General features: G+C 57.2%; 8 protein-coding genes, 2 long non-coding RNA genes and 3 other non-coding genes across 37 annotated transcripts; 4 read left to right on the top strand and 9 right to left on the bottom strand.

Moving 5' to 3' along the window:
* Window positions 1-1846: 1846 nt before the first annotated feature.
* On the top strand, window positions 1847-4220 carry LOC134150399 (uncharacterized). Its single transcript, XR_009960641.1, has 2 exons — window positions 1847-2742; window positions 3341-4220. It is a non-coding gene; the product is annotated as an uncharacterized LOC134150399 (long non-coding RNA).
* A 4985-nt stretch (window positions 4221-9205) lies between these two features.
* On the top strand, window positions 9206-154852 carry MACF1 (microtubule actin crosslinking factor 1). Of its 21 annotated transcripts, none has more exons than XM_062593776.1 (102): window positions 9206-9326; window positions 38154-38215; window positions 39386-39475; window positions 40651-40752; window positions 42504-42581; window positions 44115-44207; window positions 51331-51497; window positions 52859-52971; window positions 53082-53188; window positions 53766-53885; window positions 53985-54080; window positions 54309-54436; window positions 54550-54643; window positions 54810-54964; window positions 55086-55362; window positions 55808-55936; window positions 56236-56313; window positions 56543-56704; window positions 57355-57459; window positions 57719-57814; window positions 58227-58352; window positions 60430-60582; window positions 61064-61218; window positions 61628-61754; window positions 62195-62378; window positions 62761-62930; window positions 63388-63566; window positions 64078-64216; window positions 64707-64900; window positions 65063-65225; window positions 65946-66029; window positions 66232-66339; window positions 66980-67078; window positions 67284-67436; window positions 67678-67766; window positions 68184-68319; window positions 71502-76775; window positions 77255-77404; window positions 77848-78063; window positions 78183-78332; window positions 79220-79447; window positions 80804-80953; window positions 81051-81284; window positions 81930-82157; window positions 82447-82968; window positions 83312-83488; window positions 83756-83879; window positions 84261-84469; window positions 84885-85202; window positions 86025-86191; window positions 87127-87283; window positions 88193-88310; window positions 90301-90363; window positions 91126-91367; window positions 91832-91961; window positions 92775-92974; window positions 93809-94304; window positions 94929-96400; window positions 115735-115896; window positions 116085-116255; window positions 117064-117230; window positions 118693-118852; window positions 119310-119636; window positions 120309-120393; window positions 121341-121582; window positions 122007-122213; window positions 123680-123799; window positions 125542-125649; window positions 126007-126225; window positions 126829-127032; window positions 127909-127917; window positions 129050-129281; window positions 130018-130244; window positions 131284-131406; window positions 131510-131611; window positions 132036-132137; window positions 132244-132417; window positions 132523-132678; window positions 132836-133033; window positions 133678-133806; window positions 134133-134306; window positions 135151-135306; window positions 135465-135671; window positions 135804-135923; window positions 136164-136333; window positions 136554-136713; window positions 137423-137617; window positions 138572-138700; window positions 139104-139247; window positions 139460-139648; window positions 139988-140105; window positions 140711-140874; window positions 142118-142280; window positions 142529-142683; window positions 142909-142983; window positions 143791-143808; window positions 145944-146061; window positions 147393-147461; window positions 149915-150126; window positions 150758-150868; window positions 152810-152933; window positions 153233-154852. In XM_062593776.1, exons 1-102 carry the CDS (start codon window positions 9233-9235, stop codon window positions 153487-153489), a joined length of 22482 nt encoding a protein of 7493 aa, XP_062449760.1. In that variant the 5' UTR covers window positions 9206-9232; the 3' UTR covers window positions 153490-154852. The 21 variants fall into 21 exon arrangements, with proteins under 21 accessions (XP_062449760.1, XP_062449762.1, XP_062449757.1 ...); XM_062593778.1 differs by lacking the exon at window positions 9206-9326 and adding an exon at window positions 33790-33892 and having other exon boundaries at window positions 79220-79414; XM_062593773.1 differs by lacking the exon at window positions 9206-9326 and adding an exon at window positions 33790-33892.
* A 1264-nt stretch (window positions 154853-156116) lies between these two features.
* Window positions 156117-163549, top strand: LOC134150440 (bone morphogenetic protein 8B-like; the record flags this gene model as incomplete). Its single annotated transcript, XM_062594364.1, has 7 exons — window positions 156117-156513; window positions 160577-160769; window positions 161015-161163; window positions 161390-161584; window positions 161996-162075; window positions 162410-162520; window positions 163241-163549. Coding segments are annotated over 7 exons (1275 nt in total), but the record flags the coding sequence as incomplete, so codon positions are not given.
* Window positions 163550-164383: 834 nt separating this feature from the next.
* Window positions 164384-168929, bottom strand: PPIE (peptidylprolyl isomerase E). 2 transcript variants are annotated; one of them, XM_062594305.1, is made up of 10 exons: window positions 168870-168929; window positions 168671-168769; window positions 168052-168095; window positions 167569-167595; window positions 166892-166973; window positions 166506-166606; window positions 165991-166114; window positions 165723-165908; window positions 164696-164838; window positions 164384-164605 (listed from the first exon to the last, which is right to left on the bottom strand). In XM_062594305.1, exons 1-10 carry the CDS (start codon window positions 168898-168900, stop codon window positions 164537-164539), a joined length of 906 nt encoding a protein of 301 aa, XP_062450289.1. In that variant the 5' UTR covers window positions 168901-168929; the 3' UTR covers window positions 164384-164536. The 2 variants fall into 2 exon arrangements, with proteins under 2 accessions (XP_062450289.1, XP_062450290.1); XM_062594306.1 differs by having other exon boundaries at window positions 164732-164838.
* A 1160-nt stretch (window positions 168930-170089) lies between these two features.
* Window positions 170090-184180, bottom strand: PABPC4 (poly(A) binding protein cytoplasmic 4). 2 transcript variants are annotated; one of them, XM_062594303.1, is made up of 16 exons: window positions 184093-184180; window positions 183067-183526; window positions 177467-177660; window positions 177045-177160; window positions 176415-176554; window positions 176058-176152; window positions 175341-175478; window positions 174636-174731; window positions 173834-174106; window positions 173466-173553; window positions 173172-173291; window positions 172482-172609; window positions 171740-171833; window positions 171506-171636; window positions 171320-171419; window positions 170090-170447 (listed from the first exon to the last, which is right to left on the bottom strand). In XM_062594303.1, the coding sequence occupies exons 2-15, from the start codon at window positions 183257-183259 to the stop codon at window positions 171333-171335; spliced, it is 1893 nt and encodes a 630-aa protein (XP_062450287.1). In that variant the 5' UTR covers window positions 183260-183526; window positions 184093-184180; the 3' UTR covers window positions 170090-170447; window positions 171320-171332. The 2 variants fall into 2 exon arrangements, with proteins under 2 accessions (XP_062450287.1, XP_062450288.1); XM_062594304.1 differs by having other exon boundaries at window positions 183067-183305; window positions 184093-184161.
* On the bottom strand, window positions 172906-173038 carry LOC134150450 (small nucleolar RNA SNORA55). Its single transcript, XR_009960650.1, has one exon. It is a non-coding gene; the product is annotated as a small nucleolar RNA SNORA55 (small nucleolar RNA).
* Window positions 174216-174344, bottom strand: LOC134150453 (small nucleolar RNA SNORA55). The gene has a single exon (XR_009960652.1). It is a non-coding gene; the product is annotated as a small nucleolar RNA SNORA55 (small nucleolar RNA).
* On the bottom strand, window positions 174887-175019 carry LOC134150451 (small nucleolar RNA SNORA55). Its single transcript, XR_009960651.1, has one exon. It is a non-coding gene; the product is annotated as a small nucleolar RNA SNORA55 (small nucleolar RNA).
* A 4371-nt stretch (window positions 184181-188551) lies between the features above and the next one.
* Window positions 188552-197082, bottom strand: HEYL (hes related family bHLH transcription factor with YRPW motif like). The gene is made up of 5 exons (XM_062593959.1): window positions 196883-197082; window positions 193722-193788; window positions 193540-193623; window positions 192626-192707; window positions 188552-191111 (listed from the first exon to the last, which is right to left on the bottom strand). Exons 1-5 carry the CDS (start codon window positions 196960-196962, stop codon window positions 190444-190446), a joined length of 981 nt encoding a protein of 326 aa, XP_062449943.1. The 5' UTR covers window positions 196963-197082; the 3' UTR covers window positions 188552-190443.
* A 4917-nt stretch (window positions 197083-201999) lies between these two features.
* Window positions 202000-205277, bottom strand: LOC134150401 (uncharacterized). The gene is made up of 3 exons (XR_009960642.1): window positions 204691-205277; window positions 204048-204284; window positions 202000-202747 (listed from the first exon to the last, which is right to left on the bottom strand). It is a non-coding gene; the product is annotated as an uncharacterized LOC134150401 (long non-coding RNA).
* A 4459-nt stretch (window positions 205278-209736) lies between these two features.
* Window positions 209737-222740, bottom strand: NT5C1A (5'-nucleotidase, cytosolic IA). Its single transcript, XM_062594198.1, has 6 exons — window positions 222631-222740; window positions 215460-215627; window positions 214486-214615; window positions 214054-214176; window positions 213406-213590; window positions 209737-213147 (listed from the first exon to the last, which is right to left on the bottom strand). Exons 1-6 carry the CDS (start codon window positions 222730-222732, stop codon window positions 212782-212784), a joined length of 1074 nt encoding a protein of 357 aa, XP_062450182.1. The 5' UTR covers window positions 222733-222740; the 3' UTR covers window positions 209737-212781.
* A 3026-nt stretch (window positions 222741-225766) lies between these two features.
* HPCAL4 (hippocalcin like 4) lies at window positions 225767-226957 on the bottom strand. 2 transcript variants are annotated; one of them, XM_062594079.1, is made up of 3 exons: window positions 226796-226957; window positions 226370-226585; window positions 225767-225964 (listed from the first exon to the last, which is right to left on the bottom strand). In XM_062594079.1, exons 1-3 carry the CDS (start codon window positions 226955-226957, stop codon window positions 225767-225769), a joined length of 576 nt encoding a protein of 191 aa, XP_062450063.1. The 2 variants fall into 2 exon arrangements, with proteins under 2 accessions (XP_062450063.1, XP_062450064.1); XM_062594080.1 differs by lacking the exon at window positions 226370-226585.
* Window positions 226958-233971: 7014 nt separating this feature from the next.
* LOC134150268 (CYFIP-related Rac1 interactor A-like) lies at window positions 233972-242087 on the top strand. Of its 2 annotated transcripts, XM_062594052.1 has the most exons (11): window positions 233972-234052; window positions 237782-237865; window positions 238248-238328; window positions 239974-240095; window positions 240175-240280; window positions 240398-240534; window positions 240616-240810; window positions 240886-240965; window positions 241042-241168; window positions 241412-241482; window positions 241574-242087. In XM_062594052.1, the coding sequence occupies exons 3-11, from the start codon at window positions 238259-238261 to the stop codon at window positions 241635-241637; spliced, it is 972 nt and encodes a 323-aa protein (XP_062450036.1). In that variant the 5' UTR covers window positions 233972-234052; window positions 237782-237865; window positions 238248-238258; the 3' UTR covers window positions 241638-242087. The 2 variants fall into 2 exon arrangements, with proteins under 2 accessions (XP_062450036.1, XP_062450035.1); XM_062594051.1 differs by lacking the exons at window positions 233972-234052; window positions 237782-237865 and adding an exon at window positions 239439-239518 and having other exon boundaries at window positions 238246-238328.
* The last annotated feature ends 4756 nt before the right edge of the window (window positions 242088-246843 follow it).

Genomic DNA, 246843 nt, shown 5'->3' with positions numbered 1-246843 from the left:
CAGTTTTGTAGCTAGGATATGTAAATGGTGGATGCTGGGCAGTTCCCAGTCACTTTCCAGTTGGTGGAATCACCGTATGAAGTGAAAACCTGGTTAAAATGAATCACTTTCACCAGGATTCATGGAAAGAGTTAATGGGTTCAATTTTTTCAGCCCTTTCAGTTTGAAATTAGGTAAACTTCCTTTGCTCAGCAGCTGTGAAATTTTGTTTTTAAACCCTGCCTGTCAGCACGATCTATTGAGCGTTGCTGTGTGCACTGGACCCTGCTGATGGAGGCTGGCAGGCGGCCGGGCTGGCTCTCGCGCGCCCGTGGCAGTTTTGTCCCTCTGCTCTGTGACCCTGACAGCTGGAACCAGGCACTGAACTGTTTGATGCCTCCCTTCAAGGGGAATTCCACCCCCCGTTCCCTCCAAATCCAGTACGGTTTTGTAACAGCATTAAAGCAGGTAAGTACCTGGAAGCAGAGATGGTAAATGCCTGTGGTTTAATGCGGGATATTAATACCAGTGATTGTGGTTTTAATGCTTAATCTTTGGTACAGGTGGAGCCTATGAGTTTCTTAATCCTCACAAATCCCTACTGCTGCAATTATAAATGATGATATGAGCGGGATGTAAACTGTCCGGGCAGGGACAGACCTCCTGTGTCTCGTCACTGAGCCCTATGGAGGAGATACAGAAGGTCATTGCTTTTGATTGCAGATTTATTGTTTTTTAATTTCTGTCTTGCTAATGCCTTTGACCAGCTGTACTTTCAGATGTGAATCTGCATTTGTCTTCGGATAAAAATAGACTTCCCTGATAGCAGGGTTGGGGCACGAAGGAAGACGGTGGTAGACCCCTTCTTTATGAAAATACATTGCAAATGATTAACCAGATTGGGCAGAACAGCAGGTTTTGTAATCAGCGTATGTTTATAGAGTGTATTGCTGAAGCCTGTGGATTTAACGTCGTTCTAAGCTGGGTGCCCTGCTCGAGGAGGGGACGTGTTGGGGCAATGTCACAACAGCTGCCACCCGCCAGGCGTCTGCAGCACAGGCCTGCGCAGAGCCTGAACCTGCATCCCCAGATCCGACCCGAAATTAAAATACTGCCTAATGTGAACTGTGGAAACTGTAAGAAAAGCAAACTCTCCTGGCTGGGATCCCTCCCTGCTTGCAGAGAGGGAATTGGCGCTGCTTTGAACGCCCACGCTTCTCCCGAGAGGCAGTCGGCGCTGCCGGGCGCAGGCCTGGGAAGGAGGCGGGCGCCCTGGAGCCGAGGCCTCTCCCCCAAGGCGGCCACGCCGTCCTGCCCCGGGGCCCGGGCCCTTCTGGCCGGGCGTGTGGATCCCTCCTGGAAGCGGGAACAGTCTCGCAGTCAGCCCTGATTCAGCGCCGGGGCTTTGGCAGGAGCTGTGCCCTGTTGTACGAAGGGCTCCAGCCGGCGGCTGCGTTTAGGGCTCTGTGCGCTCGTGCTGTTGGTAGAAGCTGCTGCGCTTTGGGCACGATGCAGAGCAGAGGCTTTACAGGGAGCGAGCTGAAGAAGAGGAGAGTTTCATTGCTCGCACGAGGTCAGACGAAGCCGGGAGCTTAGCAGACATCGCTTTCTTGCTTTAAGGCTTAGGCTGCTGCATCTGTCTTAGGAGGTCTGGCTTTAGCCTGGGCGTAACGTAGTGCCAGCACGGAGGTTTCTTCTCTCGCTTCCCCGCTCGCTGCTGCTGGCCGCACACGGACCGTCGCAGCGACGACCTCGCGGGTGCCGTCCCAGCAGGTTCGACCTGGCGGGGGCCTGCGACTTGTGCTGCTCCTCTCCGGCAGCTTCCTCCGGACGGGCCTCGCTGTGCGCCGCTGCCGCCTCCGGGAGGTTTCTCCCCCTTCCCCCGGGCGCAGATGGATCCATTGCTACGGCGCAGACGGGCTCCCGCGGCGAGCGGCTCGCGCGGACGCGTGGCCGTTGCGACGCGCGGGATGCAGCCGCGTTTTCCCCGGCAGCAGCCGGGGTGGAGGGGTAGGAGCTGCAAGGAGGGGGGTAGCCCGAAACTGAGAGCCCTGAAATCTGGGCCTGGGCTGGATGCTCCAGGCTGGAGGCAGGTCTGCGCCTGAGGGCTGACTCCTCCCTGAAAGGAAGCGTCCTCGTCCGATGCTCTGCTGATGGTGTGTGCTGCTGTTTGCCTGTTAGCTCTGTTTTAGGTTATGCCGGAAAAATGCACTTTTTTTTCTCCCCCCATGGATGTTTATATTTTCCCCCTCTTTCCTGCCGCGGTTATAGCTGAACTTAGACCCCAGGCTGGATGCGCGAGTGTGATGTGCTCTGGAGCAGCCGGAATCGATCCGACGATGCAAAGCCACCGCCGGGGCCGGGAGCCCCCCTCGCTTTATGTAACGGTCTGATAATCCTCCGAGGTCCTGTTTGGTGTTTTTTAAATATGAAAACTGTGTAATGGTGATTAATTTTGAGAGGAAAACTTACATAACACTGCTGACATGCAGGTGGATTATGGTTTTGGATATAAAAGCAGGTGAAGGGAAGCTCCCTGTACAGAAATGAAGGGTGACATCAGAAAGATGAAAGAGCCGTGTGAAGAAACGGGTAGAAATTTTAATGCTTTGAGATGAAAATATCCTGCACGGCTCCCAGCATGAAGCCTGTGAGCTCCTTGGGGCGGTGCGCTGCCAACCACTAGGAAAAAGTGATCTGAGTTTAAAAAAAATTAACACAAAGAGAAAACTGCAGCTGGGAGAAGAAATCAAAGAGCCCAGTGTAAGCGTGGTCCGCGCGGGGCAGGGGACCCGGCGCCCCGCGGGCTGGCGGGTGACGTGGGGCCTCGTCCGCGGTCAGCGGCCGAGGGCTTAGCTGCAGCGAGGAGCTACTGAGTAGCGTATTTGGGGGGGGTTAGGGGGGAATAGCAGGACGTGACTTTCTGCATCGCAGAAAGGCCTGGCGGGGAAAACCTTCTGGAGGAACAGCATAGGAAACGATGGCTGGAATCGGCCCCGTCTTGCCCCCGCTGCTGCGAGCCGGGTTTAGCCCCTCTCGTCCAGCCCAGGAGCTCACCCCGCGCGCGCGGGGCCAGCGCGGCGCTGCGCGTGCCGCTCCTCAGCTGCGCAGCCCACGGCCGTGGCGTCCCGGCTTGTAGGGCTCCCTGCTGGGCTGCCGGGCCGGCGCGTGGGGAGCTCCCAGGAGTCATTTCCCCGCCAAGCTGCACCGGGAGCAGCGTGGTTTGCATGACGCTAGCCGCTGGCGTTCAGCCAAGCGCCGAGGTTCAGGGACCGGGGCAGGCTGGCGAGCCGGGGTGATTAAAGCTTGGGAAACTACCTTGCACTGCTTGCACCCTTCTCATTCCTATAACTCATTGCAGGTATGGATGGATTTTTCTCCCCTCTCGCGAAGCGCCGGCTCCGAGGCACTCTGTGCGCCGGGAAGGGGCCGAGAGCTGCCGCGGAGACGCGCGGGAGGCTTCAGGAAGGCAGCGGGTTCCCGGGACTGCGGCGGCTTTGCTGCAGCGGTCGCTGAATCAGCCGCGTTACGAACCCCTCAAACAGGCTGACGGCGGTGGCGGCATCTCGGGGCCGAGCCGCGGTGGCTGCTCGTAATTGCTGGTTTGCAAAAAAGCGCAGTGGCAGGCTCTGAAAGGGAGGAGAAGCCTGTCCGGAGAGGGGAAAAAAGCGCTCAGCCAAAAACCCAAAGCAGCTTGCTGGTGTTGGGAGTGACTCATCTAATCAAGCTTGTCCAGATGTCGGAGGAAATATTGAAACATATCTAAACACTCCTGCCTCCCAAGTGGCTCTTTAGATCAATCCAAAATCTAATTGTTCTGGCAATAGAAGTTAACACAGCTGAGGGCAAATGGTAGAATAGCAGGAACTGGGAAGAGCTGATGTATTTGTCCTTGTTAAAAGCTGTATTAGAAACTTCAGCCAATAAAGAGAATAAGCAAAGACCTGCTGAGGAAGGTCCAGCCTGGGGGGAGAGAAAAAGCCACCTGCAAACCCGAGCCGTTTGGGCGAGACGGGAGCGCCGGTGGCTCTGTCCCGCCGGGGAAGCCGCCGCGCCGCAGCCCTGCGCCGCGCCGACGCCAGGGGCTTTGCACGCGCCCGGCTCCGCCGTCCCGAGCGCGGCGCCGCGGGCGAGAGGGATTCCGAGCGTCCCCGGCTTCTCAGTGGTGTTCGCAACTGAGCCCTGAGTAAGGTTTATTTCCAGCATGTAGTAGGTATAAATTTAAACTTTTTTTTTCCCCCTCCTCTCTTCCTTGTCGCTTTTTTTTGGCTCGAGGCGCTAGGAGCGAAGCAGCAGCCTCAGCCGCCGCCGGCCGGGAGCCTCGTGGCTGCGCTCCCCCCGCTGCCAGGTGCTGCCCCGGCTTCCCTCTTCCCTACGATCCCAAACTGCCTGGGAACGGGCACGGGGTCCCTCGGCTGCTGCCGTGCTCCTTCCCGCAGCCAGGGGAGCCCGGAGCTCCTCCGCCAGCCCTTTCCCGTGGGCTTAAATCTCAAACGTTTGAGCGCCTCCGGGGATTTCTCCGTGACTGGGACACGCTGGGAAGGAGCTGGGGGGAGCGGGGACACGGGGATGCAGGCAGCTCGCGCCGCAGGGGGACGGGCTGAGCCACTGCCGCCGCCTCCCCGCGACACACTGGGAGCACCCAGCAGCTTCCGCGCTTCGCCTGCCTCCGAGAAAGGCAGCGAGCGGCTCACGGGGCGTGAATAATTTATAGGGAGCCGAGGAAAGAGGCAGGTTTGATCCACCGGCTCTAACGACGCGTTTAACGAGGGAGTCGGGACGAGTCGCGGGGCAGAGCCGCGTGCCGGCTGGCGGTGCCGAGGCTGCCGCTGCTCCCGCGGCGCGTCCCGGCGCGGCGCTGCCCTCGGCACCGCCGGGGCCCTTCGCCGCGGCCAGGTGAGGCTGCCGGCAGCGCGGGCTCCCCGAGGACGCGCGCGGGGCCCCGCGCCCCGGCCCCCCGCCTTCCCCCTTGGTCCTGCGGTTGCCGTCGCCTTTCCCCGTGCAGGCGAAGCGACGCGTGAGCATAACCTAGATTTGCAGCGCAAGTAGTTCAGCTCGATACCGCACTGCAAGGGATTTCTGGAAACACATTTTGGGCATAAAATCTGCCCGGGCTGGAGCAGGCAGCGCTTCCTGGCTGGCATCCCTCCTTCCCGCCGGGTTTGGCGAGGTGCTAACGTGCCCGGATTGCCGGCGAGAGGCCGAGCAGGAGCTTGGCAAGGCCTTTGGGAGGGGGCCAGACCCAAGGCAGCCGGGGCAACGTCCCGGCAGCCTAGGCGGCATCGCTGAAAGCCCTCGGCGGTGCCCAGCCACCCGGGAATGCTCGGGCGGCTCTTGGGGAGCCCGGGAAAGCGCCCGGGGCCGGGTTCGCCCGGGATTTCAGCCAGGCACCTGCTAGGATTTGCACAAACGCGGGGCGAGACGCTGAACCCGCCCGGGAGCTGCGGGAGCCGGGCTGGATCCCCGGGGTTTTCCGCCCCTCGAGCATGCGGCCGAGGCCAGGCCGGCTCTGGCGGGTGCCCGCGCACATGCGTCCCCCTCTCCGGCTCTCGCTGTTACGGGGTCGCCGAACACCGATCCGCTGCATGGGCCGGCCCACCGCACCGGGATGCAGGAGCCGTGCAGGAAACGAGGGGAAAGCAGTGCACGGGGCGCGGTGGCCGTGCCGCGGCGCCATCGAGGGTGCCCCCTTCGGTGGAGACGGGGTGGGAAAGCTGGCGAGGGAGGGCCCCCCCGGGAGGGCCCCCCCCCCCCGGGCGGCAGGGCGCCGGGCTGGAGCCGCGGATCCGGCTTTCATCCCCGAAAGCCCCCGGCGCTTCCTGCAGCGCTGCTCTGCCCTTCGGGCCGCCGCCGGTGGCCCTGCCCGTGCGGCTCCCGCAGCCCGGGGAGCCCTTTCCAGGCCGGCGGTGCGCACGTCCCCCCCGCCTGCCTGCGCCCGTCCCCTGGCGCCGCGGCCGTGCCGGCTGCCGGGGCCGATCGATGGGTGCTGCAATTCCCCCAGGGCCCGGGGGGCTCTGGAGCGCGAGGCGGGGAGGCTGCTGGGGGGGAGTGGGGTGGGGGGTGCCCCAGGGAGCCTGTGCAGGATGCAGGGGGGGGATTTGGGGGTGTTGGAGCATTTGGGTGCCCTGGAGAGCCCATGCAGGGCAGGGGGTGCAGAGGAGGGCGTGAGTGCCCTGGGGTGCAGCTTAGGGGGTATGGGGCGGGGTGGGTGCCTCGGTGAGCCCATGTGGGGTGGGGGGTGCAGAGGGGGTTGGGGAGCCCGTGCAGAGTGTGTTTGGGGGGTGCGGGCATGTTTGGGTGCTCCGAGGAGCCCATGGGGGGATGGGGGGTGCAGGGGGGGGCCGCGCGGGGCGGGAGGCAGCCGGGACCCCCCCCCCCGCCGCTCCGTGCCGCCCCGGTGGGCAGGGCCGGGCCGGGCCGGGCCGGGCCGGGGGAGGCGCCGCGGCGGCGGGAGCGGCGGGAGCGCACGGCGGTGCCGGAGCCGCAGCCGGAGCCGCAGCCGCAGCCGGAGCCGCCGCACCGGGAGCGCCGCGCCGCGCCCTGCCCGCGCCCGGCGGCAGCGGCGGGGCCGGACACGAGGTGGGGAAGGGCCGGGGAGCGACGGCCGGTGGGCAGCGGCCGCGGCCGGGGCAGGGCAGGGCAGGGGCAGGGGCAGGGGCAGGCGGGGCCCGGGGAAGGGGGGCAGCGCGGAGGGGAGGGGGCCGGGCCGAGCCGAGCCGAGCCGGGCCAGGCGGCGGCTGCGGTGCCCGGCGGCCCCGGGGGGCAGGACCGGGGCGGGGTGGGGGGCAGCGAGGCAGCCCCGGGGGGGCCCGGGCCGAGCCGCTCCCGCTCCCGCCGCGCCCGCACCTGCCGCTCCCGCAGCCCCGACCCCCCCTCCCCGGGCCCGGCGGCGGCCAGCGCGGCCCCCCCGGGGCCCCAGCGCGGGGCTCGGAGCCGTGGTTGGGTTTCCGCAGCTTTTCAACGGGGGGCGAATGACTCATGGAATCCTTTCTTTCCTTCTTCCAATTCTTTTTTTTTTTTTTTTTTTTGCCCCTTTGTTCCTGTTTTGCTGATTAAATGATGATAATAATAAGGAAAAGGCTCCACTCCGCGGAGGCGGCTCCTCCGCCGCGGCTCCGGGCGGGGTGGGGGGGAGGCTCGGGCATTTCGCATCCATTCTTCGTGCCCAGGCTGGAGGAGACAACATGAATTATTTTAAATAGGTCTCATGCAAGGTGCTTATTTGCCCGGCGTGTGTGCATTGCACCGCTCGCCCGCTGCTTTCTGGAGGAAGCCCTGCCATTTCCCCCAACGCGATTAATAGGATTTTTAAAACTGCTCCTGCTCTGAGAGGGGGGAAAAGAAAAGAATCCCAGGTACAAAGGGCAGGGTGGATGCGATGGCTTCTCCCGCATCCAGCACAAAGAGACCCAACGCAAAAGGCGGGCGCTGCGTCGCGGGAGCGCGCTGGAGCCCGGGCCGCCAGCGGAGGGGCGGCCGCGGCGGGGCCCCCGCGCCGGCAGGGCCGCGGTGCCGGCGCTCGGGGTAGGCCCCGCTGCCTCCGGCGCTCAGCGCCGGCGCTCAGCGCCGCGGGCGGCGAGGCCGGCGCGCAGGAGCGGCGATTTCCCGGGGCGTCGAGGAGCGCGTTCGGACGCGGGCGCGGACCCAGGCGCGGCGGGACGGCCGGGGGTGCCCGTGCCCAGCCGTGCACCCCGGCCTCACCCACCGCTCGCTCCGTCCGCAGGTCGCCGCCGCGGAGGAAGCGCCGCCGGGGCCATGTCGTCCTCGGACGAGGAGACCCTCAGCGAGCGCTCGTGCCGGAGCGAGCGCTCGTGCCGCAGCGAGCGCTCCTACCGCAGCGAGCGCTCGGGCAGCCTCTCGCCCTGCCCGCCCGGGGACACCCTGCCCTGGAACCTGCCCCTGCACGAGCAGAAGAAGCGCAAGAGCCAGGACTCGGTGCTGGACCCGGCCGAGCGCGCCGTCGTGCGGGTCGCAGGTGAGGCAGCGCCCCGCCGCCGGAGCCCGGCGGCCTTCCCGCGCCCGGCTCGGCGCCGCGGCCCCCCGGGTTAGAGCAAGGGGACGTCGCGCGGCCCCGTCTCGCGCGTTAAAAACGCGGCGGTGCGGGGCAGCGCGGCGCCGGCGCCGGCGGCTCCTCCCGCGCGGCAGCGGCGCCGGCGGCCTCCGCTCCGGCAGCCCCCGCGCGCTCGCCGCGTCCCCCCCGTCCCCGGCCGGCGGGAGCCGAGGCCGCCGCTGCCCCGAGCCGCCTGCCCGCCCGCGGCGCCGGTGGGACGCGGGCAGGCGCCGAGGGCAGCAGAAGGGAGTCATGGGGGGGGGGGCAGGCTCCTTTTCGCATTGCCATGGTTACGCAGATGGATGAGCACCAGGCTGCCGGTTGCCACGGCGACGGCGAGGGGAGGGAGCGGCGCGGCCGGGCTTGGCGGGCTGTGCTGCTGCGGTGGCACAGAGCCAGGCACTGGTGGCACTGGGAGGCACTGGGAGGCACTGCTCTGTTTGCATGGGGAGCACTGGGAGGCACTGGGAGGTACTGGGAGGCACTGCCCTGTTTGCATGGGGAGCACTGGGAGGCACTGCTCTGTTTGCACAGAGGGGCACTGGGAGACACGGGGGGCACTGGGAGGCTCTGGGTGCACTGGAAGCCGCGATGGCAGTGGAGGCACTGGAAGGAAGCACTGATTGCACTGGTGGCGCTGGAATCCCAGTTATCCCTGGTGTCCTGGGAGGCACTGCTGTTACTGGGGGCCACTGGTGTCAATACTCTGGTGTCACTGGGAAGCACTGGTGTCATGGGGAAGGGCTGGAATCACTGGTGTCACTAGTGTCACTAGTGTCTCTGGGAGGCAGCGGTGGCACTAGGAGGAACTGGAATCACTGATGTCGCGGGGGGCAGCAGTGTCAGCACTGGTGTCACTGGTGTCACTGGTGTCCCTAGTGTCACGGGGGCAGCAGTGTCGCCCCTCGTGTCCCTCGTGTCCGTCGCGCTGCGCCGCCGCCGCCCGCCAGGGGTCGCGCCGGGGCCGGGGCCGAGGCCGAGGCCGGGCTCGCCGGGGCGGTGGGCGTGGCCGACCAGCGCGGTGGGCGTGGCCCCCCGGAGGGGGCGTGGCTGTGCCGCGGGGAGGGGCGGGGCGTGCCGGGGGCGGGGCGGCGCTGACAGCGGGCGGGGCCGGGGCGAGGCGAGGCGGAAACGAGCGGCGGAGCCGCGGCCTGGGCGCCCGCCGCGCCGCGCCGCGCCGGCAGCCTCCCGCCCGCCGCCGCCATGGCCGGCTACGTGCCGGGGCTGCTCCCGGCCACCCGCAGCCAGGAGAAGGAGTTCGTGCAGGCCTACGAGGACGTGCTGGAGCGCTACAAAGGTACCGGGGCGCGGAGCCCCGCCGGGGGGGGGGAGGGCGGAACCGGGGGGGCCGCTCGGCGAGCGGGGGCCGGGGTGCCCCGTCGGGGGGCTCCGGGGCGCCCCCGGTTGCGGGACGGGGTTGGGGGTCCCGGCGTGCTGGGGGTCCCGGCGCCCCCCCCACACACACCCCGCCCCCCGGTTGAGGTGCCGGGGGTCGCCCGTCGGGGTACCGGGAGATCAGGGGGTCCCAGCACCCTCTGTGTCCCCCGTCGGGGTCCTGCGGGACCTCGGTGTCTCCCGCTCGCGGTGCCCCATGTCCCCTCCTGCAGGTGCCACCGCTTCCCAGTATCCCCAGTCAGGGTGCCTCGGGACTGGGGCCCGGCGCCCCCCTCCCCCCACCCCGCTCGGGGTGTCGGGGGTCTCTGTGTCCCCCCCCATCGTCCCTCCCCTCCCTTGAGGCGCCCGACGACCCGGCACCCCCCTTCCCCGTCCCTTCCCGAGGTGCCACAAGGTCCCGGCGCCCCCGTTGGAGGAGGTGGGGCGGGGGGGCTGCGATCCGTCTCTCCCCCCCCCCCGGCGCCCCTCGGGGGAAGAGGGGCCGATGGATCCCGCGGCCGCGCCGGGGCCGGCAGTGAGTGTGCAGTTTTGCTGTAGGTGGCTCGTCGTCTCCGGGAGCTGCGTGTGTTTGTGTTATTTTTCTCCTTTTTTTTTTTTTTTTCCCCTCTCCCCGCCGTGCCGCAGCGCTAGACTTGTCTTGGAGCCCGGATTTCGGCCCCAGAGGGCTCCTCGCGCGCCGTGGCTCTGCTCCGCGAGTTTGGCAGCCAAGTCTCCCGAAACGCCGATGGCTGAGCCCGGGGCAGCCGGGCGCTCGCCAGGGACGTTTCCTTTTCCTTTTTGCATGCGGAGAAAGGGAAATAATGGATTCCCCAGCGCTGCGATTCAGGGGGGGCCACTCAGCCGTCCCCGAGGAGAGGGAAACGTGCAGCCCCCCGCTGCATTTCCCAGGGAGTGGGGAATAAAAGCCTCTCGAGGGGCATCTTGGAAAGGCGCTGAATAGCGTGACTCCGGCGTGTCCAAGTCCTTTGCAAACTTTTATTAATAAAAAGCTGCTTTGGAGTAGCTGGATCCGGTGTAGAGATGCCGAGGCTTAAGGAAGTTGCCCAGTGCGGTGGGGGGATGCCAGGGGCGGAAGGGGAACTGTGGAGTCCTCCAGCTTCTCATCCCACGCTCTCGTTTATACCACGATGCCTCGTTCCAGAAGACAAAATGAAATTACGGCGTGTCCTCCGCATGCTGTGCGCCGGCCCTGCTCGACCGCCAAAGGCTGGGCCCTCGCTCAGGTTGTAAGTGGCCTTATTTAGCAGTTCCCCTGATAAAAGAAGGCTTTTTTGGTAAAGATGAGGCTCCTTTCTGGGTTAGGTGTGTTGGCTGTTAGAAGCTGGTAGTCACCTGGAAATACCCTGCTGGATCTTGTTAGTGATGTAGGGGAAATTGGTATTTACGCTGTATAAAGACTTTTTCCTCCTACAGCTCCCTCCTCTCCCAGGCTGTTTGACCCTCCGTGAGGGCTGGGCCAGGGGATTCGGGTGTGATAAACTTGGGGTTGGTACGTGCAATGCCCCGTCTCTGCTTTCCCTTCCTGCAGCTCCTTCCACTGTGAACAGTTCAGTTTTTCCTGCCTGGAACAAGTTTTCCACTGGCTTGTCCCCTCCCCCTCTTAATCCTGTAAAAACAGGGATTTATCAGCGAAACGAAGCTGATCTCTCGGTGTTACCTGGCCTGGAAGGGGGAGCGGTGACCGTGAACGTCCCCCTGCGGAGCCGGTGACCGGCCCGCGGCCACCTCGTGCCGGGAGCCGCCGGCCCCAGCGGGAGCACAAGGACGACGCTTGACACGGCTCGAGCCGAGAACATAAATACGCACTCAAAACGCGTAGGGAAAACCTCTGTGAGTGGGGCTGTATTTAATAATAATAATAATAAGAGAGCCTTGAAAGCGAATGTGAGCGGTGGGGCCTGTGCTGCGGAGCAGGATGGGGCCGGTCTGGAGACCGCGCGGTGCCCGAGGCTCCCGGTGCCGGTGCCGTCCCTGGGCGCCCGTTCCCCGGCTGCAAACCTGCCGCAAAGCTGCAGAGCGGGGCTTGCCCGGGTGGCAGATCCCCGTGATTTTTCTTTATTTATGAAACTTCCTCTGCAAGGCAGAGGAGGAGCGCCGCTGCCGAGCGGCCGGGGTCCGGGTGCCGGGTAGGTGTTGCGCATCGCCGCGGGGCTGCTCCCGCTCCCCGGCTGGACGGGAGCACGGGGGAGGCCGTGGGCCTCCGCGTCTCTCCCGCCGCCGCCGTGCACCCAACCCCCCTCCCCACCGCGTGCGCGGAGGCGTTTGGGTCGAGCGTTCGGGGCTGACTAATGGCTCGTGCAGCGCGGGAGGTGGGAGGGCGGCGGGGGAGCCGGGGGGAGGAGGCGCAGCCCGAGCTGCGCGCCGCAGCGCTCCGCGGCCTCGGCTTTGCGGCACCCTCCGAATTCGGCTGCCCTCGGCGCCCCGGGGGAGGCTGGTCCCCTGCTGCGAGATGCTCCCAGGAGGCCGGAGCTGGCCCGGGTCGGAGAGAAGGTCCGACCGGCTGCGCGGTGCCGCCCGGCTGGAAGCCGGCGGGCGGCTCTCGGGAGGCGCGAAGCGGGGCGGTTTCGGCCGCGGTTGCTTCACGGCTCGGCTCGGCGCGTGCTGAGACGTGCCGCGCCGCAAAGCTCCCGGTGCCGCGCCTCCGAGTGCCTTGAGTAACGCCTCTGTGCCTGTCGACGCCGCGAGCTCGGAGCCGGTCCCGGGGGCCGGAGCGGGGACGAAGGGTCTGGTGCGGCCGCCCGCCGCTTTGCCGCTTCGGCCTCGGCTGCACGCGGAGAGCACGGGTCGTGTTTTCCCTGTTCAGAGCGTTTTAAACGTTAACCAGTCGGTGAAATCCTTGCTTTTAGATAGTCAGCTCTTTTGGGGGTTGAGATTAGAAATCTGGAGCTCTGGTGTCAGGAAAGCCGGTGTTTTTCCCCCGTGGCTTTCTCTTCCTTCTCCGTGGTTCCTTGCATGTTGCTCTCTCGTTGCTTCCGATCCCGCGGGGCTTCTGTGCGGCAGCCGACGCCGCGGCCCCCGTCGCGGCCAGCACGCCTTTGCTCCCGGCTGGAAGGAGCCTGGCGCTGTTCTTGGAGCGTGCCGAAGCTGCGTCGGCCTGCCCGTGCGTGCGTGCTCGCACGGGGACAGCCGGGGATGGCTTGTCCCCTTGGCCTCCTGCGTTGAGGCGGACCAGAGGAGTCTCCGAGAAGGAGAGGAGATGCAGCATCTCTGTTCACAGGAGCCAGAGCAGGTCTTCGCCTCGTTGGACCTCGTGGGACGGAGCCTGTCTCTCAGCTGTCCTGGCCTTGCCCATCTCTCTCTCTTTTCTTTTCCTTCATTGCATCTTGTCCTCTGCTATAAGAACGGTAACTGCAGGTGCCACGTCTGGGAGACCCCCGCCCTGGCGTGGTGCCGCCAGCCCGTTTGCCCAGCCCCTGGCTCCTGGCAGAACAGCTTTGCCCGCTTAGCCGCACGTAGCCGTCTCCTGACGCAGGGTAGCAGCCGTTGCGATTCCATCCTGCAAAGATAAACATCATTCCTTTGCGGTGATGAGCGGGGCTGCGCAGGCCTTCTGGAGCCGGGACGTGCTCCGGTGGGCCCGACAGCGTGCCGATGGCTCCTCGCGGGGGGGAGAGGAAGCCCTTCTTCCTCTTCATCACGCGGGCAGAGCGTGGAGGGGAGCTGGCTGAGCGCTGACGCTGGAGCTGAGGTTGCTCCACTGCCCTGACAAGTGTGCGGGGAAGCCGGGCTGAAAGCTGCTTTCCGCGGCGGGGGCGGCTCTGGCGTGCTCCGGTGCCGGGCTGCGCGTGGGAGACCTGGCTTGCCGGTGCTGAGAGTACCGTAAAGCTCAGGAGGCTTCGTGGGGGAGCCGCTGCGCTCGGGCTGTTCCCTGGATCGGGGTGGCTGCCGTGGAAGGCTGGACACGAGCATCTCTGCAGCTTTTTCTTTTAGCCGAGGTGGAACTCAAGCCCGTGGTGGAAGATACTGTTTTGCTTGTATTTGTTTTGGCCAGGAGGGGAGTGAAGCCGGTGTTTCTGGGGTGTTGGGATCCACCCTGCCTCGCCTCTCCGGGTTTCTGCTGCCTTTGCAGTCGAATCATTGTCATCTTAAGCATGTGATGATGTCTCCTGAGCTCATCTCCTCCTCATGCTGTCAGCGCTTGGAGTAGGCTCGCTTTGCCAAAAGGCACATGGTTTCCCTCCTCAAAGCTTGCTCGTCTTTGAGTCACAAAACCAGTTTAACGTGGATGGAAGTGGATAAAATTGTCATTGTCTTCGTGTTGCCCCAATAGCAAACCATGACCTTGGTTCCAGGAGCTGGACGAGCTCCTGAGTTCTTCTTTGGGGGTCATCCTGGGGCTGTTGCCTTTTTTTTCAGTCTTGTCTTTGTTTTTGTGCAATTTCTGGGAAAACTGCCACTTCTGGTGCAGAGAGAAAAGGCGCCGGGGGGTGGGGTTGGGGGTGCCTGCCTGAGCTGGCCGTGCTCCCCGCTGGTCCCTGCCGTGTTTGCTCTTTGGCATGGGCAGCAGGTAGCCATGGTGTGACTCACGCTGGGAGTGGAAGGTGCTTTGCCAGTAGCTAATGCAGAAAGTCTTTGATCTTGTTTCAGTGGCAGATTTAAGAGATTTTTCTGGAGACCTGAGTGTTCAGAAGACGGCTCGCGTTGTTTCATCGCTCCCTTTTTAGGTGGCACAGCATTGTTTGTATGAATTCACGTCAGGCCTTTTCCTTTTCAGCTCACACTTCGGGGTAAGAATGAAATCTTTGACCTCTGTCTGCTGGTTTCTGGCCAATCTCCTTTCCAGACGAGTGCCATTTGTGTCAACTAAGTTTAGACTGTTCTGGACATACCGTGGCTGATGCCAGCATGAAGAAATCACTCCAGCCTTCTAGGGGAAGTATAAAAAGAGTATATATATATATTTTTTTTGCTGACTCCTGGAAGTGTCATAACACCATTGTTTGAATACCAAGGTGATAGGTCCCTTTATACACACCTAAAACGGATAAATCCAGCTGGTGGAAACAGCAGGAGACTTCAGTTTCCGGTTTCTGCTTTCTTTGTAAGGCTCGGGGTGAGACGTGGTGGGGGGGAGGCTCCTCTGGACCACGGCTGTGGCTGCTGGTGCCCAGCAGATAGGGAGCAGGAGCAGCGCTGGTTGGAGCAGGGGTCAGCAGCAGGAATGATGCTGCTGGGAGAAGGCAGCAGGGACCCTGATAAGGGACCCCAAGAGCTCCTGTCCCTTTTGGGTGAAGTCTGTAGCCCTTCCCAGGGCCGCCACGGCTCTGGTTACCCCGGCGAGTGAGGGGGGCAGCGGGATGGGACCAGGTGCTGCCGCCAAGCTGGGTTCCTGTATGGGGCAGTGTTTCCCTGCCAGCTGGAGCACAAGTGGCCAAGCGCCGGAGCGGAGACGAGCGCGGGCCAGGAGCACCGGTGGGAGAGCAGGAGACCGCAGCAGGGGAGGATACGCTGGGCGGTGCCCAAATCCCCTTGGCCGCCCTCTGAAACCTCTGCTGAGCCCTTAGGTGCTCCAGGAAAGCCCTCTTGCTTCTTCCGTTGCGTGTTGGGTGGAACTGCAGCCTTTCTCGCAGCTTGAAGGTGCTTTGGCCGCTCTTCCAGGCCGCTTTTGTGCGGCGCTGGTATAGTTCAGCGCGGGTGGTTAGCGCTGCGGCAGCGTCGGGCTCCCCGGACCCAGGGCGCCCCGGAGCCTGGGCTCGCGCTCGCGGGCTCGGAGTGCGGCAGGGTCCGTGATCCGGCTGCGGCGAGGTCGCCGAACCCGTCCGCAGGCGCGTCCGCCGCGGAGGCCGCCGCGTGGGTAAACAGAGTTCTTGGCTCCGTCCGGCTCGGGTCGGCGCGGCGCCCCGGGGATGCGGCGCAGGGCTCAGCGCGGCGCCGTGCAGCGGGCGCTTGATTCCCTGCGCCGAGAGGAGCCTCCATCTCCTGACGGCGAGCCTTCCCCGCGGCTTGTTTGCCCTCCAAGCAGCCGGGAAATCACTGCACCTCCCGTGACTGGCGTGACGTGGGTCGCTCTGGAGGAATGAAGAACTTCTTGAAGCGGCAGCGTGACTGCCGGGGATGAGGGTTGCGTCACTGCCAGCCCACAGCCGCTCCGCCGCGGCTTCGCGGGAGGCAGGCTCCCCTCTTCCCACCCCTGCGCCCCGCCAGGGCGAGGAGCAGAGTCACCGCGAGGTGCCCTGCCCCTCGGCGTTCAGGGAGCTTCAGAAATCGCAAAGCGGGGGCCGAAACGAAGGCTTCTGGGAGCAGTTTGGGGCGAGATGATCCCGGCCTCTGCTGCAGGGCCAGGCTTCTCCTTGGGTAGCTGTGCTGGGTGGGTGCTGGGGACACCCTGGGGACAGCCTGGCAGTGCCCAGCTCCCCGGGGATGACAGGTCACCTTTGGCTTTGGCTTGCTTTCCCTGTCCCAAGGGCTCTGATGGGGTGGGAATGGCCAGAGGCAGCGTGGGTTGACTCCGTCCTGGGAAGGAGTCTTGGAGGACACACGTGTCCTCGTTAATGTTCCCCGGGATCATTTCTGCGAGCAGCCTCGCAGCTGGACAGCAGACAAGATCTGACGGCCCTTGTAGGACGGGGTTGGCGGATGCGTGATGCACCCCGCGCTTGTCTCGAGAGGTCCTCAAAACGGCGCAGGGGCCCGGGTGTATCGGGGAGGCGCTCGGGACGGTGTTGCGGGTGTTGGGACCGGTCTCCTCGAGCCCCGCGCCGGGCTCGCGTCCCACCTGCCTCGCCGTCCGCTCCTCTCGGCACCTTGGCTCCGCTTGCCCGGCCAAGCGCCGCGGCCGGCTCCCGCCCGACGCCAGCCGCCTTTTCCAGGGCGGATGAAGCAAGCGCCGCCCCGGGGCCAAGGCGGTGCCGGGGCGCGGAGGCGCGGCGGCGGGTGTAATGGCGGCGCGAGCTCGCCCCTGGGCTGGGAAAGCGGTGGGAGCTGTAATTACCGGGGCCGGTCGCGGCGTGCACGGCGGAGGCTGGCGCTGCGCTCGCCCACCCGCCCGCCCGGCGCCGCGGCCGGGGAGCGTTGCGCGGGTCGCCCGGGCCGAGGGCGGGATGGGAGGGCACCCGCTGTCCCGCGGGCAGGGCGCAGGAGCGAGGCGATGCCGTACAGGCCCCCGTCCTCGGCACGAGGAGCTTTGCTGGCGTCCGGGGGAGCCGGGCTCGCGGCGTCGCTGCCCGATGCCGACCTTGAGCCGTGCCTTTCCTTCCCGGCGCTCCGTCTCGAGGCCGGCTCGGAGCTCCGGGTGTGACCGCTCAGCGCTGCCCCGGCTGCTGGGGCGGCTCGCGGGCCGGGCTCGCTGCCGGAGGTGCTCGAAGGGCTCCGGGTCGCAGAGGGAGAGCTCCGAAGCGGAGGTCCCCCGGCCAGCGCCCTTTCCAGCAGGCAGCGTTCGCGGAGTGCAGAGGATGTTTGCGTTAATCAGCTGGGAAGTTTCCTTCCCAAGCCCAAGTGGTGGATTTTTTGCCTATGTGGACAAATTCCACCAGGCTGGGGGACAGGGGAGGGAGAGCCTTCGGCCTCGACTTCCCGAGGGATGGGGCTGGGAGCGTGGACGACCGTGCTTAGCGCATGCCTGGCCGCAGGCACGGCGAGGCAGGACCCAGGGTGCGATCCCTGCGTCCGTGTCGGGTCAGCCTCGTGATTCCTGGGGGAGAGGCGCCGGAGGAGGCTTCGGGTGGGAAGCGGAGCGCCGTTCCTGGCGCGAGGGGCAGGAGGACGGACTCGCTCTGCCCCGCGCCCTCTCCCCTATGGGAGCGGGGGTACGAGCAGGCTCGGCAGGCGCAAAGAGGGAGCCTGGGTCGGACAAGTCCGCCTGCGGGTCGGGGAAACGCGCTGCCCGCAAGGAGGCAGCTCGGGCTTGCGCGCCGTCCCTGCAGGCCCCGCTCCGCCAGGTCCGATCTGTCCTGTAATTTCCCCTGTTTATCAGAGATTTGGATCAGTTAGCTCTGGGCTGCTGGCCGGGCTCCGAGAGGGCACGATTACTTCTCTCTTGTTGTTGTTGTTGTTGTTTCCGTGTGAATGAAATGTTGCTGCCTTTCCAGTTTTCATTTCCTGTTTGATCCCATTTCCCTCCAGTGAGGTCGAAATTGCCTGCTGAAAAGCATCGGGGCCAAAGCCGTTTGGAGCGCGGCTCCTGGTCCCACCCGGCGACCGAGGGTGGCGGGGCGTCTTTGTGCAATGCTGGAGAAGCCTCGTCAGCCTCCTGTGCGGGTTTTGCACCCTGCTAGCTTCTCCGTTGGTCGTCTCCTCCCACCGCTTTTGCTTTTGCAGAGCTCCGGGGCTGCAGCAGCAGCCTGGTGGGGAGCAAAGCGGTGGCACAGGTGGGAGCAGAGCCAGGTCTCCCGCGTCCCCCTCCTGCACCTCGCTCCCAAGGTCTGGCTTTGCTTCGGTTCCCGTCGTCTCCCTCCGGCTGGCTGCTGCTTCCCCCTTGCCGTTGCTGCTGCAGAGCCCTGGAGCTGTTGTCCCTCTCTTTCCTTTGGCCCAAATGGGAAATTTATGCTGACTTCTAGTCGTGTCAGTTAAGGGTATAGCTTCTGTCTTTGTTTTCATTAAAACTGGTAAAAGGTCCGTGGTAGATTACAGCCCTAGCAATTCAGCAGTGCTTTGCTTTTTTTTTTCCTCTCTTTTTTTTTTGCCTCCAGGAAACCATGTGCAAGGGCTCCTTTGCCAGGGAAACTTGCACTGACCTTGGGCAGTTTCGCCGTCCTGCTGAAAGCGCACGGGCAGGAGGGAGAAGCAGCTCTTGGTGCCGACGAGGCCCAGGCCGTGCCCGTGAGCCGTGCCGCCCTCCCGGCGCGCGGCCCTTCCCTCGCGCCGGCCCGGGGCAGGCGTTCCCGCGCCACGAGCCCGCCGGCGCGGCTCTGCAGGGATGAACGAGTCCCGAGCTGCGGGCTCGTTCCCGGTCGCTGCCGCAGGGTTGCGTGTCTTTGCCCTTGATGCAGAAGAAGTCCTTGGCACGGTGCGAACTCCGGGCCTTTTCCCCGGAAGCGGAGCGCCGGTGATGCTGCGAGCGGGGCAGGAGCAGCGCGTTCCCGCAGCAGCGCGTTCCCGCAGCGCGTTTCTCGCGCGCGGTGGGACCTGTGCGCGTGGCAGGGGGTTAAACCCAAGGGGGGCACTGCCTCGCGAGCCCCGCGGCGGTGGCGGCACCCGCGCGAAAGGCTTCGTCGCGAGCGGCTCCGGACGCGGCACGTGGCGATATTTCATCCTCTCCGGCTGTTTCGGATGCCTTCGATTCCCCATGCAAAGGGCAGTTGTTGAGCTGGGAGATGTTGGGATTCCTCGGCGAGGCCGACAGCTGGGCGCACGGTAGCGGCCGCGGGAGCCGCGGGCTCCCGGCGCCCCTCGTCCCCCCGCGGGCTCTCCCGCCCGGGGCGCGCAGGTGGTCCATGCACGCGGGACCGACCGCGGTTTTCGGAAGCCAGCTGGAGCGATCCTTCCCGGGCCGGGAATTCCAGGCGTTCCCCGGCAGAGAGGGAGCCGGGATGCTTGAGAACGGGTCTGGCAGGCGTCGGACCTGCTGTGCCTTAACCCCGTCCGGCCTGGAGCAGAGCGAGCGCCCAGCACCACGCGCGGCGTGCGGGAAGGTTCCCTCAGCTGGGAAGCGAGAGCAGCGCGAAGGACTGGGAGGAACTGGATGTTCTGCTCTCGCTCCTCTCCCGTGCCGCGGAAGCGGTTGGACCGTGTCCGTCCATCCGGCTGTCCCAGCTCTCCTAGCTGCCACGTGCTGGAGCAGCCGGCGTCTCCCCTGGGGCGAGGGAGGTGCCGAAAGCTTTTCTCCCTGTCGTGGGGGTTCGGCGCGGGAACTGGTGGGGCGGGACGGGGACGGCCGAGGGGACGAGCATCTCCGTGCCCGCTTTACGGGTGAGCGCCGCGAGGACCGGGCCGGGTGCTGAGCGCCCCGCGGCTCGCGCCGCCCCGGCACGGGAAGGCTCCCGGCGGTCGTTCCCGCGAGTCCCTGACCTACTTTTCTCCTTACGACGGGCGCGCTTGCGAGCGGGGGCCGGCGGGAGGACACCCAAACCTCCCTGGAAGTTTAGAGTTACTTTTATCATTCTGGCGGTACAAAGTTGACGTGGTTGCCAGGGTCCCGGAGAAAAGCGAGCCGAGGGCGCGGGGCGAGGGTGGGAGCCAGGGCTCGGCCCGGGTCATCGATAGCGGCGGCCGAGGCGGTGGCGTCGCTCTCCCCTCCCGGGCCGCTAATTGTAATTTTACAGGAGTAGGCGTCTGCCGGCCTCGTCGGGCGGCGAGCCGGGTCGCGTCTGATCCTTCCCCTTCGCCGGGAAGCGGGGGGATGAGGATGAACGCCGCGGGGCCGCCTCCCAGCCGGCTCCCGCTTTCGGCGCCTGAGCCGAATGACGGCCGGGAAGGGGCTCGAGGGGAGGCTGGACGGCGGCGGTGAATCCCGCCGACGTCCCCGCGGCGCTGCGTCTCCTTCCCTCCCTTCCCCGGCGCGGCGGCGGCGGTGGCGGCAGCCCCCCTTTGTCAGCAAGAAGCTGTTTTTTCAGAGGAAAATTCCATTGCGCTATTTTTAGCGGTGACAACTTGGCTTCTTGCGACGACTTTATTTTGCTTCTCGCCCCGCGGGGAGGCAAACAGGGGAGCGCTCCGGGGAGCCGCCGCGGGAAGGCCACCGGGTTTTTCCCGGCCGGGTCTGGGGCAGGCGAAGCGCTCCTGGCCGCGGCCGCCCGGCAGCGGATATAAATTTCCGGCGCAGCCCGTCCGTGGCTGTTCCGCCTGGCCGCTCCCGAGCAATCGGATCTGCTCGCTCTCACCGCGATGAATTAATTTCCTCCCGCGCCGCTGCGGATCGATAAATCCAGCCGGGGCTCGGGGCAGCTTCGTGCTGTGCAGCAGGTCCTAGAAACCTGCATCGCCGGAGGCCGGGCTGCGGCGGGGACCGAGCCGCGCGGGGCTGCGCTTGTCCCCTTCCGTCCCCAGAGCTTCTCGGCCCTTCCTCCTTCGCCTGGGAAGCAGTTTGGAGAAGCTCCCGGAGGCCCGCAGCGTTCGGATCTGCTCTCTCTCGTCCTCTTCCCCGTGGGCCAGGAAGCCTTTGTGGTTCTCGCCGAACCCTGGAAGATGCTTCCTCCTCCTGTGCCCCATCTCGGACAGCCCAGGCTTCGGGTCTGTGTCCCCCGAGGAGGCACTGGGACAAATCGGGGCGCAGAGACCCGCTTGGGGCTCGCTCTTACGTGAGGAAATGCAAAGCGCTGCCGGCTCCCGTGCCTTTGGCGGCTCTTGCCCTGTCCTCGGCGGTGGGTGCGCGTCCGCCTCCGGCACCTCTAGAGGTGGTTACCTGGGTGCTGCGGGAGACGGCGCGCGCTTGGTGCCTTTTGCCCGGCGTGGTCCGGTCCTCGGCGCAGCGGGCCGCTGAGACGCCTGCCCGGAGCCTCCCCGCCGTCCTCGTGTCCCGTACGGCCGTGCCGCGGAGAGCCGGGCCGGCGGGACCCGCCGAGCGGCGCGTGCCCTGGCAGAATGCCTGCGCTCGAGCGGGAAGGTCCAGGGCACCACGAGCCGCTGGCCGAAGGCTGTAAAAATCCCTCGTCCGGCTAGCCGCGAGGTCGGGAGCCCGCTGGGGGCCTTCTCCTTTCTGTGCCTGCGTGGTGGAGATGGGCCATGGGCCTCTCCCGTCCTCTGCTTTCGGAGCCAGAGGGATCAGGTGGTTCAAGGCCCGGGCACCTGGCACCTGCTTCGCTCGCTGCCGCCGCCGTCCCCGGAGGAGCAATTTGGGCTCTTGGGTTCCCAGGCAGGCAGCTGTCGGGAGCAAACGCGGCAGCTGGCCTTTGGGATTCGTCACGTCGGAAAAGAAACCGATCCGCCCGCGCCGGCCTCTGGAGAGGCGCGCGTCCGTCTCCGAGCAGCGCCGCCGCCGGCCCGGCCGTCCTCCGAGCGCGGCCGGAAAGCCCGGGCGGAGGAGCCCCGCGCGGGTCCGGGCCGCGGCGGGGAGGAGGGCTGCTGCCGGGAATTACTCCCGCGCCGCCGGCAGCGCGTCGCGCACGAAGATGAGGAACGGCCCGGGCTCCTTCGGCGAGGAACGCGTTTGTGCCGCGTTTGTAGCTCCTCGGGAAACGCTGGCGCGCTCGCGGGCGCGATGGTGCCGTCGCGCCGAGCGGGGCCTCGTCCCTGCCGGGGGGAGCCCGCCGCAGCGCCCCTCGGCAGGCGGGCAGGTCCTTCGGGGCGCCGGGCTCCAGGCCTCGCTCGAACGCTTTTTGGAAAGGAGCTGGAGCAGGATAAAAGCGCGGTAAGCCAGGGCGAAGAGCACGTTGCAACGCCGCTCCTTCCTCTACCTCGGAGCAGCCGGTTACTCCCAGCGCCGGGGGCGGCAACGCTGAGCAAGCAGCGACGGCATCGCCTCCCGGAGCGGAGCCCGGCCCGGCCGGTCCCGGGAACGCCGTCTACCTCGGGCCGTGCCAGCGCGCGCGGCCCCCGGGCAGCGAGCTCCTCGGCCTCGGGGGGTTTGCTGAAGTCGGCTGCGAGCGCTGACGAGCGATCAGTCATCTCCACGGAGAGCCGTGTAGGAGGCTGCAAGAGCGAGCAGGCTCCGGGGAGGAGTGGGAGGCTCCCGAGCGCGGCAGAGCCGGTGCGAGGAGCCGGGGAGCTGGGTGGGAGCAGGCACCGGAGAGGGGCACCGCGGGGCGGTGGGTGCCCCCGGCCCGTCACCCCGCGCGGGGCAGCTTCGGCCCCGGCCGCGGCTCCCGGCCCTGCTCCTCCGCAGCCGTGCCTCTTGCTGCGCCTGGGCTCCTGGCAGTGGCTTATTTGGCTTCTGCTTGCATTACCTTATTATTATTTTTTTAATTTGACAAAAATCCCATTAAATTCCCCATGGATATGCGTTGCACTGCAGGGCAGTTATGGACGGGGAATGTGCAGCACTCGACCGCGTTCCTCTTGGATCGCTCTGGGCTGCCTTCTGCTGCCAGAAATTCCTTTAAAACAAGTAAATCTCCTTGTTGGTTTTGTAACTCTTCCACCGTTTGCGCGGGGGAGTGCAGGTCCCTGCGAGCACGTGGTGAGCACGGGGCCTCGGTGCGTGCCCGGCGCCGAGGCGGGCGAGGAGCTCGGCTCACGTGGCTCTCGCGTAGCCCGTTTCTCCAGCGCTTCGTAGGACTGGTCTCGTGGCTGCTTCCCGGTTGGTGTCTGGGTTTCAGAGCCGCTGGGGTGGCTTTCCTGTGGTCCCCCTGGGAGACCCGTGGGGTCTGCCTACTAACTGCCTTTTCCCTCTCCTCGAGTTTCTGGTGTGCGCCTTCTCAAGCCTGTTGGACATTTTTGTTCCCCTCCCGGTTTCCTCATCAGTCAAATGTGCTCCTTGCCTGAAATATCCCCAGGACATACAATCCCTGAAACCTAAAGCGTGGGGCTGGGAGGGGGCGAGGTGCCGGGGCGGTGGGAGCCGAGCGCCGGGCGCGCAACGCTCCCTGGCTCCCGGCTAATTTGCAAAAAGGGGGGTGGCTTGGGCCCTGGGAGGTTTTCAGGCACTTCATCAAATAAGGAAGCACAAAAGGCCCCGTGCAGCCGGGCTCTTCGGCCGAGAGCGCTGCGGAGGGTGGTCAAAGTGCAACCGTCGCGCGGCGCCGGGGCGCGGTGCCGCTCGCCTTCCCCGATGCCGCCCGGCTGCCGCCCGGCAGGAAGATGAACTCGGAGAAATACAAGAAGTTCCTGGACGGGCTCAGCAACCTGAAAGGTATTTAGAGCCCTTCTCAGGGGCGTCCGAGCCGCGGGCAAGGCGAAACGGAGGACGGGAGGAGGACGGGAGCAAGTTTGGGGGCATCCCGGGGGCTCCTGCGTCTCTCCTGAGCCTCTGGCAGAGTCCTAGCACTTGCAGCCGATCGGGAAACAGCTCCCCAGGGAGACCGAGGAATAGCTGGCTTTCCATGGAGGCAGCTGCAGCAGCAAGGAGAGGTCTTTGCTTTTCATGTTTTTACCGGTTTGGCTTTTATTTGGACTTTCAGCAGTGTGCGCGAGTGCAAAGCGATCCGTGTGGCAATGGTTAACCCGGCCCGGCAAGCTGCGCGGGAGGTGGGAGCCTCTTCGCAAACAGCAGTTGAGCAAAGCGCTGGAAATCCAAATCGGCCCTCGCGGGGGGCTCGCTCGCCTCGCCTGGAGGGGGTTTCGCCTCCTGGGCTCCCCTCGCCTCTGCTGCTCCCCGGGGAGCTGCTTGACCCGGGACCTGCCAGGTGGCCGGCGGCAGCCGCGGCGCCGGCCAGGGGAGCAGCCGGGCTGCGGGCAGAGGCACGGGGAGGGCAGCAGGGTGGCCCTGCCTGCCCAGGGCTCCCTGGCAGCAGGGACCGGAGGCCGATCCTGGGATTCGGGAGGGATCCCGTGGCTTTTCTTCTAGCGCTTTGTTTAGGCTCGACTCCTCCACCCAAAGCATCTCGCAGGTTGCATCTCGCTCTCGGGTTGCAGTACAGCCCAGGCACTTCCCCTGGCTGCCTCTTCCCCCGGCGAGGGCTGCCAGGGCCGGATCGGCCAGCTCTTGGGATTCCAGGATGCTCCTTTCCCCCCCTGCCCTGCTGCCACAGGAGCCTTTTGCTTGGAGACTCCCGGTTGGCCTCATGCTGCAGGGGATGTTGCTCCCGCTCAGCCCTCGCCGGGCTCCGGCAGTGGGGCGGGAATCTGGCCCGTGGGCCGGGAGCGCTGAGCAGAGCGCTGCGGACAGGCTTTGGGATTTGCCTGCTGGATGGAAGGCGCCAGTGGAGAGGAAAGGGAAGGAAAAAGCCCCCAGGATGCTGTTGTCCGTCATCTAAAAACGTTCACATCGACTCCCCCCGGCTTTTGCAGCCCTTCCTCCGTGCAGCTGGGCTTCACCAGCTGATCCTGGCGTCTAACAAAGGTGAATCAATTCAATGTTTAATTCAGCAGCGAGCCGAGGGAGCTGTCGTCGGCACGGCTGGCCGGCTCCCCGCCCGCCTCGGGAAAGGGTTAACCGCGGGCTGCTCTGGGGCTGACAGCTGCCTGAGTTACAGTGGCCGCGAGCAATATAATTCACTTTCTTACGCTGGCGCGGTGTCCTTCATAAATTTTTTCGGCAGCCTCGCTGCAGCTGGCACCGGGAATCAATGTGAAAGGAGCCTCGTGCCGCTGGGCCGGACCGGACCAACCGCCTGGTGCCGGTGCCCCTGCACCGGGGCAGCCGGAGCAGCGCCGGCCCCGGGCTCGGCCCCGGGCACGCGCCGGGGCTGGGATGGAGGCAGGAGCCCGGGGCGTTCGAGCAGGGATGCTCGGGGCGCTTGCTCGTTCCGCGGCTGCTGCTTGGGCACGTGGTCATCGCGTGGGTGCGAAAACACGGGTGGCGAAGGCTTGCGCCCCCATCTAGGCGGCAGGGAGGGGAAAGGAGGAGGACGAAGGTCTGAAGGATCCAGCGGGAAGGCGAGAGGGCCCTTTGCGCGGCCGCAGTCGGCTTTTTTGGGGGGGCTGTTGGAGGGTTCCCCGGCGGCGCGGGGGCGCCGAGGAGGTTGGCGGTGGTTGCCTGCTTGGGTGAGGCCGTCCGTGCCGTGCCTCTTGCCGCGAGGTTTCGCCGCTGGCCGTAGCGGCGCGCGGTCCTGGGTGCCGAAAGCCGCCCGGCCGCGCTCCCGGCTGGCTGCAGCCTTGGCCGCAGCCGGTGCGAAGCGAGGGCTCGCTGCCGGAGAGGCTTCTTCGCCCGGCCGCCCCTTCTCCCCCCGCCGCCGCCGCCGTCTCTGTTCATCTCCCCCGGGAGGCAGCGGCAGCGGCGGATATTGGAGCTGGGGCCGTTTCGTGTGTAAATGGCCGTGCGAGCGCGGTCCCCGGACCCCCGGCAAGCCGCCGGCGCCTGGCGAGGAGCCCGGCCGCCCCGCGCGCGGGGGCCGTGCCGGGGGGTCGCTGCCCCTCCGGGCCGGCCGGGGCCTCTTCCCCCCGCGCCGGCTTCGGAGCCGCCGGTGGAGGGGAAAGGGTTTTTCCTTTAATTCCTGGCTTTGCTCCGGAGCTGCAGGTCGTTTTGGGGGTGGATGAGGTAATATAGGTCACCCAGCCTTTCCTGAAAGTTTCCTGTCTCGAGTTTCCCGGGGCAGCAGACTGTCACGGCCCCGAGGTGACGAGAGCCTTGGGCCCGGCTCAGGAAACCCGGTTGATTACAAATTTATTGCCGGGTTAATTTTATCCCCGGCATGAGGAAGGATGGTTTCGCTTTCTCTGAAGTTTGTTGTTTACTTGGCGCCCAGATAAAATTCAGCGTCTTGTGGGCCTCCTCCAGGGTGCTTGGGCTAATCTCCGTGCTGCATCTGACCTTGGCATCGCCACGTGCTTCCCCGGGGCGGCAGAGCTCTGTTTTTTTTAAAAAAATTATTTTTTTCCCCCCACTAAGGCCAGGCATCCTGGAGCGGGTCACCCGGGCGCCTCGCGGTCCCCGTGGCAGCTCCACCGGCCGCGGGGAAGGTGCCCCGTTCCCGTCCCCGTTGCTTTCGGGCCGTCACGTGGCGGCTTCCCGGGACCGGCCCAGGTGGCCGCGGGCGATAAGGGAGGGGAGCCGCGATCCGGGCTCGCTGCCGTGGGTGGGGGCCCCCCGCATCCGGGTTCCGGCAAGAGCCGGGCGATGCCCGGTGAATTCACGGCTCTCCCGGCACGACCTCCTTGGGGCCAGGGATGGTTTTGGCTCCGGCAAGGTCCCGCTGAGCCCTCGTGGGCACGTCCTCCGGGCTGGCGGGAGCCAGCGCCCGTCCCCGGTGTGCGGGGCTGCACCGGTGCTCTAACAAAGAGGCAAAGAAACGCTACCCGCTGGATGATTTAATTTGTTTTTTAAAGGGGATTAAGTTTCTCTGCGGGAGAGTGGGTCTCGAGGGAACAGAGGTTTCAGATCCCGGCCCTCCCCCTCCTCTTTTTAATCCCAAATTCTCCCTCTCCGCTGCCACCCTTCGAGGCTCGCTGCGGCAAGGAGCCGGCCCCGAAACGGTGTTGGGAGCGCGGCCCCGGCTTCTGGGCACGTTCACGCTCCCGGAGAGCGAGCGCGGGAAGACCGGGGCTTCCCGTGCCGGTGGGACGCGGCGTGGGAGCCCCCGCCGCTCCCAGTGCCCGGCACGAGGGCAGCGGGCTGCTCCTCAGCCCCTTCCCGTCCGCGGGCGCCCGCGGCAGCGCGTCCAGGAATTGTTTGCCTTCCTCTGGGAAGCGGCCGCTGTCCAAACAGCTCCTGGTGACACCCGCGCGGCAGCCGGGGCAGGAAGCGAAGGCGGGGGGCCGCGTCCAGACCCCGCGGAGGCGCCGGAGCGGAGCGCTGCCGGCTGATTCGGTCGCGGGAAGAGCTCGGGGTTTCCTGCTCCCCATCCCCGCCGGAGCGCCCCGGTTCCCTTCGCAGCTCCGGGGCCGAGAGCTCGAGCTCCCGTCTTTCCTGGAAGCGTGCTCGGAGGAGCGTGGGGCTTTCCAGGGTGCTGGGTCCAGGTGGGCTCGTGGAGCATCCCATCTGCTCGCCAGCCTCGCTGCTGCCGTCTCCCATCCCGGGTCTCCCATCCCGGCGCTAATCAGGTTTCGCCCTGCTTAGCTGGGGAGAGCTAATGAGATCACAGCGCAGGGCTGTCTGCCCGCCCCCGTTTACGGGCTCCCTTGCTCCTTTCTTTTTGACCTCTTTTTATTTATTATTTATTTTCATTTATTTAAGGTAGGGCTTTGGATGTGGCGCGCCTGGAGCGGGCTCGTGGTTTGCCACCGCTTTGCCGGGCTGTGCCGGGGTGCCGGCCGGGGCGGTGGAAGGGCTCAGTGAAGCCACCCATGGGGACAAAGTTTCTGCCAGCTTGCTGTCGGCTGGTCTCTTCCGTGGGGTGCGCGTTCAGGCTGCCCGATCCCTTTTATTTTTATTTTTTATTTTATATTTGCTGTTTTGCAGAGCTGTTTGCAAACAGGCTGCGAGAGGAGAGGGGTCCGGAGCTGGGGGAAAGCCCTTTCCCGGGCAGGAGCCGCGGGCTGCGGAGCAGGGCACGTGGAAAGGCACGTGGAAAGGCCGGGGCGAGCCCGGCTCTGGAGAGGCCCCGTGCGCCGCTGAAGTGGGCTGCCCGCGGGGAGCCCTGTCTAAACGCTCAGCTGGCCCAGCGCACCCCAAACAAAGTGCGGATAGTTCCCGCTAGCCTAACGTTTTCATATTTCCTGGGCTGCCAAGAAGCCTTCGGTTCGTGTTAGAATAACAAGGCTGTTTGTGGAGACACCAGGTCTTTTGTTAGCCGGGAGAAAAGGCGTTTTGATTCAGGCAGCCTCCCCCCACCCCGAGCTTTCCTGTTTCCTAAGCTGCTGTGAGAAGTGCAAAGATTGGCCTCGAGTGGCCTCCGGCGATGCTGCTCCGAGCTGCCTTCCGCACGGCGCAGCCGGAGAGGCCGGGCGGTCGCCGGCGTTTGCTGGGCCTGGCACCTCGCTGGCTGCTTGCAGAAAGGGCTCCGGGCGCCTCCTCGCCCTTGGAGCAAGTGAGGAGCCCGGGTCTGGCGCCGAGGGAGCGTTTTCCCACCGTGGCTTCTTGGAGAGAGGACCGTTTTTCCTTGCTCTTTGCTTGCCCTGGGTGGGTTTTATCCCCGAGCCGGGTCCCGCGGGCGTTTTGCATCACTTTGCTGATGGGCGTGGGGGGGATTTAGCAGGCTGCAGCCTCCTCCCGCGGCATTTTCTGCCGTGAAGCTCCAGCTAAGCCCGGGCCGGGGCAGCGAGGACTCGGCGCTGCGAACAGCACGCGGGGCTGGTTTCAGCCCCCCTTGCTGGCCGGGGACGCAGCCCCCTCCCGGGCTGGCAGCGCTCGGCGCGCTGGCGAAGACGGAGGCCTCCGCGCTGCACAAAGGCTCAGACTTCGCTGCCTCTTTCTTGGGACTTAATTAATTCCCTGTCGGTCTGCTCGGCTCTTGTCTTCGGATGCTGGCGCTGCCCCCTCCTTGTCAGCCTGGTTTTCTTTTCTTTTCTTTTTTTTTTTTCCCTTCCCTTTCATTCTCCCGTGGTTCTCCCTGCCTCCGGAAAGCCTCGGCTCTTTCTCTCCCTCCGCTAGCGTGCATCGCTGCTCCTCGGAGCGCGTTCCCCGCTCCCTGCCTCCGCGTCAGGCTGCATCTCCGCGTCCCCGGCCGCGTGCCGGCTCCCGCCTCCTCTCCCTGTCACTGCGCATCGTCCTCTGCCTCTCCCCTCGCCTCCCCGCTGTCTTCCCCGTGATGTGGGTCGCTTATCTCCATCCCAGCACCCCAAAGCCTCCTCGCCCTGTTCCTCCGCTCGCCCGAGCGAGCGGAAAAGCCGGCTCCCTCCCGCCCCGGCTTTGCTGCGGGCAGGGCCGTGCCGACCAGTAGCCGCTGGCTCGGCGGGGCTCGGCGCTTTCCCCGAAGCCGGGGTGAACGGCCACGAGTTTCCTGATGCTGTTTAACGAGCGGGCTGGCTGCCAGCGTCCTCGGAGGGGTGACGAACGGGAGGAGGGCTCGGAGAAGCGGGAAGCCGATGAAATCATGCCGGAACCGCTGCATCAGCACAAACCGAGCGGCCTCCGGGGCGATCTGGGCTTGCAGGGGGGCGGCGGGGCGTTTGGCGGCCGGAGCGAAGCGGCGGGATCGCTTGGTCTGGCACGGGCCCGGCACGCTCGGGAAGGCCCGCGGGAAGCTGCTGAATCGAGGGCACCGAAAAGCGAGTTGCGCCGAGGAAGGGAGGCTGGAGCTCCGCGCCGGCGCCGCTGCGGACGGCGGCTGCTCCGGTTTCCCAGCTGCGGGACGCTGCGGAGCCCCAGGCGTCGGCCCGAGGGTTAACACCGGCTCTGCTTCTGGGGAATGATTAAGCCGTGACCAGGTGGCAGTTCAGCTCTGCTGTTTGCTTTGCAGCATGAAAACATTCGCTAATAATATTTGTTTCCAGCCTGACCTCAAACCATCTTATCTCCCTCCATCCACGTCTGCGTGTCCTCTTTCTCCAGCAGCGAGGTGATCCTTGGGATCCTCTCCCGTGTCCCTCCCCTCCGGCATCGCCCGACCCTCGTGCCGGGGCAAAAATATGAACTCAGCTTCTCTCTCCGGCGCGGAGCTGCCCGGGCCACGCGGCGCCGCGGAGGGAAGTCGCGCTGGACACGCGGTTGCTGTTTCAGTGCCCGGACGTCTGCTGGAAAGAGGAAGCAGCTCGGCTCGGCTCGCCGGCGCTTCCCTTGGAGCGTTCCCGGAGTTCGGATTTTTGCCGCCGGAGGTGCCGGAGCGCCGGCACGTCCCGCCGGCGGGACCGGGGTTTGCCGGGCGCTGCCGGGCTGGGCCGGGCGGCCCTCGGGCGGAGCGGGTGGCCCCTTTGCAGAGCTGCTCGCGGCTCAGAATTCCCTTCGGCGGCCTCCCGCGCAGCGGCTCGGCCGGGTGGCGGGATCCGGGGGGCCTCGCCGACCCGTCGCGGGAGGCTTTTTGCGGCTTTCGAGTTCAGCGGCGATGCCGGGGGAAAGGCCGGGCGGATGTGGCCGCGTCGGGCTTGTCGCTGCTTCGCCGAGCTTGGTTCGGGGCGGCAGCCCCGGGAGGGCTCTCGGGGGGCTGCTGGGGGTGGGAGACGCGAGGTGTCCGCCCTCTTCCCGGTTAGCCGAGCAGAGGGAGGATCGCGCCCGGAGCCCCGGCACGGCCCGGCCTCGTCCCGCGCGCTCTCGTCGGGCGGTGACGTATTTTGAGAAAAATGGAGGTTTTTGCCTGCGCACGCAGAAATCGGTGATTCACCTGCGGTAAGAGATGGTTCAAAGGAAAGGTGCCGCCGGGGAGAGGCTCGGCTCGGCTCGGCTCGGCTCGGCACGCCGGGACGCGCCAGGAGCTGGGGCCTCCTCCATCCGCCTTATTTTTGATAGCCCCAAATCGCACAAAAGAGCATCTTTGCTCCCGCTTTGCTTTCGCGGGGCTCCGCTCGCCCGCCGGCGCCGCGGTCCGTCCTGCCGGCGGTTCGCGCCTCTCGCTCGCGGAGCTGCGCATCCGTCCGTCCGTCCATCCGCGGCCGCGTGCACGGCGGTTTCCGAGGACGGCGCTTGGGTTCAGCCCGTTTTGGGTTTCGGAGAAGCCTCCTGAGATTTCCCAGACCAGTTCATGGGAGAGCCATGCTTGGGGGGGTGGGGGGCATGGGCATTTTCCAGGGAAAAGTGTAAACGAACGCCGGTTCTGGCTGAACGCGGATGCCCCTGGGAGTTGCCGGCATCTGCTTTGCACTCCTGCGGCGTGAACTAGCGACCCGGAGGGGGAGGCAGAGGCGCTCCGGCTCCGCAGCCGTGACGCTTACAGGAGCGGAGAGGTGCAGTCATGCAGCAGGGCGGATTAAGCGTCGGACTTTTTCACGTGTACTCGGGAAGGTTTTGAGTCGCGGTGCGGGTCGCGTGCTCGGCCCCTCCGTCTCGGGGCCTCGGGGCACGAAGCGCACGGATTTCTTGCCCGTGCTTTGCGTGGGGACTGGGTCCTGCCTGCACCTTGGGAATAAGGTGCTGAGCTTGAACGCTGAAGTGCTCCTTGCTGCCGCGCTGGAGCAGGCTCGTTCTGCTGGCAGATGTATTTCTTCGTCCCTTAGCTCGCTCCAGACTCTAGCATCTCCTCTCCCTCCTTGGCAATTGCGTGCTGCTGCCGCAATAACGGGGATTTGCCCTTCAGGCCCTTAACGTCCCCGGAAAGGGGGGAAGCAAGCAGAAGAGGGAAGGGAAGCCCGCCAGCAAGGCCCGCTGTCCGCAGGCTCAGCGCCGCGTGCGGCGGCGGTGCCGGCCGGGCAGGACCGCGGCTCGGGTCCGGCGGGCTCTTCCCCCTCCGGCCGGCGCCTCGCGGGAGCGCCGGGGTGGCCCGCGGCCGCTTTCGCCCCCGGCGGCGGGTGCCCCTGGGGCTTTTCCCAGGCTCGGCTGGCTGCGGTTGCTGGAAAGGGCCCCGGTTTTCCCCGGGTGCTGCTGATCCGAAACCAAACCGGGGCTGGGCGAGGGGTGCGGAGCGCCTGGCCGGCCCGTGGGAAGGGGCTCGGAGCCCCCCCCCCCTCCCCACCCCGGGGTGTTTTGGGGAAGGGGGAGGACGGGCTTTGCCTGCTCGCGGCGCCACCGGCGTTTTCGGGCCCGTTCCGGCTCTCGCCGGCGTTTCGACAGTGCCACCTGGCTGCTGTGCCGGGGAGGCCGGCGGCACGGCCGCGCGCCCGGCGCCGCCGCGGGACCCTCGCCCGGCGCCGCCGCGGGACCCTCGCCCGCCGGCGAGGCGCACGGCCGAGGGGGGAGGCTCGGCCCGCGCCGCGGCGAGGGCACGGCCGAGGGCACCGGGAGGCCGGAGCCGCCTGCCGCTCCGCGCCGCGCTGCGGGACGCGTGCGCCGAGCGTCGCCCGTGCTCTGCGGCCGCCCGGACGGGCGCCTCGAGGTGATCCGTAAAAACGCTTCTACGCTCCCGCGGCGCGGGGACTCGAGGCGGCCCCGGAGCAGCCGCGCGCTGCCTCTCCGCCCGTTTCCTTTTCGGGCCGAGGCGGCAGTCGTAACTGCAAAAGCCGCCTTGCAAGGAGCTAAAATTAGCCGCGTGTGTTTTGCACGCGCGGCGCCGTTTCCATGGCGGGGAGGGGGGGGGCCGGGCGGCCGCCGCCGCGGGGCTTTCCAGGGCTCCCGACAGGCCGCCGCGGCCCCGGCGCAAAACCCCGGCGGCTTTCGGCGCCCGCCCCGGCCTCCTCCGCGCCGCCGGAGCCGGGCGCCTTACGGCCGTTATCGGTTTCCTGCAGCAGCGCGGCGCAGCTTGACGTGGCTTACGCCAAACGCGGCGCGTTAAAATAAATATTTAAGGGTGGTGGTGGAGGGGGGGGGAGGGAGGCAGCGGTGGAAACGGGGTTAAGTCGAGCGGAGCGGAGCGCGCGCGGGGAGGGCTGCTCCGCGGCCGGGGTGCCGCGGGGCCCCGGCGCGGGCTGGCGCTGGCCGCGCCGCTCCGGGCGTCTGCTGCGTCTCTTTGTGTCGCCGGGGCAGAGCCGCCGGAGCCTCCCGCCGCCGGAGCCTCCTCCCTCCTTTGTCCCCTTGCTGCCATCCTGCCGCCGTTTTCCTTGCTCTTTCCTCCTCCACCTGATGCAGGTCCCCGGTACCGAGGTGCCACCGCCGCCGTTCTGGCTGCAAGTCGGCTCTCGGGGCTTTCTGCTGGAGCCCCCAAACCTCGGTTTTCCTGAAAAATATAGAAAGAAATGAAGTGTTTCTCCAGGCCGGGCGTGCAGCCGGGCGGGAAGCGAGCGCGACGCCGCGGCCGCGGCCCTGCGGGTGCGGGGCACGCCGGCGGCCGGCTGGGATTAGCGGGGGCCCAAACCCGTACGAGTCTGGTTTTGGGGCTGGGTTTCCCGCTCAGTCCGCTCCCCTGCTTGGAGCGAGCCGGTGCCCGTGCCGCAGACTCGGTGCTTCCGCCCCGGGGGGACGCGACCGAGGCGGGTGCTGGCCCGGGGGCACCGCGGCGCTCCCGGCAGCGGCCGCCCGGCTCCAACCTGCCTCCAGCCTTTCCCAGCGCCCCCAAAACCGCCTCCAGATCCGTGCTGAGGGCTCTGCGGAGCGGTGCCGGCGCCCTGGCTCTGCCGGAAGGATTTGCTCTCCCCGGCGCCCGGCCCGGGACCGGAGGGGAGTCCTAGCAAGCAGCCCGCTTCCCTCCGGAGCGGAAAGCGTCGCCGTTCTGGTGCGTTTTCGGGCCTTTTGCCTGGCAGCCTCTGTAACGAGAGATGCTCCTAGGGGTCTACGTGGGTGCCAGCGTTGGGGAACGGCCGGGAAGGGGCAGGTTCGGGGTACCCGCCCTGCAGAGCCTCTCGCTCAGCATCGATCCCTTTTGCCTTCGTTTTTGTTGCTTGGCGCAGGGTTTCCCGGCGTTATAATCATCGGACTCGCTCTGTTTCCCGGTCGGACCTGTGAAACGTTCCCGTAAAACCCTCGCGGGCTCCGGGCCGCGCTGCCGGGAGGCTGCCCCGAAACGCCGCCCCGTTTCTGAGCCGCTCGCCTGCGGCTCGCAGGGCTGGCGAGGCCGCAGCGGCGGTGCCCGAGCCCGTTCCCGCTGCGCTCCCCGGGGCAGCGTCGCGGACCGGGCCGCCGGGTTCGGCCCGGGAGCCGCGGCAAGGCCCGGCCCGGCCACGGGCGCAGTCCCTCCCCGCCTGGGCAGGCTGCGGCCGCCGGAGCCGGCATTCCTGCGGGGCCGGGAATGGAAAGTCAGGAGATGACGTCTCCCCTCGGAGCAGGGCGGGGGGGGGGGAGGTTTGACCGCGTCAACGCCAAGGAAAGATGTTCGGGTCGGCCTGACGCTCGCTCGCCCTCCCTCCCTCCACCCCCTCCGCCGCCTCGAGCTCCGAAATATTCCCGGCGGCCGGGCCCCGGGAGGAGCGCGCGGAGGGGGGGACCCGCGCCCGGCCGGCGCCGCGGGCAGAGGTTCGCGCTCCGCGCGGGCGGGAAGTTTGCAAAGCGGCGGCGGGCTCTGCTCCCCCGGCCGCCCCGGGAGCCTCGGCGCGGAGGGATTCGGGAGCGGAGGAGGGCGATGCCCCTTTCGGAAGGGTCCTATCTGCCGCCGGCCGCTTTCGTGTTGAGCCACGTCCTGGGCCTGGCCGGCGTCTTGTACTGGAGGAGCCGGAGCGGAGCAGGTACGGGTGGCCGCGCGAGCGGCGCTAAGATGGCTGGCGTCCCGCTGCGAGAGGTCACGGGTTTTGGTGCCTCCGGGAGAGCCGCCGCAGCCGCGTTTGGAGACCCGAGGGAGGGAGGGAGGGAGAGGGCAGCTGCCGCTCCGGGTCCTCCCCTCCCGCTCCCGGCTGGCATCTCCCCTCCCTGGCCGGGAGGAGGAGGAGGAGGGGGAGGAGGGAGGCAGATTTCCCCCTGCTCCCGACTCCATTCCTGGCGTGAGGGGCTGCACGGTCTCAGCCAAAGCCCCGAAGCGCGGTCTGCCCGCTGCCGCCGACCTCCGGCGTCGCTCTCCGGCCGGGATCCGGGCAGACGTCCCAGGCGTTGCTGCGACCCCGTCGTTCGCCCCCGCCGGTCCCCGGACTCCCGCTGGCCTGCTCGGCAGCTGGCCGCGGCCCTGCCTCCGTCCCCGAGAACAGGGATTACCCGTGACCGCGGGCCGCGAGGAGGGTCCGTGGCGGGGGCGCACGGGGGCCCCTCTCCCTCCGCACCGCTTCCGCCTTTCTGGTGCCTCCTGGGTTGTGCTGATTTTCCTTCTTTCCTCTCCTCCTCCAGTAGGTCTTGCTCGCTCCTGTGGCTCCGAGCCTTTTCCCGGGATCACTTACAGATCTCCTTTTCCTTGCATGTATTTTTTTTTCCTATCCGAAGGAGCAGGACAGAGGAGCCTGCGCAGATCTGAGGGATCTGCCGGGGCTTTTCCCCAGTTACTAGTAGCAAGAGACACTTCATCCTCCGCCGCCGCTGCCCAGGAGGAGAGGTGTGCGGATGCCCCGAGGCTCCCTGGCTTTAGCCGAGTTGCATAAACCCGGCGCAGTGCGGAAGCGCGCCCCGGTGCCGCGCAGCGCCGCGGGGCTGTGAATCCCGCGGCTAACCCGCCGGCCCGGGCTCGTCGCCGCGCCGTCTCGGGGCCTCGCGGCGTCCTTCCCGAGCTGCTCTCCCCTCCCGCTCCTTGTCCCCCGCGTAACTCGCTGGCCTCTCTTCTCCGAGGCGCTGGAGAAGTCTGTCCCTTCTCGTGGCAGGGGGAAAAGCAGTGATGCAAATGTTGGAAAAAAGCGTCAGTTATTCTGTGCTCAGTAAAAATGCGATAACGTCCCCCTCGAGCGTGCTGCTGCTCAAACTCCCCCAGCGGGCTCGAAGGTGAGGGTCATCTTGCAGCGGCTTATCTTATAAAAATAACCCTGCTTACGGCCGCGGTGCCCGGCGGTGCCGCCCCGGCCGGGGCCCTCGTCGCGGCTCGGGTGGCTCCCGCGCCGAGCAGATAGGTTTCCACCGCGGGGATCCCGTGCGTTTTTCCATGTTGAGTCGGACGCCGTTTGCTCTCGCTGGTCTGAGACCCTCTCTGAGGTGCAGCAGCTGCCGGGACGCGGGTCTCGCGCCGCGGCGCTGCCGGCGATTCCCACGGTTCCCGTCGTGCCGGATTCGAAAACCCTAATTCCCCGGCACCGCACTAAGGCGGTCGGCCGCGCGGCTGCTTTCTCCTCTCCCGGCCGGGACAACGCCGCGATGGCTCCTCCGGCCACGCGCGAGAGCCGCGCCGCTTCGCCTCCGCGCTCCGATCCTGGCTGGGAGATGGGGCCGGGATATCTCCGGGCGGCGAGGGGCCGGGGCTGGGAAGAGCAGCCGGCAAGAGGACGGAGAGACGGCTGGAAAAGATTAGCCAGCGAGAGATAAGCTGGCAGAGCCTTAATATTGTCAGCAAGAAGCAACCGCGCGTTATTATTAGCTTGGAGGGCAGCGCGGGCACGGGGCAGAGAGGTGCAGTCTACCCAGGACCGGGGAGGCTCGCGGGGGGGGCGAAACGGGGCAAAAAAGAAGAAAACCGCCTCCGTTTCGGAGGAGAAGAGGGAGCCTGCTGCAGGGATCGCCGCTTCCCCGCTTTCCGGGCGGGACCCTGCGCCGGGGCGCGCTCCCGGCGGCGAGCAGGGCTTGCGCGCGCCCCGAAGCGGGGTTATATTTAGAAGAAAAGCGAGGCGGTGATAACGCCGGGCCCTGGTATCTCGGGCGCCGTCGCGAGTGCTCTCCGAGCGGCGTCGCGGCCGGAGCGCTCGGGTCTCGGCTCCGGGAGGCGCTTTGGGAAGAAGCCGCTGGCTGGCGGGGCGCGCGGGGCAGAACAGCCCCGCATTGTCCGGCCGGCGCAATTAAGCGAGAACTGGAAAACAAGGCGGGGAAAAGCAAGCCAAGAGCCTGCCTGCAGGGCAGTGCCCGGCGCCGGCGCTCGCGGGATGCGCGGTGCCGCTTCCAGGCACCGCCGGGCGCTTTATCCGGGCAGCGGAGCGGCTTCGGGCGGAGGGAGAGCCCCGAGTTTTGCCTGCTCGGCTTCGGTTTGACCTGCGCCGCTGAGGATTTCTCCTTTCCGCTGCCCCGAGCGCTGCCGGTCTCCGGAAAGCCTCTCGCTCGCTCGCAGGAGCCTTCGGTCCGGCGATAGCTCGTCCCTCCCCCGCCGGCGGCGAAGCCGGGCGCTCGCCGTGCGCCGCACCGGGACGATGGGCTGCGGCGGCTTTGCTGGGCTCGGAGCTGCCGCCCTGGCGTGAACCCGCCCGCTGCGGCTTCGGCGGCCCGGAGCCAAACTCGGCGTCTCGGCACGCTCTGCCCGCCGGGCTCGGGAGTGTCCGGAAAACGTCCGTCCATCCGTGGCGGGCGCTCAGGAAAGCGCGAGGCATCCGGCGCCGCGGCGGAGGGCTCCGCGGCGATGCCGTGGCGCGGAAGCTCGAAGCCGCGGGCGTAGGAAGTGGCGCGGTGGGAGGAGCCGCGGCGGAGCGGTGCCCGGCGGTGCCCGGCGGCGGGACCCCCCCCCCCGTCCCCTCCCCGGCACGGCGGATGGCGGCGCGGCAGCTCTACCGGGAGGAGCGGCGGCTGGCGGCGCACCTGGCGCGCCGCATGTGCTGCATGGGTCAGTGCGGGCGCGCGGCGGCCCCGGCACGCGGCACGCGGCGGAGGAGAGGGCCCCAAACCCCGCGGGCGGGGGTGAAACCCGGCGGCGGTGCTCGCGAACCCGCGCGGTCCCGGGCGCTGCGGCGGCCGCCGGGAGCTGGGGGCCCCGTGCCGAGGGCGGGCGCCCCGCCGGCGGCGCTGCCCGGAGAGCCGGCCTGCCCGGGCGGGATGCGGAGCGCGGCCGGGGAGCCCCTGCCCTCGCTGGGAAGGATCCGAGGGAGAGGGAGGGGTTGTTTTTCTGCCTTTGGCTGGTTATTTTTTTGGCTTTAGAACCTGGCAGGTTCCCCCCAGCTCACGCGATAAAGGGGCAAAACCTTCCCCAAACGGTGTTTTTGGAGGGTGCTTGGCTGCCCGTAAATGCGCCCGACCCGCACCAGCTCCCCGGCGCATCCCGGATGCCGCCTGCCTTTCGGCTCCCGCTCTCTCCCCGGTGCCCGCGTGGGTCTGGTCCGGGCAGCGCTCCGGGGACGTGGGGAGGGCTCCGAAACGCACCCTCGTGGCCCCTCGCGGGCAATCCCCGCGCCAAGCTCTCGGCAGCGCCTGGAAAAACCGCCCCGGGGCTGGGCTCGGAGCGCTCTTCCCCGGCGCAGGCGGCGCTGCCGAGGCCAATCCCGATCCCGTCGGGCCGGCGGCGCTCGCCGAGCAGCCCCGGGCGCGCGGCCGCCGTGCCGCGTTGCCCAGCGCGGCGTGCGGGGCCGGGACCCCTCGGGGCAGGATCGCCTTCGGCAGGGCCCCGACGGTCGGTCGGTCGTGCCGGAGCCGCCCGCGTCCAGCCCCGGCGTCCTTGGCTGAGCTGAGGGACGGAAATAAACGGTAAATCCTTAAAATCCAATGAACCAAAAATATAATGAAAGCGTAAGCTGCTGTTTGCATGTGTGGTTAGTGCCCAGCAGGGGCCTTTGAAGGGACATCTGTGGCTTTTTATGCAACGCTTTCGGAGCCTGCTGCCGCGGGCGCCCGCCGAGGAGGGGAGCGCCCGTTGCGCGGGGAGCGGGACAGACCTCGCCGCGGCGCTGACGCCGGCGCGGGGCGACGCGCGGTTTACGGCTTACGCCTGCTGATGCGCCGAGCGAGGGGGGAAACCACAACTCTGGCCGGTCCTTTTTCGTACCCCCGCGCCGGGGCGAGACTTCGGCACCCCGGGCGGACGGGTGCGTAAGGGCGCTCTGTCCCGGGCGCCGCCGCCGTCCGTCCCGCCGGGCTCTGGCCGCGATTCCTGTGCCTCTCCGCCGCCGCGTGGTTGGAGGTGGTTGAGGAAATCCCCGACCAAGGCTCATCTTTGTGTTCTCTTAACAGATGAACGGGACAGAGTCCAGAAGAAAACCTTCACTAAATGGGTCAACAAACACTTGATGAAGGTAAGGGCCGAGTATTTAACCTTAAAGCAGATTAACAGGTTGTCTGTCCGTCCGTTCTGGCACGGGAGCAGCAGATAAAAACCTACATTTTTGCCGGGGAGCTTTCGCCTTGGTTTTGAGGATGTCCGAAACGTAGCGCCGGTGCCCGGAGCGGAGACGGATGCCGTGGGAACGCGCAGGTGCCTTTGGAGGGCCCCGCGGCACCGCAGCGTGGTCTCCTCCTCCGCCTTCGCCCGCCGGACGCGCAGCCCCTGCGCGGCACCTGAGCACGCTGCGCGCGTCCTCGCGGCCCCGGCGCGGCGTTGCGGGTCGGCGCCGGCCCCGCTCCGAGCCGCCCTCTCCCCTGGGCTTGCACGGAGCCGCTGGTAATCTTCGGCGCCTAAGCGGGATTAACGCGGCGCGGCAAGGTGCCTCCTGCTTTTCTTGGTCAGCCGCCAGGTGTTTTCTCGTTAATTCTCCGTTTGGAGAAAAAAAAAAAAACCCCGAAATTAGTTTGGGTGTTAAAGGTGTCGCAGTGGTATTTTTCAGCCAGCTTTTCAAATCTCTGCGTTCACCTTCCAGCTGCTTTCTAAATCTTAAAAAGGGGAGAAAAAAAAAGTCAGGCTGCTATGTGAAAACATTATGGGGGGGGTTAGCTGCATAAACACCTGGATTTGCAGGGGGAAGAGCTGGTACAGGGTGTTTCATGTTGCTAGCAACAGCGCTCGAAACGGAGAAAGCAAGCTTGCAATCAGCCTGCTTTTGCAGCCGTGCTTCCCCATGGAAAAAACCCTCTGTTCTTCAGCGGCAGCTAAATGCCCTGTGGTGTTTTAGGGGGACGTTATAAAGTAACGTAGTAAACGACACTGTTGCTTCAGGACTGAGCTTCCTTTCCTTCCGAGCTCCGTGTGCGGCACTGCGGGAACGCCGGGAGCGCGAGTGGTGTAACAGCGATCTGTTTGTGCGTCTGAGGTTGGCAGCAGCTCTGCCGGGTCCTCTGGGGAACCGGAGGCTGGTTTCCGTAGCAGTAATTTTGGAATAACCGTTTTAAACGCGTGCGTCTTGGAGAGAGGCGGCTGCTTGCAAATGCTGGTGCCTTCCTCCCTCGGTGCTGCCGAAGAGGCCGATGGCGCAGCCGGGACACCCGTCCCTGAGAGCGTTTCCTTCCCCCCCCCCCCCCGGTCTCCCCAGGTGCGCAAGCACATCAACGACCTGTACGAGGACCTGCGAGACGGCCACAACCTGATCTCTCTCCTGGAGGTGCTGTCAGGAGTGAAACTGGTAAGTCTGGAGGTTTGGCTGGTGACGCTGCCGTCCCCTCCGCCACCACCGCCTGGCTCTTCCTCCTGCATCTTCCCTCTCCGCTCTGGTTGAGTTGCAGTGATCAGCAGTTGTCTTTAAGCCATATATTTTTTGGTTTTGTATTTTTTCTTTTTTCTTTCTTTCTTTCTTTTTTTTTTTTTTTTTTTTTTTTGCTTTTTTCACTCAGACGTGTGTTCCTTATGCTGATTTCTTGGATACCACTAAAGCATGTGATTATATACAACTGCCATTTTATGGTGCCCTGGGTAGACTCCTCTTTCTGGGAGGGCTTACAAGCATTTATTTTCCATATTTTTCTATATATTTAAAATAATGAATAAGAACGGCACTGAGAACTGCTTCTGTGACAGTTTGTCTGGCACCTTAGCTCAGAGTTTGTAGAGTTGGTAGGATCCATGCTCCCCTATCCTGCTCCAAAGTTAGCAACTTCTGAACGAGCCAGATTTGTGCAAATCAATAATTTCCTGGCGTGCAAGCATCTTTTCTTGCATCTTGAACATAGTAGGATCCCCCTGCTTCCTCTTCCTCCTCCTCCTCCACTTAGACTGCCACATTTAGTTAGCGCTGGGAAGATCTTCATTGTGCAACACCGTAGCACAGCAGGAATTATTTCAGTTTTCCCCTAAAATAGGATCTGGGCAAAGATCTGTTAACTTACTCCGTTCCCACCCGAGATGCCAAATTAGAGCTTGTGGGTGTTGCAAAGTTGGATTGAGATACTTGTGATCCAGACAGCTTCTTTCTCTTCATTTTGGCTTTCAAAGCCTTGGAGAAGTCTTGCTGTGCAGAAGACGGTGTGGGACGGCCCTGGGGGCCGTGGAAATTGCCCCGGGCGCTGAAGAAATGCTAGTGTTGTCGCAAATGGGTACCGTTACCTCCGATTTTACCCACTTCTGTCCTGGGTCTGGTGGTTGGTGCCTCGTGTCCGGCTCGTTCCCCCCCCACACCCCGAATCCAGCCCTTCCCAGCGGGCACCCGTGGTATCCAGGAGAGCCAGCTGCCCTTCATCCCTTCCCTCGCCAGGGAGCCTGTTTCTGCAGCGTTTTCCTTTACCTGGGTGTTGCATTTTAGTTTCCATTCTGTCTCCCTGTGTGTCGCTTCCCCATCGGTGTTGTCCGTGCCGTGCTCGTTAGCAAAAAGAGCCGTCGGGCGCGAGGAGCCTTCGCCTGGTGAGAGCGCCGTCCTGGCGCCGCGCGAGCAGCGAGGAGCGCGAGGAGGAAGAGGATGGTGACGCAGTAGGTTGAGCCCGTCCTGGACGCAGCGCGGCACCGCGGGCGCCCTCGGATGCTCCGGCGTGATGCAGCGTCCTGCTTGGCTCCAAGCAGGTCGAGGGAGCAGCGTGGCCTGCGGAGGGGAAGACGGGCGAGCTAAGAGGCGCCCGATCCCGTGCTCCCCTCGGCAGGGCTGCGTTCCCGTTACCTGGATTATCCGCGAGCGCGGTGCGGTGCTGGCCTGCCGTCGGGGCACGCGACCCACTGGTGTGCGAGCATGATCCCCACTGGCTGGGGCGGGAGGGGAAGGGTCCCGCACGGGGCCACCGGCCGCCCGTGCCGGGGCGCTCGGACCTCTGCTGACCCCATCACTGCATGGAGACGCGCCGGGCACGTCCGCCGCCCCGCGAGCCAGGCGAGGGTGAGGCTGGTGCAAGGAGGGTGCTCTGGTCCGTGACCCCGCAGAGGTGGAGCGAAGCGCGCCCCAGGCTGAGCTGAAGGTTACCCAGCGGGTAGCCGAGCCCCCTTGGCTAGGTCGGGTGAAAGAAGCGATGCATCTTCCAGCGCCCCGGTGCTGGGCGGTGGTTTCCCTGTGCAGGGTCTCTTCCCTGTCGTCCCCCTGAGCTGCTCGACGAGCCTGGGACGTGCTGCGGGTGCAGCGCCTTCCTGCCCGCTCCCATCCCTCGGCAGCGCCGGGGGTGCTCCCCTGGCACAGACGGGTCTTCCTCGTAGCGCTGGGGCAGAAAGATGGCACGAAGCAGCTGCAGGGTCTTTGCTGGGTCGGAAAGGCCCGGTGATGCCTCCAGGCTGCACTGGCCAGGCCGGGGCCCCAGCCCTCCCCTCTGCGCTGATTCAGAGCAGACCTGGTGTCGGGCACCAGCAGCCCAGGTTCGTGCACGAAGGTCTGAGCCTTGCACCTAGTCGTTCCCGTACCCCTTCCCCGGGCCAGAGCTCAGCCGCGAGTTATCTCGGAAAACCAGCTGCCCGGTGGAGATGAGCACAGCTGAGATTTCGTTCCTCCCCTCCCCAGCGGGTCGGAGATAGGACCTGGAGCAGCAGCCCCTCCTTGCGCCTCCAAGCCGAGGCTGGGTGCAGCTGCAGCTCCGCCGACGGCGGAGAGCCCTGCACGCCGCGGTGGAGCGGAGGGTTGATGCTGAGACCGTGGTCTCCTTGCCGTCAGGTGGGGACCCGCAGCCGGTCCCTGCCTGGATCTGTGCGTCCTGCTGCAGAGCAGCGTCTGCTTCCACCCGGACGTGCCGGCCTCTCCTGCCGGCCCGGCAGCGCGTTGCAGCTGTAGCCCTCCGTGTCACGCTCTGCTCCCCTTTCCCAGCTCATGAAGCCTCTTCCTCTGAGCCTGAGCTGCTGGTGCCTGATGCCACGAGCCAGGTGTGGTGCAGCCTTGGCGTGGGGCTGCCCACGGAAGGTGGAGGCATCAGGCAGGCGGGCTCAGAGCAGGGGGTCGATACGTCCGAGTCTTCCCAGCTCTGAGCCCTACCAGAGGCCTTTTCGCCCGCTTTCTGTGGGGTCTCGCGTAAGATTGAAAGTTTCCACCTGCCGACTTCTGGAAGCGGGGAGTGCGGTGCCTGCACGCTGGGTCACACGAGCCCCTCGAGCGCCGCTGCCGCACCGAGCGGGCTCCCGCGCGCGGCGGGGGGAGCCCCGCGGGGCATGCGGGCTGTGCGGCGCCGGGCGGCCGTGCATGCGATTGCCGCCAGCCCAGCCCAGTCCTGCCGCCGCGCGAGGACTCGACTGAAGCCCCTGCCTCTGTTTTGCAGCCGCGCGAGAAGGGCCGGATGCGTTTCCACAGGCTCCAGAACGTGCAGATTGCCCTGGATTTCCTGAAGCAGCGGCAGGTAAGGGCTGGGCAATGCCTGGCGGGTGCCTCTCGGTTTAAGCTCTTTGCAGAAGGAGGTTGGGATGACTTGTCACTCTTTCTTCCGGCTGTGGCTTGGGAAGGGTGTAAAGAAGCAGCGTCAGCCTGTTTCTGGGGCGTGTCTGTCCCGGAGGTGCTGGTTAATGCCAGCTCCGCGGAGGGAGTTTCCCTTGTGCATGCTCAGAACTGTTCGTGTGGTGCAAAAAACAGTGTAAAAACGAGGGACTGGACTCCTGTTCCAGGAAGGGTTTTGCAAATGTTGTAGCGCGGTCGCTGCTGTGCCCCCGCGGAGTGTCGCCCGGGGGTGCTGTGCACGCGGGAGCTGCTGCAGCGGGGAGGCCGGAGGTGCTGCAGGCGGGCCGCGCGGCCGCGGCGCTTCCGGCAGCCTCGAGCTCGGCTCCACGCGGCCGTGCTGCCAGAGCCCCGGCGCGCGACCCTCCCGTCCGGAGCCGCCTTGGGCGGCCCCTTCCTTCTGCTTTTCGGGGGCCGGGCCGCCGCGGGCTCTCGGCGTTTCGCGGCGGCGCGCGGGAGATGCTCCCCCTCCTTGGCCGGATTTCTCGCCCCGGAGCGGCGAGCGCGTCCCGAGACTCGTTCTTCGCGCAGGTGAAACCCCTGCGGCTCCCCGGGGCCGGGTGCCCTGCTGGGCTTGTTTTGTCAGGTCTCCCAGCCGCGATGCTGCCCGGATACGTGGAGATGATGATAAATGATCCTGGTTCACGCCGCAGCAGAGATTTTCTTTCCCTGCTGGCCTGAGGGCACCGAATAAATCTGAGCACGTGCCCGCCGGCAGGGAAGGTGAACGGCGTCCAGGTGCCCACCCTCCCTCTCCCCAGCCCTGCGATAGAGACATTTTTCCTGGGGGCTCTTGGCAGCTTGTTTCCCGGCCCGGTTAAACGCCTTTCCCCTTGGAAGCGCGGCGGCAGAGTGCTTGCCGGGGCGTCTTGCCTGGCCGCTCCTGTCAACGCTCCTTCCTGCGGGTCCCAGCTCCGGCGGGCAGCGTGCCCTGCTTATCTGCTCTCGTTAGGGCTGATTGATTAGCAGCTTGGTTTCGAACGCAGGAGGGAATTAATAAAGCTTGCCCGTCCCCTTTTAACCGTGCTCTGTGGTCTGTAGCTGTTAAATTATGCACCAGCGCTCTGGGCTTTGGGGACGAGGCACTTCTCCACGTGAACTGAAATCAAGCGGTTAAGTGCTGGTAAAGCACTTCTAGGTGCCTGGCCTGAGAGTGCTGGAGAAGTGAAAAATAGTTCCTGTAACCCCCCCCCACACACACACACACGCCAGTTAGAGCAGAGGCTCGGGGTGGCCTCGTTCGTCTGCTGCAGAGATGTGCAGACGCGCGAGAAGGGTCTGGACTTTCTGTTGGCTCTTCTGGGTGCTTGGTGCAGACTCCGGGGAGGAGGGTCCGGTGGGGACCTGGGGGACAGCAGCGTGCTCAGGGACAGGGCCCACCGTGCTCCTCGTGGGTGCATCCAGTAAGAAGCTTTGAGTATCGCTGTTCCTTCTTTTTCAGGTGAAACTGGTGAACATTCGCAATGATGACATTACAGACGGCAACCCCAAACTCACCCTGGGGCTCATATGGACAATTATCCTCCACTTCCAGGTAGGCCGTGAATGTTCTCCGTTGAAGGACACGGGGCAGATGGAGGGAACACGCTGTTTCCCCGGGGTGCTGGCATCTGTCCCCGCGCGTGCACGTGCCTCGTGGCGAGGCCTGCGTGCAGCCTGCTCGTGAGGATTAACACGCGCTGCAGTGTCGTGGAGACCAGTGTCAGCGCGCAACAGCTCCCCTTTCTCCTCATTTACATAACTAAATCATTAATGATGAGTTATGCGCTGTGGCCTCCTGGTTGGCACCAAGGCTGCTGGCTGGAGCTGTTTGCTCAGCTGAACTCTGGAGGAGGCCGTGGACTTGGAGGAGGCCGCGTGGGGACAGAACGAGCTCACGTCAGGACAGGGACATTCGTCCCAGAGGCACTCCCAGCCCTTCGCGTGGTTGGTTCAGACAGTCAGAAGCCACAGGGTCCTTCATTAGGGTAGAAAATGTCAGCTGCATGACAGCAGTTCAGGACAAGGATGGGAGAAACTGTCTGCTCCAGCTGCGATGCTGGCAAAAGGACTTAGGACCATCTCAAGCAATTGCATATTATAGATGCTCTTGCTAAACAAGGTCTTGGTCTTTAATAGCCTTGTGTTTTCAGGATGTTGCTTTGATACCCTCGGGAGGCCAACATGGGGCTCCTAAAGGCCCCAGTGTCTTGGAATAGCACTGGGGAGGTGGGAAGGATGCGCTGAATGGCCTTGCCAAGGGGGAGCAGAGGGTGGGGGAGGACCGTGCTCAACCAGCGTGCAGGCGGCACTGGCCAAGGAGGATCGTGTGCGCCCATACTGTGGGTTTTGGATGCCTTTGCTGAGGCGGCTTATTTGGGGTGGCAGTTTGGAGAAGACCTTTCATAACCGTGTTGCCATGTGCTGGGGTGGCTGAGCGTGAGCCGTGGGGGCTCTGTGCCCAGCTGAGCTCGCTGCTTCAGGAGCCAGATGGAGTTCTTGCTCCTCGCCTGGCAGCTAATACTTGCCGTTCAGGCTCCTGCGTGCGGTGTCCGAGGGAGCCTGGGACTCTTTAGGGCCCTGCTGGACTTCCATGCCGCTTCCTCAGCAGTAGTGTTGGGAGCCGCTTATTAGCGATCAGTGTGGGAAGACAAACTACCGCTGTCCTGGTTCCCCCATGTACGAGCAGCCTCTGGGAGCTGCTGCATCCGGAGGTGGGAAGGAGACCTGGGAGGTCTCCAGGTCTCTGGGAGCTGCTGCATCCAGAGGTGGGAAGGGGACCTGGGAGGTCTCCAGGTCTCTGGGAGCTACCGCATCCCGAGGTGGAAAGGAGACTTGGGAGGTCTCCAGGTCTCTGGGAGCTGCTACATCCAGAGGTGGGAAGGGGACCTGGGAGGTCTCCAGATCTCTGGGAGCTGCTGCATCCCGAGGTGGGAAGGGGACCTGGGAGGTCTCCAGGTCTCTGGGAGCTACCGCATCCCGAGGTGGGAAGGAGACCTGGGAGGTCTTCAGGTCTCTGGGAGCTGCTGCATCCCAAGGTGGGAAGGGGACCTGGGAGGTCTCCAGGTCTCTGGGAGCTACCGCATCCCGAGGTGGGAAGGAGACCTGGGAGGTCTCCAGATCTCTGGGAGCTGCTGCATCCCAAGGTGGGAAGGGGACCTGGGAGGTCTCCAAGCCTCTGGGACCTGCCATATCCAGGCTCTGACATATCCTTCAGACACAATGAGCGTTTGCTTTGAGACCTCTTAAGGAAGCTTTCCATTTTTAGAGGATGAGTGTGCATCACCCCGGGAGCCCCTAGCACAGCTGGGCATCCAGTACTATTAGTTATTTCAGAAAATGTGGAAGTTTGGGGCTTTTTGTGGTGCATCTGCTTTTGGCTGATGCAGAGGAGGCAGAGCTGGTGCGTTTGCAGGATGCTGCTGGGGGTGTTTCTGGATGGGGAGGCAATGGTCAGGCACGGCTCGAAGCGACGTTCCCAAGTGCCCGCGCCAAGCACGCTCGCTGTGCCGGGGTGGCCAGGCCGACGTGTCTTTGCTGGATTTCTTGACCTGAATTTCTTGGGAATATGCTTTCTGGGGCATTTGTGCTTCTCAGCTGGATGCACACGTATAAATTGAGCCTGAAGCTGCTGACAAGGCTCTCCGTTGGCATTTTGGTCCTGGGAAGCAGTCAGGGTTGAGCAGGGCCAGGACGCTGAGTCACTGGTGCGGGAGATGTGGGGCCGTGGTGGCTGCCAAGGCGTCCTCTCCGCGCTGCCCCCGGGGTGGCCGTGGGGCTGGTCTCTGCTCTCCCCTTCGGAGGAAACCGGAGAAGAAGAGCAGAGCCAATGCAGGGAGCCGCGGGCGCTTTCCGCGGCTGCCCGGCCCTTCCCCATGGGACAGGGTCCCCTCTTGGGCCGGGACGCCGGGGGGTGGCACTGCCGCCGCGGTGGGTGACCGGGGGGTCCGGCCCCACGGGCCCCATGGGGGAGCCGGGCTGGCTCTCTCCCCGCCTGCGCTAAAGGGATTTTTTTCTCGGCTTGTAGCTCTATTGTGGCGCCCTTAATCTCCTGCATCCCGGTGCCGCAGCGCCGCGGTCCTGCCCCGGCAGAGCCAGCGAGGCGGCGCCGGCGGGGGCGTTCGGGATGCGATGGTGCCGTGCGGAGCTCTGCCGGCCGCGCAGCGCGGGGCCGGGCTCGGCGGGGTCCCTGCCTGCGGGGCTGAGCCCCCTCCCCTGCCTCCGTGCCGCCTTCCTCCCCGTCCTCTGCCTCGCTCCTGCTTTCGGCACCTGTGGCTGCGCCGCGGTCGCCTCCGAGCTCGGCGCCCCGGGGGGCCGCGGGAAGCGGCGCCGGAGCCGCGGCGGGAGGGTCGCCGCTCGCTGCGGTCCCTCGGCGCATCTCCCTGCTCGAGAATTAGGGAGGGAAACGCCTGTGCGCGAGGGCAGCGCTCCGCCGGGCGGGTGTCCGGGCTTTCTGCTCGCCGCCGCTCTGGGGTTTCCCTCTGGCATGCGTGCCGAGCCGCTCAGACTCCTCCCTGCTTTTTTCCCCGTTTCTCTCCCACCCCTTCCTTTATGCTACCTTGGCCAACCTTCCCCCTCTTTTTTCTTTTTTTTTTTCCCTTTTTTCCTTTTTTCCCCCCACCTTCCTCCCGCCCCCTCCCTCCGCCCGCCCTCGCCCAGCCTCTCCCTCCCTTCTCCCCGGTTTTCGGGCTGCTTCTCGCTCTCTGTTTGTGTTACCGAGGGCAGCGCTCCAATTACCTCATATTTGGAGAGCGAACGCTGCAGCCAATCCGGGCGCCGTCTGCTTTTAGGTCAAGTGATTTCTGAACTGCAGTGAGATGCTTTGAATTTGTCTCGTTGCAGCTCGCAGGCTGTAAGATGGCTGTCTGGAGCGGCAGCGGCTGGGAGCCTCCGCGGGCGGCCGCGGGGACGGGTAGCTCGCGGTGCCGCCCGTTTGGGAACGCGCGCCTCTGAGCCGATGAAGCGGCAGCCGGGCTTTCTCCGGGAGCCGGAGCCCAGCTTCGCCGCGACGCTGCCGCCGCTCTCGGCGCGGCGATGGGCAATTCTCTGGGCTGCGTTAAAGGAGCGAAAGAGCCCGCGGCCGGCAACGCTCCGCTGCCGCCCAAAAAACGGGTCCGCTTCAGACGGAAGCGGCGGGGGAGGAAGAGGACGGGGCCGGAGGCAGCGCCGGAGGAGGAGCGGCCCCCGGCCGGCGGCGGGGAGGTCGCCGAGGAGGACGAGGCGCCGAAGCCGGAGGCGGCTCCGCGGCGGCGGGGAGCGGCGGAGCCGGCCGGGGCGGCTGCGCCCGGCGCCCGCTGCCCGGGCCGCCTGGTGCAGGTGAAGGAGCGGTTCCAGGGGGAGCTCCAGAAAGCTCAGCTGGTGCTGGAGGCGCGGGCCGGGCCGGCGGGCGATTCCCCGGAGGAGGGCCTGACCGTCGTCGCCCGCCTGCTGGATAACCCGGCCGAGAGGCACTGCGAGAAGGCGGTGAGCCGGCTCGTGCAGCTGCAGCGCACCGGCCCCGGCAGCAGCAGGGCCGTGCTGCTGCCGGTGCCCGGCGGGACGGCGGCCCGCGGCAGCGGGAGCCCGGCGGCGGGACTCTGCTCCGGCACCAGGGAGGAGCCCCCAGGGACCCAGGAGAGGGAAGAAAGCAAGGAGGAAAGTTCAAGTGCCGCGCGGACCAGCTCCGCCGCCGAGCCGGGCACCGTTTCGGAGCTGTCCACGCCGTCGCCCATGGTGGAGCAGCTGGAAAGCCGCGGCCTCGCGCGATTGCCATCCTCGGGGGCCGAGCCCGCTGCCGGAGCGGGGGACGACGGCGCGTGGGCCCGGGGCGGCGCGAAGCCGCTGGCGTCCCCGAGCGGGTCCTCCTTCGGCACGGCCCCGTGCTCCTCGGGGTACGGCAGCGACCCGGCGCGGCGGCCGGCGGCGGGCGCTGGGCCCGGCGACGCCTCGGCGGCTCTCGCGCACCCCGGCAAGGCGGAGGACGTGGCTCGGAGGGGGCGCGCGGGGACGGCTGCAGGAAGGGTCAGTGGCCGCGTTTACGCTAACCCCCTTTTGGGAGCGGGAGGCGGGAGGGGCTCGGCGCGGACCCTCGCGTTTCCCGGGGAGGTGGCTGTCTGCCCTCCGGGAGGAACGGTCTCTGCCGCCGCTCCGGGGTCGCGTGCACGCAGCCTGGGGACATCGGGCAAGGCAGGGACCCTTTGGCTCTCCGGCGCCTGGGAGCTCCCGCGGCTGGAGCTGCAGGAACGGGCAGCTGCTGCTGCTCCGGGTGAAGCTGCGCCTTTGCCACGGCCCGTGCGCTCGCTGCAGCCGCTGGTCCGGGTGCTTTCGGAGCTGCCGCGGCACGTGCCGTCTCGCCGCGGTCTGACGCGCCCTGGGGGCATCATCTCCCCCCCCCCCCCCGCACTCTGCCCCTGGGACTGGGCGAAGGGGGCAGAGACGGGGCAGCGCCGAGGTGGGGAGCGAGGAGCGTCCCCTGGCTGCGCCCTCCCCTCTCGCCTGGCCCAGCAGAGACGCGGCGGGTGAGCAAACCAGAAACCGTCATCAGCTCCGAGCAGAGCAAGTTTTCCAGGCGCCCTGCCGAGCTCCAAGTCGGGTGCCACCTCCGTTCCCGGGCTGGGGAGCCGAGGCCGTCCCTCTTTCCTGCAGCGGATTGCTGGACTGGTTCAAAGATGCTTTTAATGATACAGGTGAAATACAGCCAAGAGTCGCTTGGAAGAGAAAATGGGTCGTTCACCTCTTCTGAGGAGGGTGTGATGCTAGTCTCCAAGAGGAGGAGGAAGGGCCCTCCCAGAGGAGGAGGAAGGCTTGCTGCCTTGGGCTGTGGGGTCGGCCGAGAGGAGACACTGCTGTTTGGGGGTCCCTTGGCAGCTCTCATCAGATGCCGCTTGAGTTTGGCCGGGTTCTTCGTCCCCGGGAAGAAGCAGGTCGAGCGTTTGGAGAGCCGGGAAGAGCCTGCGGCCGTGAGGAGCTGTGACTTGGGGCTGGTGTCGCAGCCACGTTTTGGACGTCGGCTTCCAGCCACTGGTTGCTTGGTCGGAGAGGCTGGTCTCGCCAAGCTTCGGAAGGGGTCGGCGCGAGCTCCCGCGAGCTGGGGCTCTCTCCTCTCGCTGGTGCCTCCCTAAATCTTTGTCCTGACACAAGACACACGCGAGCAGAAAGGAGGGTGGAGCCGGTGCCGCATCCGGCGCCTCTGGAAGCTGGTCCCCACGAGGGTCTTGTGCGAACCGGCTCGCGGGGAAGGGCCCGGCCGTTGAGTGACGCGGAGCCCGCGAGGCGCGTCGGGCGCATCCCGCTCGCTCGCGGCGCCGAGCGCGGCCCCGCGCGGCTCTGCCGGAGCGTCTCGTCCGCCCTGCCGGGAGCAGACCCTCGCCCTGGGCCGGGAAGAGTTAACGGCAGCGCCGGCTGCGCGGCTGCGGCTGACAAAGAGCAGTTTTGTGTGTGATGAGCGTATCGGGCGCCGGGGAGGGAGGCGAGCCGCAGCATACCAATTACGCGGCTCCTCGCCGCGTGCTTCGGCGGAGCCTTCCCCAGGCGCCGGGGAGGAGGGAGGCGGCAGCGGTTGGTCTTTAATCTGGCAGGTGCCTTTTTTTTTTTTTGCCCTTTTTTTTTTTTTTGCCTGCAATGGGGGGATCTGTGCTGGGCTGCCGGTCGGCACCAGCATCCTCACCGAGCTGTAGCAAGAGCCAGGATGCAGCTGAAGGTTTCTCGAGCTCTTGTCTTACAGGAAATAAAGCAATGGGGTATGTTAAGGGCTAGGGGAAGGAGCGCGGAGGGCTCTTTGAGGAGCCCCGGCGCGGTAGCGAGTAGGGCTGGGCCCTGGCTGCCCCTCTCCCGGCAGCGCCGGCAGGCGAGGGAAGCAGCCGGCACGTAAGCGGGTTGGCATGCCGCTGGCGTCCCGCCTCCGCTGCGGGAGTACGTGCGGCTCGGACCCTCCCTTCTGTCCGCCCCTTAACGAAGGGGAGGTAATTGCACTAATTGGGGAGCTGGTGGGGAGGCGAGGGGAGAGGAGAAAGCTGCGTCAATCAGAAATATCCTGGCGTGCGGAGACACGTGCGTTTTGTCACGTGCGAGCCCGGGATTCGCAGCCGGTCCCGGGTATTTATCCAAAGGGATCTGCGACTGTGGATCGCTTTTGTCGGGAAACTGGGTCACCGAACCCGGGCACCCCGCGGCGCCCGCCCTGCCGGGCACGGCGAGGTGGAGGGGGGGACGTGGCAACCCTCTTCCCACCGCTCTTCCTCCTCGAGCAGTAGGACGAGGGCCGAGCCGCGTCTCCTTCGCGGCCCCTTCTGGGGCCCCCTCAGCCGGCCCGGGTCGCGCAGCGCGTCAGCACCGCGATGCTCTGCTGTGTGGCCGGCGGTCCGTTTCCGAGCCCCCCGGCCGTAGGGTCTCCTTTTGCACGTAGCGAGGAGACGTTTCCTCGCGGCGTTTCCTGGGCGTTGCCTGATGTCCTTTCGGCGTATCTGTGTTGTAGCACCTAGGAGCAGGGCCGGCCAGGGGTGCGCTGTCTGCCTAATGCCCTCCTCGGTTAGTAATCCTTGTCCTGGAGGCTTAACACGAGGCTCCCAGGTGTCCCCAGGAGCCCCAAGTGTCTCCTCGTTCCCCAGCAGCATGCGTAGCATGTGTCTATAGAGATCAGATGTGCCGGTGGCTTCTTTCCTTCTCCTAAGTCACCCCATGGCTATGCTGCACCCTTACAGATCTCCGATATCTACATCAGCGGAGAGTCGGGGGATATGTCGGCCAAGGAGAAGCTGCTCCTGTGGACACAGAAGGTGACAGCAGGTTACATTGGAGTGAAGTGCACCAACTTCTCCTCGTGCTGGAGCGATGGGAAGATGTTCAATGCCCTCATCCACAGATACAGGTAGGCAGAAGGGAGCAGCGGAGAGCATCGCCTGGGTGGGAGGATGGGCTTGGAGACCTCCTGGGGTCCCTTCGCACCTCTGGATTTGGTGGTAGTCTGGAGTGCTTGGACGTGCTAATAGTGGGTGAGGTTGCGAGGAGCAACGTCTCTTTCCCCGGCCGCTCCTCTGCTGGGTAGTTGCTGGGTGAGTGCTCAGAAAAAGCAGTGAATATGTCAGGTCACAAGAAAAACCCTCTTTAGTGATGGAAGCAGAAAAGCATTTAAACTAGGGTGCTGCAGTGTTTTAAGTGTTACTGGTTCCCGTTCTGCTGTCGGTGAATAGCAGCACGTAACGCTCTCAGCCAAGGGTCGCTCCGAGCAGCGCTGAAGCCTCTCGCAGCTCCGTGGGGGGAGGCAGCAGAGCACCACACTCCTTCCGTTTGCTCAGCGCTAGCGGTGCGTCGGGGCTGGGGACGGAGCTCGGCAGCTCGTTTCTCTCCCCAGCTGCTTGGCCACGGGGACTTCACACTTCGCAGCTAGCCTCTGGCCAGCCCCGGGCCAGCAGGCAGGCTTCAGCGGCGAGGGGAGCAGAAGGCTGCTGTTGGCAGGGAGGAGAGGTGGCGCGGGGCGGGGAGCAGACCTCGCCGGGCGGCGGCGTGTGCAGAGACGTGCCGGCGAGGCTGCGGTTTCCCTGGCTCTGCTCTGCTCGCCCGCGTTCCTCTTTGCACTTTGCTCGTGCTGGTGATCTGCTCACGCTGGTCTGTTGGCAGCGCTTCCTCCTGCCGCGGCGTCACACGCGGCTAGCAGGACCCGTGTCTGTCTTGTCCCCTCGGCTCTTCTACCCAAAATGGGGTCTGCCAAGCTCTCTGGAGAGATGTAAGCACCCTGGTTCAGGGTTGGTGTTTTGTGTACCCCCCTCAAGGTGCCATCTCACGAGCCCCAGCCTTGTTCACTGGATGCAGACCACGCTGGAAGGGGGGAGTCCTGGGGAAGTATAAAGCAAGAGGCTTTTCTGCATAGCCTGAGCAGCCCTCCTGCCCCGGGCTCGTGCAGGGTGCTGGTTTGCAGGTTTGCCTCCTGGGTGCCTGGAGCAGGATCCTCTCCAGGGCTTCGTAAAAAGCTGCCTTATCCCTCACGCTTGCTTCAGGACTGAGGACAAGGGAGAACTCCTTTCCCAGCTCTTTAGGAGACCTGCCTGCTTCTTCCCCTTCCTGGCAGCGCAGCCCAGCTCCCCTCGGAGCATTGCCAGCCTGGGACGGGGCCTCGGAGCGAGCCGAGGCGCAGCCTTTGGGGTCAGCGGTGCCCGTCCCCGCCCGCTCCACCCCGGGCACCTTGTGCCGTTTGCCAGCACCTCCATCGGGACTCTGGCGTGTGTCTTGCAGGCCAGATCTGGTGGACATGGAGAGGGTGCAAATACAGAGCAACCGAGAGAACCTGGAGCAGGCCTTTGAGATTGCGGAGCGGCTGGGGGTCACTCGGCTGTTGGATGCAGAAGGTGAGAGGTTGGCCAGATCCAGCAGGCAAAAACGGCTCCTGCTGGGGAAGTTTGACCTCTCCGCTTGCTGGTATTCCTCTGCCTTACTGTGCTTCTCTGTCCTCTTCCAGATGTGGACGTCCCGTCTCCAGATGAGAAGTCTGTAATAACTTACGTGTCTTCGATTTACGATGCCTTTCCCAAAGTCCCTGAGGGAGGAGAAGGGATCAGTGCTATTGTAAGCATCGCTGCTTTTTTTGCACTCGAACTGTTTGGGAGACTGATCCGTGGCCACCTGGAGCAGTGGCTTGGGAGGCATCTGCTCGCTGTATCCCTCAGGAGGAGGGTTTGGAGGTTTCCGTTTCAGTCGTAACAGATGGCTGCTGAGCGGAGCAGGCTCGAGGGAAGGAAGGAGCTTCCCCATTAGTGCGCCTGCCCTTTTAAACTGTCCGTGTGCCAGTAGGGTCGCGGCGTCCTCCGCACCTGGGGGAAGTGTTTCAGCTACGCGCCGGGTTCTGAGCTCTCGGGAAGGCTCGGGCGGCACCTTCACGGCGCCGGACTGGCTTCTGCAGAGCAGCTTGCAGGAAGAGTCCCCCCTTTCCCATTCTGTACCTGTGAGATGGCGTCGTGGCGAGGAGACCCAGGCTGCCAGTCCCTGTTGCAGCCGCTGCGCTTCACGATGAGCACAGCTGTAACCATGCAGTGTCAGGTCACTTCTTGCTGTGCCTGGGGACCTGCTGAGGCCGGGCTCTGCCTCTCCCCTTGTGGAGTCCTCCCCGCTGGCAGTGCTTTACGAGGTCTCTCTTGCCTCCCAGGAAGTGGATTCAAGGTGGCTCGAATACCAGAACCGAGTGGAGTCTCTTATCTCGTGGATCAAGCAGCACACGATACTCATGTCAGATAAATCCTTCCCCCAGAACCCTGTAGAACTCAAGGTAGGTCCTGGAGCGAGGAGGGTGGCACGACGCTCAGCTCCGACAGCCACGCGGCGTTTTTCCCCAGGCCAGTCTCTGATGCAGGCTTTCTCATTCTAGGCACTTTATAATCAATACATACACTTCAAAGAAACTGAAATCCCAGCGAAAGAGCAGGAGAAAGGAAGGATAGAGGAGCTCTACAAACTCTTAGAGGTGAGTATCATCTCAGCCTCACAGAGGTGTGTAGCTGGGAGTGTTATGCTTTTAGCAAGATTTAAGTGTGCTCAGTTTAGGTTTGTTTTGGAATAGAGAAGTGGAAATAACCCTCGGGGTAAATTATTTTGCATGTAGCATGCTACATGAGGCAGTGCTGTTGCCTCATAGCCCCACTTTCTTTGCCAGCTAGGTATGAAATGCCATTCTGTTGCTGTTTTTTTCCAGGTATGGATTGAGTTTGGCCGCATTAAGTTGCCCCAGGGTTACCACCCCAATGACGTAGAGGAGGAGTGGGGCAAGCTGATCATAGAGATGCTGGAGCGTGAGAAACTCCTACGGCCAGCAGTGGAGAGGTTGGTGCTCTGCTTGTAGCAGGCAAAGCTCCCTGCTGGGACATCCCCTGCTGCCCTGGCTGCAGGAAACGCTCAAAGCCTTTCTCTCACACTCTTTCCCTCTGTCATTGCAGGCTGGAACTACTGCTACAAATCGCTAACAAAATCCAGAATGGTGCTCTGAGCTGTGAAGAAAAACTCACTCTTGCAAAGAACACACTGCAAGCTGTGAGTGGTGGAGTGGTATTTTCCCCCCCTCCTGATTTTAGTGAAGCTTGAGGGTTACGGAGTCCTTTTGGCCTTAAAATCAATGCTGGGAAACCATCCCAATCTCTCTGCTCATCGGCATGGGCCAGAGGGGACCCAGCTTTCATTCTCATTTGTCTTGGTGCAGGACGCTGCTCACCTGGAGTCTGGACAGCCGGTGCAGTACGAGTCCGACGTCGTCATGTATCTGCAGGAGTGTGAGGGGCTCATCCGCCAGCTACAGGTGGATGTGCAGATCCTTCGGGATGAGAATTACTATCAACTGGAGGAGCTGGTGTTCAGGTGAGCATGGCTGTGTCCGAGACGGCCTATGGCTGGAGAAGTGTGGTCAGAGTCTTCTGCACGGGGCTCCTCTGCACCAGCTATGTTGGGCTTTTTACACATGCCTGGTTTGCTCTTCCAGGATCATGCGACTGCAAGACGAGCTGGTGACACTGAGACTCGAGTGCACTAACCTGTACAGGAAAGGCCACTTCTCCACCCTGGAGCTGGTACCCACCTCCATGCTGAGCACGACACACTTGAAGGGCGAGTCACTGACCAAAGGGCTGCACACCTCGTCTACCTCCTGGTTCCGGAAGCCCATGACCAGGGCGGAGCTGGTGGCCATCTCCTCTTCTGAAGACGAGGGCAGTCTCCGATTTGTGTATGAGCTGCTGGCATGGGTGGAAGAAATGCAGGTGAGTCCAGGCTCTCTGCTGGGAGCTTAGTTGCTCCCCAGACTACACCAAAGGGTAAAATTGAAAATGATCTGTGCTTTTTTTCCCTGTCTCTATCTGTGAATAGGAATTGTTCTGATGGCTCAGAGTTTCTGGAAAGCATTGATGCTTTTGGCTTGAGTTGGGTTTTCTCTCTTGTGATCCTACTCTTCACTGGCACCTTTCAAAGGTGCACACAAAACTGTACTGGTCCAATGAGCCCTTTGGTCTTATCTGGGTGTAAGGCCTGGGTGAGCTGCCTCTGAAATCATTCAGTGTTTGAACACTGATTTAGGACTTTCTACCAGGGCTGGCTTGGTACTTGCTGCCTCTGCAGTGACCTAGGAGGTTTCTTTGCCCTCATGTCCTTTTAGATAGGCTCCTGCAGAAAGGGGAGTGCTGACTTAGACCTCTTGGCCTGTTTCAGATGAGGCTGGAGCGGGCAGAGTGGGGGAGTGACCTGCCAAGTGTGGAGTCCCAGCTGGAGACCCAGCGGCACATCCACACCAGTGTGGAGGACCTGGGCTCCAGCGTAAAGGAGGCCCGGATGTACGAGGTATGGTGGTACGGGGAGGGTGGCACTACCCACAGCCCAACATGTTTGGAAAGCGACATTGGTGGCATTGAGAAGGTGAGGGGTCGGGAGGTCAGCTTTTACAGGTAAAGGTATCTGGGAAGCAGGTATTTTTTAAGACTAGAGCTTGGGAATTGATGCTGATTTGGTACAAGAGGCTGCTGCCCTGAGCCATCCTCTCTGCCTTACTTGCTTGTGGAGAGCTGGGGAGAAAGGTTTAGAGATGGGGTTTCAAAGGATGCTGGTTTATGTTGATTAACAGGAGCGTTTTCATTCTTCAGGGTAAAATGTCTCAGAATTTCCGTGCTAGCTATACAGAGACACTTGGCAAGCTGGAAACACAGTACTGCAAGCTGATGGTGAGTGGGCTTTGTGCACGCTGGTAGCACCTTCTGCCACTGCAGGGGAGTGCATGGTCCATCCCTGCTGTTTGGGTCCTGAACATCCCTGCTCTGTGGCTGGGGAGGGTGGGAGAAGAAACCAGTCATCATCAGAGCAGGGAAGAAGAGTCATGATGCTCTCCATTTTTGAGACTCAGCCCCTGCTCTGAGAACTCACACAAGGGATGAGTCACTTTCTTGTGTTCAGGAAACTTCGAGCTTCCGCCTGAGACATCTCCAGAGTTTGCACGGGTTTGTGTCTCGAGCCACTGCTGAGCTGATTTGGTTGAATGAGAAGGAGGAAGAGGAACTGGCGTACGACTGGAGTGACAACAACCCTAATATTGCAGCCAAGAGGAACTATTTCTCAGTGAGTGCCAGTGCACAGGGGCCCCCTGAGCAGGGCTGGTGGGACACGTGCTCTTCTGGCTGCACTGCTGCAGCTTTTAAACTGCTCTGGGACCTTCATCTACTGATAAACTTGCAAAAGTCCCCAGAAGTTTGATGTTCCCCTCTGAGTCACCAAAGTTGTAGCTCACGAATGCATGCTGATGAAGCAGCTCTCCCTAGAGCTGAACATGCAAAGGAGGATCTGTTCAACTGAGTTTCAGTCAAAAGGCATTTTTAGCGCTGCTTAGAACTAAAGGCATCCTTAAGTAGGGGGAGGAAAAAAAAAGTCTGGGATAAAGAAGAAAATTGATTACTCTTTAAAGCAGTATAAATAAATGACAGTCATTCCACACTTGCAATGCTTGGAATTGAGGAGGTTCCAGAGGAGTTTCCCGTATCTGTTGTAAATCTGCCCCATGTGAGTGTTTGGTGCAGATGAGGAATTCTGATGGATGGGGAATGGCTGTGATGCTCCTAAGCCAGGCTGGTTTCTCTGAGATCTGCTGGTGTTAACTGGAACGCCCAATGGGATGGGGTGACCATAGGTTGCCTTTCCCACACTGCTAGTTTCATTAGTTGGATGCAGACTGCTCCTGATAGCCAAGGACTTTGCTTGTGTCCATTACTTAGGAGCTGACGATGGAGCTGGAAGAGAAGCAGGACATCTTCCGGTCCCTCCAAGATACAGCAGAGCTCCTGTCCCTGGAGAATCACCCAGCCAAACAAACCGTAGAGGTGAGTGGGCAATGGCAGAGCAGAGGAGCTCCAGCAGGAGCCCCATGAGTCAAGTGGCAGCAAATCTTCTGAAACGTAGCAGGGGAAACTTGCAGGGGAGAGAGCAAATTTATGCCTGCAGCAGCCTCTGGCATGTGCCGGTTCAGGCTCCTGCCCATGTATGTACATCTCACCGACTGTAGCTGTGTCCTGCCTGTGACCCTCCTGATGCGTAAATGCTCATTACTCATCACTGTTGTTTGGTGTGTGTGTTTCCCAGGCCTACAGTGCTGCCGTGCAGACTCAGTGGCAGTGGATTAAGCAGCTCTGCTTGTGCGTGGAGCAGCACGTGAAGGAGAACGCTGCCTATTTCCAGGTACGCGGGAGGGGCGACCCGAATCTCCCTGGTCTGCACCAGGAGAGCAGAAAGCTGCTGCGTGCCAGGACTGCGATACAGCATCAGCTGGGTCCTGATGCTCAAGCTTCATATAGTGCTTTCTTCTTGTGCGAGAGGGAAGGAGAGATTTGCAGTGCTCAACAGGACTGCTTTATTTTGACTTCTCTCTTTTCTTTTTGCCTCTTATCTGGGGATATCTCACTTAGGCAAGAGGATCAGCTTTCGTACAACTCTGGCTGTCCTCCCGGGGTGCTTGCTGCTCTCGCAGTGCTGAGGCCATGCCAGTGGCAGTTAGCTGCTTGTGGAGATTTTTGGGTGGCCTCTTGCAGCACAGTCTGTTGATCCCTTGGTTGAGTGGTGCCGATTCCTGTGATGCTTTTTGGCCTTGCAGTTCTTCAGCGATGCTCGGGAGTCGGAGACCTACCTGCGGAGCCTGCAGGACTCCATCAAACGGAAGTATTCGTGTGACCACAACACAAGCCTGACCCGGCTGGAGGACCTGCTCCAGGACTCCATGGTGGGTTTTCTGCAATCCCTGTCACCCTGTAGGCAGCACGTTGAATGCTTGCTCCAGTCCAGCAGTGTTGCTCGGGGCCTTCTTGCTTTCTATGGAAAACAGGGCACGTTCTTACTGTTGCAGTGATGTAATTTCACGTAATGTGTTTTGTCTCCCCATCCCAGAACAGCTTTTGCTTTCCAGTGTGTGTTTGTACACAGCTGTGTGGTGCAGGTTGTGTGTGGCCTCTGTTGCACCATCGTGCGTGTTGCCTGTGCTAGCTGGATTTTGGGAGTTGCAGCAGGTGATCGGTGTCTGCGGCAGGGCATTCGTGTTTAGCTGCACTTGCCACAATTTTTCTGTATTGTCTTGGTAAAGAGCAAGCAGCATATACTGTCCTGCCAAGATTATAGCTAGAGGCTCCTTTCAATAATATAGAAAAGTAAGACTCCCGAGCTGGTTCTTCCCCATTGGTATCTGTCGAGCCGTTTCTGTCTGTAGCTGTTTGGAGGTGGTTTTGTGCTGTCGGTGGAGGTGCCACGTGGCGCCCGTGTGACACTTGTGTTACGTTTCCCCTCTCTAGCTGGTGCTCGCTAAGAGTGCGGTGGGCTGGAGAGAAATGCCTGTCCAGACCAAATCCAGTGTCAGTCTGTCGTGCTGTGTCCACGGGGAGGAGGGCGAGACGGCTGGGGCAGGCTGCCGGCGTGCGGTGGCCAGGACTGAGGCAGCTCTGGTCCCCAAGCGTGGCCACCAAGAGAGCAGACACACAGCTGTAACCTCATTGTCCAGACTGGCCTGACAAAAAAAAATAAAAAATAAAAAAGAGATGCAAAGCATCAGATAGTGCTTGAAACTGGGGGTAGGAGAGGATTTGGTTTGTGGTTTAACTGCTGAGCCTCTCGTGAAAGGTCAAGGAGGTTAAATTGGAGGCTGTGAAGTCAGGTAGCCACTTTGTTTCTAGTAGACGCCACTGATTTCCAGCACGTCCACGGTGAAATTGGGATGCTGTTACTCGGTGTTCACGATCGGAGTCACAAATCTGGCATGTGGCATCTGGGATGGGGAGGGCTCAGGCTGGGCAGTAGGAGAGTGGCCACAGTCTCAGGATTGGGGCAACTGCCCTGATCTAAGCTATATTACTCTTTCTTATCTAATGAGTTAAAGTTGTATTTCTTTCAATCATGCTCCGTGGGACAGGCACAGGTAGTTTATTTAATCATTTATTCTTTTTTTTTTTTTTTTTACCATTAAATAATTTATCCTCCACTATTCTTAGTACACTAACCAACCCTTTACGGTCTGAGAGATCAAAGCATGATGGAGAACATTTTTCTGGGATCCTTTTCAAACTGTTGCAGCCCAAATGGGCTGAGCTGTGACTAGTCCCATGAGCTGCTGGTGTTGTGATCCGCACACGTCCCTGTCCCATGACTGGAGATTGTTTCAAGGAAGCTTTGGAGATCGATCCCCCAGGGTCCTCCCATCACTGGACCCAGCAGGCCCTTGTGGGACTTCATTATGCAGCGTTTTACTCCAGAGACCTGTGTGATCATGCCACCACTAGCCACTTCTCCTGAGATGTTTTATCCGCTTGACTCATCGTACCTCCATTCCAAACATGGGTTTAAACATGCCTTCATCCTTTGCTTTAGAAAGGGCAGCATGCTTTTGTGGCCTCTCCACCAAGCAACTAAAAATCCCTGGCTTTTGGTTAGGGCTTGTCCTGCTCTTTGCCACTTAAACCTACTGTGACTTTAATTTTGGTGTATGCTGCGTTCTCTTTCTTTCCTTTTCAAAGACAGTATTTTCTTGTCCTCACAGCAAAAGAGCCAATGTTGTGCATGCAGCTTTGCAGGGGCGTGAGAATAGTAGTGGAGGGGTCCCAGCCCTGGTTTAAAATCAGTTCTCCCTTCTTTCCTTCCTTCCTTCCTGACCCCTTCTTCCCATTGGGATCCTCCTAACATGTTTGTTCAGCTGTCGAGGTCCCAGCATAGCTCCTGAAGACTCGCTTCGGGGTGGGGGGGTGCCAAGATGTCCGAGATGTCTCTTCTCCCCTCTCTTCCTCGAGCAACCTGGGCTTTGCCCTTCTTTCTGCCAGGACGAGAAGGAGCAGCTTATTCAGTCAAAGAGCTCCGTTGCCAGCCTGGTGGGACGGTCCAAAACCATTGTGCAGCTCAGACCCAGGAACCCGGAGCACCCTGTGAAGAGCACGATCCCAATCAAGGCTGTTTGCGACTATCGGCAGATCGAGGTGAGGAGGATGGCAGGGTGTAGATGCGACTTTGAAAGGGACGGGACAAATGAGGCAGGGGGTAGGTGCCCGGGACCGTTTTGGACTAGTTCTTTGGTATCTGTCAGGGAAAAGTGGGAATGGAGTGGGAAGGAATGAGTAGGAAAAAACAGTGTGGCTCTTTTCCCTGGAACAGTTTCTGCATCTCAGCTTTATTCTGGGCAGGAATTAAAGTGCCTTTCCTCAAGGAGGATGGGGTTCATCATCTTCAGCCGAATAACTGCCTGGGTGGTAGCCAGCTTTAACTTCCTTGTCCCTTTCTCCTGAGACATGGGTGTGCTGTGCTGCTTGGCAGTATACTTTGTTTTCCTTGGTGGTGGTGGTTTTTGTTTTTTTAAAAAAAGGTAATCTGGAAGCTGGTTTGCCCCCTACGAGGGGAGCTGGCAGCACAGGCAGAACTGCTGCTGGTTTCTAATGGGGCTCTGTTGTCGGTGTCCTGCAGATCACCATCTGCAGGAATGACGAATGTGTGCTGGAAGACAACTCTCAGAGGACCAAGTGGAAGGTGATCAGCCCCACAGGCAATGAGGCCATGGTGCCCTCTGTGTGCTTCCTGATCCCACCTCCGAACAAAGAGGCCATCGAGATGGCTAACAGGTAACTCACTGGTCTCTGCTGCATTGCTCAGAAATCAGAGCTGGAAGGGTCCCTCGTGTGATGGGGCCGTCATGCTTCCCAGGGGAGGGGTGATCAGCATGGTCAGAATTCCTGTTGAGGCCCTTTTGGGTGCCTGGGGGGGCTCTGTTTTGGCTATGTTGAGCTGGAGGTGCGTAACTTCATGACATAGGAACAGGCAGACAAGGGTGGGAATGGGAGGAGTGGGTCTGTGCGGAGAGGAGTCAATGTGAAGGAACAGGAATTGGTGGCACAGGTCATTCAGGCTGGTTGTATTACTGTATTACATCCCTCATGGTTGTATTACTGCAAACTCCATCAGAGCAACTGCTGTAGTAGCTTCCAAAAGATAAAATCCCGGGGCTGATGGATCTGCTCTTTCCTGTTGCAGGGTAGAGCAACTGTATCAGAAGGTGATGGCTCTCTGGCACCAGCTCCACATGAACACGAAGAGCCTTATCTCCTGGAACTACTTGCGGAAGGACATCACCCTGGTGCAAAGCTTCAACATGGAGAAGGTACCACATGAACTTCTCTGCCTGCCTCCTAGGCTGCGTCACCACATTATCAAGGCTGCCTCACGTGGGAGAGGCCAAAAGGAAATGTGAAAGGGAAGACCAGAAACTGCAAGGACAAGAAAATGGGGCCTAGGCACCCCGAACAGTGGGATAACCTGAGCTTGGGAGTTTAGCACAAAAATGATTGCAGAGCAACAGCAGTTTGCTGCTGAACTGTAATAACCATTAGCAACTGTGGACTTAATGCAGTATTTCGTTAGCAAGTGAGCAAGGCTGGAGGGGGAGGCGTGAAGGCTAATGGGGAAGGAACTTGTCTTTTCACCTCTAGAGAGACAATATACACTTGGCAAATGAAGGTCATTAAACCAAGTGAGAATGGCTTCGGGTGGTATGGAGGAAGTCATTCCCAGCAGTTAGATGTACTGCTTTTCCACTTGCAGCTCAGATCCTTAGCGCAAGGGGAGTGCCAGCAAGCCTTGAAGAACCTCCAGGCGCACTACGAAGACTTCCTGCAGGACAGCCGCGACTCGGAGCTCTTCTCTGTATCCGACCGGCTGCGCTTGGAAGAGGAAGTTGAGTCTTCCAAGGAACACATCCGGCAGCTGCTGGAGTCTATGGAGAATGGTGAGCTTCAAAGGGCTGATGGATTAACCAGGAGCTGTGGGAACTAATACGAAAAGAATCTATTAAATGGCTTTCATTTTACTTTCTTAACAAGCTGTATGTGGCAGCCACAGTCCTGCTCTTCAGAGCCGTGTATGACTCCATGTGACACAGCAGGGTTGTGAGTTGCTCTAAGACAAGCAACTCTGGCTTGGTCACATGAGGTGCCCTGTGTTCAAAAAGGATGATTTGATTAACTTATTTTTCACTTGAGCGAAGACCTCCGGGTACCTCGTTGCCAGCGTGGTGCCACGCCTGGTGCCGAGGCTCCCAGTGGGTGCCAGCTGGGACGGGCGCTCACTGGGGCTGTGGGTCCGTGTTTTGTTTTTCTGTGACTCAACAGAAGACAAGGATGAGACTGCTGCCAGAACGTATCTCTCCGAGCTCAAGAACATCCGTCTGCGCCTGGAGGAGTGTGAGCAGAGACTAGTGAGCCGAATCCAGTCCCCAAGCAGCACCCGGGCAGATGGTGACACTATCCAGGAAAACACCATCCGCATTGCAGAGCAGGAGGTCAGTCCTTCTAGCTGTGAGGAAGAGGAGCCCTTCTAGCAGGGGAGGACGGTGGTCACTGCTGGTCTTTTGCATGTGCCTAAAATGGCATTAACTTCTCTAGGGTAAATTCTGCGTAGTGTTCCTCTCTGCCCTGGGACAGCGCATGCTGCTCTGGGGTCAGAAGACAATGACTGACTCCTGGTTTTATAGCTCCTTGTGCTTTTCAGCAACATGGGCTCTCATTTCTCCTCGCCTTCCCAGGGGATAAGAACCAGAAGCTGAACCAATCCCTCCAGCAGCAAAGCTGGAACTTTAGGAAAAAACTGAACCAAAACATTTCTGTTTCTTGTTATGAGCTGACAGTAGTGAAATAGGTCACCTTTTCGGCTTCCAGCTAGCTGGGAAAAATCCCTTGTGTAAAGTGCCTCTGCCTACTTGGACTCTCCTTTGATGTTTTTCCTCTTTCCCCCTATAGCGCATGCAGGAGGATCTCCAGCGGCTGAAATCTGACCTGCGGCACATTTCTGAGAGGTGTTACAGTTTCCTTGACAAAGCTCCAACAGGGTCCAGCACCCCACATTTGCGTTCTGAACTTGACTTGGTGGTCAATAAGATGGATCAGATGAACGGGCTCTCTTCCATCTACCTGGACAAGTGAGTCAGAACATGCTTTTGGTCCTAAATACCTTTCTATATCTATCTCGTTGCATGTGTGCAGCTATTCCTCCTTTACAGAGTGCTTTGTAGAAAACCAGCAAAGTACTCCTGCTTTAGATGGTTAATATCGAGGCAGCAAAAGTAAGGGCAGTGGGATTTGGGTGCCAAAGTGTCTTAGCACTTTTGGGCCTTGATGACACACTAAAGGTAACAGGAGAGGTGTTTTGAGGATTTCCAGTCTGGTATTCCGAGTCTGTATGTGGTTCCATTTTCCCCTTTGGTCTTTGCTAGAGGCATTTGTAGTTACATGTGCAAGCTATGCTGTGTTCTTCCTCAAGCATCCTGATTTTGTTAAAAGACCTTTCTTCTGGCCCTCAAACAGAACAACTTGCACAGGATTGTAGCTGGGATCCATCCCTTTATTGAATATGGGGCAAACAGCTTCAGAGTCAGGAGGATCTCTGCCAAACGTTGGAAGTCATTGGGCTGCCTCTTTTTGATTTGCCAGGTTAAAGACGGTTGATGTTATTATTCGTAATACCCAAGGAGCAGAGTCTCTGGTCAAAGGATATGAAGTTAAGCTGAGCCAAGAGGAGGCAGTCCCAGCTGATCTGACAGCTATTCTGTCTCACAGGACGACGTTACAGGTTGGCCTTGTTCGCTTTCCCAAGTATGCAGCAGAGAAACTGGCTGATGTTTTAGGCCAGTGAAACAGGGTGCTCGTCTTCTCTGATGAACTTGCATTGTGTTCCATTTCTTTTGCCCCTAGATAGCCTCCAGGAGGTTTTGGTGGTCCTTGTGTAATTCCTTATTGCTTTGGGAATGATAGAAGAGCTGCCTTGGCCTTGTGCTTTCTTTTGCAGGGCGGATAAATGTGAGCATCGTAGCAGCTGTGTGTTTTGCAGGGAATGGACCAAACTGATTTGGTCTAAGCTGGGAACATGGACCCCTCCATTTTGCATCCCCTAAGTCTATAATAAACCAGTTCTTTACAGCTTAGGGAGAGAGGGAGGCTTCTCAGGCTTTTAAACTATGGGAGGGAGGGAATCTCTGGCTTGAATTGCAGCCTTAAAGTGAAGCTGTGCATCTGCTTCCATAGCATTAAACTGTAGCTATCTCTTTCGCTGTTTGTTGAAGCAATGGCTCAGCGAAGTGAAGGACAAAAGCTTTGTGTTCTCCACGTTGGAGGAGGAAATAGCAAAGGCTAAGGTAGTGGGAGAGCAGCTGTACCGTCTGAGGCAAGAGCGCAGCATCGACCTCGAGCGCTATCAGGAGAAGGGAAGCCAGCTGTGGGATCGCTGGCAGAGAGTCTGCACACAGATCGAGACCCGGTGAGATACTCCCTTCCTCCTTTCACGGATTTGCTTCTATGTTTTAGTTAAGAGCTTGGGTCAGGCTTGTTAGTAGTGGTATTTTTCCAGATGTGATGCCCACTGGTCGCCAGCTTGTGCGGCATTTGACTCTCTTCTTATTTATCATGGTTCTTCCTTCAGCCATACAGAGCTGGAAAGCATCCAGGAGGTGCTCAGTGATTACCGCCAGTGCCACAGCACCCTAATCCGGTGGATTGAGGAGATCACCACCCAGCAGGAACTGATGAAACTGGGACAAGCGGAAGACAGCAGGGTGCTGTCAGAGCAGCTGAGCCAGCAAACCGTAAGACGGGGCCTTGTGAAGTCTAGGCAGTTGCTGCAGTGAATATGTCACTTCTTTTCTTTCACTAAAATCTTTGTGAGCTTGAACACATCAATGCTTTAAGGCCTGCAGTGCCTTGTGGAAGAGCAGAATTGTACAGAGCTGCTCATCTGCTGCTAAGCAGCTCGTGTGCCTCCCAGCAGAGCAGTAACCAAAATTTGCAGCTGCCAATAGCTGCTCAGGCACCTGTGGTGCTGCAGGAGCTCATGGCAAGCCCATTAGCCTGGGGAGGGTGGTTTGCATTTGAAGCTGTAGCTTGGGGAATGGGAGACTTTGACTTGCATTTGACTCTGCTGCAGGCTTCTGGTGCAGCTGCGGCTCTGGGGGAATGATTTAGTTGCCTGCTCCTAGTGAGGTCCCAAAGGCACCTCGTACCACCGTGAGAGTTGAGGATAACTGCCCTAGGGATGTGGAGAAACTTTGTAAGAAATTCGGATAACTCAGCGTAGAAACTATTCCATGCAGTGAAACGTAGTGGGGAAGAGGATGTGGGTCTGAACTGAGGAGTATCTAGGAAGTGGATAAGCCCTTCGTAGTTTGAGGTGGAGATGGGGCCTTGCATTAAAAAATTGAGGAGTAGAAAGACTTTAACAAAAAGGCAAGGGATGGGAGCTGAAATTCAGCCTGCTTGACCTGTGGCAGCCATTGTGGTAATCGTTTTTATTTCGAATTTTGTTGAAGGCTTTGGCTGCAGAAATTGAGAAAAATCAAGCCAAATTGGACCAGTGTCAGAAATTCTCTCAGCAATACTCAGCTGCTGTCAAGGTACGGTCCACTTCCTCAGCCTGGGGCCAGGCAGAAACAGCCCCAGAGTGGTTCCCATTTTGCATTTTCTTGGCTTCCCTGGTGTGAGCAGCATAGATCTGGCTCTGCATGCAAAGAGCCAGCCTGAATTAGAGATTCAAGAGTGCCAGCATTAAAGAAGTAGCAACAAAATCTTTCTCCCCACCCTTGGTTTCATTTCCAGGATTATGAGTTGCAGCTCATGACATACAGGGCGTTCGTTGAATCACAGCAGAAGTCTCCCATGAAACGCCGGCGCATGCTTTCTTCCTCGGATGCTATCACGCAGGAGGTAGGAGGCCATCGCCCCCCAGCCTTGCCGGGGAGGAATTATGTAGGGGGGTTCTTCTCCCTGAGCAAACCGATGAGCAGCCTCTCTGTGAAATGAGCTCCTTTTTGCTGAACGCTTTTATATAAATAAAGTTTCCACCCTCGCTGTTTTTTCCAATAGCCAGAGAGGATGGCTTAGTGCTCTAAGCACCAGGTATGAAATACCTGGACTCCTGGGAACCCCTGGTTCAATCCCAGCGGGGTCGGCTCAGCCCGTCAGCCTCCCCAGGTAAATACACAGAGCGCCATGCAGCATTCCTGTGTGTGCATCTTTGAGATGAGACCTTTAGAAACTGCGGTCCTGTCTGCTCCGTGTGGATATCAAAGATCCCAGTGGCCCTTTTCTGTAAGAGTTGAGCACCTGCCCCAGTGTCCGTGATGGGAATTGCCCCCCGCTCCGGTGTCGTGCAGCATGCCGTGTGTGGCCACCACCCTCCCCCCCAGAGTTGCTGCATTTCATTGATGCTGTACTGGGTCTGCGAGGTGCCTGGGGATCTTTCCAAGTGAGAGATGGTGTAGCCGTGTCCTGTACTGTAAAGTACGTAGCTCCAGGTCGGCTGGTTATGGCTAATGCACTCTGTTTCCTCCTCTTCCCCTTGCAGTTCATGGATTTGCGGACTCGCTATACAGCTCTGGTGACATTAACGACGCAGCACGTGAAGTACATCAGCGATGCGCTGCGACGGTTGGAGGAAGAGGAGGTATGGCTGTTACGTAGAGCTGAACTCTTTATCTGAAATGTCCAGGCTCTTTTCCCAGCATCTCCCAAAGATGCTCCACCTTTAACACGTGCCCTCCCACCTCTCAGCTCCGCGGTTAGAGCATATTTCAGGTCCTGCTCCCAAGAGACTTTGGAAATCCTGGACCCCTTTGATGTGCTTATCTTCCTCCCACTTCTGTTTACAGAAAGTAGTGGAGGAAGAGAAGCAGGAGCATGTGGACAAGGTGAAGGAGCTCCTGGGCTGGGTTTCCAGTTTGAGGCAGAGTGTGCAAGGCAGAACTGTCTCTACCAAGAGCAGGGAGCTTGGAGACATTGAGAAATCAATCTCGGAGCAGCAGGTAAGTCAGGAGCCTGCTCTGTCAAGTTTGATTCATGCATGTTGCATATACTCTGACTTCTTTGTATCATTCCACAAAACTGTACTATTCTACTGTTTCCAGATGAGCTTTCCTAGAACTCTAATGGTTGAAAGCTCTGATGTTTTCTATGAAGTGCTGTGTGGGGGCAATTGTGAAGGAGTTTCTTTAAGTTCTGTTCTTTTTCCACAGCTGAATTTAGCTTCTTTCTTGTTCCTAACAGGCTCTGAATGAGGAGCTGGCTGCAAAGAAGGAGCAGGTTTCTGAGGCCATCAAAACTTCCCAAATCTTCCTGGCAAAACACAGCCACAAGTGAGTATGACTCAGGAAAACTACCTTGAATTAGGCAGTGTTGGACTGGTATCCTGGGAATCCAGTGCCTGATTCCCATTGAAAATAGTGACCAGTTGCACATGAAAGTGGCTGTTTTTCTCATCTGCAATAGTAGATAAGAAACATGAACCCTGTTTATCTTGTTGGGCCAAATTTAACCCATGTTAGTAGTGATCCAACTCTTCATGTTTATGGATTGATTGTTATGATGCAAGTCAGCCTTTGCTGAGCGCGATTAACCTTACTGTTTGTAGCTGAGCTGGGTGCGAAGTAGAGCTGTGGGAAGAGGAGACTCATCATGTTTGACTTTTTTCTTCATGAGAAGAACATGCTAAATCTGTGGAGCTGGAGATGTTTTATATAGTTACCCTAAAAGGTTTCCTATTCACCTCACAGGCTTTCCCATCAGGAGAAGGAACAGATTTCTGCTCAGATCAGCGCTCTGAAGGAGACCTACCAGGCACTCTGCAGTGATTCCACTGAGCAGCTCCAGCAGCTCCAGAGCCAGCTGGCTCAGGAGACAGAGCACAAGGTACTGTTCCCTGCACGCTCTGGGAACAACTCAGCCACAGGTTATTCCTCAGGGTGTGAAAGAGGCTTTGCTTGGTTGTATCTCATGGCCACCAGCCACTCACAGCCAATTGCCTTTCCTAATTGCACATTATCACCTTCCCTGCTGTCCTGTCCCGTGCATCACTTCACGGGGTCTGGCCTGGGATGGTCACTGGAGGCCAAGCAGAAGCCATTTACCTGCTGCTTCCAGGTCACTGAGAGCCTCCTTTGCAGTGGTGTTTATGATAGAGTTGGGCCTTGTGAGAAAGAGTTGACTTGTTCGTATCAGGAGTAATGATGTAGACAGATTTCTATCCTGCAAATCGTATCCTTGGCAAATCGGTCTCCTCCAAGTAATGCCTTTTCAATAGTTTGAATGGAAAGAGCTTGATTGCCCAGACCTGTATGTTGTAGAAGACACATGAAGGTGGGTTTCTGCAGAAGGCCTTTTGCCTGTGCAATCTCTTTAACCCGTGCACATGTAAGTGGCAGTGGTCTGGTGAGAGATTTAAGATGCAACTGAATGAAGCTGCTCGCCAAGTGGAAAGCAACTGCATTATCTCGACAGGCCCTCAGCTACCTGGGGGACCTTCACTGAGCTAGTAGCTGACCCCTGGCTATTCCTCATTCGCATCCAACAGTGCTCCTGTCAGTCTCCATTTCTTGTTCCACTCATGTTGGGTAGGAAGGACCCAAAGTGCATCCTTATTGCCTCTTTTATTGGTGCTAGCTGTCTTCAGTCATTCCCAGATATACGTGTATGTGTTATCTAAGTGTATATACATGTGTCAATGGATATATTTGTGTGTTTGCTTGCTGGCTCCCTGTACTCTGAAGCAATGGCCTACTCAGATGTGAACATGTGACACAGATTTTGGCTGTTGTGTCAGTGAGTGAAGCCCTGTTCTATTAAATCAAGGGCAGAGGATGACATTTATCTGAAATCTGCATGTCTAGCTTTCACTTAAAAGTATAATGGCTCTTAGAATTGGATTTAATAACAAGTTTTGGATGTGTCCATTCAGTAAACTCTATCACAAGTCCCTTTAGCACTCTTGCTGGCAGTAGAAAGTTTGTGATGACACGGCCCCAATGAGCAAACCAACCTGAGTGTCAGCGATCTCCTTAACTCAACCCTCACAGCTCTGATGCTCCTTCCACTGCTGCCAGGGAAGAAACCAAAGAAGCCTGCCAGGGGAAAGGATGGTTTTTCCTTTCTCTCTTTCTCCCTCCTGAGCAGGAAAATAACTTTCATACAAAAGCCTTCTCCAGGCTTGGGTTGCATTCATGCAGTGTAAGGGCATTTTTGGAGCCCAAGTTAGAGCAGGGGCCAATTTTCACTCACGCTCTCCACAAAGCCCAGGAAAAGTAGGATGAGAGCAAACCATAGGGCTGCTTCATAGATCCTCGGCTGGTGCAGGAGATTATCCTCGTAGCTGCTGTGTGGTCCAGTTGCTTCATTGTAGAGGGAGCATGAAGAACTCTTAACATTTGCTTGCTGGAAACATCCAACTGTCAGAGAGAGGTTACAAAATTAAAATGAAAAAGTGCAAAGCAGAACCGCAGAGCGCGCTAAATTGAGCATGATGTGTCCCTGTACAGTTTGTGTTTCATGTCAACTGTTTTTAAGATTAACTGACATCCTTGCTTACAAGTTTAACTAACCCTCCGGGATTTAAACAAACAAAACACACAAAAGTGAAAAGAGGACGACCTGTGTGTGGGGTTCTTTGTGCAAACAAAACAGTCGCATGCTGGACGCTAACACCAAGCTTTACACTGTGTGTGATACGGCTGAACTGCTCCATAAGGCTCTGTCTTTAACTGCTCAAGGCACACCCTGCAACTCTGGTAAGTAAAAGCCTTTTACCCCTCTCCCCTTCTATCTCCTTTTTTATCTTTCTTTTCACCTCTTCTTCTCTGTCTTTCTACAGCTTGTTCCTATCAGAGCCCACATGTCTAAGTCTGATGATGGGGAGCTTAGTTTTTCCCAGTAGGCTCACCCAGTCTCCGCAGTGTTTATGCGTTCAGGGGAACTGCAAAGCAGTGTGGTGGAAGCTGCATTCTCGTGTGCCCTAACCGAGCTGCACAGCCCCTACAAAGCATCCCTGGCTGTCCTGTTAGACTCACTGTTAAAAGAAATCTGAGTGTCTTGAGGATGCAGAAGGAAGTAGTTCTACAGTCCAGATTCCTTCCTCCATTCTCCCTATCTCCATAAAAATCGTGTAGTGCTTGGGCCCACTTGATGCCTGAGCAGTGGGGATGCGAGAAGTCCCGGTGTCAGTAGTGCTGTTGCTCTTTTGTCGTTCTTTTAATTATTACCTCCCTGTGCGGATACCAGCAAGAGAAAAGCCCCTGCAGAAACACCGAGTATGGTCTGTTCCCAGTCTGTCACTATCTCTGTTCTGGGACCTACAACTTCTTATATTTCTTTGCTTGCCTTATCTAAAGAGCATGGCTACTTCTGGGTACTAGAGCAGGGCAAAGCGGTTGCCGGTGAACGTGCTCTGGGAGCTGCCTTGCATGTCAGAGGCAGCTTTCGTGCCCTAACGCATGGCTGGTCTGTCATTGCTGGGAGCTGATCATGGCGCGGGAGTCTGTTTGGTTCCCGGGTTTCTGGCACTCGAGATCTGCTTCGGGAAGTGCAGTTGTTGAGCATGGCAGGAGTCAGGGTGGAAACTGCACTGGGAGAAGGTCCTAGAAGTGGAATTCTTCTCTTTCTTCCTCCGTTAGTACAAAATGGGATTTGTGTTGTCTTTATTTTATTTTTTTTAATGAGTTGTTGAATGGCTTTGATGTGTTGTTGATCTCCTCTTCTCTGTTTCTTCATGGTACACTAGGAGCACTTCTGGGTTTTGCTGCTTGCTGCTTTGCTGTGTTACTGTTGGTAGATGTTGGAAGTGACTCAGTGCTGCCTTGGATGATGGACTAGATGAGCATTAAAACATGCTGACAACATGCAAGCTAGCAAATGCACCGATTTGCAGGCTGTGATGCCTTTGGAGTTGCATTTCAAACACTTTGGGACTCACTTTCTAGCTTGTTGGGGTTTTGTTCTTTTAACTTACTTTGAAAACTGAGACCTCCCTGGACCTCATGCAGTCTGATTTGCTGGAAATGCTGAATTCTGATATGATTTTTTTCCTTCTCTTTCTGTTTTAGGGCAGTGAAGCAGTGGCGGGAGTGATCGACCTTGGCACAGTGGAAATATTCCCTGTCTTTGGTGCCATGCAGAAAGGTCTTATAGACCAGGACACTGGCCTTGTCCTCTTAGAGGCCCAGGTTATCACATCTGACTTAGTTGTTCCAGAGACCAATGAGAAACTCTCCTTGGAGGAGGGTCTTGCAAGAAACATCATCGACCTCAGGACGTTCCAGGTGCTGCAAGAATTGAAGGATGCCCTTCGCCAGGTGGATGAAGTCAGATGTGAAGGGAAGCAGCTCCTACCTGTCATAGCTGCAGTAGAAGAGGGGAGGATTAGCGAGACTATTGGGCTAAAGATTCTGGAAGTTGACCTTGTCACTGGGGGCTTTAAAGCGCATCAGGGCAGAATCAGCATGGAGACAGCCGTACAAGAAAAGCTTCTTACTCCCCAGCTATATTCCAGACTGTTGTCTCACCTAGAGTGTGGCAAGAATTTGATTGACCCTAACACTGCTGAGAAAATCAGTTTGCCTGAACTCATGCATCGATGTATCATCCAGCAAGAGACTGGACTGAGGCTGCTCCCAGTCAAGCAGCTGGCAGGTGGGATGGTAAGCTTGAAATCAGGCAGAAAAGTGAGCATCTTCCGTGCTGTCCAGGAAGGGCTGATAGACAGACAGGTAACAGTGAGGTTGCTGGAAGCCCAGCTCTTTGCTGGTGGCATTGTTGACCCCAGGACAGGACACAGGCTGACTGTGGATGAGGCCGTGAGACATAATTTAATTGACCAAGATATGGCATGCACACTTCTTATCCGGCAGCTTCAGACAGGTGGCGTCATTGATACAGTCACAGGAGAGAGACTGACAATTGATGAAGCTGTAAGGAAAGAGTTGGTAGGACCAAGGATTGCATTGGTGATCCTGGAATCCTTTTGGTCCTTCATGGGGGTCCTGTGGCCTGAGACGGGGGAGATCATCCCTGTTGCAGATGCTTTAGAGCAAGGAATCCTGTCTACAGAGTTGGTTTACAAGATTCTCAACAAGAGACAATTCATTAAGGCTGTCTTCATACCTGAAACCACTGAAGTATTGTCCTGGAAGAAAGCAGTTGAACATGGCGTCTTGGAGAGAGAGGTGGCCAAGAAGCTAAAGTCGACAGTTATACCTGATGTCATGCCCGGTGTGAAGCTAGCTGGCTCTCCAAGCAGAAGCAAACAGAGCCAGCATTCTAGAAGGAGTCACACAGGTCAGGAAGAGCAAAGCGACCCTCAGCTAAAGAGTGACAATGAAAGACTGATGTTCCACTTGATGACCCACAGCTATATCAACATCCATGATGGCCAGAAGCTGCTCTTAGTAGATGGAGAGTTGAATAATCTCACTAAAGCCCTCATTCAAGCCCAAGAAAATGGATCCTGTGCTCACATGTTGGAAGGGAGCGAAGGTTTTGAGGAGGCAGAGGAGAGTACAGCTCTTTCAAGAGAGCCTTACAATGGTTTGGCTTTGCAGCAACTTGAGTTTCAATTTGCTCTTCCAAAAGGACAAAGTGAAAAGGACCAGCTACCTGGAACTGCTTTGGAGAATGGGGAGGTAGTGGTGGAACCTGGAAGCCTCCAGTTGGAGGATGCAGAAAGTATCCTGCTTGCGGAGGAGCAAAAGCAGCTTTATACTAAACAGGCTACCATGAAGGGTGAAAATGGTGCTGAATTTGGGAGAGAGCAAATAGTTTCTACAACCAAGGACAAAAATCAGGTAGAATCATTGATGCCAGAATATCCTAGTAGTGAATTCAGAGAAACAAAGGAAATGATAACTGATATAGAAGAAGAGTCCAAGCCTGCTATGGAGGGTGGAATAGAAAGTAACAGAGATCAAAAGAGGGCATCTGAAACTGGGGCAGGTGTTGTGAAGAGCAAAGGCCAGATACCAATGGATATTTCAGAAAGTAGAGAGAGACTGGAGGTCATGGCAGAGGACTTTCAGGAAGTAGAGGAACCAGAATTAGAGGCAGGAGATATTAGACAGATGTATTTGCTAAATGACAAACTAACTGAGAATGGCATGTTGGGAAGAGAGGAGATTGCGCTCCCTGAAACTAGACAGGTAACAAAAACAGAGAGGCATACTGAAAAAATTGAAAGTGTATTGGAAGTGGAAGAAAGAGAGAGAAAAGAAGTATCAAGTGATGAGATTGTTTATGAAATGTCCCTGCCAACTGCTACAGAGCAGGAAGAAGATGACACCTTAGAAAAGCTGTTAACACAGCTCCAAAGTGGTGGCATAATCCATGAGCAGACTGGCAAGACTCTTCTTCTAAATGAAGCAATAGCCTGTGGAGTGGTGCCCAGCCACACAGCTGTGAAACTAATGGAGAAAATGCAGATGTTCAGTGGCTTCTTTGACTCACATACATGTGAGTCGCTAACTACAGAGGAAGTCATTGAAGAAGGTCTGATGGATGAGACACTTCTCCAGAAGGTACTTGCATCTGACAAAGCAATAAGTGGTGTTCTTGACCCAGGTAACAACTTTGTCTATTCTATCAAGGATGCTGCTGCAGTTGGCCTTCTGGACAAGGAAACAGCAATGAGGGTCTTGGAAGGACAAGTAGTTACTGGTGGGATTGTTGACTTGAAACGTGGCAAAAAAGTATCAGTCACTTTGGCTTCAAACCTAGGCCTCATAGAGCCATCTAGTCAGAAAGAACTGGTTAAACTGGAGAAGGCTTCTAAAGGGAAAGACACTGATGAGGTGACTAGACAGAAGCTCATTAGCTTACAGGCTGAGACTAGCGGAATTATGGATCCGAAAACCAAGCAGCCTTTGACTGTTGCACAGTCTGTTGAAAAAGGGCTCCTCAGAAAGGAAAAAGCATTTCAGCTCTTGACCAAGCAGATTGCTAATGGAGGAATCATTCATCACATGTCTGGAATGAGGCTTTCAGTAAATGACGCAATGAAACATGGTTTGATTGATCAAGATTTGTGTGATGAACTCACAAAGGCAGAAAGTGTGTGTCTACATGAGTATGTTCATCCAGAAACACAGGAAAAGTTTCCCTTGCCCCAGGCAGTATCGTTAGGGCTCATTAGTCCAGACTTCCAAAGGAAGGTGCAAGAAATCCAGGCTGGGTGTGGAAGTATTTTTGATCCTGCTTCTGGCCAGAGACTGACACTCTCCCAGGCAGTCAAGGAAGGACTGTTACCTGAACAACTTAGGGAGAAAGTCATGTCATCTTCAGAAATAAAACAGGGAATTGTAGATCCCGAGAACTGCATGATAGTTCCCTACTCAGAATTCATTAAAAAATGTAAAATTGACATTGAATCTGGTCAGAGATATTTGGAGGTTCATCCCTTCAGAGCAATCAAGGATAAGGTGTCGGGGAACAAGCTCACATGTGCTGAGGCAGTAAAACTGGGAAAAGCGGACCTTGTGCCCACCTTGCGATTACTGCAGGCTCAAGCAGACAGTGGTGGGTTTGTGGAAAGTACCATCAGTAAGAGGCTCTCCCTGAAGTCTGCTTTGGAGCAAGGGCTGCTGGATGAGGAAATGGCCAAACTCATTGCATCCAACCAGATGATGACCGGAGGAATTGTTGATGCTGAGAGTGGGAAAAGATTGACTTTAAAGGAAGCTGTTGAAAAAGGTCTGGTTAGCCAAAAGTTAGCTGCCAGCATTCAGGATACTCAACTACCCAAAGAGAAATATGGTTCTGAAATCCACAGAGAAGATAAACCCTACCTTTTGCCTGAAAAATTGGAAAAACCACCTCCGAAAGAGGAAGATTTGATCCTCTATACTAGTGCCGCTAAGAAGTCTGACGTTGCTGAGTGCAGAGCTGGATCTGAAGCAATGACCTCTGATGTGGCTGGAGATACAGGCACTGCTTCTGACAGATCACCAGTGACACCAGATATAACAGAAGGTAGGAAACCAAAACTGCTTCCACAGGAAGCTTCAGAGGACAGCATAGTTCATCAGCTCCAAGGAAAGGTTGAGTTGACTTCAGAATACCCCTTGGTGTTAGGTACATCTCTCTCTGCAGAGACAGTCATGGTAGAGGCTGTGGAAAGAGGGATAGGAGAAAGTAGCTCCTATGTCAAAGAAGCTGAGAGGAAGGAGTTGAAGCAAGCAGAAGTAGCTCAGGAGACAAAGAAAAAGGAGGCATTGAGGTCAGAGAAAGAGCAGTCCTTTTCTGACAAAAAGATGCTTCAAACAAAAAAGGGAGGATTTGTAAGTGCAGTGGAAGTTGTGGCAAAACCAGAAGGTGCAGCTGTGGCTTCTGAACAAGGTGAGGGAATGGGCAGCTTGGATCAGGCAGGGGAGGTAAGCAAGGCAGTGCTGAAGGAATCGGTAACTGTGGGTGGAGGAAAGGAAGAGAGAGTTCCTACAAAATCTGAGGAATCCTTCAGGATTGCCATCTGTAAGAAACCTGCAGAAGACAAGCTTGCGGATGAGAGAAGTGTCAAAGACACTGAAGGAGATACCCTGAGACTGGATGCAGAAGGTCCAGTTGTTCTGGAAAAATCAAGTGAAATTGATCTAAAACCTACCAAAAAACAGAAAACCAAGAAAAAGAAGGCAAAGCAGACCAGTATCCCAACAGAAAGCACTCAACTGGAGAAATCTTCCATGGAAAAACAGCCCCTTCCTATTCCAATTTCCAAAGAAACTCCAGAGAAGATGGAGGAGGAGCTCATCTCAAGCACCCCAGAACAAAAACATGAAACCACTACTAAGAAAATTATAGATGACTTGCCAAAAGAGGCGGCCAAGCAAAAGAAAATGGAAACCAGCAGAGAGAAAGTTTCTGAAAAGGAAGAGAAGCCAATTGCTGAGATAACTGAAGAGAGTCATGTAGAGGATCACCCTGTTCCCCTAGAAAGAGAGGAATCTCAAGAAGTAATTGTAGATGACATCAGAAATGGCCAGGATTCCTCTGTATCATTTAAACTGGAGGTGGGGACATCCCAGGAAGATGTCAAAGTGGAAACTACCAGTCGTGCGTCCACTACAACCCCTGCAGCGGACAAAAAGCTAGAAGAATTAATTATCAGAGAGGAATCCAGAAAAGTTCAGGAAACCTCTGTAATCCTTGAACTTCCTGAAAAGACACCACAAGAGCAAGCGGCAGAGTTCAGCCAAGGCCAAGTGGGTTCCCCTCTCCCCTGTAAATCCCAAGAACAGATGCACCAGGAAAGATCCCGGCAGTCTAGCTTGCTCTTACCTGTGATAGCTGAGGGGGAGCTGCTGGAAACCTCAAGGGAATCCCTGAGACCAGCCAAGGTAAGTAGTTGCTTTTTGCTATTTCAACGTTTTTATTAGCTGTTTGTATGTATTTGATGTTAAATCTGGCTGAGGTCCGCAGTTAGCATAGAGGATAGTTGGAACGTGAGGAGTGAGGGTTTGGGGCTTGGTGTTACAGTATCAGCTGAAAAGGATTTGGCAAACAACCCAGTGATGTAGCCCTGCAAACATCCAGGCTTTAGTTGTGGCTTCCTTTTACTAGAGCATTACTTACAAATGACTAATAAGTGGGACTTTTTTGTGCTTTTACTGCAGCACTATGGATCTGTTACCGTTTATAAGCTTATGCTAGAAAAAAAGCCATGTGTTTTATTTTCCTGTAGTAAATCTTGTAGATAGGATAGCAAATGGAAAGTCCCTGAAACTGAATGTTAAGAGTTTTCTTAGAAAATATATATAACTTTCTGTTTTCCCTTCTGTCTAAATCTGAGACTTTGTTTTGCCGTTTGATTCTGTAGATTATGTTCAGCAAGAAGATGTGTCTGGAGCATGATGAGAAGTTGATCTCTTACCTCTCCATGCTGCGTGACATCGAGATGAAAATTAAGCGCGTCCCGCCAGCGGAGCAGAACTTGGCAACACTTCAAGACCTGCTGCGCCAGGCCGAGGTGAGAGGCTGGGCTGAGCTCAGCCCAGGGTTAGGCAGGATGGTGATCTTCCCTCCTTGCCCCCTGGACCTCCTAGGCTTTGTGCGTGGCTGTTGCACCTCCTCTGCACTTGCGGGAAGCAAGCTGGGGAGTTGAGTCTCAGGTTTAGCAGATATTTATATGCAAAGCCAGTCTCTCTCCTTTCTGGCCCTCCCTCTGGCTCACCTTCTAGTCTGTGCTCAGACAATAACCTAAATGTGACTGAAATGATTTTTACAGCCTGGAGAAAGACAACTGAGGGCTGGCAGCTGAGCGCATTTGGATGAATTGGTCGATTGAAGTGAATCTTTCTAGCAGATACGTCATTTGGAGCTGTTCCTCCAAACCTTTGCCGTACTGTCGGTTTTGGCAGTGGGAAGAAGACATTGCTCTATCTTAGACTTAATGATGCTGTCTTGCCTCAGGCCCTGGACGCTGAGCTGAAGGAGCTGAGCTTTCCAGTGAAGCAGGAGTTGGACGCTGTGAAGTGGGTTGTGGCCAACCCGCCTGAAGAAGTCCCTGAACAATTACTGAAAGCTTTGGAGAAGGATGCCAAGAACCTTCAGAAGTCCCTGAGCTCTGCAAGTGATGTCCTGGAGTCCCGGCTGCTAAACCTTCGTGGAGCAGCAGAAACCGAAAAGGTAGAGCTCACAGCTGTCCTTCCATCGGCCGGGCCCCCCATTCCATGAGGTTCCCTGTGCTTTTTTCTCAGAGTGTTCTGCTCCTTATTTAAATGGTACATGCTTATGCTTCATTTAAGGCTAAAATTATGGCACAACACGAGAATCTCCAAGACAAGCTACAAGAGCTGTTGAGCTGGGTCTCTGGTACCGCCCAGGCACTGGATAGCAGCGATTACCACCGTGCGACTGATGCAAACAGCTTGAATCGCTGCCTCCAACACTACAAGGTAGCCATGGCAACACCCCTAATCCTAGCTGATAAAGTTGCCGTCCTATGCAGGGAGGAGAAGCTTTTAATCCTGCTTCCCCCCTAGAGTCTTGGTGATTTTGTCTTTATCCCTTGTTGCAGGAGGAGTTACAGTATTGTATTTGCTCCACAATGATTTGTTTCTGCGATAAATAAAACATCTGCTTTGGCTTTTTGGGGAGCATGTTCAAATGCAGATGTGTAGCGGAGCCTGAGTGACCAGGAGGGTGACACATTGAGGGAGAGAGTTGCTTCCTATATGGAGGCTCCGAGAGCCTCCTCCCCTCGCACCTCCCAGTCTCCATCACCTTTATAAGGAGCCCCAACTTGTTCCCTGCCCTTTGGCCCATCGATGTTTATTCATCTCTTGGTGAATCGACTCGATCAGTCCAGATGCTCCTGTTTGTCAGAAGCACCTTGGCTTTGAAATCAGGGAGTTGAAGGCTCTGGGAGTTAGTGGTACCATGTGTAGTCATCATGGATTATCCTGGGCTACCAGTAGCCACTGGCGGCTCCATGTCTGGATCCGTGTTCAGGGTGTCACCAGGCCCACCTAAACAGGGCAACTTTATGCACAAGGTCTGAGCAACCTCCTGGTACGATGCTGGAGGCCTGGTTTAGAGGAGCATTAGAAAAGTGGTGTTGTGAGACCTTGGTACATTGACACTGAGCGTGCTTCCAGTAGGGTTTGTTTGGGTTTCTGGAATATATTGTTCTGGTGACAAAGTACTTTTTTGAGGAATACTGCGGCCTGTGCAGCAGCAGTAAATCCTGTTTGTTTGACTGTCTAATCTGAAGCCGGCAGTGTAGGAAAGTGCTGGCCATGGAGAGTAATTTTGCCTGACAGGCCATTTCTCTTCCATTCAGGAGCTGAAAGAGCCCCTTGCCGACACCAAATCTCAGCTCGATGCCACTGCCTTTGACATTCAGTTCCTTATCTCGGAGCACGCCCAGGACTTGACCCCTCAGCAGAGCAGGCAGCTGCTGAGGCTGCTCAATGAACTGCAGAAGGCTTTCCGGGACCTGTCCGAGCGCGTGACGGCTCAGGTGGAGGTCCTGCAGGTCTGTCTCCAGCAAGCGGAGCGAACGGATCAGGTGAAGGTTGTGGGACATCTGCCTGCTGGCTGCAGTTTGCTCACTGAGGCACTTTCCGGCCATAGGAACGTGCGTTGAGACGTCTCGTTTTGGAGATTACGTTTGCATGCCACTCACAGTTTATGACTTCCCATTGCACATCATGAGCTTCCTCTGAAGTCTTTCTTCCTCCTCCCATGTAACTCACAGGCAGCAAGCTGCTTTCCTCCCAAAAGATCAGGGGTCTGGGTAGCATAGTTGGACAGTCCCTTCTTCAAACACCAAGTTGCTTTGGGGTGGTGGAAGAAACCCTCGTCTGTAACAGCCCCATCAGAAAGCCTCTGAGCACAGCTGGCACCACAGACAGCTGGTGGCTTTAATGTCTTATTTTCATGGCAAAGGTCGGGTTTTGCTGGCCTAAAAGAAACAGCTGTTGATGATGTAGCGAGGCAGCCAGCACCTGCCCCCAACTGCTGTATTCCTGCAGCACATACCACTGCATGGATCCTCTTGTTCAAGACAGTATTAATGTGTTTTTTTTATTAACAGTTGCTCTCTGTAACTCTTGCCTGTCCATCTGGAGTGTGTGTGTATTAACCAGTTTGCTTTGCTTTTTCAGATTCAGTGTGCGCCATCCTAACCCAGGAAGAACTCGCTTTGCAGCTGAAGAGCTCTTAAGAAGGCTCTTTCAAATTGCTTCTGTCATTTATCTTATGATTGAGAGAAACAAGCACAATGTTTTGCACAAGTTTGTATATCACCTTTGCTGGAATGCCCAGGGAAAGTCAAAAATGTTTATTTCCCCTGAGGAAGGGAACAAAAACGTTGCAGGGACTCTCAGGTCACATCATGCTCAATTGCTCAAACAGGCGCTTCTGTATTGTGCACTGGCAGCAAAATGTAGGAGCTGGATCAGCTACAGAAACGCTTTCTCTCTCCTAGGCTCCCTCTCTGACACCAACGTCAAAATTAAACCTGCCTTAGGTTGCTTAGGGCTCCACAGTGGTGCTGCCTGATGCCAGCTCTCATTAGATGAGTCTCTGATGAAGTTTTAATGTTCTTAACATTAAATAGAAAAGGCAGAGAATCTTTTGATTAAGTGCTCCCAAGAGCACAAACTGGAGCGTGGCTCCACGTGGAGCGCCCGGCACTGCTGTCCGGCAGTGACTCTGACCCCAGCCACATTCCTGCAGTGTGCAGGTCTCAGAGAGAGAGCACGTGGAGAGCTGCGAAAGCCGTTTCCTGTGCTGCATCCTCTCCTTCAGGAAGGTGCTCCAGCTGTAACCTCTTGCCTTGCTTTTCAGCGCCAGTTGTGCCCGGGGGTGCAGCACTGATGCTAACTGCCTCTTCTCCCCTTCCCTCTCCTCTCGAGCGCAGACGCTGCAGGAGCAGCAGGCAGCCCGAGCGCAGAACCTGGAGGAGCTGTGTGCCTGGCTGAGCGAGGCAGAGGACACGCTGGTGGAGCAGCCGAGAGCAGCCAGCGAGGGCGACCTGTCCGCGTTGCAGCAGAGGCAAAGCAATGTTAAGGTTAGTGCTTTGAAACAGGGGCGAGAAAGAGGAGAGGTTTGGCGTCGCTTCTGTGGGAAGCACAGAGCCTGATGGCACCTCCGCCTCATGGGCCTAGGAGCTGCAGAGGAACATGCACACCCGGGCAGCCTCCTTCGCCGGTGTCCTGAAAACCACTGAGCAGTTCTTGGAGGAGAACAAGGCAAAGATGGAGCCCGGGGAGCTGGCAGCGCTGCACAAGAAGCTGCAGCATGCCAAGGAGCAGTACCAGTCCCTGCAGGAGAGAACAGAGATGGCCCAGAAGGAGCTGGAGAGCGCCGTGACAGCTGCAGTGCAGCAGGAGACCGAAAAGGTAACGTGCAATGAGCTATGACCGTTGGGATTGAGATGGACAGTGAGGGCTAGTGAGTGGAAACATGCTCATTCAAGGCCCTGGTGTTCCTCTGCTGGGTGCTAGGGCGTGAAACGATTTACTTTTCCTCCCTGTCTGTCTGCTGGGTGAGGTGAGGCACTGACATGCTCCCTGGTGAAATGCCTTGAGAGCTGCAGGCACAGATGACCTGGTTGTGGAGGAAATGGGGCAGTAAAAACATATTGCTCTTTACCATGAGCATGACCATCAAGTAGTCCATGCACTGGAGGGGAAACAGGGGCCAGCACGTATGCCTGTGGGCTCACTCTCGTGTCCGAGCCACCTGGAGTGGGTTCACCCCATCTGGTTCTCCTCTACGATGCCCAGGATCGTATCAGGGTGAGAAGTGCACCATAAATGAGAGGCTGAGCTATAACTGTTAATTCGCAGCTTCTTTGTACCTTCCCCACTTTCAAAGAACTGCAAAGTGTTTTGAACACTGCGAGAGTCTGGGGTGATTGCTGTAGTAGGAAAACAGTTTAGTTTTTTTTTTTTTTCCCCATTCATTTTCGTCTCCTTTCCCTGTTCAACAGTTTGAACATGCATAACATAGATCCTTCTCATCTGGAGCCTTTGCATTTTCAGGTGAAAGCTGCCAAAGAGCTGGAGGAGAACCGAAATAGGATTGATTCCCTTTTGAACTGGGTGGCATCGCTGGAGCAGAAGGGAGGGCTCCTGGAGTACAGACTGCACCCCATAGAGCAAGCGCCGGGGGCAGGAGCGGACAGGGGTGCTCAGGATGCTCCCGACGGCCGCGTCATGGGAGCCGACAGTGCTGCCGAGGACCTGGATGAGCAGTACGAGAGGCTGAAGGTCAGCACTCTTAAAACTTTCTGCATGCTTGTCAGCACTAGAGCAGGCTTTAGGGCTGCCAGACGCACCAAGCCTGCCTCTGGCCGCTGACCGAGCTGAGCGCAGAGCAGGAGGTTGGAGGGTCTATCCTCCAAAGCACTCATTTGGAGTGGCCTTGCACTTTCTGTATGGAGTAAGGAACTCCGGGGAAGTTGCTGCCCAGCTTTCCGGAGGCTGTGTCCGCTGCGAGGTGTCGGTGGGCAGAGGCTCTCGGTGGTGGAACTCACGTGGGCTTGTTTGCATGTGTCAGGCGCAGCATCAGGAGCTGCTCTTCCAGCAGCAGGACATCATCCTGGCGACGCAAGCGGCTCAGGCTTTCCTGGACAAGCAGGGCCACAACCTCACACCGGAGGAGAGGGACGCGCTCCAGGGCCGGCTAGCAGAGCTGAGGGACCAGTACGCGGCTTCGCTCTCGCAGTCGGAGACGCAGCTGAAGCAAGTGCAGGTGCTGCGGGATGAGCTGCAGAAGTTCCTGCGGGATCACGGAGAGTTTGAGACCTGGCTGAAGCAAGCAGAGCAGGAGTTGGAAGGAATGTACAAAGGGGACAGTGACCCAGCGTCTCTCGGGCGGCTCCTGCTGCGGCAGGGAAGCTTCTCGGAGGATGTCATCTCTCACAAAGGTGACCTGCGGTTCATTACCATGTCGGGTCAGAAGGTGCTGGATGCAGAGGGAGCTGCCAAGGACGGAGGGACCCAGGCACTGACTTCTGGAAGTGTGGTCAAGAGCAAGCTGGAGGACGCGACACAGCGATACACCATGCTGCACTCCAAGGTATGGGAAGGGCTTTGCAAGGCCAGGAGTTAAACCCTGGATGCTGTTTTCTTTTGTCCGTATAAAACAAGTAATGATAGCAGAGTTTCCCTGAGTCTGACTGTGCCTTTAGCATATATGCAGACTGCAGGACAAAGACTGTCTTCTTCCAGGGCTTATGCTGGAATAACAGTCTCTCTCTTGGTGTTGGTCTGCGTGCTGTCTCCTATAATTCCTCTAAAACATGGCAAGATTCATTTCCCCCCTCCCTCCCCACTAATGATTTCTCTGCTTTCTCCAGAGGCACCCAAGTTGTTCCGTACTCGTGCGCATCCCTACAACATGTCTTATTGCTCCTTTGCAGTGCACCAAGCTTGGCTCCCATCTAACCACCTTGCTGGATCACTACCAGCAGTTCCAGGAGGTGGCAGAGTCTCTCAGGACGTGGCTGCAGCAGAGTGAAGCAGCAGTTGGGAAACTCCTCTTGGAGACAGTTTCTTCAGATCCTGCTGTTCTGCAAAAACAGCTCGCTAGTGCTAAGGTATATGACCTCTGGGTGATCCCCTGGGGGAGTGTGTGCAGGAGCACAGCCTCTGCTCTGAGCAGAAGCAGTGTTAGAAGTCAGCAGCAACAGAGACTTGATTTATTTGCTTTTTTGCTGGCCAAGTGCAAAGATATACCTGTAGGCTCAGGAAGTCCCCAAGCAGCAACCTCAAGAGAGTTTATGTGGAGCCCTGTGCTGCCAGCAGGTGAAGGTCTCTAGAGTGTGACTGGCCGCTGACATTGGTCTTGTCTTGTGTCAAAGCAGCAGCTGCAAGGAAACCTGGCTGAGCACCAGATGCCAGTGGAAAAGCTCCAAAAAGCAGCTCGTTCACTGCTGGAGATACAAGGAGAGCCGGCCCCTGACCATGGACATGTTCAGGAAACCACAGGTACAGAGCGAAGCAGCTGTATTAGCATGGATGGTTGGGGAGAAAGTGAAAACAAACCAGAGAGGGAGGAAGGAGCAAGTGTCTCACCTTGGGGGGGAAGATGAGGCAAAGGAGCAGGTGCTGGGCAGGTATGACGAAGTGTCTCTAGGGCTTGCACATACATGTGCATGCCAGGAAGGCTTTGCCCCATTTTGACCCTTCAGGTTCTTGTTTACTTTCTTGTTGCCCAATTTGGGGGACAGGGATTCACTGGCAGAGTTCGGCAGGCGTTGCTGCAGCTCTAAACCCGGTGGGTGAGGTGGTCCTTACTGCTCTTTGAAGGCCAGCTGAGAAGCTCAAGACCTCTCTGACATCTGTTTTCTTTTGCACTGACCTCTCCAGATGCCATCGTGAGCCATTTCCAGAGCCTTTCCCAGCAGATGGCAGAGCGCTCCGATCTGCTGCAGAAATCCATTGCCCAGTCTCAAAGTGTCCAGGAGAGCCTGGAAAATCTCCTCCAGTCTGTAGCTGAGATCGAGAAGAGCCTGGAGGGAGAGCAGCCGACTGCTCTCTCCTCTGCCTCCATCCAGGACTCGCTTGCCACGAGCGCGGTGAGGATGCCCGCTTCGCTGTCTTGCCTCGAATAGGCATGTGTGTCTGTCTCGGGTTTCTGAGCTGTGCAGATAGTTGCCTTGGTTTAATTAAAGTATTCTGAATGCACAAAACCTCCCCCAAAGGGATGTGAACAGGCTCTTTAGCTAATTTCTTTGAGCTAGGACACAGAACTATTGAGGAACTCCCTTCTGCCTTGACTAGCAACCAGCTTAGATATCAGGTGCTGGGAAAGGAAGGTCAGACCAGGGAGACAGGAAAGGAAAAAGAACTAGGACTGAAAACTGCTCTTGCATGATCTTGCTCATCTAGAAACGCCTGTTGTTTTTCCAAAGGGCAGCCCAGCCTCTTCTTACTCATTTGGCTTTGGTCAAGTGCCTTTCTAAAATGGCATCTTTTGTGTGTTTAAAACAGAAGCTGAAGCAGGACATTGCCAGGCAGAAGAGCTGTCTGGAAGCTACCCGTGAGATGGTGACGCGGTTCATGAAGACAGCAGACAGCACCACGGCCTCTGCCTTGCAGGGGAAGCTGGCACAGGCGACAGAGCATTTTGGCAGGCTGTGCCAGCAGCAGCGGGAGAAGGAGGATGCACTCAAAGGCCTCCTCCCAAAGGTCGAGCAGTATGAGCAGCTCTCAGAGAAGTTGCAGCAGTTCACAGAGAGCCGAGCTCGGACATTGGCGTCTGGGAACCAGCCAGACCATGACATTGCTCACTTCTCCCAGCGCATCCAGGTGAGATGGCGGTCTCCTGCCCAAAGAAGAGAGGAGACGCCAGCTGTGTAGGGTTTCTAGGAAGTGCCCTTTTGTAATGATTTGTTCCTGGATAAACAGCCTCCTGGTAATCTCCCAGACAGCCAGGATCTGCAGGAACTGTGCTAGCTGTTTGCTTGAGGAAGGGAGGGAGAGTGGAGCAGTTGAAACTGTTTCCAACAGTGAGAGATGGGAATGGCATTTCCTTGGAGCCAGGCTAATCTGCTGGAGGGATCTCTAGCCCATCTCTCAGGGGTCAGACCAAATATAGCAAGGGTTTAGCAGTTAAAAACTACACAGGTTAATACAGCAAAGTGAAGTGAGCGCAGTGGTGGATATGCCAAAGCCCTTAGAGATGCTGTGATTTCTGATGTCTGGCACTAGAGCTCTTCCACAGGCTTTCTACAACTGCTCTTCTGCTGGGGGTGGTTTGGCCGCAGCCTCAGAAATATTCTAAGCTGGCCTAAAACTGAACATCTGTGCTTTTGTTGGACTCGATTTGGTCTGGACTGAGCCCCCTGCTCAGTTTGCTGTGTGGCCTCTGAGAGACTTACACTGGCCTCGGGGAGGGGCAGGGGAAGGTGGGACTTGCTCTGGAGAAAGGCTGTGCTGAACCAGAGCTTCAGAAGCAAGCTGAGCAGAGCGTGTCCCCCCATTCGGCGCTGGTGTAATTCACTGTGCTGCCTACAGAGGGTCTCTCCGGCTCATCCGGACCCAGCGCTGCCTCGTTCATCTGCCAGCTTTGCCCCTTTGACTGAATCAGGTGGCAGGAGCAAGGTTGGCATCATCCTTTGCTCTTGGCAGGAGCTGAATTTGGAGATGAGGCAGCACCAGGAGGACCTGGACACCTTGGAGCACCTGGTGGCCGAGCTGGGCTCCTGTGGCTTCCCTCCGGGCGCCTGCCAACAGCAGGAGAAGGTGCAGAGCCTGAAGAAAGACTTCCTGCAGCTGCAGAAGGTGGCAAAAGAGAGGTGAGTCCTGGTGCCCCGCACGCCCCAGGCGGGGGGCAGCTTTGCCCTGCGAGCGCGGCCCTTCCTCCGGAGACTTCCTTTTCACGGGAGGGCATGAGTGAACTTCTCCTGCCTTCCGCTTCCCACACTGGGAGACGCAGCGCAGCTCTCTCCAACGGGCGCTTTAAAAAAAGCCTGGCCGGGGGCGTTGTGAAAAATTCCTTGTGCTGCAGGAGCCGGCATTCATGTTTTCCCGAGCGCGTGGGCTGCCACACGCCGATCCGAGAGCGGGGAGCATCACGCTCGAGGGGAGCGGGGTGCTGGTGCCAAGCAGGAGCCGGCCCCGACTGCGCTCTCTGGGCAGTGGTGGAGCAGAGCGGACTCTCTGCAGGGTCCCCTTGAAGTGGGGTTACAGAGGATCCCTTGGGAGCATCCTCAGCTGGAACCAGCCGTGGCAGCGTGGCCAGGGGCTGGCCAGCAGTTGGGCCAGAGCTCAACTGGGTCAGTATTCCCAGTGCCTCCTACTTCCCAGGTCAGGGCTCCAAACGCCCCAGTGGATAAGGAAATGTGCCGGGCAAAAGCAGATGAATTTTTTAATAATCCGCAATAAATCAGTGCCACGCAGCTGCGGTCAGCGCAGGCCCGGTGGGAGGGGGCCCTGCCTTCCCGAAAGGCGCGCTCGCCGGCGCGGAGGGCCCGCTGCAGCGCAGGCGGCCGGCCGGAGCGGGCTCCCCGCTGCCCGTCCGCGCGCGGGAGCCGGCGAGGTGCCGCCGCGCCGAGGGGCAGGCTGCAGCTCGCGCCCCGTTTTGGCTGGTGCCGAGTTGCTACGCAGCGACTCGTGGGGAGGGAAAAAAAGAAAAACGCGGCTCCTGAAGACACGACTGTGCCGCATTCAAGCCGTGGTAATTGCAACGCGAAGCACGAGCTCTAACTCTGCGAAACCTTTTCACTGTTAGAGAAAAGGATGCGTCAGCCTGCCAGGAGCAACTGGACGATTTCCGAAAGTTGGTCGGAGCCGTGAGGAAGTGGTTGAAGGAGAGCGAAGGGAACGTGCCGTCCGCAGAGGCCGCGCTGGGCACCCAGGAGCTGCAGAAGCGCATGCGGCAGCTCCAGGTGGGCCGAGGGCTGCAGAGATGCTCCGGGCGGTCGGCAAGCGGCGGGGAAACGCCGGAGCGGGGCAGTGTCTCCCGGGACCGGGTCCTGCGAGGGGCTTTAGACCCGCTGTAATCCGGCCGCTCCCGGGCTGCCCCGTGTGCGCGCGCAGCCGCTTGCGTTCAGCGCAGAGAGGAGAGCGCGCGGGAGCGCGGCGCGGGCCCGTGGGGAGAGGGCACCGGCCGGAAGGTTTCCCCGTTCGCTCCTGACTCGCAGCAGCTAATTTGGAACATATGGAGGCTTTTCAGTTTTTTTTTTTCCCAGCAATCCAATTTTCCTTCCCCCCTCCCTGCCTGCCTGGGGAGGAATTCGGGAGTGGGAGTCCGGCACACACTCATTTTTGCTCTGCACTTCTCCTCGCTAGACATCAAAGGCTGCCTCCTGTCATCTGAGCCCCCGTTCCTCTCCGGCACCAGCGGTGCTTTAAATCAGGGCATGTCAGGGGTTTGACTCAGAGGGAGCGCGGCATCCTGTTGAGTCACCTGCAGGCTGCTGTATCCGAGACAGAAACACAGCCAGCGTCTGATTAACACGGGGACGATACGGAAAGCTGTGGGGACTGAACTCATGTGAGGTCGGGATGCATCTGGAGTGGGAGGGAGGTCCCAGAAACAGTAGGAGGGAAAACAGTGTTTCCTGTGCCAGACCTGCTGGTTAGGGAACAGCGTTTTGCTGTTTGATTCCCTCGGACAAAAATAAACGTGAAGACACCCACTTTCTCAATGCGATCGGCTCGCGCCGCGTGAGCGTGCCCTTAGCGGTGGCTGCGGGCTGCGTCCCGGTGCCGCGGCGGTGGGAGGCGATGGGGCTGCAGGGGGGAGCGCAGGCTCTGGTCCCAACCCCCCCGCCCGTATTTTATTTTTTTAATAGGTCCTGCTGGAGGAATGGACGGGGAAGGGGGCCCAGGTGGAGGAGATCAGTCGCAAAGGGGCTGCCCTAGAGAGCCTGATAGTGGAGATTACGGCCCCCGAGAGCCAGGCCAAGACAGGTGAGTGGCAGCCCTGCTCTCCTGGAGACGCCACTGCTGGCACGGAGCCCCCTTCCTCTGTGGTCTGCTTGCTTTCACTGCTCTATGAATGTGCTCACATCAAGCAAAAAACGAGGTTATTTTCCCTTTTTAACAAACTTCAAGGGGCCGAGAGCGGCCTGAGTCCCATGAGGCTCAGAGTGGTGGTGGAGCTGCTGCAGCTTGTTGCGTTACGGCTTCAGCCGAGTGCTCTGAGCCCACCAGTGCCAGGTAACGCGATGTCCTCGACTTTCTGTAGTGCCCTGAGCACCGAACTACCTTGTGGGCACCATGGGCCAAGTGCACGAGCATTTAAGGCTGCTCGGCCACAGGACCGGAGCCTCACGCTGCAGCAGCTCGTCCATCCGAGATCTCGGGGCTGCAGGGAGGTGGTGGAAGCAGCTTGGACGTGGCACTCCCCTGTTTTCTGCTGGCGATGAGCTTCACCCTCCGGAGGCCTGAGGTGTTTTAATCAAACTCTGGTGTTTGGGTTTTATATCTGGATGAAATGTAAGACTGTGATATTCAGACTTGATTTACTAGTTTCTTTCTTGGTTCCAAGTCTGTGAAGCAGTGAAGATTATGTCTGGTTTGTTTGAAAACCACCTAAAAGATATTGTCCAGCTCATGAGAACAAGTCCCTGGATTCTCATCGTTGATGGGCATTTAGGGCAAAAGCTGCACTAAATGAGAATTTACAGTCTGGATGTGTTTGTCGGGGTTAACTTGATCAGCAGCTCAATGGGAGCATGGGGAGAGAGCGCGCAGCCCACGGTGCGGAGGATTCGGTAGCTGGCACGCAGCAGGAGCGAGCAGAGCCCCAGCTCCTCTTTCGGAGGCGACGCTGAATATCTGTCTTGTCATTCTGTGCTCATTAAAGATTCCAAGATTTAGGGTGGTTAAGCCAATATCTTTGCTAAATTCTTTACTAATATTTGCCTGCTACCAGCCCAAAACTCTCATGAGAGTTTTAATTTGGAGTTTACCTGCCCTTAAAACGTGTTGGGCGATGTTACCAGCACAGAGTGTTGCCACGTTCCTCCTCGTGCAGGGCAAACCTTCCTCTTACAAACTTGGGGTGACATTTGGAAGCTGCGATCCTTTTGGAGTCTGAGAGCTTCAAAACGAGTGGTAATTGTTTCTGCATGGTTTCAAAGTGAGAAGCTTGCTCAATAATGTTTTTGAAGAATCCTGTTTTGATTGTGGATGTAACTGAGGCATCTGGAGTGGATCCCAAAGACGATGCTCTGATGCATCATCCTCAGACCCTCTTTGCAACAAGAATGTGTCCGTGCACCAAGGCTTGATTAAATAGCTTCATCCCCTAAGAAAAGGCGAATACAGGAGAGTTAATCCCTTTGGGAGAATTAATCTCTTCAGTGAGGGTATGATTAGGCTTCAGCAATCTCCCTTGATATTATAATTCACAAAGTCACTCCTAGGATAGTGGCTTTTCCGTGGTGCTCCTGAGGAGGGGAGATGTGGCCACCAGCCTGGCAGTCCGTGCAGAGCCGGCTCCAGCCTGGCCTCCCTCAGAAGAGGCGCCTGCTTGCAAGGAGCATCCAGCTTGTTCACTTCTGGCTTCTCCTTGTACAGCAGGACAGGGGCACCTCTAGGGGAGCAAGGGTGTTGGCTGTGCGAGAAGAAAAAAAGGGGGGGCTCAAAACCAAAACGACTGGCTAACGCTGATCATGTAGTGCTGAGCTCTTACCGTGGGCGAGACCCCAGGTTTCATCAGGAGCAGAGCAAGGAGCTCCTGGAAACAGCGAGCGTTCGCTTGATGCCGTGTGGTCCATGTCGTGGAGGGCTGTGTTGTCTCCTGCCATGTGACGGACTCACGCTCGGGGTCGCATTGGCCTCGCACAACGGCCGGCGCTTGCTTGGGAGCCGAGTGCCAATGTTCACTGCTTGCTGCCTGCACTCCTAACACGTCTGTCTTGTCCTTCTGTCCGTCCCCGTCCCCTCTGCTCAGGTTCTGTGCTGCCCGCGCTGGGAGGGTCGGTAGGCAGTGTGAACGGATACCACACTTGCAAAGGTGAGACCGCCGTCCCCGCTGCATCCCTGTCTGCGTTGTCCGTGCCCGGTGGCAGCAGCGTGCATTGAAATCCACGGGAGGGAAACCGCTATGTGACGCCGGCATCTCACAGCAGGGGAAATGAGCCTGCAAATGGGCTTCCGAACTCTCAGCGGTGTGGGGCGGGGAGGTGGCTGTGACCGAGGATGTAGGTCAGGCTGAAGGACAGAGATGGGCAGGACAGAAGGCAGCTTTGGGGAGTGACAACACCTTGGCACCCTGTCAGATGGTGTTAAGAGCTGATAAATGGGAGATTGTTTTAAGGCCTGCAATTACATTTATTGGTTCTAAGGGATTATAACACCATCCAGCCCTTCAATCTGAAATGCAGTTTTAATCATTGCCTGTTATCTGCTGTTAGTTCACCGGTTCAACAAAATAATAGATGCGTAAAAATGGCTTTATATTTTGGTGACAAATTATTTAATACTGTATTAGCACTGACACAGGAAAAGCGAGGTTCAGCTTGCATCAGTCTCATGAACGTGAAGGCATTTGCTTCGTTTGCAAACTGTCAATGCCTATATGTGATGGAAGCGGAAGAGCCGCAGTGGCGCGGCGGGTGGTGACATTGCTGGTCTCGGGCAGACGGGAATACGGGAGCGCGGCCGTCGGGCTTGGCAGCCGGCGGCTACCCAGGGCTACGTTAGTACCCGCTCGTCCGGGTTACGAGTGGCGAGGCAAGCACCGTTCCTCATCTCAGGCTGTTGTTTTTGCAATTAGATCTGACGGAGATCCAGTGTGATGTGTCGGATGTGAACCAGCAGTACGAGGGCCTTGGTGTGGCGCTGCGGGAACGCCAGCAGCAGCTCTCAGCTATGCTGGAGAAGATGCAAGAAGTGCAGGAGGAGGCAAGTTCAGTGCTGAAGTGGCTGGAATCGAAGGAGCGAACCTTGTCCGAGCTGGAGGCCTCCTCCTCGCCTACCAAGACGGAGACGATGAGAGCCCAGGCTGAGCACAACAAGGTAACTTCTCCGGAGCAAAAGTGAGACCTGAGCGTTGTGACCCAAAGTTTCTTGGGGATGTGCTTTACTACATCAAGGTTAAAAGGACAAATAACAAAAATCTGTCCTTGGCTTTCACAAGAACGGAATGCAGGCGGGTCCCCTGAGCAGGAAGCCTCACGGGAGCTTCACCCTCTCCAGGTTTCAGACTATTGCTTACAGGCATTTGGCTCAGAGAAAGGGAAGCTTATCTATAGCCATTTTTGTTGGGTCACCGCAACTTCTCTTGGAAAGCAATTCTCTCTCCTTTCTTCTGCTCTTGGAGCCAAGTCAGCTGATGATACTGCTAATAAAATGAAATGATTCTCTTAAAATGCAAAGAAAAAAAATGTTCAACTCCAGTTTGTGGCTGCTGCCTTTGTTCCTACTCAGTGATTTTATTCTTTTCCCTATATCTTAAGAAATGCAAATGATTTATTTTCCAGGCATTCCTAGCTGAATTGGAACAGAATTCAGGGAAGATCCAGAAAGTAAAGGAAGCACTTTCCAATTTGCTGGATAAATACCCAGATTCTCCAGAAGCAGCAAATTGGAAGAAGATGCAGGAAGACCTGAGTAAGTGCCTGAAGGATTTGGTGAGGTTTCTGTCCTTCAACGTCGCATTAGGAGTGATCCGGGATTGCAGGACAGCTCCAAAGTCATAGCAGAGCAGAGTCACTTCTAATTAGAATTCAGTAAATAGCGAACTTATCTCCAAGCTGTCTGGTGTACAGGGTGTTCCTGAGACGAGCACTGTCACGATTAATGAAATCTCTATGATGGATGTATATTTTAAAGACTTGCCTCCTTAAATTACTTCTTTAAAAAGAAAGAAAGAAAGGTATTAGCAACATGAGTTGATTAAAACTCATTTGAGTAAAAGCTTCACTGCTTGATACAAAATTCTAGTCATTAGTAAGGATATCCAAGGTAATTACATGTTGACTAAACAAGGCTGTATATTTAAAAAGTCCAGAGATTTTCTTATTTGAAATAGGAGGAACATGTTTGTGGAGTTCTCTGCCCACATAACCTGAATTTGGTGTTTGAGGTGTGATACGTACGAGAGCGTCCCCATTTAACGGAGCTAGCGTCCGAGCCGGAGACTCACGTGAAGTAGCTTACCCAAGGTCAGACCAGCTCATGGCAGTAGTGACCAGAACACCAAAATCACGATTGCACGGTTTTTCTATGAGCCCCAAGAGCACACCACCATTAGAAATGGATAGTGGCTTATTAGATGGAGAGCGAACAGATCCGCGCTGGTTTTCTTGAAAAGCTGTGGCGGTTTCCGCCGACGGATGAATCACGGGGAGGGTGAAGATCCTGCTCGGTGGCAGGGCAGGCTGGCGGGTGGCACGGCCGCTGCCAACGCAGCCGTTCCCTCAGATTGCAGGTGGGAAAGAGCCAACCAGGCGACAGCCGAGCGGCAGCAGAAGCTGGAGGAATCGGCGAACCAGCTGGCCAGCTTCCAGGCTGCCGAAGCGCAGCTGCGCCCCTGGCTCCTGGAGAAGGAGCTCATGATGAGCGTGCTGGGACCCCTCTCCATCGACCCGAACATGCTGAACGCGCAGAAGCAGCAGGTCCAGGTGAGCCGGGAGCCGGGCGCACGTCTCTCTCGGCGGTTTAGGGACGAGGAAGGAGAAAGTCTCTTCTGGTATCTGAAGTGGAAAATTGCAGGCTTTGAGGCTTAAGCTGCGAATGTTTCTGCATGAGGAGGAAAACACAAACCTCTACTAGCTACTAGATTATTTATCTTGCCATTAAAAGCACTCTGCACACAGTGAGTGGTGGGAGAGCAGCCTACGCGGTTGCAGATCTAAGGTCTTCTCTCCCAAGTCCTCCAAACCCCGCTGAGTGCAAACTGCAGTGGATAAGTTGAAACGGGCACAGTGCTTGAGCTCCGTTCCCTGCACTGGATTGACTCGGCACGGACTCACCTGGCCCCTCTTGGAGAGGGAAATTGCGTTGAAAAGACCTGCGCTGATGCTCTGCAGGACTCGTTAACGCTGCCCCTCGGCTTGGGGCGCCGCCCGGCAGCCTGCCCTGTCTGCACCTCGTGCTCCCAAATCCAAACATGCCGGTAACTGGCCACATCATAAAATAAAACGCCCTGGTTAACATAATTAGATTTTCTTCTCATCTAGCTGGTGGATGTTACATTACGCAGCAGGAGGACATAAAAGAGAGAGAGCAGAGTACTTTATCGCCAGAATCGCGGACCCCTCCCAGGTTTTTAAGTTGCAAGGTCACAGTAAACTGCGATCTTCCCTGCCCACTCGCTGTCCTGCCCAGGCGTGTCTTGGTTTGTTCCTAGTGATTCTGTGGGCTGGAGAAAGCCCCTGGAGGTCTGGTTTGTTTTGACTGTGTGTACTCGGAGCTGTCAGTTTTATGCAAACATTTTTATGTTATTTCTGTTCCAGTTTATGCTGAAGGAATTCGAAGCTCGCAGACAACAGCATGAGCAGCTCAACCAGGCAGCTCAGAGCATCTTAACTGGCCCCGGAGATGTTTCTCCATCAACTAGCCAGGTGCGGGAAGAGCTCCAAGGAGTTAATCATAAATGGTCAGAGCTAACAGAACGCCTCAACTCCCGCTCCAGCCAAATTGACCAAGCCATAGTGAAGAGCACCCAGTACCAGGAACTGCTCCAGGGCCTGTCCGAGAAGGTGAAGGCGGTTGGGCAGCGCCTGAGCAGCCAGTCTGCCGTCAGCACACAGCCTGATGCCGTGAAACAGCAGCTGGAGGAAACCAGTGAGATCCGCTCTGACCTAGAGCAGCTGGAAGAGGAGATCACAGAGGCTCATACCCTCTGTGATGACCTATCTGTTCTGATTGGGGAGCAGTATCTCAAAGATGAGTTAAGGAAACGTTTGGAGACAGTGGCGCTTCCTCTCAAAGGGCTGGAAGACCTGGCAGGTGAGACAGCTTGGAGAAGTTAGTTATAAGATGCTGGGGGGTCCAGCTCCTCTCCCTATTTTTGACCACAGGGCATTCCCATCATTAGGTTTCCAAGAATAGTAGAGGAAAAGAGACTTAGCATATTTACTAAAGTGCTGCATGGATGTTTCACATGGTACTAAGCACAGGAGAGTTCTCACTCCAAACATCCTCGAGTGAGAGGCCTGGACACAGAGGTGTCTAGTCCTGGTATTGAAAGCACAGCTAATAGCTCCTCGGCAAGCTGGGCAGGCTTGCTGAAGCATGGCGTGCATTGTGCTTGGAAAAAAACCTGGTCCCTCAACTTCAGAATGGGTAGTAGAGGGCACAGTGGTCACCCTCTAGTCCTGGGATGCCCCTTTTGGTTCCAAAGAGGTTGCATTTAGATATCAGTCAGGAGAACTGACTCTACTGCATTATCATTACCTACTAATTCTTAAGAAATTCATGTACCAATGAACAAAAAGGCTAGTGATGCAATGGAAAGAGCTCCTTCCTGTTAATCAGAACACAGTTAGTGCATCTGAGATGATATAAGATGATTGCACTTTGTTTATTTGATTCCAGCTTAATTGTTGCGTTCTAATCTTATTTCCATTTCAGCCGACCGGATGAACCGACTGCAGACTGCGCTTGCAAGTTCCCAGCAGTTCCAGCATATGTTTGATGAACTCAGGACCTGGCTAGATGACAAGCTGTGCCAGCAAGCTCAGAGCCAACCTATTTCTGCTAAACTAGAGAGGCTGCAGAGCCAAATTCAGGAACAAGAAGAGTTCCAGAAGAGCCTCAACCAACACAGTGGCTCCTATGAGATGATTGTAGCTGAGGGAGAATCTTTGCTGCTTTCTGTCCAGCCTGGGGAGGAAAAGACTGCTCGGCAAAACCAGTTGGTCAGCCTCAAAACACACTGGGAAGAGCTCAGCAAACAGGTTGCTGATAGACACTCCAAGCTCAAGGACTGTTTGCAGAAGGCTCAGAAGTATCAACGGCACACGGAAGACCTTCTCCCTTGGGTGGAGGACTGTAAGGCAAAGATGTCAGAGCTGGAAGTCACTCTGGACCCTGTGCAGCTGGAGGCAACTCTTCTGAGATCAAAGGCTTTGCTGAGTGATGTGGAGAAGCGCCGTTCCTTGCTTGAGATGCTCAACAGCGCTGCTGACATCCTGATAGACGCTTCTCAAACTGATGAGGATGATGTTCGGGATGAGAAGGCTAGGATCAATCAGAAGATGGACGCCATCACAGAAGAGCTGCAAGCCAAGACAGGCTCCATTGAAGAAATGTCACAGAGGCTCAAAGAGTTTCAAGAGAGCTTTAAGAACATTGAGAAGAAGCTAGAAGGGGCTAAGCACCAGCTGGAGATCTACGATGCACTAGGGCCACAGGCCTGCAGCAACAAGAACTTGGAGAAGCTCAGAGCACAGCAGGAGGTGCTGCAGGCCCTTGAGCCACAAGTGGATTATCTGAAAAACTTCACTCAAGGTCTAGTAGAAGACGCCCCAGATGGGTCTGACTGCTCCCAGCTTTTATGCCAAGCTGAGGTGGCTCAGCAAGACTTTAAAGCTGTGAAGCAGAAAGTAAATGACTGCTGTATGCTCATGGAAAACAAGCTTGAAGGGATCAGCCAGTTCAATAATCGGGTCAGGGAGATGTTCTCTCAACTGGCGGATCTTGATGATGAGCTAGACAGCATGGGCCCCATTGGGAGAGACTCTGACAGCCTTCAGTCTCAAGCAGAGGATGTTCGTATGTTCCTGGGCAAACTCCAACAGTTGAAGTCTGACATTGAAGCTTCTGAAAATGAATGTAAGAAAATGCTAGAGGATGAAGGGAGCCCTGATTTATTAGGACTGAAACGTGAACTGGAGACACTAAATAAACAGTGCAGCAAGCTGACCGAGAGAGGCAAGAACCATCAAGAGCAGGTAGAAACGACACTGTCTCGTGTCGAGGACTTTTACAACAGGCTGAAGGAGCTGACCCACATGACAACAGCAGCAGAGGAGAACGAGGCGTTGCAGTGGGTGGTGGGCACAGAGGTGGAAATCATCAAGCAGCAGTTGGCAGACTTTAAGGTAAGTCTTTATGCTATGACATTTCTTAAGTGGTATTTGGTGTTTAAAGGTCTGCCGAGTGTCATGGCCCTTCATTTAAGACTTCTGTTCTTCAAGCTATTGCGACTTCATTGTTTGTTACTGAAATGTCAGCATGCTTGGTGCAGTAAAATATCCTCTGCTCTGGAGAACATAAAATCAACTGCCGGAGTTGATAGTCTGTGACAAAAAGTTTTAGCAATTGGAAAAAAAAACTTTTTCTCTGTTCTCCTTGCAATGTTTAATGATAGATTGCCAATACCTCATGGCTTTTAGCGGTGGTTGGTATTTAGATATTTTTGGAAAGGGAGGAATGTTTCCAAGTCTGTTTGAACTGTACGTTGGCATGGTCTGAGAGCCTCGTCCACCTCAGATCGTCCTATAGGTCTTTCTACCTGTTCTGGCATTTTTGCTTGTTTTTCACTTCACTTGGGGCACATACTTCCACCTCTGGGTCCTTCATCAGGCCGGCATGAAACGTTTAGTGAGAAAAGGGTTGCAATGTGCTTGATTTCTATGTGGTATTGCAGTGTTGGGTCACGCTGTTACACTACATTAATTGCACTAACACTGCTTAGAAATTCTCTTGCTGTGAAACTTCTATTACTGATTTGCTCGGTAGCCGATGATTGGCCTGATTTACATCTTACCGCTCGTATCCTGGTGGTAATGGGTGTTGGGGGGGAGGTGTTTTTGCAGCCATTTACTTTCCATCACATGGCTAATTGATCCCGTTCCATCATTTAATAGCTCTGTGAAGCCTTAACCAGGACAAGGTATTTCTGTTTCGGGGTTGCCTGTCCAAGGAGGAGTTTGGGCAAATCTCACTCCTGGGGCAGATTCAAACTCCTCATACTGCCGGTGCCTCTGGGTTAGGCAGCCTCTTGCTTTGAACTTGCGTCGTTTGGGAGGGATTTAGCTTCGTCATCCAGGGAAAAACAGAAGACGAAAAGACCACACGCACACACACTTGCTCGGAACAAATGCACCCAGAAGGGAGGTTCTGATGTTTGTAACCAGTGAAGCTTCCCTGCGGAGAGCGGGGCTGCTCCTGGCTGAGCAGCTCCATTAGGAGTGGTGATGAAACACAATCTCGTTGCAGTTTGCTTGATCGTTGCAGTTGCGAGCCGTCTAAATCCCAGTGACCTCAAAGATGACCCTTTAAGACAACAGCGGCCGCGGCCGTACGAGCCGGTGGCAGGGTGACAGGGTGGAAGTGTCCTTATCAGGAGTCACTCATTAGCCTTCGAGGCCACCCGGTGCAGTTGAGGTCTTTGTCTGCAGAAAGCTTAGTGGAAAAATGAAAGTTGCGGTAGCGATTTTAGGGCTTTGCTCTGCAACGGCTGCAAGTAAGATGGGGCAGAAGCTCCAAGGAGGGGGCTGGAGTAACGACTGGTACGTGATGACATTCCTCCCGCGAGCAGCTCATCCGGAGAGCAAATATTTTTGTACGACTCAAACGTTGCACAACAGATACTTGTCAAGCCTAATCTTACGGTTCTCTCCAAGGGAAACCGCTGTCCCAGCTATCGATCAGCGCGTGGAAGGGCATCGCAGCCTGCGAGCGGAGACCGCCTCTACGCCGCGGTGAGCGTACCGGCGGAAGAGCAGCGGCGCAGGCAGGCTGGGGCTTCGGGGGAAGCAGGGAATGCAGCGGAGTAAGGAAAAAAAAATGCTTAGCAAACACTTCTCGCTAAATAGTTCATGCTCCGGTGCCGAGTGGCCATCCTCCCTGAAGACTGCTGCAAAATTTGGCAGGGAAGCGGGGCGAAAGCGCAGCCCACCCGCGGCGAGCCAGCCCGGGGAGCGGGACGAAGCCGGCAGCGGGCTCCGCGGGCTGGAGCCTCCCGGCGCGCCAGCACCGGCGCTCGGGTTCGTGGCTTGCCCGCGAGGATGGGAGCGGGGCGACGGGTTCGTTGTACGGGAGGGAAACGCGCCGCTCCGGCGTCGCCGGCCCGGAGGCCGCGAGCCGCCGTGGTCGCCCGTGCGTCGGTTCCCGAGCCGAAACGCGGCTGTGCGTGGCGGCTCCTAGAGCCCTGCGGCCCTGCGGCCGGGTCTTGCTCCCACCGTTTCCTCCCCAGTCCTAGGGGTCCCTAGGGTCCCTAGGGTCCTAGGAACTGCGAAGCGGCGAGGTTTGGGCTGGCTGCACGTGGGAATGGTGCTGCTGGAGCTCTTTCTCCTGCCTCAGCGTCCTTGCAGTTGCACTGCTCAGGAGAGGGCTTTTTTGGTCATGTTGGCTTTTATTCCTCAATGTCTAATATCGGCTGCTAGCGGACGATATCAAAACTGTCTCCTTTTTGAATTGCAAAAAAAAAAGCGTGCGCAATGTGTCTGATGAGGGCCAGAGGCAGCTCTTCGGTTTGGGGAATAAGGTCTCCAGATGTGTTCCTTGGACCTGCATGTGGAAGGCAGAGCTCATCATTCAGGGAATTTGATTGCTGGGGATCTCCAGAAGTGGTTTTGATCTGTCTGTCCAGAAGGCTCAAAGGCGGGCAGATTTTATGTCTTAAAGCATTAATTTTAATGAACATCTGTGTAAATGAGATGCAAATTAGGCATGGCCCCAGGGCTCCAAGCGAGTTGCCAATGCAGCCCTGACAAAGGTGGGCACTTCTGTGGGCTCATTGTGTCCAGATTTTAATAAAGAAGATATATTGAAGGCTCTGATTGTGACACCACGAACAGATGACTTCTGAAGCAATTTATACTTAAAGCAGCCCGTATATTTTTTTTTTCTCCTGCCTGCAAACCTGCCTCAAACAAACTTGCCCCAAGAAGAAACAGCCTGCAACAAACCCTTAACTTTTGGAGAACTGACACCCATGCATTTCTCTTCTGTCTCCCCAAATCCTTTTCTAAGGTCGCAGAGGACCTAGTCCTGGCTCCGAGGAGAGACGAGCCTGGTGTCAACGCTCTGCATAGTCGGGTTGCTTGCACGTAGCAGGGCGGCTGGGAAGCAGCTGCCGGCTCTTGCCCGGGGGAGCCGTGTTCGCAGCAGAGGTGTTGCGGTTTGCTGCGCGTTCGAGCGTGGTGGGGAGGATGGTAAAGCACCGGGCGGGAAGAGGTCGTCTGGTTTATCCCCGAGCTTTCTGGTGAGATCGAGCGCAGCCGAAAGGCATTTCTGCGGTTCGGAGTCTGTGCATATATGGACATCCTAATGTATCGCTTCAGATACAGCTGTGCTACAAATAAAATAATACGGTTTTAGCTTGCGGTAAGCTGCCAGCCAGAGGAAAGGAAGCTAATCTTTAACTCTTGGTCTTCAGCTTGAGTTTAGCCCAAGTTCTTTATTTCTATCGCTGCTTTGTGGGTCAATCTGTATAGGCAAAGCTAAGTTTGCTGGGAGCGCTTGCTGTTTGCTGCGTGACGGGGCTCCGGCATCGCCTCCGGTGCCCGAGCGTGGTGGAAGAGCACGGCCGTCCTGCCCAGAGCGCGTCTCAGCGCCACGGGAAGGGGCAGCGCCGGCCGGAGCCCCCCGGCACGGCGCTGCAGAGCGCGGGAGCCCGCCACGTGTGCGTTCGCTTCGGGGAAAACCGGACTGCCTTGGCGTTGCTTGTGAAGGCAATAAACCCCGTGTGCTTCTCGGAGGAGTCTGGATTTTGGGGGGGTTGGGGGAGGTTGGTACAAAAAGGCAGTAAAAATTTGCAAATTCTTGCTGCGCTGTACCCCACTAGCAGCGTGCAGGCCTGGGCGGTTTTTCCCTCCATCCCTTCTGCTGTCAGCTTCGTTTTCTCAAAGCTTATTGCAATATTAAATTTTAACGACTGAAATCAAATGAGCCACAGTTGAGATGTTTCTGCGTGTAACGGCGGCGTTGGCTCAGTTTAGCAAACAGCAGAATTCCCCCGGCAAGTAATCCCCAGGGGCCGCGGGCGGTGGGAACGCGTTGTCCCCTCTCGCGTAGCAGCACCCCGGCGCCTGCCAGACCCCAGTTACAGCCGTTGCTCCCTGAAGCCTGGCGAGAGGGAACCGTGCGCTGGACGGAGCCATCGGTGCCGTTCGGTGCGAGAGAGGCCGATCTTGGTTCGCAAGCTCTAGGAGAGGAGGTGGCGGCTGCTGCTTTGTAGTGGTGGTGCCGGGAGCCCCAGGCACGGGCTTGGCTCCTCTGTCCCAAGAGCATCCGTCAGTCTGGCCTGCTGGAAGCCTCTGGAGTAGAATTATTCCATGTTTTTTGGGGGAAGACCTGAGTGCCTGGGCAGCTTGGCCTCCGGCTCCTACTCTAACCACGCTCGAGCCCTGGTTTGTTCACTCGCAAACCGTCTTTTGGCACAATGGATTTTGAGCTTGGGTTTGAGGGCTTGTCTGGTGCTTAGCACTGACAATTTTGAACTGTGAGCTAGACTCTCTTTGGGTCGTAGCGTTAGTTACGGATGTTTTCTGGAGTTCCCACGTTTCACCCACAAGGCCGAGAGGAACAGGCAGCCGTGCTGCGCTCCCGGGTGCCCGGGGTCACCGGAGCCTTTCAGGCGTCCTACGGTATAGGGCGATGCTCGGAAATGAAAAGATGCTTTGCCTTTCCAAAAGCAGCGCGCCAGGCGACGCGGCTTCCTTCTCGCGACGGAGGCTGGAGCCGAGAGGGCGCAAGCTGCCTTCCCTTTCCAAGCTGCGCCGCGAGTCCACCGGGAACGTCCGCAAGCGCCTGAACAGCTTCACCCCGACGCAACCCGGGAGGAAGCAGCAAACTGGTTGACCGAGCGAGCGAGATGCTTGCGCGCGCGTTGGAAGGGGACGGGCCGCGGATGCGGGCGGAGGTTTGCACCCCGGCGGGCGACCGCCTCCGGGGCGATTTGCCCGGGCAGATGAGCGCAGCGTTTGAGCGCGGCGCAGGAATGCTCGCGAGCCGGGACCTGTCGGAGCTGGCAGCCGCAGCAGGTTTTATCCGTGATCTTGCCTCCGAGTAATAATTAAACCCCACCCTTACCCAAACCCGAAACGATGGGGAAAATTGGTGGTTTTCGACCCCGAGCCTCTGGCTCCGAGAGGCCCGCGGTGCAGAGCGGGTGCTGCCGGAGGGGTCGGCCGAGCGCTGGGCAGCTTTGCCGGGACAGGCAGCACGAAGCGCGGTGTCATCTCTGTTTGTCCGTCTCCTCTGCTGGGGAGAGAAATCCACGTGCTAATGAAACGCTGTTCACCAAATTAATGAATTTGCAGCAGCGATGCTTAGCAGCAACAAAGGACTTTCCAGTTCGCTTTTTTTTTGCAGCAACCTCGGGAGCGGGTCGGAGGGGAGGACCCTCCGGTTGCCACAGGGAGGTCGGTAAAGCCGGGGCGAGAGTTAACCGCTGAGCAAGCAAAGCCACCTCGCTCCGTGCTGCCCTTCCTCCTCCTGCCGCGAGGCTCTCGGGGCGGTTTCGTGAAACCGGAGTTGCTCAACGCGCTGCGCTCAGGCAGTGCTGCTTCGTGCCAGTAAAGGTTTTATCCTGGAGGATGAGAGAGGGGGAGGGGGAATCCCTAGACAGCAATAACTTAAGACGCATTCCCGTTTTATTTTAGAGCGGGGCAGGTCGTGGGGCCGGCGGCACCCTCTTCGCCTGCTTTAAAAGAGAAAAAGGAAAAGGGAGAAGGGAGAAATCCCAGGGGTGGTGATGCAGTTGGTGAGTAAAGCCATGAAGAGCGTTAGTCATCTTCCCGTTCAGATGCCGCTCTCCCTCCCCGCACGCCGGGTGCTCCCGCTTCCCGGTGCTCCCGCTTCACTGCCGGGAAGCGAGCGGCCCCGCCGCGCGCCCGCAGCAACGGGAGCGACGGGAGCGGTGCCGAGGTTTCTCGGAGGTTTTCGTAGGGTTTGCAACATCTTAGCGCCCATCCGATGTCCTCGTGCTGCTGCCCGAGGCCGCCGCTCGCTTGGGAGCCCTTCGGCGCTCAAAGGAGCTAAGGTTTATCCCGTTCCCCCATCCGAAAACAGCAGATAAAAGTAATCGTAGCCTGAACGCGGCGCGGCGGGGTGTCCCCGCGCGTGCCGCCCGCGGAGCCCGTCTGCAGGCAGCAGAGGAAACCGCGTAGCCCGCGTCGGGATTGCGAGTCTGAACTTGAGCGCGCAAATGAAGCCGGGAGCTGATGAGCGGAGATATTTATACCGCATACTCAACGGGCTATTTCTCGAGGCGGCAAGGCAGCAGGCTCGCAGGCAGCGCCCGCGCGCCCAGCCCCGCATTCCCCTTCTGCACGGGCCTTTCGGGCCGCTTTGGCGGCAATTCAGCACCCACCGACCGGGGAGGTGGGTCCCCATCCCACGTCCCACGCCCGCCGTGGCCCTGATGGGGCAGGGAGGGGACAATCTGCCACTTGTTCTCCTGATCTCGCAGCCCAGCTGATGGTATTTTTAACCCTTATATGACCGTGAAGGAATGCGTGTGGCTCCTTGGAGTCGTCCAGTTCGGAGCAGCTGGGGGGGGACTGGGCTGGGAGCAGGGACAGGCTGCACAATGGTGTCTTCTCGTTGAACGCTTTCCAAACCTACTTAAAGTATCTCTGGCTAGTATTTTGAGCATCAGCAACACGAGCAAAAATGCCTCCTCTCTCACAGCTGTTAAGCTGTCTTAAAGGCACCGTCTCCCTTGTTGGAGAAGATGCTGATGAGTGGAAGGGAGGTGGTTCTACCTGGACTCTGGGCAACGGGTGATCTACTAGGCCACTGTGGAGAGGGCTAACACTAGACCTGGTTGCAGCAAGTTGCCAAAGCTGAGCTGAAAAGCGTCATTTGTGGTATTGGAGTGGCGTGGCCCCTACGGGCTTCTGATCTGGGAGCGTTGTAAATAACTGTGTTTGCAGAGGAGACGCTTGAGCGCAAGTGGCCCCTGCAGCACGTGGCCTCCTCGTTCTGTAGAAACGAGTTTCCTCAGAAGAGGAGAAGAGCAAAACACGTGCCCGGGCTTGGTCCTCCCCAAAGGCGGCATCGCTGGTGTGCACTGGTTCATCGAGGAGCCATTGATGAGTTTTGACCTTGTCAGTGGGAAGGCAGGAAACACGTAGCACCTTTGCCTGAGCAGAACCTGGCGTCTCAGGGCAAGCTGAGAGCAAGAGTAAATTCAATTGAGAGCTGCTGAGAATGGCCAAATTGTAACGATTCTCCTCTGACATGCACACACACACAAAAAAAAAACATTTATGCTGTATCGAAACGTTTCTTTCAGGAGTCAGCTTGGGTCGTGGTTCCAGAACCACCCACCCACACATGCTTTGGTTACTTTGCCAGGTGTCAACTGGCCCGCGCGGAGGGAGATGGCCGGAGGAATGTCCTCTTGCAGAGGAGGGTTCGTTAGCTGGTGGTGTTGATACTTTGCAGTGTTTCCAGGAGATACTAAAAATACCAGCTTTGCATCGGACCAGGAATGCTGAGTTCCCAGAGAGGCGGAGGAGATGGGCAGCCGTTGTCCAGCGTGGCTGGGCAGGGGAGGAAGACGTGCCCGTGCCCGGCCCCGGCCAGCGTGTAGGTCCAGAGGTGAGACCTGGAGTCCAGGGCTCTGCGGAGAAGCAGGAACACATGGGGCCCGACGTGAAATCAGTTTGAAGCGAGCAGATACAAGAGCAACCGGCCCCGCGCGGTTGGGTGGGATTGGGCCGGGCGCTGCTGTCCGCGGCCCGCCGCGAGCCCCGGGCTTGCCCGCGCAGCGCCGCAGAAACGGCAGCTTCCAAGGTCTGCCAAAAGTAGCGAGTTTGGAAAGAAAGCGGCAGCCGTGAAATGGAGATGAAGCCCTCAGGACTTGCCGTGGGGGCAGCAAAGGCTTTAAAGAACGCCGCTTCCCCACCTCCCGCGGTAAAAATTCCCTCAAAACCGCAAAAAGCAGTTTCTAAGGCCGATTTTGAAGGTGCAGGAGTCAGCTTTGTGCTTCTGTCCCGGAATCGGGGTGTTTGTCGGATCTCCCTCGTCAGAGCTGCTCCGCAGAGCTGAGCCGAGAGCTGGGCCACTCGCGGGCCAAACGCCTCCGCCCGCTAGGATCAATCCCACTAAAAATCCCCGTGTAGGAACAGCGCTGCTGAATTCCCGACACAAGCTGCCGTCGGCTTTGGGGGGACACTCGAGTTTTTATTCCCTCCGCCTTGCTTGGACGCGGCGTGACGTCCGGACCCAGCGGTCCAGCTTCTGCCGCGGGCTCAGGAGCCCGTGCGGGGTCGCGCCCGGAGGAAGCACCCGGTCTGAAGCCAGGAGCTGTCCCGCGGCCGCGCTTGGCCGCCGGCGCGACCCGGCGGAGGTGGGTGAGCGCGTAACGCCGAGCTGGGCTTGCCCGGGCACGGGCAGGAGGGAGGTGACGGTCCGAGGAGGAGGAGGAGGAGGAGGAGGAAGGTCCTCGGTCGTCCCCCGGGCTCGTCGACGCTGCACAGATCAGAGGCTCGGAGCCGTCCGCCAACTCTCTCGATAGTCACCGAAACGCAGGTCCCTCCTTCCCAGCTGCTCAAATACTTCAGAAGAAAGCTAAAAATACAGCGGTTTCCAAATAGCGCTTTCGCGCGTAAACAACCGCTGGAGCGGGGAGACGGGCCGGGCGCGCGGCCCTCGCGCTGGGACGGCGTCCGTCCGGCGGCTCTGGGGAGGCGCCTGCCTCGAGCCAGTTTCCCAGCGCGTTGGTTTGGTTTTGTCTCCGCTGTTTCTAAGCGAGCCTGAAAAAAACCTTCTGAGCGGGCTTTAGCCGAGCTGCTTTGCTGTGACTGACCGAGCGGCAGCCGGGTCCGGAGGTGGGAACGGTGCTCCAGGGCCCTGCGCGGCCAAGAGCAGGACGGCGGCTGGCTCTGGGCGGTGCAGGGAGCGGAGGCCTGGGGAGGTGGCGTCCGTCCGTCCGTCCTCTCTGTGCATGGGAGAGCTTCCAGACATCTGGCTGCTGCCCTGGGGCTTGGGCGGGTGGGAAAGCAGAGACTTGGCGGGGAGGAAGCAGGAGCCCATGAGCGGAAATATCCTTGCGAGGAGCGAGAGGTGGAGATGGGTGGGAAGGGTGAGGAGTTACGAGAGCTGAGACAAAAACCTGTGCTGGCAGCCGGGTCGCGAGCGGGAGCGTTGGCATCCTGGTGCCGGCGTGAGGCAGCGCGGCTTCGGCACCCACCGGCTGGCACCCCAGATCGGACGCGGCTGAAACGCAAGCGTGTAGCGGAGCGGGTGAAGGGAGATTTGCTGGCTAAGCAGAAGCCGCGTACGGGGCCCGGGGGGCTCTCGGCCCATGCCGCCCTCCTCGAACGCTGAGCTTCGGGGTCCGGCTAGCTGCGAAATGAGCAGGCACGCTTCCCTGAGCGCTGCGCTGAGGATCTGGAAGCTCTATCAGCCGTTTATTTCAGTAACAGAGATTGCCGCTGGCAGGTTTCCACATACCAGAGCCGTTCAGAGCCATCGGAAAGGACAAAAATTCAAACGGGACCTTCCCGTCCTGCCCCGTCCCTCTCTAGCGCTGTGTAGCGAATACGAAGCTGGAGCAAAACCCTGAAGCGAGGGCTGCGGTTCCCGGCGCTCTGCTGGGGGCTTCCGCGGCCGAGACGTTCCCGTTGCCGCGATGCCCGGTGGCCTGCGCCGGGGGGAACCTGCTAGAGCTTGAACTCAGATCTGCAGGCCAGACACGGCAGGTTTTTAATTGGCTTTGGCGCTCGCCGAATATCTCCCTAAAGGTTTTAGGGATGGCGGGGGGATGCGTTAGAGGAAGACTTGGCTTGCTTTTGGCACGTGACTTGGTGAGGAAATAGGAAAAGAATTTCTGGCTGTGAAGCTGGCAGTTCCACATCGAGATCATTCTTTATAGTGGAACAAAAAGCCTCAGCGCCCCCAGCCTGGATTCCTGGAATTCCTCGCGGAAGGGGCCCCCGAGCGTTTAACGGTCCTGCCCGGGGAGCGCTGCAGCAGGCAAGGTGGTACCGGGGGGAGAGGCCCGGGCCGGCTCCGGTTCAGAGCTCTGGAGCTGTGCGGCCTGCCCTTCCCGTGTTGTTTCAGCTGCATCGAATTAGCAGCACACACCAAGACCTGTTCCCCCGCCGTATAAAAATCTGGGCTTTTGCTCGGTGCCGGAGATGAGCTCGGAGGGTCTCGGGACGTGTCGGAGGGAACGTCGGCGGCCGAGCCAGCCGCGACCCGCGGTACGGCCGTCCCGCAGCGCTCCGACTTCGGAGCGGGGCACGCAGCCGCGGCAGGCCGGAGGGCGCTCCTCGGTGGTTAACGCAGATCGTCTGTCGTTTAGCTGTCGCGGGGTGGGACTGGATGTGGTGAATACACAGTTGCCAAGTCTCCATTCCTGCGCCCCTTCCCGCCAAATTTCTTTGGTCGTATTTAATCGTGGAAATAAGAAAAGGGGTTTCCAAAGCTTTCTCGTTGTTCCCAGGTGGCTTTCGGCAATGTGACATGCGTTTCTGCGTTTCTCTTTCCAAATCTTGAAAAGCTCCTTTTTTTTTTTTTTTTTTTTTTTTTTCCAAAATGCTTGTTTCCATTTTTCAGGAGGGAGAATGATGACTTGGGGGGTCGGGTCTCCCAGTCGCTGCTCGCTGCAGTTTGCCCTCCCAGCGAAGGAAGGGGCGCGTTTGCCCTCGGTCGTGCCGGAGAGCCGGGGGCTCGAGGCTGCGGGGTCGGGCAACATGGGTTCGCCTCGCGCCGGTGCCATGAGCTTCCTCCTTGACCTTGGGCAATGCGAGATGGTTTTGGAGGTAGCGGGCACCTGCGGCGTGCTCTGAGCTCCCGGACTGGTGGAGGTGCAGCACGTCTGAAAAAACAGGTCTTTAATCTCCCTTGGTTTTGATTTCCCATCTGTAAAACGGCTATATTGCATGTCAAGGCAGCGCGAGAAGCTTTACTGGGAAGTTGCAATACAACGAAGATAGGGGCCAGCCAAGCTGGCCTGGGTTAACGTCTTACAGCGTTACAGCTAGAGGAGGAGAGCGCGTGTTGGGCGCTTCTGTGTATTAGGAACCTGTCAGGCCTTCTCTTGTATTTTTAGCCTGTTGTTATAATTCAGCCGTGCAGTAGCAGGAAGCGTGTCTTGCGGGTGTGCGATGCCTCGGGTGGGTTGTTGCCTAGAGATGCGCCGAGGCTGCTTCGAGCCCTCCTGCTTTCTCTCCCCGAGTCTGTGACTTCCCTCTCGGCATCACTTCGAAGCGGTGATTCACGCGCTCAGCCTGGCTCCCTTTCCCAGCCCCGCGGCGGCGGCGGTTTCACATCTTTCCCCATCTCCTAAGCGTGGGAGGAATGAGCGGGGCGACGCCGGGGCTCGGGGCAGGTGACCCCGACGGGGGGGGGGGGGGGGGGAGCCGGCCGCAAACCGGGAGCGGTGACGCCTAACGCAGTGCCGTAGATTGATTGATCGATCGATTGATTTGTGCCGCCGCAAAGCCGTATTCCGACGAGTTGGGCTGCGCGTCTGGGCGCCCGTCGGCGGAGGGGCAGCGGGCGGCGGCGCTGCGAGGGAAGCGAAGCGAGGGGAGAGGGGGTCGCCGGGGCCCCGCCGGGACAAAGGGGCCGGCGCCGGGGCGGCCGCGGGCCGCCGTCGAGCCAGGGCGTTGCTGCTCTTTGTCGGGGGATTTGCGCGCTGCCGCCTCCCCCGGAGGAGGAGCCAGGCCCGGCTCGGCTCGGCTCGGCGCGGCGCGGCGCGGCGGGGGAAGGGGCGGCGGCGGCGGCGGCCCCGGCGGCGTTGCCCCCCACCCCGCCTCGCCGCCCCCGCCGGCTCCCCGCGGCCCCGGCACCCCCTGCCCCGAGGGGTGGGGATGGGAGGGGGGGCGGGGGCCGCCCGCCTCCCCGCTCCGCCCCGCCGCGGCCCCGCCCCGCCGCGCTCCGGCCCGGCCCCCGCCCGCCCTCCGCCGGAGTTGGCAGCGCGGCGGGAGCCCGGTGCTGGCGGCGAGCGGCGGCGGCGGCGGGGCCGGAGCGCGGCGGCGGCGGCGGCCTTGCTTCAGCGCGGCCTTTTGTTCCGCCGGCGGGAAGTTTGGCGGAGGACGAGGAGGAGGAGGAGGAGGACGAGGAGGAGGAGGCGGAGGAAGGCAGCGGCGGCCGCTTGTCATGCGGCCCGCGGCGGCGGCCGGGGGCTGGCGGCGGGGGAGGCGCGGCGCCCTGCGCGCACAGCCCGGCCGCTGAGCCCCGCGCCGCGCCGCGCACAAAAGGGGCGAGAGCGGCGGCGCCCCCGGCCCGGCTCGGCTCGGCTCGGCTCGGCTCGGCCCGGCTCGGCCCGGCCCGGCCGCCGCCCCCCCCGGCATGGCCGGGGCGCCCGGCGGCGCGGAGCCGCCCCCGCCGCCCGGCAGCGGCAGCCGCCGCCGAAGTTAGTGCGAGCCGGGGCCGGGCCGGGCCGGGCCGGGCCGGGGGCAGCCGCCGGCCGCAGCTGCGCCTGTTCTATTTTTTTTTCCTTATTTTCCCCCCCTCTGCCAGCTCCTGGGAACTTGGGGGAATTCATGTGGATCCATTCCCTTTCCATTTTTGGATACGTTTTAAAGCCTTTTTCTATGCTTTTTTTTTCTTCTTCTTTTTTTTAAAAAAAAAGAACCCCGACAGCCTTTCTCTGTCTGCCGCTGAAGGAATCCGCAGCGTGTTCGCCGGCGCCCCGGGACCGCCGAGCTGGGAGCTAGCTTGCTCTCGGGGGTGTTTGCTCGCTTCGGGGGACTCCGGCCGGCGCGGCGCGGCGCGATCGGCCCGGTGGGGTCGGAGGAACAACAATGCATCGTGTTTTTGAGACAGGAAGCCTCCGAGTTTGCCCTGAATGAAGAACTTCCTGTGTTTAAACTTGCACGAATATCCGCTGACAAGCTTAGTTCAAATGAAAACACTAGATTCGGGGGGAGAGGCTAATTCAGACCAGCTGGACTTTTGCAGGACTATAGCTGGGCAGAAAATGAGAGGAACGGCTCCGGGCTCGGGCTGCGATACATGACGGGCCCGGCAGAGCAGCGCCTTTGTTATTAAAGGACTCGCACCGGATAAATTAACAGCTTCAAACTCGCCCGCAGCTTCTGTCGCAGATGATGATTGGGAATATTTATTGAACAGAAGCTGTCGTACTCGGATGGTTTTTGCTGACGGAGTCGCGAGGAGAGAGGGACGTTGCCTTTTTGAAAAAAGCGAGCGCGGAGGGAGTGATTTGGCTGCGGGGCTTCGGGGGGTGGGATGTGCCGCGTCGCTGCTCGGGACCGCCGGGATCGCTGGCCGGGCTGCGGAGCGCGGCCGTAAGGAGAAGCCTCGCTGCAGATGGGAGCTGGCGGCTGGGGGACTTGCCGCTTCCCCGGCGCGGAGCACGGTTCGGGGGGTCCGCGTCGCCTCTGGGATTACAGCGCGGAGCCGAGCGTTTGGGATCCGCTCGCGATGCGTTTGCTGTGCTGGCGGGTGAGAGGTTAACGGGGTCGTTTCGTCATCTCTAAGCGAGGAAGCATGGGCAAACCACTAAGCAGGCCAGACTGTTTACGGCAGAATCCCACTTGCCTGGGGAAGGGTGAGGAAGAGGATGGTTATATAGAGGATTGCTACGTCCCCCAGAGGTCCATATACGACACGATGAGGATTAATGAGCAAATCGATCAGGGATCAAAGCTTAACCAGCCTTCCAAAAGCACCCTGGATAAGGTGGACAGCAGTACGATATCCAGCAACGGGACTCTGGGGGCTTCCAACGTGTTTGAATCGAGGCCGCCAGAAGCTAAAAAATTAGACGAGAGGGTCATTTTTGATGCACTGAAACTCAGCAGCGATGTCTCCAAGTCGGCACCGGCTCCACCCAGGAGACGTCCGAATCCTGAAAGGAAGGAGAACGTAAACAGGAGGTCGTGGAAATCATTTATGCCACCAAATTTCCCTGAGTTTGCAGAAAGGATCGAGGCCTCTCTGAGCGAAGTCTCAGAAGCTGGTGCCTCAAATCCCTCCCTTCAAGAAAAAAGGGAGTCAAGTGCCATGTTAGCCGAGAGCTCCGGGCATTCGGACCACGGGGAGGCCATGTCCGAGTCTCTAACTTTGGAGCATGTCTCCAAGTCAGCCGGCACCGCAGAAGTTTTGACGGCAAAGCACTTAAATGAGGACTGCTATGACTATGCGCAGGATGAGTGCCAACCCCTTCTAAATCCAGAAGATATCCACCTCGCTGTTAGGGACTTCTCGCAGGGTCACAGGCTTCCGAGTGCTACCTGGCCACGAACGAGGAAAAATCTCATCAGGGGAAGCCTGAGCGACGGGCACCAAGAGACCCTGGAGGCCTCGGAAGTGGACTGTACCGTGGAAAATGTGAATCTCTCTCCTTGCCTAAGCGAGGAGCTGCTGGATTCGGGACTGAATATTCTCATCACCTCCAATCTCAGAGAAAAAACAGAGTCAGAGCTGAGATTTGAGGAGGATGAGAGATGGGTAATGATGGAGGAGTGGGAGGAGGCGACACTGTCAGAGGGAGGAAAGACTGTTCTGTTGACAGATGAGAAAAAGAACTGTTGCTTGGCAGATATTTCAGAAGAAAGGGAACAATTAACAACCGCAACAGACCCTCCTGCCTCCGTCCCGGGGACGGCCCACGGTGGTGGGGCGCTTGGGCCACCGCTCCCCCATGAGCTCCTGGTGCCCGGAGCCCCGAGGGGTGCCCATCGCCCCCTCGCTGCGGGCGCGCGCAGTACTGAAGACGTAGCAGTGCAGTGCGGAGCCGAGGACTTTGCTCCAAATTCGGAGTGCTCCGTCAGTCCCGTTGTCCCCGAGCAGTTCTCTGACACAGACTCGGTGCAGATGTTCCTGGAGCTGGAGAAGCAGTGCCTCAATGAAGAGGAGGGAGATGGAGCCGTCTTCCTTGATTTGGAGGTTCAGGTCTCTGCGGTAGACTTGGAAGAACCGGACCTACAGACAGACTCAGAAAAACTTGCTGAAGCAACGATTGAAGCGTGCGAGTATCCGGCTCCTTTTGAAGCCAGTGCTTCTGACTCTGCTGTCGTGTCTGACCTGGAAGACTTTGATGGCACATATAGCTCGCAAGTGGTGAGTACAGTAGAGCCCGCTACAGAGCCATACTCGGAAAGGGAGACCTTGGCCATCACCCCAATGGATTCGGATGGAGCTGTCTCTCCCAGCCCTGTTGTTGCAGTGGAGATGGCGTCAGTCCGATATGCATCAAGTTCAGTGGAGGAGGACGCCTGTGGCCCGCTGGTGGACCAAGACCCATGGGACACCTGTGCCATGGTGGGACTGGTGCCTTGTGGAGTGACGACACCTCCCGAGGCGGACACGAGCTGGGTTTCTGGCCTTGAGGGTGCAATTTCTCACTCTGATGTTTCTGCACTAGGGAATGATGATGGCCAAGACTTGCTGGTCACCGGCAGTGCAATAGCACAGCTCCCTGAGGAGACGTGCCCAGGAGGTGTGTCTCCAGTGCGGTTGCTGCCTTGCTGGCCCCCAGCGCCAGCCCCGAGGGCCGAGGAGCTCGGCTCGCCCCAGGACTACTCTTTGCTGAAAGATGTTGAGGGGACGGAGGTATCCGATAGCCCCGAGCAGATCGACCAGCCACTGTCTGAAAGGACTGAGCTCACGAACTGGGACATCTCAGAGTTGGTCTCTGAGGATGAAGTGATGGATTTGGAAAAAGAGAGTGATGGAGCTGAGGGCCAGAGTCGTCCCGCAGAAAGCGTGGACGGTCGCTGCGGTTCCCTGACGCCTTTCTGTGCCGGTCCTGCGTCGGAGCAGGGCTCCGAGGCGCAGCTAAAGCGCGCGGGGTCCGCTGAGGGCCTCGCGCTGGAGACCCTTCCCCTGGGTCAGGCCCTGGCGTTGGCCACCCATGCGGGGGGGTCCCCACTGAGCGTGGCCGTCGCTCTGGAGGCAACACTAGCCGCCTTCCTGCCGGCCACCCCCGTGCCGGAGGCGGGCGTCTTGCAACCGGGAGACTTGGACTTGCTGTTTGCCTGTGCCTGGGAGGACAGACCGGCGGACGGGCCACCCGTGCGCGGGCAGACCCCCTCCCCGACGCCTGCAGAGCACGTGCGCGGGGTGCCCGGCTCGGTGCGGGCCTTCGTCGAGGAGGAGCCGGGAGCAGGCAGCCCGCTGCCCAGCGTGGCCTCGGCCATCCCGGACGCCTGGGAAGGGCTCCCTGGGGCACCGCCGGCTGCTGGCCTCCTGGTTTTTGGGGAGGGTCTGGCTGTCCTGGAGCCCAACGCTTTGGAGATACAACTAGCCACCGGAGATGCCGCCACGTTTGCCGAAGAGCTGTGCGCTTGGTGCTCGCCACTGGATGCTGGTGTGGCCGCCATGGTGATGGAAGAGCCTCTGGAAGCCCCGGCACCGTTTGCCGATGAGCCCGTGGCCGCTGTGCCGCCGCCGCCTGCCAACTTGCCGGATGTCGAGGTGCCGGCGCTGGAGGATGCCCTCGCCGGCCCCGCGCCGCCGGCCGCAGGGAAGCCAAGAACGGCGTCAGAGAGCGTGGCTGAGCTCCCGGGGGAAACGCCGGCTCCGCCGGAGGCTCCCGGCACGGAGGCTCCCGCCGCCGCGGAGGGACCTGGCGAGGCGACCGCGGCGGCGGCCGGCACAAAGGGGCCTCCCGCTCCGGCAGATGGATCCGTTCCGGATAACGAGGTATTTGTTATTCGGTCCCGCACGGACCGCGTCGCAGGCGCAAAATCGCTTCGTTTTGCGCTCGGGGGGCGGCAGCGGGTGCCGGTGCGGTGCGCCCTCGGCACCGCCCGCGCGTCCCCCGTCTCCCTCCCGGCCGCGGCTTAAACCCACGGGAAGGAGACGCGCTGGCGGGAGCGGCGCGTTTCCGCGAGCGGGCGAGGCGGGAGATTATCGTCGCTGCTCGGTTACCTCGACCGTCGTCCTGACGTTTTTGGGGGCTCGTTGCAGCGCGTGGTGCTCGCGCCGGCGAAAAGCGACGGGATCCCGCGGAAAGACTTTGCTGCCGGAGTCTCGCTGGGCGGCCGGTCGCCGCGTTTCGGGAAGGGGAGTTATTCGGGGGCCGAATCCCCGTAACGGAGACGCCGTGCGCGGAGAGGCGACGCCGCTCCGAACCCGCCCGGGCAAGGGGCTCCCGTCGCCCCCGCGGCTTCGGGATTCGCTTCGCGGCCCTTCGCCGGCACCCTCCTGCGCGGGACGCCGGGCGGCCCCGTTAAGCTGCAGGCGTGCCCCCGTCGCCACTGACCCCCGAGATCCCCCCACGGCCACCACGCGCCCGATCCCGCCCCGTTGCTTGAGTGCCGCCGTGTCCGTACCGTGCCCGTACCGTGTCCGTACCGTGCCCGTACCGTGCCCGGCGGCGGCAGCGGCGGGGTTAAGCGCCCGCCGGGATCACGGGATGCAGTCGCCTGGGAGATGAGGGAAGCGGGAGCCGGAGCAGGAGCGGGCGGGCGCTCTCCAAAGCGAGGAGGAGGAGGAGGAGGAGGAGGAGGAGGTGCCGCCGCGCGGCAGATGCGCTCCTGCTCCTCAAGATGTCTGTCCAGCCGCTTCGGGCCTCGCAGGCGCCTCGCTCCGCACGCGTTCCTTAACGCGCGGCGGCGGCGGATGCGCGTTAAGACTTGCTTCGCGGCTGAGTCACAGCGAGGTTAACGAACGAAACCGTCGGAACCTTTTACGAGCAAAGGAAAACAAGGGGGTTAAACAGAGCCGCTCTTCAGGCCGTTAGCCCGCGTGGTTGTCGTCTTAATGATCCTTGCGCGACGGTTGGCTCTTGGGTTGGACTTATTCACGTATTGCAGGTACTTGTCATCCGACATCGCAGCGTTCTGCTCGACCTCCCTCCCCGCCCGGCTCTTTTGAAGCCCTGCAGGTTGTTTTTGCGAAGTCAAGGCTCGCACCGAGGACGAGGACCATGCATGGTAGAAGCTAGCGCTAGGCTGCGGCCAGACGTTTGCGTGCCAGACTTATCGGCCTGGGCCTTTTGTGGGGTTGGCTGCCGTAAGCAGCCAGCTCCGTGTATAAACAGTAACAGGAGAAGTGTCTGGGGAATTGGTGATTTCATGTCACCATTTACTTTTTAGGATCGTAGCATAATTCTCCCTGAGCAAACAGCTCTGGACAGTGTCTTCCAACGCGCTCTTTGGTTAATACCTTGGAACGATACCTTGCTGCTCTCAAGCTGCTAAAATCCAGCAGGGAGAAATAGATTTTTCTTTGAAACAGGGCAAAGAAAATCAAGGCAGTCGCTCTTTCTCAGGCAGAGGCGGAGGCCGGGTGTATGTTCAGTTTTTTTTTTTTTTTTTTTTTTTTTTTTTTTTTTTTGCTTGCTTTGTATTCCCTTAGAGATAAAAGCAATTACGTGGTGCAGAGGTCTGTGCAGCCCGTCATCCGCTGCTTTGCTAGGAGAGAGTTTGCATTGTGTGTTCTGTATTTGAGATGGGTGTTTTAGATGTTGCCCATGTCCTTATAGTTTTGGACGCGGCAGGGGGAGGCATGCTTGAGAAAGAGCGCGGGCGGCCGCCCGATTTCAGTCCCCCCTGCTTTCCAACAGAGAAGATGTTGCAACGGGGACGAGGGCTGGAATCCTTTCCAGCGTTCGTTACGGGCTGACCTGTGCTCTGTATTAGCTTGTAGTCCAAGGTCCCAGAATAAACAACGAGCGAATCCGCTCCCTTTTTTGGGGATGGCGTTGCTCGCTCGGGCTGCGTCGAAAGCCGCCTCCGCGGCGTGGCCGGGCCGAGCAGCCCCGTCGGGGCGGGCTGGAGATGGGCACCGGCTGCCGAGGTCGGCCGCCTCGGCAGGTAATTGCAGCAGATGTGAGGCTTTGATAAAGAGCACTCCTCTCCTTCGTGGAAACGGGATTTTCCCTGCTCTGTCTTTACAGTGGTGAGCTTCACTTGCTCTCCTCCTCCTTCTCTGCCCAATCTTTTTGTTTTTAAAAGCTTTTCCCCACCAGATTCCCAGGCAGGATAGTGCCAAAAATGTGGCACAATAAATGACTCTTACATTAGTTGCCTATTGCCTTTGTCTTTCGAAACGCAGCTCGGTTCCCAGCGTGTGTAATTGCAGCGGTTAACACAACTTTCATGGGAGTAAGGTCTCGCGTCTCAGCAGCATCGCTGTGAGAATCGCTTGGGTTTTTCCCTGGCAGCGTTGTTTCCAAAGCCTGTGGCTGACCACAGCCAGCGCTCTGCTCTGCACCACTTCGCTCTCTCCACCTCGTTCCTGGAAGTAGTGCTTTGAAAAAAAGGGATTTTTTTCCTTTGAAAGCAGAGGTGGCTGCATGGAGATGCCTAGCAGTGCTCTGCACCAGAAAATGCTGCACCGTACACGTGGCTGGGTCGGGGCAAGGCAGGTGCTTAAACAAACTTACACAACTTGGTTCAATAAAAGTGGTGCAAGCAATCTTGCAGAAGATACTGCATCTTCTCTTGAGAAGAAAACCTAACATATCCGTTGCGTGGTGGAATCAGGGGATTGAAGAGCAGCCCACAAAATATAAATACCTTTTCTCTCACACCCTTCGCTTGCCCAGATGTTCCAGAAGGAGCAAGTGGATCCTCTCCAGCTGAAACTGCAGCAAGTGAATGGAGTTGGTCAAGGGCTCATCCAAAGTGCTGGCAAAAACTGTGATGTCCAAGGGCTGGAACATGACGTGGAGGAAATCAACACGCGCTGGAACACCCTCAACAAAAAGGTGAGTGCTGTGGGGAAGGGGATGCAACTGGTCCCACTGGAGCCCACAGAGGCTCACTGGGGTCCTATAGGAGACAGGGTATCACTGGGGAATTGAGCCGAGAGGAGCTGCTGAGCCTCTCCCCGACTGCGAGGGAGATGCCACATCGCTGTGCCACATCACCGCCCTGGCGGTACTCTGCTGTGTAGGTGGCCCAGAGGATTGCCCAGCTTCAAGAGGCCCTGTTGCACTGCGGGAAGTTTCAGGATGCCTTGGAGCCCTTGCTGAGCTGGCTGGCAGACACCGAGGAGCTCATCTCCAACCAGAAACCTCCCTCCGCTGAGTACAAGGTGGTGAAAGCCCAGATCCAGGAGCAGAAGGTAAGCAAGCATGGGATAACTGGTTGGCTGCCTTGGAGCAGGAGCTCTGGATGGCCAAGCAGTAATTTGGTCCAGCGGTAACAGATGAGGTGCAGCTGGGATGTCCACAAGCCTGCTTCTTCCAGAGCGGCTGTCCCCACATCCTAGCATTACAAACAGCTAGCTTCTTTGCCCAAACTGGCCATTTCTGTGGTTGAAATCACCAGCGTTATTGTCATACTACTTCTTGAAGTTTGCTGCTGGTTCTGCTGATTGCCCATGTTTTTCCAGCCCTAGACTTGGTTTTGTTTGTGCTGATAATTCTGTTATGTCAGGAGCAAGCTGGTGTTATAGTTACCAGTTTGGCTGTTTAGACAAAATGAGTATACAAACTGTAAGAATTGACCCAACACACACTCGTGTTTATGAAGATAACAAACGTGGGTCAGAGTCTGCTTTTATGAACATGCAGATGAAAGTGGTAAAACATTTTAAAAATGAATCTGTAAAGAGACTTGGTCTGACATACTGAGACTGTGAAGAAGAAATTTAAAGTGAAAGGGAAAAAAAAAGATCCTGATAAAGTTTGAGGATGGGGAAGCCTCTTAAAACTTCTCTGGAACCAGAAGTGCTTTGAATCTCCTTTGAGCTGGTTTTGATGGAGGAGGAGGAAGAGAGTGTGGGTATCCCACTCGTCTGGCTCTGGTCTCGGTGCTTATTGATGCTTTTCAGATGCATACAGAAATTTGGTATCCTTAGGGGAGGAAATAGTTCTGCTGACTCAATTTGATAACTTATATCCTCCTTTGTTCTCCTACTGCTATTAAAGCTGCTCCAGCGACTTCTGGATGATCGCAAAGCCACGGTGGAGATGATTCAAGCCGAGGGTGGGAGGATAGCGCAGTCAGCCGAGCCGGCAGACAGGGAGAAGATCGTCTGCCAGCTGGAGAGCCTTGAAAATAGATGGGCAGGACTGCTCAGCAGAGCAGCCGGCAGGTAAGAGCTGGGCGAAGAGACCTCGTTGCCCCTCAGCTTTAATGGGGCAGAGGTTTCACTGTGTCCAGTTGATGCTGGCACCAGTGTTAAGCGCTTGCACTGTTTGAATCCTGGCTCATCTTCTGCAAACTGCACTGCTTTTTCCTGAAAGCTGGGCTGTGTGTTTGAGGTCGGAGCGCAGATGCACGCTGCTGTCACTGAGACGTGCCCGGCTCTGCCGCGGCTCTACCGCGTTCCTGGCGGGATCCCTTGCAGACAGGTTGGATGGCCCAAATGAGCAACCACGAGCTGCACTGTCCTCGGAGGGTTTGCTTCACTGCCTTAGTGGACAAAACCAAATGCAGGGACAATTTGTCCCGTAATCCATGGCGCCCAAAGTTTTACAGAGCTTGATTATTTGTGTCTCTTAGAGGAAAGCTAATTTGTGACAAAAATGTTACTGTTCTTGTTCCGGTGTTTGTTTTTTTTTTGCATGCTGGCTAGGCTGGAGCCTGGCTCGCTGCAGCTTCATTGCTTGCATGCACTGGTCAGCTAAACAACAGTTTGTTTAAATAGTTCCTGCCAACATCAGCTGTTCAGTTTGCTGCAGGTGTTAACTCACTAGTCAGTCTGCGATTGTGCGATAACAACACGTGGAAAGCATGCAGAGATTTCTGTGCAGATACATCCTGGAAACAACAGCTGGAAAACATGAGAAATCAAAGCCTACTTCGGGAGGTGAAGCAGATAGCAGCAGTTTACAGTGTTAGGGAAGAGCTCAGATTAAACAAATTCCCATCAGAGGATGGATGTTATTTTTATTCCTTTAAGCTTTTTAACATTTAGCTTTAGTGGGAACATCCTGTTGACACCTTTCTGCTGCCTGAATCTCATTTACAAGTCGCTTGTTGCTACATACGCTAAAATGTTGGGCTAGGAGTTGCTTGTGAGGGCCAGATTTGACCTCCTGGTGCTTTAAATGGTTGTAGATGAGATGGTCTGTCCATCTAGCACGTGCACTAGGGCCCAGGTGTCTTTGAACAGAAGCTCGGAAACACCAAGAGTCTCGCTACCAGCTGACCATGTTGGAGGATGAGAGAGAATGATGTTAGTGAAAGAAAAGTAGCATAAAGGGAGCTTTTCTGCTGCCTTCGCTGAGAGCTGAACTGAACCCTAAGGGAACAGCTGCAGCAAAAAGCTTATGCTGCAGTTTCTCCATGCTGCTTTTTGTGTTTGGATCCACAGCTTGCCTGACAAGGTGTCTCACCTTGCGCTCAACAGAGGCGCTTCTGTTCACTCTCTCTCTTGCTTTGGTTTCTGCGGTATTTCCACTCTGGCTTCTGGTTCTGTGGAAGCCCGTGAGCCACTTCCTTGTGCCAAGCTGTACTGGCAATCGGGCGATGCTTCAGCTCTACGTTGCTTCCCGTTCCAGTCTCCAAACGGGGATCTGTTCCTTAGCTGTTTTCTTACGCTCCCAATTTAGGCAGAAACAGCTGGAAGACATCTTGGTTCTGGCTAAGCAATTCCACGAAACCACGGAGCCTATTTCAGACTGGCTGTCAGTGACAGAGAAGAAGCTGGCCAACTCCGAGCCCATTGGCACCCAGACCGCCAAAATCCAGCAGCAGATCAGCCGCCATAAGGTAGGGCCCCACGCGTCAGCCGAGGGCTGCTGGTGGAGGTGGTCGGTGTCAGGGCTCTCCTGGATGGATGTTTCTGCTGTGGTGAGGTGGTTCTGGCATGAGCAAATTTTTCTGGCTTGTGGTGATGAGAGAAGTTTTCCAGGCTGCGTTAAACCAGGAGAAGGCTGCAAACACCTAACCTTCTCTTTGCTCATAGCCCTGATGTGAAATATTTACCTGATGTCTTTGTATCTCATAACAAACATATCTGGTTCTGGATAGAAAAGCCATTCCTGTTTTTGTTTCTTTTAAACTTTTTTTTTTGTTGTTACACTTTGCCCGTTCACCTGTGGGTTTTGTGTCTTTGTCCAGTTTAGTTGCATTCATTGTTTCTGTTTTCTCCTTATTTTTATCCACCCTTTTTTTTTTTCCCACTCATTTTTGTTTCTGTTGTCCATTTTGTCCTCCTGGCTTTCAGGCTCTAGAGGAAGAGATAGAGAGCCACGCGGCTGAGGTGAATCAGGCGGTCAGTGTCGGGCAGTGCCTCTCCTCCCTGAGCTGCGCTGCGGAGCAGAGCCTGCTGGCAGAGCAGCTAGACTCTCTGCAGGGCCGGTACGGCGAGATCCGCGACCGGTGCTGCCGCAAGGCAGCGCTGCTCGAGCAAGCGCTGTCTAACGCTAGGCTCTTTGGGGAGGAGGAGGTGGAAGTGCTCAACTGGCTGGCTGAGGTCGAGGACAAGCTCGGCTCGGTATCCGTAAAGGATTACAAACGGGACGTCCTGCAGAAGCAGCATGCCGACCAGCTGGTATTTTCCATTTTCTTCCATATTTATGTTATTTATTTTTTTTTGTTGCATTTATTTGTTTTATGTTTCTGGTCTGACTTTAATTTTAACCAGCAGCGGAACACGCTTTGCCTTTCTGAGGCTTGGGGACATGTAAAGAGATTTCATGTGTTAAAAACAGTAATTGCAGCCCCAGAATGGGTTTCTTGGAGGGGGCAGAAGGTTCAAATGATTCATGTACTCTGTGAGCAGTGTCTGAGTTCACTTGGCCACTGTTTGCCTTTAGAAGGCTGGATGTCGTTTCCGAGAACGTGAATTTGTAGAGCCCGATGGGGTTTGCTGAGCTAGGCTGGCCACCAAAGAAGCAGTCTGTTTCCACTCTGTTAGAGCCATGTAAACCGTGTTAAGAGCACGGTTATGTATAATAAAAGTCTGAATTATTCAGTGTTATATGAAGGTTTGGGATGGTTTTGCCGTAAGATTTGCGCCTTTGGGTCCAGTAAGTCTTGATATGTTCTATAGCAAGAGAAGGTTGGATGGACTCGTATCTGATCAGCTGTCCACCTTCCTACATTGGACAAGGAGAGTAATTAATACTCTCTTTAACATCAACCTCTGTCCTGTGCTGAGCAGCCTGCAGGACTTGGGGACCTGGCTGCAGAAGGATCACTACAGTTTGTTCTTTCTGTCCAGGCTCTGAATGAGGAAATTGTGAACAGAAAGAAGAACGTGGACCAAGCCATTAGAAATGGGCAAGCTCTTCTAAAGCAAACCACAGGTAACGAGAAGAGCCAAACACATCCTGGCAGATGTCCAGGCTCTCCCATGCTCTGGCAAAGGCACTGGTCTTTGTGCGGTGCTTTTTATTAGTCAGGAAGTCCATGGTCTGCAATGAGGAACTGTTCGGAGGAGACCGTTCTCCCTCCGATCTGATTTCCTTCTGAATCTTCTCAAAGTAGCTGCTCCGCATCCAGATCTGGTTGCTGAGCCGTGTGCACTCCTTCTGCTTGGTAAACCCTAACTCTCAGCCCCCAGCTTTCCGAGTGGGATCCCCCCATCTACGTGAGGCGCTTGGTGGCATTCAGCACTGAGCAGCCCTGTAATGTGATGTAGGATCTTCTCTTTGCATCCAGCTGCTAAATCACATGGAAAGAAGTTAAAAATACACCAAGCCCTTTCCTAATATCGCTTTCCCATGCTAAGCAGTTGTCGCTGTTGCCACGTGGGTGTGAGTTTATGTTTATGAGTGGGAAGGAAGGTCAGGGCAATGTGTTCCCTTCAGATGTGGTCTGCTCTGAGCAGATGTACAGACCTCTGTCCTTGTGGGAGCCATATAGCAGGAAGAGTAATTGCAAAAAAATTGGCTTAGGATTTCTTGTCCTTTCAGAATTAGGAGGAGAGAATGAATTGGACCTTTTCTTGGAGCTGTGACATATTAGTTAAGAACTGAGTTCTGGTGGCTTTAGGGTTTATTGCAAAGCAAGGTTTCACAGCTTGCTTCCTTTCTATTATAGGAAGGAGGTGGAAATTACACTAGCTGGTAGGAAAATGTCAGTTCTAAGAGTAGCTTCGTGGCTGTAAAAATAGGCTTGTTGGTTGCACTGAGCAGAAGAAAAGTGAGACTGAAAGTAGCTGTTTAAAATGGGAGCACAGGGCAACTGGCTGCTAAGCCCCCCTGCAAACCCTTTAGATGGGCGTCATTTACCTCGTGTCTTTATCTTGCAGGGGAAGAAGTATTGCTCATCCAGGAGAAGCTGGATGGGATTAAGACCCGCTATTCAGACATCACGGCCACCAGCTCCAAGGCGCTCCGGACTCTAGAGCAGGCTCGGCAGCTGGCCACCAAGTTTCAGTCGACGCATGAGGAGCTGAACAGCTGGATGAGCAAAGTGGAAGAAGAGCTCACGTCCAGCGGGGGACAGTCACCTGCTGGCGAGCAGATACCCCAATTTCAGCAGAGGCAAAAGGTGAGACCTGTTGAAAAGCAACGCCTGGATGTCAAAGCTGTGTGGGAAGAGAGCCGCCACGATGGTTTGCACTGAGAGGACGGGAAGGAATGCAGAGGGGAGGAGAGGGAGCGTGAGATACGTAGTCTTGGAGTGTGCAACGAGGGGACTGGGAATTTGGAAGCCGAGCGGCTGGCTGCTGCATGCTTTGTGAAGCTGCCCTTGACTCCTTACGCATCTCCTAGCAAACGGCCTAGCCGTCACGGCTGTGCGGATACTGGCTCGGGGTGCTGGTGCACAACTGTTGGAGATCTCGTGCCAATACAGAGCATGAGAAGAGCAAGGACGTGAAACGGGCAGGAAGCCGCCTGCGGGTCTCCCAGTAGCTAGGTGTCAGCTGCACAGTGCTGCGAGCGATGGGGGGATGTGTGTGTTTGTCCTGCAGGAGCTGAAGAAGGAGGTCATGGAGCACAGGCTTGTCCTGGACACCGTGAACGAGGTGAGCCGAGCGCTCCTGGAACTGGTTCCTTGGCGAGCCCGCGAAGGACTGGACAAGCTCGTGTCGGACACCAACGAGCGCTACAAGCTGGTCAGCGACACCATCAAGCAGAGAGTGGAAGAAATAGATGCTGCTATTCAGAGGTCTCAACAGGTAATTTAATAACCTCAGCTGCCTCTGTTTGCAGCAGCCTCCAGAAGGGGTTTCTCGGAAGAGACACAGCGAGTGACTCACCGCGGCCTCGGTCTGAGCAGTGTGACTGTAGCAGGAGGAATGACGAGCGGTGCCTGATGGGGAGGCCAGAGCTCATCCCTGGCACCCGGAGACGGATGGGCCCACGATTAGTGCGTGATAGTACTGCTGAGCGCGCTGAGCTAGTTTCTGAACAGTCCAATTGCATGCGGTTTGGAAAATATAATTCAGAGTCTCTTGGGCAGTGCTGTATTTTCCCCTTCTGCTGGCTGTGCTTGCATTAGTAATGTAGCTTGTGTAAAACCACTGACAGGTGACTTTCAGGCCTGGAAACGTAATCCTCTGTTCTGATAGCATGGGGATTTGTTCCAGGGTAAGAGTCTTTTCAAAAAGACTTATTCTTTATGGATTGGAGTTTGTAGGTTGCCATGAATAACTGCCCTTGTTAGCTTTGAACGCCAACTCAAAAAGCTGAGCCTGCAAGCAAAATTAGCATGTAAAATAGAGGAATCCCTTCCCCTACGGACGAGGAGGGCATAGAGAAAGGCTGTTGCTTCACTGTGCCCCGCTGTGCTGAATGCCCGTGTTGCAGCGATGCTCTGCGCTTTGCAGCCAGCTACAGCAGCAGTCGGTGCCCTGCGGGGTGGCCGGCTGCCTGGCTCTTCCCGACGTACGGGGGCTTTGCGTCGAGCATCGGTGGCCTGCACTGGCAAATTCCTCTAAGGCTGGGGCTGCCTCTGTGTTTTCAGATAGCGAACGGCTCCGCTGCTGGCCTTTCGAGTGCAAGGCCAGGGTATATGGGGCTTCCATTTGTCTTGCAGAAAAGTCCTGTTGCTTTAAGTGTTTGTGACAAGAACATAAATGTAATTTGTCATTTGTTCCCATGTCAGAGAGAGCAAGGTCTCTGCCTTATTCTGCACAGAGACGGAGCAGAGCAGCTTACTGGCCGCGTGGCCGTCACTGTGCCGGGGGCACCGTTAACTGTCCACGTTAAACAAAACGAGCAGTTGTTCCCAGCTGGGGCAAAAGGATAAACCAAGAAACCTCCAGGTTGAATGAAAGAAAAATCTGGATGGTTGGTCCTCGGCTGCAGTGCAGGGAGAGGGTCGCAGTGGCAGGCAACAGCACCAGCCTGCTGTCCCGTCCTCCTGCCTCCTCCTGCGTGCCCAGGCACAGCGTTTGCCCCGGCGTCCCACCGAGTCCCCCCGCTCTCGTGTCCTTGCTGAGGGCCAGGCCAGGCCATTGCTGAGTCTCGTTGCCACTTTTGCCCGTTGCCACGCAGCCTGGCGCTCCTCCTGCAGCAGGACCTGGCCGCCGTCCCCGCGGGCACGCGGGCCCCCGTGCCCCGCTTGCCGTGCGCGTGCCCGCCACGTCCGTGCTGCCTCTCGCTAACCTGTTGCGCTCCATCTCCTCTCCCTGTCCGCCAGTACGAGCAGGCTGCCGATGCAGAGCTAGCCTGGGTTGCTGAGACCAAACGGAAGTTGATGGCTCTAGGCCCGATTCGTCTGGAGCAAGACCAAACGACAGCTCAGTTGCAGGTGCAGAAGGTACGTGCAGTGTGTGCGCAGCGCCCGCCGCGGCTGCACGCTGGCCCGCGAGCTCCGGGGAGCGGCGGCAGCGTTGCTGCTCTGGGCCGGGGGCAAACGAAGTGAAACAGCTAATTTGTGTGCAACAGCAGAGGGAGATGGCGATTCACCAGCGGGAGCTGGGCAACGCGTGACTGTGCAAGGGAGGAAACGCTGGAGATAGCTCAGTGCTTTAATTAACCTGGAAGGAAGAGCTGAACAAGTTTAGATGTGTGTGTTCAAGGCAGCTCATGGACAAGGACAAGAGAGAGACGGGCGAGGTGCCCGAGGAAAGCGTGGGGCCTGGCGAGCGCAGCTCGGCGTGGCGTTATTGCAGAGAGCTTGGCAGGTCGGTGTGGCAGAGCCCAGAGTACTGCGAGAGGTGCGACGCGTGTCCTTGGTGCGCGGAAAAGGCAAAACGAGGGGAGAAGGAGGATTTAGACAAATGAAGCATTGGGCTTTTCAGGGTGCCGGATGAACTGTGCACATGAGTTAAAAACACTGACCGAGCCGGATGTGCACAGACTTTGGATGATGTCTGCCGCTGTGACTGCAGCTGGCCACGCTGTGGGTCGCCCCACGCTGCTGTCAGAAGCCCCTGCCCGTGGCGGTTGGGTCCTGCGCCCCTCCAAGCTGTCCCTAGCACAAAGTCGTTCAGGGCCAGATCATTGCTCTTGCCTGGACTCCTCTTGAGAGTTATGCTCCTTTTTTAAGGGGTGGCCATTTTAGCAGCTCTACCTGCATCTTGTTGGAGCAGGCAGCAGGAACAGTTATGCAAAACGAATGTATTGATTAATGAGGGTACGTTTTACATTTGCTTTTTTGCTCATTGTTCCCTCCAGTGGGGGACTCTTGTTTCCGTCATGGCAGCCAGACTCGGAACAAAGAGGAGCTGGGTTTTTCTGTCTCTGAGATGAGATCATGCCTGAAAGAACGTGCCCTTTAAATAAACAGCTCCTTTCTTCCTTCACCAGGCTCGGCAATCAGAGCAACATACGTACTTATTGGATTTTGTGCATTAAAAAAAAAATCACTGTTATAATGGAACCATCAAGCATTAAGTTAAATTGAGCTCAGCTCGAGTTCCCAGTGCTTGTGAATATTGTTAATCGTGGGGACCTTGGGGACAGCAGAGTTATTGGTAGATGTGGCTCTGGAGAGTGTGGTCTCGGGGGTTTAAACCATTCACTAAACTGATCTCCTGCAAAGAGCGGTCTTCCATTACAGGTGAGGAAGCTGAGGCAGGGAGACATGAGGAAGGGACTTGTGCAGCAAATCTGGGCTTTCTATTGTACAGTGAGGCACAACAGTGTATTTCTTGTTAGACTTACTGCTCCTTGGTGTTTCTGTGGAAGAAGCCGCATGCAAGATACTCCAGATTTCGGGTAGGCAGGAGGAGCAACCTGGGTACAGAAGTTGTTCTGAGCCTGACTCCATCTCCAATTTCAAGTGCCTTTTTTGGGCTTTTGAAAGAGAGAGGTTAAAATAGATGAGTAATGAGGACAAAAATTCAATAATCTGCTGTGGCAGCCAGATTTTTGGTGTGCCAGGGGACGCTTGAGCTGGGTTGTGCATGATCTCTGTTGTGCTGAGTTTTGGCAGGATCCTTGAGGCCTGCTCCCCATTGCGATGGGGGGAAGGTGGGAGGGTGCGTTCGAAGGGCCGGGGAAAGCTTGGCATTTGTTCTGATTTCTTGCCTTTCTTTGGAAATTTCCTTCCTCCAGGCTTTTTCCATCGATATTATTCGGCACAAAGACTCTATGGATGAACTGTTTAGCCAGCGCAATGAGATCTTTGGGACGTGTGGGGAAGAGCAGAAAGCTGTTCTCCAGGTGAGTTGTGCTCCAGTATTCAGGGGAAGCAGGGCAGAAAGCAGAGGGATGAGTGCTCAGCTCTGGTTCTGTCTCAAGTAGTTTAAAATTACTCCATCTTTAGTAATTCCCACCAGTGACACTTAGCAGAAATCTCTTTACATTTATTACTCTTTTTTATTGCAGCATTTTTATTGCAGTGTTTACGGAGGAGGGGGGAACAGCAGTGATTTCTTAGGCTGCTTTAATTGGAATTACAGCTTATGCGCATGGAGCACCACCAACTGCATCTTCTGCTTTTCCAGCTCACAGCAGGTAGCTGGCACTTTTACCGTGCCCTTTTGCATCTGTTGCTAACTCTTCTCCCATTCCTTTTAGGAGAAAACGGAGTCCCTTGTACAGCAGTACGAAGCCGTTAGCCAGCTCAACTCAGAGCGCTACGCTCGCTTGGAGCGTGCCCAGGTCTTGGTGAACCAGTTCTGGGAGACTTACGAAGAGCTGAATCCTTGGATTGAAGAGACACAAGCCCTTATTTCGCAGTTGCCCCCTCCGGCGATCGATCCTGAGCAGCTCAAGCAGCAGCAGGAGGACATGAGGGTAAGGAGATAGCTGAGTTTGCAGCTCCTACGCCAGCTATCAGGGAATCAGCTCTTCTGTCTTAAACAGAGGCGCAGCACTTGCAAGGTCAAGTGTGCCTTGTGCCTGGGTCTTCTTACTGATGATTTTTTCTGATTTTTTTCCCCAGTCTCTTGCATAATACAATGGTATCTTGAACATGTCACATTAAAATCACCATAAGAGTTGGAATTCTTCTTAGCAAAATACAGCATAAACCCAAGGGAGCCTGACTGTCTTTGGATCTTTTGCCTGATTGTGGCAGGGAAAACTGCATTGGGCCTTTAGGGTAGAGAGGAGATGCCAAGGAGGTTTTTCTGAGGGCGATGCTCCCCGGGTGGTGGGGAAGGTCGGGGGTAGCGCTGCCCGGGGAAGGCCCCCGCGCAGGGCCGAGTGACGGGGACACGCAGCAGCGGCCGCGTTACGGAGCACTGAGTACCGTGCGCTTGCTGCGTCAAGAAATCCACGGTGTGGGTTTTCACCGTCGGATAAAACAGTTGCTCTTTGAGCGTGAAATAAATAGGCAGCAGCCTCCAATAGGTTTCTAAACAACTGTCTTTTCCTCCCCACCACCCCATTCCCTAGCAACTGAGAGAGTCTATCGCTGAGCACAAGCCTCATATTGACAAGCTGCTGAAAATCGGACCGCAGCTCAGGGACCTCAACCCCGAGGAAGGGGAGATGGTGCAGAGAAAGTACGCGACGGCGGAGGCCACGTATGCCAAAATCAAAGAGGAGGTGTGCCGGCGGGCGCTCGCCCTCGACGAGGCCGTCTCGCAGTCCGCTCAGGTACGCGTCGCGGGGGCGAAGCGGCCCCGTCGCTCTGGGCGCTTACCGCGGCGCGCCGGCGAAGGCCACGTGCTTTCGAGCGCTGCTTGATGCCGGGGCTTACAATTTTAAAAGCCGTTTGAAGGCCCGATGCGGTCAGGCACCTTTCGGGTAGCTGTCAGCTGACTGCAGGGCAGAGCTCCCCGCCGCTCAGCGCCGGCTGCAGCAGGAGGGGAGAAGCACTTTGCATCTTGACACAGTAAATAGCATCGTTACTGAGGTTGTAAAAACTTATTACTCTCAGTCGAAGGGGCTGTTTTGGCATCCACCCAAGTCTAGAAGGTCCCCGAAAGCCTCTTTGAAGAGCCTGGAGAGATAAGTTTTATTTCTGATAAGCAAAGCACTGCTGGACAGGCAGTGAACCGCAGGGTCGTTTGCACAGGAGAGTTAATCGTCGTCTCCAGGGCCTGGGCGTCTCTTGAGGACACCTGCAAAATCCGGGATTGCAAGAGGAGAGATACGAAAAGACGGGTAGAGATCGTGGGTCTTAAAGTTTAGAAAGGGAGTAAAGAGTTTGTCACACGCGCTCAGGATGTGGAATTTGTAGCGATGTTTCGTTCACCCAGTGTTACCGTAGAACAGTTGGTTTTTGTCACGTCTGGGTTTTGTTGTTTTTTGTTTTTTGTTGTTTTTATTTTTTTTTTAATTCCTGTATTGTTTAGTCACTTCTCTGGGTTTGCACTTGTATTAACTCCGAGTTTCTCCCCCCCGCCGCCCCTCCCGTCTCATCTCTCACCCACACTGTGGGATGTGTTACCTCTGTGTGTCGCTGCCCGTTCCCGTCCTCCCCACGTGGTCCCATTTCATTGTCGTGTTGGCTGCGCCCCACCGTTGCAGATCACGGAGGTAAGCCGCGCCACCACCGACGTTCATTTACACCCTCTCCTTGGCCGAAACAAGTCTGTTCTCTACCCAGATTTTGATTTCTGGTCCGTGCACAGCTCAGTGGAGTGGGCTTAAAGCATCAGCTCCGAGGCCCCGAAACGGCAGCTCCGAGCTGGCTCGTGTCGCGTTGCCGTGCGGGGTTTGAGCTGCGGCTGGCTTCCACCGCGAGCGCGTAGCGCAGAGCCGAGGGTTGGCTGTTAAGCGGGTTTACACTGATGCACAGAGCTTTCTGCTCTCGCCAAACGTGCCGGTTTGCTCCTGCTTGTGGGTGAAGCCAGCGTGTCGTGATCAACTTTGAGCCTGTTTCAGCTCTGCTGGCAGTGTGGGATGCGGGGAAAGGAGACGCTGGTGTCCCAGGAGCACGCGGGCTGCAGCTGCGGTAGGGCGCTGCCCTCGTCCTCGGCAGCAGAGATGATCTCAGATCTTGAAGGCCAAAGTTGACTTAAAAAAAATAAATGAAAGAACCCGCACCTGCCAGACCCCCTTCCTTTATCACTCCTGGCTTTCTGATTCTGCTTTGGCCGAAGTCTCAGCTCACTCTACGCGCCTGCAGCCTCCTGCCGTCCCGCAGTTCCTGCGTCGCGGCGGTTCCCTCGCTGGCACCGCGCTGAGCGGAGACTTCCTTCGACACCAAACACGGGCGCTTTCCCGGCGGCATCTTTGCATGGATGCTGAAAGAAACAAAGCGAAACAAAACCAAAAAACCCCCATAGGATTCGGTTCTGCTGTCATGCCGCCCTTTTGCAGGAAGCGGGACAGCAGTCAAAATATGGATTTTTAGGGTTGAATATCATGATAAATCGCTGCCGTGTTTGGTTCGCGGTTGCCCGGCTGGCTCTGCGAGCACATCTGCCTGATGTACGGGTTGACTCCTCGGAGCTGGCGCGGCGGCACAGCGTGGGGCGTGAGGAGCGGATGAAAGCAGAGGCAGGCATGACCGGGAGGCTGCAGGTGCAACTGCTCTTGCAGGCAACGCTTGTCCTCTCTAAAGAGGCCACTGGGGGCAGCACGGAGGGGCTGTTGCACGCGCCGGGAGCGATGCAGCGCTGTTTAATCTCGTCTCGCCCTCCCTAATGAACTTGCTCCTCTCCAGTTCCACGATAAGATCGAGCCGATGCTGGAGACGCTGGAGACTCTTTCCTCCCGGCTGCACATGCCGCCCCTCATCCCTGCGGAGGTCGATAAGATCCGAGAGTGCATCAGTGAGAACAAAAATGCCACCATGGAGCTGGAGAAACTGCAGCCCTCCTTTGAGGCTCTGAAACGTCGCGGAGAAGAGCTGATCGGGAGATCGCAGGGAGCAGACAAGGACCTGGCAGCAAAAGGTATCTCGGTGGATTCAGTGGGAGACATTCGCTGCTGGCATTGCCTCAGTTTCTCCAAATTGTGGCTCCAGCCCCATGGGGATGTCCCAAGGATATATTTCAAGGTTTCCAGGCCCTAAAGACATTGGGGTCTTTGTGCGCAGGTGCCTGGCATTTGCTTCCGTCTGGAGCAGGCCAGAGGGTGTCAACCAGAGGAGCAGGAAGCATTTGTGACTGCTCAGGCCAAGGTTTAAACCCAGCCTGGTTCAGCCATGAGCTGTTCTCTGGTGGCAGCTGCTGGTGGCCACTGTGAAAGGGTTTGTTGGTATCAATTCAACCCCTAATGGAGGGGAGGGACATCCCCAGCACAAAAAGACCTGTCAACACGAGTGCTGCTAATTGGCACCTTCATTGGCAGCTCTACAGGCAGCCCGTGAACTGAGCGAGCATAGACTACACGCTAGAGGTAGCCAGAACAGAGGTTCATTGGAGGAGGCTGTGTGAGCAAATTTGTCCTGAACTTGCCTGCACATAAATAATAGCTTTACTTCTGCAAGTTATAATTCCTTCTGTCCCTCAGTATCTCTCCCAATTAATGCTCTGACAGTCCTGGTCATCATTAATTTTTATTAGAGTATTCTACTGGCTATTTCTAATTGGAAAGCGTTTGCAAAATGCTTTGAGTTGTAAAATGGTTTCCTAGAGGCGAAATAGGGCAGACTCCTTCATCACTGATTATTTTCATTCCCTTTCTCAGTAATCCAGGATAAATTAGATCAAATGGTCTTCTTCTGGGAAGACATCAAAGCTCGGGCTGAGGAACGTGAAATGAAATTCCTCGATGTCCTGGAGCTTGCAGAGAAGTTCTGGTACGACATGGCAGCCCTCCTGACTACCATCAAAGACACGCAAGACATTGTGCACGACCTGGAGAGCCCAGGCATTGATCCATCCATCATCAAGCAGCAGGTGGAAGCGGCAGAGGTGAGGACCATGAGGCTGTCTCAATCTAGAGCCTGTCTCCACCCAGCTTGTAAGCCAGATTGAGATAGATCTGAAATATGGGCATGGCCAAATGTGACTTCAAAACAGTTTTGTAGGCAGTTAGTCTGATTATGAAACATTATTTACATTGTAATTTGGAACTGCAGGGAAAAAACAGTGTATTTTACGTATCCCCCCTCAGCCTCCAGCTGCTCCTAAGCCAGACGAGGAAATGATACTTAAATCACTTTATCTGCTACTGTTTTGGAAAATGGTTGTCAAAGCATGTGGTCAGAGTTGCGTGCTCACTTGTTTTGAGTGATGTAGAAGTTTGCATAGTTCTGTTCCCAGTCTATGTAGAAGGCATTTGAGTGCTGTATAGTGTGGGAAGTATATATTTAGGTTTTGGTTAGACTGGAGATAACTAAAGCTGGACAGACTTAAATATCTGTGTTGTTGTTTGGTTGTTTCAGATCTTGTGGTGACATCCACTTTGAGTGTTTGAGTATCGACTTGACTTGGGCCTTGGGGAGCAGGGCTGTTACTTTATGCATTGCTCTCTGCTAAGTTTGCCCTTGCCATTTTTATTTTCATTTTGTAACCATTCTGACTTCAATTTACAACCATCAAGTCTTGAAAAGTGATTGCTGCATTGACAAAATACTCCTGAAAACAGCATAATCTGCAGTGAGGCCGGTTCAGGCACATGTCAAGTTAAATACAGATTTTTTTTTTATTTTAGTTCCCCCAAACCCTGCAAATAGCAAGCAGCATTGCCACTATGACCAAAAGAAGAGGCAGAACAGACTGGCCATGGCAATGCTGGTGAGCAGGAAAGCCATCTACATGCTTTGTAGCATAGTGGTGGTGGTCTGGCTTTGGGCTGGAGGTTGTGAGAGTTTCTTCAGCCAGAAGGCAGGACAGCACAGAGCAGGAAGGACTAACCATACTTCAGTCCTCCCATACTCATGTACTACGGGACTTTTTTGAAGAGCATTTAGTAATAAACATTTTTGTTTTGTCACTGTGTTATCTGCAGACTATTAAAGAGGAAACGGATGGCTTGCATGAAGAGCTGGAGTTCATTCGACTCCTTGGAACTGATTTAATTTTTGCCTGTGGTGAAACTGAGAAACCAGAAGTGAAAAAGAGCATTGATGAGGTAGGAGAAACAACAGCTTCATTCAGATAAAATCAAGTAAGTGCTAGTGGAAGCTCAAGTGGAAGAGTCTAACAAATTTTGTGGTCAATTTTGTGTTCTGCAGATGAACAACGCATGGGAAAATCTAAACAAAACTTGGAAGGAGCGACTTGAAAAGCTCGAGGAAGCCATGCAGTCAGCTGTGCAATACCAGGACACACTTCAAGTAAGAGCCAGCGCTAGGCTGTTTGTGGGGTGGGTGAACTTAGGAGCATCACTGTGAGCCTCTGCCGCCAATTGTACCAGGCACCGCACAAATGCGGAGCAGGAGAATGTCTCCTGTGCGAGTGCTTCTAGCCCCTGTTAGAGCCTGAGCTCTACAACCACGGAATAGAGCAGATAATTTACTCCATTTGTCCTCCTAAATCCATGTTCGTTTCCGCACAGAATGGCAAGATGATCCTGACTGTAGTCAGCTTCTTATATTGGAAGTGGGCGAAAGGAAGCAAAAGAGCTTGCAAAGTGTGTGCTGCAAGCAGATATCCCTGTCCGAAAGCAGTTGTGTGGTTGCAGGGTGACAGATGTACCTGCCCTGTTTCCCCGACCAGCTGTTCGCATTTACTCCTGTTAACTGTGTGCCTTAATTTCAGGCAATGTTTGACTGGCTGGACAATGCTGTGATTAAACTCTGCAACATGTCCCCTGTCGGCACTGACCTCAACACGGTTAAGGAGCAAATGAACGAGATGAAGGTATGTGAGTGGAATGAGACTCATTCTCTGATGCTTACATTGCGTTGCAGAGCTCACACTCAAATGATTCATTTTATTCTGCTTTTTGTCATGCTTGTTTTGGCAGGAGTTTAAAATGGAGGTTTACCAGCAGCAGATCGAGATGGAAAAGCTTAATCATCAAGGTGAACTGATGCTAAAAAAAGCTACAGATGAGACAGACAGAGACATCATAAAAGAGCCACTGACAGAGCTGAAACATCTCTGGGAGAATTTAGGCGAGAAAATTGCTCACAGACAGGTAGAGAGAAGATGTGGACCCTTGGAAATGCAAAGTTGAAATTCACTTGGATGCTCCCCTTCCTTCCTGACTTAACTTTGCTTTTCTTTCCCTATCATTGAACAGCATAAGCTAGAAGCCGCTCTTCTAGCACTTGGCCAGTTCCAACACGCGCTAGCAGAGCTGATGGCCTGGCTGACCCACACCGAGGAGTTGCTAGATGCGCAAAAACCGATCAATGGAGATCCAAAAGTCATCGAGGTTGAACTTGCAAAGCACCATGTGAGTACTCCCACTCGGGGCAGTTTTTAATACATTCCCAATGCAGGATTTTATTTTACCTGGAGGGTTTGAGTTGATTCGAACCCATGAGAGTGTACGAGAATTATCAGGCCGTTTCAAAGGGGCATCCGACACTTACTGACCATATCTCATGTAGGTGCTGAAGAATGATGTCTTGGCCCACCAAGCAACTGTGGAGACAGTGAACAAAGCAGGCAACGAACTCCTGGAGTCAAGTGCAGGAGATGACGCAAGCAGCCTGCGAAACCGCCTGGAGAAACTGAACTCGTGCTGGGAGTCAGTGCTGCAGAAGACGGAGGAGAGGGAGCAGCAGCTGCAGTCGACACTCCAGCAGGTCAGGGACACTCATCAGGGGGATTCAGATGGGCAGAGGAGCACTGTTGAGGGCCTACTCCCGCTTAATGTCTCTTTCCAAAGTGAAGTTAGAGAGATTGCTTTTTGTGCTATTTTTTCATCTATTTTTTTGTGCAGAAATGATTCTCTGCCTGCCTGGAAGTGCAGCAAAGACCAGGCACTTCTGCTGCAGGGTGTAATCTCAGCAAGGTCGGAGCTGGCCTCTGGCATATGGCACAGTTACGGAGTGCTTTGTTTTTGCTGTTTTTAATTCAAAACAGTCCATGTGTGTGTGTCATCCTGAAGTGGAAAATTATACCTTTTTAACAGGAAGATGAGGCTTGACAGTGGAAGGACAAAGGCTCTTTAGAAAGTGGCTTTTTACCTTTTCAAGCCAGAGACATATTAGCTTCAAAGTGAGATTTACGAGCCAGCAATTTTTTGTTTGCAAAACCAACTGTTATGTTTATTTGCCAGAGCTTCTGTGTGGTTAAGGAGGTACCATATATAGCCCTTCTTAATGTGCTGTCGAGGTCTGCTCTGCCTCTTTATCTAGCACTGAAGCAAACGCAGCGTTAACCCTGGCTCATGATCAATGGTGGCTGATGTCATCTGATCCATGGCCCATTATATGCTCCCTCACAGGCCCAGGGTTTCCATGGTGAGATTGAGGACTTCCTCCTGTGGCTAACAAGGATGGAGAGCCAACTCTCTGCATCAAAACCCACAGGAGGTCTGCCAGAAACTGCCCGGGAACAACTCAATGCCCACATGGTAATTTCTTCATAAAGATTTGAAATGCTTCTAATTCAGTCAGTTTGTCTGTCAAATCTTAGCATCGGAACTTCTCCGTTATGTGGCAGAGTCTAATGGGGACGGAGATGAGTGCTTCTCTGAGCTCTTCTCTTCGGGGTTAGAGATAAGTTTGTACTGGATGCCTGGGACAGGATGTTACAGCATCACTGGTTTAAGCACCTCTCTGTGCAAAGTGACCCGCTGCTGTCACTTTGCTGCCTGCCTTGAATTTCTTGAGTTCCTGCAAGCCATAGCCCCCTCTCTGAGCTCTCTCTCTAATGTCTGTGGTGCTGCCTTCATTGCAGGAGCTGTACAGCCAGCTCAAAGCCAAGGAGGACATGTACAGCCAGCTGCTGGCCAAGGGGCGACTCATGCTGCTGAACCGCGACGACTCGGGCTCTGGCTCGAAGACGGAGCAGAGCGTAGCACTGCTGGAGCAGAAATGGTGCCTGGTCAGCACCAAGATGGAGGAGAGAAAGGTAGGGTTTGTGGACAGATGCAGTTCGCTCTTGCCCCTCACAAGCTGGTCGGAGAGCAGACACTGCCTGCTTGCTGCTCTGCTTTCCCAAAGGCAATGTTACTGTGGGAAGTGGAGCCAGTCAGGGCTGGAGATCAGGGTTTGTTTTTTAGACGACGTTTCCCTTGGTTGAACAGGTTGAATTTTCCTTCCAAACGATGCTGAGAGCCAAGCTGTTATTTTCTTAGATAGTCATAAGAATTGGTTGAATCAAATAGAAAATGAGAATTGTGTTTGGATTAGTTTAGAAAAGAGGCGGGAAGAAACCTCCTGCAGCTCTGAAAGGCACACTTTGTTGGTCCTTTGAGCGAGACAGCTGGCCAAGTTCTCCTCTGAGCTGACTCCATTCTCATGTTTTGGCCAGCGATAAGATAAAACAAGGGACGCTGTGGCCTCAGCCCAGAATAAATTTGTGGTGCTGCAGCTGTTGCCATCGAAATATCATCCACCTTCCATTTCCTGAGCAGCTCTTCCCATGGTGATCCGTTCCTCGGGAAGCTGAGGGTGACGCAGCTGCTTGTGTGTCGATAATGGAGTTGTCTCCTCTTTCATGTACAATTCTTGCCTGTTTGTTTTGAAAGAAACTGATTCTACAGTGGGCCGCTTTCATTGAAATCGCCTCCCCTTGGTAAACAAGTCATGTTCCCTGGCCGAACCGATGAGGTTCCCATTAGAGGCTCGTTTCATGAGGGACACAAAGCCTGCCTCTGTCTGTGAAACCGCAGATTGTGAACTTTAGCGCTCTCTATTTCCCCCCTTCCTCCCTCTTTCCCTCCCTCCCTCCCTCCCTGCATCCGCGGCGGCAGTCGAAGCTGGAGGAAGCGCTTGCCCTGGCCACAGACTTCCAGAATTCCCTCCAGGACTTCATCAACTGGCTCACACTGGCAGAGCAGAGCCTGAACATCGCACCCCCGCCCAGCCTCATCCTGAACGCCGTGCTGGCCCAGATTGACGAGCACAAGGTACCTGGGGGCCGCAAGCATCCAGAGGGCTCTTCCCGAGCAGAGCTGGGGTGTAGGGAGGTGGAGCGGCACCTTCGTCCTCCCTGCACATGTAAGGCACTCACAGGCCTGTCCAGTTCTTCTCTTTGCATACAGGAGTAAATTTTTGCTGTTCTTAGGTGTTCGCCAATGAAGTGAATGCTCATCGGGATCGGATCATTGAGCTGGATCAAACTGGGAACCAGCTGAAATTCCTCAGTCAAAAGCAGGATGTGGTTCTGATAAAGAACCTGCTGGTGAGCGTCCAGTCGCGCTGGGAGAAGGTTGTGCAGCGCTCTGTTGAGAGGGGCCGAGCTCTTGATGATGCCAGAAAGCGAGCCAAGCAGGTGAGAAATGTGGAAAAGGTGTGACAAACCCTGAGATGTTGCTAGCCTTGAGGGAGAGAAGGTCGTGTGATAGGAAAGGGACTGAGAAAAGTATCAGTGTTAAGCTTCAAACTTCCTCCTATTTCATTTCAGTTCCATGAAGCTTGGAAAAAACTGATTGATTGGCTGGAAGATGCAGAGAATCACCTGGACTCTGAGCTGGAGATCTCCAATGATCCTGACAAAATCAAGCTCCAGCTCTCCAAACACAAGGTAGAGTTTCACTGAAAGAAAAGCAGAGCTGTCTGGCTGGGGTTGAAGGGAGCTTGCTTGGGAGGGAGAGCAGAGAAGCATTGGCAAATGGCATGTTCCACCTTCATTAACTTTAATGGAAAACAAATATGTTTTCCATTAAACAAATGGATCTGTGCAAGAGAGCATTCACCTTCCTTGCAAGGTCAGGCCTTCTAAAGAATTTTTTTTTCCTTTCCCGGCCTCTGGTCCTGAATGTAGGAGTTTCAGAAGACACTAGGTGGAAAGCAGCCTGTGTATGACACCACAATCAGGACTGGTAGAGCTCTCAAAGAAAAGGCCTTACTTCCAGATGACACTCAAAAACTGGACAATTTGCTAGGAGAAGTCCGGGATAAATGGGACACTGTGTGTGGCAAGTCTGTAGAAAGGTAAGTCCAGCAAGAACCCTTCACAAGTAGCACTCATTTGTCAAGGAGTATCATCAAAGGGAAAAGCAGAGCAGAAAAGACAGAATGGGAAGTTAGACGTAGATAATATAGCAGTTGGATATGATGGGTGGAAGAATCACTGGGCCACAGCAAAAGGAGCTGGGTAAAGAGAGTAACATTTCTGGACTTCAGAAAGTTCACATGGACATTTATTTTTCAGGCAACACAAGCTGGAAGAAGCCCTCTTGTTCTCTGGTCAATTCATGGATGCGCTACAAGCCTTGGTGGACTGGCTCTACAAGGTAGAACCACAATTAGCTGAAGACCAACCTGTCCATGGTGACCTGGATCTGGTAATGAACCTGATGGATGCTCATAAGGTGAGAGAGCCTTTTCCAGGTCTTCTCTATGATATGAGTGGAGCTTGTGTTCCCCAAATACCAAATGATGGAGGAGCCAGGGTTGGTACCTCTCTGCAGAGCTGCATGTCTCAATGCTTTTGTTTGCTGTGGTGGACAAGGAGGGCAATAACAAAGCTACAGGACCTGGAATTCTGTTCTTCCTAGACGTTATCAGACAGATCTATTGAGTTTTGAAGAGGTAGCTGAGTTTATAATCCTTTATAAACTTTGGTCTTGGCAGTTTTCTCCAGCATGTCTTAGAAATTGGCACTCCTCCTGCTGAATTAGGTCATAAGTTCAAATCCCTGGACAGGGCTTGGGCTTCTGTTCAAAGCAGCTACTGCGCTGCAGTGTGAGCTGCTTGGCTAGGACCTGCCCTCCTCCAGGTTGTGATGGTTTCTGCCAGTGTTTGCAGGATGCTCTGGAGGGAATGCCAGGCTCCAGTCCTCCTCTGAGTTTTACCTTTGCTGGCAGTGCTTAAGCTGTCCACGTGCACTTATACTGAAAAGTTTTCAGATGCTTTGTGTGATATCTAGCTCCCAGCTTGCCCTTATCCCGTATAACCAGGTTGTGGTGAACTTGAGATATTCACCCAGGAGTGTGGGCATGACCTGTGTTAGAAACCATTTCAATTACGACTCCCCTTTTTCCTCCCACTGGGACTGATTTCTGCCCTCTCACCTTGCAGGTCTTCCAGAAGGAGCTGGGGAAGCGCACAGGGACAGTTCAGGTGCTTAAGCGCTCTGGCCGGGAGCTAATCGAGAACAGCCGAGATGACACAACCTGGGTGAAGGTGCAGCTGCAGGAGCTGAGCAACCGGTGGGACACAGTGTGCAAACTGTCCGTGTCAAAACAAACCCGCCTGGAACAAGCCTTGAAGCAGGTAACCAAAGGCTACAGGTGGAAACTCTGGTCTTTGGGAACATTCTCTGTGCTCTACTTTCCTGCTCTGGAGTTCAGTACAATCACCTTTGGAGAAGATGTCAGGAGCGCTTCCTCCCCATGCCCAGGTGAAGGTCTGGGCCCTGCCAGTTGCCTGTGTAACTGGTGCCATGCTCATTAACCTCTCTGTGCCTTTATAAAAATGGGCAGTAGATCCCCCACACCGCAGAGAAACGTTGTCAGAACATCCAGAAGTGCTTTGACAGGACAGCCCCACTTTGGTGCTGGAAGTGCCTCCCTTGCCCTGAGGATGGCTGAGCAGGACATGCCAGTCCTGCAGCAGTTAACAGTCAGAACTGCAAAGTGGTGGGATGGCATCACTTATTTACTTATTTTTTCCCAAGGAAGAGCCATTGAAGGCTTATTTGAAAAGGAAGGATGAAAAGATCTCTCTGATGTGCACAGCACGCAGATATGAGTAGCCAGGTGATCAGAGACTGTTCGTTCACTATTACATTTGCTAATGTCCAGTACAAGAAAGAGACCTAGACTGAAGTTTAGGGAAAAAAAAGTCAAAAGGATCATAGGTAGGTTTTATATTAAGGGGCAATTTACATCATAAAGTACCAAGATGCCAAATTGATCAGAATACAGGTAGTGGTGGTGTTTTAAAAAACATGCAGTTCTCCAGTGCCGCTGATGCAAAGGAGAGGGGAGGGGAGATGCCTAACCCCAGCTTGTTGATTCAGGCCAGCCTGCAGGAGCTCCCAGGAGCAGTAGGATGCTTGTGCTGGTACTGTACAAATCAGGCTGACGGTCAGTTGGGTCTTTTTATTTCCTCTGTTTTCTTAAAAGACCTTTTCAGCCCCTTGTCTCCACAGCTGTTGGCAGTGGATCCAGTGCTGTGTTGCTGTGGCAGGAGGAGGACTAACACGTGTGCTCTGTGTCGCCGTAGGCAGAGGAGTTCAGGACGGCTGTGCACATGCTGCTGGAGTGGCTCTCGGAAGCTGAGCAGACCCTGCGCTTCCGGGGCGCGCTTCCCGACGACGCCGAGGCGTTGCAGTCTCTCATCGACGTTCACAAGGTATCGGGCAGCTCTGAAGCGCTCTGACGGCACGCTGGGACCTACAGCTGCCCTCAGTGTAGGGGGTGGATGTTAGGAGTGGAAGGCAGCTCGTTGCCTTTTCCTTTTAAAGCAGTGTAAGGAAAACTTATAGGCAAGAATATTTCAGAATAACCCATTTGGGCATTGTTCAGGTTGCTGCTTTCTGAGGAACATGAAGAGAAATTAAACTAGTTTTGTAGTAAAAGACTCCAGATGATGAGGGGAATGATATGTGCTAAATAACCTTGATGAAAAGTGTTTTTGTGCAGAGCTCGCAGGTAGCTGTAGGATGGAGACAGTAGAGGTGGGGTTGGAGGGAGCTGCATTGCCATTGCTGCTGTGCTAGCCCTTCACATCCTTCCTATGGACGTCCTCCTTCCAGGAGTTCATGAAGAAAGTGGAGGAGAAGAGAGTGGACGTGAACACGGCGGTGGGAATGGGAGAGGTCATCCTGGCCGCCTGCCATCCTGACTGCATTACCACCATTAAACACTGGATCACCATCATCCGAGCCAGGTTTGAGGAGGTGAGTCCCTGGGCTGCGCCGGCCGGCAGCTGGGAGGAGCGCGCGCTTGCTGCTGGGATGGTGACGGATCGAACTCGCGGGGCCTCCTTTAGACGCAGCCAGGCTGTATCCAGGGAGAGGCTGCTGCCCTGTTCCCAGGGCATACCCATACTCTTGGCTTTTCCCTCCGGTGTCCCATGCTTGGCTCACGGTCATCTTTGCATTTCCAATAGGTTCTCACATGGACAAAGCAGCACCAGCAGAGACTTGAGTCTGCGCTCTCAGAGTTGGTGGCAAATGCAGAACTTCTGGAAGAGCTTCTGGCCTGGATCCAGTGGGCTGAGACGACACTGATTCAGCAGGATCAGGAGCCAATACCACAAAACATCGATCAGGTCAAAGCCCTCATTGCTGAGCACCAGGTAAGTCCAGGACTGAAGCTAGTTTATTTTCCTGTGCTCTTGGGACAGGGACAAATCTCTGTGGAGGAAGCATTTGACTTCACTCTCAGTATCTATTAAAACAGCTTGTTATCCACCCGGAACTGTCTCTTATGAACAAAGCCAGCCCAAGAGACCGACTCAGGCTTGCAGATCAAAGCCAGAGCCGTGTAATAGCTTTCCCACCAGCCCACATCGCTAGCGCTTAATAGACTCACGTCCTCTGCAGGCTTGGGGTGTCCAAGCGAGAATCCAGAGTGACAGCGGTTCGAGGCTGAGCACATCTTAACGACTGCTCTTGTCTCATCTGTGTTTCGACAGTCCTTTATGGAGGAGATGACACGAAAGCAGCCGGATGTGGACCGGGTCACAAAGACGTACAAGAGGAAAGCTACTGAACCCGCGCACGGGCCGTTCATCGAGAAGTCCCGCGGCAACAGTACGTTCCCCGCTTCCGATGCACAGCCTTCGCTGCGGCACGTGCTGCGACGGGGAGGAAATGAAATACGTAGGCAATTGATTAGCGTTGATTGTCGATTAACGAGGCATCCTGCACTGATGGCCGCCTGGCATGCAGCTGAAGGTTGGGAAGATGGGGGGGGGGGAATGCAGGTGGCACTAGCCAGAAGGGAGGCGTGCTGCGCCTCGGCGGAGGTGTGCACCAGCAGCCCTGGCCCAGTCTCACTTATCTCAGCAGTGCGGGGAAGTTTGGGCAGCTGCATCTCTCCTGTTCCTTGCTGCAATTGTTCAGCAGCGAGTTTTTTCCTTCGTGCTTGTTCCTTGAAGCCAGAATCCCTTGGGAATGCTCTAAAGGGACAGACAGGAGCACCAGGGGGGTTGCGTGTAAAGCCGTCATCCCGCCTAGGAACATTGCTCAGGCCCGTGTTTCCGTTCAGAAAGCGTCTGGCAAGGCTGTGGGAAGGCTTTTTATGTTTGTTTTAAATATAAAGTGTACTTTGCTGCTTTTCCTTGGACTATTCAGATCTACTGCACCCATCGGTGACCTCAAACAATGTGGGGTGTTTTTTTCCCACTTTTTTCCAGGAAAATCTTTGAGCCAGGCAGCCCCCCCCACCATGCCCATTATCTCCCAGTCGGAAACGAAGAACCCCCGGATCAACCAGCTCTCGGCGCGCTGGCAGCAGGTCTGGCTGCTGGCCCTGGAGCGGCAGCGGAAGCTCAACGACGCCCTGGACCGGCTCGAGGAGGTAACGTCCGCACAGGGCTCTGGCGAGGGCTGGGGCAGCGGCGCCCCGCGGGCTGCTTGCAGGAGGTGCCGGGAGCATCTCACCTTAGTGCCACCTCCTGCACGGTCGTGGTCTCGCAGACAGTTGCTGCTGCATTGCTAAAAATGCCAAAAGAAAGAAAAAATATCTCTTCTAAAATATTAAGGTGGAAAAATAACCTTCTGTAATTAATTGCACGTTAATGAACTGCTTTGTGCCCCTGCAGTCGGTATCATTAGAAGTAATGAAAGCCAGGCCTGCCTTGTGCCTAGTAATCAGTTTAACAATTACCGTGGTGCTGTATATATCTTTTTCAAACATCTAATGTAATTTTTGTTTTTATTTATGCTTAACAAAGCAGCTATGCCCAGAAGTGAGTGTTTTTGTTTTCTGTTGCTTTTTCTGTAGGTCAGTTCAGTTTATATGTATTAATGTTTTTCCTTTGTTTCTTTTAACTTAATATTTAGGGGGGGGAGGAAGCTAAAAAATGTGGTGTTGCTTTGCCCTGAGCTCCTTTAACTAGTGGGATCTTGGGAATCCTTTCAGGAGGAGGGAAGGATGTTAGGTTAAACCGGAGGGTGAGTGGTCCGCTGTGGGTACAGGTGGTCCGCGAGCGCAGCCGAGATGTGCCGCCGGGCTCGGGGAGAGGGAAGGGTCACCGTTTTGCCCGGGAGGAAGGTTGTTTTTCACCTTGGTGGGGACACTGCTGGCTTTTCTGGACAGACGAGCAAGAATGCTCCGAGCTGCTTAGAGGAAAAGGGACTGGGAGATGGGTGCCCAAAACTGAGACAGGAACGGGACATCCACCCAGGCAGAGATTGGGGAAACATTAGGCCAAATCCTGGGGAAAAAGTGCCCAAAAATGTCTAAAAAGAGCTGATGTGTGTGCGCGTCTGTGTGCAAGTAGATGACCTATCGGCGTGTCGTGCGTATGCAAACCTGGGGGTGCTTCCTCCCGTGTTGGTGGCTCCGTGACGCCCGTCCCCGTGGTGGCTGTCGGCTGCGCTGTGTGTCCTTCTGTGCCGGAAAGTCAATTTAAACGGCTCTGTCGCTAACAGCAGTCGCTAGCTAGACCTTCCTGGAAGCGTGGCTTGTGAAGGGTCAGGGCTAGTGCCCAGAGCTCGGGCACAGCCTGGTCCAAGGGCTGACGTTTCTAGGCTGTCGTAGAGCTGGGGGGGGCTTGGGGGGAGTTTTCCGGTGCTGACTCCCACGGGTTTTCTTCCAGCTGAAGGAGTTTGCAAACTTTGACTTTGATGTCTGGCGGAAAAAGTATATGCGCTGGATGAACCACAAGAAATCCCGCGTCATGGACTTCTTTCGGCGCATCGACAAAGACCAAGATGGAAAGATCACCCGGCAGGAGTTTATTGATGGCATCCTGGCCTCTAGTAAGTCTTCATCTGCCCCCACCCAAGTGCCGCCGTTGCGCTCTGCCGCCCGTCTCGGGGAGCCTTCCTTGGTGGCAGCTCAAGGGCGGGTTGATCTGTGCCAGACGTGGACAGAAATCGGCCAGAAAACGGCCGCCTCGGTGTGGCAAGAGGCTACTTGAGGCCTGGGGTCCGGGCGCTGCTTTGCAGCAGCCGGCGGTGGCAGGCGAGGTCTGAGCATCGGTTACTTATTTCCTTCCCTGTTGCAGAGTTCCCCACCACAAAGCTGGAGATGACCGCGGTGGCTGACATCTTTGACCGCGACGGGGACGGCTACATAGATTACTACGAGTTTGTGGCCGCTCTCCATCCTAACAAGGACGCGTACCGCCCCACCACTGACGCAGACAAGATCGAAGATGAGGTAAAAGACCTAGGGAGACGGGCCGTCTGGTTTGGGGTGGCTCAGGCTGTGGTTTGGCAGCTGGGCTTGGGGAAAACGAAGGGGAAGGGAGAAAAGGAAGGGAAAAAAAAACAAAAGGCTTGTGTTGGTGCTGACCCAAAGTAATTTGTCCTGGGGAGGCTCCTGCCGCCGACGGGAGGTGGAAGAAGCCCCGTCTCTGACTCCTGCTCTTGTTCGTGCCGGCAGGTCACGAGACAAGTGGCCCAGTGCAAATGTGCCAAGAGATTTCAAGTGGAGCAGATCGGCGAGAACAAATACCGGGTAAGGCAGCGCGGTCCGAACTCGGCTCTGACGGCGCGAGCGCTGCTTTTGCCTCGTGCCTAGAGACGAAGCTGCTTAAAGAGAGGCACTGGGCGTCCGCTTTCCGCTCAGCCGAAGCCGCCCGAGTCCTTAAGCCGCCCGCGGGAGGCGGTGGCTCCGGCGGCGTTTGCCCGGCGCCGTCCCCCCCCCCGAGGCGCTCGGTCCGGCCCCGGGCCGATCCCCGGGTTGCACTCATAAAAGCGGCTCTGTTCTGGGGGAGCCCGGCCCCGCTCGCCGCATGAAACGTTGTATTCGCTCCAGCCAGCCGCTGCCCTGAGGCTTTTCTCGCGTGCGAGCGTACCTTACGCCTGTGTTTTTCTTAGCTCTTTTCTAAAGGCGTAGAATGATTTCCTTAAAGAATCTCTTTGTAATGGACTGCATGTTTAGGTTTCAAATTATTCACCGAGGTAAACTTCTGAAATGAGCTGGCAGCCGACCTGCCCGGTTTCCTGTGCGCTTTTTTTTTCTTTTCTTTTTTTTTTTTTCCCTCCCAGGACTTGCGTTTTGGCAGAGCTCGCCCCCGTCGGCTGCGTCCGATTTCAGGCTCACGCGGTGAATTTCCGTGTGTGTCAAATTGCAGCTTCTACTTTAGAACCAAATAGCCTAAAATCCACAGATTTCTAACGACCTGCAGTTAACAGTTTTCATGATTATTGCACTGTTAATCCCATAAAATGTTTTTCTTGTTTCTCTTCCCCCCTCTTCTTCCTCATGATGTTCCTTTCCCTCCCCAACCCTTATCCTTCCAAAACTTGTCTCCTTCCGTAGTTCTTCCTCGGCAACCAGGTACAGTTTGCCTTGTAATGCTGCCTCTCACTTCCTTTTAACAAACGTAGCTTGCTGTCTGTCCGTGCTGCCCATCTGTCCTGTGGGGCTGTGGGAGGATGTGATCTGAAGCGCTGCCTTGGAGAGCTTGTTGTGCTGCTCAGCAGAGCCTGGTACATAAATCGCGCGAGAGTGCGATCCGGAAAGACGACTGAATTGGGCTGAAAGAAGGCAAAAGTTCGGTAGAAAACTTGAGGCTTAACAAAAATTGAGAGATTCTTTTTTTTTCCCTCGGGAGCTTCTGCAAGGGCCGTTCCCTCTTTGGAGGGACCTGCAGCCTTTACAAAATCACAGGAGTAAAACGTCCCGCGCCAGGACTGTGTACCAGGCTCTGGCTGGGTTTGGGTCGCAATCCCCATGGAATGAGAATGCCGAATCCGCACATTTTAATCCCGTAGGTAACGATAACTAAACCTTCATCCCTGCTGCACCCACTGAGTAACTCCTCCCTGGAGCCAGGCTCTCCAAAACTGCATGTTTCCCCGTTACTGTTCTCGGAGGTCAGCGTAGCCACCGGCGTAGCTGCCAGCCGGCTCGCGCGTGGTTACTGGGGCGGGAGCCGCGCGTGCCGTTAGCGAGATACGCTCCCCCCAGCCGGCCAAAGGGAGGCACGATGGTGCCTTTCCGCAAACGTGGTACCCTGAAAGAAAGAAATTCCGATTTCCAAGGCAAACGGATCCAAGACAAACTCTAGTTTTACTTTAGATAGAAAAAGCTTCAAAGGCAACTGAAAAATTTTCCGAATGTGGCCGTGCAAATGAGAGTCAACGTGCCACCGGTTTTTGCCCAGGTCAGAGGAGCTCTGCTCCTGCGCTACCCAACGGCCTGTCTGCTCTGCGACGCTGCAGCCTGGCTGGCTTGTGCCCGTGTTTCTGAACTAGTTTCCAACCCAGCATTTGAAGGACACCTTGCGCTGGAGCCCAGAGGGTGGGAAAGACGCTTCTGCTCCCCTCCCGACGGCCGCGTTGGAGCGCGGCCCCGCAGGAAAGACGGGTCTGCAAAGCCGCCTGCGCTGCCTCCCGCCCCTCTGCCGGCAGCGTCCCGCCCCGGCCTGCCTCGGACTCTCGTTTTCGTGTTGTCTCCCATTTTTTTGCATTGTCACCCACACCGGGAAAATGTTAGTGCTTTTTCATCGTTCTGGAGATGGTCTCGCTTTCAGAGGGGGGTTCTCTTACCTCTCATCGGAGCACGTGCTCTGCAAACCGGGCGGTAAAGTGGCTACGTCCGAGCCGGGCTTCCGGCATCCTGTTCAGACCCCGCCAAGTGCCTCATGGAGGAGGAAACCACGAGCCTGGGCTTGGCTGCCCGGGAGGTTTAGGACAGCAAGAGGGAGCTTTGAGAAATCAGCCACACGCTTCTGATTCAGGGTGCACTCGTTTGAAATTGCAGATGTTTAAAATCACTAATGAACATTGCAATCACTAATCATCATCGCTGCTGGATCCCTCCGTGGATTCCCACCATCCTGCACTCACTGAAGCATCCTCGTGGGGCGAGGGTTTCTGCGGCGGGAGCTTTCGAGCTGGTGGGGTCAAGTCTGAGGCTCAGGGAAGTACCTGGCCTTCAGACTTGGCGAGAGGTTTCTCTCTCGGTGGTGACGCAGCACTGCTTGCCTTGCTGGTTCACCAGCCTTCAGCGATCCGAATCAGCCGTCTCTTTTTAGAGTGGACTTGCACCAGGAGTGTCAGTGCATCAACTGCCTCTGTTCCCTTCATAATAAAGGGGAAAACCACAATTCTGACTGAGAAAACCCATCTGAAGATGAATTCCAAATTCTCATTTGCAGTTTTAAAGAAAAATCTGTCTCTTGAGCTTTAAAACTAAAGGATTTTGGTAGTTGCATCATCCTAAAATCACACAGCGGGAAAAATTCCTCTAAATTGGTGCAAATATGCATTTATTCCCGAAGAACGTAGTTGTAGAAACCCCCCAAATATTTAATAGATCAGAAAACATTTAGAACCGCACAGAAAATTTTTAAATAGTCTAGTCTTGGTTCTGGCCTGTGCTTTGCTCTGGTGCAGCCTGCTCTGGAAAAGAGCTGCGTTTCCATTTATGTCCCTGTTGTTTGACCTGCTGCTTTCTTGGTTCTGCAGTTTGGTGACTCCCAGCAGTTGCGGCTGGTCCGTATTCTGCGTAGCACTGTCATGGTTCGAGTTGGTGGAGGATGGATGGCCCTGGATGAATTTTTAGTGAAAAATGATCCTTGCAGAGGTAAGACAATTCCCATTTTTTTAACAACTCATTCTCTTCTCTTCCATTAGTATGAGCCTGAGAACTTAACCAGGGACATTTCTTGTCCGTGCTGACTGTAAATTGCCAAACGGTACGAGATACCAGCAAAGTAGGTCTGGTTTATCCAAGTCACAGGCAGGAGCTGGAGAAAATGGATCAGAAATAAATCACAAAATTTAGTGCTGCCAACCTGGCAATTTTACAGCAAATCTCGTTGCATTTAGGTTTCCTGCGGGGAGCGGAGGAAGGATTGCATCTGTTGTTTTAAAAACTCCCGCGAGTGGAGTTGCATTGCCATGCTGAGGATCTTAGCTTTCCTTTGAAGCAGTCAATATGTGCATACGGTCCTTGGGTAAAGGAGTAAACTTTGTAAAGGTGACATCAAAAGTGAGCTCAAAACACGGAGACAGTAAAATCCAGGTCTGAGCCACTGGGGAGAAGATGCTGCGGGCCCGGATCCTCGAACCCACGGCGCTGGCCCTGTGTGCGTGGCCCCAGCGTGGCGAGAATTCAGGCTAGTCCTAATCGTTAAGGAGTCATCTCTCCCGTGACTTTAAATGACTTCTTTGATAGACATGTAATGCATTTCTAGTACAAATTTTCTCAGCTCATCTTCTGTCGAGGCTGAAGGCGCTGTTTCGGAAACCCTGAGTCCCGCAACACCCAGCAGCGCAGATGCTTATTTGCAGTGAGATCTGCTGCCAGTCCTGGGTCTTCCTCTGGTGCCTTAAAAACACCTGCCTTTTTTCTCCTCACTCAGTCCGTGATGGTCAAAACCTGGCCCTCCCTCCTTTCTGGGCTGCCACGTGCTAGATTTGAGTTTTAGTGAGGCTGCATTTAGACATCGTCGCTCGCGGAGCTGTTTGGGGCTAGGTTGGATCTCTTCGGAGGAGACTCCGTGTCCTGCTGTAAGTGCACCTGTAGGTGTCATGTGGCTCAGCTGTGTCTCCAGCCCAGCAGCAAAGCAAAAGCGATGTTTCACTTCAGCAGAAACACAGGTAAAAATAGAAGTGCAAGAAACTCCTAGACAAATCCAGCTTGAGGAAGCCGCAGCAGTGCATTAGAAAGAAAACACAACCTGGATCTTGGGGTTTTCGGGCTCAAAAGTTTTCCTGGAGGCTCTATATTTGCTCGCCACGACCTTGCTGCAGGGCATGGCCTTCCCCAGCTCCCCCCACACCAGCCGCCGCTGCCTGGGGCCGGCAGCAGCCGCCCATCCCTCCTTTCCCCCCAGGTCGCTCTTGACCACTTTTTCTGCGTTTTCCTGCTCTGTTCATTTCCTTGTCTCTTGTGTATTTTCTTTATTCCAGTTCACCACCCTGGAGGTAAAATAAAGCGCTCTGACTCCAGCTCATCGATTGCCAGTCAGTCTCCGATAGGTTGGCGATTTTCTGCTTCCTCCTGTTCCTGGCACCCCCCGGTCTTAACCGGCGAGAATGGCTTTGCTCCCCCAGCCCCTAACCTCCCTGCCCCTGCAGACGGCGTAGCCGCCGCCGCTCGGCAACTTCAGCCGTTTCCGAAGCGGAGCGACCTCGTAAAAGGTTGCGGCGCTGCGGGCCGTGCAGGTGTGCAGCCTCCTCGCCGTCGCGGCCAGGAGGATGGAGCCTTTCTCCTTTTTTCCGCATGGCTCTCCGTAACCGTAGTAACCAAACAGCTTAAATCCGCCTGTCTTTGCTGTCACGGCACCCTGTGAGATAGTGGTGTGCTCGGTCCACGGTGCCAAGGTACAGAGCTGCAATCAAACGAAGCCTGGGTTTAATTTAAGCACCTAATTTAGGCACTTCAGCTAAACACCCAGCTCCAGGCACGGTCGGCAAAGGCAGAGGTCCCTCCTGGGGCTGGCTCCGTCCCCCAGAGAGCTGAACCGTTTTGGAGAAGCTGCCTTGCCTTCCCATGGGCTAAAGAGGACTGCCACCTCTGACGTTTAAGCTAAGGAGGGTGGATGAGGTTTAAAGCACTCGAGAAAGACTGTGTAGGGTCCGTGTAGCCCAGGGACATGGCATCCACAGCTAATTCCTAGGTAGCAGCCATCCTTCCCGCTGGGAGTTTGAGCATGGTCTGCTGAGAGCTGGGTTGATGAGACACGTTGGGAAGTGAAGGTTGGGACACCTGCCCCAATAATGAAGACGAAGGTTGCAAACCACACTAGGGAATCAGGATCACCTCTTTTTTAAAAAAAAATATTTGGTCTTGAGACCCTTATCATGGGTCAGTAGCTTTTGTACTGGATTCAGTCCTCTGCTGGGACTGGTTGCCAGAGCCTTGACCAGGCAACAGATGTGGGAGCTGGATATGACCCCACAGGTGACTTCTGGCAGTGGGAGCACCCTTCAGGTCCCACTTCTTCTTCCATGTGCAGCTCTCCTCCATTGCCATATCATCTCCTGCTCTTCCTTTTCTAATGTTGTCCAACAAAACCCATGTGGTGGTCAGAGAAGCTGGAGTAACTCACCTGCTCCCCTGCCAATTCTGAAACATTTTTTGGCCTCACGCTTGGTGTGTTTGTGGCCCCGTGGTGCACACAGATAATCAGCCTGAGAGTTCTGCTGCTTGCTGCTTTATGCAGGTATAAAAGTCGCTGGCCATACTGTGTTTGTCCCTGGGAACATTTGACAACTTTTAGCTGGCATTAGGACATTAATTAACAGAACAGGAAGCCATGCTGCAGAGTCCAGCAGCTGACATATGTATAGATTACGTTTAAGGAAAGGAAAAAACAAGCATGCAGCTGGAGCTGTGTCTTCTGCAGCTGCTGCCTCCCCAGCAGTGACGAGCGAGGGCTCATAGCAATCCCGGCTGCCCCGTTGCTCTAGGAGGAGAGGAGCATTTAGCAGCTCTTACTGCAGCCCGCTGCATATTTTGAAGAGGTTAGGCCTGTTGTCCATATGTCCCTATCTCACCCGGGTCTTGGAGATGTTAATTGCTTCGGGTGTTTTCTTGCCTAACCATTCTTTGCTTCTGTTTCCTAACGGTTGTTGCTGAACTCAGCATGACTCACAACGTGTGCTGCTTGCTTGGTGTAACCTCCAGGGTTTTACTAGTGCAGTTCCGCTCCATGGGCCTCCCCCTGCTAATGCTTCGCAGCGGATGCTCCGGAGCGCTGACACCGAGGTTATTTCCATCACTGGGTTATCTCAGCGTGGTGCTTCTGTTTTGCGAGTGGTTCTTTGGCTTTCTGATCTGTAATGAATCAACTCTAAAATTGCTCCTTTGTCCTTTGAGGCTTTTTGCATGGCCTTGCTCTGTTATACCCCATGACTTTGAAATACTTCAACGAGTGCCCGTTGGCCTAGGAGCTGAAGTCCGCCAACCTTCTCTCTGCCTGGTTTCTCCTCCCTTGTCAAAGGGAGACCCTCCAGCTCTTGGGGACGTTTGGATGGAAATCTTAAAATTGGCCATTGGTGGGTGGTGGTCACCTCTCTTTCTTGCCAGAGCAGAATCACAACCTTTCGAAGCTGCTCTTAGTATTTCTAAACCACTCTTAAAATGATATCAGCCACTGTTGTAACGTGTCTTGCTTAAAGGCCAGCAGGAAGTCCTTCTCCGAAGGATACTAGAGAATAATAGATCATCTGGGATGAATTCATGGGTCTCCAGCAGCTTCTAATGGCCAGTTTTTCAAAGTGTTAATCTGATGGAGCAAGAGAACTGAGACAGTCTTGCTGCTGAGGCAGGAGGACCAGCAAAGGGACCTACTCGCCCTCAGAGGTGGCCTTTCCGAGCCGTTGCAAGGATGTGTGCTCCGACATCTTCAGCCTCCTGAGACTTGGTGCCGGTCATGAATTCACGTGAACCACTGCAGATCTCAGGAAGCCTTTTTGTTCCCTTGCAGCACGAGGACGGACCAACCTTGAACTTCGAGAGAAATTTATCTTGCCAGAGGGGGCATCGCAGGGAATGACGCCGTTCCGGTCACGAGGCCGAAGATCAAAACCGTCTTCCCGGGCAGCCTCCCCAACTCGATCCAGTTCTAGTGCCAGCCAGAGCAACCACAGCTGTGCGTCCATGCCCTCCTCTCCAGCCACGCCAGCCAGCGGAGCCAAGGTAGGCCTTGCACTTCAAGCTATTCTCCAGCTTTCTGATCCTTTCCTTTAGAAACCAGCAGCCTCCAAACCCATTCCGGTGAGATGAGGAGCTGGATGGAGGAGGAGAGGGAAGGTTGGGGTTCAGGACTCAACATTACTCAGATGTTCATGGTGGTGGAATCTGACACCGATGTGTGGGATGGGGGCGGGATGGTTCACTCATGTCCAGGACAGGTCGTCGTCTTGTTCCTCTCCACCGTGAGTGTGGCTGTAGCTCCTGCTGGCCGGCCGGCCCCGTGCGCCGAGCGCGAGCAGGCTCAGCACAGGGGCCCGCGGTGCTCCTGGAGCAGCAGCCAGGCTCTGCATCTTCCCCAGCCTGGAGCTGGGGCGTTGGGCCAGCACGAAGGAAGAAGTGATTTCCCGTTGTCTCTCCTTTCCTACCACATTGTTTGCCCATGCATGCTTTATTTTGTCTGTTTTTTTTTTTTTTCTTTTTGGAATTTAATATATTTTCCGTTTGGTTCTTTAGTTTCGTTTTTGTGCTGTTTATTTTTTTCCCCATTTCAGATACTTTTCTGTTTCATTTTTTTCACTCACTTCCACCTCTTCCCCCTTCTCCCCACCCTCTCTTTGGATTTTCCATTTCACAGACTCCACATCACTTCTCTCGATGTTATGACAAACCCTGGTTGATAAACAGTAAAGCGGGCACCCCCCTGAGGGGATACGATTATTCCGACTTCCAGCTCTCGAGCACCGAGGTAGAGTATGGTCTCCTAGTCCCAAGGACCTGTTGAAAGGCCGGAGTGCAGCTGCCAAAGAGAAGTCCTGCTTCCTTTCCTGTTTAATGCTTTTCCTTTTATTAGACCGGCGCTTGTTAGCACAGCTAACGCTGAGCCTGGTAGCGTTTTTCATGGGTTCCTAACTCGGCTTAAACGAAATATCAGCCTCAGAATAAAATGCAATGCGCAGAGTTATCTGCTTGTGATTAATATTTACTAGCTGTCAAACATAAAGAGTAATATTTGGCATGTTGTGCTTTAAAAAAGAGAAAATTTCCAAGCTTTAGCAGCTTTTAGGGATTCAAAACAGACCATGAGTGATATTCAAAGACTGAAATCTAACAGCCGAGTTAAGACTTGAAAATCAGCTCCAGCGCATGCACGGTAACCACTCTGCCTTGGGTTTTACGAAGTGCCTGTATTTATCACTGCGTTGAAGTGCGTTTGCTATGTCTGGTAAGGTCGCCGGCTAGCTTGTGTTGGTGCTCAGAGCAGGATGAATTCGCGCTGAGACTTCGGTCTACCTCAGATTTCAGCCTCCTCGTGGACTTCCCTGACTTTGTGAATTGGTGGTGATAAGAAATACCTGCTAGATTTTGGTGATTCACTTCAAAGATGATTTGCACTGTTAAAATAACTTGATTTTGCTTGAAAGCACTTTAAAGCAAAGTGGGTTTTTTGTTTTTTGGGGTTTTTTTTTCAATCATCAGGTCAGCAGCACTTTCTGACTTTACCCTAAATTACCTGCCTGTTGCTATAACTTGTTTATAAAGTAGGATCAAGACCCAGAATGGAAATCTGTGGTAATGAAAGCAGTATCCTCACGATCCCTCGTCATTTGAATTTAATCCCCACAGCGACGGAGGGGGAGCCCGCTGCTCGGCTTCCCTCCTGCTGCTGCCCTGTTTGCCGTGGCTCCGGCTTTGCTAGGTCCAGAGATTAAGTTCTCCAAAAGTCTCCGAACTGCAGGGAGCGGAGGGAAGCCTCTCCAGCTGCTGCTCTGAAGCACGTGGAGAGGCACCGGAGCGGTGTCACCTCTGCAGCTCGCTGGTCCCCGACGGAGGGACTCGGGCAGTTGCTGCCTGCAATAACGTTGCGCTGCCCCCGAACTAAAGCTTGGGTTCGTGTCCGAAGCTGGCGCTGCCCTTTCCAGCTGGACTCAGGCGCCCTCCCTCTCTCCTCGACGCCGTCCTCTTGTCCGTCCGCGTCCTCCGCGACGGCGGGAGGAAGCCGCGCGTCGGGCTGCTTTTTCCCCCTTGTTCATCTGCAACATCTTAAAGGTCACGGAGGGCGCCCGGGGTGCGGGAGCAGCCCGCGCCGCGCTGCCGGAGCTTCCCCCTCCGCGGCGTCTGGTCGTTGCTGGTGCCTCGTTGTTCGCGTTTGTGCGTCCTTCGGAAGCCAGCGCAGTGCTCGGCGTGTGCGCGTGGACCTGTCCCAGGGACGCGCACCAGGAGAAAGTCCTCCTGACTTCCAGCGCAGCTACGTTCCTCCAGCAGTGTTTTTTTTCTCTTTTGTGCTTACGCTGTGCTGTATTTAACCTTCCAAAACAGTCCTGTGCTGCTTAGATGCTAAAATATACATTTTTGCAAGATTTCTCTTTGGGGAGTTTTACACCCCAGATGATGATGCTGTGCTCCTCCAGAGGGATAACAGCTTTACTTTTTTTTTTTTTAAGCAAAAAAGATATAGCTGTGCATCAGCCTGCAGTGCACGAAACTGCTGTTGGGATTCGCAGGATCCAGCCTGTTTTTCAGCTGCTGCTGGAACGAGCACTCGTGTCCTCCTTGACCGTTAAGATGGACATTTCCTATGCGTCAAAATCTCTTTGCCGGGGCGCCGCTCTCGGACGCGCCGCCCGTCGGGTAAGGCAGCTTGTGCCCGCGTGGCGTCTGAGCGCTGCTCTCTGCTCTTCGTCCCAAGGTCACTCCGGCGGCGGGCAGCAAGCTGAAGCGACCCACCTTCCACTCCAGCCGGACCTCTCTTGCTGGGGACACCAGCAACAGCTCCTCTCCGGTCTCCGCAGGTGCCAAAACCAGCCGAGCAGGTCAGTAATTCCAGGATCAAATAGTAAGAACTCGGATCGCTGCGGTTCCTAGGTGGGTTTTAGGCTAGGAGAGGAAATGCTAACGCCGCCCGGGAGGGTGGCTGAGCCTCCTGGGGACGCGGGGACGGCGCGAGCCGCTGCGCTCCCGCCCCGGGGAGGTGACGTCCCGGCTTTCCGGGGTGGAGGGTGTCCGGGTTACGGAAAGCACCGGGGGGCCGGCGCGGGGAACTGCACCGCCGGCCCGAGCGGGTCCCCCCCCCGCCGCGGCACCCTCACCCCGCTCCGCCTTCCCCTCGCAGATCCCAAGAAAGCCGCCAGTCGTCCCACCAGCCGCGCCGGGAGCCGGGCGGGAAGCCGGGCGAGCAGCCGGCGGGGGAGCGACGCCTCCGACTTCGACCTGCTGGAAACGCAGTCGGCGTGCTCGGACACTTCGGAAAGCAGCGTGGCCGGGGGGCAAGGCGGCTCGCGCCGCGGCGTGGCCAAGCCCTCCAAAATCCCAACCATGTCCAAGAAAACGACCACTGCCACCCCAAAAACTCCCGGCCCCAAAAGATAATACTGTACCCGAGCCTTCCCGAGAGAAAGAAAGACAAAAAAAGAAAAACAGAAAGAAAGAAACCTGTGTCCAATTTTTAACCCTGCTACGTACATTGGATGTATATTTATTCTAAACAGGAGAAATTATATTGTTAAAAGTGTAAAAGAATAATTGTGTTATGAAGCTGCCTTATTTGTTTTTTTTTTCCTTTTTTGTAAGTTACTATTTTCATGTGAATATTTATGTAGATAAAAATTGCCTCTCGACGACCCCTGTTCAAAGAGGGGCCTGGAAAACTGAAATGTGTGAGAGAAGAGAAAAAAAAAAAAAAAAAAAGGAAGCAAAAAAGGTCAAGATGTGAAAGTGTAAAGAAAAACTAAAATATAAATAGGATTTCTGCGCGGTGCAGGGTGTGAACCTGCTTTATCTTTTAGGATTGTTTCCTAAATGCATCTTTATAAACTTAACTTGCTGTCTCAGCAAGGTAAATTATATTTAAAAGCAAAGACCTGAATCCTACAGTGTTTAAGGAACTCTCTTTTTGTAAATCACAGATACCTCAAATAGAGAAACATGAGGTGAGGGGACTTGGGGCTTACGTTTCCATTTTTTTTTTTTTTTTAAGTTACGTGATTTTACTTGAGAAAGCGGAGATTGAATTAATTGAATTTGCACACACTACAGCTAAGTTCATTACAACTGCTGTCTTTAAAATACTGTCCCAGCAACTTTGTTCTTTAAAAACGAAGAGTAGCGGTGGGTTTGGGGAGAGGGTTCACGCCGAAGCTCTCCGGAGGAGACCACACTCGTACGATTGCAGGTTCGGATCGCTGCAACGCAGCCTTTGGCGGTGGCGGGATGAGAAGGGGGTTCTCACTGCCCGGCCTCCACGTTAGAGGATTCTTCTGGATTGACAGCCTACGAGACTGACTCGAGTTGTTAATACGGAATTGCTATTTATCTGCATCTCTTTTTTCCTATTTATTATTTAACTGGTCATTCCACTTCAAACCAGGCTGAGATTGATGTGACCTCTGCTCCTAGAAGAAATCTGGACTTACACGCACAGTCGCTTGTCCTTGAAATGAGTCTCACCAGCACACTTGCTACAAGTCCTGTCTCGCTTTTGTACGCTACTTTTTCTTTGTAATAAAATCAAACTGACCAAGTGACCAGGAGATGGGCGGGGGAGAGGGCTCTCTGGAGCCCCTGTATTTATTAAATATTGTTCCTCTTCGGCTCTGACCATGTTGCTGTGTGATTCTCTCAATTGGTTTAAATTGAGGCAAAACTGAAGCTCTACCAATGAATTGTTTAAAAAACAGACACATTTTTGTATTAAAATTGCTTGCGGTAATAAACGATCTTGCCTCCTACTTTATTCCGAAGCGTTAGCGTTTTAAGTCCGAGCGAGGGAACGCGTCTCCTGGCCCGCGCAGCGGTGGGAGCGAGCAGCTCCGCGGGGCGTCTGTCCCTGCTCAGGTTTCCTTGCGTGACGGACGGAGCAGGGGCTTCTTGCTCCACCACCCACTCGAGAAATAAAGGGAGTTTTCTGGGGGTGCTGGGTGCCCCCTGATGTGGGTGTCTGGAGGGTGGTTGAGGTGAGGGTGCTGGGTGAGGTGGATGCCTGTGGGGTGGGTGCATCATGGGGGTTGGTGCCCATAGTGATGGTGCCTAGTAGGGCAGGTGTCCAACAAGGTGGGTGCCTGGTGGGAGGAAGTGCCCACGGAAGATGGTACTGGGGGTGGGTGTCTGGTGGGATGGGTGCCAGGTGGTTAAATGAGTGCCCACTGGGAAGTGGGTGCCTGGTGGGGTGGGTGCCCATGGAGATGGATGCCTGGTGTGGTCAGGTGCCCATGGGAGTGGATGCAAGGTGGGATGGGAGTCCAGCGGGATAGGAGTCTGGTGAGCTGGGCTTGCCTGGAGGCTGGTGCCCATGGTGGTGGGTGTCTGCTGGTGAACTGGATGCCAATGGGGATAGGTGACTGGCGGGATGGATGCCCAGCATGGTGGCTGCTCAGTGGGGTGGGTGCCCAGAGGTGAAGTCGGTCCCAGGGGGGTGGATGCCTGGGGCAGTGGATGCCCATGGGGGGGGGGGGGGCCTGGTGGGACGGGTGCCTGGTGATCTGGATGCTCAGAGGCGCCCAGTGGTGAACTGAATCCCACGGGGATGGGTGCCTGGTGTGGTGGGTGGCCAAGGCAGTGGGTGCCTGGTGGGGTGGGAGCCTGGTGATGTGGATGCTCGGGGGGGGGGGGTGCCGAGCGGTGAAGTGGGTCTCGTGGGGGCGGGTGCCCGGTGCCGCGGGTGCCTGGCGGGGCGGGAGCCTGGCGGGGCGGGTGCCCGGTGCCGCGGGTGCCTGGCGGGGTGGGAGCCTGGCGGGGCGGGTGCCGGCGGTCCCGGGCTCGACGTGTCCTGCCGGGGCCCCGGCTGCGCCCGGGCTCCCGGTGCGGGGCGGCGCCGGCGGCCGGGGCCGTCCCTCGCCTCGCCCGGCCGGGGCGGGCCGGGGCCGGGCGCCGCGCGGGGGCCGAGCCGGGCCGCGCCGGGCCGCGCCGGGCGGCGGAGGGGGGGGGCGGGCCGGGGCCGGGGCCGGGGCCGGGGCGGCGGCGGTGCCATGGGGCCGGGGCGCGGGGCGGCGGCGGGCCGGGGGCCGCTGGGCGCCCTGGCGCTGCTCTGGGCGGCGGCGGTGCTGTGCCAGCTGGGCAGCGGCAGCGTCCTGCGCCGCCGCCTCCACGCCGCCGGCTTCCCGCAGCGGCGGCTCGGCGGCGGCGAGCGGCGCGACGTGCAGCGGGAGATCCTCGCCGTGCTGGGGCTGCCGGGGCGGCCGCGCCCGCGGGCCGCCGGCCGCGCCCCCGCCGCCGCCGCGCCGCTCTTCATGCTCGACCTCTACCACGCCGTGGCCGGCGAGGAGGAGGAGGAGGAGGAGGAGGAGGGGGCGGCGGCGGCGGTGTCCCGGCCCGTGCTCACCGGCCTCAGCACCCAGAGCCCCCCGCCCGGCAGCGTCGTCAGCCGCGCCGACACCGTCGTCAGCCTCGTCAACGTGGGTGAGCGGCACCGGGGGGACACGGGGAGGAGGGGTGGGGGGCAAAACCGGCGAGCGGGCGCGGGACGGACGGCGGGACCCGCGCGCGGACCGGCCGCGTCCCGCCGGGCAGAGCCCCCCGGCTGCCCGCCCCAGCCCTGACTGCCTCTGCGACCCCCGACGTGAAACCCCGCGGACCAAACCCCGCTCGCGACTCCGACCTTTGCGCTTTGCCGCCGAGCCGGAGGCCACGCTGCCGGCTCAGAGCAGCCGTCCATCCCGCGGCGATTTTGCGGCGCATCCGTGCTTGGAAAAGCCTCTTCTGCACGGGGATGGCTTAACGCCCGCGGGAGAGGGGCAGCGGGGCTGCGCGCTGCTGCGGGGAGATAACTGCCGCCGTCCCCAGCGGGCTGCACCCAGCCTCCGCGAGAAACCCAGCTCCCCTTAAACGAAAGGAGCTGGAGAGGGGAAAGCAGTGCGGGAAGGGCTGGCAGGCGGCCGGGACCATGCCGGGTGCAGCACGGTCTCTGCTGGGTGCAGCCCAGTTTGATCTTTCCCCCAAGCCGCAAGGAACTGGGAGTCTATCGCTGGAACGCTGCCTCCGTCGTAACGCAGCAAAGGGAACCTGGAAATCACCGTAGGACGAGGCAGGCTCCAAAGCGCCTTCAAAACAAACATCTCGGGAAAACGCTAGGTATTAAAGGAGAGCAGATGTGGAGCAAATGCCAAGTTTCAGCAGCTCCCTGCCTCTGGTCCTGCCCCGGCTGCGTGCTGAGCGCGCGGGAAACGCACGGCAGAGCGGCTGCGCTGGAACGGGGTGGCAGCACCTCGCTTGACCTGTTGCTTGCTGGTACAAGGAGGACTTTGGTTTGTAGGCGCATACTGTCGGGTGAATAGGAAGCAGGGCAGCATTCAGGTTTTTTCCTCCAGCCTGAATGCAAGGCGCCTGGCCCCAGCCGGAGCCAGGCTGCTCCCACTGTGCACCCCAATTTCACCATGGTGCAAGGGGCGCGCGCGCCAGGCACGAAAGCGCCACGGGCCAGCGACCGGGGAGCAGGCGGGAGGGCCAGCAGCTCCCTTGCGCCAGCAGCAGGGTGGACCGAATTACCCGCGGTAAGACACTGAATCACGATTCAAAATAAAATACTCAAGGTTGCTAATTACTGCTGGAATCCTGTCCGGCTGGTTACGGAGCAATGCAGCGCTCCGGCTGCTGTCTTGTTTAGAGGCAGTTGCGTGAGCGGCAGTGACAGCAGGGAGGTTTCCAGCCGGCATCAGCGGGGCCACGCGGGCAGGCGCTGGGTGGGCAACGCCGCGGGCGCCTGCGGCACAGAACCGCGGGCGCGGAGCAGCCGCTTCCCCCACCTCTGCTCTTAGTGGGCAGTGGACATGTCCCTCTCGGGGCAGCCAAGCGTGAGCTTTTTCGGGTGCATCCGCGCGGAGGTGGGTACCTGGAGTGGCGGCCGGGCGCCCCGGCTCGCGGGCGCTTCTCGAGAGCGTGGCCGTTTTTGGCCGCTGCGGGCGCCGCGGCGAGCCAAGCGGCGTGTAACAGGAAGGAGCCGCCGCTCGCCGAGGTACCTGCGAGGGCCGAACAGGGCTCCTTTCTTCTCCCGCGCCGCTCCATGCCCTGCCCGGCTCCCCGGCGCCGGAGCGGGGGACGAAGACCAGAGCGGGGCTGGGCCCTACCGGGACGGTGCGGGGTGGCAGCAGCCGCCTGGGGTCGAGGGCAGGACGGTTTTGGCTCCGTTGTCATTTCGAGTGGAACGAGGACACATGAGGGAAGCTTGACCCTTGCTATTTTTGCATGCAAACCTGAAGAGTCAAACGCATTTTTATTTTTAAGCCTGGTGTCAGGATGGGCTTTGAGATTTCCTCTCCGCCGAGGCCGAGCGGCCGCCCGTGAGTCATGTTTGCACGCAGGGTATAATCACGGCGGAGCGTGGCTCCGCGGGGGAGGCTGGCGGAGGGCGGCCGCAGCGGCCCGCGTGCCGCAGACAGAACTTTTGCAAAAAATAAAAAAAAAAAAAAAAAAAAAAATCCCCCCTACCCCGCCTGTGACAGTCTCGCGCTTCGTCCGCGGCCGCCGGTGTTTATACAGCTGGCTGGAAGTGGCGGGGAGGCGACGCGGGGCCAGGGCCGGTCGCGCCCACGGGCTGCGGGCGCCTTTGGCAGCAGCCCCCGCGGCTCCCACCAGCGTCTCGGGGGCCGGAGGAGCCGCTCGGGAAGCGCCGCGTGCGCGAGCGCTCCCCAAATCCTCCCCGTGCTTTGGAAAGTGTCTCGAGTTTATTTCTTCTTTCTTGCCACCGCGGGATAGCATCTTCCTTGCATCTCATTTAAACCTATTTTGAGAGTCAGAGCACTTTCATGTGGTCGAATATCCTGGCATTTCCTTTTAATTTGGTGTCTGAAATGATCGTGGGGACCGTTTGGCGGCAGCCAGGACTAGTAATTACGACCGATGCGGCGTTTATGGAAGCAGCGCGTGCTCGCAGGAAGTTTGCAATGAAAAAAAAAAAAGAAACGCACCTAAAAATAACGGGGCGAGCGAGGCGGGGGAAGCCGTGCCCGCCGCCCGCGGGGGCTCCGGCGGCGGCAGAGCCGGCCGTGCCCGCGCCCTGCGCCGCGGGGGCAGCGCAGCACCCTCGCTCGGGAGGCATATGCATGTGCGGGGGTGTGTGCGCATATATATATATTTGTGTGTGTATGTGTGCATCCATCCATCCATATATATTTTATATGCATATATGTATATATCTATATTGGGGGGAGCATGTAGCATCGCTGGGGTGTCTGGGAAGAAGCAGCAGCCTTTGGGGGGGGGGGAAACATGCTGAAGGAAGAGCTTGGGTTGGGTTTTTTTAGCGTGCCGAGTCCGCAATCCGGATAATCCGCCCACAGATAATTGCGGGTTGCCTGTGGAGCTGAGTCAACCCGCCGCCAACCGATTGCCGGCGGCCGGGAGCCGGAGCCGGGCCGGCGAGAGCCGCGGACCGCGGCGCCGCGCCGGGAGCTGCCGCGCACCGCCCGGTCCGGCTGGTTCGGTTCGCCGGGGTGCACGGCTGATCGGGGTCGCGCTCAGCATTTCCCAGGTTTTGCCCGGGAATCCCATTCCCAGGCGGGTTTTGCCCGGGAATCCCCTGGGCTTTTCCCCCTGGTTGTCTCCAGCTCGGCCCCGTTTTTGCTCCCGGCTCCCGGAGCGGCTCGGCAGCCTCCGGAGCAGGCACGGCCCTGCGCGGCTCCCTCACCTCCCCCAAATGGCTCAGCAGGTCGAAACTTGGGTGCAGGTCCCAAAAGCTGAGGTTTCATCGCAAACCCTTCCTGCCCCATTAACTTTCCGCAGGGCGGAGAATTCCCGGCTGGAAGAGGGTCCCGCGGCAGGGCCGGGTCCTGCAGGACTTGCCACAGAAATTCCCGCTGCCCTTCCCGGGAAGCACTCTCGCCAGCCGGAGCGGGCGAAGCCAAACATCCCGGTCAAACCGCTAATTGCAGATGCTTAACGGTTTCCCAAGACCACCGGAATTTGGATTTTTTTTTCCTTGTTTTCCCCCGGAATCAAAAGTTACCCTAAACCAAATGCGCACGTTCGCTGTTGGGAAAGCGAACCGACCCGGCTCAGGTTCGCCGCGGTTCTTCTACGCGCGCCGCCGGGGGAGTTTCCATCGCTTTGACTAAGCTCAGTCAAGGCAGCCTGGAATTATTTTTAAAGAGCAATTCGAAGAAAATATAATTACATATTACAGAAGCTGTGTGGGTATGCATTGCCATAAAGAACCACAGTGTATTTTTTGTTGTTGTTGCTGTTCGAGGGACTTAAGGACCCAATATAAATAAAAAAGAAAATCGCAAGAAGTTTCCGTTTTCAGATTTCTGCAGGAAGTAGATGCTTTGAGTAAAAAGTGAGTTTTTTTTTTTTTTTTTCATGAAGCATTACCTGGCCGTTCGCCCTTCCCAAACTCTAGCAGTTTGAAAAAAAAATTGCATTTCATTGGCTTTAACCAAAAGACACGTGGTTGAGAGAGAGGAAAAAGGTGTGTGGGGGGATTGCAGTAAATCCCGGCGGCCGCCCTGACCCTTTCCTTCCGCAGTGGAGCAGGACGGCGACGCCTTCTCCCCGCAGCCCCCCTGGAAGGAGTTCCGCTTCGACCTGACGCAGCTCCCCGCGGGCGAGACGCTGACGGCCGCCGAGTTTCGCATCTACAAGGCGCGCGGCGTCGCCCGCCACGCCAACGGCACGCTCCACGTCGGCGTCTACGCGGCGGCGGCCGAGCACGCCAGCAGGTGCCGGGGCCGGGGCCGGGGCCGGGGCCGGGGCCGGCCAGCCCCGAGCCCGGCGCTGCCCCTTCACCGCAGCCGGCCGGTGCCCAGGCGGCGGCGGCGGAGGGGAGGGTGGCGAGGACACGTCCCGGCGTTTGCACCGTGGTTTGCAGGGTGCATTTTTATCGCTTGAAAATAACCCCGGCCTTTAGGTGCTATTACTCACCCGCTCTTTTCCCCTCATCCTCCCCCCCCCCCCATTTCTCCAGGGACCCGGAGCTGTTCCTGCTGGACGTGCAGGACCTCGGGGCTGGCGCCGAGGGCTGGCTGGTCTTCGACGTCACGGCCGCCAGCGGCGCCTGGGTCGCGGGGCCGAGGCGCGCGCTGGCGCTGCGGCTCTACGTGGAGACGGACGAGGGTAAGGACGAGGAGCCCCCGGCGCTTCGCGAGCCCTTTGCCTGCACGGCTTGGCCGGGGGGGGGGGGGGGGGGTGAGGATTAACCTTCTTTCCACCAAAATCTGCTCCGTTGCGCGAGTCCGGGGCGGCGGTGGACCGGCGGCGGCTCTGGCCCCGGCGGCGCCGGGGGCTCCGGGGGCTCCGCGGCGCCGCGCCGACGGGACCCCCCCCACCCCGGCCGCCGCAGGGCGCAGCGTGGAGCCCGGGCTGGCCGGGCTGCTGGGGCGCCGCGCGCCCCGCTCCAAGCAGCCCTTCCTGGTGACATTTTTCCGGGCGAGCCGCGGCCCCGCGCGAGTCACCCGGGCGGCCAAGCAGCTGCGGAAGAGGCAGCCCAAGAAGGCAACCGACCTCCCGCACCCGAACAAGCTGCCGGGGGGGTTTGGTAAGCGCCTCAGGCCGGGACGGGGAAGGGCCCCTAGCCAAAACACGGGGCTCGGCTGTTGCCGCAGTTTAGGGGTGTTTCGTCGGGGCCGGGTTTCTGCCGGCTCCAGGTGAGCTGCATTTCCCCGGGATGCAGGTTGGGATGCGGGTTGGGATGCAGGTGGTTCCCTGTGGACATGATGCCGGGGAGGTGGGAACCGCCCCAGGTGCTGGGATTTATCCTCCCCCAGGGGACCCGACTCCTGCCGGCAGAGCCAGGGCCTGCCGAGGCTTCTCGGCTCTTTTTTGCACCAAGGGGAGATAGGGGATCCCTCTCCTTCTGCTCTGCCGGCATCGGGTGGGTGGGTGCAGGGGGGCACAGGGCACCCGCGGGTGCCAGCGCTGCTGCCACCGCTGCCCCTTCTCCCCGCAGACGACGGCCACGCCGCCGACGGCAGGCAGGTCTGCCGGCGCCACGAGCTCTACGTCAGCTTCCAGGACCTCGGCTGGCTGGTAACGAACTGCCCCTGCCGCAGCTCACGTTTCTCCGGGAAAAATGAATACCAAAGGGGGGGGGAGACCATTCTAACCTGCTGCTGGGGTGCACAGCGGGGTGCACACCAGGGTGCACGGCAGGGTGCACGCCGGGGTGCACGGCAGGGTGCATGGTAGGATGCACAGCAGGGTGCACGCCAGGGTGCACGGTGGGGTGCATGGCAGGGTGCATGCTGGGGTGCACGCTGGGGTGCATGGTAGGATTCACAGCAGGGTGCGTGGTGGGGTGCGCCGCGGGCCGAGCGGGCACCGGGCACACACCGCCTCTCCGGCACGACCCTCCTTGTTGCAGGACTGGGTGATCGCGCCGCAAGGGTACTCCGCTTACTACTGCGAGGGCGAGTGCGCCTTCCCGCTGGACTCGTGCATGAACGCCACCAACCACGCCATCCTGCAGTCGCTGGTGAGTGCACGCGCCCTCGCGTCCCGCCGCGAGCCAGGCCGGAGAGCGGCCGGGGGCTGCCGGAATCCCCTGCCCCGGGAGCGCCCGGCGTCCCCGCCGCGGAGCTGCGCTGCTGCCGCCGCTGCCGGCGGTTAACTGCGGGTCGCACCGAGCCCTCGCAGGCGGCTTTGAAGGTGTCGCCTGGCGGCGTTTCGTGCCAGCGACCACGGCGCCAAGAGCAGGCGAAGGGTTTTTATTATTATGATTATTTATTTTTTTTTTTTTTTATGCCCTGCCGGCCCCGGCAGGGAGCAGCTGCCCGCGTTCGCTGGCCGCAGGCGCGTGCAGCAGCTCGGCCCGCGCGGCGGCTCGCTCGCTCTTCTAGTGCAATTCCTTAAATTCAGGATATTGCATGGAGCGGGGAAGCGCCGTTGCACTAGCAGCCTGCAGCAACCCCCCCCCCAAGCTGCTGCTTGCAGCCGCGAGGCTGACACTGATTTTTCCCCCCCAATTTTTTTTTTTTTTTTTTTTTTTAACCATTCGTGTATCCACAGTCCCGAAATCCCAGCTTAAGGCAGGCGCTGCCCGGCCAGCGCGGTGCCCCGGTCCAACACAAACTGCAGCCCGGGCTGCCAAGAATCGGGGATAAATATTTTTAATGCAAAGCTAGAAATAATCCGCTCATTCAGGCAGGCGCTGGCGCCCCGGGGGCTCACGGGGGCCGCTCTCCCCCCTCCCCAGGTGCATCTGATGAAGCCCGAAGCCGTGCCCAAGGCCTGCTGCGCCCCCACCAAGCTCAGCGCCACCTCCGTCCTCTACTACGACAGCAACAACAACGTCATCCTCAAAAAGCACCGCAACATGGTGGTCAAGGCGTGCGGCTGCCACTGAGCCCGCGCGCTGCCCGCGCCACGCGTCGCGCGGCCTGAGTCATTGCAAAAAGGGGAAAAAAATACGGAAAAGTGAAAAATAAGTAATAATATTAAACCCTCATGACCCTCCGTCCTCAAACTGGATGTAAATAATATAAAACTTTTATTCTCTTATGTACTTAACGAGACTTATAGATATATCTATATATAGAAATATATATTTTTTATATATATATAAATATATATATATATATATATATAAAAATATATATATATGAGAGAGAGTTTGTGGCCGGTTGCATGTCTGCCTGGGTCGTGGCTGATGTATTTGCCCCTGGAGCCGCTGGCTCACCCGCTTCTGCAATTTTAATTACTATTGGAGGCCATTTAGGCTGCCAGGTAATTGGGGCAGGGGGGGCGGCGGCGGAGCTGCTCCGGGATTCGGCCGGATCCAGCCGCGTGCGTCTACCTAACCCGGCTCAGACCAGCGCTTCTGCATCCCGAAAGAAAAACACCGGTGGCAGGCAGCGAGGTAGCGGGGTGACTAACCGGCTCCTGTTTACTTAAAGTTGGAAAGAAAAAAAAAAAGAAAAGAAAACAAACCTCAGCCAATTGGAGGGGGAAAAAAAAAAAAGAAGAAAAAGAAGCTGTGTTGCGCTACGACACTGTTATAAAATAAACGCCTAGTTTGGAAAGTTAAAAAAAAAACGTAGCTTCTCTCGCTGCTTGTTTTTTAATACATGTCACAGCGCAGCAGCGTGCTGCTCCGCGGCGGCGAGTTCGCAGCGAGAGCTGAACTTGCAGCAGTTTGCACGACCGCGGGCCGGGCCGGGCGGCGGGGCCGAGGACGGGCACCTCTGCTGCTGGGGCCAGACCGCACAGCGCCGGAGGCCACCGCTGCCCACCCTAGGTCCGGGTGATGATATATATATATATATTTTTTCTTTTTTTTAAGGGGGAGGAGCACGGTACGAGGGCCGGCCCCACTCAAACATCAGGGTTGGCTCCTCGGTATTTTTAAAACTAGGTTTTATTCTTTTTCATTAAGTAGAGAGTCTTTATCCGCCGCCCCAGCAGAGCTGCTCCCGCGGGGGCTCCCCGAGCCTCCCGGCTGGGCTGGAGCCGGCCGCCCCCATCCCGCCGCGCGCGCGCGCGCGGGCCGAGCTCACGCGTACTCCCCGCAGTCCGAGATGATCACCTTCTGCTTCGGCTTCCCGTCTTTCGTACCTTGAGCCTTAAAGAAAAGAGCAGGGACAAGCCTGAAGGCGAAGGGCAGCAGCAGCGAGCCGGGCACGGCCGCGGCCCGCCCGCTGCCGGCTCCCACCTCGATCTGCCGCACCACGTCCATGCCCTCCGTCACCTCGCCGAACACCACGTGCTTCCCGTCCAGCCAATCTGTTTTATCGCACGTGATGAAGAACTGGGAGCCGTTGGTGTTCGGGCCGGAGTTTGCCATCGATAACAGCCCTGCGGTCAGAAACCTCGGCGTCATCGCGAGGGTGGGCGCCAGGAGCCCCAGCGCGTGACCTGCTGGCAGAGCCCTCCCCAAAACCCCTTCCCAGGCCCCGCAGAATGCTGCCAGTTTTAGGAGTGTCTCTGCAAACTAAACTCCATAGAAACTGGTGGAAATGCATTACGCAGAGCAGCGCTTCCAGGCATGAAAGCTGGAAAAGGCGTTAGAGATGACTGTTAGTCTTTTTGTTAGCTGCAGTAATAGAAAAGGTGTTTGCAAAGGAGATGAACTTGCTCAGTTTTTGCTGCTTTTCTAGTGCTCGTATTTTTTTTACCATGACATTCTTCCCTTAAAATGGAACAGGAAAGCAGCTTTGGGACTCTGTCTCTGTTACTAAAATAGTGGAATGTAAAAGAGCTCACGGAGAGCAAGAGAATCACGCGTCTCTGCTTGCTGGATGTAGGTGATGCACAACCATCCGATCACACCAGCTTACGCAGCAGGGGAAGCGTTTGGCCAATACAGAGCTCGATTTGGGGCTCTTAGTGTCAACCCAGGCTGGGTTAAGACAAACCAAATTTTGCCTTTGATGGTGTTGAGCCATTTTGAGCTCCCGGCTAAACACTTCACTTCTAAGATCTACCCGTTGCTCGGTGCACAGGCACCTGGCCAGCACGCCGCCAGCCCTCCCCGAGACAGCCTCCACCGAGGGGCAGCGGCTGGAATAAGTGACAGAAGAAAGCCCTCTTCTCCTTCCAGGCTAAGTCTACAGCCCTCTGGCAGCGAGATGCTGGCGGTGCCCCATTGCTTTTGCAGATAATGATGGAGGTCCACCCGAGGGACTAGGAGCTCGTCCGATCCCCAGGAGCCCGCTCCGGGCAGTCGCAGCTGGCCCTACCTGGCCCCGTGTGCTTCAGAATGAAGTTCTCATCATCAAACTTCTTCCCATAGATGGATTTGCCTCCGGTGCCGTTGTGGTTGGTGAAGTCTCCAGCTTGACACATGAACTGGGGGATGATGCGGTGGAAGCTGCTCCCTTTGAAGCCAAAGCCTTTCTCGTGGGTGCAGAGGCAGCGGAAATTTTCTGCTTGGAGCAGGGGACAGAGAAGTGAGAGTCGTATCGCCGTTTGAAGCAGCAACACCAGAGAAGCTGACCCTCTCCTCACCTACGGTCATGGGTACCACATCCGAGCGCAGGAGGATCCGGAGCCGCCCGGCAGGTTTGTTGTCAATCTTGATGTCCATGTAAACCTGAGGGTTGGCTCGGGATTTCTTAGCAGGGGGTTCACCCTGGGCAGCAAAAGGAAAAAGCAAGTTTTCCTGTGCTCTCTCTCCAGAGATGACCGGCCCCAAGCTCTCAGCCTTCAGTACAGCAGAAACTGAGGAGATATCTTCAAAACTCCCCCAAAAACGTAAGCAGTGGCAGCCTAACAGGGCAGAAAACTGCAGTACCTTCATGGCGCTCTGCATTTTGGGGAACACAGGCTCTGCCCAAGGCCACCACTCACTCTTGGCTCCATGTTCCTGACAGCTCACAGGACCCAGAGATACCCAAGTGATGATTTACCCACCCCACAACGACATTCAACTAGCACGGGGGGATACAGGCAGCTCCAGCTACTGTTCCCTCCTCCGCTCAGGGGAGACCCCCCCTTGCTTTTGGCTCATTTATTTTTCCTACCTCCTGCGTTTCTGGCTTGGGGGCCTCTGCTCCCCCCTCCTCCGTGTTCTCCTCCAGAGTCTTCCCCGAAAACTTCTTGAGCCAGTCGTCGTCCGACCAGACTGCGACAGCAGAAGGAAGGGTCAGAGCCGGGGAGCCGAACCCAACGGCCACGCACGAGCGCGCGCAGGGTCGGAGCTCAGCACGGCCCGGGCAGCACCGACGGCGCGGGAGCACGCGGCTGGCAGCAGCCCACCCCGAAAGACGAGGCGTGCGGATACCCTCACCCACGGCACCCCGGCCAGCGGGGGAGTAACAGAGAGCAGAAAGGAAGGCCGATGCTCGGAGCAAGCGCGAGGCTCTGAGCTGTTCGCGGGGTTGTTTCCCTCTCCTAAGCCCCAACTCACCGGGCCTTGACGATCCTTCTTTAATCCGCATTGGCTTGGCCAAGTTCACACGGATTGTCCTGCCAAAGAGCTCAGACTCATTCTGTAGAGGAAGAACAAAACAAAGCCCACCAAAAGGTAAAAAATTGCTGTCTCCCCCCAACAGATCTCTGTAGGAGTCAGAGAAAGTTTCCTTTCACTCCCTCCTCCTGATTTAGGACTGAGGGTCCCAGACCTTGCAACCAGACCGCAGGCAACAACAAACAGGCAAATGAAGCAGGGATGAACACAACGGGCAAGGACCTGGTCCACAGCAACACCCGAGCACGGGCCCTCGCCCCCCGGGGCCACACCAGAAGCAGCACCCGCCCCGTTTTTGCAGACAGCTTCACTGACATTACACACATCCAGCGCTGCCACTAAACCCTGCTGGGATTATTTCTGGCTTGTGTTCGTTCCCAACACCGGCCGCCCAGGACAGCTCGGTGGTGGGACTGCTCCTGTGCTCTCCTTCCCCTCCTGGGAGTGGTGCATCGTCGGGCACGCGGACTTAGGAGACAAGAGCCCAACAGGCATTTCTAAACCAATCTGCCTTGTTCCTGCTGGGAGGACGGCGAAGCCCCAGGCTGCGAGGAGCAGAGCAGCAGCTACACTTTCCACGACAACATTCAGCATGCAGATGGGAGCAGAGACCATACCATGTTGTCAATAGCTGCTGCAGCATCCTGTAGAAAGAGGGAAAGAAGATCATTATTGCCATTTCTTCACTTCTTTTTACGTAAAATACTTGGTCATCTACACCGATATTTGGGAGAGGAGGAGAGAGGTCTTGCCTAATGTAGCCCAGGATAGATCACGACACCCCATGCTCCAACCAAGTCGAGGACCCACCCACTGCTGCTGAAGAGAAACTGAGCTCTAGGGAAAGCAGGTGGGTGTTTTGGACCAGGAGTGGCCATGCTTCAGCCCAGAATAAAATAGGAAAGCTGGGAACCTGGAAAGGCAGAGCAGTGACTCAACTGCAGCTACTGGAGAACGGTCCACAGCTGCAATAGGTAACCTGCACCTGCTTAGGTCAACTGCAAGACTCCTGCTGCCTTCAGCCAGAGGAACGTTTAGTCCAAAATGCCAGGGGAGGAAGAAGAGATTTCAAATTGCTCAAGTATTTGCCCATTTCTCACCTCTGCCAGCTCAAATTCAATGAAGGCAAATCCTCGGTGCTTTTCTGCGGACAGAAAAACGAGCAGTCACAGGGAGCAGAGATGAAGACGTGAGCTCTGGGATGAAGTGGTGAGTCCAGCGTGAGATGAGGAGCCCCAGACTAGGTGGCCAGACTCAGGCCCAGGCCATGAACTCCAGGATGAGATGGCCAACCCCAAGATGAAGCGATGAGCCCCAGGATAAGGTGAAAAGCCCTGGGAGGATGAACTGAGTCCCAGGATGAGGCAGCCAACCCCAGAATGAAGTGCTGAGCTCCAGGATGAGGTGAGGAGCCCTGGGATGAAGAACCGAGCCTGAGGACCAGGTGGCCAGTCCCACGATGAAGTGCTGAGCCCCGGGATGAGGTGAGGAGCCCCGGGATGAGGCCATAAGCCCCAGGGGCGAACTGCGAGCCCCAGGATAAAAAACTGAGCCTTGGGACATGGTAGTTGGGGCTGGGGGTGAAACTGGTAGCCCCGGGGACGAAACCAGGAGCCCTGGGGTGAAGCCACAAGCCCCAGGACGAGGCCGCTAGCCCCAGGCTGGAGCAGGGACCCCGGCGAGCCCCCTCCTCGCCGCCCCCCGCCCTGGGCCACGCACCGGTCTCGTAGTCCAGCGGGATCTGGATGTCGGTGATGTCTCCGAAGGGGATGAAGGCGGCGTGAAGCACCTTCTCGTCCACCTCCTCGGCCAGCCCGCCTGCGGGGCGCACAGCACGTTACCGCCCGCCCGCCCGCCCCCCCGGGGCTGCCCCGGCGGGGACGGCCCGCGCCCCCCGCCCGCCGGCCCCGGCGCTCACCCACGTACAGCACCCGCTTGGTGGTGGCCATCTTCCCTCCCCGGCAGCCTCCGCCCGGCCCCTGCCCCGGAACCGCACGGCGGCTCCGCCCCGACGGCGCCGGCCCCGCGGCGGCCCCGCGGCGGCCCGGCGCTGCCTCCCACGCGCTGCCTCCCACGCGCGAGGGGCTGTTGCCGTATTTCCCGCCCCGCGGGCGGCTGCAGCCCCGCTTTTACGCCGCTGTCAAGCGGTCCGGGCGAGCAGCGGTCGGCTGCGGGGCTGCAGTGACAGCGCGCGGGTGGCCTGAGCCTGAACCTCGGCCGCACGTCGGGGCAGGCGGCAGCTCGGTCACCCGCTGTAAGCAGCGAGCAGGCACCGGCGAGCAGGCACCAGCTCGGCCTCCCTGCACCGCCCCAGTCGGGCCAGAGCAGCTTGGCCTAGGCTATGTCCAGATTTCCAAGTGATATTCTTGCATATTTTACTACTGTCAGCTGCTCTTAAAGAACAAGACAGATAGGCAAAGTAGCGTTTACATTGCGAATGAGAAGCCTTTCTGCTTTTCTAGGACATTCCCCTTCCCCAGCTTCCAGTGTTTTTTTTACAAGTCTGAATTCAGCCTCAGTTCCGCTAGGGAGCAGCCGTTCTCCATCTGCAGGGCACCGAAGCGTCCTTTCAGCGAGCCCCCTTGCTTTGGGTATTTTTCTTTCGAGCTCCTGAGGGAAAGAGCAGTCAGCCCTGACTACTTAGCAGTACTGCATTCTATATACTTATCTGAAAAGTACTTTTTATCTCAGAAGGATCACCCAAAGTGTTTTACAAAGCATTTACAAACCTCACCCTGTAGAGCGTAAAATAGCCAGACTAATAACAGAACCACTAAAATAAAACATCCAGCTGAATGCGTAGGAAGAATATACCTGAAGAACAGGAGAGAATTTCCTCTCCTCCAGAGGACAAAAAGTGATCGAAACCTCCTTCATGCTTCACTTGAAAAATACCTCCCGTTGCCTTCTATTATAGTCCCAGTTGGTTAGAGTCACCCTTTGGACACTAACCAAACCCAACACAATCATCCTCTGGCAGAACTTCAGCACAGTTGCTCCAAAGCACTGATTGTCCAAAGTTAACAAGCAGAATAACTTGATTCAGTCAGTTTAACATATCAGTCATGTGACAACTACCTGCCAGTTCAATTTGATAAATTAGTGTGATGTAGCTTATTACATTCTAGAGAAAAGAAATGTAGTGAAAGTTTTTATTCCTTTATTGATAAATGCTTTCCAGACTTTCCAACCTGGATTGTTCAGTTAAAACCAAAACCACAAAAAACTTTCAATCAGAAATCCTCAATGTCCTGCTTAAAAAGACAAAGGCTAACTCTGTCCTGACCATAAAGAAGAAACTTGCAAACTTAATTCTGCTTTTGGAAATCTAGAGCTTCATGGAGTTGGCTTTTTAAATAAGATTTTAAAGATTAATTTACAAAATGCAATATAACTATGTGATACGATGCATGGCATTTGAGATCTGCAGGACAGTGAAGAATCTTCAAACATCTTGAGCTGATGTCTATGAAGGGTTATTTGGCTTCTTTGCACCCTGTAATAAAAGAAGACAAGTTACCTGCATGTGGCATAGTTCACACTAGGTTAGTGAAATATCCAGCATTATAAACCATAAGGATTCCAGTATAATTTGCAAGAATTTGTTTTTCAGTTCTGGATAGTATTCACTGCTGATAATTTGATAAGATTCACATTCTTCAGAGAAGCTAATCAGTGGATCCACTTGGAAATTTACTAATGAAATTCAAGAACCTTCATCATTCTTGACCATCATTTGGAGCCGTGACATCTTACAGTGACATCTGACCAGAACAACTTCACAAGAAGTGCTCCACGTGTTCATAGTAATTCCAGACAAATCCATATGGAAAAATTCATCAACCAAAGCAAAAAGGGCAACGAATCAAAAACCTTATTCAGAAGTCAAACAAGAGTCAACACTGAACACAGACAGCACTTGCTTGGCCATACCTATGCAATTAAATAACATTCCTGACACAAGTACTTTAATATACTGCAGGTAAATGATTGTCAGGATAAGGAATTGGTGTTAGAAGCCTATTTAGCCTTGAAGTCACTGAAATGTCTTGTGTGTCTTTTACCTTATTTCCTCGATTAGCAGCTTCAGAAGCCTCATCTCAATATACTATCCTTCCTTGATATGTCAATTGCTAGGAACACTTCAAGAACCCATGCAACATTTTTCTGATGCTTAGATATGAGATTATTGAAGTATACTTCTACAACTTTTACCATAATGATCAGTCTTTCAAAAAGTAGATTTAAAAACAGACAGAGCTGCACCAGGACCTACACAGAGGCTTCAAGACAGGCTACAGGCACTAACTATAACACTTTATTTTTTGATTCTGGAAACTTAGCTGAAGCTGAGGACTAGACACTCACCAGTCTTCCTGGTTTAAGAGGTAGCAGCAACCACGCCCACCTTCTGGGCAGCTTCTTTCTTGGCTTGATGAGCCTGCAACACTGCAACAGCCTCCTCCACCTTGGGTGGACAAGTTAGAGTGAGAGCTGTTCTCTTGACCAAGGTGTCCCCATCCACACCCCCTCTGAAGGAACAGGCCAATTCACCTTTGACCGAAGGGACTCTGGAGACTCTAGCATGTGCAGCAGCTCCGAGTTGTCAATCTCTAACAGCATTCCTGTGATCTTCCCTGCAAGGCTGGGATGCATAGCTTGAATTAGAGGGAATAAACGCTCTCCTAGAAAAAGAACAGTTCAGACAGGCTAGTCTCAATCGAAATATTCTGAAACCTGAGGGGATTTCCAAAGTAAGAAGCATCTAAAAACTGGAGTTTCACTTACCCAACATCTGTTTCTGCTCCTGGGGAGGGGCAGCAGCCAGCATGGAGGCCGTTAGTGGTTCCTGTCCCTGCACATGTACTGCAGGCTGAGGTGCCTACAGAAGGGCAAAATGAGGTTTCAGAAATAAATGCTAGACTGATTGTTTCATATTTAAAGACAATAAGGTAGGCCCTCCTTCCTCTAAAACATAGCAATCTAAGGTTCACAGCAGTTTCAGAAAAGGGCAGATAAGGTGCCCTTTGCGGACAAACACGCTCCAAGTCCAGCTCTCAAAAACTAGAACGTTGCACAAGGGCACACAGCTTGTAAATATCCTAGATTATAAAAACTCTACCTTGCACTATAAGACAAATGTCATGACAGAGAAAGAAACACTCCTGTCTCCTTTTTGTACAATGCAGCAGTGTACACAGAGAGGCAAGCTGTACCTTCAATGATACCCTAGTGAGAATTCGGCAAAGAGATGAGAGAGAATGAAAGCTAGCAAAAGTGTGAGAGCAAAGAATATCCTTGTAGAAAAGCTCAATAAAAAAGGGCTTAGAAGAGTAAGACAGATGGATCAATTAAGTTGCCCCCAGCAGAGGTATGGGAGGACAACTGCCATTTTTCTCAATCCCAGTTTCTGATCCCTGTCTGGATTATAAAAAGTAGCCTGGAGTTCCTGCAAAAACACTTCATACATGTGCAAAACCTGTTGGACTGCAGTTAACTACAGACTTCTCAGAGCAGAGCATTGTGTTACCTGCAAAGGCTGTACAGCTGGATGTGGGCTGCGGACACTTGAGGCATATTTATAAGGAGGAACTGCTCGGGGAGCGGGGGCAGCTACTGGCGGACGAGGAGCTAAATTCTGTGCTGCAGTAGCAACGCCTGAAAAAGAAGAGTAGGACAGAATTACACACCCACAGCAATGTGCAGCACGCAAATTGAGATGTCTGGTATTAACTGTTGAACTTTAATTATGCACTGCACAGTCTAATACTGGTTTAGAACCTGGTCTCCAAAAACCCACTGGCTTCTTTAGAAAGGAGTTGTCCTCCCTAACACTAAGCCATGGATTCTACACTTTATTGCAGAGAATAAGTAGAAAATGTCTTAAAAGCAAGTGAATTTGGATGCTTTACTTTGAAAACACCCATTATCTACAGAGTCATTTTCTGAGTGGTAAGTGTTGCAGAGTTGTAGAGATGAGTTCAAGGTGAAAGGACAGCAACCCATCTGGATTTCCGCTGCTTTGCTGTAGCACCAACTGTCCCCAGACCTGCACTGCACAGCAAAGAATGGGAAAGATTCAGGTGCTGTCTCTGCCCCTTGCTCCAGGCAGCCTTCTGTTATCCACATCTGACAACCATCTCCTGAAGTAAAAGTCAACTCCTAATGCCTCCTCCTCCCCTGTGAATGACGAGGAGAGTCTGGAAGGCAGACACCTTACCAACTCGCTGGGCAGCAGCAGGGAGGCCACGAGAGGCCGGAGCATTGCCAGCAGGGGCTAGATGGCGCAGTGCTGGCCGTGGTCCAGACTGGCGCATGGCATTCTGCATTCCCTGAAAGCCTAATGGAAGAAACAAGGGAAAATCCTCAAAAAAAATAATCGACTGGCAATCGGGACAGTTAGCTACAAGCAGCAGGCTGTGGCTGTGCACGGAAAGGAAAGCATGCACTGTTCTTGTTGGAAAGTACAGCCAAAAGGGTCATACAATCAAAGCACTGCCTCTAGCATGCTCACCTTGAGGTCTTCCCCCTTGCTGCCAGCGTGGGTTAGGTCTCATCTGCGTCATTTGATTGGGTGCATAGTAAGTGGGTCTGCTCTGAGCCTAAAAAGAGATGAGATAAGCTCAGAGGGAATATCTAAGTGAGTAACAAACACTGTAGACAATACGTTTTGGCAGTTGATCCCAGGACTCACTCAATTCACCTAAGAGAGCAAGCAGCTCAGAAGCCATAGAATTAACTCCACTGACTCTGCACCTCTCATTAGGAGCTGCTTGCTTAGTTAGAGGCACAAGAATGGTTCAACTGCAGTAAGCCTGCTAAGCCTAAGGTGCAAGCCAAGTTAGAGCATCCATAAAACCACATTAACTCAGCTCAGCTTACCTGGGGCACAGCAGGCATGAAATATCCCCCAGCAGCAGGTTGAAACTGGTTAATGATTGTGTTGGCAGGCAAGGCTCTCATCCCAGCAATGCGTTGCATGTACTGATTAGTTAGATGGGCCTTTCGCTCTTCTTTCCTTTGTGCAAGTGCAACATACAATGGCTTTGAGCCCACAATTCGCCCATTCATCTCTGTTACAGCTTTCGTAGCTTCCTCTGGAGAGGAGAAACAGACAAAGCCAAACCCTTTGCTCCGTCCATCTTCCAGCATCACCTGCAGTAAAAAAAAAAAAGAAAAAAAAATCAATTGCTAGTGGAGCAGTACTACAAGAACTAAGCCTAGGAATCCATATTTTTCCATCCTAAGGAAATGTCAGATTCTCCAGTAGGACAGAACTGTAGAGACAAGTACTCATGAAAGAGGACACATCAGTCTGGATTTACTCCGCTTTTCCATAAGCATGTGTTTCCAGGCCCACACTGAGCAGTAAGGAATGGGAAAGATCAGGTGCAACCTTTAGATGTATGTAGGGGAATGCAGTCAAGAGCCATCTCACGCTTATAGGAGTAATCTCAAACAAGTACATTTGCCATTTCCTGCCTCCTCTTTTGGTCAGGCAATGAGAACAAGTTATTAGTGAAATCCTGCCTCCATCTGCTGAAATCTGCATATTTACTAATCCAGATGTTCTCAGAACTCAAATGACCAGGGGATAAAAGAACTGCCCTTGAACCTCATCTCATGTCAGATACCAGTCCCTTCCTCAGGCCTGGAAATCCAATATCGCAAAAGCCCACAATACCTTGGCACTTGTTATTGAGCCAAAAGGTGAGAACTCCTTCCTCAGTTTTTCATCATCTATAGTGTCATCTAGGTTTTTAATGTACAGGTTAACTCCCTAGAAGGGAAAGAATAGTATACATAAGACATCCATATCAATAACAAAAAATCTTGAGCACATTGACTGTTAACAGCCACCTCCCAAGCCTGTTAATTTGTTTAAAAACATTAGTTTAGCAAAACTTCTTCTGTACCCTCAAAACTGAAGGCAATAGATGTTGCAAAGGTGTAGAGACAAGTTCCACTGTGGTGAAAGGGAGTTTGTCTGGATTTCCTCTGCTTTCCTGTTGCATCATGTGTCCCCAGTCCAGCACTATACCGCAAGGAGTGGGAAAGATTCAGATGCAATCTCTAGTGCAATATAGTCCACCATAAATTAGAGACAACAATATAGGATTACATTGTCTCTTCCCGTTCTTTCAGGTATTCCCATTTGAAGGCAATGGAGACTGCATTACACATGTTTTCTTATATGCTCTTAAACATCTTATCACAACATCAAGACTATGCTCTGATATCCCTTTTGCCCCCAAATAACCATGGAGTTACCTTTATATGTTAACTTGCAGGATGAAAAATCCCACAGGATAGTGAATGGCTCCTTAGCCAATTCCTCTAAAGTCTACCAGCATTGATACTTAAATTCAGAAAAGGAATAGATTGTTACCTGGTACCGACTGATTCTCTCTTGTTTTAGCTGCTCAAACTTCCTTTTCAGTTCTGCCTGGCGCTCCACTTTCTTCTGTGCTCGGCCTACAAACACCATTTTCCCATTGATATCCTTTCCATTCATTTCTTCTACTGCCTGGATGGAAGGTTCAAAGAGAAAATTGTCAACTGCTAGAAACGAGACAGTAGCTGATTCTGTTAAGAGCACGACTGTGAAAAGCTCATATCATATTCCCGTCTGCTAATCGATAAGCCAAGGTTGCCGTATGCCCTTTGTGTTGCTCCTGCATAACGCAGGCTAGTTAAAGACAAAATAAAATTATTAGGCTGACAACTTTACCATAAGTGCTGGCCTAACAGCAATCTGTAAATTTCCCACCCCTTCTTGCAGTGAGTGCCAAATTTTGAGAAGCACACTTGCTGGTACAGCTAGACATCTTCCTTCTCCTGAAGTCCTCTTCTGTAGTATTCTTTCAGCAATTAATATTCTGGATTATCCTACTGTATTCTGCATGAATCTAGTAATCTGGAGAAATGCCAACTTATTCTTGAATGTTAAACTAGTAAAGCACAAAAGGGTTTTAGTCCCAAAACCTAGGAGAGGTTAGGCCTCAGGTGGTTTTCTCATTTCAGTATGAACAAACAGACTCCGGTGGTAATCCAGGTAAGTTTTTCTTCTATAAGGATAACCAAGACACATAAAAGTTGGTCATACCTTGTTGGCATCTTCATGCTTTTCAAAACTCACAAAGCCAAAGCCTCTGGATTTTCCAGTGGGGTCTGTCATCACTTTAACGCTCAGAGTCTTACCTGTTACAAAGGGACAGGGTTAGTAAAATATCATACAAAACTATTTTGAGACTATTAAACTGCATATAATAGCCCTAGCCTTCTCTTATCTGTTTGTCAGCCTCTGCCTCCTGTCCAGCATTTGGCACAACTACCCATATCTCAACTCTTCCTATTCTTCATCCTCAAAATGACCCAGGTGGAACCATACAGATGGTAGCAGCACTTTCAAATTAACATGAGTTATGACACTCAGATACATTAGAAGTGTTTCTGTATTTACCATATTTGCTGAAGAGCTCCTTCAGTCGTTCATCATCCATGTCATCCCCAAAATTTTTAATATAAACATTGGTAAATTCCTTTGCTTTGGCTCCCAACTCAGCTTCCCGCTCTTTACGAGATTTAAATCTCCCAACAAATCTGTAAGGGAAAAGGAGACACACAATAAGCAGGCTGTTTTCAAGAATGGAAGAAGTATGTGTGATTTGCAGTGAGGCAAAAAATGAGTGTGTAGTAGGAACTGGGAATGGGGACAAGGAAGGGTGACAGGAAAAGAGAAGGACAAAAAGGCCACAGACCAACCAGAAAAAAAAAATCACCTGACCTATGGCAAAGAGAAGCAGCCAAGGATGCCCACCCAGCTCTGCAGTGGAGAGAGTATTGGCCACAGAAGCCCACCCCAGCCCACTAGTGGAAAGATAGCAGATCAAGGCTTGGTTAGGGAAACCCAACAGCCCTGTAATGGAGAGATAGCAGGCCATGGCTTGGGCAGGGTCACTCACCAGCCCTGTAGTGGAGAGGTAGCAGGCCAAGGCTTGGGCCAGGAGAACCAGTGCCTTGTGTGTCCCTGTTAATACCGAGATGCATCACGGTTCATGCGATCGTTGCTGCTTCTGGCTGTGACACTCACACTTTGCGGTCGTTTAGCAGCATGCCGTTCATCTTCTCGATGGCTCTATCTGCGGCATCCTGGGTCTCAAAGTGCACAAATGCGTAGCCCTTAGAGCCATTCTCATCACACACCACCTGCACATGTGGAAGGAAACAGAACTGTCAACTCTGAACACACGCCGTTTCTTTTGCCATGCTCAGATACAATGCCAACGTGGGAGAGTACGTTACTGCCAAGAGTCAGAAAAGACAGTGTTTCAAACTGGCACACCTGATACTCAAGTTTGACATAACTTCAGCAATCCTTCACCTTTTGGTCAACTCTGCCTTTTTAGGGATCCCATCCCTCTCTTGGTCAAAGTGTCCCTTTTGCTTTCTGCATTGAATGCATCTGATCATGTCACCATTGTAATAGAATTGGATGCAGTAACCACATCTCACCTTGCAGGACAGAATATTCCCAAATGCTGAAAATGTGTCATAAAGTGCCTTGTTATCAATGGATTTGTCCAGGTTCTTAATGAAGACATTCCCAACCCCTGACTTCCTCAAGGAAGGATCCCTCTGAGACCACATGATGCGAATTGGTTTTCCTTTGATCACATCAAAATTCATGGTATCTAGAGCACGCTCAGCTGCAAAGAGAAGTCAAGAAGAACAGACTGCTGTGACATGTTAAAGAATAAATGTTTCCATCATGGTGGTGCTACTTTTCTCTGAATTATGCTCAGCTCATGGAGGCAGCTGGGATAATAGGGCTACCAATTCCTGCAACTAGTTTGGGGTTTTTTTTTTCTTTTCAAATTTGATTTTTCAAGGAAGGGCTTTGCAGCAAGGTCATTATATATGTTTAATAAGTACACAACAGGTTTAAAAGACAAATTGACATGACAGTAATGTTTTAGCAATCAGAAAAGAATGTCAAAATGCCTGGGTTTTATAAACTAGGTATACTCCTAATTATTATAAAAGTAGATTGCTGTATTCGTCAGAAGGAAAGGAATGGGGAAAAAGGAAAGTAACAAAAATAACTGTTTGACCTGTTTGTTTTCCATGAAGTTCACATTTACCAGTATGCATTTATAATAAGAGAAAAGAATCACCCCTATCAGTTCAGTCAGGAAAAGCGTGCATGAACACGTGGCTGGCTGGAAAGAAGATATGACACAGCCCCTGCAATTCATGTGGTCAGAAAAATGATTCTTAAGTTACTTAACCTAAAGATAACAGCAAGAGTGGACAAAACCTTGGGAAAAAAAACATACATCTTATCTGATAAACGGGGAAATGTTTTTTTTTTTCTAAGTTTTAAAACTTCAGCAACACCATTCTAACCTACACCAAAACCCCCCTCCACGAGTCTACTTCTGCTACCTACTGACATATTAAAAGGATCATTACGTACACACATTAGGATCCTGTTCATAAAATTCAGATGCTTGGGACACCTCTATGCCAGCAAACACTCCCAGCATGGAGGGAGCAGAAAAAGAAGAGACCGTTAATCCCCAGCATGAGGCAGGAAAGAGAGATAGGTAAGCATTGGAAAAAATCAGAGAATATTAACAGGGCAGAACCAAGGTTTTCTAATTTTGTTTGGCTTAGTTCTTCCAGCCCACTTTCACCCAAAGATATTTGCTTATTGGATTTCACGAGCAGCAAATTCAAGGAAAATACCAACATGAATACCTTCTCCTTTCATGTGATACTGAATTTTTCCTCTACCTGCAATGACAAAACATTTCACAGAACTATCTGCAGGAATTCAAATGGGATATCACATACAAAAGTCTCCTGTACTCCTTGCTTCAAAATCATTTAAAACTACTGCATAGAAAAATATTTCTTAACAATTTTCAGGTGCTTTGAATATATGACTTTTTGTTATTGCTTTTTAAATTGAAGCAGTGCTATCAACAGTCTCCCCACTGCTTCCCACACCCTCAGCTGAACTTTACTCCTGAAGTAGTCAGACTTGAAAAAGAAAACTAAAAAAATCATTTAAGAATGAAAGTTAGGCTTGTTAGGACTCTACTGTTTAGTCCAAGGTGTTAAATTCAATTAACTGCCTTACTAAAATTATTCTTCAACTGTTATTTTAAATCAACTCAACTCTTCAGTTCTTTCAGCAGTCCATTTCTAGTAGGCACTGCAGAAGACAACTTAGTCCAACTTGTCAAATTTGGCAATGTTTATTTATAGCAGGGAAAGGTCCTCCTGAAGCATGTGTTGGCAAGGACACAAACTAACCATATATACCATTTGCAGCAGAAGCAGGGCTCCTGTTGAAAGCTGATGAGCAGATGAAGCAGTGGCATGCAATCAGATAGGATTCTGAAACTCTTTAGCAATTAAGTATACACTAATTATGAACTTATCCCCAATTCTTTCATGCTTTCTAGCATTATTATCTAGAGGTAGATACTGTGCTACTGTTTCAATAGCTTGTTAGTGTTTCTTCATATTTTATACACTGCTTGAAATGCACTCAAGCATTTCTTGTGAGCAGTGCAGTAAGAAAGCCCTGGATAGATTTTCTAGTTTGAGGAACCCTGCCATACGCACAGGTGGAAATGTAATCACATCACACCAGTACCTGAGAACTGCAAAGGATCAGCATGAGTGATGTGAATAACTCAAGACTAATGACATCCAACTCATTTCCTTAATCTGAGCAAGGACCTTCTCATTTTCTTCTATTTAAGTCACAAAGCTTCAGCCATTTCAGTTCCCGTATCTATTTCTCTCCCACTGGTTCCTGTCATCCTTCCAGCAGATCCAACTGCAACTCATATATAACATTGCACACACACACTTAATCCCTTTCAGGCTTCCTTTTCATTCCTCTTTCACAGCCTTTTGGATAAAGGAAAACAACCTATAAACACTTCTTGCGGTTTGTCTTGGGCCTCCAAGAATTAGTCCCTCTTACAGGCTCTCTGATGAAGGGCTAAAACACTACTGGAATTAGTCACTGTGGTGCAGCAACATAAAGACAGAACCACACACAGTGAGATTTACCCATTAGAAAACCTGCACAGGGAATTTTACTTTACAGAGACAGCTGCCCTACAAATCTCTGGCTTCTTGCTTTTTATGTCATTAAGCAAAAAAGACCCAACAACAAGAACACACAGCACAAGTTAAACTATTTATTAAGAAATGAGAGGTTAAGTACAAAAGCTCTTTAGCTCCATTTCTTTGAATCACTTTACAACTGTAAATTAGAATAAAAATGATGTAGGCAAGCAAGCATCCTTTCCTTTTAAGTTCACACCTGCATTTACATTCCATTTAAGGAGGACAGAAGAGAAGTATATCTATGTTTCTGTACACCTTTCTTTTACAGAGACAGTTATCTAATCCTAGCTCTAGTTTCCTTCTCGGCTTGGGGAATATGCTGTTTTCTGTGCAGTTCCAGAATATCTTATCTTTATAGTCATATTAAAGTTTCTGTTTCATTATCTGAACTGTCATGCTCATGACTGTCACGTTATGAAACCCAGGAACACAATTAAATTGCATGAGAAACATGAAAAAGGAAATTCAGCTTTTCTTCAAAAAAGTAGTCTTTTCTCTTTCCCTTGCCTTACAGTTAGAAAAAAAAATAATAATAAAAGACCATAGCTAAGCCTACACTAGCTGGAACTTTGAAGCATTTTCTTAATCTGCCTATCACAGTATGACAGATTCAGCGTTCAGCATTCACTAGTTACTATGCCAAAGAACTGCAGTCGAAGGCAGTAGAGCTCATTTTCACAGAATCTAACCTCTCTGCAGCAGACTACCAGTTAGACAACGCATATCTATAAAGTAACATCTTCCAGCGTCAAGCACCACTACATCATCTGGCAAAAAAAACGTAAAGAAAAATGTAGGGTCTGAACTAATTTAGGCATGGACATTCTGGAACTACAAAGCAGGTTTAGGATACAACAGAAAATCTCCAGGTCATACATTGTCATGCATAACTGGAAAGTGCCCTGGCTGTTACTTCGTTTTGAAACACTGAGCTGCTCTATGGCCACATGGCTTGGTTCCTCTGGTTGTAAGGACAGCATCCTATTTCTCCATACAAAATGGTTAAGATGTAGTTTTCCTCAGATTTATGAAGCATTTACATATTTTTGCATTTCTCTGGCACCTTAGCAGACTATTATACATTGAAATAGTAACAAATATTCAAGAAGTTAAAAATACTAACAATGTGTCTGCAAGAACTTGCCTGAAAGTTTTTTGAGCACAAAGTTTCCTAATTGCTGATTACTTTTACGTGCAATTTTGTAGCATCTTAGCAACAATCAATAAACCAAAGCTGATCTCTACGAGGGTACGAGGGTAGTGCTAGAAAACACTCTCCATCTTTTCACAGACTATTTGTAAAATAGACTCCAAATGGATTTCTGATTCTGCATTCTTGGGAAATAGACTCTTCCTTCCTCAGAATGCCCTCATGCAGACAGTACTGCCACCATAGGAACAAACCCCAAATTTTTGTACTTAACAAGAAAAGGCTCTTATCTTGAAAGAGAAAGATCACAGCCTAGACAAAGGCAGGTACGGCTGGATAACTCTAGCCTTGCTTGTACAGTACATGATCAAGGCAAGGTGGTATCATAAGAGGGAGTCAGAGCAGACAGGTCTATCACAGCAGAAGATGACCCTATGTGCAGCTGTACAGCCTCTCAGGTTCATTCCTTCTTGCTGAGAAGGTTTAAAACCATCCTTTTTTTTTTTCAAATGCAAAATGGCTTAGCCTACATAAAAAGCACTTCTGGGAATTGCATGAATGAGAGAATATGCACTGGGGTGAAAGCCAGTGCATATTTTATCAGTCTGTCAAGGGAAAAGATCACAAGTGCTCTGTCAGATAAATCAGCATCCTGAGAAAAGATGTGAAGCTGGTACTCTGACCTGAGATAAAGGATGGAAGCTAGGACAGCACAGGTTCACAATCAGACTACATAAGATCATATAACATACTGAAGGCGAGAGCTCAGTCCCATATGCCCTATTAGTCTGCAGGAACGCAGTTCTGTTTCTATTTTCTACATTAGAAAGATACTGATCCAAAGTCTATATATTCTCCTATGTAACAAACAGACCACAAACCTGAGAAACTGTAAAGCAGAATGATCTACTACTAACCATAAGAGACTTTATGTGCAGCTGAAGTCTGATGTTGTGAACTGATTCTAGATTGAAGGAAAAAGTTCACATTTGTTTTATCTCTGTAGATGTCTGTATCATAAAGATGTTGCTAACACAGAGCAATACACTTGCACCAGCCAACAAGCGAAGGCTCTGAAATCTAGGGCAGAAAATGCTGACCCAGTTTTCCTCCAGAAAGGACACGTTCCAGAATGACCTCTTCTGTTCCCATCTTTCATAAGCTTCTGCTGCTCAGTAATACCTACTCAAATAGGAGTCAAACTAGAGTATATAAAGAGAACTTGGGCACAGCAAGTCACCATGGATTTTGCATGAGAAATAACAGTTTCACATGCATTGAACATTGTGCTTTTTTTCCCATTATTATAAGAATATCACCTCACAAACTAGAAGGCACACCAGGCTGCTTGCAAAAATACTGTGATCTGTAGTCAATCACATCTCCCATCTTAAATTATAGAGGGTAGGTAGCCAGAGACAGTTAATCAAACTGAATATTTCACCAGGGCTGACTACTACAAAGCTTTCCTGCCAGGACTGACTGCTTGGAGATCCAGATGGACATCCTAAACCTACACAAAAACAAAACAATATGATGGAGATCATTCTTGTATTTGAATCAGACCAAACCCAAGTCTCCAAAGTCTGATGTTAGTGAAAGAGAAACAGTCCTATTATCAGATGTACTACCAAGATTTGCATTTGCAAAGTATTTTGGAGATACAAAGTAGCAAATGTTCTAGCTTTGCAATTGCAAGCAAGTGGTTACTCACACCATAATTGCAAAGGTACTTGGTAGTATATACAAACAACAAAGGGTGGGTTAGAGGAAAGAAAAGGGGAAAGAAAAAGCCATAGATATCACTTACCATCTGCTGGCTGCTGGAAGTTGACGTAGGCATAGCCTAGGGATCGGCGGGTGATCATATCCCTGCAAACCCGAATGGAGAGGACAGGCCCAGCAGGGCTGAACTTTTCATAGAGCATCGCCTCCGTGACATCGGGGTGCAGGTCACCCACGTACAGCGATGCCATCGGGTAGCTGCTCGCTGCCGTATTCATCTTCCACCCAGCACGTGCTCCCACCACAAACTAAGGGGGGTTTATTCTTGGAGGGGGAGGGGGTTTAAAACAGAGCTTACAGTAAATATCTAAATGAGGCAAAAACTCAAAACGCTGTTTAAAAACCTCACTGAAGGCAGGCCTGCACAAGCAGGGTGTCACCGGAGGGGTTCACAGCGGGGAAGGACACCGGCAGCGCGGGGAGGCGGCCGGCCGCGTGGCCGCACCAGGCCCCGGGGTCTGAAAGCAGCCAGGCAGAGGGGAGGCCTGGAAAGGGGCAAAAGCAAAGTTAGACTTCTCCCACGAGAGCGGGGCTCGGAAATAAAGCCGAAATTCAAAGCTGTCTCCTGATGCCGCAGCTTTTCCCCCTGCAGCTCCGGGGCAAGACTGTCCTGGTAATCTTAAAAGCACTCCCCCCCCCCCTTTTTTCTTTTCTTCTCCTCTTTTTCCCCCCCGTAGCAGTATAATTTATTCCCGATTCTCCAGATCCAAGGCTGTTTTACGTGATTTTTCTGAGGTTAAAAAAAGGGGGGGGGAGGAGGGAATTAGGAAAAATAATCCTCTCTGTGATATCTGCTAATATTAATCTGCCTTTTAAAAGGCAGTTTCCTCCCTTAGGTTTACGGATATATTCACAGAGGTGTTTAAAACAGGCAGTAAATCGCACGCGGCCGCAGGAGGCCGCCGGGCCGGGGCCGCGCTCGGCCGGGGCCGCGCTCGCCCGGCGCCCCCGCGCTTCCCCCGAGCCCTCCCGGCCCTCCCTGCCTCCGTGGCGGCGCCGGGATCCCGATCCCGGCCCCGGGGCGGCAGCGCTGGGCCCGACACCGACTCACGCGCTGCGGCCCGGCGAGCGGAGAGGCAGCGGCCGGCGGCGGGCGCCTCTTTATAGCCGCGGCGGCGGCGGGGCGAGCGGGCCGCGGTGCCGCGGAGAGGAGGCGGCGGCGGGCGCGGCCCGGAGCGACCCCCGCCGCCCGCTGCAGCGACGCCAGCGGGGGGGAGGACCGGCCGCCCGCCCGGCCTGAGGCGAGGCGGGGAGGGAGGGAGGGAAGGGGCGGAAAGGGGGGCCGGCCGCCTTCGCCGCAGCCCGCCCCCGCCGTCTCAGCCCCCGCCCCGCCATTTTGGGGCTGCCCCGCGCGGGCGCTGGGGCGGCGACATGGCGGCTCCTGTCTCGCCCCACCGCTGTGGGCCGCTCCTCGCGCCGCGGCCGCCCGTGCCCCCGTCGCCCTCATCCCGGCCTCTCCGCCTGCTCTCGCCCTACGTTTTTTCCTCCCGGAGCCGGTACAAATCCCAAATGGACATAGTGGCTCTGGTTTGCTCCTTCCCTCATGCAAAGACGCTCAAGCGACACCCGCGCCACCACGCGTCCCCTTCTTCGAGCCGCAGTCCAGGCCCGAGCAAGCCCTCCGCTGCGAGGCGCTGCGTTTTCTGCCGGAGACCTTCCCCACTGCTCTTAAAACCCTGTGCCCCAAGCCAAGGATAAACCCAGTGGGCGCCGCTGCCAGCTTCGCAGCTCTGCAAGGTCGCGGTGGCCGGCCGCGCTCAGTGCGCCGGCCGCCCTGGAGGCCAGCCATGCCGTTTCGGGTGCCGGCTCACTTCTGCCACGCTGCCCCGAGCGAGGCCAAAGCCGCGCGGCCGCCCGAGCACGGCACCTCCGTGGGGTTTACGGCCCTAACCGTAACCCAAACCCTAACCTAACCCTAACGCGAACCCTAACCCTCACCAACGCTAACCCTACTGCTAAACCTAACCCAAAGCCTAATGCTGACCCGAAACCGTACACCCTAACCCAAACCCTGACCCTAACCCTAAATGACCCTAATCTTAGCCCTAACCCTAAACCCCAATCCTAACCCTAAATCAAATCCAACCCAAATCCTAACATCCAGCCCTAACCTTAACCCTACCTACTGCTAACCATAACCTAACCCTAAACCAACCTAACTCCTAACCTTAATGCTGACCCTAAACCCTATTCCTAACCCAAACCCTCACGCTGACCCTAACTCTGACCCTAAACCCTATATCCTAACCCTGACCCTAACTCTAAATGACCCTAACCCTAACCCTTAACCCTAACCTGGCGCTGGCAGCTGGAAGGGCCTTGGCTAAAGGGGGGTTTGGGAGGCTGGTCCTCAAGCCCCAGCAGGCAGAGTGGAGAAACAGCCTGGGCGGGGGGAGGGAAGGCAGCATGGACTTCACCAGGAGAGTGATTTTTTTTTTTTTTTTTTTGAATAATACTATTTTTCACTGTCCAAGCTATGGGTTTTGAGGTGTTGCTGGCAGGGAGAGCAGGAGTGGCTGTGGCTGGAGTTGTTCCCAGTCTGCCTCCTCCCATTTAGAGCATAATTTTTCTTCGAATAAATGCTATCTCCTGAAGCAGTCTCCGGCATGGCATGTTTCGCCCTGGAGAAGGACCAAGGGTCTTTGACATCTCCCTACGGAAGCGAGTCGTCATCATCTATTCACAGGGCAAGGGCTGAACAACGCTGGATGAAGAGGAAAGCTGCGGGAACAAGGGAGGGATTCACTCCCCTTCGCTGTCCTGCAGCTCACGGGATGCGATGCCAGGAAGACCCGTAATGATCTATTTCCAGCATCTTCGATGGAGCATGAGGCTGCAGCAGCACGAGATTCATTAATGACCTTCAGGCACCACAGACATCCTGTTAAGGGGGACTAACATAGTTTACAGAATCCAGTAGCTGATCTGCTATAACTTTGCAATTATACCTTGCATCACCTTGAATTGTCTTTAAAAACAGTATACAGTTGTAAACCTATCCTTTCACTACAATGGAATAACTGACAGTAGCAGAATAAAAGGAAAGAATAGCAAAACAATAATAATAATCCCTGCTTTACAATATTTTCCATCCTGGTTATTTTCTAGAGACTCTGCTCTTGCTCTTCCTGAGCTCATCATTTTCCTCCCAGCAGTGGCAGAGGACTGATGCATGGTGTAGACAGGTTGGAAAGAACTAGATGCCTCTCTTTGCCACAAAGCTTGGGTCCTCCACAGTCCTGTGCTCATGAATCGATAAAGCTGAAAGAGCAGTGGGCTCCAGTGAATTTCTTGCTGTGGAATGAGTTCAGGGTGGCTTCTGTTTTGACAGTCAAAGTCAAAACACAGCAGATTTTGACGAGTATATTTCTACAAAAAAAAAAAATCGCTTTGGCTGCAAGCAGCTGCTGTGACTGCACTGAGAATCGTTTTTATTAGAACCATATTTATTGACATTTGTGTCACCTCCTGTGAGGACACAGCTTGCAGACTCCCTTATCCTCCAAGACATCAGTCCTTTTCATTCCTGATATGAACTGACACACTTGGGTACCCGCTGCCTAAGAGAGCCCTGTCAGAGGGATCCCACCGCTCGCTCCTCTCAAATACACAAGAGCAGTTGGACCCTGGTGACCAGAGATGCCTCCCAGTTTGCCCGCTCAAGACCTTCAGTGGTGCATAGAGCAAAGGTTACATCTTTTAATGTTTTCGTTTTCCCAGTCTGCCTCAGTCATGTTATCGTGAGACCCATGGTGGCTTTTTAAGTGGCTCCATCGTCATGGATCTGGACGGTCCCTCAGCTCCTAAGAGTTCTCAGTTACATCAGTAAAAGATGGGTTGTTTTTCAACACGGATGGCAAGTTTTCAACCAAATACTAACCCTGCTTTAGGATTTCTCCTTAGTTTGGGGATATTACCAGTAGGGGGCAGGCAGGGATTACACCAGAAGCCAAAATAAAATAAAATAAAAATGCAGCCGGGAGTGCAGAAGCAGAAGAGACCATTGCACTCACAGCAATAGAGGAACTCAGATAAGAAATAGTTTTCATGCAGGGGATTTCGGGAAAGCAGAGCTTACTCACTGCTAGAGCACCTGCTGCATAACAAATCTCTCTCCTGCAGCGTGGAAGTGGGTTTGTCTCCCTCAGAAGCAGGCTACGGCTCGTTAATTAGGACACCGTTTTGTTTCAGCCTCGCCGCGGTCAGAGCTGGAGCGCAGGCAAGGTGTTCAACGCTGCCGTGTGCTACGGAGCACAGCCCAGCTGGACTGAATGCAGCCAGCGTGTTCCCGCAGGCTTTTTCCTGATGCTTTTGCCTGAAGAATGAGGATGAACTGAGTGCTTGGAGAGTTTGGGAATTTCCCCTACAGGGTAGATCAAAGGTTGCCAGGGTGTGTTATGAGAGACATTTAGGCTAAGGAAAACCTGGGGGGGGGGGGAATGAAGCTTCAGTCCTGGGCTACTGCACTAATCACCGTGTTGTTGTAGGGAGAAAACCCCACGGGGCCGAGCCGATGCCCTCCCACCAGCTCCCACTTCTGCTTGATCAGCTCAGATCAGGAAGTGGGCTTATTTTTTTTTTTATTTTTTCTTTTTCTTTTTTTCCCCTCACTGTCTCTGTTTTGTTTTACCACTGTGGCCTCCAGGGCTGGTTCCTACGCTCGCCTCCCACAGAAGGGTAATTCTGTTTCTCTCTCAGCCCTGAACTCCCACCATCGCCCAGACGCTTCGGAGCAGCCCAGGCACCGGTGGGATGACCCGTTGTCAATAGCCCTATTATTGCTCTTGAAGTTTCTCTCCACTTCCAGATTTACACTGTATTACTCCATCACAGCTGCAGTTGCTCCCTTCCAGCAATTCCCAACACAGTACTTAAGGCAGGGATTTACGGGCAGTTTTGAAAGGCATTTTGAAATGAAAAGGAGCTATGGGAAAGGAAGTCAAATTCCCACCATTCCCCAGAAAATTCTCCCAGCGTCTTTCACAGCGAGTATCATTTACTGGTCCTTTCCCCAAAACGGAGACAAGCTCTCAGCTGTCGCTCTTTGTTCGGCCAAAGGGTTTTCCAGCAGGAAGAAGCAGCAGGAGTTATTCTGGTGCTGCTTGCAAAGGGTCAGGAGACTGCGGCAAGCCCTAAGAGCCTGGCTATGAGGCTCTGCTGGATCGATTAGTTCCCTGACACATTTGCGGACATTGGTAACTTAAATGAAATTACTTGTTCTCAAGCAGTGGGTTGTTGCAAATCTTAGGGTGAGTGTTGCTGAGCATCCCAGTGACTGATTTTGACTCATGTTTGCAAAACAAAAAAAACATGGGACCACGGTTACCAAGAACGGTAGCTATAAAATGACCAGCCGGGATGTTATCTTACGAGCTTAACCTACTTGTTTTGAAGCCTTTCTGGCAACAAAGTCTTATCTGTTGCAAAACTAGCAGTCATCTAAGCAGGCTGGATTGGGACATCTCCAGCAAAATAGACTCACACCAACAGTACCTTTCACAGCCAGGACATGGGTTTGAAAGACTTTATTTGACACCTTTGCTGGATGCCACAGCTTGTGAATCTAACAGCTCTGCACAGTGTAAAGTGAGGCCAGGCTACTTGCTGTGAGCTCTAGCGCGCAGACCAGCCTCAGGAACAACCAGTCCGCAGGGACCTTCCTCTTGACTTCGTTAAGTGGCAATACGTTGTTCCTGACTGACTCGGACGCTTCAGGACCAGGACAGGAGACGTAGCAGAGGAATTGCTGTGTGTTAAGTGCAGCGATGTTCATCAAAACAACTGGGAAGCACTCACTTTCCAAACAATGGCAGATACATCCACTAACACGCACACGGCAGATACGATCTGGAGGAACCTCCAGCTCATCTGCACAGACTAATCGGCTGCTTGTTTGACCTGAGGCGTGGGAAGAGCCTCTCCCATTGGAGAGACGACTTCTCCCTCTTCTTCACCTTTCTCTCTTCCATGTCACAGTGCTACCGAGGTGGGCGAGACTCCGTAGGGTGGGCACACAACAGGGTTCAGACTACTCTGCGCGCGTATCCCAGCGAATAAAGGCACAAGTTAGACGAGGAGGGCAAGCAGCCGGAAGCCCTGCCCACCGCGGGAGCGGGGAGCTGGTGCAGGAGCAGGGCAGCTCGAGGGCTTCGGGTTCCTGTTCCTTCCTGCCCGTGGCGGAGGGGCTGGGAGGACAGCTGGCGGGAGCAGTTGCGGTTTCAGTTGTCTAGTGACACCCAAGTCAAGGCAGAAGAAGGTGCTCAGGAATCGGGACAAGTGCAGACCCAGAGCTTGCTGAGGTGAAGCATCAGGAGATTTTGGTTCTCACCCAGGGAGAGGAGGAACAAGCAGTGCGAGACCAAAACACGATGCCGAAGAAAAGAAAATGGAGACATTGCGGGAGGAGACGCGGGGGCTAAGAGAAAGCGAGGGAGGCACTTCGAACGCTGGCTGGGACCACCCGTTCCTCTCCATCACCGCGACGGCTGCTCAGCAGGGGAGGGAGGAAAGACAGCTCCAGCAGGGACATGGACAGAAGGGAAGGGCATCCCTCTTCTTCTCACTTCGCAGAGCCTTCCCCTCCGTGACAGACGTCCCTTTGAAGTCCTGCGTCTCGCCTTGTCTCACCCTTTCGCACGCTGGCGGGGAGCAGGGGCTGGAGAAGCCGCCCTCCGCCCGGGCTACGCTTGCAGGATCCCAGCGCCGGCCCTGCAGACACGTGGACACAGCAAGATATCCGCTCGGATACGGGAGCCAACTCTGCCAAACTGTTGCCTGACTCCAGCTTAAGGGCACATAAGTGGGAAAAGCTTGCAATGCAGCACAAAGCACGGGGATCAGCGGGCAGCTGGTTCGCAAAGGGAGCGGGGAGGCCCTAGCCAGCCTTGCTGGGAGCCCCCGGTGGGGCTCGAGCTGGGTCTGTCCCACCACACCAAAATACACGCTGCAGCCAGAGGACACGTCCCGGGGAACGAGCATGAGCAAGTGTCTGTCTGCAAGCTCTGAGCCTCCACAGAAATAAGACAGTATTTCAGGGCTGGCTGATATTTTCCAAGGAAGAGCGACACCAGGCTCCGCAGAGCGGGTTTGCTGGAGGAGGAGGGCAGGGTTTGGGATCTGCGGGAATGCCCTCCCTCGGAGCCGGGAGGGCCTCGAGTACAGCTGCGTGCAGGCAAATGCAGTGAACTGGCGGCGTTCTTCGCTCACGGGCACGGCAAGGGGCAGGAGGCATGATGGTGAGGGGAGGAAGTCAGTGCGAGAAGGGAGGGAAGAGTAAAGGGAATTTTCTTTACGGATCCTTGACTTGTGCAAAGCAGGAAAGATGCCTTTTCAGCTGGGTTTGTTCTTAGGCCTGCGGGCAGTGGGCACTGAAAATTTCCTGTCTCCAAAGGGAAGGAGAGGATCAGAAAGCCCCAATTTCAGTAGCCCAGGAGCGGCAGATCTTGGATGTCCCAACCCTGATCCCGGGTCCCTGCACAGCCGTGCCCAAGGCAGGAGGCACCGTGTAAGCTGGTGGAATGGGGACGCCGGCGGAGGCTGGTGAGAAGAGGAACGTTGCAATTTGGCTACTCTTGGACGAGCCCTCTCTCAACACGCCTGTTGGTGATGGCATCCTGGGCATGGCTGCTACGGCTGTGGATGAGCTGGTGGCTCGGGCCCTCCGGCTGGAAGAGGCCATCCTGGTGGACAGAAAGCTTCGGCGGGACGGCAGCATGTCACCAGGGACGCGGCGAAGAGGGGCCGGCCTCACAGCGGGGCTTGGGTACACCAGGGAGGATGCAGTCAAAACAACCGGAGCAGGGGCAGCCTCTCTCCTGGGGATTTGTATAGGGCTGGCAGCACTGTGGAGGAAGGACCATGGCCAGGTCTGGATGGGCAGGAGGGAAGTGGCCACAGGTGAAGGCTCCATTTCAGCCACGTAATTATTCAGATGGGAAAGGAGTCGCAGACGGATGGGGTCGGCAGTGTTTTGTCCCTCGAGGATACCCAGGTACCTGACAACTTCAGTGAGACATTCGCGGAAGCCGATACTCCTGTAATCCACGGCCAGAGCTCGGGCATCTAGGAAGCCTGTAGGGAAAAGACACAGGTGACAATAAGTCCAGGCAGAGCTCCGGCAGTGCTTGGATTTCACTGCCTCTCCAATGCACTGTGTATTTCACTTGAGGCACTTTGCTGCCGCGTGATATTACTGAAGCAGATAGCCAAGTGGGTGTCCGAAAGGACTAGACGTTTGCTCGCATGAGAACAGCATCTGCAGTTATCTCGGTAGGATAAAATTTCCAGGGTCATGAAGCATCTTACTCCAGCAAGTGAGACAAGTAAGAGGTTTCATTAAGCAGGCTCAGGAAGGCAGAAATTGGACTCTCTCAGTTACGGCTGCAGGAAACACGATGGGGGCTAGACAGGCACTGGGTCCGTCTTTGTGAACCGACCACCTACGGGTGCTGTCGAACAGTGGGACGCACTGTCTCCGCTTCTCAATGCGCAGCTGAGCACCCTTTTCCTGTGCCCGGTCCCGCTCTCCAGCTCAGCTCTTTACGCTTCGTTTAAGCAGATGTCCAGCTGGAGGACACAGGGCAGTGGCAGAACCAAGACTGCCGGGCTGAGAAAGCTCAAAGCCACAACACATAAAGAAAATCAATGAGACAAAGTGCAACCAACGGCTGATTTTTTAGGCTTCTACTGCCTGCCTGTAGCTTCATGAGACAGTAAGCAATAAAGCAGAGAATGTCACAGCACAGCGAAGCGCTGGACCACTCCGCTTGACGGGGTCTCTCGTGACAATACGGCTCTTTGTTGCAGTGCAGTCAAACTGAATATCTAAACAAATGTTCCAGACCAAGTTACAGCTCTGAACCAAAGTCTGGATGCCAGCAATGTCCCCAGCAAGCCAAAAATGGGCGGTAAGCAAGCCAGAGGCTTCTTTGCTGGAGCTGTGATCTCCATCCTGTTAACTGGAACAGGACAGAGGGTCTGTACTGAGGTCTCAGTACAAATGAGACCTTTGTTGAGTTTTGCACAGGGCTCCCTCTCTCTTCTCATAACAACCAAGAGACAAAAAAGAAGAACAGAAAGGGAAAAAAAGCCTTGTTTATTTGTAGAGTCCCCATGAAGAATTCAGCCTGTGCAGGAAATGTATTCCAGGGAGGAGGTAAAGAGTTTAACATCATTTTTCCGGAAGCAGGCTCCATTTGTGAGCGGGAATAAGCACGTCTCTGGCTGGGCAGCTTTTCACAGGGTGTGCAGCAGCGGCAGCGATGCCGGCCCTGCTGCCGGCACCCTCGCTGGGGGTCTGCGGGACGTGCCATCCCACGTAGTCCCGTCTGCCACAGCGTAAGCGTGGGATGCAGACCCGTGCATTAGACACAAGAAAAGCAGCAGCTCGGAAAATGTTCATCTGCTCCCTGGGAAAAAAGATTTCTCTTCTGAAGCAGACAGGGCAACATTAATTTTAGTGATTGCTGGAGATAGCTTGGTGCATCAGCACCAAGATATTCCCTGCTGTTTTGAGGCCCACGGGGAATTTTCTCTCCAGGATTTCACCTTGAGCTCACACATATGCTTAAAAGAGGAGATCTCACCTGTTCCTCCAGTGGCATGAAGCATTTTCAAGTGATCAACTGTCATTTGCAGGATTTCTGCCTTCTCCAGCTTGGAAGACCCCTGTGTGTTGGAAGCAGGGAAGAAGAAAAAAGCAATCCATCATTTTATGGTTTAGGATTTTGTGGCTTTCAGGAGGGTTTTGCTCAGTGTCCCCCACCCCAGAACCTCCCTGGAGCCCAGAAGTGCTCAGATGACTTAATGTGGGCATTAGCTCATGTTCTTAAATCAAGGGAGCAGAAAGTGGAGCTCCTTCTCAAGATCCCCCGATGCAGATTAAAAATCCTCATTTCTGTGTATCTTCATAGCTGCAAAACACTTTCCACATTGAGCTTATTCTCCCTAGGGCTCCTGAATATTTGTTAATATTTTTTTTACCATCCAATTTTACCACCTACTTACTTCCTGAAGTGATAATGATAAGAAAAACATAACATTGCTACAGACTTTTTAATTCTGAGGGCTCTCTACCCTTACACTGCTGAAACGCAGCCAGTGTGGGGAGATAAGTGGAAATCACAGCAGTCCTTTTGTACTGTCAACACTGAATAATCATTCTTCGGAACATGGTCGAGGAGGAATTTTGGGAAGCAGAATCCAGCAAACAAGGCCAGAGCTTAGAAAAGACTCTTGAGTAAAATCCTAAGTACCATGGTTTGGTAAAAACACATGTATTCAAAAACTAATAGGGAACGTAAAGGAGCAACGACCACCTCCGCAGAAGAGGTTGCTTTGGTTTCATGGGATTTTTACTTCAAACGGGTCGGACCAGGCTTTCGAGCCCCATCTGGGAGACGGCTCCTTGCTCAACTGCCATCAGTTCAGCGCGGGCAGCACGGGCAAAAGCCAGGGGCCGCGGCAGCAAGGGCCGCGAGCGCTCGCGAGCCGCACGCACCTGCTTCTCGAAGGCCGTGGGAACGAGGCGCCGCAGCTCGGAGAGGCTGCTGTTGATACGGTCGCGGCGCCGCTTCTCGATGATCTGCGGGAGATTGCGGAGAGAAACCGCAGTCACTTAGGGCTGCGTCTCGCGGGCTTCGAGCCCTCGTCAACAGCTACGGCAGGTTTAGAGACACTCACCCCCCTCCGCTTCTTCCTGGCTTGTATCTGGGAGGTCGTAGTGGGAGACACAGACCTGGAAACATGGCTGGAAAAGAAGAGAAGGGAAGAGTTCCTCGCGCTAGCTGGGGAGAGACCTCAGCTGCACACATGCTTTACGCACGTTTGCCATCTGCAGTTTTCACCCGGGAATAACGTCTTCTGCTGTTCCCACGTCATTTTGAGCCCCAGTGCAGAGCTCAGGAATTGGGGACGGGGGAGCCGAGCAGAGGCTCGACTCCCCCTCTCTCCCCTCCGCGTCTCCCAAGCGTCCCGCCAGGCCGGGACGCGTCGGCGCCAAGCCGCCCGCCCGCCCGGGCACCGCGGCGGCGCCCCGCAGCCGAACGTGGGGGGGCTTTGCCGCGTGGCGCGGCGGGGAAGCCCGACGTGGTTTCCGAGGGCGACTTTTGGGATGCCCTGACTGCCGGGCCGGGCCGGGGGGACCGGGCTCCCTCCTGCCTCGCCCAGGCGCGAACCGGGGCTGCTCCGGGCTGCTCCTGCGCCCGCCGAAACGCAGAGCGAGGCCGCGGCCGCGCGGGCGCCGCGGCGGCCGGCAGCGTTTGGGCTCACCCCATCGGATCAACGTGTTTTGCAGTCCGACAGAGCATTTTAGCGGCAGCTTGTTAAAGCCGCTGCTGTAGAGACAGCGCTGTCTGCGCAGCAAGCCAAAAACTACGCCAAACCCGGCCCATTAAAACCGCGTTTCGCTAGGCGCTCTCGGAAGCGGTTTTACGCAAGCAGACGAAACAACGCAGGCTTGCGCTCCCCGATCGCCGCGACGTACCCTGCGGGAGCGTCCGCTGGCGGGCTTCCCCCCGGCTCCGCAAGCACGAGCGCGCCCGGCAGGATACAGGACCGCACGGGCGGCGGCGCGGGTGGAAACGGGCTCTGCACAGACACGACGCGGCGTCACACGCGCCCCGTTATAGCTGCCGCGCTCGGCGAGCAGCGGAGGGGAGCGGAGGACGCGTTCGGGGAGGCTGTAACAGCGAAGCCTGAAACTCTCCGTGCTGTTGGAGCGCGTTGCTATTTGTAAACCACAGCTCCAGCTGCAGGGATAACCGACGGAGCTTATTGCAAAATATACCTTAAAAAACATGTTTGATTGACAGATAAGAACCATGTAGAAAGTATCATATCTAAATTCTGCAGTGATTAAAATATCTGCTTGATTTTATAACATCGTTTTTTTGATTGTTTATTCAAAACAGAAACCAAAAAAGAAACCCCAACCAAGTACCTTGCACTTCTGCAGTGACCCGAGAGTCTCCAAGCTTGCCGCACGCATTAGTGAACGGAGCCTCACAGCAGCAGTGACTCATCCCCATTTTACAGGGGAACTGGTTTGGCCAAACCACACAGCGGATCCGTGATGGAGCTGGGATCCCAGGCCAGACGCCTGGCTCCCTCCTCTGTCCTAATCCTTCCGCCCGGCTCGGCACCTGGAAGCGCTGTGCTTCGTCCAAGCCTTCGCTGCCCCGTCCGGGACTGCTGCGAACACCGCAGGGCACTACAGCTCTTACGGCCACGTGTTCGCGTGACAAGAGCAAGCTACAGGTACATATCGCTGTAACACAGCGCTGCCTGGTTCGTCAGCTGCCTTAAGAAGAGGAGCTTATTAACAGCAGCAGAGAGAGATCAAAAATGTAGCATTACTGTTCGCTGAAATAAAATATTACAATAGTTCCTCTATTCCCCTGGGTACTGTAAATTCAGTATGTTGCGTCGGTGTTTTATAAAGACATGGAATATATTTCATGTGCAGCACGAAGGTAGGTCAAATATCAATGTGCTTGGAAACCACGTTAGGGGTGAGTGAATTTGTGTAGGATGTATTACGTGTCGGACAGGCCGGACTCTGCCTGTGACCGTATCAGCACAAGGTCAGCTCATGAATTTTGTCCCGTGAGAACCTGCGCTTGGCATCGAGCAGGGCAATTTCTGTGTTCAGGAGACCAAGCAGCAAAAGGGAATGAATTCATGCAGGGCCTCGCTGGGTGCAGAGGGGGGAGGACACTTGGCTGCTGAAACAAGAGTTCAAAAGCAGCTGATTTTTGGACTGGAACAAATAACAGAGCCTTTTCTTCATCCCTCGCGCCGTCTGCACACTCAGAGCCCGGGCAGGCCTGCGAACGGCTGCCCCAGCATGGGAACCTGGCTGCGAGGGGCGGCTGCGGGATGCCCTTTGCCAGGCAGAGCCGGGAACGCTGCGACGCCCAAGGATAGCGCCAGCGGCGGGGGGGGACATGCCAACGTCCTTTCCTTGCTATTCCACCAAACAGCAGAGCGCTGGAGCCGTGAGAAGCTGCAGCTCAGCGTCCCAAAGGGATGGAGCCTGCTAACCGCGTTCCTGCAAGGGCACGTTTAAAACAAGGCACCCTTCACCGGCCAGACCGCCCGAGCTCCCTTTTTAATAAAGATCAAAGCCCCAGCTGGCGCGTTACAAATGCATCGGCAGAGGAGAAGCATTTCTCATGCAAAACTCCCTGCTCCTTCCACTTTCCCTGGGAACCTTTGGATCACTTGGACTGCAGCCGTGTGCAAGCAGCTGACGGATGCGTCTGCTCCGGGGGCGGCATCGCCGCATCTGGGGGAGCAGAGACCCAGGGGCCACCAGGCTTCCGCTACCGAGGCTCAGACCTGCCGTTGTCCCAGCTGCGCTAGCTCCGATGTGGCATTTTCTTGAACGCGATCAGCTTGTAACAAAGCTTTAATTCTGCTTTGCAACTTGGTCTTCCTTGCTGTGTCATTACTAACATCGGATTTAGCCCCTTACCCGCAGCAAAGCAGCGCGTACGCGCTGCGGCCAAGCTGCCTCCGCGCTTCCTCGGAGAAGCCGCGATAAGCGCAGCCCGGAAGAGCTTAAGCGAGGCGCGGAGGCAGCGGCGGGCAGTGCGCGGAGGTCTCTGCCTCTAGCAGGGGGCCGAACCGGCCGCCGAGCCGCGGCGACGGCCGCGCAGGGGCTCGGAGCGCCCGGCGGTGCCGGGGCCGCCGCTGCTGCCGCCGGCTCCCGCAGGGCACCGCGCCGCCCTGCAGCGGCCACCGGGCAAGCTCAGAAATCCGCGCGGAGAGGGCTCTGCCCCCGCCTCGGGGCCGCTGCCCAGCTCGGCGCCCCCGGCCCGGCCCCGACGGCGCCTCCTCACCTGTATTCCTCCTCTTTGCCCACGTCGATGGTGCCGTCCGACTCGGTGTCCGAGGAACTTTCCTCGCACAGCCGCTTCATCCCGGGAGGCGGCCGGGTCTCCCCCCGCGGCGGGGGGGGGGAGGGGAGGGGACACGCGAGGGCCCCGGGGGGCTCGGCGAGGCCGCCCCACGCGCGGCCGCGGCCGCTGCCCGCGGGGAAGCGCCGTCCGCGGGCGGGCTGCGCGCGAGGCGGCCCCGGCCCCGGCTGCCGCCGCCGCGCTGCGCGGCGCCGCTCCGCTCGCCGCTCCCGGCGCGCCGCTCGCCTCCCCGCCGCGTGGGTTAATGAGCCATCTCCCGGGAGGGCCGGGCCGCGCCGGCGCCCCCGGCTGCCCGGCGCCCCCCCGCCTCCGCGCCGCTCCAAATCCCCGAGTCTTCCTGTAAAAGGAACAGTCTGTGTGAACCGTCCCTGCCCCCCGCCCGCCGCCGCCGCTTGGCCCCGGCCCCAGTTTAAAGGGACCAGTGACCTCACTGGCAACAGAAAACCGTGGGAAAGAGATGGGACTGATAAAGCCCTGAGTTGTTTCAGGGAAAAATCAACATCCAGCCCCACACGCACACACATGTCCGCCCGGCGCTGCGCGCCTCCGCCGCTTTCCGAGGCTCGTGATTCGGACGGAAACCAGCTCCCGGGGAGCGCGGGGCGCTTTGAGGGCGCCGCTCGAAGGGCCCTCGCCCGGGACTAACCGGCGGCCACAGCCACGGCCCAGGGCGGCGAGGGCAGGGTGGCACCGGGCTCGGCACCCCGGGGCCCGCGGCGCCCGGCGAGGCCCCGCCACGGGGCGCCGGCCCCTCGGCCGCCCCCGCTGCCACCCTGCTGCCTGGAGGCGGCCTTGGAGCGTCTTCAAGGGCCTCGTGCGGGCACTGCCAGGGCGTTTGGGACCTACCCTGTAAAACAAACCGACCAAAGCCCAACTTTAGGTTTATGACCCTGGGATGAATTGCTGTTTTCTGCCTGTCGTTCCGCAGTGCTGGAAAACTTTGACCCACAGCCCAGCACCGGGGGAGCATCCCGCTCGCCTCGAGCCTGCGGGAGGAGGTAGGAGGCTGATTTTTAGAGTCCCGCACAGCTGAAATCCCCCAAGGCAGCAAAACCGTGTGCGTGTGGGAGAGAGAGGGGCGGAGGGAAAGAGCAGAAGCAGAGGTTCACAGCACAAAAATAATGCCTTTTATTTTGAAGAAGAAAAAAGAAAAGATCAGCAGTGAGATCTGGCAGCACGTGGGTTTCCCAAAGCCTTTTGCAAAGCCTGGCGCTGCGGTAACAGCGCGGCGCTGCTCAGGCCAGCCGAGCCGGCCCGCCAGCCTGGCGTGGGTCTCCCGCGCGAGGCGGCGCCCGGCCACACGCTCGGGTGCTCCCTATCTGCCTCCGCCATCTGCGCCCGCACCCGCCAGCCCGGGCGGCTGCAATCCCCGCGCTGCTCGCGAGCAGCTCCCGCGAGAGCCCGGTGCCAGCCAGCGCCTGCCCCTCGCCCCCGCGCTGCCCTGGGCCCACGTCACACGTGGACGGGCAGAGCCGGGCCCGGCTCCCGCGACCAGTTTTTGAGACTGAGCCACATCATCCTCCCTTGCGAATTAAAACAGCGAAGAAGCAAACTGACCGCTCGGCACTGGAGTGAAAAACTGACATCTCCAAAGTGTTCATAAACCAAAAACGGAGAAAAAAAATTTTTTTGCTTTAGCTTGTAGCATTTGTTTCCACAATTTTTATGTTTTCCCTTAATTTTACCATTAAAGCTAGCCACTAAACCAAGCTGTTATTAGCTTACATTTCAGAATTGAAAGCCACTTTGAAACAGAAAAATCAGAAATGTATTATTTTGGCAATTTTGACTCTCCTCTCCTCCTTCCTTTCCAAAATGATTTCAGTTAAATATATATATATAAATATATATATTTTATATCCAGACCAAACTTCCCATAAATATGTGTTTTTGAGAGATTAATACTTTTTCCACTGATAAAATCATTTAAATGGGATCCAGAGATTGGTTATTTCAGGCTCTTGCTCGTATCACACTGAGCCTGAACCAAACGGAGCCCAGACCTGCCACAGAGGAACAATTTTCTTCTCCATTAGAAAGGAATTCACTGTCCAGACTCAGGCTTTTCTGGACCTTGTCTAAGCATCATTATCTGGGTTCAATTGAAGTGTAATTGGCAACATGTTTTTCTAGGATTACACTTCATTATGAACAGAGTGGGGGCCCTGAAACCCACTTCTCCTGTAATCGGATCCATTTTCCAGCCTGTGCTCCCGGAGAGTCATTTCTAATCGCCCCCAGCGAGCCCTGGGGGATTGCGAGAGCCATCTGAACCCGCCAGGATTAGCTGCACCGCGGAGCAGCCCAAGCAGAGCTGGGGCTGAGCCCGCTTAGCGCTCAGGTCAGTAGAGATGACAGGGGAGGATGAAAAGCAATTAGCTGTGGGATGGGGCAGCCAGTGCTGGCAAGCATAACCTGCTCGTTTCACGAGGGGAGCGGGCAGCTCTGCCCTGCCGCGGACAGGGAAGGGTGCAGGGGAAGGGGAGACGGGCTGCAAGCAGCACCGCAGGGAGAGCACAGAAACCGGGTTCCTCCTGCCTGCTTTCCTCCTCCAGGCACGCAGGGCAAACTATGCCATGGTAAGCTTTCATGCAGCCTGGAGCAAAGCATGGACCCATGGATGGTGGGTCACCAGCCTCTGCCCTCTGATCTTCCCCAGAGTACTGCAGGGTTTTCCCCGGTCAAGCAAGGGAATTTATTAGAGGAAACTTCTCTCCTAGCCCCGAACTGTCAACCCTGGCTCAGCAGTCAGGGCTATTTTCTCTCCTGGACAAACTCAGCAAGCATCTATGTGTCCTCAGCAAACGTCGCTGGAGGGCCTCCCTCCCCTGCGTCCCCAGGGCTGCACACGGGACGCCTGCCCTCCACTGGCACCACGCGCTCCCGTGCAGATCTGCTGTCAGGGAGGTGGTTTGGGCTGCAGGGGACCACTGCAGCTCTCCCGCTGCAGCTGGAAAGCCAGCTGCTCAGCGGCTAGCCCCTGAGCACCTACTTTTAGTTTGCAAGAACAGGACTCAGCTCACACAGCCTGACCCGGGAGAGAAAGCTCAGGGGAGGGTGCTGCAGTGCAGGAGCCAGGAGCTGTGGTGCTGGCTGCGCTCCTGCATGGTGGGAGCCGTTTTCAGAGCACGGGTGTCACGAGGCCAAGCAATCCATCTCACCCAGCGCTAATTGGCTACCCTGCTTTGGAGGCCAAGGAGTAAGTGAACTTGCAAAAACTGATGTCCTTTCTCTGCAGCAGGAAAAACTCTCCAGGCCAGGGTGGAGGGTGGATCCCTGCCAGGGACCTGGGATTGCCCAGGTTCACCTGTGCCAGCCCTCTCAGGGGGGTAAAGGGCTGGAGCGCAAGACGACTCCACCCAGAATGGCGGTCAGCCCAGCCACCCACCCCCTGAGCTGGGACCATGGCCTCGCTTCTTGCTCCCCTCCCTCCAGCTCGGCTCTGGGAAATGTCCCCGGAGAGCGGCCAGCTGTGAAAAGCTGCAGCAGCTGGAATGTGGGAGGGAGGGCAACTTCTGGAAAGCAGGAGGTAGCGAGCAGGACAGACGTATCTGTTACCTCCTGGTGAACTGACACCTCTGATTTAACCTCGTGCATGCCTGGAATGCCCTGTCCACACGTCTTCAGTCAACATCACCTCCTAACCTCAGGTCTCACCACTGGCTGCCAGATCCACAGCTGTAATTTCGAAAGCAGAGGCCTCGCAGGGATGCTGGACAGGATTCCTGGCTGCAGCGCTGCGGACAGGCTGTCTTGTTCTGCGGCTAAGCAGAGGGATTCATCACAGACAGGAGAAACATGCAGGGCTTTCAGGAGGTGATTTGGGATGAAAGCATGTAGGTATGAATACGGTATCACCTCTGTGTTTTGTCAGATCTGGAGGGCTGCCAGCAGCGAGGATTGTTTGCCGTGGCTCCGATCCAAGCCAGAGGCACTACAATTGCTAACTCCCCCCACTTCCCTGGCCCACGCAATTCAGAGCCAGCCCAGCCAACAGCTAGGGGCAGTCCAGGGGAGGGAAAAACAACATTTTCCCACAAACCCATGGCTTCACCCTTCCCCAGACAGGGACAAGGCAGATCCTGTATTGGGACACGGCTGCCTGTGTCCTCCCACCTATTGCCCCGCGGCTGGTCTGCACCCAGCCCTGCCTCCACGGCCAGGAATGCAGCCCGGCCTGGGGAGCCGCACCGATGCCGTGGGCTGGGGCGCCGCGAGGCTGCACCTGCCGGGCCTGTGACCCCACAGCACCGCAGAGGCGCTGCTGTCTCCGCAGGGGATTTGGACTAGGCAGAGCTTTATTCCTAGCTGCTCGTGACGTGCCTCAGTTTCCACACTCATGACGTAGATGACGATGTAAACTCACGTGGAGGCCTGCAGAGAAGCAGCAATGAGTGAGAATTAATATTGCACCAACCCTGGCGACAGCAAGGGCTATGAGCTCAGGCAGAAGCCCAAACTGAGGTCCGGGTTCCCCAGTGGCTAAAGAGACGGGCCCAGAAACTTACTGTCAGTGCACACAGGGCTGGTCCACTCTCACACTGGGGTCCTGGAGAGGGCAATGTGGTCTGTGTGAATGCTGGGGCGTCCCATCTCTCTGGATGCTGGGCTGGAGGAGCTGGAAGGAGGCAGATGGCGTTGAGGTTGCACCCGTGCTACAGCAGCAACGGGAGCCAGGCTGGGAAAACCCATCCCCCTGGTGCAGCCAAGGCCTTGGCCTTGCCCCAGGGCCGGTCCCCAGGGACTCAGGGGAACACAATGGCTTTGTTTGCGACTTGGCCTGCGCAAGGAGCCCTTCCCTCGCTCAGCCCCAAAACACCAACCCTTCAAACGGCCTGGGCTCCCCCTCCCCTTCCCACAGCAATGCTAATGTGCCAGGCCTCTTCTCATGAACCCTGGGAGAGATCAGCCTGGTAGACAGTTTCACCACTTGTTAAATGTGTGTTTAGCGATCTTGTGAGTAGACAAGAACAAATACAAACAAGTCGGGCTGGGGAGCCCCTGCCCCTCCGCCCTGCCTGGAACACACCAGCCCCAAAGCCTTTCTTCTCTAACCACTTCAAACTTTCATTTCTTCTGAAGCCACAACAAGGCACACTTTGTAAAGCAAATGAGTAAACAGCAACTTTCAGCTTAAAAGGAAAACAAGGAGGAGGGACTGTTTTTAATTACTGGATTTTAAAAAGCGCTTTATTCTGTTAATTGCTTTCTGTTGTAAAATGTTCTATGCACAGCCCTGGTTCTCGTTGCATCACTGCTGGCCAGATGGCATTGCAGAGGTAATGACAGCATGTGCAATCACTGCATGGGTACATAAGTGCCTTTGACATTTGCAGACACCCCCTCCAAGCCCTCTCAGCCTCATGGAAATGACACGAGGCACCGATTTTTGCCCAGACATGACCAGGGGTTTGGCATGTCCAACTCGCATCACTTCCAAGGGACCAGAAGAGGAGCAATCAGCACACACAGAAAAGCCTCCACAGCATTTTAAAGCAGTTCCCAAAAGGGCTAATTGCCGTTGATCACCTTGGCTGTAGCATGTTACCTTCTTCTGGGAGAATAAGCCATGTTCGTGCAAGGTGCCGCGCTCAGCTCCATCCTGCTCGACAGGGTGCCTGCTGTCTCGCAGAGGGAGATGACAGCGCTGCGCAGTCTGGCCCAGCAGCCAGCGTGCGTGTAGGCATGTGAACACATACATGTGCGTGCGGCTTGGTGCAGCAGCACAAACCGGATTCCAGCTGTATCACTGATGAGCACAACCAGCTTGGAAGATACCCCGAGTCCCTGCAGAGACAGAGGGATTAAAAATAGAGAGCCAGCTAAGAGGTGCATAGAAGGATCTTTAACATAAACACCACCAGCATAGGGCTGTGAGTTTGTCCCTGCACTAAGAACAGATGGTTCTGAGAAGGGAACAGGAGAAAGGAGGCAGCAGGAACCTTTGCTCCAACTGGATTGGCCTTATGATGGAAAAGGATGGAGAGCAGGCATGGCTTTAGGCACCCAGAACCTGAAAGTGCCAGGGAACCCTGGAAAGCCTGGGCTCCTCATTGCCACAGGGAGCTGCCAAGGCTGCCACCAGTGTGCAGAGGGCACAGGGCAGATGCCTTGCGGATGGCTCAGGTCAGGAAGGTGCAGACAGGTTTTGCTACCAGACAGAATTGGCAAGAGTGTGTGCTCCCTCCTCCCTTGCCAGCCTGGAAAACACTGGGAGGGAGCATGTGTGAGCATGGGGGGAAATAAGGACAGAGAGGCCCCAGGTCCTTATCTGATAGAGAAAGGGATCATCTCAGGCCCTGCTCCTCACACATGCGCATCTGTTGGCCCAGCCAAGATAAGCTTCAAGCACCCAGAGGCTGGGTGGGCAGCCAGGGTCCATGAATGTAATAGGACAAGAGGCAATGGGCAGAAATTGAAGCACAGGAAGTTCCACCTGAACGTGAGGGGGAATTTCTTCACTGTGAGAGTGACGGAGCACTGGACCAGGTTGCCCAGAGAGGTTGTAGAGTCTCCTTCTCTGGAGATACTAAAAACCCGCCTAGATGCAACCCTGTCTAACATGCTCTAGGTGACCCTGCTGAGCAGGGAGGTTGGACTAGATGATCTCCAGAGCTCCCTGCCAACCTTACTGATTCTATGATTCTATGTTTTTATCCTGCTGATGAAACCCAGCCCATCACCGCAGGGATCTCCAGTGGGGCATGGCCCATCAAAGCACAGACTTGGTGGGGAATCAAGGCTGGCAGGGAGAGCTCTGCCAGCACCCAGGGACACAGCAGTGGCCACCAAGAGAGTTTGCACAGATGCCTTCCCTCTGCCATAGAGGCCTTGGGGTCAAGGATCACGCTGAGCTCAGGGCAGAGGCTCAACCTGTTTCATCTCTGACCCAAAGCGATCCAGCAGACCTGGTGGGAAGCCACCACACCGTGGTTCACCCGGGCACCAGCAGACTTATGGCTCTCCTTCTGTACCACGCTGGCACTTTCAAGCCATCATGGGCTGCTTTCAACTGATAATTTCCTTTCCGAAAAACAAACATGGGAGACGAGCATCCGCTCTGGCACGAGACAATATCCAGCCTTACCCAGGGAGTCCCTTCGGAGCAGCGCCGGCAGGCGGGCGGCGTGGCAGCGTTCCGTGCCCGTGGCAGCAGGCTGCTTTCCGGCCACGAAGCACGTTTCCCGAGCGCGCCGCGGCGGGTGGGTCGGTTCCTGCCAGCAGCCAGCAGCTGGTGATGAATGCTCACTTTCTCTAATTGAATAGCAGGAAGTTAAATCTTGTTTCTTTGCCTTTCAGGCTGTCAGCTGGAACAATTGCCCACCTGTGGCACCACCCCAGGGATATAAATAAGGAACAAAACACAATGCTGTCAGAGGAATGGACTGCATTCCCAGAAGATCTCCTGATACTGCATGCCATATTGTGTGCCTGCACGGGAGAGAGGGAGCGATATCTGCACCCCGGCGGGCACAGGCATCAGTGCGAGTTTCCAGGGAGCCACGGAGGACAGGCAGCGTGGGAATGGGCTGCAGGGCAATAGGAGCAAGTCTGTGGAGGCCATGCATGGATGCACAGGCACGGCACACTGGGAAGCATGTGCGTGAGCGGGCTAGTGCTGCAAGGGGCAGCAAACACACACTGCAAGCGTGCACAGCCATCCTTGTACTTTCAATGGTTGTTATACACATTCTTTGCTGGGTGCTAAGGGCCTGGTGTGCAATACCCACCTGGAGATTTACTGCTAGGGGACTGAGGCAAAAACTGTTCTTCTACTCGCAGCAGCAGGGGCAGCCTGTGCTCCCATCTGGAGTGGTCAGCTTGTGCTCAGGCTGCCCTGAGTCTCCAGGCTGGAACGGAGGCGAGCGCTCGCGCACTCGCTTGCATACTTGCTTTCATATTCTGCCAAGCTCTCTGCCAAACAGGCTGCAAACCCGAGCACTCCTTCCTGGAGCTGCACATTCCCTCTCCGCCACCCAGCGCGCTCCCCTGCCACCTCCTGCACTCGCATCATTAGTTCGCATGCCGAGTCCAGCTCTCCCCGCTGGGACACTCCCAAGGCAGCAGCCATCACAGCTGGGCTGAGTTTGACAGTTATGCACAGCTGGAAGCCCAGCTGAGGAGGAGGAGGAGGCACGGAGGAAGCCCGCTGTGGGCGGCGTGGACCCTTTGTGCGCACTGGGGGCGGACGCAGTGGGGAAGGGCAGTGGGAGATGCTGACACGCTCAGGCTGACATTGTTGCTGCGAGAGGAAATTATTAATTCGCCGGGCATAAAGTCGGCAGTCAGTCAAAAACTGATCCTCCCGAAGTGAAAAAGCCTCTCCTGCCCCCCACCCCTCGTGCCCTCCCAGCCCCGCAAGCAGCCCCATCGCCTCCATGCTGATGGGCAAGGGCATCTGGCTGGGCAGGGATGCAGCAGAGCCCCAGCTTCACCCAGACACCGAGGGCTTTTGCTCCTCCCGTGGGAACGGGGCAGAGAGCCCCACCGGCACGCCGGGCCCACACCAGTCACTGTGCTAACAGCTGCCGCTTCCCTGTTTGTTTTCCCCCAGCCTCTGCCGTGTGGGGAGTGATGGCCTCCCTCCCTCCCCGAGGTGGGAGCCGGGGTAGTCAGGGCCCAGCAGCCTGAATGAAGCCAGATCCCTGGACACATTCCTGCATTTTTCTTTTCCCCTCCTCCTTTTTCTTTATTCCCCCCTCCCCTCGCTTGGCACAAGCTAAAGGATTCAAAAGGAAGCCAGGCTTGGCAGACACGGGGGGGAGGAGGGAATGGGGAGATGAAAGAAGGCCTCTCTCCAGCTTTCTCTTCCAGTTCCCACACTCAGCCCGGCTCGCAGCGCTCCTAATGATTCCCAGCCGCACCTGGAGGAGGCTGCCCAGCTGCCAAAGGAGCAGGGGGCTATTTACACAGCGGGCAAGAAGGGCCCCCCACAAGCCATGCCATGCAGGGTGTCCCCCTGCCAGCCCCAGCGCTGCTGGCCTGCCGAGGCAGCCCTCCCGCTCACCAAGATGGTCACACCACCTCAGTGCCCAACATGGCGGCCCTGAGATGGTGGCCCCACCACAGTGCCCCACATGGCAGCCCTGTGATGGCTGCCCCAAGATGGCCACCCCAACACAGCGCCCAACATGGTGGCCCTGAGATGGCCACCCCACCTCAGCGCCCAACATGGCGGCCCCAAGATGGCTGCCCCAAGATGGCCGCCCCACCACAGCACCCAACATGGCGGCCCTGAGATGGTGGCCCCACCACAGTGCCCCACATGGCAGCCCTGAGATGGCCGCCCCAAGATGGCCGCCCCAACACAGAGCCCAACATGGCGGCCCTGAGATGGTGGCCCCACGGCAGTGCCTCACATGAGGGCCCTGAGATGGCCGCCCCAAGATGGCCGCCCCACCACAGCGCCCAACATGGCGGCCCCGAGATGGCTGTCCTGCCTCGAATCCCAACATGGCGGCCCTGCCTCAGCAACACACCTGAGACCACGGTGCCCTGTGCCAGAGCCGGGGCAGACGAAAAACCCTCCGTCCCCAGCTCGGCGCGATTCAAACTTCCGCCTTTCCTATCGTGGACGTGCCGCCCGCGCCCGCAGGCAGGCTGCTAACATGGCCACCCAGGCCGGCGCCGAGAGGCCCGCAGCGTCCCCGCGCGCTCCCCTACCCCCCTCCCCTCCCCCGCGGGAGCCGCCGTGGGAGCGACGCGGCTCGGCGACGCGGCGGCTCGGCGAAGGGCAGCCGCGCGCCCCTGGGAGCGTGTGGGCCGGCGGGGAGGGAAGGAGGGAGGGAGGCCGCTGGGCGGCCGCCACGCCGCCCTGCCGCGCTGCCGGCCCTCCGCGCCCTCTTGTGGCACCCGCCCGGCACCACGGCAGAGGCCGGGGCCGGCGTGGGACGCGCGCGACTCCCCCACCGCCGCGCGTGAACCGCGGGCGGGGGCCGTTCAGAGCGAGCTCCTGAGCCGCCGGCTCAAGTTTTCCCTAGTTTATCTTCCCGCGACAGCGATTCCCCTGATAAAGGCTGTGGGGCGGACGTTATCAGCCCGTCTCGCAGCAGCCGAGCTTCGTACCTCGGCGGGCCGGTTTGTTTGGGTTGGCATCGGGCCCTGTTTTGGGGAAGGCGGGGGTGGGGGGTACGGCGTTGAACCCGCCGACTCGTGCGTCCCCAGCCAGGATTGCTTTATCTCCATGAGGAAACCGCTGCCGCGAGCTCGCTGCCGGCCCCGGCACTCCCGCCGACGGACGCGGTGACAGGGACGCGCCCAGAGCGCGTGCCGGGTCCTGCGGCGGGACATGCGCTCCCACCGCCGCGCGGGTGAAAACCTGCTCTCAAACACCCATCTCCTCTCAAAACCCTCCAGCTGGAGGGGACCCGTGGCACCAAATTCCCATAAACATGGCGGTGCAGTTTTATCCAGCTGTAGCTGCAGGATGACCGGACTCCTTCCACATCCCCTTGGCAGGATTAACATTCGCAGCCCTCACTGGCATCATGCAGCCGGCAAAGCTCCTCAGTGCAGCCCTGCTAACGAAGCGCTCGCTGCAGGAACGGGAGAGAAAAACCTCCGCCTCCGTCCCTCGCTGGTGACCAAACGGTTACTTCTTCCACCAGGGTGGGCAACGCGCAGAGCTACCCCGCCAGCTAAGGTCGACATGGAGCTGTGAAACCTGCCAGATCCCAGGCGGAGCCGGGAAGCCTCGCTGCCAGCGGGGAAGGAGCGGGGCTGTTCACCCCGCCGGCTCTTCCTGGCGAAGATCCGACCGGTGCATCGCGTGCGGGGCTGTCTCCCTTGGCAGAGGGAGATGCTGGCCTCCTCCAGCAGCGAGGCGACCGGCGGCTCCACGTGCGCTCCGCTTCGTAGGTGGCCTCCGCAGCGCTCCGGGCTCGCACGGAGGAACGCTTTTCGGCTCCGGTGACAGAGGCGTCAGCGAACGCGGCTATTAATAGCGGTGTCAAAGGAATGAGATGGTCAGGCTGTCCAAATCCTGGCACGGCCCTGCTAGTGCTGATAGCAAGTGCCCTTTGCTTGTTCTCGCACCGCCAGGTCCTCTAAGCTATTCTTCCAGCCCCGGGTGTTTTCTGTCACCCTGTCACCAAGTCCCCTGCCCTGAGACGTTATCCTCTTGGGATGGCTGCAGGTTCCGGCTCTCATTTGCTGGCCCTTCTTCTGCAGACCAGACACAGTGCATTAAAGGAATGAGATGGGGTCCCCACCAGCACTGCCAGTTTGCTGGGACTGCCCTGTGTTTGCATGGCCCCTGGCACGCAGGGGACCTGCTGCTGGGGCACTCTGGCATCACCACAGAGAGAAAAGATTTTATTGCACCAAAGAACTCACCTGGATTTCTGCTTTCATTCTGCAAATACCTGGAGGCACCTTCCAGATCTGATGCTACCTCTGGGTGGCAGATTGTGCTGATCTCTGTTACAATGATAGGGAAACTGAGGCAGACAGGTGTCATGACTTACTCTAGGTGAACAAGGACCAAGTGAGTATAACTCATGCTGTGCTGCACAGCCCTTCGGTGGGGTGTCGTGCCCTCAGGAACAGGCCCCACAAGTTCTTGAAGTTAAATCCTGTCTTCACAAAAAAGTGATTCTTGCTATTCAAAGGCCATGATTACCTTGTGAACATCTACGCTGACAATAGCTGAGTGGCAGCCTAATTCTCTATCAGCTCTGCCTCCGCTTTCTCCTCCTCCATGTCCCTTATTTTAAAGCACACGTGTTGCAAAGCCCTTCAATGTCTGATGTTTTTAAAAGAAGCAGCTTGGAAAACAGGCAACAGAACAAAAATTCAGCCTTGCAGCAAATCAACAAGACATCACAGGCCTGACTGCAGCACTCCCCCACACACTTTCCCTTGCTGCATTACATTGGCCCACATCTCTCCATGACCCATCTGCTCCTTGGCCCTGGTGCCAACGCTGGTCCTCAGAAACAAGTCATGGGATCAGGCCGGCCTTTGCCAAAACATCAGAGAGACCTCTTGGCTCCAGCATCAGGGCTGAGGCATGGACATCCTGACCTCTCAGAGCTGGGTGGGCCCTCCTGGACTTGCACCAGTGCAGTGAGTGCCTTATCAGCACGGGAGCTTAGTTTGTCCTTCCAGGCATCTGGTGGAAGAACACATAGAATTGGGGGTGGGTGCAGGAAAGGCAGCCCAAGCAAATAAAGCTGCACAAGAATGCTCTCTGCTGAGGGTCATCCATCCCTTAAAATAACACCCATGGCAGAGATGCTGCCCTGGGGCCTGTGGACATTCCTTGGCTACATTTTGTGACTGATGGAGAATTTGTTGCTTCCCCTTAACCCATCTGTTCTCCTTATTGATGGGGAGGAGCTAACACTAGAGCTGCAGCATCACTATTTGGATACATGCTGTATTTCAGCAGCAATAAATCTCCTCTAAACAGCTTTTGCTGCCTCTCACCTATTGGCCGGGAGAGGATCAAGTTGACAAAACTCTTCTGCCAGTTTGTATTTTTAATCCAGGACTTTGTAACAAGTCCAGGTTTCAGTAAAAGGCTGTTCATGAAGGAGAGAAAGGTTGCTGTATCACAGCACATCACCTTTCCTAGAGGCCTCTAGCTCCCAGGTAGCTGCTTTTTGTTAAGTTTCCCAATTTCCCTTAAATCCCCAAAGGCCCTTTCTTGTCACCAGCCCCCACCCCTTCATCAGAAAACCTGGCAGGACCAAGCAGGGTCTGCAGGCTCTCTTGCTGGCTGCCCCAGGGAGCAAAAATGTCCCTTGCAAGAATGGCGACAGAGAGAACCCCGCTGGGACCAACACAGTTTATTACAGATAAACACCCAAAGGGGTTTCATTAACAAGTCAGTTCATTCACAAGAAAAAAAAAGGAAAAAAAAAAAAATCAGGGGACAATGAAGTGAAACCCACAGCAACAACAAACAGTGGGAAAGTCCAGTTGTCGGCCAGCGCAGCACAAGGGGCGCAGCAGCACGGGCCCCTCGAGACAGGGGATGTGCCAGGCCAGCACGCCCCCAGGCTCCCGCAGAACTGCGGTGCTCCCCCGGCCTGAGGGGCAACGGATGTCCCGTACGGGCACACCGGGGAAGTACACGAGCAGCGAATCCACATCAGCCAGTCATAGTGACAGAGGAAGGGAGAAGAGGGGGCAAAAAAAAAAATGTAGGAAACCATGTGGATAAAACCAAAAGGGGCAGCCATGGCGGGAGGGGCAGATCCTCCCTGTGCAGCCAGGATCCAGGAGGTGGAAAGGGAGCCTTACTTCACTCGGGGACAGTTTCCCGAGCCCCGTATCTTCCAGTGAGCCCCCAGGCTGCCCTGGCAGCAGGAAAACCTTGAGCAGAGCTGTTAAAGCAGCTGCCTGTGCCATGCAGCAAGAGGGCGAGCAGGGTCCCCAGGACCAGCCCTCTGCACCCACATCTCATATTGGGGCCTAGGACGGCAGCAGTAAAAGCTGCAGAGATCCAGGCTCCTGCCCCAAAAATCACAGCCGGCACCATGATACACCATCTTGCTGGAGCTAAAAGCACCCCGAGACAGGGCATGTCCTGCTGGACAGCACAGCCCTTCCCACATCCCTCATCTGAAACTCTTGGGAAAAGACAGCGATTTACACACAGATGCACCGCAGTGACAGCACCTCAGAGAGACATGGGTGCACCAGCTCACACACTCCTCGCGTTCCCCAGCCACGAGCATCCCCACACATCCCAGGGACCGTGCTCATGACCCACATCCCATGCCACCAGCCTGATTTGGCACACTGTCACCTGCCGACATCGCTGCCGTTCCCAGGCCTGCACAGCCAGGGTTTCCTGAGGGCTTGCTGACAATCCTCTTCCTCTTGCAACATCATCCCCCAGGCAGGCAGGGAAGCCTCTGCGCAGCCCCTCTGTGAGCCGAGCTTGACAGGACTTCCAAGATGCGATCTTCAGGAAACACCTTGGAAATGTTTACTTGGAGACCAGGCCCTTATCCCACCCAGATCTGCCGAAAGGGTCTCTGAGACAGCTTGAATCACAATATCTGGGGTTTGCATTAACAAGAAAAGACCTTTTTTTTTTAGAACTGAATATTAATAGATGTATCAAGGCAATATTCATTTCTTGCAAGGCTTTTCTTTGTTTGGATTTTAGGCCTTCCTCTGACATGTTTGTCACCCAAATGTGACAAATAACAGTCTGCCAGAGTGAAACAGTTCAAGGGAAAAGTGCAATTTGTTTTCATTGCTAGGGCAAGATTTAGTGCAATAAGAAAACAGTCTCCAGAGCCACTGAAGATACCATTAGCTTGCTTAGGTATTTGTCAAAAATGCCATAACTTAAGCTGTAGCCTCCCTCTCAGAAAAGGCTGAGCTATTTTAGCTGAAATCTCCGTGCAAAGTTGAGTGAGAGGCAGACACATCCCCAGGAAAACTCCAGCCCATGCACTCTGCATTTGGCAAAGTTGGAAGCAACTGAAAATACTATCTGATAATACTGGGCATCCTTCATGCTCAACTGTCACTTGTACTGCCTAGGAAGACAGCACAAGAAATAAGTAATTCAAGAAAAAAAAAGTTATCCTGAGAGCGTCCTTGAGGACAAGGCCTTGTGCAATAACGTCAGAGTGACTTTCACACTGATTTTGGAACAGCTCTCCAATTGATTTCTCTTCCTGTTTTTAAATCAGGGATTTAGTTCTTTCTCACAGCGTCACTAGCACAGGTGTCTATTTTCAGAAATACCAGAGGTTTTAAGAAATCGAGGAGAAAAGATTATCAGCGTCTATGGACCCAGCTTATAGAAAAATAAATCCTTTAATTAACCCTCCCCAGGCTCAAATTCTCTACAAATTAACCCAACAGACTTCAAATGCTGTCCTTAATATATTAGGGCCTGCTTTTAACTTAATTCAAATCCTAGGCATGTGTCTGAGGCCCTGGAAAGCACATACAAGGGCTGGGCTTGGACGCCTTACTGAGATATTTAAGTGCTAACTTTTGTAATTGTCAAACTCAACTTTAAAACTCTGAGACAACAGTAAATTGGCCCAAAGCAACAAGCAGGAAAGCAAGTGCTTGTTTCTATTTTTCCAAATTTTAGCACATGAAGGGAAAGTGGTTGCCCTGACAAATCTTGGAAGGGCAAAGACCTGAAAGATTTTCTGGTTGGAAAACAGAGGGTGAATCTTTCAGTGGGGTTCCCACTAAGGAACAGCGTTATGGTTTAAATTTAATTAAAGGAGACAATGTTTTGTTTCAAAGCTGCAAGAAGGTTTTTGAGTGCATGCAACTTTCCAGCTGCACAACAGTTCCAGCTGAACAATAGTTCAGCCTGAACTTTTTTTTTTTTTTTTTAATCAAGGACTTGGATTGGAAATTTCTCATTAAAAAAAAAATGCCAATAAGTTAAGCCTGCCTGGCACAAACCGTCCAAGAAAGGGGAGATCCATTTTCAGAGATTTTGCCTGAAGCATGTGCAGAGCATGTACAAACAGGGAAACAGCTCATGGGGCTGCCCAATGAGGGACAGCCTCCAGCCCCACAAGGAATGGGGCAGCGAAGAGCACTGGGCCAGCAGTCCAGCAGTACAAGGTCACAACATTGCAAAAAATAAAATAAAATAAAATAAAATAAAATAAAATACAGGCAAAAAGCTGCCTTTCATTAACTCCCTTCTCCACTGTGCCCCAGCCAAGGCTCCAGCTAAGGAATAACCTCATGCTCACCAGGGCAGATGCTCTCTGCCTTGCAGACCACGACCTAACTCAGTGCATGGTGCCCAGAGGCGAAGTCTGCGCAGTGCGCCAGCCCGCACGGGCATGCGCCCAGGGCTACGGGACCAGCCAGCTCCACTACTTGCTGTTCGGGGTTTGCTTCTCTTGTGCCATCCGCTTGTGCTTCTGGGCGATGCCATAAGGAACGTGGGCAGCAATAGTGCCCATCTCCTTGGCTCCCTCCACGTGGAACATCTGGTCATCAAAGAAGATGTGCGGCCGGATCTTCTTCAGCAGTGGCCCCTTGGGAGCCCCAGCCAGGAACAAAGCTTCATCTGTCTCCAGGCCCCAGCTGCGGAGAGTCTTTAGAGCTCGGGCTCCTGAGCTGGCAGCACTCCTGGCAGTGACCAGGTAGGTGCGAATAGGACACTCCATCCTCAAGCCCTTTGAATAAAACTTCTTCTGCAGCTTCCCCAGGGCCTCCAGGAAGCCCTTCAGGGGTCCCTGCCAAAGCAAGAGGAAACCATCACCCAAGAAACCGTTATGCCTTCTCCTCCACCCAGTGCTGTCTAAACTCTACTCCCCCTAGAAAAGAATGAGGGTCCAGCTGCAACCGTCTCTGGGGCCAAATCTGATAGGGCCAGGCTTGCCAGCCTTCCACGTGCCGAGCCCCAGCTTGTTCCCAGAGGCAAGAACATCCCTTGGGCTGTCTCTCTGCCAGAGGCTCTCTGGCTACCCCATGCCAGGACCCTTCAACACTACCTGGGCCAGAGGCTTGTTCTCATGAGCTTTTTCATGTTCAAAGAACATGTCCAGGCCATGAGCCTTCACGATCTGCTCCGATTCATCCGAGAAGAGAACAGCGTCACCATCAAATGCTACCCGCAGCTGGTTCTCTGACACCTCCAGGTCTTTACTGGGGCTGAAGATGGTGGCTGCAGCGATCCCTGCAGAGATAAAGTGCAAGGCGAGAGGTGGCAATTATCCAAGGGCCCAGCCTCAGGGGTCGTCTGTGGAGTAGCAGAGCAAAACACGATGGCTTGGAAGCAAACAGAGCAATGAAATGCACACAACAAATAGTGCCTGCAGCATGGCCCTGAAGGATGCAGACACCCCAAAACCTCTTACAGCACAGACAAGTTCCTAAATGACAGAACTCATTTTGCATACAAAAGTTAAGGGCGGGGAGAACAGCATCTTTGCCTCGGAGGAGCTGTGGAGCTTGAGGAAATCCTTATTTCCATGCAAACTAGAGACTCCGTGGAACATCAAGGATGCCCCACCCTTGATGGGATGTGAGGCAAGGCAGGCCTCAACTGCAGAGCAAAACAGAAGCTATGGCTTCTAGCACCAACCCCCTGCAGGCTCTGGCTCCCCCCTCTGCCACCCAAAGCCAGACCCTGGACTCACCCTCTTCAATGGCCCCACTCACTTTCTCAGCATCAGAGGAGAGGTAGAGGTTGGTGTGGTAGGCTTTGAGGTAACAAATGGGGCTGTTCCCTCCCGTCATGCAGAACCTCTCAATGAACAGACCTGAGGACAGAGGGACGCTGGAGTCAGTCTCACCACCCCCAAGAGGGCCTGGACACTGCTTCCTTGTGGCCTCCCAAGAGCCAACAGCAAGTAGGATGGGGGCCAATTTTGGTACTGGCATAGACAGCCTGTTCATCAGCATCACCAGCCAGCTTCCACTCAAAGACCAGGAAAATTTGGAGAAACCACCAGTGGGTGGTTTGATGGAAGAGATGGAGGAGAACATCTCCTTATCTTACTGCCAAGCAAGAACACCCTGCCTAAAAGCCAGCAGCTCCTGCTCAAAAGATGGGTTTGCTCTGAGCTTACCATAGTGGTTGATGCTGTTGATCAAGCGAACCCCGACCTGGGCATGGTTGTTGGTCATGAGGACGATGTCAAAAAGCTCCTCACTGTCAGGGTAGAGCTCGCGCAGCTTCATGTTCACAGCTTCCAGCGCCTGTAGCACCCAAGGGCGAGGGAGGGTCACTGAGCCCCGGATGCCAGCCCCCACCCACAGCTCTCACCAAGCAAAACATTTGTGTTCATCAAAACCAGGGATTTGGCCTAACCCCAGCTACACTCTGAGCCATGCTGACATGAGCAAACCGCTTTAGCTGGGGAAAAAAAGACAGACTGATTTGGGGAAAAATAAACCTCCAGCCACTCTGTTTTCAAACACAACAAGTTTCAAGTTTTCATTAGAAGATAAGGCTAAATTAGCTTGAAGCTGCATATAAATGTTTTTCAAGCAACCCACAATGAAACAAGTCTCTCCCCACTGAGTCAATTTGTTTATTGGGAATAGGCAAGAGAGCACTTCAGCAAGGGCCGGCAGATGAAAGAATGCCAAATCCAGTGGAGCTGAGCAGAAATTGGAAAATGTCTGTAAAATTTGAAACGTTTCATTTCAACATGTCAAAATTAGAAGCAGGCTCTGTAGCAAGACTATTAAAAAAAAAAAAAAAAAGGAGATCAAGAATTCCCTAAATGGAAACTTCAAATATGACCCAAAGAGATAATTTTTCAGTCCTTGGGCAATTTGGAAAAGTCAGCATTTCCTCAGCCCTGGAAGAGGCACACCACTTACCAGAAGGTTTTTCTGTGGTTACCGTGTTTCCAACATGCTGTTTCATTTCCCATCCCTTCCCCATGCGGGTGCTTGGCCATACCCACACTCCCCAAAGGTTACAGGTGAGGGCTGTGATGCCGATACCAGCTACCAGGCATCCTCAGAGCCTGCCCCGAATCCTCCCTGTGCCCCAGAGTTACCAGGCAGCCTGGCTTGGTGGGCAAGTGCTCACCTTGACGAAGGGGAAGGCAGCGCCGGGGAGGAAGGGCTCATTCTCGTGGTCCAGCTGGTATTTCACGTAGGCCTCCACTCCTTGTTCGTTGTAGATCTTCTGCTCCTCCTCCATGCGGAAGAGCGCCCGCGATGAGACTGCGATGGTGATGGCGTTCTCGGGCTTCGGCTGTGTGGCAGAGAGAGAAAGTAGGGGCACGGCCACGGGCCAGGGCTCCTGCCAGCACAGCCCACCCCACAGTGCCGGGCTTGGTGTCCTCACTCCCATGGCCCATGTGGGCAGAGCTGCTCATATTCCCTGCGCTCTTCAGCTGGGTCCAAGTCAGATGCCTGCCTATGTCCATCCCCCAACTACGCGACTACGAGCATCTCGCATAGAAATTGGTGCCTGCTGCCTCCCTGCAGCGTCTGTTGGCCTTGAACACGACAGGCCACGCTCAGACGTGGCACAGGGTGGCTGACACTGACTGTACGTTTGTAGCAATCACAGCACAGCTTTTGAAAGGTTGCCGTATGAATGGTGCAGCTGCAACTCTGATCTTGCAATGCTTCAACAGATGAAGCCCTGGATACACCCTGAAGCATCATCCTGACACGTGTGAGATCCCTGAGGCCTTTTTTCTGCTGCCTGCCCCATGCCCAGCTCTCCCACCACAAACAGAAGTCCCTGGGACACATCCAAACCCAAGGCACCGCATCTGGAGAATCACTCACCCCCATGCACAGGGAGTTAGTGCAGCTCTTCTCTCCAGCCAGGAGAAAAAAAATATATATATCCACACTGTGGCTCAGCCAGCTCTGCACTCCCACAACACAGTCCAGATGTGACAAACAGCCCATGCCAGCTTGGCTTACAAAACACTTGATATAGCTATTGTGGGCGGAAACATGACAAACAGGTGGTGCAAGCATTGATTTATGAGTCATTAACATTTGAGGGCTTGATCCAAAATCCACTGAAGTCAATAAGGGGCCTCTAGCGGGACTTGGCAGCAAGAACAGGGACACCAGGAAAGTCAGGCTCATCTTGACTCCCACAATACTCAGACTCTCTCTCCTTAGAGGGCAGAAGGGTGTTAATCTCTATCACTCAATGCAAGTATGAAAACAAATTCATTACTGGTGACCAACAAGAAATCACTTGCACCCAGGACAGCAAATCCAGAAAGGGGACCATGGTGCAGGCATCCCTGTCCTGAACTGCCAGAGACTCCCCCTGTTTGGGAGAGTTTCCCAAACACAGGGGTTGAGAGGGCTTGGGGGTTTGCACAGGGGATGATTCCCAAGCTAACCACAAGCACCTAAGTGAGAGGAGATGGCTACAGCAAAGCTGCTCCAGCTCCTCCCTGGGCTGCAGAGCTGGAGGGGGACCAGCAAGGCCAAGGTGTCCATGGTGAGCCCTTCTCCCCCCCACTGCCTGCAAGATGAGCTGTGACCTGAACTACTGCAGCCCTTGGGTGCCTAGTGGAGGGTGCACCTCTGCAGGGAGCCTGGGAAAAATCCAGGTAGTTAGCATTTCAGAAACACCTTGACCTTAGTTCCTCCATAATTTTCAGGATCCATGCATACCACATTGCCCTGGTGAATAACCCTTCAGCAGAGATGTTTGCTCAGAAGTGGGAGTATATCTTTGCCAGCCAGCTCTGCACGCCCAGGCCCTCCAAAGTTCAAGCTCCTGCCTCGCCTACAGGGCTGGGCTTTACAAAACCAAAAGGGACGAGTTACCCCATCTGCCTTGAGGAGCTTTTCTCTCCACAGGGCTGGGCTTGCTCTGCCCTGATCCTTGCTCTGCCAATCCTACCCAGCACAAGGACGCACCCAGGAATGAGTCAGTGGCAGTCCCCATGCTGTTCCCAGCACCAGGACGCCCAGGGCCAGCCTCACAGTGCAGTCCGTTGGCCCCAGATGTCTCCAAGGCCGCATCAGTATCCAAAATCCACAGCAAGCAGATTAAACTGTGGGGGATCGGACTAGATACAGATTAACTCAGGCTGAGAACATCGCTGTGGCCATAGGGATCCCTTTCCCACTGCATTTGTAGAGAAGTAAGATCCTCTTTCCGACTAGCTCTTTCGAAAAAGGTGAATAACCCACAGGACACATTCATCTAGATGCATGCAGAAACCAAACAGCAACAGCAGTGGGGACAGCAGCATTGCTCCATTAAGTGAGCCACAGTCAGGCCCTCATCTTAAGTCTAGCTAACTGCTGAGTTTTAGCTATTAACTTGTCATGGGCCAAGTCTTCACTTTGGCTCATTAATTAATAACTCTGGTGTCATGGGCCATTTATTAACTGAAAATATTAACAACTGTTAAAGATCTTGGCACATCCGGCCATTAGCCTTCAGCAAGGAATTCAGCTCCTTTGCACAGCTCCCAAGTCACTGCAGATCTAAGTTACTTGTCCGGGTAAGTAGGAGAGCTGGCAGCACGCTGCCAGGCATCCACTCCCACCTTCCAGTGCCCGATGGACTGCAGGGAAGCACATCCTCCACAACCAGCCACGCAAGAGGCTCCTGAGCAGGGAAACTAGGTCAGCATCACACACAGCACAGAGGCATGTGCAGAGGGACCAGACACACACGCAGGGCCATGAGCCTCCTTACTGGATGCCCAGCCTGAATTTGCATCTCTGCCTGCCTGCGGCACACACCTTGTGCTGCCGGGTGCCAAGAGTACGGGCACCTTGCGCAATGGTAGCAGGCTGCTCAAGGTCCCTTCCCTGCCATTTAAAGGCACAAGCCTCCAGGAGGTTAATTTAAGAGGTAATAAACACAGCAATAAAAATAACCATAAGCTCAGGGCCCAACTGTGCCCCTGCGTGGGCTGCTGGAGCCCCAAGCACCCTGCAGTTGGGAAGCCTGGCTGCCAGGAATGGGACTTGCTGGATCCTGTTCACTCCTGCCACCAAGGGAGATTGCACCATAGGAGCATTTTCTGCAGGAAAGTCTCACCCAGGCGTTAATTCAGCTCACAGCTCCAGCTGGGCTGGAACAGCCCTTCTGTTCTCTAGGAAACGCTGACATTTAAGAAATAAGGCAATTCTGCCCTGGAAGGAAGGAGCCTCATTTTGACATCCCTTTGAAGCAGAGGTTTCATTTGGAAGCATTCCCTTTCTAAGGCTGTTTGGCTGCTTCTTCATCCTCACTATTACTGCAGATGATCATTACTGCATTGAAAAATTGGCTTTAAAAGTCATGGCACTATGGAAACCATAGCACCTCAGTTCCCCCATCAAAGGGCTGCAAAGAGCTCAACAAATCCCGCTTTGCCTGTGAAACATCTCAGCTTTGGGGAAGAGTGCCTTTCGTTTTTAAACGGAAAGCACACATGGAGGGAGGGGGGAGTCTCACTTGCAGCCCTCCTGGGGATCGGGCAACATCGCTATCTCTGTTGCACAGATGAAGAGCCGAACCATTACAAATGTACAATATTCACCCATGGCAACGCAGCAATCACGGGCTCGAGTCAGCCAGGAGCTCAGCGCCGCTGCCGCTGCCCAACTCCCACTTCTGCGGTAAAAGAACTAGGCAATAAATGATACAATTATCTGCCAGTGCCTAGTCCTGCGAGCGCCCGTGGGGCTGCCCGGGACCCCATGCTGAGGCAGCCTCCTGCTCCGGCTTCCTCTGCTCCGACCCCTGGACCTGAATAACAAACGCTGCTTCATCCTCAGAGCCCCAGCCAAGGCTGGCCAAGGTCAGTTAAGGTCAGTTAAAGCTCATCGAGTATAACCCCTAGGAAGTGGCCATGCAGCTCTGCTCGTCCGAACCCAACTGAACGCAGCACTTGCGGGGCTGTAGTGAGCTCTTCTCCCCTCCCTTTGCACAGGAGGGCCAGGTCCAGTCCCATCCTGACCCTCAAGTAACGTTAAGGGTACATTTAATGAAAGCGTTGGAAGGACAGAATGCGGTGAGGGAAAGGTTCCCTCCCAGCCCCTCTGCCTCGAAGGCCTGCTGGGTTCTGGCTGCAGGTCCTCGCCACCCTCCTGGGGGACAAGTGCCCTGAAGGATCCCTGGAGCTGTGTTTATTGCAGCAGAAACCCATATTCCCACCACAATTGCTTTCAGCAGCACTGCAAGCACAGATGAGATGGAGATGCCTGCACAACCAGAGCCTGAGACAGCCAGGCTGAATGTCTTCTGTCCTCAAAAGAGAAATGCCAGTCCTTGGCCCACCCTCCAAAGGTCCATCACATCCAAACCTCATTTTCAAGAGCATTAGTGACCTTTCTAGCAGTGTGTGGCTCCATAAAGTGCAAGGCCCATCACAGACCCCAGTGCCCCAGTTCTTGGGCAAAGGCAGATTCCAGCAGTGACTGGAAATGCATCTGCAGAGGATAACATGCCAACAGCTGGCAGGCTTTTAAATCAGCCCCGTAATCGGATGCAATTCCTAAGCAGCCCCCTAAGGATTAGATGCAGACATTTGGACATCCTACATGTGCCTGAGACATGCACGAGGGGCCTGGGATGCCCATGATGTCAGTGCCCAGACAGACATCTCCTCTGAGCATGCACCATGCAGAGGAGGAAGCGCTGCTTGGGAGCGCTTGTCCAGGGAAGACACTGGCAGCACACACGGGCAGTGGTGCATTGAGATGGCATCCAGAATACCTGGATCACCTTTTGGGGAGCTCCAGGTTGGCAGCAGCTCCCATTGCCATCTCTGGAGGCCTTCTCTGGCTGGCTCTGAGCTGAGTGGGCACTCCATCTGCAGCCCCCAATGCAACAGACTTCTGCATTGCCTGGAGCCGAATCTGTCGGATCAATCTTGATCCTAAGAACTTGGACGAACTCTTGCAGCTCTGAGTATTTCCCTGGATGTCACAGAAGCCAAAGTCCTTGTGGCCAATTTCAAATACAGATGGGAAAACTGGATGCAGATAGAGGAGAGGGAGGGCTTGGTGCAGGGTCAAGTATGGTCTCCATCACATCTAAAGCATGCCACAAATCACTGCAACCAACACCTACAGCAAAATCCAGCAAATGAGGCACCCTAGCAAGCCAGAGAGGCCTTCGTAGGCCCAGGGTACCAGTAGCGATGGGGACAAGTGGGGCACCTAGAGAAGCATGACCAGAGGAAAGTGGCTCCCATCAGCCTGGCCTCTGCTCCCGAGCAGCGTCACTGGAGAGGCTGGGGGATATTTTCCACATTGCTGAAGAGTGACAAGCCTCATGGCTGACCTCCCACCATGGCTGACTCATGGAGTGAGACCAAGGGCAGGCGCGAGAGCCAGGGTGTGGGAAGAGCGGAGACCCCTGCAAAGTGGGGAGCCCGGGCACTCCTCGGGACACAGCGTTAGCAGATCCCCAAGTTGGCACCGCTGCGCCCAGGCGCCTCCCCCGGCCTCCCTGCACCTCATGGCCCAGCTCCAGCCAGGGGCAGCTCCCAGCTCATGTCCTGCTCCTACCCAGATGGGGGACGCACGGCTGAGGGGACAGACAGACCCAACACGCAGAGGGGTGCAAATGTACAGCACGAAGACAGACAACAGCAAACTCCATTTCCCCCCTGTGCTACAGAGCTCCGGGAAGCCGCAAGCCCCCTGCTCAGGACCAGATTAAATTTCAAGGCAATGGCTGGGATGTTTGAGTTCTTAAAGCACATTATTTATAATACAGAAAAGCGCTGTGCAGCCATCCATCACGAGGTGCGACAGCTGCCTGGCAGGGCAGCCCAGCTGTGCGCGAGGGCAGCCAAGCCGCGCGGGCACGGGCACCTCCCAGCCGGCCCACGCTGAGGGCATGGGGCTGGCTGGGACCCGCCGGGACCAGCCTCAGTCCCGGACAAGGGCACAGCCGGGCCGTGGGGACCGAGCGCCCGCCTGGACTGCAGCTCGGCCAGCAGACTGCTGCACAAGCGCAGGCAAATCACATTGCCGTGCCTCAGTTTCCCCACTAGTGAAAGAGAAATGATCAGCTGGTGAGGAAGAGGAGCTCAGATAACATGGCAAGGGATTTGAAGCGTGGTGTGAAAAATGAGGTGCATCCCGCCAGCACAGAGGGCTGCCCCCCTCTCCCCTCCAGGATCCAGGATGCTCAGAGCTGGGATCTGCAGAGCTGCAGTCTCAGACGTCTCTCCTTGCCGGAGCTGTCACGCACGCACCGTCTCTCTGCAGAAGGGCACCCAGCACCTCGAGACTCCCGACCTTGCTCCAGGCCGCAGCTCCGCGGTGCCCTGTGCTACGGGGGTGCCCGCAGCCCCGACGAGGGGGACCACGAGCTGGGCGGCACGCAGGCCGCGGGGTCCCCGGGCCAGACGGCCCCAGGAGCCGTCCCCGCCAGGCTGCCCGCGCGGCGCTGCCACAGCTATTCCGAGATACAGCAGCGCTCACAGGCGCTCCCATTTTTAAACCCTGGTTAGATAACGCAGCCTTTTGCCTTAATCGTTGAGACATGGGGAGCTCAGCTGGGCTGGCTGTGCCCCCGGCGACACCATGCTGTGCTGGGGCAGGGATTTGGCCTCCAGACTGTCCCCCTCCTCTGCCTTGCCCCATCCTCCTGGTCCGCACGGGGGTCCCGGCCAGCCCTGGCCCATGGCCCAGCCTCCTGCCTTGGTGCAGGGCACAAGCAGCTCGTGGAGCACCGAGCCACTGTGCAAGGACATCTGAGCCTAGTAACACCCCAGAGAGCCAGAGAGACCCCCCAGTTCCCCAGAGACCTGCATGAACCCAGGGAGACCCAGAGAGACCCCAGGGGGACTGAGGGCAACCCCAGGGATGTGGAAGAGAAGAGGCATCTGGAGAGACCCAGGGCTTCCCTAGGGAGCCAGAAAGGCACAGGGGGACTGAGGGGAGATACAGGGACACTCAGCAAGATTCAGGGACACCCAGGGGAGGACCTCCCTGGATCTGAAGGAGGAGGGGAACTTGCAATGAGAGAAATACAAGGGGAGTGGACCCCTGGGGAGACCCAGGAAGATCCTGGGACACTCAGAGGACCTAGAGGAGAGGGGGGTACCCAGGGGAACCCCAAAGACCCAGCAGGGACAGGGCACCTGGGGAGACCTGGAGAGGGCCCAGGGGGGGCTGCAGGAGAGCTGGAGAAGACGGGGCACCTGGGGAGACCCGGGGACACCCGGAGGGGCCGCTTCACACCCAGCCCGGGGCTCGCCTGCCGGGGGGGGGGGAAGGAGCGCAGCCCAGCTCAGCACCCCGGGGGCTCTCACCGATTTGGGCTTCTTCTTGGGGGCGAGGTTGTCGTAGAAAGCCTTGGCCTCCTCCCAGGGCCGCGCCGCTGCCGCGGGCTCCGGCGGCGGCGGCGGCTCCATGGCGCGGCGGCTCCGCGCGCGGGCACCGGGCGGCTCCGCGCGGGCACCGGGCGGCTCCGGCTCCGGCGCCGCCGCCGCGGCCGGCCCGGCGCACCGCGCTTTATAAGGCATCGCAGGAAGCGCCGAGGTTTCAGCCCACCGAGCTGCGCGTTAACCTCTTCGCGGCCGAGCCGGCCACACCGCCGCGGGGCTCCGGCCCCGCCGCCCCCCGGGACCCCCTTGGGGACGGGGCGCCGCAGCCGCTCCGGCAGCCCCTGGGTGCGGGAAAGCGCCGCGCCTTGCTGCCGCCGAAGGGACACGGCTGGGGGGGGGGACACGCCTTTAGCAGAGGTGTGGGGAGGACACGAGGCCACCAGGAGACCCCACGGGGACACGAGCGCCGTCCCAGCGCGAGAGCTGCCGCGGGATCTCGGAGCAGCCGGGTTTGCCCACGCTCACGCAGTGCAGCAGCAGCGGCGAAGGCTTCGCTCCAGCACCGTCTCCGCCAGACCGCGATGTTGTCCCCTGTGTGGGGGATCCGTGCAAGGGGAGGGGGGTGCAGCCGAGGTGCCAGGCGGGTTGGGATCGGGGAGGCCGAACGGGCGCAGGAGCGGCCGCCCGCAGAGCTGGAGGCGACGGAGCGGCCGCAGCGGTGGCCGGCTGCATGGTGAGTCACGGTGTGACTCGAGAGCTCGCTCCCTGCTCTGTGCCCAGAGTAAGCTGCACTGTGCGCTTGTTAATAGAATGATTGCTGATATTAATTAAAGCTATCTGCTAAATGGTCTCCCATGAGCACTGGTGGGATTGGATCCAGCCCCAGAGCTGTAGGAGGCTGAAGGTAAACCCTGGCTTTCAGTTTAGACTGAAAACTGCACCAGACTGATCTAGTGATGCAGAGGCCCTCGGGGAGCCCAGTGTGAGCCCTGAAGATCAAAACCGGCTAGCCAGGAAGGGCCAAGCGGTGGAGGACCCCACCATCCCTCGCTGGCGCGGGGCGGTGCCTGGAGGGAGGCAGCAGAGCTTTCTGAGTGTTTAACGCCATTTCAGCCTCCACGAAGACTCCCTTTCCCAAGGTCCCCACCGGCAAATACTGAAGCGCACCCATGCCAGGTGGCCCCAAGGGAAGCAGGAGCTCTGCAGGGCCAGGGATAACTGAGGCTATTTTCGGCGTCCCCTCCCAAGCTTAAGGTCCTGCCCTTTTAGACAGCGTCTCTGGCAAGTTCCCAGGCTCACACCATGAGCCTTCTGCAGGATCCCTCCTCTGCCAGGCACCGCTGAGCCACAAATACACACGCACGCTCCTGCACGGACCGGGCAAGCAAGACCAGACAAATCCAGTGTCCACAGAGCTCTCCCTGTGCAACTGCTGCTCCCCAAGCAACTGAGGCAGCGCTCTTAAAAATACATGTACATTGCCGCAGTTACGAGCCCTTCCCATCCCTGTGCTCAGGTGCTGGCTGCCACAGGACATGAGCTTCGGGTGCTTTGCAGGGTCCAAGCAGAGCCAGGCACCACCCCGCGAGCTGGAGCCAGGCAGGCTGGGCCGAGCCGTGTGGCCCGGCTTCGCTTGCCGCTGGGATCCCAGCTCCTGTCCCTCTGCCGGGGAGCCAGACCTGCCTGCTTCAGTACAGAGGAGTGTTGAAAGTTGGTGAGAGCCTGAGGGCTCCCTAAGCAGCAACTGCTGGGCATCATCTCTGCAGGCTGGTGATGGAGAAAAAACACAGAGGAAAAACTGCAAAGGGAAAATAGGATTGGAGAAGAGAAGGCAAGACACAGCAACAGCAGGTCCCAGTCTTGCTGGCACTGGGACACCAGCCCAGGTCAGGGCTCAGGACAGCCAGGTGCTGCACAAAGCGACCAGCACCTCTGCCTGTGCACAGCCCTGCCCGAAGGGGATGGCCGCATTCGTCTCCCAGTTAAGGCGTGAGACCCAGTTCCAGCAGTGGTCAGGATTGCTGGTCCTACCCCCCAGGAGATGATGTTATTCCCTGATGCTACCTGCACAGCCAAAGGCTCGTGCTCTCTGTTGTCCTCAGTGGTACCCAGGCTGAGCCCCGCGGTGCTTCCCCCGAGACCTGGGCTTCTCCGTCCCCTGGGGCTTCACAGCCTCAGACAAGCCCTTAAGTGATGCTCAGGAGCACAGCACTGTCATCCAGCCCCCCCCAGATAGCAGCAGCAGGATGATGCCCCTCAGTAAGCCGGCCAGGAGAGCCACACATGGGATGCAGTTTATTTTTCCATTAAAAAAAATATATAACAACTTCACAGTCGCCTAACAGATACTAGTCATCGACACTGCAACATGCAGACTACACACTGATCCGTGACAATATTCCTGCTGTGGCGGGGGGGATGGAGGCAGCGGGCTGGGCTGGGAGAGGAGGGAGGCGCAGTTTCGTTTCTCGTGCCGAGTCGCTGCGTCCTCGCACACTTCCCAGGAGGCTCCATGTGTGTAGGGCCCATCTGCACCTCTCCATGGCCTCCGGTCTGGGGACACCTGTTCCCACCGCAGCTCCGTCCCACTCTGTGCACACAAGGCTCCCATGCCTCGCTGGGTGAAAAAAAAAGCTGGTTTAAGCTTAGGATGAAACAGGTCAGGTGGAGCCATTGGGAAGAGCGGAGGGAGCGTGGAGCAGCCGGGGTGCTGGAGCAGTTTGCCTTACGCACGTCACTCTGGGGGAGCAGGGAGGCTCCTGGCAGGCGGCTGGTCCGTGGGGCAAGCTCAAGCTGGCGACATCTGGAGCAGGCGGTAGCAGCTGAGGGAGAACCGCAGTCTCTGGACCAGGCAGACCATGCCCAGGACGCAGCAAGGAGTGAGGCAGGGGGCTGGCAGGAAGGATGGAGTGTAGCTCACGTCTGGGGCTAAGCAACATGGAGGGACTCAGCAGAGCAGGGAAAAACAGTTTCCCCAGCAGATCTGTGCCACCAGGCACTGAGTAAAGCTCCGGGAAGCAGCATGCATGTGGCAGGGATGGGAGATTAGGCAACAGGGGTAGAAACCATCACGGGGAGCAGAAGTTGGCTTCAACCAGTCCAGCGGCAAGCCCTCCAGGCTCTACTTCTGCATGTCGCACTGCAGGAGGAGGACGATGGAGGGATCACTCTTCGCTGCCTCCTTGAACTCTTCCAGGGAGATCTGGTCATCTTTGTCCTTGTCCATCTTTGTGAAGATCTTGTCAACACGCTGCTGGGGAGTCAGCCCATCTTGGTTCATCCTCATCATGATCACAGTCCCCACCATCTTGTAGATGGCCTGCAGCAAGAAGAGGAACAAAGTGCCAGAGCTGGAGCACTGGCTGGGCGGAAGGTGCCAGGACAAGGCAGGCACAGGATTCCTACCCTTGCTGCCACCCACTCATGTGCTTCTGCACAGCTACACCCATGTGCACCCCCAGGGCTCTTTTCACGCAAGGTTATGGCCAGAGAAACCCATTCTGCGGTGCCAGAAGGGTCCCAATATTTTTAAAAGCTTGGAGAAAGCAGGTTACCTCTAGTTTTAAGCTAGTTTTAAGCACTGGACTTCAAGCACCTGCAGAAACACCAAAAACCCAGCAGGTCAAAGTAAGCTGCCTGGCTGTTTCTCTAGGCTCATTCATCCTCGTGCCCAGGACCAGTCAGGGCTGAGCCTACCACCACATATAGCCCATGTCACCAGTACCTCAATGATCTCCAGCATCTCCAAACGCGTGATCTTCCCATCTCCATCCAGGTCATACATCTCAAAGGCCCAGTTGAGTTTCTGCTCAAAGGTCCCCCTGGAGGTGACAGACAGGGCACAGATGAACTCCCGGAAGTCAATGGTCCCATCACCGTTCTTGTCGAAGGTGCGAAAAGCGTGCTGGGCGAACTTAGAAGCATCTCCGTAGGGGAAAAACTGCAGGGAGGAGAGAAGAGAGAGATCTAAACGGGGAGGGGGAGCTCAATGTGGAGGACAGATAAACATCACATCCTCAGGGCATCAGTGTCCTGAACCAGCCCCCCAGCCCTGGAGCTCAGCATTGCTGTAACCATAGGGCTAAAGGTCTTGCCACTGTTCCTGAGGACAGTGTTGGGACCACAGACCCCATCCTGCAGCCAGGCCCACCTTGATGTAGAGCTGCTGAAACTCCTCCAGGTTGAGGATGCCAGTGGGACAGTCCTTGAGGAAGCCTTTGTACCACTGCTTCAGCTCCTGCTCGCTGAACTCTGTGCTCCTCACCAGGTCATCCAGCATCTCCGGTGCCAGCTTACTGTTGTGTTTCCCCATCGCTGACTCTGGAAGAGGAAACACACAGCTCCTTCGTGCTGGGAACAGGGAAGGCTGGTGCTGCTCGGGCAGCATCCTGCCGCATGGTACCTGCTGATCTCAAGTGCCTCGTCTGCTGCAATGAGCCCAACCAGCCGGCCTGTTACACAGATACAGTTGCAGAATGCTGGGACAGCGACTGCAGCACCAGAGCTAGGCTTGGTGCCACATTCAACCACAACCCTTGCTGCTGGAGCAGGCAGGAGCCCACTGCAGCCAGAACTATGGCCTTCAGTCCTCCCTTCGCCTTGACTCCCTCCTCTGCGCTGGTGCAGAAACGCTCAGAAAGAGCCTGAGGACCTGGGATAACTCATCACATGCTTTACCAGCTCACGATGTTCGGCTGCCTTCCATGACGGTGCGTCAAAGAAAGGGCGACAGTGCCCCTGCGTCTCTGCCTGCTCGGCGAGGGTTGCGTGGGTGCGCAGGAGCATGAGCCCTGCTGCTTGTGTTAACGGAGGAGAAACCTCGTCAGCAGCATCCGACCTGCAGCACCCCGGCAGCTGCAGCAACGCGGCCCGAGCTAAGCCGAGGCGTTGGAGGGCGCAGCCAGCGCTGGCTCCTGGGGTCAGGCAGCCCCGCGGAGAGCAGGGCGCTGCCGCCACGCAGCCGCTCTGCGCGGGCCGCCCCGCAGCCCGGCGCACCGGCGCTCTGCAAAGCAGCTGCTGCGTAGGCAAAGCGTGATTCTGCTCCGAATACGCTCCGTGCCTGCTCCCACACAGCCTTGGCTGCCGGCCGCTGCTCCGGCGGAGCGACAGATGGTGAGCCAAGAGGCTCCTGGAGTTTCTCTCCACATAAAGTTGAGTAGAAGTTCACCTGGAGACCGACCAAGCCACATCTCCGCTCCACACACCTGGCTTCCCGGGCACAGGGACTTGGCAGTTTTCCGTCCCCAGCCCCTCGGGGTCCTTCTCTTCTCTGCATCTGGGGCACCTGGGGCTGGGCACAAGCCTCCCTCCCCCAGCAGCCCGGGGCTGCTCCTTGTGCTCACGTTCAGCCCCGTGCTTAGCTAATCCCTCCAACAGAGGCTGCTTCCTGCTCCACCATCCCACCAGCATCTGTCACCAGTCTGCTGCAGCGGGACTTTACCCGTGGCCCCTTGGCGATCAGAGCCAAGGAAACTTCGAAGCACCACAGAGAACGGTGGCAAAAGCCTCCCCGCCGATCCCAGGGCACGCTCGCAGAGTTAAGCCCTGCCGGCACTGCAGCCCCACTCTGATCTGCCAGGACCCATCAATCCTTCCATATCCTGAATAGTGCGGGGGGAGAGAGATGTTTTACCCGTCTTCCAAAGGGGTGGGATTATCTGGACAGTGGGGAAGGTGATTCCTCCCTACCAGGTACCAGGCTCGAGTCTTCCTCTTCCTCTCGCGTCTCCCTCTGGCCCCGCTGGACCACGGACTACGTCGCCCTGCACAAGGGCTGGCGAGAGGCAGCTTTTTGCAGAAGGCAACAGTGACAAGGACCTTTGCTACAAGCTCCCCACCTAAACGGCTCCCACCCTGCGAGCTTCACCTTCAGAAATGCCAAGGTGTGAGAAGCTCTTCTGGTCCAAAGACCTCGATTCCTATTTCCAAGCAGGACACAGAGCCCAGACCAACCAAGCTACAGGACAGAGGGCTGGATCCTGCCCTCGGAGGCAATACTGGGCCACCCTTGGGGTGACAGCTGAAGAAGTAGCTGTGCTGGAGCAGGATCTTGATACAGGGGGCACAGAGGGGAGTTGCTATGGGTGTTCCCACCAAGATTCCCCCCCTCCCAGCAGGGCAAGGGACTTGGAGAGGTTCCTCCAGCATCCCCAGGGAACGGCACTGCATAGGAGGAGACAGGAAGGGGTGCAGGGTCCCGTCTTGCAGGAGAGATGGGGCCAGGGAGGGGGAATGATTTCAGCCAAGCCCGGGCTGGGGGGAAGCAGCCCCTTGGGCTGCAGGGAGACCCACGGCGGGGGCAGCCCAGGGCATTGGGCTGAGCCCAGTGGAACCAGCTCCCAGGGCACCTGCCCCCACGGCACCCCACACCGGGGGCTCCCAGCACCGCGGGAGGGTCCAGGATGGGACCCCTCTCAGCCCTGACAGCTGCCCTGCTCCCGGAGGGACCGGCTCCCGGGAGGACCCGCCTGAACCCCGACGGCTGCCCTGCTCCCGGAGGGAATGGCTCCTGAAGGGACCTGTTCAGCCCCGACGGGAGCTCTGCTCCAGCGAGAACGAGCCCTCGGCGCCAACAGGAGCTCTGCTCGTGGGAGAACCGGCTCCCGGGTCAGCACCAGTCCCGGGGGCTCCGGCTCCCGGGGGGCGGGGGGACGGGACGGGACGATCTCAGCTCCGACGGGAGCCCCGCTCCTGTGGGAACAGGCTCCGGGAGCAGCCCCGCTCCCGAAGGGACCGGCTCCAGGTGGGACCGGCTGTAGCCCCGACGGCAGCCCCGCTCCCGGGGAGGAAGGGGACCCGGGAGCCCCGACGGCCCCTTACCTGGCGGACGGCGCGGGCGGGCGGAGGCGGCTCGGCGGAGCCGGGGTCCGGGCCGGTGCCGGTGCCGGTGCCGGTGCCGGTGCCGGGAGGGGCCGCCCCGCTCCGCCCCCCCCCCGCCCCTCCGGTCACCGCGGGCGGCCCGCCCCCCCCCCCCGGCCGCAGCGCCCCATTGGCGCGGCGCGGCGGCCCATTGGCTGGGAGCGCTGTCAATCACCCGGGGGGCTGCGGCGGGGGGCACGCGGGAAGGGGGCTTGGGGGGATACTGGGGTGGGATGCTGGGATAGGATGCTGGGGCTGGGATATGGGTGCAGTATAGTGGGACTGGGATACTGGAGTGGGATATTGGGACTGGGTTACTGGAACTGGGATATTGGGGTGGGATGCTGGAGTGGGGATACTGGGACTGGAATATTGGGGTGAGATATTGGAACTGGGTTACTGGGGTGGGGGTGCTGGGGTGGGATGCTGGGAGGGAGATGCTGGGAATGGGATGTTAGTGTGGGATGCTGGAGTTGAGATGCTGGGACTAGGATACTGGGGTGGGATGCTGGGATGGGGATGCTGGAATGGGGATGCTGAGACAGATATCAGGGTAGGATGCTGGGGTGGGATACGACGAGCACAACACCGTCAGCAGGATGCTGGGATGGGAAGGCGGGTGCAGGGACCCTGCTGCCCTAACTGTCCCACGCTGCCCACCCTCCCGCTCTGTCCCCCTGCACCTGCCGGGTGCTCGGCTCCACACGTCACCCCGGCCCCAAGGCTGAGCTGCTTTGCCGTGCTGCCTCCTCCTCCTCCGTGCTCCCCTCGCTCTGACAGCCCTGGCTCCTGGAGCTGGTAGCGAGGCCGCAGCTGATCCCAAATCGCCGCAGACCCCCTCCCCTGCCACGTGCCTCGGCTGCAGGGCCGGGGTCTGCCCGGCTGCCTCCTGCCAAATATCGGAGCAAAGGATCCCCGGGGCTGCCCCCGCCTCGGGGTTAAAGGCTGGGGCTGGCCGCTTCCTGTGAGGAGGAATCGCAGCTGAAAAGCGGGAGAGACAGGGAGAGGGAAACCACCCTGATTCCCAGAAACAAATGCCAAGCGTTTCCATGGCGACCGCTGGCTGCTTTTCCTGGTGACCTTGTCCATCCCACTGTGCTGCGGATTCCCAGCGCCACCAAGCCCATTTGCCACCAGCAGCACGGTGGCTGCCCATCACTGCCAGCCCTGGGCTGGGGGAGCTGGGACCCCCCTCCACCGGATGCAGCCCCCCCCCCCAGGCTGTGCCCTTGCCCAGGCCCCACAGGGCACCCCCCCACCGGGGAGCAATTTGGGGTCACCCCAGCAGCATCTCCCCAGCTCCAGGCATCTGCCCTCCGTGAGCCTGCCTGGGGGCTGGGAGGGCAGAGCCTCCTCCCGCGCTGGGCAATCCTCTACCGTTCATCGCACGCTTAAGTAGAGAAGACAGCAATTAGCGCCGCTGCAAACTTGCCTCTCTCAGGATGCTCCGAGGGACTGAAAAATTAATGAGGGCTTAATTGAAGCAGCGTGACGGCGGAGCCTGGCGAGGGGCAGGACCCCACGCTGCCGCGGCGCAGGGTACTGCCAGGCTGCAGCCACCAGCAAGGGGCTTTCCCGGGGCCAGCGCCGTGCAGTGACCACCAGGCCAGGCTGGATGGGGGGTGCTGGGGCAGCAGCCCCCGTCCCCATGGCCTTGCCCCACATGCTTGTGGGCAGGGGTGCTGCAGCTGCGGCTTTGCCACCTTCCCCGAGCTGCTGCGACGTCCCCAGACGGGTCCCTCATCTGCAGCCTCGACCGATGTGATGTTACTGAAGCGAAACATGGTGATGCTTCCCAGCTGCTTCCAGGCGGCAGCTGTGGGAGCCTTCGGCACAGGGCTCCACAGCTGGGAATGGAGGGGAAGCTGGCTCCAGTGCCAGGACTGCTGGCAGGAGCAGCAAACACTGCGCCAGCAGCAAAATCCTGACCGGAGACGGTGCCCTCTGCTCACCGGTGCTGGGGGCGGATCGCATCCAGCGGGGCCTGGCCTTTGCCATGGCCATAGAGTTACTGCCAGGAAGGTGCTTCCGTAGCTCAGGGAGCAATGAATTAATAAACCACCGAGTGAGTGTTTTAAGGCGGAATTGGATGGCCTTTGCCCCCGGTGCTCCCTGAGGCAGCAGCCTGCGGCAGGCGATGAATGGACGGGGATTTACAAGCATGATGTTTGCACATTCCCTTACATCTGTCTATGGGGCGAAGCCAGGGATGGTCCCAAGCTGGAGGAGCAGGCTCGGGGCTGCAGTGCTGAGCACCATGCACCCTTGGCCACACAGCTCTGCACTGGCCGGGAGCTGGAGTGGGCGGTTTAGCCTCTGCCTCCCCAGGCAGCACGTAGAGGCAGTTACCTCTCTATAAGGACCAGGTTCCTGCTCCGTGTCAGCAGCTGTGACCCAGAGCTGCCTCTGTGGGTGCAGGAGTGGATTTAATGCAGGGAAGTCTGCCAGAACTCGGCGCGCTCAGAAGGGCCAGTGCAAGCACAGGGAAGGAGTTTGGGAGTGGTGTCTGCCAGCCCCGCACCTTGCTCGGACACCCTGGCCGCTGTGCGGCCAGCTGGGGCTGAGACCGTTGCAGCTCAGCTCATGGAGCGGGATGCTGCAGGAGCACGGGGCAACTGGGAGAGGCAGCGGAGCACCAGGCTGAGCGCGCGATGGGGACACTCTGGGGGCACAGGCAAGGGTGGATGCCCGGCTCCGGGGTGCCCTGCACCATGCCGTCCCGGAGGGCATCGCCTTTGCAGTCATTGCCAGTCACGGCGCTGTTCACTGCCTGCTCCCACCGCGGCATCGTTCCCACTCCCTTCTCCAGGGTCCCGGAGCGCAGAGCTGCCGGGGCCTGGCTGGAAGCCTGAAAACCGGCTTCTCCTGTGCCGCTTGTGAATGCAAAGGGCTGCAGCTTCCCCCAGCGGCTACGGGCTGCACCAGCACGTCGCGGGGGGCTGTGCCAGGCAGGGGGACCCTGAAAAACAGCCGATTCGCCCCCCCCCCGGGACATGTGCCTGAGCGCAGGGCCGCAGTGCCACAGAGTTCCCCCCCTGTTTAAGGAGCGCGCCCCGTATCAGCCACCCGAGGCTCCCCGCGGGGCATTGCCCTGCAGCGCAGCTGCCTCTCCTGCCAGCTGCACGCGCCCACTCCCACTGCCGCGTCACCTTCCCGTGGCGGGTCGAGCCGGGGAGGGAAAGTGAGCAGGAGCGAGCCAGGTCCCTCCTCTCCCACCCCGGGAAGGCGCTCGCACTAATTGCCATCCATAAATAGCTCTTTGAGATGCTCAGAGCACCAGGAACCGTCGAACCGCTGCTGCTTGCACCAGCCTCCTTAGACAACCCTTCCCTTTGCCTTACGCCACTGAACCGTCCAGAGCCGCCTTCAAGACATGGCCAGGAAAGGAGGCAGCGGGCTGGCAGCTGGCGGAGATTGGCCGGCTGTGGGTGCTGGAGCCAGGCTGGCCCTCGGCAACAGCCCCAGCCCGGCGTGCCCTGGCTGCGCGGGTGCATCTGCACTGGGCTCAGCCTTCTGCAAGTAGCACACCTCAGGGCACCTGTGTCCAGGAGGGAATCCAAGGTTTGGGGCTGAGCTGCAGCTCGCCGAGAGTTTTGGGCCACCAGCTTTCTCCATCGCTTGCTCGCTTCCCGCTCAGCCTCCGAGCTGCAGAGGCAGCGGGAGGTGTACGTGCACGTGCTCCATCATTGGTGGATACTGGGACCAGCTGGGCGAGTGGGGCCTGGACACTGGTGTCCATGATGCCGGGGGCTCTGGTTTGCCGTCCCTCTCACAACCGTCGCCGCTGCCCTGGGTAAGGGAGGCGCGTGTTGGAGCCCGTTCGCAGCTCCCCGGGTGAGGTGGCATCACCCCCGCAGGAATGCGCCCTGCACCGGGCTGCGGAGTCGAGGCGGGTGCGGGCAGCCGAATGCGGGCTCCCGCGGCCGCCGGCTGCCCCACGCGGGGTGCCGCAAGCGGGCCACGGCCGGCACAGCTGCATCCCGCCGGATGGGGAGGGGACCCCTGCCAGATGTGGGAGAAGACCCCTGCCAGATGTGGGAGAGGAGCTGGTGCCAGCGAGGGCCCTGGGAACGGCAGCGCGTTCCCAGCCCCGGGGAGGGGGACGGGACGGGATGGGATGGGAGGGGGGGGGCGGACACGACCTCACTCCGCAGCAGCCGCTGGCTACGGCGGCGCAACCCCCTCCCCCCCCCCCCCCCAAGAGCAGCGGTGCCGGCCCGGGGCTCGCAAGAGCCCAAAGGCAATTTGGGGCCCCGACTCCCCCCCCCCGCCCTCCCCCTCCAGCGCAGGGCGGCTGCGGGCGCGGGCGGGGCCGGCTCAGCCCGGCTCAGCCCGGCGCGGCGCGGCGCGGGTTAAGCGGCTCCCTCGCCCTCGAGACGTCACGGTGCCGGCGGCGGGGGGGCCGGGCCGGGCCGGGCCGGGCCGGGGGGGCGCGCGGCGGCGGCGGCGGCGCGGCTCGCACGCGCGGGGCGGCCCTTCGCAGACGCCCCCCGCGCCGGAGCAGCCGCAGCGAGACGCCGCCGCCGCCGCCGCCGCCGCCGCCGCCACGGTGAGCCCCGCCGGGGACGGGCGCGGGGGCGCCGCCGGGCCGGCCGTGCCCGCCGCCGGGGGCGGGCAGGGGCTCCGCACCCCGCGCACCCGCCTTTTCCCGGGTGCCCCCCGGGAGCCGCACGGGGGGAGCGGTGAGGGAGACACCCCCCCCCGGGGGGGGGGCCGCAGCCCCGCGGCAGCGGTGCCCGGGGGCGCCTGGGTGGGTCCGGGAGCTGCGGCGCTCGCTCCCGGGGAGCCCTGCGGTAAATCCGCCCGCAGCCGCAGCGGCGGCCCCGGCGAAGGGCACCAGGACGGGGCTCGCCCCCCCCCCCACCCACCCCCGGGCAGCTGTTTCTCCCCTCCGCCGAGGCAGCGCGGTCTCCAGGTGCTGCGGGAAGCTGGGGGGCCCGGAGAGCCCCGACCCTCCGTGGGGTTACGGCAGTGCCGGCTCGTCCCCGGGTAGCACCAAGAGAGCCGCGGTGACCTGGTTCCCGGGATAACATCCCCCCACCCCCAAAGGAAAAAACCATCCATCCTACAGCGCGCTCAGCCCTGCAGCTTCCACCGCCGTCAAGTGGCTGCGGCGGTGCCGGCACGGCCCGCGGGCACGGGGGAGGCCGGGGCACCGCGGGAGAAGGGGCAAGCAGAGCCCCCCGGCCCGGGGACGCAGCGCACAGGGATGCTGCGGCACCGGGAGCAGGTTCAGCCCCAAACCCGCCCCAGGCGACAGGAGGACAGTGCCCACAGCCTGATCCCCAGGCATTTCTGCCCCCTCCTAGGAGGCCACTTGGAGCATCGCTGGTCCAGCCCTCTGCAGTGGGAACAGTGCTCCTGGGAGCACAGGACCAGGTCCTGCCTGGAGCAGGACAGGAGTCTCCTCCACGTGCTGGCCAGGACATGCCTGGAGCAAGCAGTAGCCCCACAGGGTCCCTCCAGCATTGGCTGTTTGGGGCAAAGAGCTGGGAGACCCCAGTGGGGCTGGGAGAGGAGCACAGGTGCCAGAGCAGGACTGGGTGCAGGGAGGCTTAAGGCACCCCAAAACCCAGGGGCACCTCTGGTGTCGCTGGGAGGAGACCTGCCCAGCCCCATCCCCCCCTCTGCAGCCAACCCTTGCCCCATGCCTGCACTGGGCATGGGTGGAAACCCACAACACTGTGGTCCTGGGCGAGTGGTGGCCTGGATGGAGGGAGCATCACCTCTGGCCACGCTGCATCTCCCAGGTGCCACCCTGCTGTCCAAGTGAGTGACAAAGCAACGCAGCGGCGGGTAATTACCGTGCCGGCATCTTCCCTCCTGGAAGGAGAGTGAGTTGGCTCTGTCACGCAAAGCTCTCTCCAAGATGTTCCCGAGCATCTCTCAGAGAAGAGCTGAGCCAGGGCAGACTCGGGAAGCAGACATCCACAAGCAGACGCAGCCCTTAACCCCTTTGGATGCCCCAAGGACTATGCACCCTCCTGGGAAGCCCTCTCCTGGCCACGCACCCCTCCAGGAGGCAGCCCCAGCCAACCCATCCTGCACCCCATCACCTGCACCCAGCTCCTTGCGTGGGTGAGGACACCCCAGGTCCTTGGCGTGTCCGGGCACCCGCTCAGCTCCCATGCTCAGGTGCATGCAGCACCGCCAGGAGCCAGGTTGCCCCCACAGCGCGTGCACGTGGCCATGACCCTTTCACCAGCTGCGCCTGCCCGGGGGTGGTGCAGGTGCCCAGTGTCCCCAGCCGACAATTTCACGGGGTGACTGTGCCCGGTGGTGCTGCCCGCACCCTGGGCAGGGCCACCCGCGGGTCAGCGTCATCCCCGCGGCACCAAGGGAGTTTTCGCAGGATCTGGCTGCTCTGCCAGGGCCACGAGCAAGGCCCAGGGCCACGAGGGAAGCAGGTGCCCAGGTGCCCTGGGAAACCGCAGGAGCTGGGTGCCAAGTCCCCGAGCAGAGCCGTGCCGCGAGGCCCAGCGTTCACACGGCGCTCGGCTCCTTGCAAGAGCCGTCCCAGCCACGGACGCATTGCCGCTTCCCCAGACCCATCACAGCCCCCCGAGGGCGTGGGGACAGCAGGGAGGCCAGGAGACGTGTCTCCGATGTCGGCACTCGGCTGCTGGAAAAGTCCCAGTCCGAGGCCCAGCACTGGGTTGAGCCTCCCCATTCCCACCGCCCGGGCACGGGGTGGCTGCAGGGCAGAGCGGCTGCAGAGAGCCCCGTCCTCCTCGCCAGCACCGCAGCCCAGCCTCCGCCGCGGCTCCGGCCCCGTGCAGGACAGCCCCGTGCCGGGGACCGCTCTGTCCCCCCTCTCCGGAGGCCGGCAGGGACGGCGCTGCAGAGTTTAGCGGTGACAAATCCCAGCGCTGAGCCGCTGCTCTCGCCTGTCAAGGACAATCTCCGTGCAGGCGCGAGGAGGACGCTGGCACGCCGATAATGTAATTTATGCAAATGCCTGAGCAGAGCGGGTGCAAGTCTCCCGGCCTGCTCCCGCGCCCCACAGCCGGCACCTCCCCACGGCTCTGCACGCCGCGGCGCCCCGGGACCCCTGCAAGGCGCCCGGGCTGCCAGATGGGACGCACCGGGGACAACGTGGCAGCAGAGCCCGAGGAGGGGGGGCTGCACCGCGCACCAGGGCATACGAGCATCAGTCTCACATGGGGAAACTGAGGCAGGGACCTGTCTGCAGTCACACGCCAGGGCGCCGGCAGCGTCCGGGCAGCATCTGCTATTCTCAGCCAGCAACAGCAAATCCTCGCGGGCAGCCGCTGGCGCCGGGTGTTGCTTTCCCCATCACTGCTGCAGCGAGGAATTCACAGCGATCAGCGCCGGCTGCGTCAGTGTGTTATCTGACCGCAGGGAGAGACAGGAGCTGTCTCCCCGGGCCAGCTTCTCGTGGAATAATTCCTCGGAAAGCTTTCATCGAGACCTCGTTTAATTCTCCAGGAACACGAGGTTCCCAGCAGGCATAAATCAGCTTATTCCAGAGGAAACCAGGTTTTTCTCTCATGTCTCTCTCAAAGGAGGAGTCGGTGCCCGGATCTGGAGCCCGCACCCTCCGGATGCTCCGAGGGGGCCTGAGGCCCTGTGCCCAGTGCGAAGCCGCAGCTCGGCTGGCCGAGGAGGAGGAGGGTGGGCAGAGCCGCCGCAGGGGGCTGAGGCCGAAGGGCTGCCATGGGAGCATGCAGGTTGGGGGCAGCTGCCACCGAGCGAGGGAGAGCTCTGCCTTGCTGCTCCCTGGCTGCATTAATTAAACCTGAGCACTAATTACAGTCTGCCAACCCCCCCCAGCTGTCTCCCACTGGCCTCCGCGGGGAAGCCCGGTCGCTGCGCGCCGCAGCCCCCCGTGCGCCTGGCGGCTGCCCCGGGCCCCCGCTTGCTCCCCGGCTCCTGCCGCGACTTACCCCAGCGCTGCCGGGCCACGCCAGGCCCGGCCCCGCTCTCCCAGCTCCGGCGGGGAAGCTCCCTCCTTCGAGAGCACGGAGCTGCCTGGCGCGAAGAGCTCCGCAGCGCCCGCGGGAGCAGCGGCTCGGCAAGGCGACGCCGTGCCCGGGTGGGAAGCGCGCGGGCCGCGCGAGCTGGGAGAGCGCCCGGGGGCTGCGCGGGTCGGTTTGCGCTTGCCGTTCCCGTAACACGTGGAAAGGAGCGAAGGCGGGCGGCGGAGCGGGGGGGAAATTCCCGCCGGCTCGGCGAGGCACCGCGGGCCCCGGGAGCCGCCCCGGCGCCGCAGCCGCCGTGCGGTCCCGGCCTGACGCTGCCGCCCTCCCGCCCGCAGGTTCCCGCGGCCGATGAAGTGATTTATGAGCCTTCCCCAGCCCCTGCTGCCGCCGCTGCCGTAGCCGCCGCGCCGGACACCGAGGTGAGGACCGTCGGCGCGGGGCCGGGACGCCCGAGCCGAGCGCGCGGGGCAGCAGCGGGGCGGCCGGGTCCCGTCCCCCGTCCCCCCAGCCAGGGCACCCGCGCAGCCCCGTTTCGGGGAGCCGATGGAGCAGCCACAGACCCCCTCCTCCCCCCCTCACCGGTACATCCCCGCCGGGCGGGCGGGCGAGCGGAGCGGCAGGGCCCGCGGGAAGCGCCACGCTCCCGAAGCCTCCCCGCCTCCGAAGCAGCAAGCCCAGGGGCGAGCGGCCCCGTCTCCGCAGGCAGGCAGCCGGGGAGGGGAGGGGAGGCCGCGGCGGGTCGGGGGGGGCGCCCGGCGGGCCGCCCCAGCGCCCCTCCACGCTTGCGTTTCTCTCGCTCAGGTCTGCTGGCCATGGGCAACCTGATAAAGGTATTGGGCAAAGATTTAGAAAACTGTCCTCATTTTTTCCTGGATTTTGAAAGTAAGTCCGGCGAGCAGGGCGGGCGCGGGGAGGGGGCCGGGCACACGGCCGCTGCCGGCAGGGGGGAGCCGCCGGCGCTCTCCCGAAGAAGGGGCGACGGGCCCCCGCCGCCCGGCTCGGGCTGTGCCCCGGAGCAGCCCCAGAGCGGGGCAGGGGAGCAAGACCCGGGAGATGCCCCATGCCCAAACCGCCTCTCCACCTCCTCCGCTTCCCGCTGTGGGTCCGGAGCACGGGGGGGGGGGACGTTTCAGCGCACTCCCCCCATCCCGCCCGGCCGCAGGCGCCCTGCGGGACGTCCCCATCGCCGCTGCGGTCAGTGGCACCGGGGCCGCCGGGGAGCGGCAGAGGGAGGAGGCAGGAAGGCTCCGCGCCCCTGGCTGCGCCGCGGGAAGGAGCCGCGTGGCGGCCGCAGCGGGACGGGGATCCCCATCCGCCCCAGGAGATTCGCACCAGCTTCGCCCTGGCTTGGGCTCGCCGGCACGGGAGAGCGCGGCTCAGGGGCTCGCCGAGCTCGGCGGCACGTCCGAGCGGGCGCTACGCGAGGCCGGCGGCCGCGGCGGGCTGCAGGGTCCCTGCGGTCCCCAGCCAGCCCGGCTGCCTCCCCGCCGGGGCGCCGCTCTGAGCAAAACCATGGGGCGTAAAAATAGCTCGGCAGCGGTGCCGGCGGGTCCCGAAATAGCCGCGAGCGTCCTGCCGGGCTCCCTCCCCACTGCACAGGGCCCCTCAGGTGCAGCGCAGCCCTCGGCAGCCTCCAGCCCCTTGCAAACCCCTCCGGGCCGGGGCCAGCGCTGCTGGGGGGCGGCGGGGGGGGGGGGAGAGGCCCCTAGCCGAGACTGCGGGGACTCGCCGAGCGGTTCGCCCTCCCGGCTGGAGGCCGGCGGCGCTCCCCTCCCTTCGCTCCATCCCCTCCATCACCCCATCCGCCCGCGCTCATCGCCATCGGGGCTGCAAGCGGCTGCAGCCGGCGGGGCCGGGAGCCCCTCGAGCCCCCGCCGCGCGCGGGGCGGCCGCGTCCCCCCGCAGCCCCGCTCCTCCTCTCCCCCGAACGCCTCCTCACCATCACGCTTTTTTTTTTTTTTTTTTTTTTTCCTCTCGTTTCTTCTCTTGCAGGTTTCTCATGGGGAACCTTCTTAAAGTGTTGACTTATAGCGAACTTGACCAAGGCCCTAATTTTTTCCTTGACTTTGAAAGTGAGATGGGATTTTTTTTGTTTTCCTTTTGTTCTCCAATGATTCTCAGTTCCACGTTCACGCACGTTTTGAGTTCTCCTACCCGTCGCCCATCGCATCGCGCCCGTCCCCGCCGTCCCCCCTCCCCGCCGCAGCAGCCGCCGCTCCCCGGGGTGGGGTGGGGGGACGGACACACGGCCGGCGGGGCAGCCCCACGCCGGGGGGCTGCGGGGCTGCACCTCTGCCCTTGGGGTGCCTGGTGGGGGTGGGACGGGGCGCGGGAAGCGGCAGCCGCCGGCAGCGACGTTCCCACGCCCCGAGCCCGGCAGCGCTGGGGAGGCCGACGCCGCGGCGGCGGTGGCTCCCGGCGCCCGGCCCCGGCGGGGCGCAGCGTGCCGGCGCCGGGGTCGCCCCGCTCGGGCCGGGGCGCCGCTCAGAGCCCCGCGGGTTTCTCTCCCTGGGGCGCCGCGCCGCAGATGCGCAGCCGACGGAGGCCGAGACGGCGGTGTGGAACCAGGTGAACGCCGTGCTGGAGGAGGCGCAGGCCGTCCTGGCCGAGCTGCGGTCGTACGCGGGCGCCGGGCAGGAGATCCGCGAGGTGGGTGCAGCCCCGGCGGGCGCCCGCGCTCCGGGCCGCGGCCCCGCGGGGCCGACCGCCGGCGCTCTCCGCCCCGCAGGCCATCCAGAACGCCGGCGACGCGCGGCTGCAGGAGAAGGCCTGGAACGCCGTGTGTCCCCTCGTGGCCAAGCTGAAGCGCTTCTACGAGTTCTCCCTGCGGCTGGGTGAGCCGCCCTCGCCCCCCCCCCCCCCCGCGCCGCCCCCTGCCTCGGGCTGCCCCGGCGGGAAGCCGCACCCCGGGCGGGACGAGGACCCAGCCGTGCTTCCCCCCCCCTCACCAGAAAACGCCCTGCGGAGCCTGCTGGAGGCCCTGACCAGCCCCCCGTACGCCCCGACGCAGCACCTCGAGCGCGAGCAAGCCTTGGCCAAGCAGTTCGCCGAGATCCTCCACTTCACCCTCAGCTTCGACGAGCTCAAGGTGCCTCCCGGGGCCGGCGGGGTCCCTCGCCGTGCCCGCGAGGCCGGCCCCGGCGGCTAACGGGGGGGCATCCCCGCGCAGATGACCAACCCCGCCATCCAGAACGACTTCAGCTACTACAGGAGAACCATCAGCCGCAACCGCCTCAACAACCCGCAGCTGGAGGCGGAGAGCGAGGTGAACAACGAGATGGCCAACAGGATGTCGCTCTTCTACGCCGAGGCCACCCCCATGCTCAAGACGCTCAGCAACGCCACCACCAAGTTCGTCTCGGAGGTGAGCGGGGCCGGGGCCGGGCGCGGGGCCGGGCGCCCGGAGGGGAGACGCCACCTCGGACCTCTCCCGTTCCAGAACAAGACGCTCCCGATCGAGGACACGACCGACTGCCTCAGCACCATGGCCTGCGTGTGCCGGGTGATGCTGGAGACGCCGTGAGTAGCCCGCGCCGCGCGCGCCCGCGGGAAAGCGCCGTCGCCGGGCCTCACCTCGACCCTCTCCCGGCGGCAGGGAGTACCGGAGCCGCTTCACCAACACCGAGACCCTCCTCTTCTGCATGCGCGTCATGGTCGGCGTCATCATCCTCTACGACCACGTCCACCCCGTGGGCGCCTTCGCGAAGACCTCCAAGATTGACGTGAGCGAGCGCCGGGGCGCCGTGCCGTGGGGGGGGATCCGAGCCATCCCAGATGTCTCCCACGGAGACGTCTCCTTCTGAGCCCACCCGGAGGGGAATTTCCCTTCCCTTGGGCAGGGAGGAGGAGGACGGAGCTGGCTGGGACGCGACGGGGAGGAGGAAGGCCGGGGAGGAGGGTGCCGGCCCTTCGCCGGGGGCCCTTTCCCACGCCCCGGTGCTCACCCGGCTTCTCCGCACCGGCAGATGAAAGGATGCATCAAAGTCCTGAAAGACCAACCTTCAAACAGCACCGAGGGGCTGCTGAACGCGCTGAGGTGAGCGGGGCCGGGGGCCGCGGCCGGCGGCGGCTCGGCGAGGCGCGGGCCCTGACCGCCGCTGCCCCGCTCCGCCCGGCTCCGCGCGCAGGTACACCACGCGGCACCTCCACGACGACACCACGTCCAAGCAGATCCGGGCCCTGCTGCAGTGAGCGCCGCGTCGCCGCGACCGCGCCGCTCGTCTCGCGCGGACGGAAAAGGGACGGCAAGAAATACACGGGAATACAAAATAGTAATAATAATAATAATAGTAATAGTCAAAGCGAATGGCGTCACCCCGGCCGGGGCGGTGGGGGGTGCTGGGGCCGGGCGGGATGGAGCCCGGGGCAAGGAGGCTGCCAGTGGTTTCCGGAGGGATAAGGCGGTCCAGGACCACGCTGCGGTTGGGCCCCCCTCCGCCCCGGAGGACGGGACCCCCCTGGGGAGCCGGGGAGGGGGCAGGCGGCGCCCCCGGCCCGGCCGCTGCGGATACGGGCTCTGGAGCCGAGTGTCCAACGGCGGCAGCGGCGGAGGAAGAACCATCTCCGCAGATCTGCACGGACTTTGGTGGAAACAGCTCAGTCTTACCCGGCAGATTTTTAATATAAGCAATTAAATCTCCACTCACCTGTTCTTCTGTACGTTTTTCCCCCCCCCTCACTGGTGTGAAATAAAACAGCGTTTAACCTGCTCAAGGCTGGAGCGGGGGCCGTCTCTGATGCCCCCATCCTGCGCTGCACCGGCCACAGGCACCCAGATCCCCATGGCCAGCCCTCTGGTGACACCCCCACCCGTGACACCTCCCACCCGTGACACCCCTGTTCCTGTCCCCCACCTGCGACACTCCAGGCCCCATCCCGGGAACCAGCTCCCCGGGATGCTGGCTCTCCCCAGCGGCTGCAAACTGGGGTGACTGGGAGGCTGCTGGAGGCGAGGGCCGGGCCCGGTGGCTTTGCCGGCAGGTGGCCCTGTGACACCGTGACAACGTGGCCGCGGTGCCAGCGCCGCAGCCACGGTGGGGGCCAGGCGGCCTCGGCCCCCTCCAGCGCGGGGGGGAAGCCGGAGCGCGGGTGCCCCGGACCGCGGCGCCCGGCGGGGTCCCCCGGCGCAGGCGGCTGCGCCCGGCCCTGCCGCCACCGTCCCCCCACCACCACCGCACCGAGGGACCCCCCCGGCAGGACCCCCGGGAAGGGGCCCCACTCCAGCGCCCCCGGCTCTCCCCACCGCCGCCGAGTCCCCGGGGGTTTGGGCCGGCCCCCGACGGTGGCACGGGGTGGGGGTTCGGACGCTCTCGCTGCAGCACCGCGGCCCGGAGCAGCCGGTGGTGCCCGCGTGCAGCCGGACTGGGGCTCCCGAAATTCCCGGGCCGCTGCGGGCGTCGAGCCAGGGCGGCCGCGCGCCAGCCCGTGTCGCAACGCCAACCGTCAGCAGCCGCCGGCCGCGGGCAGCCCAGGGGGAAGCGCGGGCTGCGGCTCGGCCGCCCGGCGCTCCGCGGCGGTTTCTCCCGAAGGGGGGAAGTTGGCACCTGGCGGAGGCTTCGGAGCGGGCTGGACGCCTGCCCGGGCTGCCGCCCGGGGCCAGCGCGCCAAAGGCCTGCCCGCGCGCGGGAGCCCACCGAACCTCTGCCAAAAGCAGCTCCTGGCCCCGAAACGCTCTGCCGGCGCCAGCCGCCCCCCCGGCGCGGGATGCCCGGCACGAGCCGCAGCCCTCCCCTCTCCCGCCGGGAGGGCACAGCTTGCACAAAACGAAGGAAAAAGCCTGGGTTTTTTTGGCAGGAGAGCAGGCAGCCCCCAGCCCTTCCAGCGCAAACGCTGCCTGCGGCTGGGCACGGGGATAAATCAGTGCATCTCGCTCCTGGCGCCCGCCGCACCGGCCGCCCCCGTGGCGGCTCCCGGCCCGTGTTGCTGGGCCGGGGCAGAGCGAGGCCAGCCCCCTGCGTGCGCCGAGCTCTCCCTACATCCCACCCGGTCGTGGCCGGTGGCAGCAGGGAAGCCAGCGACCGAGCGCCGGGTGGGCTCGGTGCAGCGCAGGGCTCGGCCGTGGGAACCCAGCTCTGCCCGGCCCCAGCCCCGGCGCGCTCACCGCGGGGCCGCGCAGTGCACACGGGTGGTTGCACAACGCCGGCCAACAGCTCTTTTTATTTTTAGGCTCTTGCAACACAGCTTCCCTGCAGCCTCCCCTCGCATCCCGGCACCGCGGAGGCACCGAGCCGGGCCGCAGCACCCCGAGCGCTCTGCCCTGCTCCCCACCCGCTTCCTTCGCCCGCCGCAGCCAGGGCGGCATCCAAAACGCTCCCTGCAGAGCCCACGCAAACCCCGAGAGCCGCTTCCCGGCGGCTTTGGTGGGAGGGTGAACTACAGCTGCCCCAGTAACTCCTCCAGGTCCTCCGCAGCACAAAGATCCAGCCTGGGAAGTAAAGATCAGGCCAGGACGCAGCCTGGACACGGCTAATCCCCAGCAGCGCTGGGTTTGCTCGCGGCAGCTGCCGGGCGCCTGCAGGAGCTGTCGCCCCCGGGTGACACTGTCCCCCAGACGGTCCCCAGCCCGGCCAAGGCTGCCCAGGTCAGGCACCGGCCCCTGCGGCGTGGGAACTCGGCGAGTGGGGCGGGAAGGGCCGGGGAGAGGGCGGCCGCCGCGGCCTCCGATGGGAATTAAAGGCCTGGAGCAGGGGGCCGCACTCGTGTCGTGGGCTTTGCACTGGGATTTACACCAGGAGCCGTTTAACCCCCCCAGCAACCATGCAACCTCCCAGAGGCACGAGGTCAAGAGCCACAGGGGAAGGATCAGCTTTTACCCTTAAATCCGAGCTGGACAGCACCGGACACAGCAGGAATGGCCCCGACTCCCGTGGGCACCGAGGGGCACAAGGAGTCAAGCAACATGCCCAGGGCCAGGGAGCAAAACGGGTGGCAGAGCTGGGATTGGCGGCAATAGAGCCCGGTGCCCTGAAACGCGGGCCAGGAGCAGAGGGGAGCCGAGGGGGGCCGGGATTTCCTCGTGCAGGCTGGCCGCAGAGCGGAGGCACCTGCCCTGCCGCAACTGCTCCACACCAGATGAGCGAGAAGCTTGCTGCAGAGCATCTCACGGCCAAACCACACTGAGAAAACAGAACCGAAAGGGCAGGAGAAAAGCAGCAAGCGCAGGTCCTCAAACATCACGGAGAGGCAATATACCTGAGACAGCAAAGCAGCTTTGGCTGCCGGAGTCAAGGAGCTCTGGAGCCGCGAGCTGCAGAGCGGGGAGATCCAGCAGCCCAGCGCAGCCAACCCGACCCTCGCGCAGGCAGCGTGGCTGGGCCGGGCTCACCGCAGGGCCACACGAGAGCCCACGGAGCCGACGGCGCTGGGGAAGCGATGGGGGCGCAGACGGGATGGTGCTCGCTTCTTCCACCCCTTCGCCTTGTGAAGCTCTCCAGCCTCGATGCCCAGCCAGGCCAGAGCCAGCGTGGCAGGGACTTGAACTGATGGAGAGCCAAGCCAAGCCAGGCCTGTGCTGTTTTCTAATCCCAGCGTAATTAATGACCTTATCTTTGGCCAAAGCTATTTAGATTAAGTGGCTGGTGTGATGGGCTCGGTGGCTGCGGCTGCACAGATGGAAGAACTACGTTTGTCTGGGGATTAGCGGAGGGCAGATGGAGCGAAGTGCCATTCCTCATCCCCAGACCACTCGGCACTGGCAGCAGCCTGAAACCCGAGACCACAACTTTCTCAGGGATTCGTGGCCGGAGCAGGAGCTGTTTCGCATTGTCTGCCCCTTCTGCGGGAGGCAGGGCCCGGAGCAGGGAGCTGAACAACGCCAAGGGAGAGCTGCCTCCCGTCCCCGTGCCAGGAACCGGCGCAGCCCTTGCAAGGAGCTTGGTAACAGTCCCCGAGTTGAGTCCTCTGAACAGCAGAGGTAAAACAGGCACCAGCTTCTTTCCTGGAGAGCAGCTTGTCACCGAGACAACGGCCCTGACGCTGCTGGCTATCGGAATAAAGCCTTTTGTCCACATCCACAGATCTCACCTGGCAGAGAAAGAAAACTCACCTGCTTCTTGCCACTCAGCGTCCGGCAGGATCAGAGCATGCCTCCACCTTCCTCTTCCCAGGCCGGCCACAGGATGGGTGAGCAAGCGCGACGGACCCACACTCTCCTGGGATACCCGGGAGCTGCTACCCCCGAAGCAACGCGTGGTGCTGGGCAGCACAGAGGGGGAGACCGCGGGCCCAGCTCTGCCTGCGGCACAGCGTCCGCTCCTACACAGGACTGGCAGACTAGCAGCTATTGTGGTAGAGGAACAACATTTATCTGCAGGGATAACAAAGTTCATATTAAACCGATTAGGGATATTAAATCCATTTCTAACAGTATGGTCATCTGACTGGACTGAGACCAGATAATCCCACCCGTCGTTCACGGAGCTGCCTTCGTGATGCCAGCCGGTGCTGGGGAGGTAGGAGCGCTGTACATCTCGCACTGCTGCATCTGCTCAGAGAGCAAGCACAGACCCGGATGCACCAAGTCTGCAACGCAACTCCAGTCTATCCACCCTGCTGCCTGGAGCCTGGGCTCAAAGCATCCACATCACATCTCAGGAGACCATGCTCATCACATCTGCGGCAAACGGGACTTCACACGCAGCCTCAGCCACCCAGACTACAAGAACGAGGTTTCACACCACCTCCCTCAACGTGGTCCCTTTGCAGCATGCTCCAGAGATGGGCAGAGCCATAACAAGCAGATCTGGGCTCAGAAAGAGGTTCAGGCGGCACTGCAGACAGACCCAGCAACACAACCATGGTGCCCAGCATTTCAAAGATGAGGCACAGCTCTGCCCTGTGCTGCCAGAGAAAAGCAAGGCCAAATTCCCAATTCTTCCCTGCTTATCTCCTTCAGCCTGAGCCTCCAGCTCACCCCTCACCCTATCAAACCACCCAAAGGAGCTGCCTGATGGAGCATTACAGAAACGATTCAACACTGAGGAACACAAACCCGAGGTTTAATCTAATCCCCACTGGAGTCTGCATCTCCAGAGCCTGCGATGGCAGATCTGCACACTCCTCTCCTCGCAGGCCGAGCCCTCGGAGACATCTCTCACCACATGGAAATTCCCAAGCATTGTGCTTGCCACTCCAAAGCCCTCCCAGGAGGAACAGTCTTGATTGCACTTGCCAGGAGAATCCCAGATGCCCTGGAAAAGGCGCTCCTGGCTTTCACCTGGAGCCACACACCAAAGAACAAGGTGGTGCAGACAGCGCTCCTGTCCTCCAGGAACAAAGCTGAGCTGTATCGCTGCCTTGCAGACGCGCAGCACACGGAATTTGCTGCTCAGCAACTCCATTTCAAATGCTGGACAGTTCCCACTGCCAAACCACAGTGTAAACCCCCGGGAATTCAGCT

The sequence above is a fragment of the Rhea pennata genome, chromosome 23 (assembly GCF_028389875.1).
Source record: "Rhea pennata isolate bPtePen1 chromosome 23, bPtePen1.pri, whole genome shotgun sequence".
Classification (NCBI taxonomy): domain Eukaryota; kingdom Metazoa; phylum Chordata; class Aves; order Rheiformes; family Rheidae; genus Rhea; species Rhea pennata.
This window is presented reverse-complemented; position numbering and strand designations above follow the sequence as displayed.

What these genes read in the sequence shown, in the direction of transcription:
- MACF1 (XM_062593773.1), top strand. Translation starts at nt 33,790, where the DNA reads ATGCCCCTTTCGGAAGGGTCCTATCTGCCGCCGGCCGCTTTCGTGTTG. An exon ending in TCGGCTGTTGGATGCAGAAG is followed by an intron (nt 52,972 to 53,081) that starts GTGAGAGGTTGG and finishes GTCCTCTTCCAG; the next exon opens with ATGTGGACGTCCCGTCTCCA. An exon ending in TGCCAGTCAGTCTCCGATAG is followed by an intron (nt 147,462 to 149,914) that starts GTTGGCGATTTT and finishes GTTCCCTTGCAG; the next exon opens with CACGAGGACGGACCAACCTT.
- PPIE (XM_062594305.1), bottom strand. Translation starts at nt 168,900, where the DNA reads ATGGCCACCACCAAGCGGGTGCTGTACGTGG. An exon ending in AGAAGGATCGTCAAGGCCCG is followed by an intron (nt 166,607 to 166,891) that starts GTGAGTTGGGGC and finishes CTGCTGTCGCAG; the next exon opens with TCTGGTCGGACGACGACTGG. An exon ending in TCTGAAGCACACGGGGCCAG is followed by an intron (nt 164,839 to 165,722) that starts GTAGGGCCAGCT and finishes TTCTGACCGCAG; the next exon opens with GGCTGTTATCGATGGCAAAC.
- PABPC4 (XM_062594303.1), bottom strand. Translation starts at nt 183,259, where the DNA reads ATGAATACGGCAGCGAGCAGCTACCCGATGGCATCGCTGTACGTGGGT. An exon ending in AGCATGAAGATGCCAACAAG is followed by an intron (nt 175,479 to 176,057) that starts GTATGACCAACT and finishes CCTTCCATCCAG; the next exon opens with GCAGTAGAAGAAATGAATGG. An exon ending in CAGCTGTACAGCCTTTGCAG is followed by an intron (nt 171,834 to 172,481) that starts GTAACACAATGC and finishes GCCCTTCTGTAG; the next exon opens with GCACCTCAGCCTGCAGTACA.
- HEYL (XM_062593959.1), bottom strand. Translation starts at nt 196,962, where the DNA reads ATGAAGCGGCTGTGCGAGGAAAGTTCCTCGGACACCGAGTCGGACGGC. An exon ending in GGCAAAGAGGAGGAATACAG is followed by an intron (nt 193,789 to 196,882) that starts GTGAGGAGGCGC and finishes CTTCTTTTCCAG; the next exon opens with CCATGTTTCCAGGTCTGTGT. An exon ending in CCAGGAAGAAGCGGAGGGGG is followed by an intron (nt 193,624 to 193,721) that starts GTGAGTGTCTCT and finishes AATCTCCCGCAG; the next exon opens with ATCATCGAGAAGCGGCGCCG.
- NT5C1A (XM_062594198.1), bottom strand. Translation starts at nt 222,732, where the DNA reads ATGGAGCCGCCGCCGCCGCCGGAGCCCGCGGCAGCGGCGCGGCCCTGG. An exon ending in CCAAGAAGAAGCCCAAATCG is followed by an intron (nt 215,628 to 222,630) that starts GTGAGAGCCCCC and finishes TCTGCCACACAG; the next exon opens with CCGAAGCCCGAGAACGCCAT. An exon ending in CAACAGCATCAACCACTATG is followed by an intron (nt 214,177 to 214,485) that starts GTAAGCTCAGAG and finishes CTCTGTCCTCAG; the next exon opens with GTCTGTTCATTGAGAGGTTC.
- HPCAL4 (XM_062594079.1), bottom strand. Translation starts at nt 226,957, where the DNA reads ATGGGGAAACACAACAGTAAGCTGGCACCGGAGATGCTGGATGACCTG. An exon ending in TTCAGCAGCTCTACATCAAG is followed by an intron (nt 226,586 to 226,795) that starts GTGGGCCTGGCT and finishes TCCTCCCTGCAG; the next exon opens with TTTTTCCCCTACGGAGATGC. An exon ending in AGATGCTGGAGATCATTGAG is followed by an intron (nt 225,965 to 226,369) that starts GTACTGGTGACA and finishes TTCTTGCTGCAG; the next exon opens with GCCATCTACAAGATGGTGGG.
- LOC134150268 (XM_062594051.1), top strand. Translation starts at nt 239,446, where the DNA reads ATGGGGAACCTTCTTAAAGTGTTGACTTATAGCGAACTTGACCAAGGC. An exon ending in TCAGCTTCGACGAGCTCAAG is followed by an intron (nt 240,535 to 240,615) that starts GTGCCTCCCGGG and finishes ATCCCCGCGCAG; the next exon opens with ATGACCAACCCCGCCATCCA. An exon ending in CCACCAAGTTCGTCTCGGAG is followed by an intron (nt 240,811 to 240,885) that starts GTGAGCGGGGCC and finishes CTCCCGTTCCAG; the next exon opens with AACAAGACGCTCCCGATCGA.